We start from the raw sequence: 262504 nt of genomic DNA on the forward strand, positions 1-262504 counted from the left end.
CCTCGGGCTCTAACAGCGACCACCTTCCCGTCTTCTTTGAAGTGGTCATACCGGCAAGACTCGCTGCTACCTCGCGCTCCCTCTGTAATTACTCCCTGCAAGACAAGAACCTGGCCCGCCTCCTGGAGGGCAGCTCTGAGCTCCCGCCCGTCAACCGTGCTATAAGTGCTGCCTCCTCGCTGACCCGCTCGATAGCGTCATCCACATTCTGCATCGACAAGCGATCGCCGTCAGGCTGTGCGCCATGGTGGAATGCTGATTGCTCAAGGGCCTACCGGCGCCGCAAGGCCGCTTGGAAACAGGTGCTCGCAAATACATGCTACGTGAATTGGAAAAATTACCAATTCCATAAAGCCGTGTTCAGGCGTACCATCTCTGCGGCAAAGCGGGCCTTTTTCACTGAACGAAACGCATTCCTCTCCGGCCCGAAGAACAGGAAAGCCCTACACAGGCACGTTTCCAATATCAGCAGGTCTCTCTCCTCAGGATTCCCCCCTGACTCTCTCGTCATGTCCGATGACGCGGCGAGGGCCCAGCTGGAAGATATCGCCAGGGGTCTGGCTCTCCGCTTCCAACGCTCTACTTCCTGCGCGCGGCAGCCTCCCGTGACGTCGTCGTCCGGCTTCGTTGCTGTTTCTGCAGAGGAACTTGACTCAGTGGTGCGCGCTCTCCCGAGCTCGGCTCCCGGCCCGGACGGCGTCTCAGGCAGAATGGTGAGGTCCCTGTGGGCTGCCCATCCAGATGAGCTCCTGAACATTGCGAACGTCTCCATCGAACACTCGTGGATACCGGATGACTGGAAGGTGTCTAAGGTGGTTATAGTCAAGAAGATCGCCTCGAGGGGCTTGGCCATGGATAACATTCGCCCGATTGCCTTGACATCCGTCCTCTGCAAGACCATTGAGCGGATTCTGCACCGCCGGCTCTCTTCCTTCTTGGAAGCCTCTTCAGCGCTCAATGATAGCCAGATCGGCTTTCGCCCCCGTTGCTCAATCTGGATGGCGCACGCCAACCTGGAAAGCCAGATTTGCCTTGCGCGTGAGTGTGGGAAGATGTCTGCCCTGGTTACCTTGGATGTGGCGAAGGCCTACGATAGCGTCGAACACAACGTCCTCCTCCATCGTATGGCAGCTCTCAACATTCCCCCGTACATCGTTTCATGGGTTTGCGGCTTCCTTACTGGACGAGCATTCTTTTGCTCGGATGGACGCTTTGTCTCATCTTCGCATCCGCAGCAGAGGGGCGTCCCCCAGGGGTCCGTCCTTTCGCCACTGCTGTTTAACATTTTGATGAGTTCCCTACCTCTCGACCCGGGCATCCTCACTCTGACCTATGCGGACGATATTGCCTTCTTCTCCAGCTCTCTATCGCTGCATACGCTACGTGAGAAACTGCAAGAATATCTCCTCGCGCTGTCGTCCTGGATGCGTTCCGTCCACCTCACGTTGAACGTCCAGAAATCTGCAGTCCTGGTGTTCCCCCAGACCAACTGGACTGGAGGAGCTGTGACCATCATTCTGGATGTTGCCGGCCAGACCATCCGCCAGACCAACCTGCTGCGCTACCTAGGCGTCTGGTATGATCACATGCTCCACTGGGACCATCATGTGGAAGTCATAAGCCAGAAGGCTTCGAAAGCAATTGACACAATCCTCCGCAGCGCCAGCGCCCGCTGTGGTATGCGCAGGAGCACCCTGCTCTTCCTGTACAAGTGCTACGTACGGCCAATTCTTGAGTTTGGGTGTGTCGTCTTCTCGCACCTCCCCGACTACCGTCTGAGCAGGCTATTCGCCGTAGAAAGGAGAGCCCTCCGCCTGTGCATGGGCCTCCCCAAGTACACGGCCAACCAGGCGCTGTATGCCGAAGCCCGCATTCCCCCTCTGAAGACTCGGTTCCGCCTACTCACTGTGAACACCTTCCTCTCGCTCTGCCAGAGCCCATTAGCCTCCAGACAGAACCAGTCTCTCAGGGATCGGGCCCAGTGGATCGCCCGGAGGTGGCGAAAATCCAACACCCCGCAGCTCGTCTTTGTCGAATCCCTTCTAGCCTCGCTGAATACTTCTCTGACTGCCCCTCCTCCGCCCATCTGTCCGGTCTCATCCATGGCCCTGCGAGTTGTCGACGCGTTCCAGCCCGGCGTTGCCTACGCTCCGTCTCCCCGGCTTGAAGCCCTCCTCTCGGCGCACATCAACCAGTTCCCATCTCACGTTGTTGTCGCGACAGATGCCTCGGTCTTGGCTCAGCTAGCGGGTGCCGGCGTCGTCTTCCCTCAGCTCGACTGTCATTGCCCCATCCGCCTCCCTGACTACACTCCCGTGTTCGAGAGCGAACTCCTCGCCATGATACTGGCTCTCAGAATGGCGCCCCTTACATTTCCCAGGATCCTGCTTTTGTCCGACTCCCTGTCGGTCATCACTGCCCTAGCCAGCCCCCCCCAGCGAGTGGCTCGAGCTCCTGCAGGCCCTGAGTCCTAGCCACATCACGGAGGTGGTCCTGACATGGGTTCCTGGTCACTGTGGCCTATCTCCCAACGAGTTGGCGGACAACCTTGCAAAAATTTCCCTCTCCGGCCCTATCATTGACGTCCTTCCGCCCCTGCCCTCTATCACGCGGGCCAGGTATAGAAGGCTGCTGGAGCTGACCGCTCTCCGCTCACTGCCAGCCCGGTACGCCCATATTTCCCACGCTTGGCAGCCTGACCGCTGCGTCTCCCGTCATGTAGAAGTCTTGCTGACTCGACTGCGCTGTCTAGCCCTTCCACTGAACTTTTACCTACACCGCGCGGGTGTCAGCCGCTCTCCTGCGTGCGTCCACTGCGGTCAAGAGGAAACTGTGGAGAACTTTCTCCTGCACTGCCCCCTCTACGACCGCTCCCGCCTTAGCTACCTTGCCCAGCCGCTGGCTAGACAAGGGGTTCCCCTCTCCCTGGACGCCATCCTGTCATTTGGAGCCTCCCACACCGAAAAATGGCGGTTTGAAATAGCGTCGAGAGCCGCCGCCTTTCTGACCATCTGCGGCCGCTTCTGAAACATCTTGTACCTCCCGCTTCCTCCCTCCCCTCTGCTATGGCTTCCTTCTACTAACATGTCGTCCCATGAGCCACTAGAGATTACTCCGCACCAAACCCTGGCCAATCGCCCTGTGTGGCTGGTGGCCACTGTTCCTAGTGGTGGAAGAAGAAGAAGAAGCATCCTACAGTTGCTACAAAGTTTCAAAGCGTAGCATTGGACATGATGGTAAGCGTCTACGCTGAGCACACTGCCGTCTACACCGACTGGTCTTCCACACCTTTAAATTCATCGGCCGCCTTCGTTATTCCAACGGTCCAGGTGGCTCACGGGTATCGCCTGGCACATTGTACTTGCTGTACGTCCACAGAGCTTTATGCCATCTTGTCGTTCCTGCGGTATGCTCTGCACGAAGCTCCGCGGATGTGGGTTGTATACACGGACTCCAGGGCAGCCCTGCAGTGCATAGAGTGCATGGGTGCACGAGGTACTGCTTGCGACATACTTGTTTGATATCTCCAGCCCCCGTAAAAGTGGTTTACCGAACCAAGTTGCTGTGCTACCGTCGCCTTCGCCTCACTTCCGTTCCCCTGGTGGCGGCGGTGCTGCGCAGCGCTTCGCTTTTCGCAGTTCGCTTTCCTCGGAATGTTGAGTGCAATGACCCGTCTCCACAACAAACCGCTCAGCCTTGCAGCAATCTTGGGTCCTTGGTCTAACCCTGTGCAGAACCGTCAATGCCTTCACTCATTTTATGTGTTCCTGACGTCTTCTAACCTGCTTGAACTCCTGTGACCTCAGATCTGTTGCCATGAACGCGGAGATGCGTTCTTCACAGCATTTCATCTCCGGTAGCCGACCGGATGAACTACTATCCCATCAGTTACGACGCACCCACGTGTATGATGTCTCATTTGCGTCTGTCATGTGTGTGTGTGTGTGTGTGCGAGTGTGTATGCCTCATCTTTTTCATCGTCATCCTACTCATGTACTAACCCACAGGCACTGAGGTATGGTACCGCAATTGTTGCGGTGAATCACCTCATCCCATAATCATTCATGTAGTAGTTGTTGTTCAAAGCGTAGAAGACAGGTTCAGCTTTCATGCTTGATATGGACACTTTCTGGGGAACCCATTGTTTTCGCGAAATACAAGCCAAAAAAAGCACGCCAATGCATTCTGCCATGAAGAAAACAAGGCGACAAAAAGTGCCCCAGGAAAAAAAAACTGTGACGCTTTTGCGCTTCCATTCCACTTGTACACTATCGAGGGACATCTCATAGAAACACCTAAGTGTGGTCACTTCTTTCTAAAGCTCGGGGTCACTCGATATCCTAACAAAACTCGGTGGAATGCATTGCTTCAATGGACGTCAGTGAGTACGCAGGTCAAGCCAACTTAAAGGGACTCTGAAATTTCCCGAACCCCCATACTTTTTTTCGCTGGAAACTGTTCTTCCCGCCGAGGAACTAATATGCCACAAAATTTTCCGGACGAAATCGCTCCATTCTGTGAGGAGCGCGCGCTTGAAAGTTCTCTTCCGCGTTCCTCCTCTCCCGCGCACATTCTCCCGTCGATGCTGTAACTGTACGGACCGCACTTCTGTTCCCCGTTACGTCACCGGTGTTGCGCAATGGCAAGTAATGCTGCGAGCCCGCTGTAGCTGGCGCCGTCCAGTCGCACATAGAAGGTCACAAGGTTTCTAGTCGCGTCTGAGGGTTGAAGTTGAAGCATTACGTTTTCTTTGTTGGAGGCGTTCGGATAGCGTGCTATAATGAACAGCTTTTTGCGTGTGAATCGTTCGCCACAGTTGAGCTGGCAAGTATGACATGTGAGCTGTACTTTTTCATCGAATATATTCCTCCTCTGCTCTGCGGCCGTTCATAACAAGAAACTCAAGTACTTCCGTGGCTTTGAGAGTTTTGCTGACGAGTTACGTGGTCCTCTAGCGATTCACCGCAACGTGTATTGGTTGTATCGCCGTCACCAATGGAAAGTGTCTGGTGGTTGCTTGGCGTTGCAGTTATGTTTACGTGTTGGCAATCTGACAACACAGCAAGTGCTTTGTGAAGTGAGACTGTGATATTTGGAAGATGCCCCCTTTGTTGCTCGATTTGTTGGAACAAATTATCGTAAAAGACTGGGTGGTCTAATGTTTTGTTTTGCTTTGTTTCAACTCGTGTTCTTCGTCATCATTACTATTATTATTCAAAGCTGCTTCGCGCCTTCAGGCGATTTTGATTTACTCTGCATTTATTGTTCTACAGATGGCTGTATTTCCTTCCGTCGAAGGACTTCTTGTTTGCATGAGATTATGTTTCATGCAAGAATTTATTTATGAGCATGTCACGTATTCTGTATTCAATGTTGAGCACGTCGTAAATCTGAACATTTAGCATTGCCAACCACCATGTCTACAACACGCATCTGTCGCGTATTGTGTAAGAGTATTCTGCACATCATCACTGCACATCTGATAAGTGTTTGTCGTTTAACAAATTTATTGTTCAACCAGGTTTCCAATACTGTGTAATACATCCCTAAGACTGAGGGACACAATCTCACGACACCAATTCGCCTGCTTCATGCCCTCTTATATTATCGTGTTGCGTAAGCTTGAAGTAACCAGTTGAGGTAACTGGAAAGAAGCAAAAAAAACCACTACTAACGTAGCATGCCCAATATTTTGCAATTAGAAAAACGACAAGTAATTGGTACTATCTCAAGTAAACTGCTTGTTGGTCTTCTGGCGGATATATGCTTTCTTTGTGAAAGAACTGTTCCATTTGCCACTGGGACAGAGTCCTCGCTATGCAGGCTCCTCCGAGGGTGTGGGCACACTTATATGTGCGTCAAGGACGAGGGCATCAGGCTCAAACAGCTGAAATGTCGACATTTAGCTCAAATAGTACAATAACTAAGACCTAACATCTACATATACACATTATATGCTATTCATGCATAATTTTTATTTTTAATAGAACACAGGATATGTTCTATTTTTCATTGTCACACCTCATCTAACAACTGTACTGGCACCAGTGTTACCAGCAAATAAGGGCTGAAGTAGCTGCACGGCTTTGCAGGATGCCCAGAGCAAGTTGAACTGGTTGAACACAGCAGTACACCCGTATGATAATGGTTGGTAGAGTTATTTTTTGGTAAAGTGAAACAAAGCGCAGAGTTGTAGCAGGAACAAAATCTCATGAGGACATGGTGCATCAAAGGTAGGTTCCTTTAATTTAGAGGTGTCCTGCAGAGCACTTGCTGGAGTTGTCCTGGCATGTTACCCTGGTGAGACTTCAGCTGCCATACACATGGGCTGCCCTGATTTGAGACAAGAAAATAACACAGTATACAACTCCAGTTCCGGTGAATGCAAATGATGTAATCTAACTGAGCAATGATTATAAGATAAGAAGTGTAAACAATAAAATGTCCCCCTCAATATCATATTTCTGCACATGATAAAGCAAACTGTAAATCAAATAACAAAAAAGGTAATAAAAAAAACTTGTGAACAATATACAGAGCCCGAATGGTAGGCAAGACACTGCATTAAAGAGGAATCTGGAAAGAGCGTGCACAGCATTTGTCTGCTCTGAATAGTGGGTTACAATGATCATGCTGTCTCACCTAAGGGGTTTCAGGCTCCGCTAAGGAAGTCACCTGTGAACATGAAAGCAGCTGAGTGAAGAGAAAAGAACGGATACGTATGTTCAACATATTACATAAATATTCTGTTGAACTATGGTTTCTAAGATCATGCTAAACGACGCGTACTTTTATCAACAGTGCACCACCTGAGTTTAGGGACTAGATTCGGTAACTTCTATTTTCTTTTTTTACTCTCTTTGTGCCGTAAGCGGCGGCGAGGTTCAGAGTCACGCAGATGAGAATCAACCCATTCACGCAATCCTGAAATCTGTGATAGCATTTGAACCACACGGACTGAGAGACCTTTGTTAGCCCCAATAACGAAAAATACTCACACCTTTGCGCCATTTAGGTGGATGTTCTTTCTCCGGTGTGGACAAGTTGCTACACCTTGATTCAGACGACACTGAGCTCGTTATCCAGTACGTTGAAGAGAAACAGCGTACGCTTCGTAAATTCGATCATGCAAATGTCCGCTAAAAACACGAGCAGTCGATGGCACCACATCGTCTTTCCACTCCGGCGGTCCGATTGCTTCGTGGCATCAAAAGCTGTCCGTCTCGTCACTGGGAAGCATGAGACATTGGATACCAGGCGAATATTGACGTAAATTAGGAAAACCACAGGATGCGACTGCGATAGACTGCGACCATCGCGCGGAAGCTGCCGTCTCGTGGAGATTTCCACTCCCGATGAACCAGTGTTGCCACAGGTGAAAAAAATTTATCTGTAGATCCGAGTCCGAAAAATCTGTAGATCGAGCTAAAAATCTGTAGCTACTCAAAACTCAGTTTCTTGAACGCTTTGCCTTCAAATCGGGAATGTCTGCATGCGTCTCTAAATTAGTGGAAGAGCAAGGGCTTATTTCGTTCCACTGTTGAAGACCACAGCTGGAATTTATTGCTGTGGCGCACTGGCATTACGCGTTGTAACTTTCGGTTTCGGTTCGCGATGTCCCGTACTTAAGTCCGCTACAATCACAAAAAAAGTATTACTGCACGTAGATTTTAATACTTTGAGATGTGTATTCACATCGGCTGTGGCGCTCGAATGCAAGAATAACCTATCGCGTGTAGTAGAAAGATTTTTCTCGCTCGTTCCACCAGTGGTGAGGGAGGGTCGGAATGGACCACAAAAACATAAAGCTCGATATAGTATTTCCACAAACATAATGAAAGTGTACACGCGCGACGCGAATTATAAACTTAGTGGTTTCACTGCAAAGCCAGTCAAGCAGTGGTTTATCAGGAATCCCAAGCATGGTGGGGTGCTGCAAAAAATTGGGGGGAGGGGAGTTATTATTATAGTTACGTCATTACAGCTTAACATATCATTACTGACATGTGTTTAAAGCTGAAATTGCAAGTGCACCCCCTGTAGGGGTACACAGGTGAAAAGTTAGGGGGGTGTCACTGAACATATGAGAGGGTGTTAGGGGGCTGTAGGGGGGGGGGGGGCTCTGGATAAATCACTGCAGTCAAGCCAAGTCTGTGAGGCAAAGTGGTAACGCGCACGCAAACACCCAAGAAAACTGATTTAGCGTTGAGGCTCGCCAATGGTTCAATCGCTGTAGACATCCTTCTCCTCCGGCGAACCCCACCAGTTTCGTGAACCACCGATCAAATCCTTGTCAACGGTGAAGGCGAAGCAGCTTGACCCAACAGCATGCGTTTTGTGTGCAGCAGGCCAGTCATGGTGGTCATTGAGAGGCTGTTTCTTTGCTTCATTTTCGTCAAATTAACTGAGGAATATGTTCTAAAAAATAGTGGGTAAAGCACTCAATCCCGTGTTCTGCTGATGTTTTTTATCGTTGTCGTTTTGTGCACTGATGCGAAACACTGGGTCGAGTGACTCATTCGTTGAAGGGAAAAATCATGAGATTTTCAGAAATCTCTGTAGATCTGTAGATTTTTGAAAAAGTAGGTAGATCTCATGATAAATCTGTAGGTGTGGCAACACTGCGATGAACGCATGCGCGGGATCCTACGGCGCATGCTCCTGGCGGGATCATAGAGATCAGTGGCCCTTACCGAGCGCCAATGTTGCGCTGTCTCTTACGCGAGAGCGAGGCTTCAAGGTCGTAGCTCTACCGGAAGAAGAAGACGACAGCGGCTCACATATCCCGAGCCGAGCGCTACCAATCCGCCATCTCTTAGGCAAGAGCAGAGGCCTCAGCGCTCCGCCTCCCGAGTCCTCCTATTGGCGCGCCATTTGGAGGCGGTGCTCTAACAATTTACAACGGCTGGAAAGAAGAGGGAATTCCAAACCAAGGACGAGGCACCTGCCTTACGTATCGGTTTTACAAGAGCGCATTTCGATTCGTTTGGGACAGTCCCTTCGTCCAGCGACATCTGGAAAATAATTTGGAGGAATTATGCAACCCACTCGGCGTACCTTCTAAGAAAGTCATTCGGAATATTGCCTTGCCCAGATGACCTCCATAACGTGTCCTGAAGTAGCCAGTCCCGAGTCTTTCTGGACTAGCATATCCATTTTTTTCCTTTACCAACCAAACCGCAAAGACTTCTTGATATGTAGCTTCCTCAGTGGCATAATATAATTCGGGGCTTCAAGTCTTGAGACAACGTTGATATTCGCCTGCTCAAAAACTTAGCCCTTCTTAGGTATTATATTATACCCCACTTACAGGTATAAAAAATAGTGCTCAACAAAGGGCTATATACCATACCTTTAGGGGTACAGCTCTATACCCTATGAGGGTCTGCATGAGTACCATCATGGTATCAAATCACAGCTAGGCATAGGCATTTTTATAGGAGCGAACTAGAAAAGTCACCTTTGGAGGGAAGAAAAGTTTTTGACATACACACACACGCGTACTACACACACACGCAAACGCATATGGTTGTGAAGTAGAAAGCAAAGTTCGTCCACATTTCTCCCCATGTAAAAAAAAAAAAAGTAAACGTGAGTTAAAAACCAACGAAAATTTTCAAGGAGCAAGGTCGCTCTGCGCAGCCATCAAGTGTGTATCATGATGTATCGCGCGTGAGAGAGACATTTACAGAGAAATACTGATATATCGGTGGCGACTCGACAAGCTCGGGAGCAGCTTTCGTCTGGTACACAACCCTAAGGGTGAGGACATCTAGATTCAACTTCCCAGCAATACCGATATTATACAGCCATAAACTAACCATGTGGATTCAGAGAGTACTGTACTGATGTCTGTGTTTCTTAGTTGAATATTCGTTTAACTCAGCTGATACCGTCTCAAGAAAAAATAATAATGATGTGATACAGGACCGTTGCGGAAGTAAAGGTATAAAAACTATAAAGGTACAAAGAACGGAAGGTATAGCAGCCTCATTTATACCGTGAAAGGCATACCCTGGCGATCTGTTCCTGTGGTACCGGATATAAACGCGTGGTGATGAGGTCTAAATATGGTACGTTAGCCCTTCTTTATACCTCTTTCATACCCTTGAGAAGGGTTGGAGGTATAAATAGGAAATTTGTACTTCTTCTATACCCTTCAAATGTATATATCTGAAGCAGAACATTATTATACCTGATTTATCCCTTTTTTTTCTAACAGTGATAGATCTGTGATTAAAGGAGTTCACCACATTTTCTATATTATCTGTGCTCTGCTGTGCGTCATTTGTTCCTGTTTTGTTCGATACTTAGAGTAATCATACGTCAAATTTTCTGGGGGTACGCAACAAAGACGTGGCTATATAATATTTCTTTTTAGCCTAACTTAATTACCTCCTTTAGAACCTTGGTCAAACCAGGCTTAGTTTACATCGCCGTCTAATTTTGGTTATGCGACGATTAAGATGCTAAAGGTCGTGTTATTCATTGTCTTCGAGTGTAAATATTGCAAAATTCTTGGCCACGAACTTTGTTATGCACATGTCTACAGTGGCCTTGAAAACATTTCAGGCCACAGTAACATTTTTCGTGATGCTACAGATCTAGTTAAAATTGTACAAGGACCTGCCCTATAGGAAAACAGTAGAATGTCTGAATTTTAGGTCTATCAGGCTTAAATTTTATATGGTGCATCTCAAAAGAACCATCTTGTAATTTGAAAGTCCACCAAGTACTTGGTATGTCCCATTTTCAGTCAAAGGTGTTACACGCCAGGAATAGATCAAGTGTGGATTGCCAGATTTGGTGTGCCTTCCACAGTAACCACTGACCGTGGTCCCCAACTAAGTATTGAAGCAGAACGTTCTTGAATTGTGGTGTAGTTCCTGACGACCTGGGAGAGATCATAGCAAAAGGCAATATCCAGTAGTGCATTCCCATTCATGAAGCCTCCAACTCTGGTTAAGATTTCCTCATTTACACTCACAAGGATACGTTTTTGATGAGGTGTTACTGTTGGAAATCATGTAACTACATAGTGTGTTCAAGAAAGAAGGCTTGCAACTGTTGCCGTAGTCTGCAACAGTTGCATGAGATCGCAAGATTCCGCCACGCTTAGGCGGGCAACGTCACGACTATCGCAAGGTGGGACTATATTTTCAACAACCATGACATTATATCCTTAACCGTATTCAATGTCAATAGGTTCGATTTGCAATTATGTTATACCCTTTTAATATAGCCTGATGATGGTGATGGTGAAGTAAGAGAAAAAGATGGGGATGTGAGCCGCGACAGCGTCGGACTGGCTACCCCAGGACGCCTATACAACCGGTGAGGAGGCAAACAGATGCACGTATGGTGAACGGGTAACGCGCAAAATGTAGGACAAAGGTTTCAGAACGAGTGAGGATAGCATGACAGAAGTAATATAACGAGAGGGGGGGCGCACCAAGCACACACTTATGAGCAGGTCATATAGGGCGCACTTATATTAGGCTTTTCAACTTGAAACTGTAATTCTATAATATCGGGACTGTAGTTGTTGCATTAGGTGACATTGTAATATCGGCAGTGTAGTTGTAGCGAATTTCCCAATTTGCCATCATCAATGTATTTGTTGTTGTATAGTGCCACGTCAACAGCGTTCTTAGGTGGCTAAAACGGTGGATAACATGAATTTAACATGAAGGGAATTGCTTCAGGACGACAGCCGCGGCTCTCGTCCTGAGCCAATTCTCTTCATATTTCCCTACCGGTTCACTGGATTTCTACCCGTCTATGAATTTAACATGATGTTCTAAAAACGTTTGTATCGCATCAATTCCATTCAAGCATTTTAGATTAATAATACGAGTGCGACACTTTTTTCCAATGTTCCGTGACAAAATGTTTCCAGCTTCCTATATACAGCAACTCAACTCGATTATCTATAGGTTGAAAACAAAGAGTGAAGAGAAAGAAACAATCAAGGAGGCGAGCTCTCGGAAGCAGTAATTTATTTATTAATTTATTTTGTTTTTCGCCCCGTCTGTCATCACCCAACGAAGATTACACACGCGGCCACGTGCTTCGCAACATTCCGATATCTTTCGCTTGCAGGGATCGCCGGGATCACCGAAGTGTGTCGCCACGGTTGTATCGATTGGGGCGCCATCACTTCGCAAGACTTCTTCATCACGAAAACAAAACCCGACTTAAAGCTCAGCTCCGCCGATTTTCGACTGCGACAGAATGGAGCCATGCTTGGGCTGTGCGTTCGTTTCCGCACAGGGAGCATACATGTGAAAAATTTTCACCCATTTGTTTGTAGTTTTTAAGAAAACAATTTTTTAAATTTCCCTGGCACGGCGGTCCTGTGGTCGGAAAACCCTGACCAATCCCGGCTTCGTCCTGGCTTAGCCCGCGCCCGTGGCTTGGCTAACGCCAAATCGTCGATGCGATGGCGGAGATCTATGGGCGAAGGTGAATGTTTTGAGTGTGTTCCGTGATAATTGCTGTCGTTAATAGCCTCAAAGATAGTTTTGCCGGTCTTCTTTAACAAGCCTTACAGGATGGCCTCGTTGTGCAACGACGGCCGTCGTGAGCGGACATTCTGTGCCCGCACTGTGCTTCATGCTACCAACAAGACCTAACACCTAACGTGTGACGTACTCGTACGCATTCTCAATAGCTTTGGCAGCGCACTATGCGCGGACTTGCTGCGCGTGCAGAAAGCACCACCAAAGCTATTGAGAAGAGAACGTGCTCGAAGACGAAGTATTCCTTATAAGGGCGTTTATGTTTATTCGCTCGGAGCAGAGCCCGAGCTGAGCGGAAGTGCGTCACCGAACCGGAAATCGATCAGTCGGGTGTAAAGCGAGGAGAAAATTAAATTCCATACGCGACCGAGCGACAACGGCTTTGCGCTTGCGCAGTATATATGGCTGTGTCGTCTGCTTCCGTTGGTGTTCGTCGTAGGGCACCGTTTATGCCTTAGTGGCTTGAAGGTTTCGCTTCTGTCAGTTTTTCTGATTTTGTGTTCCTTCTTTTTTCTTTTTGTACATCATTTCATGTTTCATTCCATGTTGCACGTAGTGTGTGGAAAACGACGACGACCGATTTGCTTGCCGTTCACGCGGGGCCACTCGCGCGTTCGTCCATCACGACGCTGGCTGCAAACTCTGCATCAAAGCCTGTGTTACATAAAGTTTATCGACATCTGTCCGAGAGTTTTGCATTTTCAAGCCCTAATTCCACAACTGGTTCTTGTGGTACGGCGGTCTAGATTGTCTGGATGAAAGCCATCTCAAAATTTCAAAATAGCCGCCATCTTCTAGCTCAGGAATTGTGGGAAGGATCTGCGAGCTCGCCCTCCAAGCTCCGAGCGAAGCGAGCTGCCTCGGAGGTGACTCTGAGCGAATATCCAAACACAAAGCGGGCGGATCTGAGCCAATTCTCATACGCTCTCGAGCCAGATCTGTGACGACATATCCGCTCCGAGCGCCTCCGGGCGATTAAACATAAACGCCCTATAAGAAACATGATAAAACGGTGCGGTGGTCCCCGATAGCTCGTGACAGCTATTTCAGCGCGATACAGCGGCCATGACGGAGTGTAAACACAAACTGGTTGCCAGGCAGAGCTGGCTAGGTGTGGCTATCCAATCCGCGCAGTTCCAAGTATGACGTCACAAGTGGAACCGCCGCCCGGTAGTTTTTCTCAAATTTCTCACGAAGGAGTATGGAAATTTGGAAAGCAATGTGCGTTTATGAATGAACTTGGGACCACGGTTCTGAATATCACAACGTCTTCATACTTTCGGAACAGCAGCGGAGCTGCACTTTAATAGTTCCTTCTTCTACAAAAACTGGACAAAGTGCGAGCCTACGTTTCTTGGAGTAAACTCGTTCTCTTCGATTTAGAATGTGTGTGTCACATGGTAACATTCCTCAACCGCCAGCAAGCGATCCGAAACTTTGGGCGTGAGCGAGCTCGGGCTTTGAACCGTTGACCGTTGGACTGGCAGCAGCGGAAGGGGGAAGCTGGGGCGTTAGTGTGCACTTTGTATCAACCTGTATTTTGTGAAAGTAAGCGACCGTAGAATTATTATGCATTATGATAAATGTGCCTGGGTGGGTGCGTGAACTGTTGTGCGATTTTGTATTCCACAGGTGTGATAGATACAGTTCCGGATACACGGATATACGCCAGGCAAAAGCGCACTGGTAAGGATGAGAATACTGGTATGTCTGCGAAGGTAGTTACGACGTGAGTAGTACAGGGGGACCGCTGTAAGAACATCCTTTTTCTAATCCAATTCTAGGAATTTCTGGTCCACCACCAGCCAGTTCTAATCCAACACAAGCCAGTTCTAATCTTTCTGGTTGGTGGCTCCACTTTGATTGACAGGACCCCTTTTTCGGCTCCGCCCGTTCACGCTGATTGGTTCAAGATGATCCCACTTTGATTGACAGGCCCCCTTTTTGGCTCCGCCCACTTCACGCAGATTGGTCTCATCCAAACCTACTGATTGCCGACCATCCACTTCGCGCTGATTGGTCCCTTCCAAACCTACTGATTACCGATTGATCCATCTACTTCGCGCTGATTGGCTCCTTCTAAGCCAGCTGATTGGCCACCCCAGCGACCCCGCTACGGCTCTATCTTAGACAGACAACGTTTATTGAGTACATGTTTTAGAAAAATCATGGCTGTCTTGGAGAGGTTAATTCCTTTGATGCCGGGCATGGTTCCTCGGAAGTGACAGACCATGTAGACGTCTCCGGGACAGTGACTCAGAAAAAATTCATCCTCCGTGAGTTGACACATTCAACGTACACTGGACGCTCACGTCCAGCGATTGAAGGCACGTGCGCAGCGATCCAGTAGCGTTCTTGTCCAGCTTAATGCCGAACCGCATAGGTACCAAATGCCAATCTGTGATAGCCAAGATATCACCAGGGCATTCATGCGCGTAGGTGTGCTTATCCTTCTCCAGGCTTCATGCTCGCAGTAATAGTTGTAGGTGTCCAGCGCCAGCGTGCATGAGACGAGCGAGAAGAGAATGAGGTACCATATCCTTCCACTGGTCCAAATGACGCTACTTCTTCTCATCATCTGCATTATCTGAGGGGAGAAAGAATGCCCGGCTAAATCCCGCTATCTCCGTCATCCACTCAAGCTTACCATATTCGCAGCTTCCATACGGGTAGGAGTTGACATCATTGTAGAGGGATCGTTTGTCGTCGTACGCCATCAGACTTCTTTTGACATTTCTGATGGTGTACATGCACTGTTCCTTTCCCACTATTGATACCTGTTCGTGCGACACGCTAGTGTGCTTGAATAGGGTATCGTGGCACGTATCATTCAGGAGTGGTTTGTGCACAATGTTCTTTTTGACCCCTTTAGCTCTTGCAATTTGTTTGCCCCCACTAATTTTATGAAGTACATTTTGGCTTTCAAGCATATTACAGTCAACCGTCGATTCATGAACACCCTCGGTTTCTTGAAAAATTGTTCATAAATCGAGGGATTCATAAATCGAAAATTCCGTTAGGTGAGCACCATCGAACAGTATTTGAGGGTTGGGATTGCATTTATAATTCAACATATAGTTTGCACAATAGCTGACATGGACGGCGACCACGTCACTAGTATGCTCTGAAATCTATCTGACCTGCGGCCACCTCATTCATAAATTGTGGTCAGGAACACTTGGTCCCCCTAATGCGTCCCTGGAAAACCCGTTTGTTGTCCGGATTTCCACGGTATAAAAACCGAGGGTGCAATGCCTGGAAAAAGTTTCGTCCGTTCCGGCGTCATTCGTAAGACCATGGAATAATCCCTTTGAAGGTTTCTGTTGACCTCAGAACGATTCGTTCATAAATTGAGAGCAAAAACGCTGGGCAACTCCTAGTTCGTTCCCAGAAATTCCATTCATTATTCGGATATTGAGGTTCATAAAACGAGGGAAAAACTCATGTAAAAAGTTTGGATCCTCGTGCTCCTGTTCATAAAATGAGGGAATTCATAAATCCAAGGTTCATAAATCGAGAATTGACTGTACTTCCTTTATGGGTATGCTACCAGTTTCACTTTTGAACGCACCAAGCCTACCGCAATTCCTCTCACTGTAGAGTGGATGATTCCGATCGAAGAAAGACGAGCCTAAATGGTCGTGGGCAATTGCACGTAACTGATCTTCGTAGTCCTTGCAGAATAGGCCGAGGATCAGACAATCCGTGTCAAAGTAGCAGGTAATCACCGGACAAGAGAGCTTGCTCAGCAGGGTTTCATAGTAGAACAAGTACATGTTTAATTTACTCAGTTCTAAAATCGTAAAGCCAATCTGCAGGGGGAAATCGCATCGCACTTTTCCATTGCGCATTTCGTACGTGACGCAATCAGGGGACAAAATTTCCATCCTCAACATTCTGCCCGACTCCCGAGGCGACTTGCTGTCTCCTCATCGAAGGCTACTCTAATATCTCTTATGCTAAATTTATTTAAAAGCGTTCTTTCAAAGACTGCATTATTTGAGATTTCATAGAAATTTTTTTCGAACGTCGTGCCCGAGGCAACGCGTCTGGCAACAATTTTAGAATTCGGTGAATTTTTGTCACCCTTATGCCCAATCTATAGTAGAGTGCAAACAGTGCACAATGAACGACATACTCAACCTTGTCCTTGCAGGTGAGCAACAGCTTTTTGCTGTTGGCTGGCTGATACATCAATTCTTTGAGAAGCCCTCGCTGAAATTGCGAGAGCCATTCCTCCGGGACTACCGCCTTCTCGGGAGCCAGGGTGAGGGACCGCATTAGAGCGTGGATAGATTTTAGATACTCCAAGTCACACACATACACGTACCCCACCTCCGAATTCGTGGGGTGATGCATAAAATCCACGGAGCTAAAATCCTCGACCCACTCAAAATCGCCAACGGGGAGGTGCTTTATCATACTGAATCCCTAAAGATTGTTGCAATCTATGCATGATATGGGGGTACACCTCTTTATCGGGATCATAGCCACTACACAGAGTGTTGTTAGGCCGCAAATGATGCCTGCTCGCCTGACAGAGCCCGCCCCTAACACTCAATTCGATGGTTCTGTACATGTCCTCGTCGATGATTAACTCCAATTTTGCCTGCGTGTAATTTAGAGCGCATTGCGAGGAATAGGACGCCAGAGAAGCACAATGAAGCAATTCCAATCCGCGCGTCGTAGCACAGTCATCCGAAGTGCTGCATTACGTCAGCATGTAATAGGGAATCCGTTTTCAGATACAGTGCATTATAATCTCTCAGATTCGAGCATCCAAAACGTTCAAATACTTGCAGCGCGTACTGGTAGTCTTCCTCGCCTATATCCTCCCCCGTGAGATCATTTCGGAAGGCAGATTTTGCCGGCAGAGCCAATTGGTCGTACACCACGAAAGAATTAACGTGGCTGTACGGGAACAAACCTTTACGAAGCAGAATTGCATAGTCGTCTCCAAATACCTGCTTCAGGCACTGGAACACCTCTGTGCCCCCCATGGATTTGAGTTTCCACGAGCTCTCCCAGCGACGAATTCAGGTACGGCATGGTATCTCTGAATAGGAAGGTGCCAATTTCGAACGATCCAATTTTTTCCATGGAACTGGCCACGATGAAGGGAGCTCGCTTCCACCCGAGCAGGTGAAATTCCCGCAGCAGTCCTGCCAAATCGTAGGCCAGATTGTGCACCATCATCGGTAATTTTTCTCTCGTCGTGCACGCCATGTTACAGGGGTTGCACAGCGTCGCGATGTACACTTTGACGGTACCTCGAAATGCGCTATCAGTTTGAAAGAATGGAAGGAAGGAAATGTCCACGTAGGGATGTGATCGCTCGACGTGAGCACACAATGTACCAGGTGCAATGTCTCGAGAAGACGGTGAATTCTCTTCCAATGGCGTATCATCCTCGATATCATGAGGATCAAAAAGCAGAACACGCATCTAGGCACTGAAAAAAGAAGAAACACTAAGAAAAAGTGCGCCATGGAGCGTGGATGAAAAATACTTACTTTTGAGCGAGCTCTGCGCACTCTCGAAGCGACGCGAAGACTGCTGCCTCTTTACACATCCTCCCCACTTTTATAGCGGCGAGCTCGCTGCATGTCCCAAATTGTATGGGTGTGGGGAGTCATCATAGCCTAAAAATAACTTGCTCTACAGGTTCAAGGTCGCAGCTTGCCCTTGGCTCTATGTAATGCTTCCTCCACCTACGTCAGTGCCACACCTGAGCTCAAAGTTTGCTCTCACCACATGTCATTCCGATTTGCAAGTTGCCTCCATGAGCAGGCACACAACCACCCCTGTGGAATTTCAATAATATTACTTAGATGGAACAAATTGCAGTGAAATGCAGATTCATCTTAGACAGGGATTTACCCGCCGCTAGTATCTTGTTGTTGTCATCTTGGGTTAGCCGTTCAGTTTCGTAGCGATGTGCGGTGACTCAGCGATTATTCCTGAGCACTCCGTCTTAAGCCTTTTCCCTCATCGCTTAAGGGAGCTTGTGTACCCTTGTCCTGTGCTTTTTTTACGCAGGGATGATGCAGCTGTGTGCGTGTGTGCATTATGTAATAATTTTCTGATAGCAGGAATGGGTGTGTTTTGTCAGTTGATGGTCATTTGTTAGCATGTGTTTAATTTTTGAAGTCATAGCTATTTTGTTATTCGAGCAGAAATGCGGGTATCTGAGGCTTTAACGCTGAGGGTAGAAATCCCTGTCTGAGATGAATCTGCATTTCACTGCAATTTGTTCCATTTAAGTAATATTATTGAAATTCCACAGGGGTGGTTGTGTGCCTGCTCATGCAAGCAACTTGCAAATCGGAATAACATGTGGTGAGAGCGAACTTTGAGCTCAGGTGCGGCACATGGCGTAGGCGGAGGAAGCAGTACATAGAGCCAAGAGCAAGCTGCGACCTTGAATATGCAGAGCAAGTTATTTTTAGGTTATGACGACTCCCCACACCCGTGCATGTTGGGGCGTGCAGCGAGGAAGCCGCTATTCTCGATTCCAGCGAAGCCGTAGCCACCTGACGGTGATTTCGAAAAGCTGCGAGTGGAGGTCCGAGCGCGCGTCCGGACAGGGAAGCGGTTCGGCAGTACACGTTTCTCTTGCTTATGGACAGAAAGTCAGAAAGAAAGAATGTATCGAAATAGGAAAGATGAATGTTGCATGACTAGTTTCTTCTCAGACAGTTGGAAATACCGCACGCTTTCGTTTAATAGTCTTCTAATCAAAAAGAACGGAACGGAAGTCCCATGTGTCGACCCATCGCACGAGTTTCCTGATTAGCTCTGTCACCACAAATTTATCTTTATATGAATCTTAGTAATACAGAACGAGCAACCGGAATTTCTTTGTCACGTTGACATGTATGCATTTTCAGACCTCAGGCAAAGTAAAGAATATCACCGTACTAATGCGGCGTAGCCGAGCATTCACTATGGACGGTCTCTGGGAGAGACAGCTTCTCTTTGGTGTCCCACACGTATCGACGAATGACTTGCAAAGATAGAACTACCACACCAAGGACTATCCTTGACTTTGCTGACCAAGAGCGAAGAGGCTCCGCCTCCAAAATGCGCGCCAATAGGAGGACTCGGAAGGGGAGCGCTGCGGCCTCTTCTCTTACCTAACAGATGGCGCACCGGTAGCGCTCGGCTCCCGATATGTGACCCGTAGCCTCTGCTCTCGCAACATTGGCACTCGGTAAGGGCACGTGTGGCCGCGGTAACCTAAATTCCGATGACGCTCTTATGCGTGAACATTGAAATGTTGCTGCTTTTGTTTTACTCCTCGCACTGAAATAAATAATTTAAAATAATTGTACTGTGTGTGTGTCTTTTTCTTTCTTTTTGTAAGTAGTTAAGGAAGAAAATAATTGTACTGTGTCTGTGTGTGTGTTTCGTTTTTGTAAGTAGTTACAGAAGTACGTAAAAAGGAAAGAAATGTTGCTGCTTGTTCTACTCCCCGCACAGAAAAAATCATTTGAAATAACTGTACTGTGTGTTTCTTTTCTTTTTCCTTTTTGTAACTACTTACGGAATAACATAATTGTACTCCATGTGTATGTGTGTGTGTTTCGTTTTTGTAAGTAGTTACGGAAGTATGTAAAAGGGAAAGAAATGTTGCTGCTTGCTCTCCTCCTCGCACAGAAATAAATCCATTGAAATAACTGTACTGTGTTTCTTTTTTTCCTTTTTGTTAGTAGTTACGGGAGAAAATAATTGTACTGTGTGTCTGTCTTTGTTTTTTCTTTTTGAAAGTAGTTACGGAAGGTGTCCGCCCGTTTGGTCGAACGCCACTTGGTCGAAAGCCGTTTGATCGAAAGCCGGTTGATCAACGCCGTTTGTTCGAAGTGTAGTTCAAATCTCGCAGCGTGTCCTTAGCACCTCTTTTTCTGTAACTTTTGACTCGAGCATACGGAGCAGGCAATCAGTGTCCTCTGTTTTCTTTTTTTTTGTTTCTCTTGCTTTTTTTTCAGCTAAAGAGGGTAGATCACTGGTTATTTGCAGACCTTTGTCATTCACGAACAGCACAGCCTTCTGGCTTTTTACTCTCTCCCATCCGAAAGGAAAATAAAATTGAATTGAATTGAATAGAACAATGCGGAAGTATCCTGCGAACCAGTAGGACACATATTGAAGGAAATGGCCTCAAGTTGGGAGCAGCCAATAGTCTCTGCTTCTCCTGGGCACCCTTTCATTGATGTCGACAAGTTTACAGGGAACGATCCGAAATGGGATAGTGATATGTGAGCGAAAGGCAGTCGAAGTCTATGAATGCTAAGAAGGATTTTTTGCCATAGTATAAAAGAAAAATATTATATTAACAGCCATATAAAACCTTAGTTCAATCTTGTTTATAGAGTATGCATCTGCAGTCTGAGATACCTACACATCCACGCCACGAAAAAGAGAAAAAAAATGCAGACAAAGTACAAAGATTTGCTCCCCGGCTTATATTGTCTAGGTTTCAAAGGGATTCTTCGGTGACATGTATGTTGGATGAACCAAATTTAGATTCACTTGCACATAGGCAGAAAGTAAATAAACTAAACCACAACAAATAAGTAATAGTGATGTAGTAAATAAACTAAAACTGTTCTTTCTCCAAACCATGGTCAGTTAACTACAAACATTAATAATACATTGTTAAAATTTGTCCACGTTCGACGCGAATAAATCATTCAAAAATATATCATTTATTTATTTGATTTATATATTTGTCAAAAATGTTGAATATTTGACAATTGACATCAATTATTATTTGACAAAGTGCTGAGGGACTAGGGGTGAAAGGCATGTATGCCATGTTTAGTCACTATCTGTCAGAGAGGAAAAACCTATCAAGTTGTCGAACGGGATACGGGGAACAACCCCGGCCATCGGATCGCCTTCTGGATGCGGAAAAGTGGATTAGGATGAGGAATGTGTTTATGGGCAAGTGGATTACACAGAGTGAAATATTCCTTAGGATAACAGCATTTAGAACCGAAGCTTTCTTTTGTTGTTTTCTTCTTCTTTTTTTGTTTCATCAACGCTCCAAGCGAACCAATAAAAAATCGATCAAACGACCGCTGCCGTTTCGATCAAACGGTGTTCGATCAAATGGCTTTAGACCAAATGTCCCGCGTTCGATCAAACGGCTTTCGACCAAACGGCGTTCGATCAAATGTCCCGGAACCCAACAAAACACACACACACACGGTACAGTTATTTCAAATGATTTATTTCAGTGCGAGGAGTAGAACAAACAGCTACATTTCTTTCCTTTTTACGTACTTCCGTACTTACAAAAACGAAACACACACCCACACAGTACAATTATTTTCTTCCATAACTACTTTCAAAAAGAAAAAGGAAAGACACACACACAGTATAATTATCTTCTGCCGTACCTATTTACAAAAAGGAAAAAGAAACACACAGTACAGTTATTTCAAATGATTTATTTCTGTGCGAGGAGTAGAACAAGTAGCAACGTTTCTTTCCTTTTTACGTACTTCCGTAACTGTACTTACAAAAACGAAACACACACACACACAGTACAATTATTTTCTTCGGTAACTACTTTCAAAAAGAAAAAAAAAGACACACACACACAGTATAATTATCTTCTGCCGTAACTACTTATAAAAAACGAAACACACAGTACAGTTATTTCAAATTATTTATTTCTGTGCGAGGAGTAGAACAAGCAGCAACATTTCTTTCCTTTTTACATACTTCCGTAACTACTTACAAAAACGAAACATACAGAGACACAGTACAATTATTTTAAATTATTTATTTCAGTGCGAGTTGTAGAACAAAAGCAGCAACATTTCTTTCCTTTTTCATGAGCTGAGGCAATGTTCACGCATAAGAGCGTCATCGGAATTTAGGTTAGCGCGACCACACGTGCCCTTACCGAGCGCCAATGTTACCAGAGCAGAGGCTGCGGGTCAGCTTCAAGGTCGTAGCTCTACCGGAAGAAGCAGACGACAGCGGGTCACATATCCCGAGCCGAGCGCTACGGGTGCGCCATCTGTTAGGCAAGAGCAGAGGCCGCAGCGCTCCGCCTTCCGAGTCCTCCTATTGGCGCGCATTTTGGAGGACAAACCTGTCCTTTTGGAGGCGGAGCCTCCCTCGCTCTTGGTCAGCAAAGTCAAGGATAGTCCGCGTGGTCGCCATAACTTTAAGCCTTGAGACCTTCGACCTTGAGACTGACCGGTAACCTAAATTCCGATGACGCGGTGAAAGCGAACCATACTGCATACTTTTGACGATTATGCTTTATGGATGTGTCATCACCAAATGTTTGGCCAGTTCAAGGTTTTGCTCCACTCTTATGCGTGGACATTGCCTCAGCTCATGAAAAAAGGAAATAAACGTTGCTAACGATAGGATAGAGAGGCAGCAAGCGAGCTGCGAGAAATGTACTGATACTTGTTCTACTCCTCGCACTGAAATAAATCTTTTAAAATAATTGTACTGCGTGTGTGTCTTTTATTTTCCTTTTTGTAAGTAGTTTCGGAAGAAAATAATTGTACTGTGTGTGTGTGTTTCGTTTTTGTAAGTAGTTATGGAAGTATGTAAAAAGGAAAAAATGTTCCTGTTTGTTCTACTCCTTGCACAGAAATAAATCATTTGAAATAATTGTACTGTGTGTTTCTTTTTTTTGTTTTTGTGAGTAGTTACAGAAGTGTGTGCCTTTTTTTCGCTATTTATTTGCATTAAGTGCTGAAACTGCGTGTGCACGAGCTTTGAAAGTAAAGTTAGACGTTTAACTCCGCTCTTATGTCTGAACACTGTCTCAGCGCACTGCTAAAAATGCGCGCAAACATTTCATGTGGCAAAACGCTCCGCAACCCGGGAAATTTTTTTCCTACGCCCACGCTAACGTGAGACGTGTTGTTCACTGCATTTTTCCAACCTATCTGCTAGAAATAGGCAGAAGGTATCAGGGCTTGGAGAATTGCTTCTTAATCTTGTCACGTTGCCTGTGTGATCTGTTTTATGAGCTATCCACAACGCCGCTCCTGTATTTTTGGGAGCATGGAACACCGCCGAACCATTACTTCAGCCTATGCAACCAAAGGTCATAGGCTGAACCCAGTGCCTGTGCATTATTTCCGGAACCCGGAGCAGAGTAGCCTGCGGCACTGACTATTGTCTGAGTTATAGGACTCAATCCTGTTTTCTTCCTACAGCACTTAAAGTAATCAGTTCAAGCAAAAATACTTCATCAAGTACCATTTGTACCAGTGCCTGCAATGGTGCATTGCTGGCACCTTGAGGCTTTGTATGTATTTGTCCTTTCTATGTGTTCCCCAGCCTCAAAACATCAATTTCTCATGCCGATAGGTGACTACGAAGGGCTCGGCTCGCTGCCGCTTCTCGCGCCCTCGTAGCCACGTGATCTCATGTGCTAAGATCTCGTGGGAGCACCCGTGGTGGGCAAAAATGAAGCAGTACACCGTAGATCCGCGAGAAAAGAAAGATGTGCGCGTGCTGGTCCGTCACGCTCCACAGACCACAGATATGATCACCACGGCGGATTTAAATTGGACAGTTTTAATTGCAGGCTTTTAACAGGAGAATCTTTCGTCTTGAAACGATGTAGCGTGTCAATAGATGCGAATGATAAAGGTGAATTTTGGAACACATCTTTGGAACATCCAGGAAGTGTGCTGAAGTTTCAGTTCCAGAATTCTGAATTATTCAAGCACGCTTCCAGTTTATTGTACACCTCAACCTAAAATTCAGCAACGTGCAGTATACACCATCATAATATAGTGTATATATTTTTTGGTTGCAAATGTGATTTTATGCTCTGAAAATCACATAATTTCTTTCCGTTCTCGCTAGGGTTTGCGTTTATCCGCCATTTCCGAAAACATAGATAGATACATTCAGAGTATTTGAAGTTGTCATGTTGCTCATATACAAAACTATCCATAGCCTTTTGCAAAACAAAGAAAAAGTCTGCTTATTTAGCTTTAACACGCAAGTGTTTTGAGATGATCCTGAACATCTTGTATGTGTGAGGTTGTACGCAGTGTATAGGCCTCCTTGATACATGCTTTTCAGATAGAAAGTCACGTCCGGAACACTCCCTCTTAGTAGTAGAGGGCCTTGTCCCATTAAACTGCTGTCCAGTTAGCTATATGGGTGTCTGGTTCGAACCCCACAGCGTCTCGCGTATTTTCCCTGCGCGGGGCCAGTGCGGAGGGTTGTCCGCGCGCTTATCGGCGAGGGGAGGGCTGCGTGCGCGTTTGCCCTCTCACATTTTTCAGCCTGGGCCAACTTCTTTCGTCATTTTTCAATCTGCGTCGACTTTTTTCGCGTATTTTTCCTCGCGTGTGGCAGGCGGCGCTCGGGTGGAGGCTCTTACCAGTAGGCGGAGCGTGGCCGGAGGGCTGCGTGCGCGCTTGCCAGCTCACATTTTCAGCCTGGGCCGACTTCTTTCATCATTTTTCATTCAGTGTCGACTTCAATCGCAATTTTTTTTACCGCTACAGCAGGTGTGCAGTAGGTGATTTACATGCAAAGGATAGCCATACACAAAAGTACAAGTGAAAATATATTTATTAAAGTCATTAGTGTCAGGAATTATGACTCTGCGTGAAGGAGAAAAACTCAGCCAAAAAATCTGATGCAATAGCATTGAAGGGGTATTTTATTAGTGATAATCACGCAAGTTTTCAATTAAGCAGAAGGAGTAGCACATTTTTAATAAAAGAAGATCAATACGATTACTATCAAATTAAAAGTTTTATTATAAAAAGTCTAACATGACCACCATAGTGGAGCTTTAATTACAAGTGCCGATAGATGTATATGAACAGCAGAGAACCTGGAAGACCATGGGACACGAACACAAGAGGAAATAAAATCTATAACACTACATTGGTTAATCAAAACAACAGAGGAAGAGACTATCATTTTAACTATCATAAAATCATCCTCGTGACTTCCCCATACAAACCTTACTTTGTTTTATGAATCCAACACAGAAAATACATTAAAAAATGAACTTCACCACATAGCGCGCTCCTAGTCAACAACCAGCTCTAATAATATCTGCCCTGATTTGTTGAAGACTGGAAGCGTACACTTATGATTGTACACACTGGACTGACTTCTTTGGCTATTTTTCAGCCTGGGCCGGATTCGTTCGCATTTTTTTCATGCGGCGCGCAAGTAGGGGCATGCACACTGACAACATCGGACCACATCTTTGGCGATTTTTCACCCTGGGACGACTTCGTTCGCAATTTTTGTCAGGTGGTGTGTGTATCAAAATTAAAAGTTTTATTATAAAAAGTCTAACATGAGCAACCTAGCGGAGTTTTAATTACAAAGTTCTAATATGTAACTTCAAGAACAATAGATAATATTCCATTATGACACATTTAATCAAAGAAGATATTTTTAATCACTATGATTACAATCAAAATTAAAAGTTGTATTATAAAAAGTCTAACATTATTATATGTGAGCACCATAGCAGAGTTTTATTTACAAATTTCTAATAGGTATAGTTAATTGTGAACAGCTGAGAACCTGGAAGACCATGAGACACGAACACGAGAGGAAATAAAATCTATAACAATACATTGGTTAATCAAAAACAACAGAGGAGGAGACTATCATTTTTAACTATCATAAAATCATCATCGTGACTTCCCCATACAATTTTCATTCTAAGAGACACTACAAACCTTACTTTGTTTTATGAATTCAACACAGAAAATATATTAAAAAATGAACATCAACACATAGCACACTCCTAGCCAACAATCAGCTCTAATAATATCTGCCCTGATTTCTTGAAGACGGGAGGCGTACACCTGACAGTTATGAACATTTTCGAGCGCAATAGGGAAGATTATTCCAACATTACACAATTAATCAATTTCTTATTAAGTAAACAGCATAGACATACGGAAATAATGAGAAAAACGATCAACAGCTAATAGAGAACCAAAACACATCACATAAACAACAGACACATGCAGGAAAATAAATGAAAAAGAATCTATCAAAACGATCAACATGCACGGATGAATGGCAGAGAAACACTTTGAACAGCACATGATGAATAATTTAATACAGCACAGAGCTAACGCTGAATAGCAGAGAAACAATCTAAACGGCGCATCTGCCAACGTGTAAACAACAGACAGGAAAATATTACCGAAACAGATAATAGAGAGCCAAAATCCAACACGTAAACAAGAGGTACACAAAGGATAAATAGTTGAAGAACAATCTAACAAAACAAGAAACATGCACGGATGAATAGTAGAGAAACACTCTAAACGGTGCATCTGCCAACATGTAAACAACACACCGGAAAATAATAGCAAACATTACAATTTGAAATAATATATCTTTTGAACTATCATAAAATCAACCTTGCGAGCTAACAATATCCTACTCAGGCACTATAAACATTACCTTGACAGAGTTATCCAAACACGCACCACAGCTATACTTTCCACAGTACAACCAGACTCGAGACACGGTGGGGTCACTCTCTCCCTCTTTGCAGACCGGTGGGGTCACTCTCTCCATCTATACAGCCCCAAAAGCGGGGAACCTGTTGTCAATCTGCGGGGTTGGGAAATCCTCTCTCTTTTTCAAATTCTTTCCTCCAAAAAGGAAATATTCTTAGGACCGGTGTACAGAGGCGAAATTTTTTATTGATCGCAAATAGACATTGGAATTATTCGACTCTCAAGAACACAATAAGAACCCTATCAAAAAAAAAAAAAATCTAAGAATAGACTTTCTAAGCAAACGAGAAAATATTATCGGTGCAAACAATACTCAACGAGAAACGTTGCATTTAATGTATTTCAGATCAGACACAACTATTAGGCAATCATTATTCTCAACTCACAAAATATCAATCGAGTGAAAGTCAAGTTTATTCAGTGATAGAAACAATATGAATTCGAAAACGAGAAACAAATTTAATTACATCGTTTTATGTTAACTTTGCAATACACGCAGAAGTCGCAAACAACTCATCTGAAATGCAAATTATTGTGTTTGCTATAGCGGAAATCAACGCACACAACTTAAAAATACATTCCCAACTAGTAGAATATTTTTATTAATATCAATCGAGTGATCATCTGAAACAAAGTCAAAAGCAGTAATTAATTTAGGCAAACATTTTTCATAATCACACAGTGCAAATATACATCACAGAAACATGTCTTTTTTCATTCAGGACCCACTAGTGGAAACGAAGTGAGAGAGTTCCCGTACACATTCGTTAAGGTTACGCCCGCAGGGAGTAGGGGAATCCAAACAATGGTCTCGGTATACAAAGCCATAAAATCGCTCCTACAAGTCAAGTTAGGGAAGGAGGGTCTCTTGCGCTGTCTTGTACATAGAATCACTGAAAGCAAACGTTTTTCCTTTACACATCACATCTTTTTTGTAAATTGACTTTCATAATTCTAACGTCAGGTGGAAGATTACGAACCTGATAATAAAATTAGCACCAATATGATTTAATTAAATGTCGAGGCACACTACAAAACAGAACAGACAACTGATATACATTGAAGAGATGGACAGATTTTGTACTCGTTACCATTCGTCATGGGAGGACCTGATAAAAAGTTGCTTCGAAAAGGAGGAGCCGCGAAACGATTCATTTATCGCTGCATTTCAATACGTCCTAGACATGGTCGTATTCGGAGATATGGTGCAAATTATGGAGTTCAAGATGCGAGATATTGTATGTCGAATCTACAATAGTTATAAAAATATTTGCACGTCAACATCGGAAGGACCGTTTGGATTGATGGTGGAGTTTTTGAGGTTTGCTAACGAAGAATTGAAATACACTAGACCAAACGTAATTGTAATCATTGCAATGGGCATTGCATTAATCAAGAAAGCAATCAAATCAAATTATCATATACAAGCAGTCTATATCGCACGATTCATTACGGATTTGTTGAAATTACACCTAACGGTTGAAATGGAAAGTACATAAAAAATCTTATCACGTGGTATATTCCACCCTAGAACCTCTACACATTTATTTTATTCTACCAGTCAAGGATGTCGAATGAACAGAAGTTCAATATTGTCGTGCAAGGTCTGATGTATCATCACTTATTGAAACTCAACAAACATATCAATTGCGGTGGGCCACCGGACGATTTTCATCTAATACTCTCTTGTACGCCATTCAAGAATCTTCATACAAAGAAAGGAAGCATCAATAAGAGACTATGCAAGTTCGTCGCAACAAAGTGCAAGTTGTTGAAGCAATACAAACACGGCGACAGCATATCACCCGCATTAATCAACGCTGGATTCAAGCGCCCAATAATCAGAATAAATTACTTGATGTCTTCGGAATTCATCAATCAAGACAACAAACGAAAACTTCGGAGTTTGGAATAGAATTGTAATTTATCGAAATAAACAAGTGTATAATTGAAATAATAATTGTATTCTTTGTCATCATTGTAATGTATTCTACACAGCGCAACGAAAACAGCTTATGACCAGGTTGAAGATTGCTAAGGAGACACTATGTACAAGGATCTTCGCATGGAATCAGCGCTGGCAATCAAAGAGATTTTTACACGACCACACTCTATACAACACCGACACCCGAAGGAAAGAATTGTAGAAGAATCGATAATAGAAATTTAGAGGCATGTTACATCAATCTTTGTTTACAAAGAGGATCACTAATATTTTGCGAAAGCTTATTTTACGAGTTAAATTGCACAGTGTATATATTTTCTCAAACTATTGGACAGTTGACAATACTATATTGAAAGGAATCTGTTATCAAATGACGCGAAGGTGGAGTCTACAATTCTAATCATCATAACATGCGGCACACAATTCCAATAAGATTTTGGGAGAATCGAATCACACAACTGTCATCAGAAATGTTTAATTGCTATACAATGAAGATGAGCACTATGCATAAGATATGTAATTATAATAAGTAAATATTCCTTGTGCAAACTTAACCAAAGCAGCACCTATAAACAGAGCTCCAATTCACAGAATGTATCCGAGGTTTTTCATTAGCCGTACTGAAAAACTATGAGTCTGTTCATTATGTCACGGCATATGACGCACTACAAATGGGAAGGGCATACTTTAATTTTAGAAGATTTTAGCTCATAATGAAACAAAACGCAAACACCAAAGGTTCTTGTTAAAATTTCAAAGTCAAAACTGTATACTCTTTCTTACAATTTTTTAATATATAGATTAAAAAGCTGTCTATATAGTCACACATTGTATACAATATATTTGTTTGTACATTAATGGATAAAATTTATCAGATCACATTCCGGAGCAGTGGTGACTATCGGTAAGTGTTTAATTAAAACTTGAACTGCTGCCGCAATTTACGAACTGAGTTGTAGAAAGTGTAATTTCACGGCTTTAGCTGGCTCACTTTGATACGCGAAGGTTTTAAGAACCCTTTCACGATGACAAAGAATTTAATCGAGTGTGTTGATATTTTCTATACACTCTATAACGTAATGTGAATTCTCCATGATGCGGATAGTAAAAGTTACGAATATTTTTCGAACGAAATTTACTTAAGATGTGGCTCCAAGATATCTCACAGCCGTCTTCATCGACAAAAGATTTGAGGTGTGGAAATGCATGCCTCACTAATTTGAGCATATGGCAGGCATCAAGAAATACATTTACAGGCTCTGCAGTGTCTGGATGTGAGAAACTGGTCCTTAAATTGTCAGGCTGGAGTGAGCATCCAAGGCTTTGTAGCATTGATATATTTGCCGCTGCGCCGTAACAGGTAAGGGATGCGACTGTGACCCCTGCGTTGTGCGCAAGAGATAACCCTTGAAGAACAAGATTGCTTCTCTGTTCTCCAGATATCCCATCCACAAGGAAGTACCCAATGGGCGGCTTCCATTGTTCATGTAGTGATGCCATATGTGCGGCGCCCGTCCCATTCTATGTGCCTTCTGATGGCCATTTCATCAACCATAAGGCTACATATTGTTGGTGCTCCTGTTTGTTTGTTAATTGTTGCTCTCATCGTTAGTGCTGAAAGTGCTTCATTCGAAAATCCCGGCTCACCATCAACTGACGTGTACCACCTCTTAATGGTACGTGGATGGGGCAGACACGTATCAAAGGCCTGGCGTACATAGTCATACGCGCGTGGCGAGTAAAGATGCAGGGTTAGTGCAAATGCCCGCAGTTCAGGGCTATAAGTGTGAGGCAGGCTAGTCCCCTTTTGTTTAGCCGTCTGTCTCATCAGCAGGTCCTTATTAGCCCCAGCCAGGTTCTCAAGACAGCCCACCTGTTCTTGGAGCAAAATATTCTTGGACGTAAGATCTGCTATGACATGCTGTAGTTTTGCAACCTTCCGCTTCATCCGCCGTTGTGTTTGTTGCAAGATTTTGATCTTTTTACTAACGGTATGGAGGTTGGCAATGCGTACAACTTCTTTTTTGATAAAGGCCTTTACTGGTGTGTCCTCAGCCGGTTTCTCCTATGATGGCATGTAGTCAGATGCAAGTGCATAACTAGGAAAGTGACAATCACAAGAAGTGTCATGCCATCCATCCCATGCGGGGATCAGGTATATATTTCGATGCTACTTGCAACAAAACTCACTATCTGTTAAAACCGATAAAAGCAGTGTGAAAGACTAAAAGAGAGTACGACACAAGGATAAAAACGAACACACACAAGCACTTCTGTTGAAATAGCATGCTTGTCGGCCACAACTGTGGACTTAATTAACATTAAGATTGGTCAACAAAATGATGTCAGTCGTGAAAGGGTTTCACTGCCATGATTATTAGTAGTAATTCACCTCAGTTATGCACCACACACTACTGATGGTGACTTGTCAGCTGTCAGCACGATTACAGTCATTAAGCTAATTTTTTCATAGCCTTGAAACAGCTACACCTGTTTTATGTGGCTGCTTAGAAAGATGCTCTTTGAAACTTGTATGCCATTGTGTGTTGTAGCCGGCTATTTTGTGCCATATCGAGACCCTGAAGTTTTTGGGTTCTATTTTTTTCCCAAGTTCGGGGAGGTAAAAATTGGGCAGAAATAACTACGTCAGAAGTTTGTGCACATTCGGGAGGAAAAATTAGTATCAGACCGAATTCAAGGAGGAACCGGGCTTTTCATGGAACTACCTTTTGTTATATTGTTTATCTGCAGCTTTAGAAGTGTGCATTTTGTAGAGGATTGGTATATTGCTACCCTGAAGTGACAAGCTTAGGAACAGTGTCATGGGTAATAATCGGGTTAACCCTAATCAGACTAACCTAGATTTGTGGTGCAAATTTGGGGGGAAAAGGTTTAAACCCTATACTTCAGGGTCTAACCATATCACATGCACCACCTAACACTGACAGAACTTTGCTGTGACACACTTACTGTGTAGGAAGAGCTGATTTTGCATTGCAGCTTTGCTGATGAGTGATGACTAAGAAATCAGACATGCAAATCACAAGATCTTCACAATGTGATCAAACTTGGTCAAGTCCATCTTTATTGCCTTGAACTGAGTACAATTCATCTGTGACAGGTACTTAGGTTAGTTATAATCAACAGCATGCATAACTCTGCAATAAACTGGAGAATCCCTTAGACACAGCACAAAATGTAGCACTAACGCAAAGCACTGCAGAAGTAACAGCAGGAAGTGATCTTGCCACAGAACCCCACCCCCAGTATGGGTCGTAATTAATTTATTTGAAGTGCGTTTTAAATAGTGTGAGAGCAAGGCCGGCGTCTACGGGGGTACAGGGGGGCAATTGCCCCCCCCCCCCAGAACTGGACTGAAAGGGGGGCACAGATTGCCATTTGCTTGATCGATGTGTGGACGAGGGGCACAAATTTCGCTACTTACCTCCCCCCTCCCCCAGTACCGCAAGTAGACGCCGACCCTGCGGGAGAGATGAATGATTTTGGGACTTACACAACTGCACCCCACTGTTGTGCATAACGAAACCTCGAGGGTGGGCTGTACAAAGGATAGACAACACACACCTCGTGTGCTGTTTTCTGCATCTTATTCCCCCAGCCTCTGTGTGTCATTATGGACCAGCTTACTGGTTTCCTATCTGATACCTAAATGGCTCCCATCTGGCACTGTGTCCATTGCACAAAGTCTGTTAGTTGTAAACATGCTATCCTTAGCACCTCAGAGTACTATCCTTACCACAGGGTCATGTCTGCTGGTGCTTGGAGTCGAATGGGTGAAGCGGCACGTGGATGTCCCCTAAATATGCATCGAACCAAAAAAGGCGCAAAATGAGTAGCTACGAAAGAATGTGCAAGATGATATCTATATCCATCTGAGACCCTGGGGCTGGGGACAAGGGAGTGAAGTACAATACAACTCCATTGAGGGTTTTCGACGAGTTTCCATCATCGTCACTTGATAACTATGCGCAAACATACATTTTGACTGTCCTTTGCTGGCCCCCAGTCTCAAAGCCCTTATATGAATGGTACTGATATAAGATTTTGGAAGCATGCAATTAGCAAAAGTTTTTGAAATGCATACCATAGGGGACTCTGTAGACAACATTTGCCTTTCTCTCTCGGGACTAGCTTCACCTTCATTGAAGAAGCTCTCAAAAGGCAGGACACAATAGTACATGCTCAAACCAATTCAGGTGGCTACATTACGGGCCAACCAGCAGTAATGTGAATACGAACTACATGAAGACAGTGATGCTGACAGACTGGTGCTGTTGTGTCAGGCCATTCACTGGACACTGAAGTGCTACCGAGGCCAAGTCCGGTGCTCACCTAGAAAAGAGGTGCGTGATACTCTGGGTCTTGTACATTGTGGTAAGCACAGTTAAAAATCCCGAAGTCATATATGCCTTGCATTATAAATGCATTATGTCCTGATAGTTGTCCAATATGCTTGATAACTATAAGCAAATGGTATTTGCAAAGTTGTACAGCATTGTTCAACAAACTTAAGAATACTTACTCCACTGAGCTGTGGATCAACGGGACAACATGATGTGCCCTGCTGCAAAATGGGCATGTGTGAATGAATTGTCTCATTTTATAATTATGAATTTCGAAGGAAATAAAAATTGGAGTACACTAATACCAAAATAACTAGAAAGTGATACTAACTGCAGTGGGGTCCACAAGTGCCCCCATAGTTCCACACGCCTGTAATATGACACGGTCATGTTCATATGATACCACAATGAATGTTTTTTAGCATATGCTCTCATCAGCTGAGAGATCTTGTCCTCCCGTCCCTAGGATGCTCGATAGGCCCACCATCTGCAGATTTCACAACGTCGTGAGTCAAGCTAAAATTGAACACATCCTGCAGCTGTTTACCTGCTGAATGTCAACAGGGGAATGCGTGACACCTACAGCAGGAGAAATGTGTTCACTTGAAGCTCTGCTGGACGGGTCTACCTCCTGATGATTTGACAAACGTACGTGATTAGCTGCACAAAAACTGAACACACACTAGAGCTCCCAGGTGATAATGCAAAAGCTGGATATTTACCTGCTGGATGTGAAGCAAGGGATGTGCGACACCTACAACAGGGGCAATAGGCGCACCCAGAGTTCCATATACCTGTATAATGACAGGGTCAAGCTCATCACACCAGAAATGCTATAAACACCAGGCTTACATCAGTTGAGAGTTGTTGCTCTCCCAGCCCTGGAATGCCCGGCAGCCCCACCACCTGCCAAATTTAACAACACTGTAACAACCGACATCAAATAGAATACGTGCACTATGGCTGTTTACCTGTGGAATTGAGAGCTGTTGCCTCCCAGTCCAGGGACGCTTGGCAGCACCACCACCTGCCAATTTCACAACGATGTCACAGCCGACGTCAAGCAGAACACGCATCATAGCTGCCTACCTGCGGATTTACCTGCTGAGCTCGGACCGAGGGATGTGTGACCGGAACAGCACCATCTCTCAAGCGGACTCTTGACAGCGATGTCCTGTCGAAGTCCACGTTTCGAAAATGTGCCGAACAGACAGCGCTGTTCTTTGTTGGCGTCCAGTCCTGTCTCCCGATCGCGTTGACCCATTGCAATCGCAGACGGGGTTCTCGGGGAAAGCTAAATGGTACCGTCGAACGAACACGATACAGAAACGGAAACTGTAAGCGGCGATGGAACACGCACGTAGTGAGAGTACTTACTGGTGGTAAGTTACGCCAGACTCCTTACTGGCGCGTGTTGAACGATTATTACAGCCAATATAGCAGCACACAACCATCGTCACAGGTAAAGGATTGCCACTCAGACTTGAAAACAGAAACTGCGGAAACGCATCCGTCCGTAGGAGAAGCGAAGCAGATGACAAAGCGCGATAAAAAAATCAAGGCATGCGATTGGACGATCGCAAACTAAGGAAGCCGCCATTAGGCGTCCCCGCGTTGCCAGGCCAGAACTGGCGGAGCCCGCTAGTTTTGGCGGAGGAAATCTGAACAATGGTTTTGGTTCATGTTTGTCGTTTTGTCACTGTGTGTACCCAACAAAGACGTGTGAAACGTGATAAAAAGCGATTAAATCTAGAGTGGGGTCATATCTTGTGTGTTTTATTGTTCTTTTAGACTGGCCTCCACCTCTGAGCTTTCTACTCGAGTCTACTTAGATTTAGGTTTCTATTCCGTGGTTGTCAAACCTGGCAAGCCATAAAACGCGTGAACGTGTCTTTAATTAGTGAGTTTATTGGCGATTTCCGAGATATCGTGGTTACCGATGCCTTTAAATGGAGCCGAAATCCGAGAGCTTCGACGCTCTGTTTCGGAAGTCAGCAACGTAAACATGAAACTCCCCATTGGCCTCTGGCGATGGAACTCCCCATTCATAATCTTAAAATAAAGTTGTTATTGTTGTTGCCCAATAAATGCATAAAAGAGAACTGCAAGCAGTGCAGAGAGAGGGTGGATCAGGAGCATCTTTCCTAAAGTAAGTAGCCTGCTTTTCGTACTTTCATGTGTGTGAAATTCTTCCACTATGTTTTCGAGTGAATTAAGTTTGTCTTTCAGTGGCCGTGCAGCTTTGTACATCAGAGTGCCAATATATACAAACATAGCTTTACTTTTGTAACATTTACCCAAACTTATAAATTTCAACATCAGAAATATTTTACTAACACAGCATTGACTAGAGGTCAAATGCGGCAAGGTAGCATGCCGCTCAGCATCCACCTTATCAATGTTACTTATGTTTGTTTGATCCCACCTTTCATGGTTTTGTTCAACCATCCTAGAAAAGGTACCGAAAGAAGCAGTGCAAGTTACTAAGAAAATAATTGCATTTCAGATACATGTACACACATATAGGGGCACCTTGTATTTTCCTCAAGATAATACAAGCACTCAGATATTTTCACTCTGGGAATATGGCAAGCAGATGCTGCACCATCCCCTTAACAGCTCCACTCAGGAACGCTCTGGGGATGCATGCACCTGCAGATGGAGATCCTATAGCTTTTTCCGACACATTTGAAGGTGTATTATGCATGTGCTACATAAAGATAAAGAGGGCACTATTTCTGTTGTTTCTGTAACATTGTTAATGAAAATTTGTCGCCCTCACAGGCTCCCACAACAACATACGAAACGATATTCGAAATGGGTTCAGCGACTTGAGGATGTGAATGCGAAATCCTACACTGACCGCAAACACGACCTCATGTGCTCCACTCATTTTCAGCAATGCTTCTTTTATGGTGGACACAGCCGAGCTGTACTGAAGCCTGGTGCATGCCCTAGCGTTCCGGTACCAGGTCAACAAAGTATACATGAACAGGTGATGGAGCTCACACTGTTTCGTTCCTTTTAGTGTCAGTGTGCCTCTGTACTTCTCTGTGAAGTTTCTCAATTTTATCCTGCTTGTGCTTGTGTGCAGGTCATGCAAGAGTACACCAACAGCAAAGTGTGTCTCAGACGCAAACCTCTTCAAGCATTTGCCATGAAGCCATGACACAGGAACGGCTTCACTTGGGCCATTCAGTTGAAAGTCTGCTTGCAGCGTATTTTTTGCTTGAGCACGGGTTTTCAAATTCTTTAAAAAGTAAAGTACCAATTAAAAGTACATAATTGCTGCATAAATGTAATTTTTAAAAGCCAAAAAAGGTGGCCAGATAGTTTCTGTGAGGCATATTCATCTAGCACATCTTACATGACTAAAATTCATGTACTAACCACAAAACTATGGCTTAAATCTTTGTGCAATTATACCAAAACCAAGGAAGAATCTCCAGCAAAGTGCGTGGGCACTACGACTGTCTACATCAAGCAGCTATGTGCTACAACATGTTCTACATCGTGGCTGCTCAGTCGATCATCTCTTTTATATGGGGAGTACCGACACTGACAGTGCAGCGTGGCGTGGTGAATGCTCCTGTGTAATACAGTCCCAGCTTGTTACAGAGAAATTCAATGCAATTGTATTTTCACTGAAACAAAATAGAATCATCTCTTGATTGATGAAATTCACAAATTCCTTTATTTTATTAACAGTGCCCTCTCAAAGAAAACCCATTTCCTTATTTATTGCAAAATTATAAGCCTCGCTTTATGAATCTCAATTATAATATTTTGCAGGAATATTGACCATTCATAAATTGCATGTTAATTGTATTCGATACAATAAAGTAGACCACTCATGATCACCATCCATTCTTTTAATATAGAGGTGTACCTGTGTCGAACAGCCTGTGTACCTACAACATTATATTTACGGTCTGACTTTTTCAATTTAAACTCATCTCCTACTGATTATTACCCCGAATCAGTTGAGCCCCAATTTTGGTTGAACATGATCTCCGTCTGAACTCCAATCATGTATCATATCTACTAATTAGTGGCAATATGAATGCGTATGTATGATGTAAAATTATTTTAGTGCAAAAATAAACTATGCAAGGCCCGTTTGATATCACAACATTCAGCATTTGTGACCATTAATTGTGACAACTGTATATTTGACTTCCTTTACCTGAGGTCCAGTTGCACAGAGAAAAGAGAAAAATTACGAAGCTTATAACACCCAAATGCATCAGCAGCACCTGATGCCATCCTGATTTACAGATGGGAAACTGAAAGACTGTACCTCCACATTTTCTTCCCTTTTCTAGGGAGCATTCTTAAAAAAAAAAAAGACAGACGCAAGTATAGTTTGCTCAGACGTAGCGCTGTAGAACAGCATCCCATCCACAACTACGTTTTTACATGCTCCTTGGCAGCAGCAGCTACATGTCTGTTGACTACCCCGTGAAACAGCTTAATCTTACTGTACTGTTCTCTAATGAAATCGTGACTCGCATGAATAAACAGATTTTCTTTGTTGCAACAAAGTTGTGTGTTGCTCTCTCATTCACCTACACGTTTCCCTCTACTTCGTGCATTCGTATAGCTATTCTGCCTGAATCACGGCAGATTGTGATATCGCACATCGATCTACAGAGCTGTGTGCCAAGTACCGTCAACATGCGCAGTTCATTCGACGCAAACAACTTGATGCATCTGCATCGACGGAAACTTGCACATTGTTTTTCTTCACGCTCTACGACATCTGTTAATAGTTAAATTGCATGATGCAACTAGCACGATGATCCATATGCTGCGTACTTCACTTCGCTAAACTTGAAACGAATTCACAAAAACGAACGCAGGTCATCGTTCATGGTAGAAGTGTCAAATGGGACGCAAATGTAAAGGCCACAGCACCGACAACACTACTCCAACAAACGCGACGACGTAAACAAGGCTCCCGGAAGCAACAAATCACCAATTTCACAAAACTGTGCAGCATATTGTAGATCAAGAAGTTCGAAAAATACGTTTCCTCAATTCACAAACCGACAATTTCGCATTACCTTCGCCTTCGCAGTGCTTCTTGTTGACATTAGGAGCATTTAGGCTTGGCTTGGACAAGTTGTCAGTTGGATGGCTTGGATGGAGTCTGTAACTAGTATAGAGTAGGTCGTGGTCTGTAATCCACTTGGATCCAAACAATCATCCAACTTTAGGCACAGTGTGCCCAGACATTTTATACTTTGCGCCACTTATGGGGAGAGATATTTCTGTGCTAATAACTGTGGGACGCCAGATGCTGCCGCCGCCGTTTGACGCGCTGAATAGGGAGAAATGCATGGGAAGATGGCGACTTACTCCCACCTGTTCACCCCACGGAGGAGAAGGAAGGAGACCGAACTCCGCTGGAAAACGACGTCGCAATTCCTCGAATCAATTGTTGGCCGCGGCGCGGCACTCGCGTTCCCTCCGGTACTAGCTCCGCGAAATCGCCTGCACGGCAATGCGCCGTTTGTGCTCGAATACTCTATTAAAAAGCGTTCAAAACGAATGTTTGTTTGATAAGCATAAACAACGGTGTCTCCAGTAACGAGTTAATATTTTCTGGTCAGCTACAATAATTTTTTCTTCCCCCCCCTTTTTTTTTTTTTTTTTTCAGTTTCTGCTACCTTGTTTTTGTCTCACAGATGGAAGCTACCTGTCGGATAAAAATGAAATCGGAAATAGGAAGACACAAAAACTAGACTTTAATACGTAAGACAAACGCCTGACATTGCCAAAGGTGTAGTGTCGAATGCCTCCGACGGAATCACCTGTCGCTTCTCCCCGGCCGGGTATCCTGCCCTTCTCTCTCTGGTGCGCGCGTACTTCGACCGCTGCGCTAACACGCTAACATACCCCAAATGAAGCAAACGTTGTTCCGAAAAGCTACATTTGAATGGTATGGAGGAAAGAGTATGTTAGAAGCTCTGTAATCGAAAGTCGCCGGATGCGATCTTTCCGGAATCGCGCGTTATGTGCGTCGTCGCATAAGCTGGGACTTAGAAAGTTTTATCTCTGTACGTGTCGAGCAGTTAAGAGACCTTTGTGTGTGTGAGTGGGGGCAAGGAGGGGCGGGACGCTCTGATGATGGGACACGGTGGGGTTCGGAAGGTTCTGGCACTTAGTTTCTTATTTCTTGTCATGCATGCCAATCGCTCGGTTTTGGGAACTGCAAAATAAAGTCGGGATCTAGTCTCTAATTTATGCTGACAAACACTGAAACCTTGAACAACACTTACTTCTATAATACACTATCATTCAGTTGCAAGTTACTTCTGTACAAGCATGCTGCTCAAAGCGTTGCACCAGGGATTTTACCACCACCACCACCACACACACACACAAAAAGAGGAACAGTACTGCACCACCACCAATATATACCTGCCAGAAAAGCTAAAAAGCCCTAATTCCAGTAGATATGGGATTCACCCTCCCTCCCCCCCCCCCCCGGTACATCAGTGAAAATCGTCTTCGAGATCCCTTCCTTAAACAGGAAGTGCATGCACTGAATCCTGCACCGCGCGTGTGCAAAACCTGCGACAGAAGTGCGTTCTGGTGCGTGCTGTTCCGGGAAGATCTTTTCCTGATCTTTCCTGATCGTTCTGGTACCTTGGTATTAAATTCGTGTATGGTGGCGTGCGAAATGTAACTCTCTATCCCAGTGGATGCATCACAATTACGACAAAAGGCTCCTGTTTCCCAAAGCGTTGTGCATAGCGGCTGGTAGAGACGCGGGCGACAGAGCTCTCGTGCAACAGCTGGAATGCAAATGCGGATTAACCAGCCCAATGACATCATTACCCTACACTGCGAGGTGTTCCCGGGAACTAATCAATGCAAACCATATTCATCAATGTATCTATGTACGTCTCGTGGTCGTGCGTTGGCGGTGATGTAAATACCCGTACCATCCTGAACGATGTCGGACAATAACCGTTGTGCTTCTTCAGGTGTCGTGTTTTATCTCAAATAAACAAAGAAAAAATAGAACAGCTGGTTGACTGCGAGAGCACCACGTTTACGGAGACATTCAAGCCGTCAAGCCAACGCGGAGCCCCCTTCACGGCGGCTTCCCCGCATTCCAAAATAAAAGCTTCTGGCCTTGCACCAACAAAAACTGCAGGCGAAAAATTCACAGAGAGATCGTTCATTGATACACGACAACCGTGTTTACTTATCAAAATATTTTTTGTACTTGCACTGGACACACAAGTACATCTGAAAGAGTGCATTACAGCAACCTTATTTCAGAGGAGCAAGTACCTGACCGAGCCCGAGCGCCGCGCCGCGGCCACAATTAGACTCGAGGAATCGGGACCACGCTTTCTCAACGGCGGCTTGGCAGAGTTCGTTCTCCTTACTTCTCCTCCGTGGTTCAAACACAGGGGTGGCATCCAATGTATTGCTCCGTAGACGAAAGCGTGCTGGGCGAACGCAATGCATCCTGGACAGGCCCTGGTCGCACGTCACAGCAAAGTCAAGGCGCACGTGACCCTAAAGATGGCGGCGCCCGTGATCGCCGGCCAAGCCGTTTGTAAACAATGCGGTTGTTGTCTCTGCGCAACGTTTTGGATGTCTTTCGATCACGGTAATTATTTTTATCCGATAAACTCGCAGTAAAACGCGCAGTTTTGCGCATAATGCATCGTATTGTTGACGACTTCCAAAGATGTGATGACGACCGCGAGTTAAGACCCACTGAGCTCACTTAAGACTCACGATGTATTTAAACTAAGGAGAAATGGGCTACCACGTTGCGGAAGAAGCACCGCATAGTTTACGCTGCCAAAATACGTCCATCTCTTGGCGTCTTTGAGGTCATGTGACATGTAAACAAAGTCACATGACGTTTTCTATGACGTGCGACCAGGACAAGATGGCAGTTTTGCCAAAAGCACCCGCTTGAGGGTAGTTACAACAATGGCGGGTTTGTGTCACCTCTGTGTGTTCAAAGCAGATTCTGAGTTGATGCCGATGGCGGTTAGTCGCATTTTACGATGAGAGCATTATGACAATAGTTTCGGTTTGACAGACCGGGAAAGCTCACGTCTTGCAGCGTGAAACTAATCAACATTCTTCTTTTTTTTTTTTTTGCGATCTATTCATGTACGTGGAGTTCTGTGCATAACCTTGCACATTTTTGGGTATTTATTTGTTTTTATTATTGCTTTATTTATTTATTTTAGTATTATTTTATTTATTTTATTTGGGCATAAATAAATTATTTGCACACATTTGTGAAATTAATTTCGGCTTCTTGTTTGCTTTATATAAGCCAAGATTATTTCCACAGCGTTCACAGCCAAGAATCTCGCACAACCCAGCGTACGCGCTGGAACATCCCATTTCCAGCTTCGTTCCAGCAGGGAACCGTCCTGGTTTCCGAATGGAAGTTGGATGGTTTCAGAATGGAAATTCAAACAGCACTGGACCCAGCATGGAAACAGCCTTGGCCAGGCTAGCTCCAGCCTGGAATGGCTTTCCCAGGCTGGTTCCACAGTGGATCCAGGCTGTTTTTTTTTTTTTTTACTAGGGGCGCTACCATTGGATTTTGTCTCGGTTACCCGGAATTCGTTATCCGTATCCGGACAGCAAGTACGGGTACCAACGTACCAGGACCTAGGTCATTCTGATTTACTTGTCCGGAAAAGTGTGAACGTACTCTGTCCCTGGCATGTGCTGTGTTCCCATTGTTCCGGGAAAATGCCAGGAAATTGTACCGGGACATTCTATGCTGTCTGAAACCTTTTCCTTCAGAGGTCATTCCCTTTTGGTGTGTGCAGGCACACGGTAGAGATGTTAGACGATAAGGGAAGATGCACTGTATCCACCAGGCGCAAGAAATCCACATCTGAACGTCAACGTCCAGGCCGTCTGAAAGCATCGCCTGTCTTTTGGCCTACTGAGCCAAAGACATTTTCAAAAAGACAAATTTGTGACAAAAGACACAAAAACATGTGCGCAGAACCAACTTTCTGGTACATTTGAACAGCAGGGTGACGCAACTGATGTCCTGGCTGTAGCTAAAATTCTGTCACACGCGTGTCTACATGAATTTTTGAAGTAACGATCTTTTCCTTGTTTCCATTTCTGGAACTATAAAGAAGTCTCCCAAATTTTTCGGGTTTTTCGGGAAGTTTGCTTGGTTCGGTTATCCAGAAATTCGTTATCCGGACGAAAACGGACGAGTCCCGAGGTGTCCGGATAATCGAGACATGACTGTATTTATCTTCGATGAACTTTTAGTATGGGGTACGAACTAGCACGCTGACCAATTTTATGTCGTAATTGAATTCTCGGAATTTGCCAAGTCAATGCGAATTTCTCTCTCTCTCTCTCTCTTTTCTTTTATTTATTTATTTTAATTTTTTTCTGGAAACGGGTCAGCGCATCTCGAACTTGCCGATCTCGACCTGCAAGGCAGCGTCAACAGACTCAGTTGAAGAATCGTGCTCCATGTTGCTGCTGGATGCCTATGGTTTTTTCCAGTAATGGTTGGATCAAAACTGTCCTCCTCGCATGACACGTCAACATGTCGTCCTGGTGCTTCAGTATTCGTCTTCCGCTGAGCTCTCGCACGTCGAAGTGAAGTAAACTGCGCTATCGTTCTTCGCTTACGGGCACCAACGACATAACTTCGGACCATCCTTCGAATTGGAGAACTTTCCGCAACGAGAGGTAGCAGAAGTGTGGAGTCTGCAGCCTAAATTTCGGTCAAATTCCCCCACATTGTGAATGTAAAAGCACCCTCGGCACTCTTGACCACCGACCTAGATCCGCCACGGGATCGTTCACCGTTCCAGGGGAGAACGTGGCTGACCATATGCACAAACCAGTAGAAAGGTGATAACAAGACAGGTCAAAGTCGGTCGAGATCGAGAACCGGCCAGCGCATCCATTGCAGTGGGGAGGTTCATCGCCGGAGGCGATACTCTACCCCATTGCTGGTGGGGATGTGGGGTATAAAATACATTGCCCCTTCACAATAACGATCGGAGTCCGATGGTGTCCAGAATATATTCCCTAGTGGTTACTCAGGAAAAATTTGCGAAAACCGTAGTTTCGAGATGCACAAACCGCAGTTTGGGCATCTCGAAACTACGCTGGACATGTCCAGCGTTCTGAGTTCTTCAGTTACCTTTTCATGTTGCTGTGGCAGGGAAGCTCGAACGCCACACTTATATCACTGTGCAGAAAGAAAGAGGGGGAGGGGGGCTTTTCTTCTGTAGTTGATGGACAGACCAGGCAGGAAGGACAAGACCGCTTTAATACTGTGGCTCTTTGCCACCAACTACCAGGAAAGAATGAAAGGGGCTCGCAGGCACCAGGAGCGCGAGAGGGGCGTGACACAGGTGTTGGCTTTGTCTGCGTCACGGAGCGGCGCGTCGTCTGCTACATGTCCCCCCCGCTAGAGACAGTGCCAAACTGTCCGACCATGTAACGGTCTTGGCTGCAGGCTGGTGGGACGGAGGAGTAATGTCGGGCCGACGACGTTGAAGGGGGAACGGGACGTCGGGGAGAGCCGTCCCCGGAGTCGTCCCCGAGTCGTCGAGTCGAGTGGCCTGGCCGAGTGGAGTCGTCCCCGTTCTCCCACACCTACGCCACAACAGCCGTCTCTGCCGTTATCATCGTCGTTTTGGCTCCAACGCCCAGTACTGCATTCTTCCTTGCTCCTGGGCGGAAAACTCCGGCGGAGACCGCTAGTGGCTGCGTCAGTCTCCGGCAATCCAGGCAGCCGACTTTACTTAGTGGTGGGCCAGGCATCCCACACCAAATTCCTGGTCGATACGGGCGCCGAAGTTAGCGTGCTCCCTGCCTCTGCCCTCGACAAAAAGCGCCCCCCGCTTTTTCATCTCACTGCCGTTAACAATACCGGAATTCCCGTGTACGCGCAGCGCTCCCTCACCCTAAACCTAGGACTGCGACGAAACTTCCCATGGTTATTTTTGGTGGCCGCCGTCGACAGAGCCATCTTGGGAGCAGATTTTCTCCATCATTTCCGCCTCACCGTTGACGTCGCTCGCAAGAGACTCGTGGACACGTCCACCTCACTCTCCGTTCCAGCAGCCTCGGCTAGCGACCTTCCCCCTCTGGCAGGCCCAACCATCTCTGCATTTATGTCGCCTTATGCGGCCATCCTGTGCGACTTTCCTAGCCTCACTCGTGCACCGGACTGGACGAAGCCTGTGACGCATGATGTCGTGCACTATATCAACACCACTGGTGCACCAGTCTTCGCTCGCCCGCGTCGCTTGGCGCCCGAAAAGCTCAAGATAGCTCGCGCTGAGTTCGACCACATGCTCTCCATTGGTGTCGCCCGTCCCTCTTCTAGCAACTGGTCATCCGCACTTCACATGGTACCTAAGAAGACGGGGGACTGGCGCCCATGTGGTGACTTTCGCGCATTGAACCTGGTCACAACACCCGACCGGTATCCCCTCCCCAGGCTTCAAGATTTCACCAGCAACCTGCACGGCGCCAAAATCTTCAGCAAAATAGATCTAATGAAAGCTTACCACCAGATTCCCGTCGCTCCAGAGGACATCATCAAGACAGCTATTACGACACCGTTTGGACTGTTTGAGTTTCCACGCATGCCCTTCGGCTTACGAAATGCGGCTCAAACGTTCCAACGTTTCATCGATTGCGTCGTCCGAGGGCTTCCTTTTGTTTTTGCTTATATAGACGATATTTTGGTGGCAAGCTCCTCACCTCAAGAACACGAACGCCACCTTCGCCTGCTCTTCCAGCGCCTGGCTGACCACGGCATCGTCGTGAACGTGGCAAAGTGTGAATTCGGTGTCGCCTCCACTGAGTTCTTAGGCCACCGAGTCACTTCTGAAGGCATTGCCCCCCTGGAAGGCAAGGTCGAGGCCATAACCAACTTCCCCCCGTCCTGAGTCCCTCCGACAGCTGCACCGCTTTCTCGGCCTTATAAATTTTTACCGGCGTTTTATCCCGCACTGCGCAGAGACCCTATGTCCTCTTGAAGAACTGCTCGCCGGCGGGAAATCTAGCACGTCTCCTTTACCGTGGACCCCGACAACCGAGGCCGCCTTCAGCAAGATCAAAGGCGATCTCGCCCAGTCGACGCTACTGTATCACCCGCAACATGACGCCCCAACAGTACTCATGGTCGACGCGTCTAATGTCGCCGTCGGGGCAGTCGTCCAACAGCAGATCGACGGCGATTGGCGGCCCACGGCTTTCTTCTCCAAATCCCTCCAACCTCCAGAGAGAAACTACAGCACTTTTGGCCGTGAACGGCTGTCTGCCTACCTTGCCGTACGGCATTTCCGGCATTTCTTGGAAGGCCGTCGGTTTTCCATCCTTTCCGACCACAAGCCCCTGACGCACGCCTTCCGTTCCGCCAGCAGTCGGTACTCCCCCCGAGAAATCCGCCATCTCTCCTACATCGCGGAGTTTACCACTGACATCCAGCACGTCCGTGGGGCGGACAACTCTCCGGCCGACGCATTGAGCAGGCTTGCGCACCTGAACGCCATCGACCCGCAATTCTCCTCTGAGCTTATCGCTCAGGCCCAGACCTCCGATGACGAGCTCACCCGCTTGCGCGCTTCCAACACCACCTCCCTGAAGCTTACCGACGTCGCCATTCCCGACTCTCCGCTTACGCTCTGTTGCGATACGTCCGGGGCCCAGCCCAGGCCTTTCGTTCCCTCCGGACTTCGCCGAGCGGTCTTCAATTCCCTGCACGACCTTGCGCATCCCGGCGTTCGCGCGTCCCAGCACATGATCAGCGCACGTTATGTTTGGCCCTCGATACGTGCCGACGTTCGGGCTTGGGTCCGCGCCTGCCTGCCCTGTCAACGATCAGAGGTGTACCGCCACACGATCGCCCCCCATGGCCAGTTTGCCGTTCCCGACACTCGCTTCGACGTGGTGCATCTGGACATAGTGGGCCCCTTGCCTCCGTCATCCGGTTTTCGGTACATGCTGACAGCGATCGACCGGTTCACCCGTTGGCCCGAGGCGGTGCCAATGCCCGACATGACCGCCGAAACTGTCGCCGCTACCTTCCTCTCGGCATGGATCTCCCGATTCGGCGTTCCGTGTCAGGCCACTACTGACCGCGGCAGACAGTTTGAAAGTGCCCTCTTCTCCGCCTTCACCAACTTGCTCGGAACTGCCCGAGTGCGGACGACATCATACCATCCTGCATCCAACGGCATTGTCGAGCGCATGCACCGTCATTTAAAAGCTGCACTCATCGCTCAGGAAGACCGAACGCACTGGTCGGCCCACCTGCCCATCGTCCTTCTTGGACTCCGTGCCGCGCTCAAGCCTGACCTTGGCGCCAGCGCGGCGGAGCTCGTCTACGGCAGAGCCCTGCGCCTGCCCAGAGAATTTTTCGCCTCCTCTTCAAACCAGTGTAACGCATCAGACTTTGTGCGGCACCTTCACGAGTTTTTCAGCTCCATCCCAGGCGAATTTTTTTTTAACTGGTACCAGTTGAACTGTGTTATCGAACTGGGACCAGTTCAACCGGTCCCAGATCAACTGGTAACAGTTGGGACAACTGGTCCCTGTTCGATAACACAGTTCACCCAGTCCCAGTTGCAACCGGTCCCAGTTGAGACTGGGACCGGTTAGAAACCAGTTTGGCCAACTGGTACCAGTTGAGACTGGGACCAGCCAGAAACCAGTTGGGCCAACTGGTACCAGTTGATCAAACTGGTCCCTGTTCGATAACACAGTTCGCCCAGTCCCAGTTGCAACCGGTCCCAGTTGAGACTGGGACCGGTTAGAAACCAGTTTGGCCAACTGGTACCAGTTGAGACTGGGACCAGCCAGAAACCAGTTGGGCCAACTGGTACCAGTTGATCAAACTGGTCCCTGTTCGATAACACAGTTCGCCCAGTCCCAGTTGCAACTGGACCAGTTCAACTGGGACTGGGTGAGCTGTGTTATCGAACAGGGACCAGTTCGATCAACTGGTACCAGTTGACTAACGAACTTTACCAAAAATTGAAATATGATTATTTCTACTAATAAAGTTACTTTCTCATCGTTTTTATAACTTCGTCTTGCAATCTTCATATTAACCTGTCCTGGCACTGAAACCGAAACTTCCTCACAAATATGTAAACGGGTCCAGTTCGAACTGGCACCACCTCACTTCCAGATGCTGCCAGTCCAGCTTGAACTGGTACCAGTCCACTTTCCAGTTGCCACGATCCCAGCTTGAACTGGTTGCACACATTGCCCACTTGCCACCAGCCCAGCTTGAACTGGTACCAGTTCACTTTCCAGTTACCGCCAGCCCAGCTTGAACTGGTACCTGTTCACTTCCCAGTTGCAACCAGTCCAGCTTGAACTGGTACCACAAAGTGCCCAGTTGCCACCAGCCCAGCTTGAACTGGTACCAGGTTACTTTCCAGTTGCCACCAGTTTGGTACCAGTTGGTTCCAGTTGACCACCAGTTGGTGCGAACTGGGAACGAGCTGGTACCAGTTGGCTTCCCAGCTCAAATTTTCGCCTGGGATTCGTCCCGTCCGGCCTCGCCCATTCTCGTCATACAGCCCTACGTTCCCCAAGACCTCCAGAGCGCCACCCACGTTTTCGTTCGCACTGGCACTATACAGAAATCCCTGACACCGCCTTATTCCGGTCCTGTACTTGGTCGCGCCGGCAAGAACTTCCGTGTCAATCTCAACGGGACTCACGACACTGTGAGTGTCGACCGTCTGAAGCCGGCATACGTTGAAGCTTGCCCGCCAGTCGTCGGGGCTCTCCCCAACGTCCCGTTCCCCCTTCAACGTCGTCGGCCCGACATTACTCCTCCGTCCCACCAGCCTGCAGCCAAGACCGTTACATGGTCAGACAGTTTGGCACTGTCTCCAGTGGAGGGGGCCATGTAGCAGACGACGCGCCGCTCCGTGACGCAGACGAAGCCAACACCTGTGTCACGCCCCTCTCGCGCTCCTGGTGCCTGCGGGCCCCTTCCATCCTTTCCTGGTAGTTGGTGGGAAACGGCCACAGTATTAAAGCGGTCTTGTCCTTCCTATCCATCAACTACACTTCTATCGTCTTGCATTACTTCAACAATTTGCGCGTCTGGAAACGATAGTTTTGCAATTCTTTTGAGCCTTTGCAATTGTAATAGCAGGTCGGAGCTTGCGATGGAACGAGGCTAGGTCCCTTCGGCGGGCTTTCACTTTCTGGCAAAAAAAGGAGGAGAAGACAAGAACAACATCAACATCTTTATTTCAAGATGATGAATGGGGAATTTCATCGGCTGGGGCCACACTTTTCCCCGTATAGTGGTGGTGAGGTGAGGGATGAAATAATTAGTATCTTCAATGAGGAAAAAACGAAAAGTAAACGTTATATTCGCTTAGCAAATTTCGGAGATCAATTCAGAAAATTTTATTCCAGCGATCAAAGACTAATCAAAGTGGTGTTATGCAATGCAAACGATTGGCGAATGTACAAAGCTGCTGTGGAGTTTAGCATGTTGGCACATAGGTACACGTATCTATTCCCATCCAAAGTAGATGCAAGCTTATGTTTTGTGTGCCCTGAATTGTGTACGTCCTCAGGAGTAAAATGCCGCAAAATTTTCTCACATAGAGGTTATAGCTCCCGAAAAAATGCAAATTTAAATCTACTGGCAACACTGTCGCGAAGCAGACCGACGAAACGCCAACTCCGCCAAGTACGGCGGCGAAAATGTCTCATGCGCACGACTCTGGGCAAAACAGAGCGACGCACGATAGCAGCGCCACGGTGTCGAAACAAGGCCCAGGTATAGACGTTTAGCTACTAAGTGCAAGATTCGGCTTTTGTTTTTCTTTCACACAAATTACATTTTCTCAAAGGGTAGTATTTGCAAATCCCAACAGGAAAGCCATCTGTTTATCGGTCTCCTATTGCACTATTGCAGTGCATTGCCTCAAAGTGTTCAGTTCTCTCCGTTTGCAAGTGGAGGCAGTATGGCTCAGCGCTCAGTCTTCAAGAATCACACACGGATGTCCGCATCCCGTGATTCCAGTTCCTTGTAAGCCTGGATCATCCAGCCAGCGTACATGAGTTTGTGGAGACACGGTTGCAGGTGGTGGGGATCGCTCGATGCCGCTAGTGATCCCCGAGAAGGTTTCCCTGCCAGGAGCAGGGCGATTCGCAACGCCTTGCACGACGACCAAAACGGCTGTGGTACCAGCAGAGACTACGAGGTGGAGGTGACGGTGACGAAGAGAACTGAGACCTTGCTGGTGTCGACCGGGTACCGCGCGTGGGGCGCAGATGACCCGCAGGGCGCGGAGAAGAGGAGCAGCGGGGAGCGATAGCACCGAAACGGAGATCCTCTATAGCATCCGCGAGGCGGCGCACCTGCTGACGCAGAGTTCGCTTCTCTGCGTCAGCAGGTGCGCCGCCTCGCGGATGCTATAGAGGATCTCCGTTTCGGTGCTATCGCTCCCCGCTGCTCCTCTTCTCCGCGCCCTGCGGGTCATCTGCGCCCCACGCGCGGTACCCGGTCGACACCAGCAAGGTCGTTGACTGAGCCTGCCGTCTGACAGGTGCCACCTGGGTCATTGCCGGGGGCCTTCTGCAGCGCGGTGATGCAGGCAGCGGAATCTCTTTCACTGGCTAATTCCGTGAGCTTGTGCGCACGCTCCGCTAACGCTTGGAGGTTAGCTTCGCCCGAGGCTGCCAAAACCATCTGGACCGAAGGAGGAAGCTTGGAAAGGAAAACCTCGCGGAGCATTCTGTCATCCAACAACGGCGTAGAACCCCCGAGGATGTGCTGCAGACGTCGGAGGAGCTGAGAGGGCTTCCGGTCACCTAAAGGCTCGTTCGACACGAGCTCGTGCAGGCGCTGTCGACCTGAAGGCGATGCCCGGGCAATTACGGCAGTCTTGAGTGCCGCGTAAGGGTCATTCGGGGGAGGAGAGGTTAGAATGTCGGCGACCCTGACAAGCACGTCCTCGGGCAGAACGGACATTACATAGTGAAACTTCAATGTCGCCGAAGTTATGTGGCCCAGCGTGAACTGGCATTCCGCTTGACTGAACCATAGGTCAGGCCGGGATCGAATGAATGGCGGTAGCTTGTTGGCGAAATGCGTTGGCGAGATCAAGGGTGCAGGCGGCGTACCGTCCATGATGAAGGACGTTCGGGTCACAAGTGTGGAGAGAGCGAGGCAACGTCTGGTAACGACGGAATCACACCCAAAACTGATTCCGATTTATTGATGGGCACGAGGCTCGCGCTCATCTTCGTTGTTGTCGCCACAAGTTTGAGCATGCTGGCACGCAAATCGGCCTTTGCAAAAGTTACAGCTTCACTATCGTATGCCGATCGTACCTGCTCCTCGTATCACACACCAATCAAGTAAGGAGGTGGCAGCTCTCAGAGTCAGAAGGGCACCAGAGGAAGACAAACAGAACGGGTTCCCCCAGTTGTGATATCTTTTGTTAGCTTCTTCCCGGAGGGCTACCAAAAAGTCTGGTGCAGGGTCCAAAGTCGCGCTACCGCGAGTTCTGCGAATTATTGCCTAATCCTGACCACTCACAAATTCGCGAATTAGTGAGTTCGCGCATTTAACAACTTATACAGTACAACAACAACTTTATTTTGAGAAGGAGAGTGGGGAGGTTCATCGCCAGAGGAGATACTCTACCCCATTGCTGGTGGGGATGTGGTTTATAAAATACATTGCCCCCTCACAATAACGATCGGAGTCCGATGGTGTCCAGAAATGTCAAAAGGGCTTTGAGCGCTGATCGTTGCTGGGCTGGATTGGGCCAGGGACCAAGCAATTTTGAGAGGGAGAAGGGGCGAGAGTGCAGCCGACGAAGACACTCGGACAGTGAGGTCCGAGTGCTTATACAGTACTTATCCGAGTCCGAGTATTTATACAGTATATTGCTTGTGTCTCTGTTGTTTTGCTTTCTTTCTGTTGCGTTGTATATATTTGTTGTATGACATGTTTGAATGTTCGATTATTTCTTCTAACTGTTACAGACAGGTGACGTTGCAGAGAAGTGTAAACTTTTACCCTTCCTTGTGTTAATGATCAGCGATCAAGCGTCCCTTATCATGAAATTACGACTGAACCCACTTTCTCTAACGTTAACTAGCGGGAGTTAAAGAGGGCCTATATGGCCAGGTCTACAGGCGTAGAGTGGTTAACTTTGAACCGAGATCAAGGGCTGCTAAAACATGAAGTAAACATAAATAAATGGAAGAGAAATTCGTGTAGCCTAGCTAGCGAACTGTCGGCTGTCTCAGGTTGGGAGTGGTAGGTGTGGAAGTACACCTCTGTGTGCCCAGGCTCAGGCTTTTACAATATGCAGTTCATTCACCAGCTATATATAGCAGTGACGGGCAGTACTTGAAGTACCAAGTACCCAAGTAGTACTCTAAGTACATTTCTGTGTACTTGTACTTTACTTGAAGTACATTTTAAATCGTGTACTTTGTATCGTACTTAAAGTACTTTTTTTAGTACTTTCCCATCAAGTACTCAACTACCGAAACTTGGACTCCAGACAAAAATCACAAAGGAGTATCAAAAATGCACCCTACTAAAAGCGTTAAACGCTACCTGTGTGTTTTCGTCTTCTTGCCGTCATTTTAGCGGTTTTAGTGGGGTGCAGTACAAAGAGTCCCAGTCTGACATTTTACCAAAAAAGATTTTTGAGCATATTTGTTGAAGCAAATTTATTGTTGAGAGGCTTGAAATGTTGAAAAAGTATCAACGCTTCTATGATTGTGTAAAATGAATGGAATGCAAAGACACGCACACATTATGACACTGCAACCGGCAGCAGGTCACTTGGCACTTGGCCGGCGGCACTTGGTCAATTGTCATTTCAGTTCTCCCAATGCAGGGTTCTATGTTTCTTTTATATTGTTTCCTTCATTGGCAATTAATAATCATTTTATATCACAATGTGTGACTGCATTGATGAACACTCTGAAAGACACACATGCTTTTATTTTTATATTTTACGTTTTTCTTAACTGGTCACATAGATTACATTGCTGCAGATCACGGTCGTATAAAATTATGGCTTGTGGTTCATTCTTTTTTACTTTCTTCACATTCTTTCTTTAAAAAGAATATGAAGAATATGAATATTATATGAGAATAGGAATATTATTTTTTATAAATATGTTGTATTTCAAAAAGGAGCATGGAATGCCCAGAAATATATAATCTCTGTTGCCTTGTACTTTTTTTTCTTTAAATTTCCTAGCCTGTTTAGCAGAAGATTAGTACCGGAACACCACACTAGGGCGGGTGATCTTGGATCAGTCAGGGTATAATACATAATCACAGCACAGCTGACTGATTACCTCTCTACATGTAACTGCAAGTTATGTCATCTGATTAAGTTCATATTCGCGGGTTAGCACTTAACCAAGGACTTTACGGCTTTAGAGCATTTGTCAAGAATGCTCACTAAAGTTTTGCCAAAAAAGCAAGACACAGATACGAAACAGTGAAATGCAAAGTCATACAAATTAAATTCGCAATGTACTTGACGAATACTTGAAGTACTTTGCCTAGTACTTTGTACTTTACTTAAAGTACATTTGGAATTGGGTACTTTGTACTGTACTTGAAGTACTAATGACGCCAGGTACTTGGTACTTTACTTCAAGTATAATTTTGAGGTACTTTGCCTATCATTGTCAGCTAGCCTGCATGTACGCCACTCTGTCTGTACCCTGACAACCTTCTGAAGTTAGTGCTTTCCACGTTCACGACGCCAGTTCCCATGCGAATGCAGATATCGACTCCCAGTCATGTTTCCAAAATATCCACGACGATGTTTTCAAGGTGGGTGACAGGACTTTCAGTGAGAGTACAATACCAAGAGGGTCAAAAACGGCAGAAACAATTGCATTGAAAATATAAAACATGGACTGATTTCATTCAAAACACTAAAGACGTATTGAACATGCGGAGATTTTGTCAAGGATCGAACTGAACTAGCCGACACAAATGAACGATACAACGCACAACACAATGACGAACACGACGACACGCATTATACAAAATGCGTGGGAACGTAGAGCAAAATGTAGGGGTGAAGGGTGGATGGTGGATGTGCCAGCGAAATGCGCCAATAAGTATGTCATTCCTTTTAAAAGCAGTTTTGTGTTCTTTCGGTGAATTTGCTGGTGATAACAACGGTCACTGATTTCCAAATTTCTTCTGGCCCCTTTTGCCCTCAGTTTCCGCTCGCTTCGTTGTTATATCTGTTGTTGTCTATGTTATTAAACATTGCTGGTTTCAACTCCCCCATGTTTGTGTACGTCTCCTTCTCTGGGCCCAAGTTCAGGCTTCTTCAACTATAGAACATACAGCGTACCCCACCACATCACATTTAGTCCTGCAGGATTAAAAAAACGAATTTCTATTCCGACTGCCGTTTTCCAGATAACATGAAATAAATGAAACGAACAGCATACAACGAAGCAAGGGCGACCACGCCCTGCCGCGCGAGAGCTCGTGACGATATCGCGCCATTCAAGAGAGAGAGAGAGAGATACCTGTTTATTTACAAACATTGGAACTGAGTGACACCCTTGAGGGGTCTGCTGCTCCATTTCTTGAAAGCGTTTCAATAACGCATGAATAAAATATACACACAGAACAGAAAACACATGCGACGACACACGCATACACACAATAAATATATACATGACATGGGATGTGAGGTACATCCCGGTGCTGTTGTGATGTAATTTACATAAGGGTTAGTATCGGGTGATAATACGGGAGTCTTTTAAATAGTTGCAGAATGCTGTTAATGCGGTCGTCTGATGCGATTCATTTTGCCAGGCTCCAATGATCTTCACGAAAGAGAGAGGTCGATCATCCAGCTTAGCGAGCGTGCTCTCAAGCCTTGATCGTTCTGTAGAGTACTTTTGGCACTGCATTATTATGTGTAGTGTGTCTTCAGTGGTGCCACACGTAGGGCAGTCAGTGGAGGCCGATGGTCTGTAGCGATTCACAACACTGTTGGTTAGTAGCACACCCAGGCGAGTTCGGTGGAAGGCTGTCTGTAAGCTTCGTGGTACGTTCCGTGGAGGCGTAAAGGCTAGGTCTGGGTCTATGAAGGTTAAGTAGTCTGATGAACGAAGATAGGATTTCCACAGTTTGACTGATTTTTCCTTAGTAGTTTGAGTGAGGAGACATTTCGCATCCTCTGGTGTGAACGGTATGGACGACACAGTTGCTTGGCTGTGAGCCATTCTTGCTGTGGCGTCCGCAGTTTCGTTTCCTGGTATGCCACAATGGGAGGGAACCCACTGGAGCGTAACTGTTTTTCCACTATTAACTATATCTTGATGGGCAACATAAATTCTGTAGACTAGGGAGTTGTTCATGTCCGGGAATTGTAGCGATTGGATTGCAGGTTTCGAGTCTGTGCAGGTTATCCAGATGGGGTTGTCTGTTGTGCTGATATGTTTGAATGCCTTGTATATAGCGTAGAGCTCTGCGTTTGTTGAGGAGGTCTTGTGTGACAGCCTATAGCCTTCTGTGAGAGACGCACAGTGTATGGCACTAGAGGATCCTGTGTCGGTACATGACCCGTCCGTAAACATTCTCAGCCTCTGAGTAAAAATCGTGAAGATAGGCGATCGTTGACATATTCAGAACAACTGCCGGTGTGTCCATTTTCTTTTTGATCCCAGGGATATCTAGAGCTGTTGGGACAGGTTGAAGTGTCCAAGGAGGAAAGGGTCGGTGGAAGTCCTTCATTCGATGTCTGGGAAGATTCTGAGCAAGGTCGTGAAAGCATGTGTGTAATGTTGAACGGTTTCGCTGTTGAAGCTTGGATACTAGAGGATGAGAACTATGTCTGGTGATCAGTCGAATGATGATTGCGCCATTCAAGAAGGCAGTTTGCTTTGCCATGGGAGCAGCATATCGAGGAGGAGGAACCGAGAGGTCTGCCTACCTGATTAGGCGGCATGTTTCTCGGGAAGGGAAAGGTGGTGGAGAGGAGGAGAGGGTGAAGTGGAAGACCGAGCGGAAGGATAGCTGCGTCCATGGGCCGACTTCAGGGGAACTGTGCCGGCATACGCCTATTACACATCTGAGGGAAACCCAGGAAGAACCCCAGACGGCACAGCCGGCCCGCGGATTCGAACCGCGGACCTCCCAGCCTCCAAGCGCACGCGTTACCGCTGCGCCACCGGAGCTGGTGCTTTGCCATCACCTAGCAGGCCCGTGCATTTCATGGCCACATGACCATGCACGTGACTATAGACAGAAGAGCATCTATGTGCCCCACACTAATACAGAAACTCTGCCGCTAGGCGCGCTGCAATAGCAAGGGGATGAAACTCGCGAGTTCATTTGCGGACTGAAGTGAGGCGCTGCGAGCTTTTCGCGTCATTAAACGTCACTAAACGTCAGAATTTTAAGTCGGAGCGCGAGTTCTCAACTCTCACCAGCCCATTGGCTCCTGTGGCCGCTCCCCCGGTGTGCGAACGCTCATTGGTCGGTTTGAAATTATGAATTCTCCGTTTCGCGCGCAAGCCGGTGCCGGAGCAACTCGCCGTAAAGTTTCGAAATATGATGGGTGCAGCAGGGACGCATGCCGGTACTGCTTTGGATGGTTTTTAGTGTACTTCCCTTAACATGTTGTCGATACCGACTCTGAAAAACTCGGAGCTTCTTGGATACTTCTGCAAGTCAATTCAGTGATAGATAAGTGGAAGGCAGGTCTGCTTCGCTTGCTAGGTGCGACAACGATTCAAGAAGGACCAATACTATGTTTTTCCGCTACCCACTCGATGACAGGTATGTCAGTTCCTATTCGATTCTGCTGCTTAGCATAGCATAGCACCACACCTGCGGCATATACGTAGCATTTCGGCCAGTACACTCTAAGAAAAAAAGGTGTAATTTTCTACCTTTTGGGGTAGAAGTGTGTTGTCACAGATTCTCAACCCTTTTGGGGTAGAAAGTGAGGGGTAGAAACACTTCTACCCCTTCATTTCTACCACACTGGTGGAACAGTTCTACCCCTGAGTGTGAAGAGAATTCTACCCTGTTAGTGGCAAAATTCCGCCCCTACATGGTTGACTGTTATTCCTCTGGGGGTTCTATCTTTTCTCTCCATATGGAAGACACCTCTACCCCAAGGAATAGAAATATCTGCCCATCTTGACGCTAAATATTCAACCATTCCCGGAAGACAGTTCTACCGTGAGTAGAACTGTTCTCCCTTATTGGAAGATAATTTTTTACCCGAAATGGTAAGAATCTCTGCTATTATTCGTGCTGTGCCTACCGGTGGCATATCTCTACCCGTAATGACGGGGCATTTAGACCTTGTAGGGAAATATTTACTCCGCCTTTCATGAAGGACGTCTGCCCTTCTGAGAAGAACTTGACGTATAGTATTTATGTGGATAAGATAGAACATGTACGTAGACAACTGTTACTGGTCACAGTATTTTATTAGCACGTCACAATTGGAATCGTACACTTGCGCTTACCAATGTGAAAGGTACATCCATTTTGAAGAAGCCTGAGCACGGAGACACGAAAGAAAACACGACACAACACAGACGACTACATTGTTGCATCCATCAGACTGCACAGGACTTGCATGGACTGTCTTGCACATAAATTCCACATGCATGCACCATAACAAGGGCATCGGGATAACTTCTGAGGGCTCGACGTTTCACACTACTGTGTCGCTCTAAATACACACGAATCTTCGCCCGGTCTATAATATCTGGCCGGAGGAACACGTGGCAGGACGGATGATTTCAACTGAAATGTAAATGGTATTAATAGAGCATTTAAGATAAGCGATAAATAATAACGACGGTACATGTTTCACTTCTCAGAAAAATTCAGAAATATGTTTACATGTGTGATTCCCTCAGAAATAGGCATGCAAAAAGAAGGCTAACCCGGCAGTGAACAAAAGCCAAGAAAAAAATAAATAAATAACACAGTGCACATCTAAAAAAACATGACTCGAGCGATGAATGCCTTCTCCCATCAAACAGTGGCTCACCGTATGTTATGGCTCCGTTTCTTCATTTTCGCAGTGGATCCCGTAATCACAACCGGCGGGCGCTGATAAGGTGCCGTGCTAAAGTTGTCATGGTGACCTGCGTGAATTACACAAACGCATTTGCTCATATTGCAGTTTCATAGGATGTTGAAAAAGTGTCAGACGACATGCCGGTCAACCCGAACACGCAATGCGCAAAACACATCTGATCACTGCATATAAGACGCTCGGGAAGAAAAATCTTGAATATCAAAATTACTCACCTGATTCTGTCCTAACTCCACCTTGCTTATGTTCATACCATTGCAGCTGAACCGATAACACCTTCCACCATGCAGATGCGAATACCCGACTCAGCATAGTCATTAGGCCGCACGCATGGCCTTCGGTGCAGCAATGTCCACGTGCAAACCGACAGTCTGTCACTTTCAGCGTTCGTCGCTATACTGACCCCTTTTACACAATCAGCGATTCCGCGCAAGCGCAGACACTCTGTGTTTGGTCGCTCTGGCTAATCTCTTGAACAGTGACCTCGAAGTTGGACCAAACGCCTTTGTGCGCAGGATTAGTAACCCTCAACTATTCTCGTCGCTTGAGTGACTCCATTTACACTTCCATTAGTGACCCTGCTACGAAACACACAAAAAGAAAAAAAAAGAGTCACTTGGACCCTAATAGTGACAAGATTGCCACAGTGGTTCTACCGTTAGGGGGAGAGAGTTGAGCAAAAGGGCAGAAACAGCCCAACTTCAACCTGCAGCCGGTAGAGGGAAAATAGGTCGGGAAGAACTGTTGCGCTTCTACCCGTTTTCAACCTTTTTTTCTTAGAGTGTAGAATTTGGTTTTCACGTTTCTGATCCCTATTCTGATCATTCTTCCACAGGTATAAGCACTCTCTCATATCTGCTCCAGAAAAGCATCTACATGGACACAGTAGAATCGATAAGCTACTCTGAGTGGTTGGAGCATCGTCTTTCGGCATAGCATCTGCACAGGTTCCATTGTGACGGGTCAACCAGACGCCTACACAAGCAGCAAAGGGATATGGACATGGTTCTCTGTCATGCTGGATCTGTGAACGTGTGCCTGTGCAGCCAATATACTGTTGTTCTACTGTGAAATCTTCCACGTGAGACATCAGCTATAAGTGAACGGAAAGTTGCTTCGGCATATCACTCGAACTTCAGAAACAATGTTCATGTCATGTTCGTGTTTGGCGCAGCTATAGCATAGTGCATATTTGTGCTTTGGAAATACTTATCCCGAAAAATAAAGCACTTTGTGTAACAGAAACAGCCAACGCTTCCGCGTTTTGTTATTTATTTCACTCGACGCGAACGCAAATCCACAACCAGGGGCCGGATTCACAAAGAGCTCGTGCGACGGAATCTGTCGTAACTCCGTCGTACGGGAAAGTTACGACGAAGTGTAGATTCACGAAGGGCGCGCGTCGCAAAATCTTCGCAGCTTACGGCGGAATCCTGCGAGAGCTCCCGAGCAGTCTTACGAAGAAAGATGGCGGCGTTATTTGGCAGCGGTGAATTTGGAGACGGGAAACAAAGACTCCGTAATACGCGCCAACGCATTGCACTTTGCCACAGAACCTTCGAGACCATTCCGAAGTGACAATAGAGAGTTTTAGTACATCGTACGCAAAGGCGATAGCGTACGTTACAGGTAGCGTTGGTGGCTCTGCGCACTGCGCGAAGCTCTCTTTCTGTTATGGGCGTGCGCAGAACCATCAACGCTATCCCTTACGTACGCAAAGGCGATATCGTACGAACTACTCAAACTCGCTATTGAGGCACTTTTTTTGCTTGGTAACCTTCAACAAATGCTTCAACTTTGTGCTCCGTAAAATCGGTCGCAGATATTTTTAAAGCATCCCCTACACCCTGCTAAGACACCCCCAACACTCCTCCAAATTGTCTCCAAGAAAGGCAAAAGAAGCCATAAAAACTGCAAAACTGAGTGCCACACACCGTTTACAAGGCACCCTCACCCACCCCCTCTCCGAGACGAAGATACTGGGAACATATTTGCTGTGTCATCGAACGCGTTTCGCCTGTGATTGCATGGCATCCATTATGGCTACCGAAAGACCGAGAGCACGCGCAGTAACAAAACATTTGGGGACGAACAACTTCGTCTTCTTCAAATGGGACGAGTCTGATTGGTGCGATCACAAATTTTCGTCATCGTTACCATAGCGAAAACATAGTCTCGCACCCTTTGGCTGTTTGTCTCTGATGTTGAATTCCAATGGCAGAGTCGGAGCAAGTGGCAGGCTCCGCAGTGGAGCGGCTTGATCTGCCCTAGAGCAGTGTTTCCCAAACTTTTGGCGGTGACGGACCCCTGGAAGCGATAAGAACCAATTCACCCCCCCCCCACACACACACACACATACACACCGTCACAGCCAGTGCATAACCAGCAACCTCGTCAGCTGCTGCGTGCTTTCGATACAGCTTCAGAAACGATTCCGGACTGGTTTCTTCTTGTTTGTATGTGTATGACGCGGGCAAACGTGCATTACAGGACTTTTCTATCAGAAATTACAAGCCAGGCGTTGAAGCAAGCTTGTAGCAATTTTGGAAGTTCTGGGTGTTTGGAAACCGGGCAGCATGTACGAGCGCGTGTTTGTGGGGACGAAAATCCTCACTGAAATGTGAGAGACGGTCGCTGACCCCCATGGACACTCTCGCGGACCCCCAGGGGTCCGCGGACCACACTTTGGGAAACACTGCCCTAGAGCAAGTGATCCGAATCTGCGACTGGAACACTTCAGCACAACTTGGAGTTAGCGCTGGGTAACCTCCCTTGGTGGATGGCGGCCTGAGACGGAGGAAGAAGAAGAAGAAGATGCTCATGTTCCATTATAACGCCATGTTTTGCGACGTCAAGGTCCTCCTAATCTCCTAACGTTGCCCTGGTAATGTCTGATTCTCGCTTCCTTCATGAAACAAAATCGCCAACGTACGACGCGAAATACTAGTCACGGCGAAGACGCGTTGCAAAGCAGCCACGTTGGCGAAATAGAGACAGGAAATAGGAAGCACGAGCGACAAGTGACACGTCACGTAGAGTTCCGCTTGAATCTGCCTATTTTGGCGGAGCAGTCTGGGTTGCTCCCTGGAGCGACCTTGGCTCGAATGCCGCTCCGAAGCTGCCATTGGAATACTCCAGAACTGTTCCCAATCTGCCAATCGAACAGACTTGCTCTCGGCGGAGCAACAAAACTTGCTCCGGAGGCGCTCTGAATCTGCCATTGGAATTCAACATGAGGTGCACGTGACAGGAAGCGAGCAACTTCCTCTTCCTCGTCAAAGGGGGTACCCTCTCCACTACGATAGCTTTGTGAATCGCGCTTACGACGCCGTCGTACGCGCGTCGCAGGCTACGACGTCTTAGCGCATCTTAGCGTAACTTACGATCGCGTTTGTGAATCCCACCCCTGAACTGCCCAGAACCGCCAAAGCGGGGGAGAGGGAGAGAACAGATGGGAAAGGGAAAGCCTCGCCAGCGTCACAGGCCACCCAGAGAGACAAAAAAAAAGCAAAGCAAAAAGCTACTCAACCGACGTCCAACGATTGGCCCAACACTTGAGGTCACGTGAGTTTTTCCCAACAATGGAATTATTTATACTACACGTTCATTCCCCTGGCAATAGCGAGCGCATCCACGTAAACAAACGCACGTGGTTGGGTGCCACGGCCGTGACCACGCGATCCCCATACATTGAATAGGCCGTTAAACTATGGTAGCTAGAAAGGGTGGTACTTCGACCGCGCCGCTTCTCCCGTACATCGGAGCACGCCGCCGCTGGAAGACGGCGCCAGCGGGCGCTGGGAGTCTGAGGTATGCTATGTTCGCCGCGTTCGCGCGTACGTTTTGCTTGCGTCCCCGGCCCGCTCGTCTATTTCTTTGCCTTTTTAGCGTTTTGTGTCTCTCAGCAAGTGACCACTTGGTTCTCTCAGCGCACAGGGATGACACCTGAATGCCTGGACAACGTAAGCAGCATGTCAAACACTGTTTTGTGCCCGGCTGCAACACTGGATACCGTTACGCAACTGGAAAGTTCGCGCTCTTCGCCGTTCCGCAGGACCCAGAAAGGTTTCAACAATGGAATCAGCGTACACCAAGTGCAGCCATGCCTCTCCAAACGCATTCGGCCGTTTGCGAAATACACTACGACGACTGCGCTTTTACGCCAACGCACCCGTCGTGAACGTCAAGATCGAGCCGATGAAGCGTGACCAGCCTACCCTGAAAGATGGTGCGGTACGTACAATACTCCCGGACCCAAAAATTCCCGGACAAATTTTAAGAAGCTGCCCGCTCAGCGCAACAGGAGGAACCGCAACGTGGAGTCGCCAGTGCCTTGCAAAAGAAGGAATACATCTGACCCTGACATGGGTGATGAAGCTGTAGACGCCGGGAATACGTCGGCACAGAAGGACCCTTCCCTTCTTCCCTGCTTCCTTTGAAGCAGCTTTCACTAGATTTTTCAGCATGTACAAATTACATCCTGACAGGCTCCATGGGTTGACCACCAGTGCTCGAGCCTCAACACACAAACTTGGTTGTGATCTCCACAGAAATCAACTAACAGGTGCTGAGTGCAAATTGTATTTGATCACAAAGCTCTTTTTTTACGTAAAAGGCGTAAACCTCGACAGATACCAGAGAAGAGTACGCAGGAATATGCCCAAACAGTCTCGACTAAACTAATATAGCACCCAGGAAGACCAGGCCAAGCGCTTTGTTTATTTATTTATTATTTATTTAAACAAGCTATATGTATTATTTATTTAATATTTATTTTATTTTCGTTGCGGTAGCTGCTATGCTAGTCGCCAATACTTCAGGGCAGGGCTGTATGATCGTCCTAGCCATAAATAGTCAAATGTATCCTGTTTGTGCAGTAAAGTGCCGTTATTGCTGAGGAAAGGGCGGATAACTAAAAGGTATAATATGTAATTGGAGCAGCCGCGGCAGCTTTTCGCGCTCGCTAGAATCTGTCGGCTGTTATCGTACGAATTGCGTTTTGTTGTTATTGTTTTTTCATGTGAAAGCCCCGCAATCGTTCAGGAATACACGTAGCCCCTGTTCGTAGTATCTCGGCTAAAAATAAACTCGCAAGAAAATGCTTCCGAACGCGATTATTGGCGAAACTCATCGAAATGCGAACCGCCGACTGGGAAAACAACGCATACCTCCGGCTCGGAGCGCCCTCTGCGCCTTTCTTCCAGCGGGAGCGTGCGCTTCTCTCGCCGGTCGGGGTACCACCCTTTCTAGCTACCATAGTTAAACTCCATTATGCAGAAGCCTGAGTCTGGGCACACAGAGGGACGACACGAACACACGACTCAAAGGCAAAGTTGGGCTCTGAGTTGAGCCATTTCATGACCAATCTTACATAACGTCAGAAGGGCATGTATAGACAAAGAACAGGAAGGGAAGCAGAAACTGACAAGATGGCGTATATGCAGGCAAGCTGGTGGAAGAACTCCATTATGTAAAAGCCTGAGTCTGGGCACACAGAGGGACGACACGGACGCCCAGACTCCCGGACTCGCCCAGACTCAGGCTTTTACATAATGGAGTTCTTCCACCAGCTTGTCTGCATATACCTCATACAGCCGTCCGCCTGTATGTGCACGTGGCGAATTCAGCAATCAGTAACTTCTGCTTGTACCCGAGTGCTTGCGCTTATCATTGCTTGTTTGAATACGACCTTCTCCACTTCTGCTACAATGGCGCGCATGGACCGCATGGACGTGGCAACGCCCCCAGTGACAATGAATCAATTGACTCGTCTATGATGGACGAAAATAGTTTTGAGATACCCTGGTATCACCTGAAACGTCGGCGCCGTAGTGCCTCCGGCTCCAGCATCGAGACCGTCATGCCCGCTTCTTATCGTCAAGGTAATGTGCCTCGCACTGTTCTCTTCCGGCCCTCAACCAAAGGGGACAGTGTTACTTCGCTTCGACTGGTGAAACTCGAAGATTTTTTCAGCTCTGAAGCTCCCAACGAACTAAGGGAAATCCGAATCAACCGCGCCCTCAACATAGTGGCAGTGGATGTCAAAACCATCGCCGGCGTCACCCTGCTCCTCGCCCTCAACCGTCTCTGTGCAATGCCGGTTCGTGCTGCAATGGCGGTTCGTGCTGCAATGCCGACGCCCAAATGTGCGAGTACCGGTGTTATCCGCGTAGTCGACCTCTCACTAACTGACAGCGACTTGTGCCAACGCCTCCGTTCTCCAGTGGATTTCTCCAGCGTAAAGCGACTTGGAAAAGACTCCGGGTCGGTGAAAATTGTCTTCGTATCTTCGTCCCGTCCATCAGTAGTTCACATCGGCACTGTAAAGTGCCCGATCTCCGCCTACAAGCCCAAGCCAACACAGTGTTTTAAATGTGGGCGCTTCGGCCACGTGAACGTGTCATGCCCAAGGCCGGAACAGTGCCTTATCTGTGCCGGTGACCACGCTACCAGCGCGTGCCCGGAAGGGAGTGTCCCGAAGTGCTCCAATTGCGGCCTAGCACACTCTGCTATCGACAAAACCTGTCCGGTGAAAAAACGGGAAACTGCTACCCATCGCTACGGCTTGAAAGAAAGCATACCAATGAGGAAAGCTCGGAAAATGCTCAAGAATAAGGGCCGCATCCCCCATCGTCCCTCGGACTCTTCCTCACTCCCTAACCGTGTGCCACCGACAAACATCGACGCTAACGCACCTGCAGCTCCTCGCCCATCCGCCGAAATTGCTCACGACCACGAAATGGCGTCGCGCCAAGTTGGTACAGCAACTCAGGACGTCACGTCGAGTTCACAGAGAACATACAGCGCCACTCTCCAGGGCAACAAGACACACAACGCCGCATCTCAAGAGCTTCGGTATGTCGATGGAAAACGCCTCGCGCACCGTTCCCCAAGCCACCATGCCCATCCCACAGCTCCCCGCCAAACTGACCACAGTAATTCTTCAACTGTGGACTGGGGCAACGCCTTGCCCACCTTCGCTTCCTTCATCAAGATCGCCTTCCTTGTACTCAAGACACTGGCCCAATGTTCTGCTCTTACATCGGGACTCAGGTACTTTATCTCCTTGGTGATACCCCTGGAACACTCTATCGCCAGCCTCTTCGGAGTATAACGGCCTCCGGGTCTCCCGGCAAGACCATTTCGTCCCCACGGTATTATGAACATGGCTCCACAACCTTGCAACTCGACGAGCGAGAGTCGCCCTCGCACAAACACAGCCCGATCCAGCTCAGTGTCTACTTCTTCCAACCACGGGGCTATCCGTTCCCGCACAGTGCCTATCATCATGCAGTGGAACTGTAACGGCTTGAGAAGCAGACTACAGGAACTGCATCTCTTTCTCATGAAATTCGCTATTTCCGTCCTAGCATTCTCCGAATGCGGTCTTCCCAGTGACAGCGGAATAGCTGGCTACAGAAAATATGTGTCGCCCTCTATCATTACGTTCCCTACCGGCTCCGCAGCCTTATTCATCAAGAAGGACTTGCCGCAAGCCCCCGTACCTCTTCAATTCGCTTGCAGTAGTCAGGCTGAATTCGTCGGCACTACAGGTTTCTTACACACAGTCAAGCTAACCGTGGTGTCTGTTTACATCCGACCGGGGGCGCATATACAGCAAGTCCAGCTAACGGACACTCTTACACGGATACTCCAGCAGTGCCCTGGCAATATCATTTTATGCGGAGACTTTAATGCGCACCACCAGCTCTGGGGCAACAACTCGTCAGACCGGCTCGGCCAAGAAGTACTCCAGGCTGCTGAGGACTTAGACCTCACCATCGCAAACAACGGCGCCCCCACCTTCTATCGACCCCCCTCCACTTATAGTGCTATCGACCTGACCCTACATTCGCTGAACGTTCAAGCTGAGTGGAGAGTTAATCCCGACACAATGGGAAGCGACCATTTTCCAATATTTGTGACACTGCCCCAGGTGACCAAGTCGAAAATCAGACCAGCCCTTCTGACACGTCATGTCATCCACTGGGACTCCTTTCGTAAATCCTTGGAAAAAGGCGAGACCAACGATATTACAGCCAATATACAGTCAAGTCTTAGTATCGCCACGTCCACCACCCGCACGCGGGTCACCGACCCGGCACCCGATCTCAAATTTCTCAAACTGACCTCGGCCAGGCGGAGAGCACAACGGCTGCTGCGACGCGACCCTACTTCCCTCAACCTCGCATATACCGCAGGATCTCATCCGTTCTTCGTCGGTACTCCAAGGCTCTGCGGCGACATCAGTGGAGAGCTTTCTGTTCCTCCTTTACCCCCCACTCACCTGGCAGCACAGTATGGCGCGTCATCAACTCCCTCACGGGAACGCAAAGCCAAAAAATATCTTTTCAGGATTTCGCTTTCAGTCGCGGCATTACTGTGGCAGAAGCCGCCGATGTCTTCATGGACGTTTTCAGCCCACCTCCGTCTCGCCTAGACCCTCCTTCCACAAATACTGTTTCTCCCCACCCCTTGGACACACCCTTCACCATCCAAGAGCTCCTTACCGCCCTGAGGAAATGCACCCGGCGTAGTAGTCCCGGATCGGACGGTGTAACTTATCAGGCCCTAAAACACCTTCCCGCAACTGCTCAAGACCGTCTCCTCTGTCTCTCCAACGACATATGGCTACCCTGTGATCTCACAGCTGACTCACCGTCGCATGGTTTTAACCCTCCCTTTCCTCCTCTCCCTTTCCTTCTAACTCTTTAACTCCCCTTTCCCCATTCCCCCGTGAGAGTGAACCCTGCCGTCAGTAGTGTACAGGCTAACCTCACTCTCCTTTCCTATCTAATCGACATTCCACCACCACCACAATGGCGCGCATGGGCTCGTTACGTCACCTGCACGTCATACTACAGTCCTCTTACACCGTCGTCTCTGCAACGATCACTTCAGTGGTGGGCACGGCACTCTGTCAAGAATGCGTATGCTTAACCCGTTCTGCCTTTATGTTCAGGTGAGAGCCAAGTGTTTTTCGCATGCGTTCCGAAGTGATGACCGCTGTATTGTTGTTACGCCTCTCTGCTTGTCTTGTTCTTTGATTGTTGTAACAGTATCAAAATGTTATTGCTTTTGATTGCTGGTGATGTGGAGCTTAACCCCGGTCTCTCAACTGATACAATGTTGAAGCAAATTTTGGAAAACCAAAATCGTGATGCTAAGATAATCGCAGAAATAAGAGCGGACCAAAAGAAATTTGAGAAAAGCCTGGAAGACCTCGGCTCGAGGATGAAAACTCTTGAAGAGAAAATGGATAAGGTGGACACCCTCGACAACTTCGTTACAGAAGACCGATCAAATATCGCCATGCTACAGCAAACAGTCCAACAAATGGCTAATACGATTGATGACCTTGAAAATCGGTCACGAAGGAATAATTTGATCATTCACGGCATAGAAGAGTCTGAAAGTGAAACCAGCGAATCTCTCAACAACATAGATATGAACGATATCTTTTCTGACAAACTGGGCGAGCTCAGCTACGCCGATTTTCGAGTGTTACAGAATGGAATGGTACTCACACGATGTGTTCATAAGGGAACACTGATTATGTATGCAAAATAGTTATCCCAAACTTCTCGCGGTTTTCCGAAAAAGTGAATTTTTAGTTTCACTGACATCCCGTCTTGTGGCCCGCAAACCCTGTGTCGACGACACATTCGTGGTCTGCCCGCGCTCCGGCTTGGCATGACTTTTGGCTTGGTTTGTTTCTTCCGCTACAGTGGTCCGCCAAGCCGGCCAGTTTCTTCTGCCGAGCCGTCTGCTGCGCAGATTCACATTGGGGAAGTGATAAACAGTTCGCTATTAGAGAGCCAGTATATTTCTGAACTTCTCTAAACCCACGAGGAACGTGAGTTTTGCTTCCTTCGACTGCAAAGCATTTGCTAGGCCAGTACAGTCTTCCTGGTGTGATTCGTGTTCTGTGCTGCGTGCCGAGAATGCGTGAGCGTTTTGCTCCCGTCTGCAAGAACACTTCAGCATGCAGTTCCAATGTTTCAAACCACAATTTTCCGAAAGGCGAAAGAGAAATCTATTGATTGCAACAATCGGTTACAACTCCGACTGGGTGCCACCTTCGAAATCAGCGATTTGATCTGTTCATCTGGCTCATACGAATGTTACGGAAGCAATATGCGCAACTTGTTTCACAAGAAGCCGAAGATGTCTCGTCCGGGATGCTGTGCCAACCTTATCTGCAGCAGGAGATTGCAGGGGCAGGACTAGGCAGCAGATAAAGGTAAGACGCGTAATGTTAGACAAGTCAGTCATGCGGTGCAAATTGCATCACGTAGAAGAGAAAAATACGCTATCTGTCAGTTATTGCTTCATCCTTTAGAGATTACGCCCCAGCGGGTGTATTCTCAGTACAGATTTGGAATTGCCTTATTTCTTAAATGATTTCGCAGGCATTCTGGCACCACCGAAAAGCTTGCACTCCACGTCTCAACTATCACCGTCTGGGTTTCAAGCTGAAGGCTGTCACCAGTGCCAACCAGTCGCCCCTTCAAAGTTCATCTGTTTTTGTTGACGGAACAGTAACACCTGGTACTGAGACATTTCATTTTCTGATTAATCAAGTGCATTCCATCACTTGTGCTCGACTTCTCGTGTTCGTATACTCTTGCTGTTGCTCGCTAGCTTAGAGCAACCATGCCTGAGGTGCCAGCGCTTTCAGAGTACATTTAATCAGTATCATTGTATCATATGCACGGCAGCACATCTTATGTATTTTGTGTAAGGTATAAATTCAATGTTGGCTCAGCTGTTGTATTTTGGTCACAAATAAGGTGTTCTTCCAGAGCGCTCAAGGGCAGTTCAAGCAGTTTCATCTGTGCAACACCACATACTTTTTCTCAGTTTTGACTAAGGTAAATCGAAATCTTCCAGTTGATGTCTTTCGGTCATAAATTATGTTTTTCGAGTCATTCAAACAGCATCATGTGTGCAACAGTACATACTTTTTCTCAGGTGAAGTAAGGTAAATCTGTCCGCCGTGGTGTTCTGGCAGTGCAGCAGAAGCTTTTGTTGCATTCAAGTGGTATCATGTATACAAACCCTTGTTTTATGCCTTTCTGTAGCTGCTGTACAAATATTGTGAGTACAGAGACATTCCTGCAGAACATATCGGAGCATCTTGTGTGCTATTGTTTGTATCATCTGCAGCAGTATATTGATAATGTGAATTATTCAATGACTTCAGCTAACATTTACATTCTTACTTCCAGGTAAACCTGTCACGCAGATGCCCTACCCCTTGGTATGCATAGTTCAAGATTGTACCGAAACAATCCACCTGGAGCATTATTCTTCAGTTGGCAGTGGAATTACTATCACAACACACCACATACTGCATGTCTATGGTGCGTGTACAATGCATCAAACCTATTCTCAGGTACAGGCCAGCTGGTACGTAATTACAACATGAAACAACTGACACAGAGATCGTAAAGTCGTGCCTTTTCCTCCGCGCCTCGGGTTTCATGTTATTATCCTCACATGCAGCTCAATTCGCCTGTGCTGTGCAGCATGAGCAAAAGCATATATTGTTTGTGGTCACATGACACGGAACATAAATACAGTGAAACCTTCCTATGTTGGACACCCGCGGTACAGCCGAAGCTTCTCCTACTTATAGAGGTGTCCGAGTTACAGAATATGACGGCAACAAAAAATGGAAGAGATCACAGCTGTGAGAAATGTCCCCCTTCTTCAATTTAAGGTTCTTAGTGGTGCCTGGTGGTGGTGCCTGGTAGTGGTACCTCTACCCACTCTTCACTGATAATTATTACTGATTTTAGTATATTCAATTCCGTTCAGATTCTACTCAACGGCATTACCTCTGGAGCTTTTCGAGCAGCAAGGACTTGTCTCTGAAGCGTCAGCCCACTTCTCATAGCTTTGGTGCAGTGCTCGTTCAAAGGCTCTAGACAAACTGAAGACAAGTGCTCACATAAAGAATTGCAATGTAGACTGACAGCACTTGTTTTTGTACTCTAAAAACTAAAGCAACGAAATGCTGAGACCAGTATAGGGAAAAACAGGGGCAAAAGTCAAGGCCACTGGCTCATTTTGGGTCTTTTTGGTGCAAAGATGGGCCGATATTGAGGTAATTTGGCCTATCCTACTTCCAAGATAGGGAGGTGTCCGACATAGAGAATTTCGTCCCCATGTAGTTTCAATGGGAGCCTGCCCGTGCAATGAAATCATGGGGAGTTGTCCAAGGTAGGGAGGTGTCCGGCTTTGGAGGTTTTACTGTACTATAGAACATTCTACATCATGTAATCTAACAGTTGTTCACGTTTGGATATTTTAACGATGGAATTTACCCTGCATGCACCATACCATGTCCAAACACGAACAACTGCTAGAGAGCAGCATGTACTGTTTCCGTATAGCACTTATGGCTTGCGTCCTGTGATCGGAAACAGTGGTGTCTTTTTTTCTGCTACAACCAGTAAACTACAGTAAAGATTTAGAAATACTGTGTCATACCATAAAGCACTATGGGAAATGGCAGTTTGAAAAACTGGAGAAGACTGTCATTAGAATGAGGGACATGTTCTACTGTGAAATTTTTTACAGTGTGTGCTGTACCACGTAATGCACTGCAGGCCTACCACAGTATGGTAACGCTGTGAATACTGATTTGCTCAAAAAAGGAATGTGTGTTTCTTGTACTAACTTCCCCTTATGCAAGGTTGTAGAAAAATGTTTTCAGCTAATGGGGAGGGAGAGGACATCATTCTGGAGTCTCGTTGACATACAATGTGTCATGTGTGAAGGTCATTTTGAAGAGTGTAGGTGGTACAAGACTGTGTTCCCACATTCTTGGCAGTGTTGACTAATAACCATAATAAAGTAGAGGGTACATTTGTTGCTTCATATATTTGTGTCATGGCAAAGTATGTAGAGATACATCTGTCTCAACATGCAGGTGACAGAACTGCTTTTTATGCCTAAACTATGACAAATAGTTGTCTGTTCAGCACCACTAATCATGTGCCGGCCTCCACGACATGTCTGTGACATTCCAAAGTGATTAACATGTCCCATAGATGTGTGCAATGCTGAAGATGACTGTGTACCTTCTATGGATTCTTGATTCAAGAAAAGTACTGTGTGATTTGCTAACAGCGCCTGGCTGTACCTTCACAATTCTACATAAAAATATGTAAAGTTTGCCGAAGGAGACATCATGAAGGTCCATAGCGAAAAATCCTGAGACGAGGGATGGAAGGGACATACACAATGTCTCAACATAGCGTGTTTATGTCCCTTCTTGTATCTCCTCTTCAGGTCTCGCCATCATGGACACTATCACTTTCATGGACTGGATGGCATCCAACATGCTGTCAATAAAAAGAATAATGGAAGGACCTCAATATGATCCTTAGGCTGTGCGTGGTCACTGCTTTCTGACAAATGGTGACTTAGAATTTCAGGACAGTGCCTGCAGTGGTAGTATTCTTGTGTTCTCACCCTTGACACCCATTGTGTGTCATCGGTCACCTGTAATCTGCTAATATGCACATAGCTAAAACAAAGTATATTTGTATTTCTTTGAATACAGTTGGTACAGCACATTGTTTTTTACATGTTCTTTGGAAAATGTAAATAAAATATTCTCTACTCTGCAAGTCTCCTGTCAGCTCTACAGAGCAGCTTCGAATTTCACTAGAAGCCACGTGTGAAACCTAGACCAAACTAGTGGTGAAGGTCCATATAGGTCATAGATAGATACTATTATTATTATTAGATCATAGGTCACGCTTAGGTCCTGGTTGGTAGCAACGCATTTCAATCTTATTAAAAATTGGTGCAGGATGTGACCAACATAACTAAATACACCAACTGACTCTCATAAAGTTTGTGGTGTTATACTTTTGAAACAACATTAATACTGTCTCGGGTTGCATCCTTGTCAACATTAATACGCCGCAGTGGTCTTTTCTCCTTTGTTCCTTTTGACCTAGAAATATTAGGTCTTCGGCATCACCAGCCTTAGTTGCTGAGCATGCAGTTATTTACGTTGAGCACTGCAGTTTCATATTTGTTTCTCTGGACAAGCAAGCCCGCTTCCCCATTTTGATAAGAGTCTTTCAGCCTTGACAGGGCATTTGTGGACAAGGAAAACATTTGGACTATTGTGTATTTTGCTATGAGGTGCACCATACAAGGCAGAGGACACCATCAACCATTTCCACCAAGGTTATTAAATTTGTGATAAAGTACATATACCTTTTGTCACTGACTAATTTGGTGGCAAAGTTACTTGAGTGGCAGTTGTGCAATTTTAAGCACATGTTTAAAAAAATAGGATATGAGAAGTGCTGACTGGTTGAACATGTGGAGTACCCAATATAATAATTGGGGGTTTACGTCGCGAGACAACTGAGTGTGGAATACACAGCACAGTGTAATGTACCTTATTCTGGCAATGTTAGCATGGTTCAAGAAGTGGGAAATGTTGCACTACACTTAATAACATCTGTTGGGCCCAGCAAACAGGATACACATACCCTGATCTGAAGACACTATGCCTAACTCAAAAGCAATATGAGATCGACCCGTACGTGTTTATTTGCGAAACTATTATGAATGACATATGGCCTGTGTGGTACAGAACAATGCGCACACTCAAGTAAACATGCAAAAAATACGTATAAGGTCTCTCGACCTACATGCCGCGATGCGCTCTACGAGATAAACAACACACTACAAAACTACATCCAACACTTTTTGTGCGGGGCAACTCTAATGAGCACTTTCATATAACCGACGAATGGTTCAACGAATGCAGTTCGAGTGGTCACGATACATTCCTACGTCGTTCATTGCGGTCGCGCTATGATGCTGCACAATATATGTATCTCGTGTAACAAGCCTGGCAGTCGCATGATGTGCATGGGCAGAAATACGGCCTTCTTTCTTTGAAGACCAGTCCTCTGCAGGTATATGCTCAAACAATTACCAAGTCTCACGTTGTTGCTCAATCGCTCCCATTCCTGCACTTGTAGTAAAAGCAGCAAACGGGTTGACGTGAATGGCAGCTGAACGGTTGAACTGCGAAGTTCTCGAGCACAAAATCACAATTTCACGCCGAAAATGATGTTGAGGTGAGTTCGCCGATTGTTGTTTCCATCGTTCGATAGTTCTCGGGATTACCTCGGACGAAACGCTCATCGTAGCCGGCGGCCATAACTGGATTTCCTCGCAAACGGGAGAAGACGCCAGGGAAGTCAGAGAAAGCCTCAGCTTTCATCCAATCAGACGCACGATTCTCTATCTGCGTAGATGGAGCAGGTTTACCCCAACTACGTCACAAAAATGGCTGCGCCCATGGCTTGTTTTGGTTTCTTTGATGAATTAATTTTCGTAATAGGAAGACAAAATTGAGAAACGAAGGTGCGTTTCAGGGGCAGTTGGATGTGCTCGTTCTGAATATCACAACCGTTTCAACACATCGGGAAATCGGCGTAGCTGACCTTTAAGAGCATCGAACGGATACACCGGTTAGGCCGTAAAATGCCAAACAAAACACGTCCTGTAATCATGAGAATCCTTGATTTTTCTGACAAGGTCAAAGTACTCAAATCCTGTCATCATCTGAGGAACACGGGTATTTCAATCACCGACGATTTTTCACTTCGCGTTCGCACTATTCGCGGAAACTTGTGGAATAGCTCAAGAGATGAAAGGAGAAAGGTGCAAAAGCAAAACTTATTTTTGATAAGCTGCTGCTTAATGGTGTCAGGTACGTCTGGAATGAGAGATCCCGCGTCAGAGAGCCATTAGAACCAATACTGAAAGAAAGTGGCAGCGGTCCTATAACCAGGTCCCAGTCCTCGCGTGAAGGAACCCTTCCACAACACATCCCGTCTGCCTGACGATTTCAGCAAGTCGGTGAACAGTTCACTTTGGTAAATTTAAATGCCCGTAGCATTGTGAATAAACAGGAGCTTTTGGAAAGTGTAATTCTGGAGCACGAACCCGATGTTATCGCAGTAACTGAGACTTGGCTTAGGCCTGATATTGAAGATTATGAAGTCACTCCTTTACACTACAATATTTTTCGTAAGGACCGCTTATCACGAGGTGGTGGGGTAGCACTGTTTATACGAGATGGTATTAAGTGTGAAAGAAAAACTGATATTGCTGATGTCGAATCAATATGGTGTCAAATACACACTGCGGTATTTTCTTTTGTAGTTGGTGTTGTGTATATACCCCCTGGTTCCCCCGTTGAGTATTTGTATAAACTAAATGATTACATGTGCAACCACGTCTCCAAGTGCTGTCGATCACTGCTTACCGGTGATTTTAATATGCCTCATATAAACTGGGAGCGTCCTCAGTTGGGATCACTCGTTTCACCCGTGGCCGCTTATCTGCTTGATCTTGTTTACTCGCATAACCTTACCCAATTAGTCACGGAGCCTACGCGATCACATGACACCTCACGGTCTGTTCTTGACTTGCTGTTTGTCAATGACAAGTTCCAGACTGATAGATATGGCTGTGAGGTAACAACCGGTATCTCCGATCATGACATGGTTGTCTTCACAACAACAATAGCACCATTAATAACCATAATAATAGCACCATCAATAATCCAGATGAGCGTGAAGTGTTTGACTTTACTAGAGCGGTAGATGTTGCCATTATTGATTCTTTGTCTTTCAATTACGATAACTTTACGGAATTTTCGTATGCTCCTGGCGTGTCTGTTAATGATGTTTGGGTAAGATTTTATGAGATAGTTGCGTCCTTATTAAATACATATGTACCTAAAAAACTGATCAAACGACGTAAACGGAACCCATGGGTTACACGTACGTGAGGTCATACATATTAAAAGGCGCATCGCGCGGTCTAGGAAATCTCTTAAACGGAATTTACCGCAAATAATTGTTAACCATGTATCTCACCTTACACTACGCTTGTAAATTTCATGAGGACTAGCCCTCAGTCTTTTTGGCGCTACATCCTATCAAATAAAGGAGCCATTAAGTCCGTTATTGTCAATGGTGAGATTTTTGGTCCTGGTTCTGTCACGGCAGACGCCTTTAATAATTATTTGTATTCGGTTTTCACAAAGGATGACGGTACATTTCCTTCTATCGTAGATCGTAGGGTTGGGAATAAACTTTGCTCCCCTATCGTGACGGAAGTTGGTGTTTTTAACTTACTGCTCAAATTAGATACCAAGAAATCTGAACGTCCAGATAAGATACCCAATCAATTCCTTAAGCGATACGCAGAATGGATTTCCAAATATCTGTGTGTAATTTTTAGAAAATCCCTTAAAAGGACGGTGCGTTACCTTGTGACTGGAAAGTTGCTAAAGTTATTCCTGTTTTTAAGTCAGGTAATCCGCAAAGCATTTCCAATTATAGACCTATATCGCTTACAAGTATATACATGCTGTAAAACATTAGAGCATATATTGAGAACGCATATAATCACGTTTCTAGAAGGTAACAATGTCATTTCTCCTGGCCAACATGGTTTTCGAAAAGGCTTATCGACGGTAACGCAACTTACGGAATTAACATTTGACTTATCATCAGTCATTGATCGTAACGGACAGGTGGACTTAATCTTCTTAGATTTATCTAAGGCTTTCGACAGGGTTTCCCACGAAAAGCTACTGTATAAGATAAAGCACCTCTTTAACGACCAAATTTTGAACTGGCTTTGGGCCTACCTTATGGGCCGCTCCCAATACGTGCAGTTATCAGAGGGGGGATCTTGTGCACTGCCAGTTGCGTCCGGAGTACCTCAGGGTTTCGTTTTGGGTCCGTTATTGTTTCTTCTTTATATTGATGACCTGACAAGTATATGTGACAAAGGGATTCATATTAGACTTTATGCTGATGATGCAGTAATTTATACCGAGATTATGGACGTTTCAGATAAAATCAAACTTAACAGTTGTATCGCGGATGTTGCTAAGTGGTGTGACGAATGGCAAATGTCTTTTAATATTGCCAAAAGTGTTGTGATGAGTATCTGTCGTAGAAAGCGGAAGTCCATCTACGATTACTCTATTAATGGTGTTTTATTGAATCGCGTCAGTAATTTCAAGAACCTCGGTGTCCATATTGAGTCAAACATGTCATATAATTTACATGTGGACATGATAGCTGAAAAAGCATTCAAAAAGCTTTGTTTTCTTGAACGGTCGCTAAGACACGCTACATCGGGCACGAAACTTATTGCATACAAAATGTTAGTTATACCCATTGTGGAGTACGCAAGCCCTGTCTGGCATTTTACACTAAGTCAGCAATGCAGAAAATTGAAAAAATACAGAATAGAGCTTTGCGCTTCATCTACAATGAGTATCGTTCGACAGTGTCTGTTTCCGGATTACGTATTAGGGCTGGTATTCCAACTATGTCTAAACGGTTTGGCATGAACCGACTGAAATTTCTCTATAAAATTCCCAGTGGTATGGTACGTATCGACAGGCCAAAGTATCTGCAACCGCTGGTCTGTCGCCCACTTCGGCGAGCTCATGATAAACTTTTCACTGAGTTCAGTTTTCACTCTGATTGCTTCCGTTGTTCATTTTTCCCTCGTACCATTCGCGAGGGGAACCGGTTACCTTTATTTGTGATAAACTGTGCTAGCGTTGACACCTTCATGTCAGCATTAGATAGATTTTTTGAGTAGAATTATATTGCATTGTATCTTCTCTCTCTTTTTTTTCGTTGTATCATTGTTCTGCTGCCACTCCTATTGTAGCCCTTGGGCTGATAGTATGTTCTAAATAAAAAAATATATATATATACGCCATCTTGTCAGTTATTGCTTTTCCCCAAGCAGGCTTCGTCCCTCTGGCGTCTACAGCTGCGTCTTCTGCTTCCCTTTCTGTTCTTCGTCTACATGCCCGTCTGACGTTATGTAAGATTGGTCATGAAATGGCTCAGCTCAGAGCCCAACTTTGCCTTTGAGTCGTTTGTTCGTGTCGTCCCTCTGTGTGCCCAGACTCAGGCTTTTACACAATGGAGTTCTTCCACCAGCTTGCCGCATATACGCCATCTTGTCAGGCCGTTAAACACACACCATATTTCACATGGAGGAAGGAAACACAAGGAGCAGCATCTCCGACAGTTTTCTATCGCGACGAGCGTAGCCGGCTTCGCATTGCATTCTGGGATGCTAATGCCTACCACGTGACTGCACACGTAACCCACCAGACAGCACGGCGCCACCGGAGCAGACGACGCGAGCTGTAGTTGGGTCACAGTTCAGATGGCAGTATTATGTTGAAAGCGTGCTTGCACCTTATTTCTGTATGTTTGAATGTTTACTCTTCTATTTGAGGACCAATCACAGTGTGCAGACCGCAAAAGGTGTACCCGGGACCGGGAACATCACGTGTGGCATCTCATTTGCGAGCGCGATAATACCACCCTGGGGGCACTGGGAGTATGTTAAGTGAACAAAATCATTGCGTTCAACGAACAGAATAATTTTGTTCAATTAAGATTTCATCATGGCCCCAAGGGTTGCTGGGGAACGAGACCACATTTTTTCCAGTGTTATTATTAAGGATGGATCACAGGAGCTGTACGTTTCTTGATTAAGTGGTAAAAAATGCCGCACTCTCAGAACACCGTTAATCAGATTTGTACAGCAACAAAGGATATGAAATGAATCTACGGCACAGTGTCAGGTCCAAACGAACAATTCAAGATGACCCGAACACACACAGGTGACTTGAACAATTGACCGTGTATTTACAAATAAAACGTGTTCCCGTGACAGAGCTGCTTTCCGTTCAACGAGAGCCGCAGCCGGGACAAGAAGACTTGCCATATGTTGTTTCTACGATGGTGCTCACATTTTCACAATAAATTACTTTCGCAAAGCAAAATCACACGGAGAGCAGCGCGAGAAATAAAGCCCTGCAAAACCGAAACTTTAGACGGGCTCACGGCCGTAATGGCGATTTTGAGTGTGCCCTACGCCGCCGGTGCCGCCGGTTAATTTGTGCTCGTCGCCGCCGCCGCCGGTTCTGCCGGTCGGCGAGCCGCTGTCCGGGAACAAAGTTCTAACTTTACCGTTCGCACTTTAGAAAACATCTGGGAGAAGGCATAAATCTGGCATCATCACGTCATTCTTTGGTTCGTTACCGGGACCACTGCCTTTTAAAAATTAGTGAAAGCGTTAGGTAGGTAAATATTGCATAGAAGTGGAAGAAGGTCATATACTGAATCTAAAAATGTAAGAATGAACTTCTGTGGACTAGTATGTTTTTATATGCGTTTCAACAACCCCATCTGATGCACTTCTAGCTCAAGAGAAACACGGGAATGCTAAGCCTAACGGATTCGAAACTTGCCATCTTGCAAAAGGTAGAGTCGTTGAATTGGGCTAAACCACCTCACTTTAGTGAGGTTGGTCTAGGTTGGGTTCTACAGATTGAGGGGTCTGGGGGGCGCCCCCCTCCCCCCAGGGCACGCACGAGGCGGTGCGGCCGTCGAGACTGTGCCTCGGGTTAGATCCTGGCAGAAGGTCCTCAGTAAAGATGGCGTATCGCCTTCAAGAAACAGGCGATAAAATTCAATTTTTATACGTTTCACGCAACATACCGATGTTTAATTTCGTTCCTAATTTTCTTCTGCTTCAGGTAAAAACATATCGTTTACCTAGTTATTTTCTTTGGTTACAAAAACGCACTGTTCCCGGTAACGAACTTCTTCTTTCTTCTTTTCTTCTTTCTGCGCAAATAATATCGGACGATTCATGGTGTGTAGCAAACACACCGTGATGACCATGACAAGAACTTCGATCGACTCTCATCGTGGTGGTGGTGGTGATGGTGAAATGGCTTGCCGTTGTCGGCCTCACTATGTGGGCAACGTCACGACTGACGCCCTGGGGAAATGTGCGTCCTGGGCCGACTTCTAGGGGAACTGTGCCGACATATGTCTGAAAGCGTCTGAGGAAAACCCAGGAAAAACCCCAGACAGCACAGCCGGCACCGGGATTCGAACCCGGGTCCTCCCAGTCTCGACGTGTCTGCGGTATAGAGTCTGCGGCAACTGTGTGGTCGACCAGTCAAAAGTCGCAAATATTCCGCACAAAAACGGAAGATCAGCGACCACGAAGTGCCGTCGCAAATAATTAGGAAAATGGGCGGAGGCAAGATATGTTAATGTGACATTTCCTGTGCATAGTCCCATCTTGTCAGGAAACATTTTCTGGAAGTTTTGAGAAATGAATAAAGTAGCGGTACCCTCAAAGAATTATATTCATAAAATAATACAGCTTGGCAACATTTTCATGAGTATCACGAATACAGAGGCGGCGTTTTCGTAAACTGAAGTACATTTTGATTGAACTATAAAATATACTTATGGTGTGAAACGTATTAACCTTGTAAGTTCTGTACTCATAGCAGCGCCACCATAGATTATGAAATGAGGTGGTAAACTTATTCTATAAATGTAGAAGCCTACAGACCATATGTCCCATATGCTGGACGCAGTGCCAGGTGAAAAATGTTTACAATTGCAAGTTGTTTATGAAACAATTTCTATTTGAAACCACTTTTAACCTCTTGCCCAGTAAACCACAGATGTCCTATGGATGCCCATGGAATATCCCAAAATGGCGATTCAGATATCCCTGGGATATACGTGAAAACCCCGTGGATGTCCATGGGCCATCCAAGAGACCAAATTTTACACACAATTTGATGTCTCCTGAATGTCCACAGGGGATCCAGTAGTCAGTGAATGGATGTACAGGGGACATTAGAGAAGACACACATCCAAACCACTCATATAAGATTATTAATGCAGTGTTCCCACACAACCACCGACGTCCCAGGGATATCCCATTCTCATCGAGACGTCCGGACCCGTTCTAGATGTCCATGGGACGTTCCTGTGACATCCTTCTGGATATCCTGCAATGTTCTAAAGACGTCCTCTACACCGAATGCCATTATGACATCCTCAGGATAATGCAGTTGTGAAACGCGTGCGGACGCTTGCACATGTGAATTCCAGCAGTACTTTGTATATAAAACGGATTTTTGTCAAACGGAGAGTCGCAGCAGAATTAATGAATTATACACATGATTTTGTTAAAAATTAATATGCCCAAGTTATTGTAAAAAACTTAATTGTTAATCAATTACTGCAAATACGACAGTGCGAAATTCCGAACAGACGCTACAGATTGAATATACATAAAGAAGGCTTAATTATTTGAGCGAAATTTATGCGTGAAACGGAGTTACGAAAACCGAAACCAGCCTTATATGGTGTTTGCCATTAAACGCGGTTTCACGGATTGTCCGAATCAGGTCCTGATGGGATGCTGTATGGATCAAGTACTGCAAGGGAGAGAGAGAAACGCGGGACGATGTAGGCACTGCACAAATTCGACTTTCTATGGACCAACTCGCTTTTTCAAAATGAGTAAGGAACAGAGACACTACGCAATTACTCATTTCACTGTTGTTTGTGTACGCAATCGAATTAAACTGAGACATCTCACCATTCATTTCGACTCACAGCCGAGCAGGGCTCTCGAATGTGTAGAAGCTCGCGAGAACACCAATATACAGTGTCTGTTTTCTGTTTGGAAATGAATGCCACTTCATTTCCAAAACTTTTCTGCTGAGTGGCCCAATCTTACGTTGCTGTTTTTTTTCTATCTTTTTAGAAACGCCCAGCTTATTTTCCCTCATGGGAAACAGCAGAGCAACAGAAAACGAAGCCACCGGTGAAAGGGGGAGAAGTTAAAAAAGGGGCGGAAAGACGCTTTAAATTCTGCTAGAAAGCGTATACTAACTACTAAAAAATAAGAGTAACAGTCGCTTGAGATGCACGCTGCATCCCAGAGCTCCTGCTCACGTCCGTATCTCCTGGTTGTGTCTGCAAAGTGAACATTTCGTAGGAAGTTCGAAGCCCGGCCAATTGGATCTCCGTTAGTACCCGCTGGAGGAATTTCATGATTCTGCAGATCCGTATCTCCGTGAAAGTACATCGGATGGACATCCGTGGGACAGAACTTTTTGCTTGGGTGTAGGGGAAAGTGGTCCAGAGGGAGTCTTACTTATGCCGCATCGAATATCCTCAGGATTTCGCTAGGACATCCAGAGATACGTATTTTGCAGTCCCTGGAACGTCCTTTGGGAGTACTTGGATGTCCCCTGGATGTCCTTATATCCCATTCAGGGCATCCTCGGGATATCCCTGAGATGTTGATGGTTGTGTGGGTTCTTAACTGACCCCAACACAATGACCTCCTGCGTACGTCCGAGGAAAGTCATCAGCGGGCAAGGATAACATCCCCAGGACTTCACTACCAGATCCTCAATAGACCTCTACATGTTTGTAAACAAATGACGTCATAATGTTCGACAGCGCCACGAGTTTGGTAGAGTTGAACTACGTTCAATGCTAGTGGCGAACAAGGTCGCGCCCGAGAGCCACGGTCTTGAGGGGATTGCGATGGTTTCTGAAAAGGACGCGACCTTCGGTCCTACTTTTCTTTCAATAGGAGGCAGCGAACAATAAACCTCTACCCGGACGTTGGTAGACACACCGAAACCAAAACAGATCGGAAGGGGAGAGCTCGGTTCCACGAATGGGCAATTGTTTGCTGCCTCCTATTGAAAGAAAACTAGGACCGAAGGTCGTGTCCTTTTCAGAGACCATCGTAATCCCCTCAAGACCGTGGCTTTCGGGCACGACCTTGTTCGCCACTAGCTTTGAACGTAGTTCAACTCTACCAAACTCGTGGCGCTGTCGAACATTATGACGTCATTTGTTTACAAACAGGTAGAGGTCTATTGCCCATTCGTGGAACCCAGCTCTCCCCTTCCGATCTGTTTTGGTTTCGGTGTGTCTACCAACGTCATGATGACGTTTCTCGGGTAGAGGTTTATTTGTTAGAAATGTGACAAAATGAGACTCCCCCTCATATTCTCAGGACCTCCATGGAAGCTACCAATTGACGCGGCTAGTACAATTCTGGGAGCAAGCCGATACCTTAGTGAATTATTTATTTTGGGAAGTGAGAGCGCATTTGCAGCACCCAGTCAGCGTGTGTGTGTTTCTTATATGTTTTCAACCTCGGTCACCAGCTACCATTCGTGGTTTCTCATCTGTATTTGTTCAGCGTATTTCTCGTCACAAACAATGAGTGTCACAGTTTAAAAAGCAAAAACGAGAGATGTATAAACGGCATGTAGGCCACTAAGACCAGCGAAACCAATTAGAAAGGCATATGATGCAGCAGCATTTCCTTTCGAAGGCAGAACAGATACAACTTATAGCTTGTCTTCCGAACTTCAGCAGATTCAGGAGTCCTCTTCGCATCTCAGTCAAAACAAAGGGTGATGTATCTAAGTTTAACTTGATTTCGCACATAACCAACAATGATGTGAGAAATTCCTTGGAGTATTAAATCGCTATCAAGGCAGTGTCCGTGTTTCTCACTGCTTTGGTTTGGTGCATGCATCGTAAGTGAAGCTTGTGCAGTGAAACGCTATTATTTTTTGTCTCTTCGGAAATAAAATGCTCCATGCAACCTCCTGCCAGGGACCCTTTGCGGACACTCATGCAGTAAGACCGCAGTTAAAGGTCTAGCAAACTGCATACCCAAGCATACCCTAGCTATACTCTAGCATACCCAAGAGGCGACGCAGAGGAGGAGGAAGTCAAAACGACGGATTACTGATGACATTGCCACCTGTGGCTATCTCAACAGACTCTAGCAGTAACCTCCGTCTTTTATCCCTTTCAACCGCAAGTAAACTGGTCTCATGAAACATGGGGCACATCCACTGCATTCTTTGGGATGAACGGCCAACTCCGAGAACATATGTCGGTCAGAGTGGACGTTGCTTGAACGACCGTCTCCGAGAATACTCTTGTAATGTCAAAAAGAAGAATATATGTTCTCGGAGTTGGCCGTTCATCTCAAAGAATGCACTGGATGTGCCCCGTTGTTTCATGAGACCAGTGTACTTGCGGTTGAAAGGGATAAAAGACGGGGGTTACTGCGAGAGTCTATTGAGATAGCCACACGTGGCAATGTGATCAGTAATCCGTCGTTTTGTCTTCTTCCTCCTCTGCGTCGCCTCTTGGGTATGTAGTTGCGTCTCGTAATAAACCTTTTGCTGAGCCTGAGAATTTGTCGTCCGTCCCTCTTGTTCCGTGTCTCTCGGTACCATGGGCACAAGGGCATCTGTTGTTTACTGGAGTAAGCCCAAAACGCAATGAAATTGTGCGATATCCCATAGATATCCTATGGATGTCGAAATATTCAGGACGTTCGCGACCTTGTAGGGATGTCCCAGGGATATTAATGGTTTGCTGGGTGGTATCTGTGGATGGTTTGAAGTGGAAATTGTTTCATATCAAACCATTTGGGATTGCAGACTTTCGCTTTCCTCGGCAACCACGCTAACCACACTAATACCCGCAAAGATCTTGCAATACCCCAAAATTAGTCCGAAACAGACCCGAATTCCTCCAAAATAGTCTAGAAGTTAAAAAAAAAAATAACAAAAGCAGAGTGCCATGGCCTGTAGCGACACACGCGTAACAAGTACATGTATTTAAGCTTTCAGAAGTAAGTTATGCAGAACAACACATAAAACCCTCAGCAGTGCGTGTAGTACATGACTTTCCACTTACTTGATAGGTGTGTTTTCGTCAGCATATCTAACCACTGCAGCATCTGTAAATGATGACTTCTTTCGCTGTTAGGCTCTCGCCGTTCGTGTTGCTGTACAGTATTTTGAAAACACTGCTTTCGAAAGAAATCCTGAAAACAATAGAGTGCGAGTTGACATGCGCATGCGATATTCCAGAGTACAGTGTGCGGTAGATGCTGTCCAACAGAACTGCTACAAAGAGCACGGTACTTCACGAGTGCCTAGAAGAAATATAAATTTTGTTCGGAATATATTCTACCTGTTGCGTTATTCTATTGTTTTTCAGTTTTGGTCGTAATCTGACGCCTCCAACCCAATTCATAACTGCATCGTGTCGTCTGCTACGTAGTGGCGGCTGACCATGATGATGATGAGGACATTGCCCTACATATGCTACAATGAATGTGAAATAATTTAGTCAATTACAGTTCATAGGAGATAGTATTTTATCTGCAAATGAAATCAAATCAAGTTGCAACTGCTTCGTGTGCGGCAAACAGTCATCGTGCACATTTTTTCTACGCGGACATATACTGTTGCGAACGGGAGATCTAGAGTCATCCGCATACGCACTTTTTTTATTTGACATCATTTGGCAGGCTGTCAGGTTGTCATATTCGTGTAACCGTGCTTGAGGAAAATGCTTTTGTTTGACTGTTTCGTGTGTATGACGCCTTAAGTTGCCGTCTTCATAGGAATATTCGCTACGCAGTGCATCATGACCAACTCTCTATCGAAATTGATAGAAAAGTTCGCGGAAACGCATGGCTTTCCACGAGAGCGACTTTCAAGAGGCATTGCTGCAGGAATACTTGCCGCTTATTTACTTCGTGTCGGGTATCCGCTTTTCACTCATGCGGCTAATTTACTTAAAAAGCGAGCCCAGGATGCACAGGATCGGATTTCGACCACAAGTCCAGATAAGAAGAAAAAGCTCAAAAACGTCGACAGCTTGTCTGACTTGCAAGCAGTGGCTGTCACCCCGGACGGACCTTTGGCAAGCCTTCGAAATTTCCCAGCTTTCAACCGCACATTTTTAGTGCAGTTGTTGAAACTGTTGGGCATTATGATCCCTGGCGTACGTACAATCGAAGTTGGTCTTCTCATCCTCCATACAGTGTCTCTTATTTCACGGACGTTCCTCTCTATCTACGTGGCCCGTCTTGAAGGGCAGGTAGTAAAGTTCATCGTACGCAAAGACATGTCTCGCTTCGCGCTTCAGTTATCCAAGTGGCTCCTGGTAGCCATTCCAGCTACGTTTATAAACAGCCTCATCCGCTTCCTCGAAAGCCAGCTGGCACTGGCATTTCGAACACGATTGGTGCGGTACGCCTACGGTCTATACTTCAAAAACCAGACTTATTACCGGGTGAGCAACCTAGACAGCAGACTAGAGAACGCCGATCACTGTTTGACTGAAGACATTACGACGTTTAGTCAGTCTGTAGCACACCTGTACTCACATATCACGAAGCCCTTGTTAGATATAACTGTTATTACGTTCACGTTATTCCGCATGGCGCACGAAATGGGAGCGTACGGTGTTCCTGGACCAGCGGTCGCCTTCTGTGCTGTTTGTGTGACAGCGTTGATCTTGAGAAAAATGACACCAAAGTTTGGCAAAATGGTGGCCGAAGAAGCCCGACGGAAAGGCTACCTCAGGTTCATCCACTCCAGGCTTATCGCCAATGCGGAAGAAATTGCATTCTACGGTGGTCACAAGGTAAGCTACAAGGTTTCAGGTAATCATATCACTTCAATAAACTCCTGTAAGCAACAGTTTACCTACAAGCTCCAAACACTCGGTCTAATCCTTACTGAGTCATAGAGCACTCTTCAGTGTGCAATGGATGGTGCCAGTAGACAGTGGGAAAACATAGGCAGGTTACCTGCCTTTTTTATCTCCCCCTAGATATCATGCTGCATAACGATTTCTTCAACAATATCATCTTATTTCGAGTCCAATGCCTCGTTCCATAAATATGATCCCAGACATCTTTGCGCCAGAAAATCGCAAATCAAACTCAAACTCGTTCCATAAATAGAACACTGCAGTTTTGAGGCTGGTGAGGCAATAAAAACATGTATGCGAATTAAAATGTGGCACATGAGTTTTCTGGTGACTAGCACTCAGCACTCCATGGTTTCTCTCATCTCAAATCTCCAGGTGTTGCAAGACTATTTCTTTCGAGTATTAAACACGTGCAGCACATGGTCCACCTTCAAATACAATATTGGCACAACAGTTTCAAGTACAACAGAGGTAATATGGGATGGCGAAGTACTGACAGGCAATTTTAGCTAACCATGCCCCCAACAGTGCATAGCATGATGAGGAAGACATCAAATTGATGACAGCAACAAATAATCCTATTCATTTAATGAAAGTTGTCATTCTTCTGCATCCAGCACTTTTCTTCTGCTTCGATTTGTTTGACTTGTGCCCGATCTGCAGAGACAACAGGAAAAGAGGCTAAACTTGGCAAACTCCTGATCATGTAATCTTCACTTTATTTGTGCTAACATTGCCTTTCTCACGTGGCATTCAACCCTGCCTCCTCCAACAAAATCTTACTTGTGAGCTTGTGTCAACTGTAGTCGATGATTGCTACTTATCTTAACAGCTCTTCGAGATGATGGTCCGAACCCAAACCAAAGCTAAACAGGCACTGTCACATGCTCTGTTACGATGCTCGGAGCTGCAGTTCAAAACATTTCAGTTAAACATTTATAATAAATTTATAGCTAGCACACTTGGTGTTGTGATGCCAGTGTAATACCTTCAGGTTTGTGTTCAGCAGGTGTTATATATACACGGTGTCCCAGCTAAATGCAAACATATTTTTTAAAAAATATATACAGTGAACCCTCGCTAATATGACCCCCATTAATCTGACATACTCGCTTTATGACCGTTTTTCTCGGGAACCGTTCCGCTGACATGTGAATCCCCCCTCGTTAATATGACAATCCGTTTATCGGACAATGACCAAGATTTTCGTCACAAGTAGGGTCAAACACGGGCATTATCTTCCTGCTATTATGACCGCGTCACATGACCCTCAGAGTAGCCCCAGGTAGAGGCCATCTCATACCTCGCTCAGAGGGTGGCACATGTTAAAGTAGGGCGTCAAGGTTTGGAATGTCCCCTGAAATCGTTGACCTCGGGATTATGCTCATATCGCTTTTCGAACAACCGAAGTGCTTAAAAAGGCTGGGACCAGGTCTCACTGTGCTGCTGCTTTCACGTAAGGATGGCCGAAACAAAGCGGAAGAGGAATTTGGAGGAATGAAGAGCGGCGTTACTCGAAGGAGGCAAGCGAAGCCCTACAAGTTGCGCTGTTATTTTTTGAGCAGATAAAGGTCGATAACGTGTTCACAATTGATGGTGCTATTGTCCATTTAGAAAAATTAATTACTGAAAATTGTTTGACGTAGTCATTGTTATCAGATTTTTCAGAAAATAAATCATAATTACGTTTGCTTTTGTTGTGCATAGCGGTGTGTCCGGTCGGCGGAGGGTGCGTTTCTCCTTAATATGACAATTAGCTTTATGACCAAAATCTGCGGGAATGGCAGTGGTCATATTAACGAGGGTTCACTGTATATCACTTTTTCCGAGATGAAATCAATTGCAGTATAGCATATGCTGAAGGGCACTTCTTAGGAGGACATTAGCAAACTTTTAAGGCAATGTCTTAATTAACTTTCAATAATTAACTTTTTAATTATAAAAGCTTCGAAGCTGTCCCAATGAAAACATCTGATCTTTTTGGTCACCTGATACCGGAGCCGTTTTCAGAACAAAAATCTGTTCGATAGATCGTCCGCAAAAAATTCGTGAATGAACACAATTTTTTTCTTTATTTTGTTCGTTGTGCATCTTCAGAGACGCGTCTTTCCTTCACCCCCAGTGTGAGAGGGTGAAGGAGCACAGTGCCACCTCATGCGTGGAAGATGAGCTTTAACTTGCGGAAACAAAACAAAAACAAATGTATCGGGTGACTCTATTGGAACTGGGTTGCATTTTCTGTTTTCTTAAAAATCGTTTTCCAGGGCACAAGAGGAGATAGTGTGCTCTTTACCCTTTCACATTGTGTGAAGGAAAGTCTCATCTCCAAAGATGAGAGCAACTGAGTCAGGACTCAGTCCCGAAGAAGGCGGAGCTTCCGCCGAAACGTAGACTTCCCCAGACCCTTAGTTTAAATGCCAGCTTAATAAATAACTTCCCCTACTCCCTACTTCAGTCTCTGGTGTCTTTTCTCCCCTATCTATATATATATATATATGTACAGGGTGTTTCTCCTTATATACTTATATATATATATATCTTTTGTCCTGGCAAAGACAGTGCCACTGTCGAAACGTCGACCCCGTTTCTCATTCAACTTTTAATTTCTGCCCTAAATGAACTAGTGTTTCTAACTTCCCTAAAATCTGTTGTCCGCGTCTTTTTCCTTCCACAACTATATATATATATATAGTTGAAATAAATGGGAGACAGAAGACTAAAGTAGGGCAAGTAACAAAAAAGGGGTTTATTAAAACTTAAAAATTACAAAAGTTAGGGAGGATGTCTACGTTACGGCGAAAGCTCCGCCTTCTTCGGCACGAAAGAGCTAAATGTGGCCATGAGGCTGATAAGGGGCTTGAGAATAATGTGGTTGGTAGGGGGAAATTCCCGCCACCTGGCGGTTGTCAACTGGGGAAATTCCAGAGCGCTTTTGTGTCAGGTCCAGGAGTGGGGTCATTGTCCTTGTTGGTCAGTGGGGATTTTGATCCGGCTGAAACGAGAAAAGGCAACAGGGTCTTATCTAGGTTGTTAAACTTCTTATTGTTGACAGCATGCCAGGGCCCTCGTTAATGGCAGATCGGTATTTGTAAATTAGGCAGTATTCCCGTTGTTCCCGGGAGCGGTCGGAGATAAAGTTTGACTGGAGAATAAAAACTGAGGCTTTGTTGATTGAATGTTCTGGTTGTTTGAAATGGCGTGAGACTGGAAGATTAGGTTTCTTGGTAACATCCGATTGGTGATTGTTGAATCTAATTCGGAAAGAAGTTTTTGTCTGACCCACGTATTGGGCCCGGCATGTGTTGCATTGGATTACATAGATAACGTTGCATGAGTTACAGTCTACGTCTGCGTTGATCTTGACGGTAAAGTTGGAATTCGTACTTCTGTTCGTACACTTGACGGACTTTGCACTGGGCTCTCAGAGGTGCCTTACGACACCCTGACGGAAGGCATCACGTGCCACGTGACCTTCTGACGCCATCCGCTCAAACGTTGCCTGCCTGCGTACTGCTGATGAGGCCCAAGAAGGCCGAAACAGCTGTCCAGTACTGGCATGGCAACGTTTGACTTACAAACATATGCTATACGTGCAGCCAAAGAACCCCTGCTGATTTTTTCCCCCTCTTATACACTTGACTGACTTTGCACTGGGCTTTCAGAGGTGTCTTACAACACCCTGACAGAAGGCATCACGTGCCATGTGACCTTCTGACGCCATCCGCTCAAACGTTGCTTGCCTGCGTACTGCTGATGAGGCCCAAGAAGGCCGAAACAGCTGTCCAGTACTGGCATGGCAACGTTTGACTTACAAACATATGCTATACGTGCAGCGAAATGGCTCCTGCTGATTTTTTTCCCCCTCTTATACACTTGACTGACTTTGCACTGGGCTTTCAGAGGTGTCTTACGACACCCTGACGGAAGGCATCACGTGCCACGTGACCTTCTGACGGCATCCGCTCAAACGTTGCCAGCCTGCGTACTGCTGATGAGGCCCAAGAAGGCCGAAACAGCTGTCCAGTACTGGCATGGCAACGTTTGACTTACAAACATCTATATCTATATATATATATATATATATATGTATATATAATTCACTGGCTTGCACTGTGGCATTGAGGAGTGCTCAGTCACCCTCCCAGGTGTATATCGCTCGCTGAGTGACCCCTGGTTTGCCAATCCCGAACGATGCGCAGCTACCCAGGGCCGACGAGCCGCAAACACGGCGAAACACGTGTCCTCTGGTGCTGCCGCATCGTTCCATGAGTATCTATCTATATATATATATATATTGGTCGAGGGAAGTACAAAAGTCAAACGGCCACGAAGTTTTACAGTTGTGGAAAGAAAAAGACGCGAACAACAGATTTTAGGGAAGTTAGAAACACTAGTTCATTTAATGGGCAGAAATTAAAAGTTGAATGAGAAACGGGCTCGACGTTTCTACAGTGACACTGTCTTCGTCAGGACAAAAGATGCACAGGGGGTTACAGATTGCTTAAATAGGTTTGGTGTGTGACGTCATCACCGGTACAAGGCGCGCCACAGGCGGTTGTCAGTGAGTCAGGTACGGGGATATTCCAGAAGGTCAAGTCCGGGTGGTGAGGTCGTTCTTCTTTGGTCCCTCTCCATATTTGGGGAAAAACATTCCTGGGCAGGGTGAGTGCTGCTTCGGACTTTGCTGAAAGAAAAAAAAAACAAAAGAAAGCAAAAAGAAAAGAAAGGAACGGAAAGAAAGAAACTCAAGTAGGCGGCCAGATTTCTTACCGTTGGCACCTGAAATCTGGCCGCCTAGTTGAGCTTCTTTCTTTCCGTTCCTTTCTTTTCTTTTTCCTTTTTTTTTCAGCAAAGTCCGAAGCAGCACTCACCCTGCCCAGGAATGTTTTTCCCCAAATACGGAGAGGGACCAAAGGAGAATGACCTCACCACCAGGACTTGACCTTCTGGAATATCCCCGTACCTGACTCACCGACAACCGCCTGTGGCGTGCCTTGTACCGATGATGACGTCACACACCAAACCTATTTAAGCAATCTGTAACCCCCTGCGCATCTTTTGTCCTGACGAAGACAGTGCCACTGTAGAAACGTCGACCCCGTTTCTCATTCAACGTTTAATTTCTGCCCATTAAATGAACTAGTGTTTCTAACTTCCCTAAAATCTGTTGTCCGCGTCCTTTTCCTTCCACAACTATATATATATGTACAGGGTGTCCGGAGAAAATCCCGCGGCTGAATAATTCGTCAACAGGTGACGTTATCGAAGAAATTTCTTTTTGGTAAAGATCCTTGGGACATCGTCCATGAACTGAGTAGTGAGCGGCTCATTTGCATACGCTCGCTAATTAGATGAGCATCTTGACTTTTAAGTTTTAAGATTTTCGCGGACACCCTGTATATAGGTTAAAGGGGTTGATATATCACACGGCTGCGAAGTTGAATAAAAGTAAAATAATAACACGTGGACGACAGATTACAGGAAAGTTTATTCCTAGTTTATTTAATAGGTAATCTAACATAAAGATTAAAATATGCTATGCAATGTTTAAAAGAACGGTCGACGTTTCAACAGTAGCACTGTCTTCGTCAGGACAAAAGAGGTACAGGGGTTGCACATTGCTTGAATAGGTTCGGTAAGTGACGTCACAATCGGTGCAAGTATGCCACCTGGCAGTTGTCGGTGAATCACATTCTGGAACATTCCGCAAGGTCAAGTCCGGGTAGTGATGTCATTTTTCTTGGGGACAAGCTCAGGATGAGCTGTACTTAGGTCGTAGCTGCAAAGAAAAAAAGAAGGCAAAAAGATGAAAGGAAAAAAGTAAACTATATCCCATCTAGGTGATCAGGTTCCTTGCTGTTGAAAGTACACCGGAACCTTCGTTAATGATTGATTGCAATTTGTAAATGAGGTAAGACTTGCGCTGTTCCCTGGTTATGTCTAAGCTAATGTTTGGTTGAAGAATAAAAAGTGCGACGTCATTTATTGAATGGCCAGGCTGTTTGAACTGACGAGAAACAGGAAGGTTTGGCTTTTTGTTAACATCCGACCGGTGGTGGTTGAATCTGATCTGAAAATATGTTTTGGTTTGACCTACGTATTGTGCTTGACACGCATTGCACTGAATGGCATAAATGATGTTGGATGAATTTTGACAAAGAAACTAGAATTTGTGCTAATAAGCAAGTGGGCACTTTGCATTAGTTTGCATATTTTTCGTCTGCGGCCATTGCACGGATGGCAGCCTGCTGTCGGACTTGCTGGTCGGTTGACCTTGGAGCTGACTAGATTATAATGGAGGTTTTGTGTGCACCTGTAGGTCACACGTGGGGGTTCTCATGCGCTCTGACTAAAGAAGAATACTGTGGTGGGGATTTAGTATACTGTTGGTGTTTGAAGCATTATTATTGAATGTTAAAATGAGGTTAACGGAACCACTACCTGATTTGCACATTGACCGCACTGTCTGATTTGCACAAATGAGCGAAAAGATAGACTCCACCCTGTACGAATATTTACACCCTAGAGATTCCGTGCCAGGCAGATTTTACGTGCTCCCCAAGATCCATAAACCTGGGAATCCAGGGCGTCCTATAGTTTCGTGCAACGGTACAGCTACCGAAAACATTTCCAGCTTTGTAGATTACCTTTTCAAAGATATACCCCAAAACTTCCATCCTACATTAAAGACACAAATCACTTCCTGGAAATATTAAGTCGGTGTCAACCTCCTCCTTCAAGTTTGCTGGTCGCGCTAGACGTTGCTTCCCTCTATACCAACATCCCCCACGAAGGTGGCATTGCTGCAGGTTAAAGGGCGTTTTTAAAATACAGTCGACCCCCGTTTATCCGGACGGTGCCGTTCCCGGCGAAATCGTCCGGATACCGGGGCATCCAGATAAATGAAACGACCGAACAGAAGCGTCATACAGAGCAAGGTTTAATTTAAACACAGAAAGCTCGTGAATGACAGTTGTTTCATGGTAGTGTAGGCACTGAATTCCTGCAAACTTTTGCTAATTGCATAGACGTGAGCCACGTTGTTGCGCTGCTAGAAAAATGTCAGTGCAGTCCTTAATGCCGATCTCGCATGCTCAACTGTCACAACGGGGGCTTCTTCCTCAACAGGGCCTTCTTTCTCACTGGCGTCATCGGCGTCATGGCGTCATCGGGTCTCTTGGGTTATGGTCAACGTACCGTTATGGTCAACGTGACCGAACGCACACAAATAGAAAAGGGGGTCATCGTGCACGGTTGTGTCCCCTTCGGGAGAATGTAGGTCACTGACGTGTGACGGGAATAACCCAAACGCAGCGAAAATGGTGACGAAGTGGGGTCAGCGTCTCCTCTTATTCATGGTAGTCTGGATAACTGAAGCTGGATTACAAGAATTTTAGACTTTCGTTCCCTGGAATTCTTGTCCGAGTCCGGAAGCTGTAGTCCGGATAAACGAGAACAAAATACATGGAGGAAAATCTGTTCCCGTGCCTTTTGTACGGATACCGCGGGATCCGGATAACTGAAGTCCGGATAAACGGGAGGCGACTGTATTCTGACAACTCATATGGTCATTCTGTTCTGTTCACATTCCTTAACCTTATTCTGAAAAATAACAACTTCGAATTTGACGGTAAATATTATTGCAAGTCAGTAGAACGAACGGCTTTGGGCACTAAGATGGCCTCAAATTATGCAAACATTTTTATGGGAGATCCAGAGGAGGCATGTTCCAACATGGGCCGTTCCATGGGCTGTTCCAGCGCGAGAAAAAGCTGACGTTGTACAAATGTTTTCTTGACGATATCTTCATGGTTTGGCCATATTCGGGGGATGACCTAAATATATTCATTAGCGATTTTAACCAAGCACATCAAGGTACAGTCGACCCATGTTTATCCGGACGGCCTCGTCTCCTGTGAAAATGTCCGGATAGCTGGGAACTGGATAAGTGAAACACGAAAATCCAGAGTGATCCTAAAAGGACATCTTTATTGACCATTACACAGAAAACTACCCATTGTCATCTGTTTCATTCTAATACACGCATCCAGTTCTTGCAAACCTTTGCTAATGGCATTAACTTGCGAAATATTGTTTTGTTGCTCGGAAAATACTACCGCTGTTCTCAGTGCCGACCGCGCATTTTCTACCGTCACAGCTCATGCATCCCCGCTTTCATCATCAGATTCTTTTTGAACACTATCGGAAGCGACGACACTGACGATGTGATTGCAGCGCAGAGGTCCTCGTTGCGGACCTTCTCAGTCTGAAATGACCAGACTGCTCAGTGGATTACTTTTGTGTAACCTGCAAAGTCGGAAAGGAAAAAAATCCTTCCCAGCAACACCCTCTTTGTGTCAGTAAAAAGGAGGCCACGACCAGAGTCCTCGACCTTGCTTGACTTTGGTGTGGGCCAAGTGTCCTTCCTGGACAATGACCGGATAACTGAAGCCGATTGCTGGGTATTAGTCACTTCTGTTCCCTGGAATTCTCGTCCGAGTCCGGAAGCTGAAGTCCGGATAAACGAGAGCAAAATATATGGGGAGAAATCCGTCACCATACTTTTTGTCTGGATAGCGCACGATCCGGATAAACGAAGTCCGGATAAACGCTGGTCGACTGTATAAAACTCAACCATTCTTACTTGGCTCTAACTGTTAACTTCCTGGATGTCCAAGTAAAATTAACTGGCAGGGTCCTAACTGCGGACCTGTTCCGTAAACCTGCAGACTCCCAGCTGTCCCTAGCTTTCAATAGTTGCCACCCGCGGCACACTAAACTGGCTATCCCCTACAGCCAGGCACTCCGTTATTTACGCGTCTGTTCCAGCGACAGTGATCTGGACAGAAATTTGAACCAACTTAAGCAAACATTCATTAGTTGGCAATTCCCACCCTGTTTTGTTCAGGACGCAATAAGGAAGGCTCGCAGGGCAGATCGGAAAGTTCTGTTTCAAAACCGCAACCGCAAATCAGACAGTGGTTCCATTAACCTCATTTTAACGTTCAATAATAATATTTCAAACATCAACAGTATACTTAATCGCCACCACAGTATTCTTCTTCAGTCAGAGCGCATGGGACAAATCTTCCTGGAACCTCCACATGTGACTTACAGGTGCACACAAAACCTCCATGATAATCTAGTAAGCTCCAAGGTCAACCGACCAGCAAGTCCGACAGCAGGCTGCCATCTGTGCAATGGCCGCAGACGCCAAATATGCAAACTAATGCAAAGTGCCCACTTGCTTAATAGCACAAATTCTAGTTTCTTCGTCAAAATTCGTCCAAAGTCATTTATGCCATTCAGTGTAATGCGTGTCAAGCACAACACGTAGGTCAAACCAAAACATATTTTCGGATCAGATTCAACCACCACCGGTCGGATGTTAACAAAAAGCCAAACCTTCCTGTTTCTCGTCAGTTCAAACAGCCTGGCCATTCAATAAATGACTTCGCACTTTTTATTCTTCAATCAAACATTAGCTTAGACATAACCAGGGAACAGCGCAAGTCTTACCTCATTTACAAATTGCAATCAATCATTAACGAAGGTTCCGGTGTACTTTCAACAGCAAGGAACCTGATCACCTAGATGGGATATAGTTTACTTTTTTCCTTTCATCTTTTTGCCTTCTTTTTTTCTTTGCAGCTACGACCTAAGTACAGCTCATCCTGAGCTTGTCCCCAAGAAAAATGACATCACTACCCGGACTTGACCTTGCGGAATGTTCCAGAATGTGTCTCACCGACAACTGCCAGGTGGCGTACTTGCACCAATTGTGACGTCACTTACCGAACCTATTTAAGCAATGTGCAACCCCTGTACCTCTTTTGTCCTGATGAAGACAGTGCTACTGTCGAAACGTCAACCGTTCCTTTAAACATTGCATAGCATATTTTAATACTTGTGTTAGATTACCCATTGAATAAACTAGTTTTTGTTAACTTTCCTGTAATCTGTTGTCCACGTCTTATTATTTTACTTTTATATATATAAGTGGAATTGGAGGTATGCAGTTGACCACGAAAAATGAAGATATTCAATAAGAATCAGAAATGGAGCCAGTGCTTCTACAGGAAAAAATAAAAAAGGGGGACCTTATTAAAAATTAAGAGGGGGTATTCGACGTTTCGACAGCAGCACTGTCTTCAACAAGAATGGGGTATTATGGTGACGCACGACAATTCCAAAGAACGAGAGGGGAGTATGTACAAGAGGAGAGGGCAGCACGCGTGCTTTGTCAAAGAAAGGTAACCAGGTTCAGGAAAAAGGGTAAAATGAGTCACAGGCAGTCATGTTCTTCGCCAGAAGGCAATCATTTCTTGGGGTGACCAACCGGGGAGTCTGCAAGACATACAAAAGAGTGTATGTATTTTGAGAGAATTAGGAATTTAGGTTGCGAACAGTTGAGAGTATGCCGGGGTCCTCGTTAATCTGGCTTTTATACCCCTGTCACACGGTCAACGGAAAATGACAATTGACTAGAAGGCCTTCGAGATTTTATATTGCCTTTGAACTCAAATGGATTGCCTCGGTGCCACACGGGAAGTTTTTGATGGCCGTTGAAAGCTTCCGCATTTGGCCTTCAAAATGCTGCAGCACGTCATTCGCGATGTAGCTCCTTCAGCTTCTTTTCGTCTGGCCACATTGTTTGTTGTTTATTGTTATTTTATGTTTTGTTATTGTTATATCATTGTGCTGTGGTTTGACTCGGCGTATCCTCTCGCAGGTGCCGGTGAAAAAAAGCAGGGAAATGCATAACATGCAGACTAAATACAAACGTACCTTGAAAAAAAAACAAAAATAAGAAGAAGAAGAGGAAGCTTCCAATAAATACAAAAGCAGAAACCGCGTCAGGAAGTGTCGTCTGATGCGAAGAAATCTCGTTTACAGTGCATTTAGGGCGAAGACAATGTACTCGAGAGTGTAGGGATCCTCGTCCCGACGGCCTTCGAGACCTTGAGGGAGTTCTGTGGCTCTCCCTTGACCCACTTGACAGTCCAGCCGAAGGCCATCCCGAAACGCCGTGTGGCAGCGCACAATTGGCAGCTGAGTCAATTGATAACAGCCCCAAAGGCCTTCGAGATGCCCGTGTGGCAGGGGTATGAAATTTGTAAATAAGGAATGATTCTCGTTGTTCTCTAAAGTGTTGGGATGGAAAACCCGATTGCAGAACGAAAATGGCTATGTCGTTGATTGAGTGGCCGGGTTTGCTAAAATGTCGAGACACTGGCAGATTAGGTTTCTGTGAGACGTCTGACCTGTGGTTATTGAATCGGATTCTGAAGGATGTAGCTGTTTGACCGATATAGTATTGGACCTCGCACTCATTACATTGAGGGAGATAAAGAACATTGGAGGAGTTACTGTTAAATAGACCATTAATTTTTGTGCGATAGTTAGAATTTGTGCTTTATACTATCGTAGCAGTTTGCATTACAAATCTGGCATCTGCGTCCGTTGCAGGGCTGACAACCATTATGTTCTGACGGCTTGTTTAACTTGGCATTCACTAGTCTATCTTGGATGTTCCTTGCTCAGCGATAAGTCACGCGGGGTGGTTCTGGAAACACCTGTTTCATACGATCAGACTGGGTGAGGATTACATAGTGCTGTTTAAGTATGCGGTTTGCGTCCAGTGCATAACCGTTGAAGCTAATAGTGAGGTTTACAGAAGAATTCTTATTGGCTCGGGGCTGTCTTTGGAATAGGTTCTCTCGATTGGTTGATCTAGCTCTGGCATCTTTTACGACTTGATTAGGAACAAAAATGGCCCTGAACTATGCAAATATCTTCATGGCATCCTTGGAAGAACCATTCCTCAGAAATTGTGCGCTGAAGCCACTCCTATATAAGCGATTCCTAGATGATATATTCATCATTTGGCCCCACTCCAAATGCGACCTTCTGTTGTTTATTAACGATTTTAACGAAGTACATCCTAATATTAAATGTACATTCAGTTACTCCTCTACAGTTATTAATTTTCTGGGTGTGGAAGTTGTGGAAGTACCAGTAATGGTACCATATCCACCACTCTGTATCGAAAGCCTACAGACTCCGAACAGTATCTATCATTCCAGAGTTGCCACCCAAGACACACGAAGCTAGCTATCCCATATAGTCAAGCGCTGCATTACCGGATAATATGTTCGAACGATGATGAACTAGACAACCATCTTCAAAGCCTTGAAGAAACATTTGCAGGTAGAAAATATCCTAATCAAATCGTAAAAGATGCCATAGCCAGAGCTAGATCAACCGATCAAGAGAACTTATTCCAAAGACAGCCCCGAGCCGATAAGAATTCTTCAGTAAACCTCACTATTAGCTTCAGCGGTTATGCCTCGGACGCAAACCGCATATTTAAACGGCACTATGCAGTCCTCACCCAGTCTGACCGTATCAGACAGGTGTTTCCGGAACCACCCCACGTGACTTATCGCCGAGCAAGGAACATCCAAGATAGACTAGTGAACGCCAAGTTTAACAAGCTGTCGGAACGTAACGGTTGTCAGCCGTGCAACGGACGCAGGTGCCAGATTTGTAAATTAATGCAAACTGCTATGATAGTAGGAAGCACAAATTCTAACTATCGCACAAAAATTAATGGTCTATTTAACCGTAACTCCTCTAACATTCTTTATCTCCTTCGATGTAATGAGTGCGAGGTCCAATACTATATCGGTCAAACAGCTACATCCTTCAGAATCCGATTCAATGACCACAGGTCGGACGTCTCAAAGAAACCTAATCTGTCAGTGTCTCGACATTTTAGTAAACCCAGCCACTCAATCAACAACATAGCCATTTTCGTTGTGCAGTCGGGTTTTCCATCCCAAAGCCTTAGAGAACAAATAGAATCATTCCTTATTTACAAATTTAAAGGCAGATTAACGAGGACGTCGGCGTCCTCGCAGCCTAAATTCCTAATTCTCTCAGAATACACACACTCTTTTGTATGTCTTTTAGACTCCCCAGTTGGTCACCCCAAGAAATCATTGCCTTCTGGCAAAGAACATGACTGCCTGTGACTCATTTTATTCTCTTTCCTGAACCTGTTTACCTTTGTTTGACAAAGCACGTGTGCAGCCCTCTCCCCTTGTACATACTCCCCTCTTATTCTTTGGAATTGTCGTGCGTCACCATAATACCCCATTCCTGTTGAAGACAGTGTCGCTGTCGAAATGTCGAATACCCCCTCTTAGTTTTTAATAAAGTCCCCCTTTTATATTTTTTCCTGTAGAAGCACTGTCTCCACTTCTGATTCTTATTGAATATACAGTCAAACTCCTTTACAACGAAACTCAGGGGACAAAAAAAAATTTGCAGTAAAGGTATTTTCGTTAAAAAGGATGTCCATTATTTGACCTATAGGGCTCCAGCGGGACCGCAAAAAAATTTGCTGTAGTGGTTTTTTCTTTAAAAAGGTGTTCGTTATAAAGGAGTTTGATTGTATATATATATATATGATTCCTAATATCATTCCTAAATTTTTGTTGTGTTCCTGTGGCACACCTTCTATTCTGCACAATAGTTTACAAATATAAGTTGCATTTATTTGATAATGTCTTTATTGTAAAAATGCAGGTTTATCATAATTTATGATCCGATTGAAATATTTGCAAGAGTACAAGTACTAAATCTCGCTTCCTGTATCTGTGTATTATCTCATCCAGTATTCCGAGTCTGTTTATCCTGTTTGATAATCCTATTTAGCAAAATGTGTTCAATAATCAGTGATGTCTTCTAATGCTGCTATACAGGATTTGCCTTTCTGAAACTGTGTATCCGCTCCTGCTTGTTTAGTTGTGTAAAAAGCTTGAACAGCCCAATTTATTTTAGGAGTTCTCTTTTGCTCTTACTTCAGAAGTTGCGTTAGGGTAGCGTCAGTTAGCCATTTGAAATGCAGATTACATTTCCAGCACAGCTATGCAAATCTAGGCAGACGACATACCTTTAATGGGTTCACTGCTTCTTGAGAGACACCTGTCACGCTCTGTGATTTTGGTGTGTTCCAAACGACTTTTTTCGAAATGTTTTATGACCCATTCAGGTGTTACGTTGCAGATCATATAGTCGACACTCATTTAATGCACTGGCCATTTCCAGTGCAAATCTCAGAGTAGCGAGGGTTTCGGATGAAAAAACAAACAAACTTGAGAGCAGATGAACCAACAGTTGTCAACAAGACCTGTGATATTTTTGGAGGACATAGGAAGCTGTCCATTGTCATTTGCACAAAATTCTGCTCCTGTATACTCTTACTGATGATGTTAACCTGAGTAGCATTATTCGTTAATATAGAAGGGTAGAAAATCCAGCAAACTAGTCAGGAAATCTTAAGGGAAGTGCCTCAGAATGAGAGTTGGTGATACTTTGAACAGAGTCTGTTCTTCTGGGCAAGAAGAAGAACAGTCTCCATTCGAAATATCGGCAGCCCTCTTCCTGGGGCACTTCCCTTACGAGGTGATACAATCTGTGGAGCCCCAGGTATTTCCTATTGGAGAAACTTTTGATTAGTGCCTGATAACTACTGAGCCGATTTTGACGAAACTGGTCTTGTTCGATTGGTATTGAAATGGAAGAGAAACTACAAGTTTTTAGAGCAGTTCCTTCCATAGGCATTTTAAGATATTGGGAAAATAATCAAAATCAGACATCAAATTTTGTGAAGCGCACAGTTCAGATCTTACGATGAACAGATGAAATGTTTGTGCCATTTTCCCTTAAGAAACCTTTCTAGTATATTTTTGCACTTGTATCATAGCTATCCACAGCTCTGTTCACTCACACTAACCCAAAACCTGAAGGTATGTAAAACACTGTCTCATGAGAACATTTTCAATCACACATTGGTGGCACATCGCAGGCAAGAGAAGTAGGTATCACTCCGCAACATTCATTTCATTTATTCAGTTCAACCTACACACACCAGTACACAGAGGGATTGTGCCAAAAAGTGGCATACACGCCACTTGACGAGGGCATAATCCCAGTAACACACAAAAATACATCACGAATTGTGGCATTGTATTGACACACATAACAGAAGAAATTACTATTTACTATTTAATAAATACCAAGCATAAATGACTACTATGCCAGTAATTTCTGCAGAGCATTTACTGAAAGATTGTTTATATTTACACCACTGGTATGATAACTATTTAAGATTCAGGGAAGAGTATGGGACAACATCTGATCACCGTATTTTGTTCTTGGTTATCCTCCATTGTGCAGTGTGTTGAGTGCGTTCTGACACGTGTTGATCCAAAGAAAATAATGGTAGCACTTTTGTTTTTGTTCTTTACAGCTAGCAAATATGTTCTGGGTAAAAAATATGTACAGTCGTGCCTCGTTAGTATGTGCCCCATTAATGTGGACAACTCAAATTATGGACAATTTTTGTGAGGACCAAACTTTTCCAATGCATTTTCGTCTTGTTAATATGGAAACTCGCTTTTCGGGCAGTGGACAGTCCAGCAAGATACAAACCATATCTAACCCATGTATTTTTGTCTTGTTATTATGTACAGTACCGGTATGGAGGGCAAGCCTCTTCTCACATTCTAGAGGATAACTTTTGAAAGTAGGATGTTCCGTTGTGTAGGGAGCTATAGGGTGCCCTCTCCTTCACCACCTTCCACATCAACTATAAGAGGAAAGGGGGATATTTGTGGACATGAATAGCCTGAAAAATCCTGTATGACGTCATAACTGTTCTGAACACCACCCACGGGCGATTGCTTGTGCAAGGAGTTGTGCCTTTAGTTAAAGATAGTGCAGAAGCTCGGCAGCTTATGAGAACAGAGGCTGTACAGTTGCCAAGGCAAGTTGTCAGGCTCTGGCATCGACGACTTCAACAGTGTCAAGCCAACAGTCACGTCTGCTATGCCTCCCGAATTTTTTGAAGACAATGAGTAACAGGCTCTACGAGTGGCCGACGTTTTGCTAATGTGCAGCGAAGTATACCTTCAAGCAGCCACTAATTTGCAAAGTTTTTCAGTAAAGCATTAGCATTATTTTTGTTATTTCCTTGGTATTTGATAATGTGGACAATTCACTTTATGGACGCTTTTGGTCAGGGACGAAATTGTCCATACTAACGAGGCACGACTGTATAGTAGTTTTTTACTTTCAGGATATTAAGAGCGCTGAACAAGGCCTGAGTATGACTATCGTAAGAGACATTTGATAAACAAGAACAGCTCTTTCTTGTGTCACTAACAACCTATTTATGCTACCTTGGCACGTGGTACACCTGACTAGGAAGCAATAACAGAGAGCAGAAAAGATACGGGAGTTATAGATCGTGGTTTTGATCCTTTTCAGCAGAATAGCTGCCTTCGGTAGTTCAGTCGGTAGCATGTCCACCTGCTGATCCCAAGATTGTGGGTTCAAACTCTGTCGAGGACGGTGGGAACTTGGTGGAAGGGTACAAGTTGCTCAGACACGCTGTCTTCTGCGAGGGATGTTAAAAGTGGTGTGTCATGTGTCAAGATTTCGGCGCATGTTAAAGAACCTTCAGGTGTGCAAAATTAATCCACAGACCAGACCACTGGCGTCGCTCATGATCGCAGTTGTTTCGCGACGTGAAGCCCCGAATTATTATTATCGGGCAGAATATGACAAAGCCTGTTCATGAGCCCGATAGCATTGGAAATTTTACATTTAACATGAGATATATGGTAGTCCCAGGATAAGCTTTCAGAAAAGTATCCACCCAGGTGCTTAACCGACTTGACAAGTTCTATGCGGTTTTGTCCGAGGAATATTTCAATAGAACACTCAGCGGTTTTGTTCTTGAGTCTGTAAAGTACACCCTTCGTTTTATTGGTATTAATAACTAAATGGTTTTTATCAGCCCAGCAGTTTACAGCAGCTAGAGCTATGTTTGCTTTCTCTACAATGCATTCATGTGCCTGAAACGAATAAAGTAGTATCATCTGCGTAAATATGAAACTTTGCCATAGTAGAAGTGTTTACTATATCATTAATGTAAATGTTAAGCTGTAATGGGCTGAGAATACTGCCCTGTGGAACTCCGGTCAGTACTTTAAGCCAAGTCGAACAGTGAGTATTTTTGGAAACTTACTGCTGTCGTGAAGCTAAATACGACTCTAAGAACGAAAGTAGTGTGCCTGGAATGCCATACTTTTCTAATTTGCCTAACAATACCCAGTGGTCAAGAATATCAAAAGCCCTTGTGAAATTAATGTAAATTCCAAATGAACCAACATAGTACTGCGATTCCGGCAGTCTATCCAAAACTGACCTTCCCTCCCTGGCATTGACGGTGGAAGATTATGGTCACCCGGCGAAGGTAGCCCGACTGAACAACTGAGAATCGCTCGAGGGGAAACAATGGGAGTGTTGGAGGGAGGGACTACAGGAGAGCTTTGTCAAAGACGTACTGTTTTGTTGTGTCTAAATGGGGATGTCCGCTCATTCTTTCGTTATCCTCTCGTCCTGAGGCAATTCACTTCATATGTAAGAAAACTTGTATTTTATACCTGTTCAACAAGCTGTACTTTACAGCTTTTTGTCCGTGCCCCAACACCTCATCGGTGAAATAAAATGCACTGAAAACTACTAATCCATCTTAGCATGCGTTGGTTAATATAATGTGACCAGACGTCCCCATTCAGGCGTGACGACTTCCACGTTTTGAGTCATATTCCCAATGCCCCATCAGCCAGAGTTCTGTTCCACATTTTGCTGCAACAAACCCTGAATGGAAACACAATGCAGCTAAATAGAAGACCTTTCATCTTATTTGTGGCCCTCGACCCACCTCACACCTTTGGATGATCTATCCCCTGGAACTCTCTAACGTGTTGGCTAACAAGCCAATCCCAGAGTCAGTACTTTGTCAAAAGCAAAGCACACTTTTTGCTAATCAGGCTGCTTCAGTGGGAGCGTGTCTTGGTATGATGATCAATCATCGCAGTGCTCATGTTATCATGAAATAAAAGTTAAGTTCAATAAGTTCAAGGCGAGTGTTTCTCTTTGTGTCTATGAGATGCACGAAAAACATTTTGGTGAAAGCATTTAATGTACTCACTAAGCAATACATAAATGCAGGGTGTCCCATGAGAGGATGTCACTCAGTTCCTAGAAATAGGTTTCACTTCAGAAGATTATGAATCTACTTGGAAGACATTCATGCAGACTTTTGCCACAGATTGGTGACGTTTGAATTCCTGTCACGTTTTAATTAAGCTAATTGGTATAATTAAACTACACAAATTGCCAAGCAAAGGCAGCATTTTTCTTCCTACAGCTAGTGCTAGGATCTGGGATATCCGTGGATCCGGCTGTTTTTCACATCCCAAGGTCCTGTGATCCTGGGACTTGAAGAGAATACTGCAAACATACTGTTGGTGCAGTCGCGATGCAGAACTGCCGAACAGTAACGAGTTGTTTTTCTAACGCTCGTTTCGAATGGCAACTCTTTGTCCTTGGCTGCCTGTCAGACAATCCTAACGCATAGTTTGCGTGTAGTTCCTTGCTTGCGCAGTGAGTGGGCTTCAACTTTTCATACTTCTGACACGCAAAGGAAATCTGTGCATTGCTTTCCTCTTTTGAGGAGTATTCGCACCGTTGGATTGCTAGGTGGTAATAAATTCATTTGTGGCGTTACATCGTGAGACAACTGTGATCGTGAGTGATGCCAGAGAGGATTAATTTTGCCACCTGGGGGTTAGTGAACGTGTGCCGAAATTTCAACACACATTATTTAACGTCCCTCGCAGAAGACGGCGTGGCAGAGCAACTTGTAACCTACCACCAAGTTGCTGGCATCCTTGGCCGAGTTCGAACCCGCAACCTTCGTAGGTGAGCATGCTATCAACTGAGCCACCGGGGCCTGTAAACTGCTAGATGAGTGCACATGAACAACAGCACGATGAAGAAGAAGAAAAGCGTATTGGGGACGGAAGGTGTCTACGATGAGCAGACAAACAAAGTGTGTGGCGACTTCCCACAGAGGTCAAGTGATTCAACCAGGGCATGGTTTTACGTCTTGTGGGCCAGAGATGCACTGGGCGTTAAGTTGAGGAGGCATGGCAAATTACCGAACACTGCCGGGGACTCCATGAAAGGCCTCCACAAACATATCTTTGGAAAAACGTGAACCACTCGCTTGGCAAATAAATCATCTGGAGTTTCTAAGGCCAGTTTTTCTTCAACCGGGCACATCCTCTTCTTGTTGATTCCAAGTTTTGATACTTCAGTCATTCAGTTTTAGAAATCTGAGCTTGGTTTCGTCTTAGGTCTGAAATAAATCTGCGTGAAGGGACAGAGACAGGAGCGGCGCACAAAACACGTGCAGGAATAATCAGAGTTACTACTCAAAGGCTTAGTATGGATGCTGTTTCATTTTATCTCAGTCCTGGGATTCACTCCCTTGGGAAAAATTCACAAGTCCTGGGACTGCAAAAGCGGTCCGAAAGTCCCAACACTATCTACAACTACAACAATCACATTGATAACTTAAGAAACCTGGAATTAGTTTGTGACTAGAGACGTCGCATATAAGAGGTTGTGTTTGCATAACCGCACCAGCAGTTATGATAGGCTCTCAGAGGACATCAATGACAGTAGGTAATCTCCTTTGGGAACAATGGCTCATGTATCAATAAAAGTGAGAGCTACATTATTGTCATTCATACAGTGACATGTCTTGTAATAATTCATTGCTTTACGTTGCAAGGGAACTATGTCATGAGTAATGCCACAGTGGTCTACCTGTGCATGAATTTTGCTCACTTGAACGTGCACCAAAATCTTTTCACACCATATTCAATGTCCCTTGCGGAAGCCGGCGTGTCTAAGCAACATTATACCCAGCCACCGAATTGCTGGCATCCTAGGCAGGGGTCGAACCCACAACCTTGGGATTTGTAGGGGTGCACACTACCAACTGGTTCACTGGGGCTGGTAATGGTTCATCTGATTGAGGAATTGATAGTCGTTAGACATAGTAGAAGGAGACAAGGTACACATTGCACAATGTGAGAGCGAGATAACATAATTTTATTATGCTGTTGATTTGGGATTGAGCGCACAACATTAGTGACTAGTTCAGCAATGTATTTAGAGGCAAGCAGAAGCAACTTGAGCCTTGCCATATATGAAGGGGTGCCTTCTGGTTGCTAAACTGCAGGAATAAAGCCTTGATTTGTTAAATACAGTGCCCTTCAAAATGACCAAATTGGTGAGCAGTGTCTATTCGGGGTTGACAGGAACCTTCTGGAGGTGTTACACAGGTCAAGGATTTGAAGTTCCAATTCAGTCTGCCTTCCTCCGTAGCAAGTAGCAAGTTTATTTCACTGGTGATTCAGAACCCGGCTATCTGCCATCTTCACACTAGCAAGCCAAACAATGAAAAAAGCCTCCAGTCCATGGCGAGCTGTCGCTTAAATCCTTTTCTGCCCTGCCTGCGTACACCTGGTGTCACCACCAGGAAACACAGACAGAATGCTCCTGGGAACAATAATCACTGAAGAATGGTAGATAACAACACTGAAGTTCCAGAGTTTTCTATATTCTCTCCACACGGAAGCCCAATGCCACACCAGAAAGGCCTCACAAATCATCATTGTAGCCGTGCATGTCGATTATCACATCCTCTGCTGGGAAAATGGAGTTGCCTGGGTTCGGCTCTTGCAGCAGCTCTGGCCTCAGTTAGAGTAAAGGAGCAACCATTGCCAAAACATTGTTCTCTGAAGCGAGGAGAACCTACTCTAGAGCAGTGAAGCGCCCCTCAATGGCACTAGACATGTGGGACACAGGAGACGCTGCTCCTTGTTGGTCAGTTGAATGGCAGGGTCTTAGGGTGGCGGTCGGACAATTATTATTATTATTTTTTAATTCTGTATTAGCACCGCGAAGCAACTGTGGCTATGAGTGGCGTACAGACGTGAACAGATGGAGAGAGGACAGCAGGAAGAGGTGGGGGACAGGGGGGTTAGTATCCATCCTGGGCCGACTTCAGGGGGAACTGTACTGACATTCGTCTGGAAAGTTTTTGGAAAACCCAGGAAAAACCTCAGACAGCACAGCCGGTGACCGGATTCGAACCCGTGTCACCTCCCAGTCTTGCCGTGGAAAGCGATCATCCTAACCGCTATGCCACCAGAGTTGGTCGGTTGGACAATGTCAGCCCTCGTAATGGAGGAGGGATCCTTCCCGAAGTAGATGCTCGACGTGGTCGAGGTTGCGTAGCCCACTTACTGTGAGACACCCAGGAGATGGGATGTCTATCGTGGACAACTGTCTATGTTGTAGCTGCAGACAGTCGACGAGGAGGAGGAGCCGGTCTGGTTGGAGATCTGGAATGGGAAAATTCCCATGACCTTCAGAGCTTGTTATTAAAGCTGAAACACTTTAGCTGCACCTGGATGAGGCATTGCACCTAGAAGGAGAAAACTGAGAACACAGTGAGGTAACTCCAAGACGTGAGCGCCTGAAAAGGAGCTCAGCTGAAAATTATAATGAAGGCCTCTTAAACAGAAACCCCACTAATGCCAACTAAACTGCGAGCACTAGGTCCTAGCCACCGAAATAGTGGCTGCTATGTGTGTTGCCTGTGAGGACGCAAACTGTAGCAACTGGAGGTGGGTCCAGAGGGGGCCTCTTGGTCCAGGTCCTGGAGGGAAGAAAGCTGAAGATGATTGGTCTCCTCTCCGTCAGGGTTTTGAAAATGGCAAGCCTTCAAGTCTGAGATGGTACTGGCTCAGTTTGTTCTCCTGTGTTACAGCGATGAAGCCTGTAAGTGAGGCCTGAAGAGAACACACCTTGAAGGGGTCGTCCCAATGATTGGTAACCACAAACAAGTACAGGTTACCTCTACGACTCAAGGACAAGGTCCCATCACATCACAAGCAACTATTTGCCAGGTCCTGTTACTGTGAACGGGCTGCGTCGAAGCAGTAAGCTACCGCAAGGTTTTGCTCTCTGGCATATCGGACAAGTACGAACATACTTTGTTACATCCTGCCTCATTCCCGACAATGTCACAACACGACATAACTTTTCATAAGTTTTCCTGCCACTGCTGTCACCTGCCAAGGCCAAGTCCTGAAATCAAAGTATGAAAGACTTGTTCAACTTCCATAGCACTATGACTCTGAATGCAAATGAACCCTCGTCCTCATCCACTGGGTATATGTACCAGCTATTGCATGTACCTGAACGGGATGCCATCATTGCACAATAGATAGGAGTTGTGCCTTCCTTGAGCTGTTTCGGTGTCTACTGAGCCCTGGTCAGCTAGCCATTGAGACATCTGCTGACAAAGGTCGTCCACTCTCTGAGTGTCTGAGCTGCTTTCTGCTCTAGACTGTGCCATAGGATGAAAATCAATCTTGTACTTTACCTTGCCTCGTTTCACAAGTGTTCACTACAAAGATGAGGGTGATTGATGACTATTTTGTGATATGAGAAAATGTAATCAACAAATTTTGTCTGGAATCAGTGGCACTTGGCAAAAGAAAAACCGGGTTGCTATTGACAGTGGCATCATGGTGGCGAAATTACTTGGCTGTAAAAATCAACTAGAAATAATTGGCTCTAGATGTATCAGAAATATCTTGCATGGTCAATCTGAGCATCATATGAAAGTGTCAGACAGAATTTCTTTTTAGCTTTGCCTGAGGTCAGGTCTTTCGCATTAAGAGGGCATACCAGCTCTCCGTCCCAATGTATTTCCTATGGAACAGTTTTTATGCTTTCTCTCGGTAACCGCCGCGCAGATTTTGACGCGGGTGCTTTCATCATAAAGAGGAAGACGAGATGAAGAGAAATGCGATACAGGATTTCTCATATATGTCGTATGTATTTTACGGCGACGTCACGAATGCGAAAAAAATACACAATTTTTCTCCTCCCTCTTTGAAAAGGTTTTATTAAACTTCTATAGCAATTTCGAAAAAAACTTTTCCATTACTCTCTCTGGAATTATTTCAGGAATCGATAGACATCAAATTTATATGTCTACCACTTATAGTTTTTATAAAAAAGCATGAAACGTGAGTACGCAAAATCGCCCACTCAAAGCCCCGTGAACGGCGTCATTCTGTGTTGCCATCTGGTGACGCGACAGCAAAACCGCGCGGATCGTATCCTTCCGCCGAGCAAGCGTGCGCGTGCGCACCTGACCGTCCTGTTGGCTCCTCTGTCCTCTTTACTTTCCCGGACCGCTGACTTAGGGCATGACCTTGGAGACCAGAACAAAAGCTTACTTAGCTGCTCGTAAAGGGATTATTGCCTGAGCCTGAGGCATTGTCGCCAACAACCAGAGACCAACAACCGTCTTCTTTTTTCGGTGCGCGTATAGAGAATTGAGATGAGTTTATTAGCTTCACATGAAACATCAATTTGCCCGATTTTGACGTTTCGGGTTTGTGCTTACTCAGTCAACTGTCTCATAAGGCTAACGAGAATCTGTCGTATTTACGATTAGTGGAAGGCCGACTTTACAAACATTCCAGTGACGTTCAACAGGACTGCCCTGTAATGTTCGTAATGTTGAAACAGCGATCAAGCGGATTACACACAGATAAATGTTCCTCAGGATAACTGCATTTAGAACTGCAGCTCTCTTTGTTCTTCTCTTTCTTTTATTGATCGATTTATTTTTGTTTATCTTATTATTTTCTTTTTTTTTTTCATCAACGCTCCACGTGAACCAATAAGAAAAATCGATCAAGCGACTGCTGCACAATTATTTCCGCCTACGCAATGGGCAACCGTCTTTTCCGGAACCCAAATTCACGTTCGCGAAAAAAGGAAAACCAATGACAATTCTCGATTGCTTCGAACGGTGATATGCCATGTTTAAAAGTCAGACACGAACAGGTGTTTTTGAGACTTCGTGTTTGTGTCTGTCCCTTCGTGTTCCCTAGTCTCGGGGTTTTACATCATGCATCAAATTTCGCTATCTGTCCAAGTCATTTTAGCGAACGAGATCCACATTTTTGGCTCTTAGGCTTAGCGGGGCGCACGCGACGGAATAGCACGTTAGGTAGTTTTAATTATTAGGTTAGTAAAAGTTCGGTGTTTGCATTTTCATGTTCATGTTGTTTATTTTTCAACGGCGACTTCGATCACGTTATTTTGAGATATACGGCCAATTTTTCGATACCGGTTCCCTGGATTTTCCATCTTTCGACACTTCTTGCTGGTTGCGCGTTGGATGACCCAAAACCTGTACCCGTCGTTCTTTGCACCGCAAACAAAGGGAAGCCTTCTGAGGAAGATAAGGAACTCCGGGTCACTGGGGATTCTCAACTGAACTAGTGACGAAACTAGTAACGAAAGGTCTGGTGTAATGTGAAGTACCCTGTGAAAACCAAGGAGTGTCTAACAATATAGTACTGAAGTTTCCGGGTAATAATCAGTTCATTATGAGACGTAATTTGTGCTCCGAGACCTCCTCGCGTACATAAAGACGGAGTTCAAAGAGTTTTAGGAGCTTCCCTTCTCCTTTTCTTATTTCTTTTTTTTTCTAAATAGCTGTTGCTAAATGCAATGCATTTATTTAGGCTGACTGAGTGTAAGTATTGAGCCTATCAAAAGGCCGAAAATCATAACGTCGAACTATCAGAAGGCCGGAAGCCAAAAGACCAAAAAATCATAACGTCGAACTGTCAGAAGGCCGAAAATAAGAAGGCTGAAAATGGAATGAAGCACATCACAGCCGACCGAGTGTTATCGTTCGCTTTGCGGATTTGTTGAAATTGGGAGACATAGGGTTCTTTTTTCTTTTTTTCACGTGTTAATGAATAATTAGATCTACATTCCATTCAACGAACAACATAAAATGGATATATAGTTCGCTGCATTAGTTCGCTAGCGATATCGTTCGCTGGATGCTAGTATTTCTCTACTGTCGATCAGACACAGGTTATACAGTTGTCCTTACATCTTTTTCTGTGCCTATGTTTGTGGGTTATAAAAGCTCTACGCCCACTTATTCAGTTGTTTCACTGCCCTTACAACTCCGCTTCTGCTGAAAGTACGGTACATCAGCATAGAAAGTATTAGAGAACAACTACAACATCATTGTCTGACCTCCACCAACAACAAAAAAGAACTATATATGAAAATACTAGTATTCCGGTCCGGTTGAGTTGGGAACTAAGTCCGACGATACCCACGTTCAGCGAGCGTGAAGTCAGAGCCTCAGGATAGTGGGCATATGCGTTTCATTTCATTGGTACGAATACAGAAGGTCATTGCGCTCAGTATTCTGTAGCACTCCCCTTTATAAAAGAACACGGCTACCATTTTTCCAACATATCTGCCAGAAATACGTAGAAGGTAGCAGAACCTTGGAAAATCACCAGTGATGAATCACATCGTGGCATAGTCAAGATTTATTTGTTGACGGAGAATCGCTTTCTAATCTTACCGCGTTGTCTGTACTCAGCAAACTTTGCGAGAGAGGAACAGTAATTTAAACAAGTACCACCCAATTTAAACAAGTAATGTGATAGCGCTTGATCGGCTATGATCCGTTTCCTCAGCTGTTCACAACGGCGCTCCTGTAATTTCCGGGATACGGAGAAATCATCCCAGAAGAAATCGTCCCCGGTGGGAACTTTCATTCAATATTTACTTCTACGGCTATATGTAGACCATATTGCCCAGTTGCATCGAATAGTATTTTGTCGACGGATATATGTAAACAATATTATCAATTTTTGAGCCAATATTCCTTGGTTGACGGCTATATGTAGACCATATTGCGCACTTTCATCCAATATTATTTGTTCTACGGCTATACGAGTATGTAGGTAATATTGCCCAGTTGCATCGAGTATTACGTATTTGGTCGACGGCAATATGTAGACCATATTACCAGTTTTCAGCAAATATTCGTTGGTCGGTGGCTATATGTAGACCATATTCCCCGTTTTCATCCAATATTGTTCGGTCGCTGGCAATATGTAGACCATATTTCCAACTTTCATGGAATATTGTTTGACCGACGGCTATATGTAAACAATATTGCCAGTTTGCGGCCAATATTCCTTGGCTGACGGCTATATGTAGATTATATTGCTCATTTTCATCCAATATTGTTCGTTCACCGTCCGTTGACAGTCCACCGTCCACAGTCCATCGAATCGTCCTCATCACATTATAACCGAAATTATATTCCGAAATCCTAAGCTGTTATTTGAAGAAAAGTAATTGATAACAGTACAAACATGAGTAAGAAACATCATAAACAGCACAACAGCATTTGATCGAACGCCATTTGGTCGAACGCCGCTTGGTCGAAAGCCGTTTGATCGCAAGCCGGTTGATCGACGCCGTTTGTTCGAAAGATGTTTCTTCGAAGGGAGTTCGAAGCTCGCAGCGTGTCCTTAGCACCTCTTTTTCTGTAACTTTTGACTCGAACATATGGAGCAGGCAATCAGTGTCCTCTCCTTTTTTGTTTGTTTGTTTCTTGCTTCTTTTTTTTTCAGCTAAAGACCCCACTGGTTATTTGCAGACCTTTGTCATTCACGAACAGCACAGCCTTCTGGCTTTTTACTCTCTCCCATCTGAAAATAAAATAAAATTGAATAGAACAATGTGGAAGTATCCCGCGAAATTGTAACGGGACCCATTACTTCAATCCCCCGGCGATGAACTCCCTACCCATCATCCTGAAATAAAGTTGTTGTTGTATCCCGCGAACCAGTGGGACACATACCGAAGAAAATGTCTTCACGATCGTACGATCGTATGGTTTCTTTTTTTTTCCTTCTTTTTTTTGGGGGGGGTAGCAGAATTCGCTTGCGCGAATTCAACCTCCCCTTGTTATTTATTTATGTAACCAACCAACAACAACAAAATGTCTTCAAGTTGGGAGCAGCCAATAGTCTGTGCTTCTTCTGGGCATGGCACGAAAAACTGTCCGAAAACTGTCCGAACCGAAATCGGGACCGAACTTTTTCTGTGCATCACCGCGTGCTACCGAAATGCACCCCAAATTTCGGCCGAAGACTTCTGGCCTTGGGGAACATCGCCTTTCAACAATCCAGCTCAATGAGATAATCCCTGTATTCATAGAAGTAGAAATCGCACACACGGCAACAGTCGACCCGACTGCTACGTCATCGTTGCTATGGTTCTCCTTCCGGCTGAATAGCCATTGGATGCTTCTCCTTTTTCGGTTGGCGTCACTTCCCATTTCGGAGGAGAAATCTGGCTTGGTCAGATCGGGCCGGGAAGGGGGAGAGGGCCGGGAGAGGGAACATGGGGGAAAGGATTACTGTAGTTTTCTGGTAAAGAAGTCTATTCTGCGATGAAAATTTTGAAAAGTATTTTGCACCAACGCCCTGTAAATGAAGTCAAATATTTGATAATGCTTACTTACCAGAAATATACATACCAAAATGTCATTTTTGCATGAATAATAGAGTTATTATCAAGGCAAATTGCGTGTAAGCGTGTGCAGAAAAAAAAAAGAAAAAGGGAATACTGTTTTGGAGCACTAGATTTTCCTGACTGGCATTGTAAGCGCTGTGTGTTTATAGCCTAATTTACAGCCGCCGGTACATCCAGTTGAGAGCCTCCGTGATACCGACATCTCGGGCGAGCTTTGATAGCATATGAGGTTACCTTTCCTTGGCCATTTCCTGATTTCTTAATTGGCAATCGCCTTGTGCTCAGACTCACTGCTGGCAACATTCGTTTATAATACCATCTGTGTGTGTGCCCATATTGCCATCCATACTATCCGATCACACCTATACGTCGGCATACACTAAGTATGCACTAGTAAAACAATACGAAGAGCAACTAAAAATTACATAATATCAGTCAGTACAGACAACAAACACAACAACAAACAACAAGAAAATAAAAATAAAGTACTCATATAGCAATAGGAGACAAGCAAAAAGACGTGAATGTCTCGAATCGAACTGCAGACCTTTCGTGTCAAAGTCCGACACTTTACCTCTCGACAAACAGCGCAGAGGGTGCGGGCCGCCTTAAACTTGCGAGGTCAACCATGCACAATGGGGATTATTTCGTGAGTCGGAGGCGAACGGCGTGATAAGGATCGGCGAGCTTGGCGCCATCTAGAATCGGGAAAATCGTGAATCGGAGTTGCTCCCCGACTGGTATGGCCTCTTAAGAGTAGACTTCCGTAAGAACGTACTTGTGATTGTAGTATTACAGTCAAATACACTTCCTTGCACTATCCAGCAGCTAATGGTCTAGCTCTAGCGGTACGCGCCATCCAGAATATAAAGCAGTATCTTATATTGCACCCCACTTTATCCAGTAGCAGGAAGTGCTGACTATCATAATCAACCTGAAAGCTGCACACAGATTCTCATCCTGCTTTGCCACCAGCAAACAAAAAGCTCTTCTGCTTGCTGACAATCAATGCAATGAAAATGTGACTTTCTGTACATCGCAGTTCGAACTTCTGTGCTAACAGGCAATGAAATAACAATCTGCTGTGAGCATATGCATGGGAAACCCACAAGGAAATCTGTAAACACAATGCCCTAGGATGTTCTTAGTGATAGCTTCTGCACATAACCAGGGAAAAATTTGACATGTCACCCACATTTTTGCAAGACCTTGCATGATATGATTTCCAGTTCTTATATTCTTTCAAAATAGTCATGATGCAATCTGATTACAAATTGGAGAAGCAAAAATGTTACTCTAGGATTTCTAAATTAAGAAGGTGTTGAACAAGATGCTTACGTCCAGTAGCGGACGTTCAGTATGTGGACGAATAAATCATAAATCCTCTCCTGACCTGGTGTCGGAAAAGTGGTGCCCCCATTGCTTGGCAGGCATGCCTGTCGCAGTAGCCCTCTCCCATTTTATGGTTGGGTCACCATGGGTGATGTGGGGCCCCCACGCTGAGCTGCGTGGCCTTCCTATCTCTGGGGAAAAAGGGATCCTGGCAGTTGAGTGGAACTGGAGGTTGTTTTGGACCCTTATGGGCCCCTCTGGAAAAGCAATACACTTCGGCCCAGGCTTCTCTTCAATACTTTGGCTTCGGCACAGGCTTTCCATAGACAGGTGTGCCTTGAATGGCCCGTTCAGGGCTTTTAGCTTAGTCGCCATGCCCATTCCTTTCTTCTTTCGTCTTCCTCTCTTCCTTTTTCGCCTTCTTTGGCGGTGAGGATCAATCTTGTGCAGTCCTTTCCCTCTAACAGAATCCTGCACTGAGTGCAGAGGTACATGTTAGTATGCGGGGCATGTTCTCTAGGTTGGGCTTCATGGTGGGTGACTCGCCTTTTGCACCACACCACAAACGCTCCCTTTATGGATACTCCCCCAACTTCACAGATGTGACTTGATCTTGACTTGACTTGCAGCTGCCTTGCAAGAGTGTCAATGCACCACAGAAACCTCCTTGGCTTGAAGCGTTCTTACGCAGCGAGCTCGACTTGACACATGCAGTGAAAATTTCAAGTCAGTGCTCGGGCTATCTTGAACCCGACTTGGATAGCGTTCCAGTATACAATGTCTTCGGGAAGCCAGGTGACACCCAGAATCTTGTCCTGTCTTTACATGAGCTGATGCGTCATCCGTTTGTTTACAGGGCTTCTGCACAAGTGTTGGTGCCAGACGACAGGTGTAACACATATTATGAGTACTGATGCTAAGGAATGTTGTGTTTTCATACTATAAAGCAAATTTTAAGTGCAACATTGTACTGAAATCTCGCTCCCAGTCGTAGTTGAAGTTAGCAGGCTTCAACTTCGCGAAGTAAGCCAGCGGGAGGGTTCATGAAGCAGGCAAACTGTCTTGAGCGAAGGCAGGTCTTTGCGCAGACTTGCACAAGTCAACATGGGACTTCAAGTCAAGTCATCTTCACATCTGTGAATTCGGCGGTCCGTCTTCAAAAAACAAGGTTGGCGCCTGAAAAGAAGCCGCACGGAGCAACCAACATTGAATTTTGTAGATTTGACCCCAGACCTCTGGTTCCCTAAGTTCCTAGTGATCCAATCAGATGAAGAGTCTAAGCCATTGGCAAAAATCTTTCCATTTGCTCTGGCAAAAGAACTAGAATGCCTCATAAGACATACTACGTTAAAAAGGAAACTAACGGGCACAAAATGGGAGAAGTCTAGCACTCGGAAGTGAATAAAATAAGTCTTTAACGAGATTGAAACATTTATTTTACTGCATTTTCAGTAAAATAAATGTTTCAATCTCGTTAAATACGCTAAAAAGCTCAAAACCGGGGGCATCCAGGTTGAAGTTTAAACAAGTCAACGAAGTACAATGCTTCAAACTATGGAGACAATGGAAACAAGATTGGAGACATACCTGTAACCATCACAGCACACCGAACTTAATATAATCAAGAGCGTGATTTCTAAAGAGGGGCTCCTCGGGTGCTCTGAGTGGGAGATGGAGGATGCAAAAATACTCCAAAAGCCGGGAGACGACATAACCGGACAAAAAGTAGAGAAACTCCGACTTAACATAATGTTATTTGTTATAAAACCTTGTTATTTTGTTATGTTAAGTCGGAGTTTCTCTACTTTTTGTCCAGATGGAGGATGGCTTGAGGGAGCAAGGCGTGGTTCTTGCAGAGCGAATCATCATGTGAAGGGACGGCAAAGAAATGCCCACTAAACATGTAATTTTGTAATTTAGGCTGCATACACTACCCTCCAACATCAAGGCAAGTTACCCAAACTGCAATGTAAGGCCATACATTCCAAACCTAAGGTGCCAGCACTCTGGGCACAGTTCTGTCGTTTGTCACGGACGTTTAACCTGCCCAAAGTGTGCAGGTAATGACCACACACCAGAGAGTTGCAGCAATGAGTACCGTTGCGTAAACCGCCAGGGTAGCCATCTGGTATACTGCAGGTTGTCAAATCAGAACAGAACCTGACATACAGAGCTGCTAGGTCACAGTTTGAATTTAAAAGGGAAGGCACTTTTCCCCGATGTGGTGTGCATGGGAGTAGCACCACTGAAGAAGTCTGTGGAGACTCAGACCTGTTTTCAGGGTCCTGAGTCTTCACTCCCCACTCTCCACCAAATAGCGAGGGGCACGGAAGTGTCTCTTAAAACTGCAGCTGGTCGAACAACTGTCCAAAAAGAAACTGCCACATCCACCTCAAAGGTCGGTGGCACTCCTTCCATTTAGGATGGGAGCACGAAGGACCCCTCCCAAAGCATTACCCAAAACATGGACGTCGATGGTGACGATTCCATGTTGCAGAAGTCGCCATCGAGTCTTTGTGGTCTTCAGAGTTTGAGGTAACTCGTTACTGTAACTAAGTTCCCTTTTTTTGGTAACTTGTAAGTTAACTCGGTACTTTTGCACTGTGGTAACTTTCAGAGGAACTCGTTCCTTTTTCAGGTAACTTTGCCAAAGTAACTTAAGTTAAGTTCCAAGTTACTTTTAACTTGCTTTTCACTCATGTCCACATATTTTCTTGCTTTCTCTCCGGTTCCTTCATGGCATTTTTCTGCCATAAAACATGATATTCAATCAATGAGAGTATTTTATTCAGGAAGTAAGAACCGCTGCCATTGAAATGAAGCTGAACCATTGTGCGCCCACAGGGAGTAAGATGCAAAGCGTTCGAATAGACCTCTACCAGAGAAACGTCATCATGACATTGGTAGACAGACTGAAACCGAAACAAGTCAGAAGGAGAGGGCTGGGTTCCACAAACGGACACTTGTTCGCTGCCTCCCATTGAAAGAAAAGCAGGCCCGAGGATCGCGTCCATTTAAGGGACCATATCGTAATCCCCTCTAGACAGTGGCTTTCGGGCGCCACCTTGTTCACCTCTGGCTTCGAGCGTACTTCAGTTCTAACACATTTGTGGCGCTGTCGAACGCAATGACGTCATTTGGTTTCGAACAAGGAGAGGTCTATTGTTGGACATATACAAAAAATGATCTAAGCATGTTGCACACCTCTGCAGGCAACTCAAGGTCTAACTCAACTGCTCACGCGCGCTGCACCTGCATAATGCAATTTTGTGTCCGAAGTTGCTTGGAAGTAACTGATTCTTTTTTTAAGTAGCTCAGTAACTGCGAGTTACATTTCAGGCTGAAGAACTTCGTTATTGACTTACATTTTTCACACGGTAACTTAACTTGTAACGCGTTCTTTTTGGCGGGTAACTTCTCAATCTATGGTGGTCTTCCCCCACAAAGGGGGGAGAAAAGAGAAAAATATAGAGGAAGATGGAGAGGAACGAATCCAGATGAGCAACCAAAGCAACCCCCATGAAGGGTACAGCCATAAACATCTTTCTTCTACTTGGTGTCGAAACACTCTGCAAACCTGGGACACTAACGCACGAGGACAGAAGGAATCACACAGAACAGGCATCACTCACAACTGAAGTATATTGTAGAAAAAGTACAAGCAGACGTAAGCACTAAGACCGGTAAGAGGCGACAAATGCCAATGTTCGAGAAAGCCACCCCACACATGTAGAACAACGCATAACACCCCGTAGATAACAAGATTATGGTTAAATGTTTAAGAAGGCAACCTCCTTATTGGACAGTGTCATAGATGGTTTACTGACACTCTTATTTTCCCCAGTTAAAAGTATATGATGGGCTTCAATGACCTCCTGAGTGATCTGATACCCACCATTCCCTGAACAGTGGTGCCCCGAAAATCAGGAAGACAACCACAATTTCACAGTGGAATGCCAAATAACCTGATAGCACGCTTCTCAAGCTGTAGCAGTTAGAGCTCTGCACGGGCCCGGGCCGACAAATATGTTTCCGAGAGTCAGGCCTGGCCGGGCCACGCAGCTAATTCCACGCAATGGAGATGCATTAGTTCATATCATCATGCGCTTGCGTCATTCCTGTGCATATTTTGCAAAGACAAGCAAGGCATACTGCATTAGGCATATGACTCGACCCTCTAGAACATTCTGAAAGCTACTTTACATTGCTCGGCACTCCTCACGTATTTCACAATCCCTCAGCAAAGCTTGGTGAGAGGGGTATGGACTGGGGGAAGGAGTTTGTCGACAGCATCCTCTACCTCCGCAAAATCTTGACAGTGTAACGATAACGCCCATGCCCGTGTACGTTCTGGATTTAATTTGGTCTGGTGCGGTTATGGTGTTAAACCGCCATCACTTGTATGTTTGTCTTCTCTCCTTACAAATTTACTGATAAATTTGTTTGATAATCGCCAGAAACGCGTACGTCGCGGCTGGAAATACTATGCCGGGATCTACTCGCCGGGTCACCGGGCCGGGTTGGGCCGGGCTCTATTTGCTTACATTCTGGGCCGGGCTGGGCTGTAGTCACTGGGTCACAGGGCCGGGCCGGGTCGAGTCGCATAAAAATATGAAGGTCCGGGCCCGGGTCGGGTCGGGCGCGGAAAAGTCGGCTTGTGCAGGGCTCTAGTAGGAGTGTTCTCAAAGTCTAGTATTCAGGCACCTGCCCGTCTGGCCAATATATACTCTACTACATGAGAGTGGAATGCAGTACACAACCCCGCAAGAGCAAGGCACGAATTTCTGAGAATGTGCAGTCTCACATGAATCCTTCCGTTCTGCCCTCTTGTCCATGGCACGTAGGCGATCTACTTTATTAGGAGCAGAGAGGATCGTTGCCACCTGGAACGTATTAGCTGCCTTCTTGATATTGTGGGAAAGTCGATGCATGTATGGCAAAATAGCTGGTCTACCCGGATGAATGCATTGCACTTCTTCTCAGGTCGGCTCTGAGCAAAACATTAAATCAAGCATGGCAGCTCTATTGGGACACACAGAGCCATAATAAGCTACATCTAGCTAAGAGTAACATAGAAAATCCCAAACACAGTTTTACAAACTGTTTACACGAAGCCCTGTTATCCCGATTAAGGCTGGGACACACCCACCTGATACACAGATTTTTGCTTTGAGGGGAGAAGACACCCCAGTGCACCCACTCTTGGGTGCAACTCTCTGTGCTGCACATCCTCATTGCATGTCCTTCACATGAACGCCATTGTCGTCGTCACTTTCATCAGCCACCCTGTCCCCCCACTCCTTCCTGCTGTGCTCTCTTCATCTGTCCACATCTGTACACTGCTCATAGCCACAGTTGCTTCGCGACGCTAACACGGAATAAAAAAAAAAAGAAACTTTCACGAGTTTTACCAATATCCATAGGGAGTGACTTTTTCGGGTTACACCCGATTTCACCTGGTTATTCCCTCCCGAACTGACCTCCGACCAATTCGGGTTAAACCCGATTTCTCCCCAAATTCCAGTCGCTATTTAAACCTCAAGTGACATTTCCACTGAAGACGAACAAAGGTCGCCACATGTAACACATGTAAGAACACTTACGTTCCCAGCAATACACCCATGTGTGTCAACACTGTCCATGCCTTCGGGGATTACCGCTGGAAGGTCACGATCCCACAAAAAAACAAAAAAAGAGAGATTAGGAAAGGATTTCATAGAAAAGAGGAGAAACAAAAACACCAGATAACACCCGAAGGCACAATTAATGCCCGATTTCTCCCCGAATTACAGATTGAAAACTAGCGCCCGATTTTTACCCCCCGAATCTGAGGAAGGCATTTAACCCGAAAAAGTCACTCCCTATCTATACAGTACTACTACTTGTGTGATGAACCCCTTTTACCTTTTAGTAAGATGATGAGCTTTTTTTAATTTTATTGGTTATATAACTGCCTTATAATTTTAGAAGTTCTTATGCATCTGTTTTTATTGTATCACCCAGTCTGTCTTTAACCTTGGTAATGTTTCAGTTTTAATGTACTTTTTTTAACCACTAGTTACTCACTATAGCACTGTCTTGGCTCATTATGGCCCTAGTTGCTAATGTGCCATAGAAACTGCAGTCAGCATCATCATCTTCCCCTGAGCGCATTTGTTAAATGGTAATTTGTTTAATTGTGCAGGTTGAACTGAGCCTTCTGCAGCGCAGTTACAGAGCGCTAGCAAGGCAAATGAACCACATCTTCAATCAGCGCCTTTGGTACATTATGCTGGAGCAATTTCTTATGAAGTACATGTGGAGTGCCACAGGCATGGTGATGATTTCACTGCCCATTATGACTGGCATCACTCCACGCTTTGATGAAGAGGATGGTGAGTGTTTTTCCATTGGCACCGAAAGGCAAAATCTGTCTCTGCACTTAGTCGTGAATAGAATTTGTTGTAGTGTGTTTGTTTTTACGATTGCCATATTTTGATCTGATTAGTTACTATTAGGCTTCCCCAGTTTGAGAGCTGTGCAATAAACATTCACAAGTTCTGTCAATTTGAATTGATCAGGGAAAACCCACGTATTCACGTCTGCTGACTGTTCTATGTGTATAGCTCAGAAAACGTATCCCGACCTCCACATACCACCCAGCGCCAATGGAACATTTCCACAACATGCCGCAGACTCTAGTTGTAGTGCAGTTGCCATCCTTGCTTTTCGGACTGCCACAAAATAGCTTATCCATTGTCTCATGCTGACCTCGTCTTTGGGACACTGTTGCACCTACATGGCCAATTTTTGTTAATACCCTCTTCACTTTTGTTATATACCGATAACGATGAGACCAAGGCCAAATCCAACTTTTAGTTTACTGACTGCTCAAACAACAACCCAAATGGAACAACGATGCGCAAGCGCACTCACTTCGTCTTCCACTTCGTCCACGCTGGCGGTATATCACATTTACAGTTACAGTACATAACACCTCCCCCCGCTACGGATGAAGCCACGGTGAAAAGTTAAGGGTACCCGAAAAGCATAGGCGCTCACCATGGACGAGTGCTTCTTCGTAGTGCAGCATCCAGTGCTGTCGTAAGGTTCAAGCCGGGCTGCTGAACCTGGACCTCAGTATGTCCTGCGTCGACGTCGATTGGTTGGAGAGTATCCTGGATCCCTTCCGCGGGATATGGTGCATACACAGTCCTGTCCAAATTTCCATCAACTGCCTCGGTTCTTGCTGGAGAGGACCGCATATGGTCGCCATATCTTCTGGTATGCTGACCATTTTCCGTGTCAACTTCTTAGGACCATTTCCCACTTTGACAGATGACCTTTGCCCGAATCCATTTGGGGTGTCTGCTGAAGTTCCATACGTATACTTTGTTATGTTCGGCAAACGTTTGGTGCCAGTTATCCTTGTATAGCTCCTCCCTTGCCGATGAGTCCTCGTGCATCAGATTGAAAGGTGTTCTGAGATTGCTCCCAAACATCAGCTGGGCTGGTGTCTGGCCCGTGGTTGCATGCACTATTGAATGCTGGCGAAACAGAAAACGTGAGTCCCGGCAAAGAATCGAACCCTCTTCTAGCTTCTTGAGCGTCTGTTTTGCATTGGCGAACAATGTACGAAAGATATCTGCCATTGACGATGAAGCAAGCGAGGGTACTGGACTCACTTCGACCCACTTTGTGGCGGCGTCGACAACGACCCGGTAGAAGCAGCCAGCCGATGGGACCAGCAAAGTCAGCATGGGACCGACCAGGGTTCTTTGGACCTGGTCCATTAAGGAGGTGGTGCTGAAGGAGGGAGCCGCATGTTTCTTTGGCAAGGGCGACAACTGCGTGCGCAACCTTCGATGGCGTTGTCTGAATTCGGCCACTAGAAATGAGACCTGGCGCCACCTCTTCATGGCAACCATGCCTAGATGGTTTGTTTGGAGCATGGCCAGGACCAGCAGCATGGCCTAGCGGGTTAAGGCATCCTGCTCGTTGGTGGTAGCCAAGGTTGTGCTGAAGACTGGGAGGTGGTGGGTTCGAATCCTGTCACCGGCTGTGCTGTCTGAGGTTTTCTCTGAGTTTCCCGAAGACTTTCTAGACGCATGTCGCCACAGTTCCCCCTGAAGTCGGCCAGGACGCATACTAACCTCCCTGTCCCCCACTCCTTCCTGCTGTCCTCTCTCCATCTGTCCACATCTGTACGCCGCTCATAGCCACAGTTCCTTTGCGGCGCTAACACAAAATAAAATATAAAAGGCATGGCCACGGCAGCCGGTCTTGCTTTGGGTGGTAGCACAGCCCTGTTACCCAAAAGTGTACACCCTTGCTGTAACGCCCTGGAGCGTGCTGTCTTCTTTGGTGAGGGTGGCAATCTTTTCCGCAGTCAGAGGTGGACATTTGATGGCTTCTAGAAGTAGGATATCCGCTGGTGCGGCAGGCTCGTCGACAGTACTTGGAAGGGGCAGCCGACTTAGTGCGTCCGCGTTGGTGTGCCATTGTCCTGGACGGTACACCAAACAGTAGCTGTAAGCACTAAGAATCAAACACCATCCCAACATTCGTGGTGAAGTCGTTGGAATCATCTTGGTGTTGCCCATGATTCCCAGGAGCAGTTTATAGTCGGTCACAATAGTCACTTCTCTGCCGGCGATGTACCAGTGAAAATGTAAAACCCCGAAAACTATGGCCCTAAGTCCCTCTTTGTCTAGTTGGGAATAGTTCCGTTTGGCTGGGCCTAGCGTTTTTGACACGAATGCCACCGGCACTTTTTGGCGATGACCCGTTCGCTGGGAAAGTACATACAGAAAGTTATACCGACAGTATAAGGCGAAGCGTCGCAGGAGAGGATGGGATATTTTGACTCGTCGTAGTGTGCGAGTAGAGTATTTGATAGCAACAAGGCCTTCAAATCTTGGTGTAAAAGAAGTTAAGGGTTCTGGCACGCATCTCATGGGCTCGCGGTGTAGGCATTCTGCCGCCATTGGTTTTTCCTTGTCATTAAACGCTAGGCACTCCACCCTTACGGACGTCTCCTCCTTCTTATTTAATATTGGTGCCGAAACCCGGGATCTTCTCGGTCAACATACTGCTCAGAAAAGAGGAGCTACAGGGTGCTACAGCCTCGGTTGACAGCTATAGAAGACTTCGAGCGGCTCAAGAAGCAGTGGAAGTCCGCAAGGTCAGCGGTTAGTCGCACCATCTCTGACATCGACTTTTTTGGCTGCGATGCCGCTCAACGTTGATGAGCTCAATTTTAAATATAGCTTTCTGGAAGGCAAAGCGAATACTCTGTTGGAACTCAACCGCGAGATCCAGGCTGTCATCCCTGAGGATTTACTGGAACTCGAAAATGGCGACTGCGACAGGTATCTTGAGCCCATAACAGAAACTACCATGCTTGTCAGAAGCGCTCTGGCCTCAATCGTGTTGCCATCGCCTGCTTTATCGTCGAGCACAGCCAGTACTACTCCACAGCCGCAGTCATCGGGCGACACCGCCAACTCCTTGCACACCCCCAATGTATCGGGCGACGGAGCAAGTTTGACGAAGCTAAGGAGCGATAGTTTCAATATGATGATGTCTCCATGTGGCAAGATTTAGGGACCAGTTTTGTGCGAGCATACACGACAACCCCCGACTTTCCGCTGTCACGAAGCTCAAGTACCTGGTGTCTCTTCTCACAGGACCAGCGGCTCCTGTTACCCAACTGGCTGGCGATGGCTCGAGCCATCGCAGGGTTGGCGATCTCCGACGCAAATTATTCAACAGAAGTCGACATGCTGAAGAAGCGATTTGGAAGGGATGACCTTCTGATCAGTCAGCATCTAGCCTCGCCTTTTGACATCAAAGGTCCCAAGTCTATGGATGACGTGGCGGGGCTGCGAACTCTGCACGATGCGGTATCCATTTGCATTTGGCATCTCCAGAGTTTGGGAGTGCAGACTGCGCAGTACGCTGTCGCTATTCACCGGGCACTGTTGCGCAAGATTCCCAGACAGCTGGAGCTCGAGTACTACAAATCAAAAGGGCAGGATGCTACTGTTGCTACTGCTGACGTGCTTTCGACGCTCCTGGACTTCATCGAAACTGAAGTAGGCTGCCGTGAACAAGCACGTCGAGATACGGACTCCCTGAAGGATGACGCTCTGGGAAGCTCTAGGAACAGCAGAGACAGCAGAGACGCTAGGCAATCCACCCTTACGGACGTCTCCTCCTTCTTATTTAATACTTGGAATGCTTTCCTCTCTTCGTCACCCCAGGTCCACCTCGCATTCTTTTCGAGCAGACGGTGAAGTCTTTCAGACGCGGTAGCTTGGTCCTGGAGGAACATGCTATAGAAGCTGATGAGCCCTAGGAATTCCTGGAGCTCCTTCTTTGTTGTATGTTCTGGGTCATCAACGATAGCTTGTGCTTTTTCGTCTGTAGGACGAATTCCCCAGGTGTCTATCTTGTACCCCAGAAATTCCATTTCGTTGAGGTAAAAGTGACACTTTTCCCACTTCACTTGGAGCTCAGTGTCCTTAAGCCGTTGAAGAACATTTCTTAGTCTTCCATTGTGTTGCTCCTCCGTTGCGGCTTTGATGAGAATGTCGTCTAGGTAGATGCAGGCTCCTAAGCAGCCACCAAGGTGTCCATGAAGCGCTGGAAAATTAGGAGCACCACGGATTCTCCAAATGGTAGTTGTTTCACCTTATTGAGGCTGTTGATGGTCGTGAGTGTTAAGACCTCCGCTGTGTCATTGTCTAGCTGCAGCTGTTGACAGGCCTGTGAAAGATCGATCCTGGAGAACATTCTTTTCGAGCAGACGGTGAAGTCTTTCAGACGCGGTAGCTTGGTCCTGGAGGAACATGCTATAGAAGCTGATGAGCCCTAGGAATTCCTGGAGCTCCTTCTTTGTTGTATGTTCTGGGTCATCAACGATAGCTTGTGCTTTTTCGTCTGTAGGACGAATTCTCCAGGTGTCTATCTTGTACTCCAGAAATTCCATTTCGTTGAGGTAAAAGTGACACTTTTCCCACTTCACTTGGAGCTCAGTGTCCTTAAGCCGTTGAAGAACATTTCTTAGTCTTCCATTGTGTTGCTCCTCCGTTGCGGCTTTGATGAGAATGTCGTCTAGGTAGATGCAGGCTCCTAAGCAGCCACCAAGGTGTCCATGAAGCGCTGGAAAATGAGGAGCACCACGGATACTCCAAATGGTAGTTGTTTCACCTTATAGAGGCTGTTGATGGTCGTGAGTGTTAAGACCTCCGCTGTGTCATTGTCTAGCTGCAGCTGTTGACAGGCCTGTGAAAGATCGATCCTGGAGAACAATCTTCCCCCACGTAGAGTGGCGAGCAGTTCCTGAACCGTGGGCAGAGGGTATGCACACGTGCGAAGTGCTGGATTGACCGTGCATCTATAGTCTCCACACAGTCTAAATGATGAATCCCTCTTCCTGACAATGACTAGGGGCGTGGCACAACTAGAAGACTGGACCCTTTCCAAGATACCTTGCTGTTGTAGCCTGTCGAGCTCTGTCTCGACCTCTTAATTTAAGTGCGTAAGGGACAGGCCTGCATTTCTAAAATTTCAGCTGAGCATCGGTCCATACATCGATGTGAATTGGGTCTCGACAGACAAAGCTCCATCAAGAACACTTTGAAATTTATCGCGAATGGTGGATGTTTCCTGGAAATGAACTTGATGTAATCCGGCCACACTAATGTCGAGACTTTGGAACCAGTCGTGCCCTAAGAGGCTGGCTCCGCTGTCCTTGATGACACGCAAGCTGTGGTTGGCTGCCATGTTTCCAGGCTTGACAGTGACTTGAAGAGTTCCCAAACATTGGAGCTGGCTGCCTGACCACATTTGAAGCGCAGTGTCATCTGCAATGAGCAGCGGTGGATTAGATGGCCACATGGAGTGGAACGTCTCCTCACTTATCAGCGAAAGTGAAGCGCCTGAATCAACATCCATTATCAGTGGGCGATCTTCAATCAGCACGTTTGACACATTGGACACACATTGGACGTCTAACGTGGCACCGAGCCACGTTGGACAGAAAATATCGTGTACAGATCTGAGAACTTATGACCTGGACTTTGCTGCCCAACTTCAAGTCTACTACACAGAATTGAGAGGACTGGCCACATGCTATTCATCATCGTGACTCATCTTCGTGCAATCCCACCTTTCTACGGCCACCCATGTCTTTCTATGCCACTTTGCCACCCACTGAATCTTGCATCCTTCCTACAGCGAACCCTTTCCAGTACATTCTTGTCATGGCTAGACATTCGTGATTGAGCTTTCCAACTGTTCGGAAATTAGGAAAACTGTTGATCGTGTTAAGCCTGCATCTTTTTTTTTTCTTCTTCTTCTTTTTTTTTTTTTTTTGCTTGTCGCTGAACCTCTCTCAGGCACCACTCACCAGACATCTTCCCTTGCTGTTGTCTGTGCTTGTGTGATTCACAGTATGTTGGGCATGGGACCTGCCAATATCCTGCCCCTTGGAATCTAAGCTTCCTTCGCCTACTTGGTGTGACTGGTAACCCTTGTCCCCATGTTCCATTTTGGCTACATCACTTCCTGTCCTGCCTTGGTTTGGGGAGGGGCACTTGTTATGGCCATGGTGGTAGAGGAAAAACTAAGATTGGCTGCCACCGCACATATTTCAGATTGTGCTGGACTTGTGTGCACTTATCATCATGAAATTGGAAAGGCAAAATTTTGCACAATGATGTGCCATCTTTTTTTGCATGACACTGGGTGAGAATGCCACGGCAACCCATAATAAGCTTCAGCAGGCTTGTGGAAAAAGGTTATGTCAAGAGCACAGAGAAATTATAGAAAGTCTTCAAAAACATGTATTTTGTGTTTGTCCGAACATTGATCACAACGAAGGACAAACATGAAGAGCCTTTTTCTGAAGTTTTTCTAGATTTTGAAATTTTTAAAAATCTAGAATGTTTAGTTTTTCTAGAACACATGCCATTCTCAACGAGCGTCACACAAGAAAAGATGGCATTCCACTCTACAAAATTTTGCTTTTTCATTTTCGTGACGACGCACACACACTTCACTTAACAAGCATCTCCTCCACACTGAGAGACTGTGGGACCGTGTCAGTTGAAGTTATGGATGGGGAAGGACTAAAGTAAAATATGGTCTCTGGCTAGGTTGCCAGAACAGGTGTGAAAAATTCGGCTTCATTACTTTATTATTTGGCCTTGTATGCTGAGCATAGTTGACTTGTGACATAAAGCCACAAATTATCATAGGAAATGCGAGGTAGTATTCAAAAGTTCCCGGACTGAGTCTATCACCTAAAAGTATTATCAATTAAATTGCTGAAACACATTCTCCTTCGAAATAAGACCCTTGTGCAACAACACACCTTTGCCATCGCTTGTAAAGGTCATAGAAACATTTCTGGAATCCATTTTTAGCCATGTCCATTAATTCACCCTGCGATGCACTTTTAACTTCATCTGCAGATTGAAATCGACGACCCTGCAAGCGACTTGCCAGTTCAGGAAATAGGCTCAAGTCACGGGGGCGAGATCAGGGTAGTAAGGAGGATGTGGCAAAACAGTTGTTTTCGTTTTCGCAAGAAAGTCAGCGACGAGGAGGGATCAGCGTGCAGGAGCGTTGTCACGCAAAAGCACCCATGACTGCTCAGCCCACAATTTTGGTCTCATCTTCCGGATCAACTCACATAAACGATGCAGGATGTCTACATAGAGTTCTTTGTTCACAGTGCGACCTTCAGGGATAAATTCCAGACGCACAATGCCCTGGATATCAAAGAACACCTCTAGAATGACCTTCCCTTTAGAGCGATCTTGGCGGAATTTCTGCTTGCGTGGAGGTTCTGGTGATTTCCACGTTGCCGATGCTCTCTCTGATTGTGCGTCGTATAAAAAACACCATTTCTCATCTCCAGTAACAATTCTGCCAAGTAGGGAAGGATCTTTGTCAACAGCCGAGATTCTCTCCCGCTATTTCCATTCGAATTGCCTTTTGATCTTCGATTAACATGGGGGGAACGATGTGTTGACACACCCTGTGCATGTTAAGATCCTTAGTCAGTATCCGTTGACATGTGGCCTCGGATATCCCAACTGATTCTGCTATTTGCGCTATTGTTTGCTGCCTGTTCTTACGTACCGCCGCAGGAACCTTTTCGATGTTTTCAGTGGTGCGGGAAGTTTGCGGATGTCAAACGCGTTTGTCGTCTTCTGCACTTTCCCTGCCTTCTGTGAAACGTCAATGCCACTCAAAAGCTTGTGTTCGCGATAATGTATCATTGCCATACACATGCTTCAACATTTCGTAAGTCTCCGTAGCACTCTTTCCCAAGCGAACACAAAATTTGATATTAATTCTCTGCTCAACAAATGCCATTTCTTTCAATCGCCAGTTACTAAATGCACCCGCCTACAAAATACGATGCCGTGACGAGCCACTGACCACGGGATTTGGGTCAAACCACTTTTAGAAGAGGGGGAGAACGTAGTAACACAGAAACGTTATCGTAGTCGCTCTACTGCAGAAAATTTTTAAGTTATAGTCTCAGTCCGGGAACTTTTGAATCCTACCTCGTATGTGGGATTATGGTATGCATAGGAGTAATTTAATTTTGTTGGTCTATGGTGTGTGCAATTGCATTGAAATGGCTTCTGCCTGTTGCAGTGTCATGTGTATTGCTTCACACTGGAACACTACCACCATGTCTTGTGGGTGTTCTAGCGTATCATGCTTAGAGAGCATGCACATTTGGTATGTTCGAGTGGTCTACGACCGTACATCTCACTCTGATCTTCATTAGATGGCAGTGGCTTTGAGGACCATTTGTTTCAATCACTGGGAAAAGTTTCTTTGATGAAGGAACCCTTTTAGTGCTCTTTTTCATCTTGAAGTTATTATTACCTCTAATTATCTCACAGTGCTGGTTTGCTTTTGTAGAGGACTTGTCTGAAGGTGATGACGGCGTGAGCACTAGAACACAATTTATTACAACAGCAAAAAATATTCTGATTGCTGGAGGAGATGCTACAGAACGTCTGATGTCATCTTATAAAGAGGTTGGTACTTCATTCTGTTCTTCCTGTCTGTAAAAGACTCTTGTGAACTTTTTCTTTTTGAAGATGCACACTCACAGAGCACTTTGAGGAAGCTGTAGTACTGACAATCTGTTTGTTCTAGCGGATGCTTGTACAATTATTTTATCTAACCTGCAACAGTTTTGCAACTGCAACTTCATCTGCTGTCCTTACTGCGAATGAGTTAGTCTACTTTGCTACTGCCTATAGTGTGCACCACTTCATCTACTGAAACATACTGACCAGACCTTGTTACACATACAGTATTGACATGCTGTCAATAACTTAGTAATCTACTTCTTTTTGCTAGATGCTGCTGCTTCAGTTAAAGTTTTTTTTACTGGATCAGTGATTCTTTGTACTCGACTTGCAAACTTGTCTCAGTAACCCTATGAAGGGTACCGACACACCAGTGCGTTGGGAGCGCCCGTGCCATTGTGGGTACGGGCGCACCAATGCACCTGAAGATCTCTGTTTGAATTTTCGCAGCTTCTTTTTATGGTGCTGCGGCGGTGTTTTGGGAGTGATGTTTGACTGCTTGAGGCTTCTCAGGAGAACTGTGGTGCCATCCGTGGGCAATTTTTACAAGTATACTGGTATCGCTGGAGGGTAAGCATCGCCTGTACTTCTGACGGCAGCGCATCCAGTCAAGCCGAATGTGCAGAAGGCGATTTGCATGTGCCATCAGGCAACGCAGCATGCTCAGCTACAGAAAAACACCGAATTCCTATGCCTTGAGTGGGACAAAGGCCTCTATGTATATGCTGTGCATTCAAGTGGTACATAACACACTCTAACGAACCCTAGCAGACAAGTGGAAAGACATAAAACATGTTCTGTTACAGTCAAACCTCGAAGTACCACGGGAACTATAGATTGGTTCGTTATACCCGAACTTCGCTGTAAAAGAATGATGCAAAGAAACCCCATTGAAAATGGAAATGAAGTGCCCGCAGTGGGGACGCCATATTTATTGAGGCACTTACATAATAATCCTTTCAAACAGCGAAAAAGTCGGTTATTTTCTGCTGCTTCGTGGCACTCGAATGTGCGAGAATAAACTCCCCAATCCTGTCGGCACAGCGGTAAGCTTCGCAAACGGCTTCCGACGACGCTGTCGGGTGCGCCAATACGAAGTCCTTCAGCGCGTGCACCATATTTAGCGCTTCTTCGCTTCTCACGTGAGGTGGTTGCAGGCTTTCGTGGGCACCGTCGTCGTCATCTCCGCCGTCGTCGTCGCTGCCAGTATCAACACCGCTGGTGCCAACGCCGGCAACGATATCGTCGTCGGTCAGTTCCGGCGCCACCATGACTGCGTCGTCAGCCGACACGAAATCGTCGAACGTAACGTCCTCGACGTGAAGGCGTCTCCAAGCGTCCATCTCGGGCTGCTCCAGGTTTGCTTCTTCCTGTGTCGTTGGAAGGTCACGGGCGAAACCAGCCTTTACAAAGCAGTTCTTGACTGTGGCCGCGGTGACATCGTTCCAGGCTCCGTATAGCATCTCTATCGCTGTTCTCACTGTTATAGCTGTAGGAACCCTCTTCTGGTCCATGTCGAACACGAGCCTGGAGACGAGACGTTTCCTGTACAAGCTCTTTAAGGACCAAATTATACCCTGGTCGAGAGGCTGCAGCAGCGACGTCGCGTTTGGTGGAAGGAAGAGCAGCCGAACAGCCCGTAACTGCGTTGCAATTTTGTGGGCTGCGCAGTTGTCCAAGAGCAATAGCACTTGCCTGCGTTGCCTCTGCATGTCGCGGTCAAACGCGATCACCCACTGCTCAAAGAGCTGTGACGTGACCCACGCTTTCTTGTTGGCGTAGTACTCGACTGGTAGCCGCTGGATCCCCTTGAAACAGCGTGGGTTCTTTGACTTGCCTATGACGACCAACTTCCGTTTGTCAGAGCCATCCATGTTGGCCGCACACAACACTGTCAAACGGTCCTTGCTTCTTTTTCCGCCGTGACAAGTCTCACCTTTCACAGCTAGCGATCGCTCCGGAAGCAGCTTAAAAAACAGTCCAGTCTCATCAGCGTTGTAAATGTCCTTCTCGTCGTATTCTTGCAGTAAGGGTGCAACCTTTTCCATCCACTTTTCACAACTGTCCCGGTCAACCGCAGATGACTCACCAGACGCCACATGACATGTAATTTCATGGCGCGCCTTGAACCTGTGCAACCACCCACTGCTTGCACTGAAGTCCTCTTCCTTGTGGCCAAGCAGAAAAGCCAAGTCCATCGCCTTTTTTTGCAGGAGGGCACCTGAGACAGGCAGATTCCTTGCTCGCAAATCCTTGAACCAAGCAAGCAGCGCCTCTTCAACGTCCGGAAACGAGCACTTCCGTAACTTCTTGCGACTGCCACACATTGCTTGCTTGTAGAAGCTGTTTTCGATGTTCTCCCGCACCTTTAGAATTGTCGAGAGGCTGTTCGCAGGGATGCCGTATTTCTCCGCGACGTCCTTCTTCCGCATGCCGCCGTCCACGGCTCGAAGCATCTCCATCTTCATGTCCAAGGACAAAGCCTTCCGCTTTCTTGACATGCTGAGTGATCGGTAGCAAGCAGATCAGACAAGAACGTACAAACTCCAAGCGACGAAGGGTAAATGAGACCACGCGAAACGTGCAGATCGAGAAGGGAAGGTCACCGTGGCCAAGGGCGATCACGTGATGGCACGTAGCCACGTGGCGATTGGAGGATGCAGGCGGGGGTGATGGCAAGGGTCACAGGGCGCAGCAAATAAGATCTCCCGGCCTTCCCTAGTTCGTTGGCCTCACGCTCTCCCCTTTTACGACCCAGAACCGACTGGAAGTGAAAACGTAATCCACGGAGTGGCCCAAATGACCGTTGTTTGCCGCTTATCGCGTCGTAAATCCTACGGAATGCGCGTGTTCTTACGCCGTGGCCCCTTCGTTTTAACCGAAAATTCTAAGAACGGAGAGTAGCGAGGTTCGTTACAAAAAATGAATCTCCATAGAGTTAAAGCGTGACCAGCCAAAATGAAATAAAACTTCGCAATATCCGAAAATTCGTAACATCCGAGTTCGCTACAACGAGGTTTGACTGTATACATAACCTAAGTGCAAATGTAAGCACTATGACTATCAAAGGCGTATCGAACATTCATTGAAATATTTGATAAATAACTTCCACAACTCATCAGGAGTGTACGTTATTTATGAAGCCTTACTAGGGATGGAACGATATCGATATTCTTATAGATATTATCGATATTTTACTGCGTTACACTGTGAGTCCGGCTTTGGCTGAGCTTTCGGCAACAGGGTCTGGCTCGGGTCGGGTAAGCCTCCGTGTTGTCGGGTATGGGCCGGTAAATTCAGGCCCGTGCAGTGCTCTATTTTCTATTGCTGGTGTGGCTCCGTATTCGCAAACATCCACACCTCAAGGAACAAAGAAGAAGGAGGCTGGCAAGTTGGCGCAGATCCGAACAGGGTGACATCCAGTGCACTCACCTAAATTCTTGAACTAATTATTCCCATCCTTCTGACATGATAATTGAGGATCCTCATTGGTCCTTGTAATGCAGGTTTCTCATCGCCATCTTCATCACGTGCCTCAGCAGTAATACGCATGGAAGATAATAAAACAAAAGCAAGGCAAGCGCTGCCATTTCTTCTAGGGATCCACCTGTTCTTTCCTTCAGGAAAAGTGCCAGCAAGGCTGGCATTCCTTCACAAACTGTGCCATGATGAGCATCTCTCGCAAGCTTGGGTAGTCTTTCTTTGTGTTTGACAATTCCACCCACCGATTGAACAAACTTTCAATCCTTGCGGAATACTGGGTCCCCGTTTTGCCCTCTTCGAGTTTTCTGTCTCGGAACTTTTCACTACACCTGTCGGCCGTCAGTCAGAACCGCTGCAGCAGGGCGTTTTTTACTTTTGTGTAGTCGACTGAATCATCTGGCATCAGTCTCGAGAATACCGCTAATGCCATGAGGCTCATGCTCAGGGCTGCGGCCCACTGCTCACATGGCCATCGTTGACCCGAGGCAAGACACTCGAACTGGAGAAGGTACGTGTCCTTCCTTTCTTCGAATGCAGCCATCCATCGGTGCGGACTGCTGATGCCTGGGAATACATTACTTAGGCCATCATCTCGGCTCTGGGGTTCCTGACTTTCTGGGAGCTTCAGTGTGAGTTCCAGCACCTTTCGCATTTCCTCCCATTTTGCTTTTTCTAACTCAGCCACTTTTGTGGCTGCTTCTGCCATTTCTCATTCTCGGTCTGCCATTTCCTTTACCTCGCCCCTGTCGAATGCATGTTGTTTCCATACACGTGAGTCTGCCTTTCTCTGTTCGGCCTCCACCCATTCGCGAAGCTCCTCTCCTGCGAGCCCCAGCACTTTGCCTGTCACAATTATATCAGACACCTCCATACTCTTCATTCATGTCACTTTCATGTTACTCCCTTCCTCCCCTGTAGGCGGGCCTCATCCTTTCTCTCGCCTCTCTCCCGCACATGGGAAGAGGCATGTGCGACGGCACAAAGAGGTGGGTTTAGGGTGTTTGATGCCTACGGGCTTCGTTTAATAGAACGTATCTAACGCAAACACTTCGTTAAATCAAGTGCAGAAACGCGCTGGCGTCTATGGAGAAATGTACATGCAACAGAAATAACACGTTAAATAGAGAATTTTGTTAAATCGATGTTCGTTACGGGGGGTTCAACTGTAATACTATGTGCTTGATGAGTTCCCTTTCTTATCGTGTGGCCCTTTTTCTGTTTGTTTGTTCAGAAGCACACTGCACCTCTGTATTAAACTGCCATACCTGCCCGACAAAAAGTCATTTATTTCAATGGTACAAAGGATGCAAATTAAGACTTAATACTCAAAATATCAACACTACCATGCACATTCTTGGAAGGCTGTCTGTGCCTGTCCTACATTTGCATCAGTGCTACACACAACTGTGGTGTTCCAACAAAAGGAACTTTTGTTTCATAGCCGCCGTGCTCACCCACCTTCACCACATTTCTGAAACTGGGACGATTAGCATAAAGTGCTACCTTCCCTGTGGTAACTGTATTATTAATTTGATATAACTTTTCTACCACATAGAATACCAGTTTATTTTTTTAATATGGGGTTAGACAATGGTGTAAGATATATGTATATGTAGTTAGGTGAAGAAGCTCCCCCACTGCTGCCCATGACGTGATGACCAGATAACGTTCAAGGTCGTTCACAGTTCTCCCCCTACGCAATAGGTGGTGCTGACAATCATTCTCTTTTCTTTTCCAAACTTTACACTCGCATAACCGCTGAGTAGCTTGCATGCATAGCTTGTTTAGTGTTTCTGGAGAGTTTATATGTTGTACAAGCTTAATGTCATAACATCTTTTACTAATTTAACAGTATTAATTTGGAAGCAGCGTGATACAATAATAGCCACAACCACAATGACTTCATTTTCATTTTCGCTTCTTTTGCACCCTGAATTTTATTGCACCTTGCAACAGCAGGGCATTGTTGAGGGCCTTGGCCCTTTTTTTTTTTTTTCATATTTTTGTGAAATCAAGTGTAGCTTTCACTGTGGTATCGGACTCTTGGACCCGTGCTGTGTTCTTATATAAGCTCGTGTCATGAACCTCTGCTTTTTTCTCGAGAAATCGAAGTGTGACAACGCTCTGAAGACGATGCAAAAGCAGTGAGTGGCTGCATGCACAGTAATGGGTAGGAAGTGTTTTGTTCGGAATTGCCGTTCCTGCTGTGATTCCATGAACGAAAAAGTATATCTGTTCAAAGCGCCGTCGGACGCTGAAAAGCTGGCAATATGGAACCGTGCAATCCCTCGTCAGGATCGAGACATTCGTCCTATTGACAGTCTCTGCGAAAAGCACTTCATGGACGGCATGATTTCCAGGGTATACCACTCGGAAATTAATGGACACGTTCTCCTGCATGAGAAAAAGATGTGCCCGGGGTTGTTGCCGCACGCTGTGCCAACTGTCTTCCCTGGATGTTCGAAGTGTCTGCCTTCAATTAAGCCTGCTAGGAAGCCTCCAAAGCGGAGATCTGTTGCTGACGTCCCTTCGTCATCGAAGTCTAAGGAAAGATGTGTCGAGTCTATCGAAAGTGATGTCGTGACAAGAGAAAACTCAAGTCTGAAGGCGCATGCATGGACACACTGGATGGACATGGTGGACAAGTAACTGATGGTGGTGATGCTGCTGCGATTAGTTGAGATGTACTTAACGAGGACGATGAAACTGCAGAGGTGTCCGCAGAGGAAATTCTCACCAGTCCTGTGTTGGCTTACGATGTGCTGCTGACGAAGCTTGATGAACTATGCCTTCCGAACAAAACCTGGAATTACCACGTGTATTCGCACTTTGATGTGGAGAGAGTCATGTCCTGCCAGATGGTGGCGACAAAGGATGTAGAATTTTCACCTACCTGTGTAAAGATGTTGCCCATATCCCCGGGTTCAGACGGGGCTGGTCCTTCAGAGTTTTGTCTACGACATACACGTCGAAACAACGTTGACTTTTGGAAGGATAAGTGCCAATTCAATACCCACCCTAACTAGTAAACAACTTTCACAACCTACATGTGTGGCCAGGGGGCCCTGATGTGGGTATGTCGATAAAACGTGGGTATGTCGATAAAACCAGCACATGGAGACATGAGAAGTGCACATTATATGTGAATAGCGAATCACCTTGTAAACACTGTCTTGGCTTGTACAACATATTATGTATCCATACCATGCGGCGGCAGAAGAGACGTGCTAGTGAGAACTAAAGATTGGGAATGTGGTGACATAGTCATAGGCAACAGCACCTCACCTGCAGTAGCTGATTGTATTCTGTATTACGTCACAGGCTTCCTAACCCGAAAAATGAAGAGGCTGACAAGTTGTCCATAGTGTATTAGAGTTTTAACTGTTCAGGCGTCACAGGTGCCAGAAGCGGCAGTCACAAATGTCAAGAGCAGAGATGGACTGCAACATCCCAACATGAAACCCTGCGCAATCTTGAGGGATGCAGAAGACTATTTTTCTTCCCATGCCAATGAACGGACAATTTTTTGGGACACCATCGAGCACATCTTTTTCGTGTGCACACTAACGTTTCCCCGTGATGTTCACAAAACCGAGTTGCTATCAGATCCTGCAATATTACGTCTTGATGTCTAAAATCATGTCTGATGTCTGCTAAATGATGATGTCCTTCTCTTAAAGCTAGAATATTATGGTATCAGAGGCGTTACACTGAAACTTATACGTACCTACTTGGAATATCATAAGCAGTTCGTTGACATCCAGGGTCACCGTCCTAGTACACATCACATAACAACAGGTGTCCCGCAAGGCAGCATTTTAAGGCCCTTGCTTTTCATCATTTATATCAGCGACCTGTTCTCTTTATCTGATGATATTAAGATAATAGCATATGCCGATGACACAAGTTTATTTTTGCAGGGGAAATATGTCATTAACCTAATTAGGAAAATGAACAGGTTTCTGTTGATTCCGTGTACGTGGTCGACAAAAAATTACTTAGTAATTAATCCCATAAAAACAAAAGCTGTCGTTTTCCATCCGTTACGCAAGCCTGTCATCTTATATGAATCCGTCATTCTTGACAACAGTGTCGTACCCGTTATCAAAGAAGTAAAGTCACGTAATGGTGTCTGGTTTAATCATACAATGTCATGGGACAAGCATATTACACACGTCATGAAAAAAATATCACGTGTCATTGGTATAATAGCTCGATATAGAAACATTCTTTCCTGCAGGGCAAAGCCTATTTAATTTAGCTAATGAAGCTAATTTAACCAACCGTACTTTGCACCATGGCGAACGTTATTTCACCCCGCAAGCACGTACCAATTTTGGTTTACAGTCTGTCGCTTACAAGCTGCCACAACATATGACTTCTTGTGTGCAGAACAATATTAACATCGATTCTCTCCCACTACGTTCATTATGAGCATTATATATTGAATACATTTTCGACTGTCAGGCTCACATGTTTGGGAGATTGTATGCTTTTGACAAGAGTTGTCCTACGGTTTTGCCTAACTACTGCTTGAGTGAAATTTCCTCTCTTTTTATTTTCTTGTATGTTTACTACAATCGAGTGTTTTTGTTAGGTTGTTAGCAGGTGGATGTTTGATAGTATGAATTTTGCATGAACGATGTGTGCCGCGCTGCCAAATGTACACAGGGGGTCGGGCCGCGTCAAGCTGCACACCAGCACCTTTTTGCCTGACCCACCAACTTGTTTGGGGAATAAAGAATTGAATTGAATTGATGTTGATGTGTCAGTACTGCAAGCAAATGAATGCAATGGACGAAACAGAGACCAGTGAAACGAAAAAAAGTTCGCGTTTTTGCAGAACGTAGACATATTCGCTTGAGTTTTCTGTAATGCAGCAGAGAGAATAAACAAACTTCTACATTGAACGTTTCGTTTGGACTGCCGTAGATTCGAAAATAGTTTCAAAATTGATACTTGTGCACCTAGCAAGGTTGCTCTAGAAAAAACACACACACAAAAAATGACACAAAGGCTGTTGGCTCATGCTCATACATACAGGTTCGCTTGGAATAAACGCCGTCTGCAGCATTGGACCTCTGTCATGATTACTTTAGCTGCCGTGGGTACACACACTGAATGTAATTATAGATGTAGTCAATTTAATCATAACTTCAAGCCAGTGTCAGACAGTTTTTGCTTACTACCCTATTAAAATGCCGGCTTTCGTGCGTGCATTTACTTCAACTCGCTCTTCTCATCCCACATCTCTCAGCCCACCGTCCTTCATGCCATCTAGTGAGAGCCGCGGAAAGGCGGAAGCGGAGACGAACATTAGGAGGCTAGACGGGAGCTTCCTCACCTAACTATATATATATGTCTTACACCATGGGTTAGATAAATAGACTTCAATGTGGCAAGCCTGGAAGAAACAGCGCTGATTTCTTTGATGTCACACTTCTATCTAATATGCCACCACTGCTTTCCACTAGGATTGTTTTCACCTGATGGAGTACTGCCTCATGCACAAAAGCTTCTAATTAGATGCTTTATTGGTTCAGGTGCTTCTTTGTTCTTCACTCATTGGTGTGGACTATCATGTAATGTAATGCAGACAAGTGTATGTGACGTAAGAACAATGCTACAATGGTTACAACTAATAGTAACTCTCTTTTTTTTTTTCTGCAGATAACTGAACTGGCAGGATACACAGGACGTGTGTCGAAAATGTTGTCTGTGTTTGAGGATGTGAGTGAGTCACGCTACAGACGTGCTTTGGCCACCACAGAAGTGTCCGTCAAGAGGGCATTTGCTATGAAAGATATTTCGTTTAAGGATGGTATGCCACTCATCCGAGGTAAGCTTGAAAACTCCTACCTCTCATGTTTTTTCTCTCAGTATATCTGTGTTGTATCATCTGGGGAAGACTAAGCAGGAATACACGTAAAAGAGGAAGAACTTGAATAATGGCAGTTGAAGAAAAGACACCAGCAGTGGGATTCAAACCCACACCCTCCAATTTCTGGTCAGAGATGCCACCAATTACACAATGCTAGCTACCCTCTCTTCAATGTACCAAGCCATGCTAGGAAGCATGGGGACACACTCACACTCACGCTCAACCAGAGGCTGATCCAGGATTTTTCTGAATGGGGGGGGGGGGGGGGGGGGGGGTCCTGCCTTGGAACAGCATGCTATTACACTACTACTGTCAATGGAAACTTGATGTAATGACAGAAATTGAGGAGGGATCAGGACATCCTGACCCCCCCTATAGATTTTTCCCTGCCCTCAACACATTCTCTCTTATATTGTTGCTTGTCACTCCCACATTTACACACACAAATACACTTGTGGGCAGCATCATTCCCACACAGTTGTGCATTGTGAAGCTTGTGTTGCGTTCGTCGTTCTGTGTTGATTGCCTCATCTACTACCATGTTACATGAGAAACTTGTTGGTTGAGATGGGGAGAGTCCCACCTCCAGTTTAATGCATTTGACAGCCTATCAAGTGAACCTCAGATGCCCAAACCATTAAAGAGAGCCTGGTTCATAACCTGTGGAGTACCTAGGTAATTCCTCATACTATTGACAAGCCACTGTGGCATGAAAGCATTATCCATGTCCAGCTTGTTTATAAGTAGGGTTTCTCGTTTTCGGCAAATATTTTTTCTGAAATTTTGCAGAAAAATTGTTTATTTTCCAAACACCAAGAACCGGCGCTTTTTGGCAAAACATTTTCTGATGATGTTATTCACGGCAAAAAAGATGACGACAGGAAGCATATGGAATAAAGTCTATTACTCATGAGATTTGTTGCAGCTGACCCTCTACAACTTGAAATTGTTGTAGCAAATTGTCATGTACATATTAAGAGGTACACGTGACATCGCAGACCGCTCTTTCCTGTGAAAAATACTTTAGTTCGAGAATGCCCGCTCCACATTAGCGCTAGATAGGCTCTAGCAAGTGTAGTGCAGCACAAGTCAGCACACAGGCCAATCCTTTTCACGGGATGCCCAGAAGCTCAACAACGACAGACCACGTTCACAAGTGATTTGCAACAGAAAATACTGAGACAGCTCATCACAAAGTTGACAAAAGCTGCCTCGGGAAATGTCCATAGTCACCATGCAGGATCGAGAACCTCTAAGGCAACCTCTAAGGTAACCTCTAAGGAAGGTCTTTCGTAGGATTCTCTGCCTCCACTGGCCCAGTTGTTACATTCTCGGGTTCTTGCTGGACCGTTTGAACATAACTGTGACTAAAACTGGGCAATTCCAGACACTTTTCAGGAAGACGCACATGGTGGTTCCGCAGCAGATATCTGCAATTTTTTTCTCGACGAACACCCGGAAAAAAAGTTATCGGCGAAGGGTTTTCAGCGGTTTTCGGTAAATACTGAAAACAAGAAGCTATTTATCAGGAGTACTGTTTAAAAAGAATACAACGTTGTTGTCGCACGAGAAGACTGCAAACAGCCACATTACGTGGTAAGAGAGACTTGTTTGTTCCATCTTCTAAAAAAATTTTGGTACCAATAAACATAAGTAAATTTAAGCACACCTCCATTACATCCTTGGTAATAACAGACAGCAGCATTCCTAGTTGTGTCAAAATAGCTTCTTCCTTTTTATGCACTCTGTTTTCACGAGGGATGCAGGCAGGCATTACATATACTCACGCCCAGTTGCAAACATCAGCTCAGATTCTGAGCCAGATGTGTCGCAAAGCAATGAGTCTGTGAGTCACAGGGACACCTACATGTGCAAGATGTCAAAAATGTGTCCTAGTATATTAAAGGAGCATGGAAGTGACCCCAAAATTATGTTTAGTTTTTCGCTGCGACGTCTTCTGCAACTAATAAAATGAGCTCGTGCGAAAGAACGATGAGCGCAAGTAACCTACAGAGCACACGCAAGGCTCCGTACACCTTTAAAGAACCCTCTCCACATCTGAAGAGCGCCGAAGCGAAGCCGAAGACGATGTGACGTATCACGGGCTGTGGCACGTGACGTCCAACGGCACAGCTGAAACATGATTAAGCGGCGCGTGAGCCAAGATTTAAAAAAAAAAACAAAGAAAAAAGGCACCAAGTAGCTTCTACGTCATGCGGAACTCCTGTCTCTCGCCCGCAACTGCCGTTCTCCAATTTTATTGCGACAATACGCCGCAGATCGGAAATATTTTGCATGGTGACTCCTTGCGGACAGCTTAAAGGTCAGCTACGCCGATTTCCTGATGTGTTAAAACGGTTGTGATATTCAGGACGAGCACATCCAACTGCCCCTGAAACACACCTTCGTTTCTCAATTTTGTCTTCCTATTACGAAAATTAATTAATCAAAGAAACCGAAACAAGCCATGGGCGCAGCCATTTTTATGACGTAGATGGGAAAAACCTGCTCCATCTACGTAGATAGATAATCGTGCTTCTGATTGGATGAAGGCTGAGGCTTTCTCTGACTTCCCTGGTGTCTTCTCCCGTTTGCGAGGAAATCCAGTTATGGCCGCCGGCTACGATGAGCGTTTCGTCCGAGGTAATCCCGAGAACTATTGAACGATGGAAACAACAACTGCGAACTCACCTCAACAATATTTTCGGCGTGATATTGTGATGATGTGCTCGAGAACTTCGCAGTTCGACCATTCAGCTGCCATTCACGTTGACCCGTTTGCTGCTTTTACTACAAGTGCAGGAACGGGAGCGATTGAGCAACAGCGTGAGACTTGGTGGTCGTTTGAGCATATACCTGCAGGGGACTGGTCTTCCAAGAAAGAAGACCGTATTTCTGCCCATGCACATTGTGCGATTGCCAGGCTTGTTACACGAGATACATATATTATGCAGCATCATAGCGTGACCGCAATGAACGACGTAGGAATGTATCGTGACCACTCGAACTGCATTCGTTGAACCATTCGTTGAACCATTCGTCGGTTATATGAAAGTGCTCATTAGAGTTGCCCCGAACAAAAAGTATTGGATGTAGTTTTGTAGTGTGTTGCTTATCTCGTAGAGGGCATCGCGGCATGTAGATGAGCCCTTATACGTATTTTTTGCATGTTTACTTGAGTGTGCGCATTGTTCTATACCACACCGGCTATATTTCATTCAATGGTAGTTTCGCATATAAACACGTACGGGTCGATCTCATACTGCTTTTGAGTTAGGCATAGTGTCTTCAGGGTATATGTATCCTGTTTGCTGGGCCCCACAGATGTTATTAAGGGTAGTGCAACATTTCCCACTTCTTGAACCATGCTAACATTGCCAGAATAAGGAACATTACACTGTGCTGTGTATTCCACACTCAGTTGCCTCGCGACGTAAACCCGCAATTATTATATTTTGTACTCCACATGTTCAACCAGGCAGCACTTCCCATACCCTAATTTTTTTGAACATGTGCTTAAAATTGCACAACTGCCACTCAAGTAACTTTGCCACCAAATTAGTCAGTGACAAAAGGTATATGTACTTTATCACAAATTTAATAACCTTAGTGGAAATGGTTGATGCTGTCCTCTGCCCTGTACGGTGCACTTCGTAGCAAAATACACAGAGTCCAAATGTTTTCCTTGTCCACAAATGCCCTGTCAAAGCTGAAAGACCCTTATGAAAATGGGGAAGCCCGGGCTTGCTTGTCCAGAGAAACAAATATGAAACTGCAGCGCTCAACATAAATAACTGCATGCTCAGCAACTAAGGCTGGTGATGCCGAAGACCTAATATTTCTAGGTTAAAAGGAACAAAGGAGAAAAGACCACTGCAGCGTATTAATGCTGTTTCAAAAGTATAACACCACAAAATTTGTGAGAGTCAGTTGGTGTATTTAGTTATGTTGGTCACTTCCTGCACCAATGTTTAATAAGGTTCAATTGCGTTGCTACCAACCAGGATCTAAGGAGCCATGATCTAATAATAATAATAATATTAGTATCTATCTATGACTTATATGGACCTTCAACACTAGTTTGGTCTAGGTTTCACATGTGGCGTCTAGTGAAATTCGAAGCTGCTCTATAGAGCTGACAGGAGACTTGCAGAGTAGAGAATTTTTATACAGTCGACCCGCGTTTATCCGAACGGCCTCGTTTCCTGTGAAAATATCCGGATAGCGGGTGAACCGGTTAAGTTAAACACGAAAATCCAGAGTGATCCTAAAAGGACATCTTTATTGAGCATTACACAGAAAACTATCCATTGTCATCTGTTTCATTCTAATACACGCATCCAGTTCTTGCAAACCTTTGCTAACAGCATTAACTTGCGAAATATTGTTTTTGTTGCTCGGAAAATACTAGCGCTGTCTCACTGCCGCACGCGGATATTCTACCGTCATAGCTGGTGCATCCCCGCATTCATCATCAGATTCTTTTTGAACACTATCGGAAGCGACGACACTGACGATGTCGTCATCTGCGATTACAGCGCAGGAGTCCTCGTTGCGGACCTTCTCAGTCTGAAATGACCAGTCAGCTGAGTGGATTAACGTGCAAAGCCGGAAAGGGAGAAAATTCTTCCTATAGCAACACCGTCTTTGTGTCACTAAAAAGGAGGCCACAACCAGGGTCCTCGACCTCGCTTGACTAGGTGTGAGCCAAGTGTCATTCCTGGACAATAACCGGATAACTGAAGCCGATTATTGGGTATTAGTCACTTCTGTTCCCTGGAATTCTCGTCCGAGTCCGGAAGCTGAAGTCCGGATAAACGAGGGCGAAATACACGGGGAGAAATCCGTCCCCATGCTATTTTGTCCGGATAGTGCAGGATCCGGATAAACGAAGTCTGGATAAACGCGGGTCGACTGTATATATATTTTTCAAAGAACATGTAAAAAACAATAGATGGGTAGAAATCCAGCAAACCGGTAGAGATGTAGGAAGGGAGTTGCCTCAGGACAGAAGCCGCCGATATTTCGAACAGAGACTGTTCTTCTTCTGGGCACCGTCCTCGTCATTGGCATGGTATTTAAAGGGTTAGGTTTGACGTGTTAAAAGGTTCATGCGAATTGTGGGTCAACAGCCCAGAGGGAAGAAAGGTTCCGTACGGGCTTCTACGTCCGGAGTGAATGGCCGCTTTGTTAGAGTGTGGAGGGGATTATGTGAACGTAGTGATCTAGGCTACAGACCGGTTTCAGAAAAATGGAAGGTTTCGTTTCGTCCACGTGTTCGTGAACCAAAGCATCCGAGGAGAAGAAGGTTCAGCGACTCATGAGGGGCGTAAAAGAAGAAATTTTTCGCGCCCTGTCCCGGGATCCACCCGCCACGACCGATGCTTTTCTGGACGAAGCCGTCCGCATTGAGAGGACCCTGCTCTCTCGCGCTACCGTCAAAGAACGACACCAGGGCTACGAGGCTTTCTCCACAACCGCTGGCCTCGACGTCGGATCGCTCAGACAGCTGATTCGAGAGGTAGTACGCGAAGAAGTACGAGCGCTCCTCTGTACTGAGAAGGCTCAAGACCCTTTGTCTGCGATCGGTGCGATCATCAAGGGCGAGGTTCAGCAGGCAATCCAGACATCATCAACCGCCAACCCCGACGCCGAAGTACCGAGACCGACCTACGCTGCCGCTGTGAGACAGGTTCCATCTACTCGTCCGTCGTACTACGGAAACCGTTGGACGCCTCCTCGGCCTGTCCAACCTACTCCGAGTGTCCCGCCACACCCTCAGCCGTTTCGCAAAACGGACGTTTGGCGGACTCCCGACTTCAGACCGCTCTGCTACCACTGCGGAGAGGCCAACCACATCTATCGCCGATGTCCCTACCGACGACTTGGCCTTCCCGGTTTTTCACCCGACGCCCTTCGCCCCCAGCGCGGTAGTCGCCCCGCCGCAATTGAAGACTACTACGGCAGCAGAATGCTTCTGCTGGCTCGCGACGCGACCTGTCCCCGAGGGTCCCCCACCGCAGCAGGTCGCCAGAAAGAGCACGTTCACCGTCACCGGCAAGACGACCTGTGTGGCGCAGCCCTAACCGGGAAAACTGAAGACTGCAGCTCTGGGAGGTGAAGCTGCAGCTGAAGGCGATGACAAGTTACAATTCCTCCAACTCGACGAACAGCAACGCAGCACCAACACGACGCTCGAAAAATTACCAATAACCTCAAAATACTCATCGACGGCCATGAGATGATTGCGTTAATCGATACCGGAGCCGACGACTCTGTTATAAGTGGTAGGTTGGCTAAGAAGCTTCGCAAGGTGCAAACGAAGCGGGATGACCCAAACATCGGCACTGCTGGTGGACACGTCGTAACACCGACTGGCCGATGCACGGCAGTCATACAAGTGCGTGACATCCAGTACGTCGTCAGCTTTGCCGTCTTGCCTAACTGCCCACGGGATGTAATACTCGGAATGGACTTTCTAGTCGAAAACGAAGCAATCATCGACTTCACAAATGGAGTTATCTCTTTTAAAACGCCGGAAACAGCAGAAGACAAGTGGTGGGCACGAATAACCCCGGAGAAACGCGCAAACAACGACGATACCGCCGTGACGACTCAGCACGTCAACCTGCCTGCCTTGTCGTCAGTCCTTGTGACCGCTACGTGCGAGAGAGCACCGACTGGCTGTTTGTTGGCTGAAGGCAACACGCAACTTCTCCTCGAACGAGGAATTGGGATAGCAAGAGGAATTGTGCCCTTAAGAAACGGAACATTCGAACTCCTGGTCACAAATTTTCCCCCGGAGCCACAACACCTGGCGAACGGCACGAAGATAGCCGTCATCGTAGACCAATACTCCACCACGGATGTTTGCCTGATGGACACTGCTCGCATCGCGGTCACCACGGAACACGAGGCCGAACATTTCGACGTAAACCCTCAACTCAATACAACTCAAAAGCAAACCCTTCTCCAGATGCTCAACGATTTCAGTGACTGCTTCGCTGCATCGGCGAAAGTAAGACAAACGCCCATTGCCCATTGCGAAGCACCGCATCATCGTCGACGAAAAGGCCCGTCCAATTCACCGCATGCCGTACCGGGTCTCCTGCAAAGAGCGAGAAACGATCTGAACGCAAGTAGAAGAGATGCTAAGAGATGACATTATCCAGCCGTCGACCAGTCCGTGGGCATCGCCGGTGGTACTAGTGAAGAAGGAGGACGGAACATTCAGGTTCTGCGTCGACTACCGGAAACTCAATGAGATAACGAAGAAGGACGTCTACCCGTTACCGCGCATCGACGACACGCTCGATCGCCTTCAAAACGCAAAATTTTTCTCTTCCATGGACCTCAAGACGGGGTACTGGCAAATTGAAGTCGACGAACGGGACCGTGAGAAGCCTGCCTTCGTCACTCCGGATGGACTTTACGAGTTCAAGGTTATGCCTTTCGGCCTTTGCACAGCACCAGCGACGTTCCAGCGTGTTATGGATACAGTTCTCACCGGGTTGAAGTGGCAAACCTGCCTGGTGTACCTCGACGATGTTGTCGTCTTCGCAAGAACATTCGAAGAACATATTGAATGGCTAAAACAAGTCCTCGAGGCTGATGTTGAAGCCTCAGAAGTGTCGATTCGGCTATGAGGAACTCAGATTTCTCGGCCCTCTCATGAGCAGCGACGGCGTACGCCCCGACCCCGAGAAGACGGCGGCCATCGCAAATTACCGTGTTCCTTCTAACGTGAAAGACGTTCGAAGCTTTCTTGGCCTTTGCACCTACTACCGACGGTTCATTCCGAACTTTTCAAAAATTGCGTCGCCCCTGAATGCCCTCACGAAGGACGGATCCACGTTTATCTGGAGTGAAGCCCAGCAACAGGCGTTTGATGAATTGAAGACGCGTCTACAGACTGCACCCCTTGCTTGCCCACTTCGATCCAAACGCCGAAACAGAAATACACACCGACGCAAGCAACGATGGTCTAGGAGCCGTGCTCGTTCAACTTCACGACAGCGTCGAACGTGTCATCGCTTACGCAAGCAGAACGCTAACCAAGGCAGAAAAGAACTATTCCACGACCGAAAAAGAGTGCCTTGCACTCATATGGGCCATCACAAAGTTGCGCCCCTACCTGTACGGACGGCCGTTCAAGGTTGTAACAGACCACCATTCTCTGTGTTGGCTGGCTGGTTTAAGGGACCCCTCAGGACGCCTAGCGAGACGGAGCCTCCGATTACAGGAGTATGACGTAACCGTCACTTACAAGTCAGGAAGAAAACACAACGACGCCGACTGCCTGTCCCGAGCACCACTCCAGCAACAGGACAACAGCCTCGAGGACGACGACGCCTTCCTCGGTCTAATGAGCGTGACTACCATGTCTGCCAAGCAGTATAACGACCCCGAATTGAAGACACTCGTCGACTATCTGCAGGGCCGCGCCGACAATGTTCCTCCCATCTTCAGAAGATCATTCCCAAGTTTTTCCCTACGTAATGGTGTTCTCTACAAAGAAAACCACGCACCACAAGGCGCTACGTGGCTTCTCGTTGTGCCTGGAGACATGCGCACCGAGATTCTTGAATCCTGCCACGACGAACCGTCATCAGGCCATTTGGGATACAGCCGGACACTGGCCCGTATAAGGGAAAAGTACTACTGGCCAAAACTGGCCAAGACCGTACACCACTACGTAAGGACATGCTGGAAATGCCAATGGCGAAAAAAGCCGCCGGTACGACCTTCTGGGTACCTTCAGCCAATCGCACCGCCGTCGGCGCCGTTCGAGCAGATTGGGATGGATCTACTCGGGCCCTTCCCACATTCGTCTTCCGGAAATCGTTGGATAATCGTCGCCACCAACTACCTGACATGCTATGCTGAGACTAAGGCACTTCCACAGGGCACAGCAACAGAAGTGGCGAAGTTCTTCATCGAGAACATCGTACTACGGCATGGAGCTCCAACCGCCTTAATCACCGATAGGGGAACGGCATTTACAAGCAAGCTAACACAAGAAATCCTTCGACTCAGCCGCACCGCTCACCGGAGGACAACGGCGTACCATCCGCAGAGGAACGGGCTCACCGAATGCCTAAACAAAACCCTTGCCGACATGATTTCGATGTACGTCGACGTCGAGCACAAGACATGGGACGAAATACTGCCTTAGGTCACGTTCGCCTATAACACGGCTATCCAGGAAACAACGGGATTCACACCGTTCCACTTTGCACACGGCCATGACGCATCGACTATGCTGGACGCAATGCTGCCCCACGAACCCAGTGATGTGGAAAACGACGCTCTGGACTTCACACAGCGAGCAGAAGAAGCCCGCCAGCTGGCCAGACTACGGATTGGTCAACAACAACGCGTCGATGAAAGAAGATACAGTTTGCGCCGACGAGACGTACGCTTCAGTCCAGGCGACTTGGTATGGGTTTGGACGCCGATTCGACGACGAGGCCTGAGCGAGAAGCTACTGAAGCGATACTTCGGTCCCTACAAAGTACTTCGACGCATTGGAGACCTGGATTACGAAGTGGTACCTGAGGGCAGCGTTCCCTCTCGACGACCCCCGAGGACTGAAATAGTTCACGTCGTTCGTTTCAAGTCGTACTACAGCAGGTAGCGCTGAAGACTGGCTGGAAGGAAACAACATGAAAAAAAAGAAGGAGAAGAAACGGCATCAAGACGATGCCCTGTCTACGGAGGGGGCAATGCCACGAATCATCATCGCGAAACTTCCAGGGCAGGCACGAAACGGTACATCTCATTCCGGCGCATGCTGAAGAAGAAGCAAGAAGCTTCCAGACACATCGCCTGCTCTCTGGCAAACGCACGTGCTGTTTCTAGACTTTTCGGCGCGACGCTTAAATGCTTGTGCGCTCCAAGCTGGAGCATTCATTCTTTGGACTCAGTTGTGTTCAGAGAGCTATCACTCTTGTGTTTTGCTACCAAGTAGTCTAATAAACCGTTCGCTGTTTATTCGACGACTCGCCGACCCATTTCGCGTCGTGACAATAGTAATGCCACTGCCAATTGAAAAATAATGCTCCAGGTGGATTGTTTCAGTACAATCTTGAACTAAGCATACCAATGGGTAGGGCATCTGTGCGACAGGTTTACCTGAAAGTAAGAATGTAAATGTTAACTGAAGTCATTGAATAATTAACATTATCAATATACTGCTGCAGACCATACCAACAATAGCACACAAGATGCTCAGATATGTTCTGCAGGAATGTCTCTGTACTCACAATACATGTATTAGTACAGCAGCTACAGAAAGGCATAAAACAAGTTTTTGTATACGTGATACCACTTGAATGCAACACAAGCTTCTACTGCAATGCCAGAACACAACAGCGGACAGATTTACCATACTTCACGTGAGGAAAAGAATGTACTGTTGCACCATGATGCTGTTTGAATCTAAGCCTGAAGCTTCTCGAAAAACATAATTTATGCCCGAAATACATCAACTGGAAGATTTCGATTTACCTTACTCAAAACTGAGAAAAGGTATGTGCTGTTGCACACATGAAACTGCTTGAACTGCCCTTGAGGGCTCTGGAAGAACACCTTATTTGTGACCAAAATACAACAGCTGAGCCAACATTTTAATTTGTACCTTACTCAAAATACACAAGATGTGCTGCCGTGCATATGATACGATGACACTGCTTAAATGTACTCTGAAAGTGCTGGAGTAAGAGCACAAACACCTCAGGCATGGTTGCTCTAAGCTAGTGAGCAACAGCAAGGGTATACGAACACAAGAAGTCGAGCACAAGTGATGCAATGCACTTGATTCTTCAGAAAATGAAATGTCTCAGTACGAGGTGTCACTGTTCCGTCAACAAAAACAGATGAACTTTGAAGGGGCGTCTGGTTGGCGCTGGTGACAGCCTTCAGCTTGAAACCCAAATGGTGATAGCTGAGACATGTAGTGCAAGCTTTTCGGTGGTGCCAGAATGCCTGCGAAATCATTTAACAAATAAGGCAATACCAAATCTGTACTGAGAATACGCCAGCTGGGGCCTAATCTCTAAAGGATGAAACAGTAACTGACAGATAGCGTATTTTTCTTTTGTATGTGATGGCATTTGCACCGCATGACTGACTTGTCTAACATGACGCGTCTTACCTTTATCTGATGCCTAGTCCTGCCTCTGCAATATCCTGCTGCAGATAAGGTTGGCACAGCATCCCGGACGAGACATCTTCGGCTTCATCTAAAACAAGTTTCGCTGTTCTTCCGTAACATTCGTATGAGCGAAATGGACAGATCAAATCGCTGCTTTCGAAGGTGGCACCAGTCGGAGTTGTAACCGATTGTTGCAGTTTTTCTTTCGCCTTTCGGAAAATTGTGGTTTGAAACATTGAAACTGCATGCTGAAGTGTTCTTGCAGACGGCAGCAAAACACTCACACATTCTCGGCACGCAGCACAGAACACGAAACACACCAGGAAGACTGTAGTGGCCTAGCAAATGCTTTGCAGTCGAAGGAAGCAGAACTCACGTTCCTCGTGGGTTCAGTGAAGTCCAGAAATATACTGGCTCCCTAATGGACCTTTTTCACAATGGCCTATGCGCATGCGTATGACCTTGAGGCGCCGGTGAGGATTATCTCCGTCTTCACTAGATGGCACACTATGGGGACGACAGAAGTGGGGACCAGTGGGGAGAGCGCACGAATGGCGCGACCTTGTCGGCCCCACTCCGGACCGGTTTTGGTCCTTTGTGCTACCCACGTTGATTTGTTTTGACGCGCGCCGAGCATGGTTCGTTGGAGATCCGTTAGGATACGACGCGTATGTGAAAAAGGTCCATAGCGAACTGTTTATCACTTCCCCAATGTCAATCTGACGGCTCAGCAGAAGAAACCGGCCGGCTTGACGGAAGAAACCAAGCCAAATGTCATGCCAAGCCGGAGCACGGGCAGACCACGAATATGTCGTCTTCACAGGGTTTGCGGGCCACAAGACGGAATGTCAGTGAAACTAAAAATTCACTTTTTCAAAAAACCGCGAGGAGTTTGGGATAACTATTTTGCACACATAATCAATGTTCGATTATGAACACATCGTGTGAGTACCATTTCATTCTCTAACACTCGAAAATCGGCGTAGCTGAGCTTTAACAAATGAAGCAGGATTTCAAGTCCTGTTAAATGTCACTTCCATGCTCCTTTAATTTAATCAATACATTTAGATATGGTACGCTGGTTAAATGTGTCTGAAATTGATGTTGCAGGGAATAGTCGATCCTCAACATAATGAAATACAGAGGTAACAACATTTCTTTTGTTGTACCGAATATTTTGGTCTACCAAAACAGATACATTTTAATGGATTTATGCCATGAATTGTGAAAAGACTGGCAACACAAACGCTGTTTATATGTAGGGTCGCAGTTTCTCAGGTTTTATTGTTGTAATTTTTCGTTTGGGGCTGGGGAGGAAAATCTGATGTTTTTTTGTGAAAGGAAACATGGTGAAATTGGGTGAAATATGTTTATTTGGGTACTTTTTGGGTGAAAAAAAAAAACATTTTCTTTACCAATTGACAAAACGAAATATATGTGAGAGTGAATGGGTAACACCCAAACTGTCGCATGCAAGGCTCTTTATTCATTACAAATTTTTGTGATTCTGCTGTCGTGTGGGTGGCTATAAATGCAAGGCTCAATGCAGTACGCAAAAAAGTTGTGAAAGACAAAACAGAAGGCGAAAAATATTTGCAACTGTTAAACACAGAACTGTGAACCTAGTAAGCACAATCCTTTTGTAGTAACGATGCTCCACTGCAAGTCCAGTATTGCATATGCTCTTTTTGCACGTTAACTTTTCATGGCACTCACAGTCACATTTACTTTTTGTGACTTGTAGTGATAACATGAAACTATTGAACATGAGAGAACTGATGTGCTGAGGCTGGAACAACATAGAAGGGACAGTCACATACATGGCCTCAAGTTGCCTAAGAAATTAACGATGAAAGATGAAACTATTGTTAAGGTATGTATTTAGCAGCTGTTACCAGAAATAGCAGCTGGGCTTTCAGATGTTCGTCATCCATCAGAGTTCCTCGTGGCGTCTGCATGTGCCACATCCTGCTGAAGCTTCGTTCCACATCACAGCTTCCATTTGGGATGCAAAATAACTACAGAGCTGCAGATGCAAGGGTTGGGTACCTAGATGATGCAGACTTCCAATAGTTGAGCACTAGGTCATTATTTGTAGAAGGGTCTTCCAGCATGCATTGTCCAAACTCAGACTTGAGCTGGTTGGCACAACCTGTGACCAGGCAAAACAGTTCTTTGTAGTAATCAAAGTCCCTAGGCATAGATGCTGTGAAGGTCTTGTCAAGCACAGCAGCCTTTCTCCACATTTCCAACTGGGATGGCATTTCTGGCGTTCCCGATAGGTTCTTGCTTGTGGTTTCTTTCCACTTGTTCAGGACGTGATTGCAAAATGTATGGCAAGTTGCCTTGATAGTGGTTCTCACATCCTTCGGCAACATTCCCAGCACGAGGCGGGCCTCGTCACTGGTGCCAATGCTGGCTTTAACGCTGCCAGTGAGGACTTCCAGAAGTCTTACATTTGCAAGGCGGCTGTACTGTGGGAGCAGCACCTCCCCACTACCTAGCTGTGTGTTGCTGCCAGTGTGTGCTTCCACAAGCTCTGTGAGGCAGTCCTACATCTCAAGTGTCACCTTCAGTGATCTGTAAAAGCTGTACCACCGCTGCAGTACGATTGCTGGTGGTTTTTTCATATCAGGGGGTGGGATGCCATTGGAGGTACACAACTCCTGGTAGAGTCGGTTGCCGTGCTTGAATAGGGCGCTGAACTTCAAGACAACCTGCTGAAGGTCCCGAGATTCAGTGGGTGGTTTAGAGGCTGTTTGGCTCGGCACAGTGAACTAGTAATGCCCAGGCTTGGGGACACAGTAGATTATTACCTCTTGGCCCACGACAGGAACAGTGGTTCTGCTCAGTAGCTCTATTTCCTTTCAAGTGCACGAAGCTCCTGGTCTCGAACTTGCACTGTCAAGCCTGTACTAAGCTTAGGGTTCATGAATGATCGTCTCTATACTGCCGACACTAATATTACGTTGGTGTACAACGTCCCGGACTGTTACCAGGGTGTCCACTAACCTGGAAAACCAGGAATTGTCAAGGAATTTTGATGTGACTGGAAAAGTCAGGGAATTTTCAGGGGATTTGCCAAAAGCATATAGAAAAAAATGCGTGGGGGATCATTTTGAAAAAAATAGTAGGGGACACTCTACAGATGAATCATGGGGCATATTTAATACAATATGCCTGTAAAAGATGATAAGGCCCGAGAAGCACCAGCAGGCATTGTGATTTTCCCCTATGTGTCATTGGCCTCAGCTACCACTCTGTCCCAAGAAGCCACGTAGACTGGATGTAGACTATGGTAAGATTTATGACAGCCTTTTCCTTGGATGGAAACGGGGGCATGGCAGGGCCCATGAGTTTGGTGACACTAAATTGGCAGCTTTGTAGATTGATGGTGATGCAATGTTCTTGTAGCCACATAAAAAGATATGCAAATGAAGTGCATGCTATTGTAGGGACTAGCCAGAGATGAATCAGTCATCAGCATGTTTAAATACGGTGTGGTATGTGCTGTGAGTTTAGTGCACATCAAAGAACCCTCAGCTGGGCAAAAGTAATCCACAGAACAATCACGGTGAAGTTGATCATGATCATAGTTGTCTCATGACATCAAGCCCCAAATTCTCGAGTATCATAAGCCAGTATGCAACATAGAACCAAAGGTATGATGAAAATCTGTGGGAACCGTGCTGGTCATATTGACGGGACTCAACTATACGTAGAACATGACATTTCCTGTATGTTTGTTGTCTGTAAAAGCACTAAACTTTTTTCAAGATTAAGAACTGATTCTCAATGGTATTACTGAACTCCAATGTTAATCACAACAACAATGGTTGTTTGGTGAACACCGAACAAGATATTCAGATATCAGATCGTCAAACCAATATTTACTGATATGTCGTGCCCCTGACATCTAAAGCTGATTAACTTTCAGGGATCCTTTGTTGTTGTTGTTTTTTTCCTGCAGGTACTGTGGTAGATAGGAATGGTGTCATCGTACTGGAAAATGTGCCCATCATCACCCCCAATTGTGACGTGGTGGTACCCAGCCTAACTTTTACCGTAAGCATGTTGCCTTTTGCTACACTGTTTTATTTGTTAATGGTCTGGCTATGGTCAGTCATTGCATTGGGATCTTATCCTGCGTATAGCGGCGCCCCTGGTTGATATGTTGAGTACCTTTGCACTGTTCCTTTTTTTTTTCTTAAAAAAAGTACTTCTATGTCTAGCCGTCGGTTGCACCAACCTTAGCTTAGGACGCCGCTCCTGCAAGTCCGGCTTAGTGCTTGAGTTCCCTCAGAACACGTTTAGTGGAGGGAAGCCCTCAACTGTGTGTTGCACCAAACCTCACGGTCACATATGTCCCTCACTTTGCAAAGCAAAGTTCATGCTAGGGAATTCTAGGGATCTTTGTTTGTCTGCAGTGTGGGTCGCACGCTATTGGATTTCTAAGGTCGCATGACCACTTCACGCTTCGCTTAGCAGACGACGTCTATGTATTGTTGTGTAGTGACAACATATCAAATGGCTGCCAGATTGATATGCAGTGCAGAAAAAAAAGCAGCGATGCCAAATGCAGCTCAATAAATAATAAATGCATGTACGGACGGAAATAAGATGTATTTATTGCACGGCAACAGCACAACACAGCTGAACTTACTGGACTGCCCTGATTGTGGGCAGCTGAACTATTTCACAGGCAAGGATAACGGCACCACATAAAACACAACTTTCAAAAGAGTACATAATACAGAGTCACTGCTCACGGGTGATAATAAAAAATTATGAAGTAAGGCTGCATCCACACTGGCTATCTTTGGGACTAGGGTGAACACGAACAAAGCGAACGAAGAATGACGCAGAAATCAGATAGTTGGATGCTCCTCCGTTGTGCCTTCACATCATTTTTATCGTACCCCACTCTGCGGCATTATGTTGCTGTGCTTAAGAGAGCACGTATTCTGTATTACCACAACTTGGGCACACACACACACACTGCCTGTTGCACCAATCTCGGCTTAAGACGCCACTCAAGCAAGGCCGGCTTAGTGCTTGAGTGTTCCCTCAAAACATGTTCAGCGGAGGGAAGCCCTCAACTTTGCGTTGCACCAAGCCTCACACTCACTTTCGCCCCTGACTTTGCGAAACGAAGTTCAGGCTAGGGAATTCTAGGGATCTTTGTTCATCTGCAGTGAGGGTCGCGTGATATTGGCTTTTTAAGATCACATAACCACTTGACGCCTCGCTTAGCAGACTATGTCTTAGGTTTTGTCATGTAGTGACAACATATCAAATGGCAGCCATATGAATATGCGGTGCAGAAAAAAAAAGCAGCGATGCCAACTACAACTCGGTAAATAATGAATGCATTTAAGCACTGCAGGGGTGAGCAGTAATACTATTTTTTTCATATTATAATAGTAATACATAAGACTCCACAAAAATGCGTATTATAATACTAATACGTACTATATTATAATTAGTTCCTGACTTTTTAGGCTTAAACCCGTATCCGCCCGATATTTACCCCCCCGAACGAAATATGTAAAATTCGGGTTTAACCCGAATCTACCCGCAAACATCCGGGTCGCATGGCACACTCATAAGCGTGCATTAAAATAAAGTTTGATAACATTGCTAAACATTAGTTCCATGTTAAGACAAATTTTTATTAAACAAAATAAAAATCATCCGAATACACCCGAATTCCTGACGACAGAATATGCTGTAACGGGATCTAATCCGAATACACACGAATTTTCAAATCAAAAATATCACCCGATATTTACCCCCCGAATTTGGCCAAAAATAAACCCCAAAAAAGTCAGGCCCTAATTATATGCTACACAGGCATAATTTTTATGCATATGCAAGCACAGGGTGTACTGTATTCTATTTTACACTGCCACACAGCTCATCTGACAACTGTATTGGCATCAGTGTTATCAGCAAATAAGGGCTGAAGTCTCAGGCTTTACAGGATGCTCAGAGCAAGTTGAACTGATTGAACACAGCAGCACACCACTGATATAGTAATGGTTGGTAAGGCCTATTTTGGTACTGTAAAACAAAGCACATAGTTGTAGCAGGAACAAAATCTCCTGATGACATGGTGCATCAAACATAGGGTTCTGTATTTTAGAGGTGAACTGCCGAGCACTTGATGGAGTTGTTCTGGCATGTTACCCCGGTGAAAGATTTCAGCTGCCATACACTTGTGCCAGCCTGGTTTGAGAGGAGAAGAAGAATAACACATTATACAACTCCAGTTCCGATGAATGCAAACCTATGTAATTCACGTGAGTAATGATTATAAGATGAGGAACAAAAGTCTACACCTCTTAAAATCAACCTAGCTTATTCAGATGTCAACAAGAAGATGTCCTCCTCAATATCGTATTTGTGCGCATGATAAAGGAAACTGATATCAAATTTATAAAAAAAAGAAAGAAAAACTGGTGAACAATATACAGGGCCCGAATGGCAAGCAAGACAATGCTGCAAAGAGGAATCTAGAAGGAGGCTGCACTGCATTTGTCTGCTCTGGATAGTGTTGCAGTGATCATGCTGTCTCACCTCAGGGGTTTCAGGCTCTGCTAAAGAAGTTACCTGTAAACATGAAAGCAGATGAGTGAAGAGAAAAGAACAGATACATATGTTCAATATAATACATAAATATTCTGTTAAAGGGACTATGAAATTTCCCGAACCCCCATACTTTTTTTCGATGGAAACTGTTCTTCCCGCAGAGAAACTAATATGCCACAAATTTTTCCGGACGAAATCGCTCCACTCTGTGAGGAGCGCGCGCTGGAAATGTCTCTTCCGCGTTCCTCCTCTCCCGCGCATATTCCCCTGCCGATGGTGTAACTGTATGGACTGCACTTCGGTTCCCCGTTACGTCACCGGTGTTGCACAATGGCAAGTAATGCCGCGAGCTCGCGCTGTGGCTGCCGCCACTGCCGAAATCTGCCGATCACGCGAAAGCTGCTGTCATGGAGATTTCCACTCCCGATGAACGCATACGCGGAATCCTACGGCACATGCTCCTGGCGGGATTCCTCGGCTCGGCAACACGTCACGATGACGTGTTGCTGAGCTGGCCGTGTCTCCGCTCGGCAGCTCGCCACGGCGCGGCGCTAGCTGTCCTCCCTTCGCCGCTCCGTTTAAATTCGCTCCCGAGAAATCCGCTCGCGCGACGAAAGTAAAATTTCGGTTCTAGACTCAGAAAAATGTCTTCTTTCGAACGCAACGAAGAAAAAAATCGTTTCATAGTCCCTTTAAGGTATGATTTCTAAGATCGTGCTAAGGGAGGTCTATTTTTATCAACAGTACACCACCTGAGTTTAGTGACTAGATCCAGTAACTTCTATTTTGTCTTTTGTCTTTACTCTCTCTCTCTCTCTCCTTCTTGTGTGCCGTAAGGTTCCAAGTCACGCAGATGAGAATTAACCCATTTGCGCAATCCTAAAATCCGTGGTAGCATTTGTACCACACGGACTGAGAGATCTTTGTTAGCCCCAATAACGAAAAGTACTTACACTTTTGTGCCGTTTAGGTGGATGTTTTTTCCCCGGTGTGGGCAGGTATTGCGATGGCACTACACCTTGATTCAAATGACACTGAGCTCGGTATCCAGTACGTTGCAGAGATTCAGCGTCCCCTTCGTAATCGCAGTCATGGAAATGTTTGCTACCAACATGAGCAGTCAATGGCACCGCACTGTCTTTCCATTCTGGCGGTCAGATTGCTTCGTGGCATCAAAAGCTGTTCGTCTCGTCACTAGGTAGCATATGACATTGGATGCCCGGTGAATATTGACATGAACTAGGGCAACCAACCATCCAACATCGTCTCGGCATGTCAGCGTAAACCACAGGATGGGAGATAGACTGCGATCACCGCGCGGAAGCTGGCATCATGGAGATTTCCACTTCCGATGAATGCATATGCGGGATCCCCACTCTGTTAAAATTCACTCCCAAAAATACTCCTCGCACGACGAAGGTAAAATTTTGGTTCTAGACCCAGTAAAATGTTTTCTTTCTGATGAAAACGAGAAAGAAATCATTTCATAGTCTCTTTAATAACATTTACTTAAAAATTCAATCCTTGAGTCAACTGTGGATCTAGGGAGGCGGTTTTGCGATCGCCGCCCTCCACAGAAGCAGTTTATACATTTGAGTTCCTTCTCTCCCCTCCCCCACTACGTCACCTTGACAAAGAGATTGTCCCCCCCCCCCATAATGAGTGTCTGGATCCGCCCCTTTCTCGAGTGCTGTCCTGTATGGTAGAAGCAAAGAGTGTCTTGTGGCATATTGAATATGCTACAATACATCTGGCCTGTGCCTTTTAAGACTAGCAAGGGTTGAGAGCAACTGTCCTTCCTGAGCTGACCCCTCCTCCCAGCGTTGAAGGGGGTTGAAAATTTCTTGTGTGCCAGAAGTAGAAGTCCTGGTTGAAGTAGGTGGCCCTGGTGCATACATCAATCTTAGACACAGTGCTAGAAACACTTGAGATTGTTCCTTTCTTTCACGGCTAATTTTATGACCACAGAAGTTATACTCACTAACCCCCAGAGGAGTAGGTGTTCAAAGATCGGAGGACCAAAAACGTGTAGCGTGCTGACTCGCCAGACCGGATTCTCACCCTGCTCATAGCGCATACGGGGTGAACGATCACGTCGATATCAGAGAACTATTACTGTAGTATTATAATACTTGTAAAGTGTGTTTTTGTGTATTATAATACATAATACAGTACAAAATGTATTACAGTAATACTATTATATAATACAAAATATTGTATTACATGCCCAGCCCTGATGCACAGTAATAAGAAGTATTTACTGCACTGCAACAACACAAAACAGCAGAATTTACCGGAATGATCTGCATGTGTGCAGCTAAACTATTTCACATGCAAGGGGAACGGCACCACATAAAACACAACTTTCGAAAGAGAACTTAATGCAGAGTCACGAGTGATGACAAAAAATTACGAAGTAAGGCTGCTTCCACAGTGGCTGTTCGTCTTCACTGAGCACGAATGAAGTGAACGAGGAATGACGCAAAAACCAGATAGTTGGATGCTCCTCACTTGTGCATTGACATCACCACTCTGTGGCATTGTTTTGCTGTGCTTAAGGAAGCATGCATTCTGTATTACCAAAACTTGGGCGCAGAGACACAGGCACCTCACAGCAGTCAACATGGCCACTTACACACACAACACACACATGCAACTGTATCCGCAGAGGAACTGCTTACACTATTCTTCTTCGTAGTAATGCCTGAAAACTATTCGTTGTCAGCGCCGCATGATTTATTTCAACAAATAACTGACGGAAAGGCTGACGGCATGACCCCCGGCTCTCCCCTCTGTCCCCCACTCCTTCCTGCTGTCCTCTCTCTATCTGTCCACATCTGTACGCCGCTCATAGCCACAGTTGCTTCGCGATGCTAACACAGAACTAAAAAAAAAAAAATGACCCTGGCTCTGTGTTCTGATCTGCCGCCAGCTAAGCGAGGCCCGCTGAGTGGAGGTTTGACACGGGTTTAAGGGCGGCGCTAGTGTTGAGCGTGTTTGGTACAACGCTCTGAAACTGGAACCGAGCTCAGCTAGCTCTGTGAACTCGGTTCTGCATTGAGCGTCGTTGGTGCAACCGGGGGTAACTCATCCAGCTTAAGACAGCATTTGTGTGGCAACTTCAAGTGGAGTAGTTGCAAATACAATGGGCGTGTAGTAGCATCCTGTCTCGGCACTCATGTATATGGGGGAACCTTGTTAACTTGAACTCAGACATCTTAAAATGTCAGTCAAGTTAAGGTTTCTTATGTCACAGAATGTACTGCAATTAGGGGTGTGCGAATCTGAATATTTGAAGTTGAATCGAATATCGCACCTAATGGAGGAAAAAAAATGTTGAATACTGAATCGAATATTGAATAGTCACATATGTAAAGTTTACAATACATGCTTTTTGCACTAAAACTTCCCAATTTTTCGCCAACGGCTTTAGTGTAATTTTTCTGGCATTAACTGTCACAAGAGACGTGTAATTGTTCTGAGGGAAGCCCCTGCTCTTTAATGTTGCATGATAGTGTCTCCTGCTTTTCAAGTGAGTACATATACTGGGGTAATTATCTTGATATCAGAATTTGTGTGGCATGTTATGCAGATGAGGCTGCGATTGTTTCTGAATATCCATAGGTCACTTGTGAAACAACAAGGTGTCCTGTCCCACCTTTGTCGTGAACATCTTTTAGCTTCTTTGCTGGAGTGTGTATGTATATCTCGCCTGGGGAAGTGACGTTGTTGAAAGTTTGAACGTAAGGGAAATCTTTAAGACACCCTTTTTTGTTCCTGGGCTGTAGACATTATCCAGGTCTTAACTGTTTAAAGCCAACTCCCCAGACATCAAATCAAAATCCCTGGCTGGCACCGCTAAACTGCACATGCGAGGGACGCCGCTCTTTCCTCAGGCAAAGTATGCACAATAAACTTTGACTGATGTTATCTTAAGCAAAACTACAATCTGTGTCGGTTGGTTCTGCTCCTGCAGCACTGGGGGCTCACTTTTTGCATTCAGTTAGCGGAGCCCTATTTGACTCAACTTTACCATATGACCCTGAGTGGGCGGTCGCTGCCGAAGCCCGCACTAGCCTTCCTGATCTTGAAACTAGTGAAATGGGGATCTCTTCTTCTTTTTTTTTTCACTTCTGCTCTTTGTATTTTTTATGTTATGCGATGGTATTGGCACAATGTGTACAGCAGTTCCTTGGCTACTAGAATTGTGTACTTTACTCCGCAAAATACATCCACGACGAAGGTGCCTCAAAGCACGAGTGTGCACAGTTGCAATCAAACAAATATCTTGATCTTTTTTTTTTTTTTTCTTGCTTCCTCTGGTTCTTGCTAATTTGCTGCTTGTTTGAATTTTGGTGCTGCGGAAGCAGATTATTTCAGGTCTTCGGAGGAGACTGGGGTGTAGCGACGTAAATAAATAAAAGGAAGAAGCAATTGACCAGTGCAAATGTGCACAAATGGGCACTGACTTGGCGATCATTAGATTATCCCAAGCTGGTGATGATCTGATCTGAGCTCTTCGGCAAATTCCCAAGAGCCTACCGCGAAGAAATAGCACTACATTTCAAGAAGGTTGGGGTAGATGAAACCCCCAAGTATATGAGCAACAAAGTATATGTGTAACATATATCCGTCTCCAAAATAACCACCCCACAGCTGTGTCACACCAACGCAAGAGGAGGCGTTGTTCACAAGAAGGGCCCATCGGTTCCAAGAAACTGGGAAAAGGACTCCTTCGAGGAACAATTTGCGATCGATGTTGTGGTTGTCTCAGGCGGTCCGCATCCAGCCGTGCGCAATTCACTGTTGATAGTCATGCAAGTAAACCTGTAGTCTTGTCAATGCCCATCAATCACCCATTCCACGTACATCAAACTACCTCTGTGCCAACTTTACATTGTGTAAATTTTTGTTTCTCTCTGGTGTAGGAAATATCTCCAATAAACAGGCAAACAAGTCTATCAAAATTTCATAAACGTGTAAAACATCAGGAGCAGTTTTGATGCTGAGAATATTAGATGCTGCTCAGTCAGCACCATGCCATTGATGATGATATGCCATGCAATATTGATATGATGTTATGTTGTTAATGGGCGCCTTTGTTATGCTGCAACAATGTTATGGAAGGAACATTGCAAGAATGTTACATTTCAATGTGGATGTGACGTTGCTAATGACTGCCTTTGTTATGTTGCAACAATGCTGCAGAAACAACATTGCATAAATGTAATATTGCAATGTTGATGTAACATTGCTAATGACTGGTTATTTTACATTGTAGCAATGTTACAAAAGCAACACTGGAGGAGCACTGCACTGTTGTCTTCATGATATATGTGTTATGTAACAGAGTATGCTCGCATACTTAGTATCCGCCCAAAGCTGACTTCAGGGGGAACGAGACCGACATTCGTCTGGAAAGTGTACCGGAAAACCGTGGGCAAACCTCAGTCAGCACAGCCAGGATTCGAACCCGTATTAACTCACAGTGTTGGCTCTGAAGACCATAATTCTAACCGCCATGCCACACGAGGGCTCAAGGGCAGTGTTTGCACTGACGCTATGGAGGAATGTCATATCGAGGGTTCAAGTATGCATTCGCATGTGTGTAAGAATTAATTGTAATGAATTTCAAATTCTGAGCTAGACAAATTTTCTTTCAGCGCATCTTGTCACCGTCCCGATTCTTCCATACATAGTCCTCCCCTGTTGTGCATCCGTAGTGTTGTCCCAGAATATAAAGCCTGTCACAGTCTGCATTAATTCTGGTCACACTAAACATTCTCGCTCTCTGACCTTTTTTTTTGTTTTTCATATTGTCTGCATTTACTATTTACTTTCTTATTTGCCACCCTAGCATTGCTATAATATTGCTTCAATAGCATTACATCAGTAATCTATAACATCGTGTTGCTGATACACTGAAGTGCCTCGGCGATGTTGCATGCAAAATGTGCAACATTGTTGCCACATGTTTGTTTCAATGTTGCTGCAATGTTTCAAATGTTGCCTAGAGGTAATATCTCTATTACACATTTTAACTCTGATGTTTCCTCAATGTACCATGTGCAACATTGCTCTCGCAACAGAATCACAATGTTAGCTCAACTCACCCTTTGAAATACAGCAGACACGTTGATACAGTACACTACTGCAACGTTGAAATTAAGTTGCCGATGCAGCGTTTTGTGAGCAATGCTGTTGCAACATCGCATTCACATTGCTTGCCAAACCCCATCAGCAATGTAACTCCAACATTTTCTTAGTGTAGCACAGACAACATTGCTGCGACAACACAATTGCACTGTTAGCTCTACGCATCTTTCTAAACAGAGCAAAAACATTGAAATAAAGATATTGCACCAATGTTGAATTTACGTTGCTGATTAAGTGTTTCGGAAGCAATGCAATTTCAACATCGCATTGGCATTGCTTGCAAAACATTGCGTCACCAATGTAAACACGACACTACCTCAGTGTACAACAACAACTACCAACATTGCTTCAGTAACATCATCGGAATGTTAGCTCTACGCTATCTTTACAACGTAGCATGAGCATTGAAACAAAGATATTGCTGCAACACTTTCCAGCATTCCAGCAACAGCATTCCAGTAACATTGGTGCAACATCTTGTGCTATCTGGGTGCCTTCATATTGACCACCTTCCTCGAGCATGTACTTTGCAGAGCGAAGTGATTTGTGATACTAGGAGTCCTGAAATGTTACTGTTGTATACCAGTAGGTAAACGTCCCATGGGTTGCATGGGTCTTGAGTGGATTTTTAAAGAAGTTTGAGGAGCCCCGCCTTGGGCACTACAGTCAAACCTCGTTATAGTGAAGTCTCATGGGAACCGCAAATTTGTTTGTTGTATCCAAAATCGTTACTAAAAGAATGCCTCCAGAAAATGCCGGAGATTGCCGCTAAGCTACGAACAGGGCTGGGCACGATACTTCAAAAAAGTATATTCGATACCGATACTCGATACCCTAAAAAATTGTATTTCCGATACCGATACAGGATACAGAACCGAAATTGATTTTTGATACAGATACTCGATACCGTATCATCGATACTTCGATAGACACAGTCATCATCACTGATTGCGTCAGCTCCAACCATGGTCCATTGATTTCAGAATCGTTGAAAGGGTGTTGGCAGGATTCCTGTACTTCTCGGTGATGTTCTTTTTCGTGCTGCTGTCAGCATCCTGCAGGATATGCATTTTCATCTCCAAAGACAACGCTTTCCGTTTGCGAGACATGGCGTACCAGTAGTCGGAGGTGTACCCACGTTGTCCACACTGCCAGAAGTCAGAGGGAATGAGTCACGTTACGCGTGGTCACATGGGTGGAGGAGGACTGGGCGCGGAGGTGGAGATGTGGCGAGGAGGAAAAGAGAGAATGCAGAGCGGAGCGCCATGCTAGGACAGGCTCCCACAGCTCCCCATAGAGCCCATAGTTTGAGATAATTCACACAACGCTGGGCACACGACCAATGAAATTGCGACGTGGTGGATATTATGCACAACCAGTCGGCCAATCAGGAGTCTCAATATCTGGCTGGCCTTTCCTGGCTACCATCGACTTCTACTGGATTTCAGGCCTGCCACCGTATTCGGTATTCAAAATAACTAAAGGGATTTTTGGGTAAAATAAAGATTTATTTGATACAAAGCACTGATTCAAATATCTGATACATGGGTGCACTGTGTGTACAAACCCCACTGCATTGCTGACACACTGGGACAAAGTTCGAACATGAAGCAGAACGAACACACAGTTCAACTCCTAATACCGAGCCAGTCTCATGAGTGTGTACCATTTCATGATGATCATCTTCCTTCGCTGCTTGTGGTGCATCCATTACAGCGAAACGAAAAGTGCTTGTGTGGCATGTAATCCTGTCTTGGTTGACAGTCCTCGAAATCCAACGGCGCCCGAACTTGTTCTTCACGCTCCAACTCATGAAGCATTCCGGTACCGCAGTTGATAGATTGTTCGTGTGATAATAGTTGTACCCAGAAACAGCACAACACGCGTAGACTCACAACAGCAGACGAATAAACCCACGAACATATTTCTGCAAACTGTTCTGTCAATTGACACCACCGAACACAGGAGGACGACATGCCAGCCGTGCTATTTCGAAACTATGCTGAAACGGCCGAGACGCTGCACGCACATGCACACGTAGAAAATGTGATTTCAAAACATTCTCGACCATTTGGCGCGCGCGCAGTCTCCGCCAATGGGCTTGTAACATGGTGTATGGGTGCAGTGGTACATACTCTACAGCCACGTCCGCGGGTACCTGAGGAGGACTGGCTAGGATGCGAACGCTCATTGAGGTCATTCGCCTCATCGGTGACATGTACATGGCATCACTAATCTCTGACTTCACACTCGCTGTACGTGGGTGTCATTGGATATAGCTCCCACCTTTGCCTGGATACTTTCCTATATAGTTTTTTGCTGTTGTTGGTCAGACAAAAATTTTGCAGTTGTTCTCTCATACTTTCTATGTCGATGAACCGTATCTTCAGCAGAAGCAGAGTTGTAAGGGCAATGAAACCATTGAATAAGTGTGTGTACAGCTTTTATAATTCATAAACATCGACACAGAAAAGATGCAGGGGACAACTATAAAACCTGTGTCTGACCAACAGTAGAGAAATACTAGCATCCAGCAAATGGTATCGCTAGTGAACTAATGCAGTGAATTATATAGAATTTATGTTGCTCATTGAATGGAATGTATATTTAATTATTCATTAACACATGAAAAACATTTAAGAAAAAGAAAGAAACCTATGTCTCTCAATTCATATACATACACACTCATACACACATTCATACGACGGGATATGAATGTGTGTATGAGTGAGAAAAATGTAAGAGTGAAAGGATGATGAGTGAGAGAGAGAGTGGTTGATTTGTCCCTTCAGATGACGCTCCCTTCTAAGTCGCTGGGGAGGTGTATTAGCTTAGCTCAATTGGTAAAGCCCTGGACTGGAAATTCAGAAGATGTGGGTTTGAGTCCTACAGCTGGCTAACCTTTTCAGTGACTTTCATCTTTCATCGTTAATTTCTTAGGCAGTTTGAGGCCTTCTATGTAGTTGTCCTTTCTATGTTGTCCCAGCCTCAGAACATAAGTTCTCTTATGCTGTGTAAATTAGGCTATGAACATTGCCTGCACACCGCGTTTAAAGTGCTGCTCTGGAAAATGTAGTGATCGAAACAGTACACCATGAGAGAACTGATGTTCTGAGGCTGGAACAACAAAGTAAGGACAAATACATACAAAGCCTCAAATTGCCTAAGAAATTAACGATGATGACATGCCCTTGGAAGTCGCTGGGGAAGTGTCTTAGCTTAGCTCAGTTGGTAAAGCCCTGGACCAGTAATCCATAAGGTGTGGGTTCGAATCTTACAGCTGGCTAACCTTTTCAGTGACTTCCATCTTTCACTCGAAACAGTAGTTTTTTCCTACGCAATTTACCTTGATAATACCTTTATTATTCGCTAATATTTGCTATTATTCATGCAAAAATTACATTTTGGGATATATATTTCTGCTATGACTTCAGTGGAGAATACCCAGTGACAGGTACACTCTGTTTAGGCTGGGTGTCCTGGTTTAGTTTACCAAACTGTACAAAGGGAGGCGGATAAGGGATCAAGGCTCTGGTCGACACACACGGAACCAGCCAAGGAAGATATGGAAAGGTCAAACGGCAGGGCCTCACAGCAGGAGTCGCGATAGTTCCAACAGAGACTGTTTCTTTTTTTTTTCTCTGAACACAAAGAAGAACGATTCGACAAATAATAAAAGGAGATAGAGCAAAAAAATAATAACGGTCACTTGACAACAGCTTCTTGTTTCAGTGTAGGAAAAAGTGCAGTTCGACCTCATTATATTTCATGTGGAACAAGAAAATATGATTTTTTTTCTAAAAGAACTCCTGAAGCGTAATTTTATTCCGCCAGATTTCATTGTGTTGGACGCTGAGGTCTCAGTTAATTCAATCCAAACTTCAAAACATGTAATTCGGTTGTAAAAAAACCTGAAGAATGGGACCTTGTGAGGCAAGTTTATGTGTATTTTAGGCAAATTACTATTCTTGTAGGGCAACATAGACACAGATGGAGTTACAAAATGGTGGGTTCCCAATACAGAGAAATTATTTCATATAATCAAAGCTCTGATGAGAGGCCGGATTTTCGGGGGCTGTCACCTTGCTGGGTTTCACAGAAAGTACTCCCAGAAAAAATGTCCCTAGTTGCGTTGGCGGAAAAATTATGTCCAATGCGCTCAAAATTACAAGAGCCCCTTTGTCAACATGTAAGGAAACGGATCATAGCCGATCAAGTGCTATCATTCGCCCACATATACGCCCCCAATACGAGCTGTTACAAAGTCATCAAAATTATAAAAAATTAGCTTTTTCGTTATTTCAGAGCAAAATTCATTCATGTATCGTTCGATGCAACTTTTATTCAAATCCACCCACCCGTTTAAATCCTACGCCCCCTTTACTCTCACCTGGCTGGGATTTAATTTTCCGGAGGTGGCACCGGAAGTCGCCGTTTCCTTATCATTTTTTAGAATTTCGGCTGCGTTTTTTCTCTTCCACGTTATTATGATAAAACGAAGTTTCATCTGGCAACACGCTTTCCTACCTACGGGGCCACAAATAGAAAACATGGCGGTTTGTTTACTCTTTGTGCTTCAAACCTCATGTTAAACTTCGAAGTCCCATATCGAAACCGAAGGATCCCGTTCCCCCGGAAGACCAGTCTGGAGTAGTCTACAAACTACAATGCCAAGACTGGGACACGTGCTACATTGGCGAGACAGGCAGGAAACGGAACACTCGTTTCAAAGAACATAAGCGGGACATCAAGAGCGCGACGCATGCCACACGGTTTAAGACGGAGCTTACTGAGCATTGTTGGGACGCGGAACATTATTTTGACTTTGACAACGCGGTGACCTTGGCTCGAGAACAAAGATGGGGACCCAGAAAGCTTTTAGAGTCTTGGCACATACGTGGTGACCCCTCGGTTTGTAACAAAGACCGTGGCCCCCTTCCCGAACAATACTTCCATCTCTTTAAATAGCGACTGGTTGTGTAATCTCTCATTCAGTTTGGGAGATTCAGTCTCATTCAGATTAAATACTCATAAAGATTGGGAGAGTTGCCGAAATAAACACACAATTTGTTTACGCACTGAGGCAAATAGGAAAAGGACGCAGTGCAGCTGTTTGGCTGTGTGCGACGATGAACATGCCCCCACCCCTGAATAAAGCTGGCTACCGACTTCATAAGCGTAAATTGCAAAATGCGCTTTCAGAGGGAGCACATGCCCCTATGAGGAGAGCTGTTGAAGAAGTGAAGCTGTCAAAACAGCGAGATAATGACGGCTTTGTTGAATGTGGAGTTTCAGTTGATGGAACTTGGCAAAAACGAGGATATTCACTAAATGGGTGTGTTACAGTACTGTCGATTGAAACGGGAAAGGTACTTGACTTGGAAGTTATGTCGTCTTTCTGTATTACATGCTGCAAGCTTGAAAGGCTTCCAGAGGACACCAAAGAGCGCCTTGAACTAGAACCTCATCAGTGTTCATCGAACTATAAAGGTTCTGCTCCCGGTAACAAAGTTGGAGTGCATTGGGCATGTGCAGAAGAGAGTTGGCTGCAGACTCTGCAAATTGAAGAAAGCTGTGAAAGGACTGGGGGGGTGAAGGCAAACTGACTGACACGTTCATTGATCGTCTCCAAAACTATTATGGAATAGCGATAAGGAGTAATGTTGGAGATTTGTGCAGGGTTACACCAAGCTAGACAATGAGCGAGTCACAGAGGCGAGAAGGCTGTCGACACCTGCTGCAATGCGTCAAAGGAAAATTCACCGGGCCCAGAGAAAGAAGAAAAATTGCACAAATGAAACTGTGGGGGGGGGGGGAGAAGGGTTGACCTACAAGAGTGGTGAATTCTTACTGTCTATTATCAGTATTCTACAAGCACATTAGGAATAAATGTTTCAAATGCATTTTTCTCATTTCTAAGATTTGGCATCACCATGCACGCAACAAACATTATTACTCAAAAAGTATTAAATACATGCTGCCTATATTTTGCAGGTGTGTTACCATATGAGTGTAACACGCAGTGAACTAATGATATTGTGCTGTCGGTAATATTTGTGAAGCACACTCATATCAATTTCACAACACACCAGTCAAAATTGCAATTTTTCTATCAATTCCAATTGAAAATTCATTTAAAAAGAACTGCTTTAGTTTTAGCAATTTCCCTAGTTCACTGCACAGTAGGTGGGTGAAGAAACAATGAAATAAAGGTTGTGTATGGTTCCGACAGTTTGTTTCTGAGAAATCATGTTTGACGTGGCACCCTGGTAAAACAAAAAAATATGGTCAAAAATTCATTTTCTCAATGAATTTTTTTTTAAAAGAAAAAGTTTCTGACATCACGTAGATAGTCTACAATCATAGGAGTAGTGAAATTTCCTATCACAGAGTGTGAAGAAAATAGTTAGTGTTTTTCCAGCTCGTATACCCAATAGACGATTTCAGAAATTGCATGGGGGGCCCGCCAGAGAGCGCCGTGTTGCGAATGCCCCACTGCAGCTTGGGATTTAGTTTTCATGAGTCAGGCAGAAGAAGAAGAGCGCAAACGGTTTCGGTTTTCCCTCCTTCCTTCGAGCAACAGGCAGGCAAGCACGAATGCAAACCATTACCCACGACGCATTGGGGAGCACATTGCGGAGCACAAGAGCAATATCTGAAATCGCCTATTGAGAGACAGGATTTTTTAAATTAACATTCTTGTTAATGAACAGTAAAACCACTGAACGAGGAATATAAATGTGGTTACACCCGCTGCACCAGTTGCATTGTGCGGATTGCGTCTGTCCTTTCGGTTCCTCTTTCTCTTTTTTAGTTTGCTGACTACAAACAACGCGCAAGATTAGGAAGCGATTCTCCAAAAACAACTAAATCTTGACTATGACACGAGTCGTTTGATTGAACGGGGTACATTTGATCGAAATGACGGCAGTCGTTTGATCGATTTTACTTATTGGTTCACCCGCAACATTGAAGACGAAAAAAAGAGAAAGAAAGAAAGAGAACAACGAAAATTCCTCATGCTAACCCACTTTTTTCCATCCAAAACGGTGTCCACGGGCCGGGTTGTTCACCCTAGCCCGTTCAGTAACTTCATAGGTTTTTCCACTCTGACACATAGTTACTAAACATGCCTTAATGTGCTTCATCAGTTATCTGCAACTACAACCCTGTATTTTTGGCAGCTCAGGTGCTTGCTAGACCTTTTTTGCTGCCTACACAACCAGGGACCATTTCCAAGAAGCATTGCTTCAGCATTACTAACATTGCAGGACCGTCCTGTTGAACGTTACTGGAATGGGTGTAAAGCCCGGTTTGCACTATCAGGAAATACAGGAGATTCTCGTTAGTCTTATGAGATAGTTCAAACAGTTGGAAGAGTCCATGCAAACTCGAACCGACATAATCGAGCAAATTCTCATAGCTCATAAAAGCTCATAAATTCGTCTTGCTTCTCTTTACGCGCACCATGCACAGAGAGAGAAAAAAAAGAAGAGGGTTGTTGGTCTCCGTGTGCTTTCTCCGTACATAACATGGGCCACGACTATGCAGGGTCACGGGAGAATCCCTTTATGAGTAGCTAAGCAACCTTTTGTACTGGTCTCCAAGGCCATGCCATAAGTCAGTGGGGGCATAAAAGTAAAGGGGAGAGAGAGGATGCAGGAAACAGCTACCTCCGGTCCAGTGTGTGCCTGCGCAACGCGCATTCTGCAGAAGGTTACCGCCAAGTGCAGCTTTCTCTATGCAACGCCAGATGGCGACATGGTCCCCACAGCATTTAGAGTACTTCATTTTTTACGTTTTTGCATGAAAGATGAAAGTCATAGTTATGTCATAGTAGTTATGTCGTAGTGGTGTCTATGGTTTCCTAAAACATTTTTAGGCCGGTTCTGACCCACGGTTCGTCCCAGCTTGCAGTAGAACTGGAAGAGTACGTCTTGAAAGTCAGGAGTTCTTTTTTTCATACTTACAAGATCATCATTAAAAAATTAAGCTAACTTCAGAGTCCTGGACTTCAGAACCGACAGATCTCTGCTTCTTCTTTCCAATGAGACCGTCTGCGTTAATATCTGTCAATTACTTTTCGAGAAAAAGCAGAAGTCGGGCTCCATAGAAATTATAAGGGAGCAGAGGGCTGGGGAGGGCTCTTAACATAATTCCTGCCAATGTTCACACACTTCACTAAACAGTGTGCTTGAGTTCCTACGGGAAAAAAAATTAAAGGTTGGTTCTCACAAGGACATGTTATGGTATCGATGATCTTGTTATCACTGGGAAGTGAACACCGGGTAGCGAAGTTCAATTCAGAAAATTAAAATTACTCCAAAGTTATGGCAACAGTTCACCAACACTTAATAGCATTGACTTCATAATTTTTAGGCAAGTTTACTTTTTCATAGAGTTTTGAGACTACTCTGCATATTGGCTAGTTTGACAACATTGTGATCGTGCGAGATGTTGTTTCCACATGAAATGTTGGTTTCAGATGACTCAAGATATGCATCTTCTCATCACTGGGCCTAATGGATGTGGTAAGAGCTCTCTGTTCCGTATCCTGAGTGGGCTGTGGCCGCTATATAGTGGAAAGTTGCAGCGGCCTCCTAGCAAGCAGATGTTCTACATACCGCAAAGGTATGGTGCTTGATATTTTATTTATTTATTTAATAATGCTTTGTCCTTGGTAGAACCGTTGCAGGAGTGGGTACATTCGAACTCGAGGGGGCTGGGATATTTGTTTGAATAAAGTGGACTTCGAACTAACGGGAGATGCTCTCCTGGAAGGTTGCTTAGGCGCAGGGAGCGTGTGCAGACGCGTTACGACACACTTCGAGCCATGTTATACGTTCGCGGTACCAGTTTCACTTTAAGATGCATTTAAATGATAATGGCGCAATTCAAATAGTTAGTGCTGCCAAACTCTGCCACTACTGTCGTTTTGTTCCCGATGCCTAACCAATGTTACGGCGGAGAAAACCACCAGAGTGTCGTGGCCATTATGACTTGGAAGCAAATACGGGACCTATATATTCGCAAAAATTCACTTACAGAAATTCTCAAGCGAGTTAGGGTTGAAGGCAGTCAGTAATTCACTCTTGCAACTGTTTCCTGGAGCCGGACCGTTAGCATCGTGTTCGATTTGAACACAAGTTCAAGCACGGAATCTGCATTTTCTCGGAAGAGAAATGGCACACTGTCATATCCAGCGTCGATGCTACATCAGATGCACTTGGCAAAGACACTGGTTCACGGCTTGGGTTGTCCGAATCTTTGTCACTACAGTCTGCACGGTCCTCTGGTCTAGTTCAGCTGGCACATGCGGCATCAGTGATGTCCACGTCAGTCAAGAGCTCAGTCTCCACGCCATTGTCTACGCTGACATTGTGCCGCCAGTCAGGGAGATAAACAATGACAGTGAACGGGTTGTAGAATAATATTGACAGTCACAAAGTCATAAAAGCTAGTGACAGCATGTGAACGCACCTCGTTCATTTCCACCCTGCACGCCTTCAAGAGGAAGAGAGAGAAAGAGAATAGGGGCGGAGGGAGAATGCAAGTGTTCGCCTATGCTCCATGCTGTCGAAAAGAGGTCAAAACGTCCTCAAACAGCACAAAATGTGCAAAAAGGATGGGAACTCTACGGAAGGTCAATAACAAGGGATGTATGGGGTGCTGTGACCTGTCCTGGTCTGATGCACGAGTGCCATTGGTTCGAATTATCCAGTGTATACACTCGTCCATTCGAATTACCGGGAGTTTCTCCCCATCGAAATACGTGTGACTTGGACAGGACCCGGACGAGAGTTCGAATTTTCTGGAGGTTTGAATTAACGAGATTCTGCTGTATCATGCAGAACAAACACTCTATTCTGACAGCATGTCAATGAAAGATGATAACGTAAGTGCTGATACCGTAACAAAAGCCAAAACGTAAATATTTTTACTGTTCAGATCATTGCAAGCGACACTACCGTGAGCCCCACAATATGTCTCGCAGTACTGACCTACTTCACAGACCGCATCAGGGACTTTCTCTGTGTTTCTTAGCAGACACATTACTTACTTCCTCTGCATCATGACGCATTGTCACAAAGGGTACCTCAGTGGCCGTCTGTCTAAGACAGCTGTCATGCAAATACAGTTAAACCTCGATATAACGAACCTCGATTTAGCGAATTCCTCGACATAACAAAGTTTTTTCCTGACCCTTTCTTCTTCTCCATTGAAAACCATGTATTTTTTACCTCGGTATAGCGAATTCCCACTAGATATGAGACCTCGACATAGCGAAGCCCATACGCCAGCTTCGGCGAGAAGTTATTTCAACGACCGACGCCAAAAGCACGGAAAATGCCGAAAATTCCACGCTACGAGGGGGAACGCGCTTCCTCGACCCTCTCTCAGAATCTCTCTCTCGCCCCTCTCTCTCTTTTTTTCCTGTGTCTTCCTCCTTCCTCAGCTCCATCATTCTCTCATCGTACTTCGACGTGACTACCCCGCGCGGTGGCTACGGGACTTGACGAGGACATCGCGTGTTCTCCAAAATGCTGTTGGATATCAGGTTGAACAGGAATACGAAAGTGGACGTGTACCAAGCTGTTGAAATGCTAGCTGCTTCGTAGGTAGCTACCAGCGCCAGCATAATCAGCAACTGCTTTCGAAAAGCAAGCTTCGTTCTCGACCATGCATTGCATCGCTTGACGACAGCCAGAACGCTGAAAGCATTTCAATGGAACTTGTTGCAACGTGGCAGTCCCTAAGTGAATTTTCCAACGTGGTCCCGGACGGGACGACGCTGGATGACTACGTGAACAGTGATGCCGTGTCGTAGCCATGGAAGAGCTGGACAACAAGGAAATCGTGCGTTCCGTTAAAGATGGCGGCGGCAGTGACACGGAGGACGGTGGCGCAGCGCAACAAGATGAAACGTGCGATGTGCCATCGGGCACACAAGTGTTAGACGCCATAGATGTTTTGCGGCGCTACGCACTGGCGCAGCAGAATATGGAGCGGGCCGTGGAGGCCATTTGGTCTTATGAGCGGTTAGTGGTACCAGCTATGCAACAGCAGAACCAGACGAAGATAACAAATTATTTTACAAAATAAAATTTTCAAAGTGAGGTAAATCGATCATGTCACGTGTATTTTTCGACAATGTAGGGTTGACGGCGCAGAGTGGTTCACATTTTAATGATATCGTCAGCATGGTAATTTCATTAGCTTTACTTTCTGGTATACTCGATTTAACGAATTTTTTGAAATAACGAAGTAAATTGCGCGCGTATGCTTCTTCGTTATATCAAGGTTTAACTGTAACTGGTATGGTACCAAAACCCACTCCAGAGGACTGGCACACTTGTGAGGACTGCCATGCCCTAACCTTGCTACAGTGTCTGACCGGTGACCGCTTTCACATGACTTTGCAGTGGACTTGCACAGCGCTACGATCTTCTCCTCAGAGCCTGTCAGACACCCATTCATCTGCCCAACATCTAGAAACTGTTGTCATCACAACACCTTTCAGCCTCTCAGCAAAACATTCGAACAATTTATTGATCAAGTTCAGTGAGGCAGTATTTTGCATTGCTGCTTGCATAATACTATTGGACGATACTTTTGTACATTTAATTTTTGGCCAGTGCATCCTCAGCATAGCACAGTACCCATTTCAGAGAGCTCTTGCCTTGCTCGCAAGAGTATGCCGTGAAGTGCAAGCTTTGCATTCCATCTCTCACCTTCTTTAGCCATTATAGTGGCTTGCTCGACTTCTACTGCCGTTTTCACTGCAGCTTCAGCAGCAGCTCTCAGGGTAGTCAGCCGGTGATCTTGAAGCCATTGTGAAATCCTAGATGGCCAGATTGTCAGCCACACCGTGGTGTACATAGTCCAGGTCATTAAATTGTAGAGATGGCACGCCTCCATATGAGCCAGATATGGACACAACACACTGACACCTGACTGACACACTAACATGCGAGCAGTGCAGCCGGCATTTTTGAGCCAATGCGTAGTACTAAAATGTTTAAGTGCTGGCCAGTGGGTTGCTTTTCTCAGTTTATAAACCTGTCTCAAAAGACCATGGACCCAGATGACTCTCATGATTTTAACCAGTAGCCAAACGTCGTTACAGCGAAATTGCTCATTACGAATTGTTGGTTATTGCGGAGTTCTATTTCAGTTTGGTTGCTCACGCTTTATTCCTATGACAATTTTGTTTTTATACAGTGGACTCTCATTAATTCGAACTTGAAGGGGCCGGAATATTTGTTTGAATAAAATGGGAGTTCGAACTAACGGGAGACGCTCTCCTGGAAGGGGGCTTGGGCGCAGGGAGTGCGTGCAGACGTCTTGTGACACACTTCGAGTAGTGTTGTACGTTCGTGGTACCGGCATCACTGTAAGACGCATTTATATTGGCATAACTCAAAATGTTACTATTGCCGAACTCCACCATTACTGTCCTTACGTTCCCAGTGCCTAACTGATGTTACGGCGGAGAAAACTGCCAGAGCATCGCGGCCGGCCGTTAAGACTTTGAAGGAAATACAGGACTTATATGTTCACAGAAATTCACCTACAGAAATTATGAAGCAAGTTAGGGTTGAAAGCAGTCAGTAATTCGCTCTTGCAACCGTTTCCTGGATCGGGACTGTTACCATCGCTTTCGATTTGGACACAAGTTCAAGCGCGGCATACGCATTTTACACAGAAGAAAAATAGCGCTCTGTCATATCCAGCGCCGATGCTATGTCAGATGCACTTGGTAAAGGCACTGGTTTGTGGCTTGGGTTGCCCGAATCTTCGTCGCTACACTCCGCATGGCCCTCTGGTTCAGTTCGACTGGCGCACGTGGCATCAATGATGTCCGCGTCAGTCAAGAGCCCAGTCTCCACGCCGTCGTCTCTGCTGACATAGTGCCAGATAGGGAAATCAACGATGCCAGTGAACTTGTTATAGAATGATATTGACAGTAATGAAGTCATAAAAGTGAGCGAGAGCATGCGAATACACCTCCTCCACCCCTCCTTCATGACCTCAAGAGGAAGAGAGAGACGGAAGGAGAGCACAAGCGTTCACGTAAGCTCCTTGCTGTCGTAAAGAGGTGAAAGCGTCCTTGAACAGCACAAAATGCGGAAAGAGGATGGGAACCATACGCAAGGTCAATAACGAGGGAGATATGAGGCCCTGTGACCCATTCTGCTCCGACGTGGGAGCACCGTCGGTTCGAATAGACGACTTCAGAAAATCCCAGAGAGCTTAGCGCCGCTTTGAACTATGGGAACTTGCTCATAACAAACGAGGAGAAGGTCTCCAAGCTGTTTCAGTTCCTTCTCTCTCTCGGCCGATTGTCCACGACGAGTCATTACAGTAATCTCCCAGGATGCAACGCCTACGCAAGGAGCACTGGGATTTTCTGAAATCATCTATTACGCGGTCTCCACGCTCGTCCATTCGAATTACCAGGAGTTTCTTCCCGTTGAAATACATGTGGCGTGGACGGGACCCGGAGGAAAGTTCGAATTACCTGGAGGTTGGAATTAAGCGATTTCGAGTTAATGAGCTTCTACTATAGCGAACCAAGTTTCCTCCCTGTCTGCGGAATTATCGGTTAACGCTGTCCTTCCGATGTTCGTGACACGTAGCAGACAATGTCCGTTCCCTGCAAGCTGTTGAGGGTATTAGCTTTCGGAGCGAGAAGGCAGCAGGGGTGACCCCAATAAACTAGGGAAGCCTCTGTTGGTTGCCCGTTTGTACCCTTTCTCTCACTCTCTCACTTGCATTGGGGACGTTCACTTTACTTGTGTGTGTTTCCCATAATGTCCTGCCTGTGTGTCCACATGTTTTTGGTTCACCGTCGGATGTATGCAGCAACGTCTCGAGACCAGAAGGCTTTATGCTTGGACATGAAAATGGATATTCTACGGGACACCGACAGTGGCATGACAAAAAAGAACGGCACTGCAAAGTAGGGGATTGTAGGACTAACGGGAGTAACTCCAACCAGACGTTTGGATGACGACCTACTAGAGTATAACGACCATATCATAGGCACCTCCTCCCAGCACAGCATTTAGAAGCTAGCGGTGGTGCTACTCATCGGCCTGGTTATGGCTTATTCAATACCTGCAATGCTTTGTACTTCAGCTTACCTTAGTATTTTTGCGCAAGTCGTGGATGTCGCACGGGAGATGCTTCTATCTGAAGTTGCTTATCATCATCATTCTATGCGTTTTCATAGGAGTGGTTGCTGTCATCTGCTACAGTAGTCGTACGTCCGCTTCTGGGCGTTCAAAATTAAAATTTCCATTGTCCAATCATGATGTAGATGTCGAGGGCCATGAGTGGCGCCCCTAGCAGATCGTGCGGACAGGCTCCTCATAGGGGTTGCCGATTATGACATGGTCGTTGTAACCTAGTAGGTCGTGGTTTGAATACGCTTGAACGCGAAGGACGTGAGGATGTTACATTCCATGATTTTGTATCGGCCGACGAGGCCATTGTTGTGTCACCCGAACTGACTAATGTGTAAATCATAGCCGGGCTAGACACGCCGAACATCGTCAGCAAGAGATTTTGATGACGCCGAGGGAGACACAAAAAATGTGAAGAAGCCCTTTGCAACAAAACTCGGAAACGCTTAACATGGTTCATGCGCTTAAGGATCAAGGCGTGATTGTACAGTCGCCATGCAGCGGCAAAAAATTGCCAATTTAAAAAAATACCCATTTGGAAATGCCTTACTGTGTCTAGCTTTTGTCATATCAATTGCTGATATGGCTGGTATCATATTCCAGAATTCATAAGCAGGTCTTACAGTTTTTTGTATCATACTGTTCCAATGAACATCATATATAACAAGCATTTTAGTAGTTCCCGCGACACTTCACTATGACGAGGTTTGACTCTATTGTATTTGCAATTTATGTGAGATTTTATAGTAATTTTCTTTTTGATATCTGTGCTCTATTTTACATTGTTGTTTTAGGCCATATATGCCACTGGGTACACTCCGTGACCAGGTAATCTATCCTGACACCGTTGAGGACATGCACAGGAAGGGATATGGAGACCACGACCTTGAAGGCATACTCAACATCGTCCATCTACAGCACATTATTACCAGGGAAGGAGGTAAAGGAAGATTCATATCTCGACATTTTCAAGAAGAAAATGTACACAGGGTATTGCACTCGACCTAATGATGCATAATAATTAGGAAACTGATAATGGTTTGCTCACTTCTGAAGACCAATTAGTGAAATACTGAAGAAACATTTTTATTGCATGGCACTGGGTAGAATAACTTAGCCAGGAAAATGGTCTCACGAAGGGTTCTATGGGAACTTTACATAGAGCAGAGGATTTCACCCTCGTTTTCCCTCTCCCAAATGTGTTACCAAAAGTACGATTTCCAAAACAAATGTACATTTGGTAGTGCACCCCCCTGCCCTGGCTATGTCACTGCTCAAAAGGGTGAAAGATAGGGTTATGTAGTACCATATTTACTTGCACATTAGATGCACTTTCGTATTGAACGCACCCCATCTTGAGTGCCAAAATACTGGTACTTTTTTTGTTCCCCACATATTAAATGCAGCCCGACTTCAGTAGCACGGCCAAATCGTCTAGCGCAGCGCCAGCCAGCGTATCGCTCTCTCACGGCTGCTCGTATCGCACCGTCAAAGAGATAGGGCGCCTGGCGCCACAGTGATGAACAACGAATATGACAGACATCAAAAAGTATTTTGTCTATGCTTGATGGAACAGAAGACCATTTATGTGGGAGAATCACGACGTTCGATTCCCGGGAAATCGCCGCGGATCACTCAGAATAAAACGGGAGTTAAGTGTACCATAAGTGTCTGGTTCCAATTTTTCCCCGCGTATTGGACACACCCCCTTAACAGTGCAATGTTTTTGGGTAAGAAATGTGCATCTTATATGCGAGTGAATACGGTATGAACTGGGTAGCATAATTGAAAAGACATGGAGGGAAGGACAGAACGAGGACAAACGCTAACTTGCAACAAGCTTTATTTTGAACATTGATATGTATGTAGTATATAAGTTTTGTGTTTCACAGTCCATCCATAACATACTCTGAAAGAGTCATGATGGTCAAGAAAAGCCAGTTCTTTCTCAATGCCCTAATCTGCTTATTTCCTCAGCCTCTGTTGTCTCTCTTGTTAGCCTGTTTTTAATTTTACCTATATAGTCGCAGTCACAAAAGATCATTTCAAAAATACACATCTTACAATGTTGGGTAAGCCACTCCCCAGGCAGCACACCAATATGGCCAATAGTTTCCCAATATAAAAACTGCAAAACAGGCCCAATATGCCCTCTCACATTGGGGGTGTGTGTTGTGTTGTCCTTTCTTCTGTGTTCGAGCCTGAGAACATCAATTTTCATCCAGCACATATTACATTTCTATTTCTATTGACAACCAAATTTTCTGCTGTCAGTTGTATGGTCAGTGAGTTTATCATGTGTACTCCCAGCATATTACATATTATTCTCATTGCTCTCCTCTCTTTCTGTGGCGTTTACTTTCAATGATGGCCTTCATGATTCATATCAGGTGTCCGTGGAAGTGAAGTCGTCAGTAGGGAAGTTGACAACACCCTAACGAAAAATGAAAAATGATTAAATGTATGAATGAGTTCTACATCTGAGAAAACATCAAAAACCCGTACAATGAAAAGCCACTTTGATGAAGGACTATGCGAAAACTTGTAATGCGATATACCCGAAGCATCCAACACAGTGCAGAAACTTGTACCATGAAAGGCTATAAGCATGGAAGACTCTGCCAAACCTTATACAGTCGACCCGCGTTTATCCGGACTTCATTTATCCGGACACACATAATCACACCATAAACACACACATAAACACATAATCAATCAATCAATCATTTATCCGGATCCTGCGCTATCCGGACAAAAAAGCATGGGAACGGATTTCTCCCCATGTATTTCGCCCTCGTTTATCCGGACTTCAGCTTCTGGACTCGGACGAGAATTTCAGGGAACAGAAGTGACTAATACCCAACAATCGGCTTCAGTTATCCGGTCATTGTCCAGGAACGAAACTTGGCCTACACCTATAGTCAAGCGAGGTCGAGAACCCTGGTCGTGGCCTCCTTTTTACTGACACAAAGACGGTGTTGCTAGGAAGAATTTTCTCCCTTTCCGACTTTGTACGTTACACAAAAGTAATCCACTGAGCAGTCTGGTCAATTCAGACTGAGAAAGTCCGCAACGACGACCCCTGCGCTGCTTTCACAGATGACGACATCATCAGTGTCATCGCTTCCGATAGTGTTCAAGAAGAATCTGATGATGAAAGCGTGGATGCACCAGGTGTGACAGTAGAAATCGCGCGGGAGGCACTGATAACATCGCTATTATTTTTCGAGCAACAGAACAATATTTCGCAAATCAATGCCATTAGCAAAGGTTTGCAAGAACTGGATGCATGTATTAGAATGAAACAGATGAAAATGTATAGTTATCTGTGTAATGGTCAATAAGGATGTCCTTTTAGGATCACTCTGGATTTTCGTGTTTCACTTATCCGGTTCCCCCGCTATCCGGACGTTTTCACAGGAAACGAAGCCGTCCGGATAAATGCGGGTCGACTGTATACTATATAACATACCATCCAACTCTCCCGATTCATCCGGGAGACTCACGGATTCAGACCGGTTGGTACGTCTCTAAATCAGTTTGTACGAGGGGTGTTCAAGTCAAACCTGGACTTTCTGTCTCCTGAGTGTACAAATGGCTCGCGCTACTTCTTTTTGGTCATTTTTACACGCGACAGGCCTCCGCGTTCACCACGTGGTGGTCCAAAGTTTGTGCAAAACAGAAGACACGTGCTGGACAAGATGGCCGACAACGAGGTGAGCGCGCACATCAAACAGCGAATTGTCATGAAGTTTCTCGTGAGTGAAGGCGTAAAGTCATCTGAATTTCACAGAAGACTTCAGGCTCAGTATGGCCACGATACACCTAGCCGCAGCAAAGCGTTTGAGTGGTGCAAACGGTGGCAAGACGGCCGTACATCAATGCAGGACGATCCCGGCCGGGACGGCTCAGAGCCCAGTGTCAGAGTTCCTGAGAACATCCAACTTGTGGAGCGCCCGATCCTCAAGAACCGACGGATAACATGTCTCGAACTGGCTCGAAAGACGGACCTTTCTGTGGGAACGTTGAACACTATCAGTCCTCCTCCTACAGGACAATGCATGCCCGCATACCCACATCTCACGACAGGCACCTTACAGGAACTTGGCTGGGAGTTGCTGCCACATCGCCCTTACAGTCCAGCCTTGCCCCCAGCCATTTCCATCTCTTCGGTCCACTAACGACGAGGTCCACGACGAGGTCAAGAATACGGTCCGATCATGGCTGCTATGCGCCGGTAAGGATTTCTACGCTGCTGGCATCCAAGCCCTTGTGAAACGCTGGGACAAGTGCATTAGTGCAGCTGGAGATTACGTTCAACAATAAAACTAATTTCTCGCCTCTAAGTTCATTTTACTTTTGCGAAAAATGAAAAGTCCCGGTTTGACTTGAATGCCCCTCGTATATCTCCCGGAAAATGCAGTTTCCCCCTGTGGTGGTGGTGGTGATGGCGAGAGGGCTTGCCGTTGTCGGCCTCACAGAGGTGGGCAACGTCACGACTGACGCCCTGGGGAATGTGCAACTCACGCCTCAATATCTCAAGCGCCTGCTTTTTCCCTGGCCACACAGACGTAAACGTCAATCCAATACCAGCCCGATTGCCATCGGCATCGCTGCCTCTTTCCAAGGCCTCTGTCTTACGGACTTCAAGGGTTGTGGCTCTAGTTCGAGCACTGCTAGTTTCCAGGCATTTCCTTCATGTTTTAGGGCGACAAAGGTGCCTTTGCACTGTTTCCGTGAAACAAGTATCTGCACGTGTTTCTGAAGCAATACACAGATGAATTGGGACGAATGAGGAAGGGCACCATGTGTTTTGCACAGTTTACGGCTATTACATTAACATTCTGCATGGAGGGTGGACCGACATTGTTACTCATGTTACGTCGAGCAAGCACAAGAACCACCTTAAATGCCAAGACAAACAGTGACTTGGTCAGTCTTTCCGAAAGCAAGACAAAGACTACGATGTTATCCGCACAGGCTTTCGTCCTTCGTGTCCACAGAGGAGGATTGTGCTTTGAACTAAGTCGACTGCAATTGTCTGTGAAATGGGAAGCCGCGCACAAGAGCTCATGATACACGTGCTGAAATGGCCACAGCGATGTACAACTGTGACTGATGGGTCTGACGTGTTATGCAAACTACTTTTAATGACTCATTAGCTAACTTGTTCCACTACGCATTATGTTTAAGCTCTCCTAGGAAGTCCAGATGGGCTTTTGAATTTCAGACACATTACTGAGATAGTGCTGAACGAGTAGTGTTGAATGTGAAGGCAGTTCAGCATCGCGAAGAGAACAGAGACATAGTTTTGTGTCTTCACGTTCTTTTGAGACAGTGTCAGCCTTGTCACAACTTGACACCCAGATAGTTTCTGTCAGTATTTATGTTGTAGGGTAGAGTGTCAGCATTTATGTTGTAATGTACTGCCACCTGTGGTGTGGTGTTATTTTGGGTTTTCGTTTTTGTCCTTACTTTTGTCTTGAGCTTCCTTCTTCCAGAACCGCACGCATTAAACTGTTGCAGCCCACGATACCACGTTGATGTTGTTTGGAATCAGGTCGCACTGCGTACACTTGTCTAACAGGTTATGGGCCCAGCACGCTTCCACTGCGAGCTCACGGCCATCGAGTGAAGCTCTCGAGCGAAGCTCACAGCCATCCAGCCATGCGATTCAGAAGTTGAAACGGCAAGTAAAGAGTACGTGAAAGTCGTTGGAAAAGGAACAGCTCAGATACAGCTATCAGAGCGATGCGGTGGTGCATTCGTTACGCTCCACGACATTCTCTATGTTCCCGGGTTGTACTGCAATTTTCTTCCGGTGGAAGAATTGAGGAGCGGGGGATGCAGGTGAGCTTCAGCGAAGGAAGAGCGACAGTTGCCGAGAGCACTTTCGAAGTAATACTCACCGCAACTCGTGAAGGAAGGCTATACCGTGTTGAAGAAGTTCAGATTGCATCCAAACTGGTGAAGGAAAAAGACCCGACGTTGTGGCATCGACGACTTGGTCATCTTCATCATGATGCTGTCCGTCTCCTGTGTGGTACAAGCGAAGACCACCGTGAAATAGACAGGTGCAAGACTTGTTTTCTGGGAAGATTGAGACGACGAGCCTTCCCTGAAAGGTGAAGCAACTCTAGCTTCGTCTCTGGAACTGGTGCACTCCGACGTTGTTGGCAGAATCATGCCTACGTCTAAAGGAGGCTCCAACTATTTCGTGACCTTCATCGACGGTTATTCCAGGTACACTGTGACGTATCCGATGAAGACCAAATCAGAAGTGCTCCAAAAATTCGATGAGTACAGGCGCATGGTGGAAAACCAACACAGCAGGACCGTGAAAGCATTGCGCTGTGATAATGGAAGTGAATACACCTGCAAGGGGTTCACTGAGTACCTTTTCAAGCGAGGCATAAGATGTCAGCTAACCGTCCCTGGTACACCTGAACAAAATGGAGTTGCTGAGCGAATGAACCAGACCTTGCTTGATATGACAAGGTGTCTTCTCATAGAATCTGGTGTCACGAAGGAGTTGTGGGCGGACGCAGTCACGACGGCGTGTCATATTAGAAACAAATGTCCTTCAAAGGCATTGGAAGGTGAATCACCAAAAGCTCTGTGGACGGGGGGAGAAGTAGCCCTAGACTACTTAAAAGTGTTTGGGTGCAGAGCCTGGAGTGTCCGAAGTTGATGAAAGAGAGGAAGAAAATTTGATCCAAGAGCAGAAGAGTGCATTTTTCTCGGCTTCCCGGAAGGCATCAAAGGGTACAAGCTGTGGAACTGCCAACAGGATCGTTTCTTTGTTAGTCGGGACGTCACCTTTGTCGAAGACGTCTTTCCGTACAAGTCTTTTCAAACTGCCAGCACCAGTGTCGACGATATGAGCAATAATGGCGAAGTCACTGTTACGCTTGACGCTGACGACAACGTAAGTGACCTGCAAAATATCCACGAAAGACATCACAGTGACGAAGACAGTTCGCCACATACAACTGAAAGGGAAAGCACGGAGCAGGCCACCAGTCTGGAAATCAATGCAGTTCCAACGCTGCGACGTTCAGAGCGGTTGGTAAACAAGAGACAACTCAGACTTGAGGCAGAGGTTATTCAAGAACAAAAGAGAGAGGCCGAGGCTCTGGAGAAAAAAAGAGAGGCCGAGGCTGCAGAACAGAAAGCAGCTGAACGTAGGCAGATGGAATTTCAGCTTGAACTCAAACAGTTAGAGCTTGAAATGAAGCACTTAGAAACGTCACATAGTTCAGCTAGTGCTGTCGATTATGGCAAAGTCAAGATATCGAAGCTTTTGCAACCTTACAAAGTGGGGGATGATATTGGCCTATTCCTGGTAAATTTTGAAAGCACATGCGAAAAGGTCGATATTCCTGAAAGCTTGTGGACTCATCGTATCTTGTCAGTTCTGCCTTGCGAGGCACCCGGTGTGATTGCCCGCCTCAGTAGGGGGGACGTGAACGACTACGCAAAAGTAAAGGCAGCCCTTTTGCGAAAGTACAGGTTATCCACCGAAGCTTTCCGGCAAAAGTTTAGGAGTTTAGAAATAAAATCTGGCGAAAGTTATTCAGAGTACGCGTACAACGTTAAATCCACAAGGGTAGAGTGGCTGAAGAGTGCGGATGCTTTTAAGGATAAGGACAAAGTTCTGGAGTGTTCCTGTCTAGAGCGGTTCTATCGAGGAATCCCCGACAAAGTGAGGTTTTGGGTTCAGGATAGAACGGATGACATAGACAGTTGAAAGAGCTGCAGAGCTCGCTCAGGACTTCGTCATGCGCAGAGAAGCGCGTCGCCAAGATCGTCAAGTTAGGACGTACGGCAAGAATGAGAAGAAACCAGCTCAGTTTTCTAAAGAAAAAGATAGGAAAGAGACAGGGAAAGTTGTAGGAACCGATAGCCGCAGGGAAGACTCTAAAAGCAGAGCTTTCGAAGCAAAACGGAAATTGGTTTGTTACAACTGCAATCAAGTAGGGCATATCGCAGCGAGATGTCCTAAACCGAAAGTGATTTTCTCGTATATTAGCGAATATGCTGACTACATAGCGCTGTTGAGTCCTTACATGCGGGAGTTAGAAGTCAATGGCAAGACTTGTAGGGTCTTGCGTGATTCTGCTTCAACCATGGATATTGTACACCCGTCATACGTACAGAGTGGAGATTTTACCGGTGAAAGTGTCTGGATTAAGCAAGTGGTAGAAGAACAGAGTGTGTGCTTGCCCTTGGCAAAAGTTCACATTAAGGGACCGTTCGGGGAGCTACACACCGAAGCAGCTGTTTCGCAAAATCTTTCAACATCGTATCGTTATCTTTTCTCTAATCGATCAGATGAGCTCCTCAAGGCGAAGGGGTTGTGCTATGGTGAAGGTATAGCTCACGCTCTGACTAGAGAACTAGCTTCCAAGTTAAAGATGAATGACGAAAACGCAGCGCCGCAGCAGCCGGTAGAAACACAGCAACCTGCTGTGGAAACCACGGATGTGAAAGAACGATGTGAAATATGCGGTAAAGACGAAGGTCCCGCCGAAGACAAGACAAGTAGTATTCTGTCTCCCATAACCAGTAGTTTCACAAATCTCCTGAAGGTCGACAGGCAAACATTAATTGACCACCAGATGGTTGATCCTACCTTGAAAGAGCCCTATTTCTGGGCAAAAGAGGGAACAGAGAAAAGGAACGTGAGGTTCTTTTTGAACGAAGGAGTTCTGTACCGTTGCTTTTACGGGAAGAGAGGGGAGCGTCTTTAATCAGCTGGTAGTACCACAAGAATATCGCGAAAACCTCCTTCAGCTTTGCTATACAAATGCGTGGTCGGGGCACCTAGGGTTCAAAAAGACTAAGAAGAGACTTACAAGAATTCTATTGGCCTTGTTGCTTCAAGGCAGTCGAAAAGTATGTCAGATCATGTGATACGTGCCAAAGGGCTGGTAAGCCTAATGAAAAGGGTAAAGCTCTGCTTATGCTAGTACCGATAATAACTGAACCCTTTCGTCGTCTTGTGATTGATGTGGTAGGACCACTGCCGGTTACTGAGTCGGGGAATAAGTACATTTTGACAATGATTTGCCCCGCAACAAAGTTTCCTGAGGCAGTTCCCATGAAACAAGTAACTTCACCAGAAGTTGTGGATGCTTTATTATCAGTGTTTGCAAGAGCTGGATTTCCCGCAGAAATCAGATCAAGGAAATGTCTTCACTAGCAAACTGACGAGCACTTTCTTTGAAAGATGTGGTATAAAGGTAGTCCACAGCTCTGTTTATCACTCACAATCATACAGTGTAGAAAGATGGCATTCAGGCCTAAAACTTACCCTGAGGGCGCAATGTTTTCAGAATGAAAAGAGTTGGGATAAGTGCCTCTCTGCAGCACTATTTGTCTGTAGAACTGCGTGTCATGAAACCACAGGCTTCATTCCTGCGGAACTAGTATATAGTCGCACCCTGCGATCTCCCATTAGAATGTTACGGGAACTGTGGGAAGAGCAGGGAGAAGTTTCGACAGTAGTGCAGTATGTACTTGATTTGTTAGAACGCATGCACCTCATGCAAGGTGTTAAGAAAACATGAAAGAAGCTCAAACTCGAACAAAACGCTACTATGACAGACATACCCAGCAACGTAAGTTCAGTGTGGGGGATAAGGTACTGATCTTTAGACCTGCTAGGCAAAACAAGCTTCAGGTTCATTGGGAAGGCCCTGTCGAAATTTTGCACAAACTTTCGGATACGAACTATGCTGTTCAACTAGGCGGAAAACGAAAAAAGTTCAGATCTATCGCGTAAACTTGATGAAACCGTACGTGGAACGCCAGTGCGTAGTTAATCTCACTGTAAATGTGAGACATGCTGAGACACCAGAAACAGCAGATACATTCTCAGTCAGTGAAGTTATCGCAAAGGCTTGTAAGACAACTAACTTGTCAGATAGTCAATTTGAAGACTTCAAAGAAGTAATTCAAGAGTTTGGTGACCTATTTACTAAAAGACCTGAGAAAACAAGTCTCATTCAACACGACATCGAGCTTTCGGCAGAGGCTGTCGTCCAAGCAAAGCCCTACTGGCTTTCTCCCAAACAGAAGGACATCATCAGACAAGAGGTTAAGAAAATGCTTGATCTCAATATTATCGAACCGGAAGATAGCGACTTCACGTCTCCAATCTTCTTAGTAGAGGCACCTGGGAAAGTTCCTAGGCCCTGTATAGACTATTGCAAACTGAACGCTATTACTAGAGACCAGCCTTATCCTATCCCAAACATTGAAGAAAGAGTGGAACAGATTAGCAATGCACGTTACATATCCAGCTTGGATCTTATTCGTGGGTATTGGCAGGTCCCACTAAGCGAGAGAGCGAGCAGATATGCTGCCTTCATCTGTCACTTAGGTACATTTCATCCCCTAATGTTGCCTTTCAGCTTAAAGAACGCTCCGTTCTGCTTTTCAAGACTAATGGACAAAGTTTTAAGAGGAACCAAAAATTTTGCTTTGCCTTATTTGGACGACATAGCTATTTTTGATAATTCTTGGGAGGATCATTTAACACATCTAAGGGCTGTGTTTAATCGTCTGCATTCAGCAGGACGTACAGTTAAAGCTGAGAAATGTCAGCTAGGGGGTGCTGAGATACAGTACCGGGGTCACATTATAGGGCAATGTAAAAGACGGCCCATGGACGTTAAAGTAGCCGCAGTGAAGGAGTTCAAAAGACCACAAACAAAGTCAGAATTGCGGACATTCTTGGGGCTTGCTGGTTACTACCAGCATTACATCGAGAATTACTCTGGTATCGCCAGTCCTCTTACTGATGCTTTGCGAAAAGGGGAGCCAAATGACATCAGATGGAACGAAGAAAGAGAAAAGGCTTTTTCAGGAACTGAAAATGGCACTAGTTAGTAGGCCAATACTAAGAGCTCCAGACTATGACAAACCTTTTTTTGTCCAGTGTAACGCTAGTGACCATGGATTAGGGGCAATTTTGTGCCAAAAGGAAGAAAGCCAATGATCATCCAATTCTCTACGCTAGCCGTAAGCTAACGATTCGCGAGCAAGCATACAGTGCTTCTGAAAAGGAGTGTGCTTGCCTAGTGTGGGCTGCTCGAAAGTTCAGCTGCTATCTCTACGGAACTCGTTTTACTTTTGAAACTGATGATTGTCCACTGCAGTGGCTAGAAAGCATGTCTCCCAAGAACGGGCGGCTTCTTAGAGGGAGCTTAATTCTCCAAGAATTCAATTTTGACGTGAAATACAAGAAAGGAAAGCATCATGGTAATGCTGATTGCTTGAGCCGCTACTCCTGTAGCTAGGGGCTAGAGCAGAGGTTTCTTTATGGGTCTCTGTTACAATTCGGGATTAGTTGGGAACCCGGAGTTTGGGTTGACTTTTGGGGGGACAACGGTCCTGTTCTTCCATAGTGTATGATTTTAGTAGGCTTTCTTTGGTGCTATTGGAACATTCCTTGGTGTGTATCAGGGAAATTTTGCTGTTTGTTCGGTCGGTGTTTGGAGGGCTGGATTTTGCTTGCTCGTTGCACCCTGAACTTTGTACTGAAGTATTCGCAGAACTAAACGACCACTCAAGCATTTCGTGGAGCAAGTCGTGCATCATCGTGCTTCGTGCATCATTATCAGGATCGACTGTGTCGATCTCTTCGAACGGCGGAGGAGCTGTAACGACCCTGCCCTCAGCTTCATCAACATGTGCATCACAGCAAGTCTCATGGGTATTGTCAGTGTGCCATGAGCAAGGTGGAAGACTTGGGGGCGATAAAAGGAACCGGCGTCTGGCAAGCCGAGTCTTTCGGCTCCGGCTTTCGATGTTGCTCCCTCAGGGCTTTGATTAAACGTCTCACTTTTGTAGAGGTCGTCGTCATGCTTGCGCTGGAGGGTCGCTACATCCTACATGGCTAAGCAGGAAGACAGCCGAGATCCAAAGATGCTAGACGAGGCACTGTCGGCGCCAAATAGAGAACAATGGAAGGCAGTCATACAGATCGAATGGGACAACCCAAAAACTTTCAAGACATGGGAGCTGGTTGCGCGACCAAAAGATAGACGAGTGATCAAATGCAAATGGGTATTTCATAAGAAATATAATGGAAATGGTCAACTGGAACGATATAAAGCGCGTCTGGTCGCATGTGGCTATTCCCAAGTGGAAGGAATAGATTTCAAAGAGACGTTCTCCCCTGTAGTGAAGCTAAAGTCTATCCGGACACTACTAGCCATAGCAGTGGAAAGAGACTGGAAGATTCACCAGGTGGGCATAACGGCGGAATACCTCAACGGAACTCTAAAAGAGACAGTCTACATGCAGCAGCAACAGCCTTTCACAGAGGGAAGCCAGGATGAAGTATGCCTTCTGAGGAAGAACTTATATGTATTGCGACAATTTGGAAGGGAATGAAATTTCATCCTGGATTCATTCCTGAAATCAGAGAGCATGAAAAGATGCAAAGCACATCCCTGCGTCTACGTCAGTCAATACAAATGTCTCATCGTAAGAGTGTACATTGTTGTCCTGCGTATCATCTCAAGAACTGATGACGAAATTTTGAAGTTCAAGAGACGATTAAGCCAAAAATTTGACACGAAAGATTTGGGCGAGGCCAATCATATTCTATCCATACGCTAGAAGCGAGACAATAATGGAAATTTGTCGCTCGATCAGATGGTCTACGTCGAAGAGATTCTGGAGACGTTTGGAATGGCAGATGCAAAGAAGGCGTCGTCTCCACTTGATCCTGGAAGTAGGTATCAAAAGGCGGACAGGAAGAATGGATCAAGAGAAGAGCTGGCACACAAGTACCGGCAGGCATTTGAAGCATTGTTGTACCTTGGAGGAACGAGACCGGCAGGAGACGGAACAGATAGAAAATCTTTCAGCGAGTACGTCATCACTCTTGCAGGCGCAGCTATCTCCTGGAGCTGTAAATAGCAGTGGACAACTGAGCTGCCGACAGTAGAAGCCGAATACCTCGCAATGTGTCATGCTGCAAAAGAGTAATTGTGGCTTCACCATTTCTCCGATGAAATTGGGGCGAAAGAGTTTGCGAAGGAGCTGCAGGTCATGCTGGTTGACAACCAGGGAGCAATATCTCTCGCCGCCAACCAAGTCACATCATAAAGAACCAAGCACATCGATCTAAGATATTTCTTCCTGAGGGAAAAGGGTGATGAGGGAAAATTGCACGTGCGATACATCGAGTCGTCAAAGAACCCCACAGACCTTCTTACGAAGGCTCTCACTGGCGGAAAGACTGCTGAACATAGTGCACGTTTTTGCATCAAGACACATATGAACATGGTGCCAGTGCATTAAGGGGGAGTGTCAGTATTTATGTGTATTTATATTGTCACGAAGCGAAATGGGTCGTCGAGTCGTCGAATAAACAGCTAACGGTTTATTAGACTACTTGGTAGCAAAACACAAGAGTGATAGCTCTCTGAACACAACTGAGTCCAAAGAATGAATGCTCCAGCTTGGAGCGCACAAGCATTTAAGCGTCGCGCCGAAAAGTCTAGAAACAGCACGTGCGTTTGCCAGAGAGCAGGCGATGTGTCTGGAAGCTTCTTGCTTCTTCTTCAGCATGCGCTGGGATGAGATGTACCGTTTCGTGCCTGCCCTGGAAATTTCGCGATGATGATTCGTGGCAATATTATAGTATTTAGTGTCAGTATTTTATGTTGTAATGTACTGCCACCTGTGGTGTGGTGTTATTTTGGGTTTTTGTCCTTACTTTTGTCGCAAGCTTCCTTCTTCCAGAACCGCACGCATTAAACTGTTACAGCCCACGTCGTTGTTTGGAATCAGGTCACACTGCATACACTTGTATAACAGTTTCTTGGAGAGGCCAAAGTATGTTGCTGCAAAACTTGTGTCTGATGTGCCTGCTGAGGTCAAGTTTGCTCCTGTTACATATGCAAATAAAAGCCTCCCCACATTGCTTTCTCCTACCCCCCGCCTCGCTTTTGAAATCTCCCTAATTTGGATTTTCCCAAGTTGGCAGGTATGATATAATATATCCGGAGCGTCAAACGCAACGCAGAAGCGGTACTGAAAAGTGGTGCAGGTACGCCATTGGGTTCAAACCGAAAAACACAGATAAAGGTGGTAGAACAGAGGGTAGTCCCAGAAATTTGCCGAATACCTTCGTAACTCCTCTGATTAGAACCTAGATGTGAATTAGAAAGTTGTAGGGGCAGGAATGCGCAATAGGGACCTAAAATTTCAACAAAATCGGATGGGGGAAGCGAGTTACGTCTCCAGACAATAATGAGCCGCTACCAGACGCACCGGCACCGACACCATGTACGAGAATATCTACTGGTAATCCAGAAGATGTACGTTCGAGTCGTAGTCCTTTCAATGACTTCCTTCTTCATAATTGATTTCTTAGGCACTTGAGGCTTTGTATGTATTTGTCCCTTCTTTGTGTTCCAGCCTTGGAACATCAATTGCCAACATGATCCGCTTTTATTCTGAGACATGCCGCTAAGACCAGTTCAGTGTTCTACGTTACTTGCATTTGTAGTGATGGAAGTGCTGTGCCATTTGTGCCAAACTGCGCCAATCACTGGGTGCTATGCCGTCCTGCGCCGTGGAGGGTGTTTTTGCTAAACTTGTGCTGAAGCGCGGAGTAGGTGACTGTTTCGCAGTTTACGAAGATCAAGGATGTCACGATAAAACGAAACCCGAAGTGAATACGGCACACCGACAGCTGACAGTTCACAAAATTTAAACATCAGAGGGAACTGTCACAGTAACTTACTAGCCGACTAATCAGTCTTAGCCGATGCCGGATATGCCTTACCTAGCCCTAGCCAAGCAGTCTCGGGACACTCGGGACACTTGCCCATGTGACTTGGGAGACTCTTTTCGGCTTTAGTTTGAGTCACACGGGCTCCGCCTCTCGGCGAACGTCATGTCACGTGAAAAGGTCGCTTCTGCCCGCGCGCTGGCCGCTGGGGTATGGTGAGCTAGAAGGACTGGTGTGTTGAACGGTGGTTGCAAACGGGTCGTGCCGACGGGCCTGGCGACAGGTGGCTACGAAGGGCTCGGCTCGCTCTCGCTGGGCGCGCCCTAGTGGTCACGTGGCTCTATGTGCAAAGCGCAACGCGGAGAGCCCCAGAGTACCTGCGATAGGCGAAATTGAAACAGTACGCCGCAAATTCGAGGGAAAGAAAGATGCGCGCGTGCTGGTGCGTCGCTGATAAACTCGATAAACTTGATAAACTGCTGACAACGGGGCGTGCTTGAAGTCTGTGCAGGGTTCTGCCTAGGAATTGGCAGTAATGCTTTCGTTTTTAATGTATGCTACAGGTAGCGCTGGTAGCGCCTTAGTGTTCAGGAAGAAAATGACACTCCATGATTCTCTCGTTTTGGCACATTGCAAGAAGGTGGCGAACTTTTCGCTAAAGTATTTTGAGTTACGTGGTTACGATTGGATTTCGTTATACACCCCGTTCCACGCTGCTTGTAGTGAGTGAATGTAGCTTGTGTGCGAAACGTTAAGGTATCCTTGGAATTCTTTGCTGTAAATAAGTTTCGCACATGGAGAGACACACTGAGATTTAATATAATATATGCTCTGGAAATCAACTGATGTCGTTCCCGCTGAGATCAGCTATTTTCAATTTTCGAAAACGCAGCGATACATGTTAATACATTCAGAGTGTTTGAAATTGTCGAGGAAGTAATACCTAAACCAACTCGTGTCACCGAATTACAGAAAGTGAACAATCATCAGAAATTTACGTTTCTATGAACTGAAGGTGTTTGTTCAAAATCTATAAACAGAAGGTGTCTGAGTTGAGAAAAAAAATACAGAAAATACTCATTTAATAATACCTTTGTGAGTAAGGAATGTGGCACAGAGAAGAGAGGTGGTAGGAACTGTAGAAATGTAAAAGGAACGCTGCTTGATCGTTGCATTGCCGTGGTTGTCCGGCTTCAAAGACAGATATGTGGATACAGTTTTATCGCGAAACCTTCGGGGGAAGGCGTAACACTGAATCGACACGAGCTAGTAAGAACAGCCGGTGATCTTGCCTTATTTAGTGACTCTAACCTTGTCAGATGCCATCAACATTCCCGAAATGATGCAGTACATCGCGTCAAAAAAGTAAAAGGAGCATCAATGAGACTCCTTGAAAAGGGATTGCCAGGATGAGTACGACAATTAGTAAATTCTACACAGGGCCGGTGTTCGGGGTGTGCGTGGCCTGGGGCAAAGGCACATCGCGGGGCCTGTTTCACACGATTAAGTGCATACTTGATATTTAAAAAAAATAAGTAATTTCTGGTTGAAGGCTTCGTGCGCGGGGTCTATGCTAGCGCGGGGCTTAAGGCGGTCGCCTTACTCTCTACCTCCCCCCCCCCTCATCGCCGGCCCTGATTCTACACGAGACTATTGATTCTACACGAATTCCAAGTGGCGCGCATATACCAAAGATAACTGACGTGATTTTTAGTTACTTGTGGAGATAATTGCAAGCTAGTTGCAACACCGCATGCACACCGTGCACACACACACATGGGATGATGATGGGACCCGCGATTAACCGCTGCCGGTACATTGCTTTTCCAGAAGTCCGATCGCTCAACTGTACCGTACACAAACTGGACGAACGCGCTTGTTACAAAAAACTACAGCTGCGTACAGTATATGGTTGTGCATCGAAAATGACATCCTACAGTACTTATCATTACATCAGTATCAGTACATTACTTATCACAGTTGCGCGATGGCATTCACACCAGCAACCTGATGGGTGCCAACTGCCAAGGGCACTTGAACAAACCCAGACGCCCATCGGCCAAACTTTTTCTCAAGTGAGAGTATCCAAATGGCACTGAAAGCGTCACGCAACATTACATAAGGACTAGCATGAACCATGAGTTAGCTCGAACTGCAGACTGTGATGACTAGATTAAGTATTACTCATGTAAGACCACTTCTGTCATGGGAAGAGCCAGGATATTTTGAGCGACGATTGTGCAGTGTACTTGTTTGACACTTTACCGCCAAAAATCTACAGCGAACAACGGAAAGGTCATAAGAAAGAAAGTACTCCAAGTATAACAAGAAATATCAGTAACATAAGTACAGTGGGTCCCTAAATTTTGAGACGGATTCACGTGAGTTGCAGTATTCGAGACCTCGTTAGGACACTTCACATCTCTACCTCCAATTCAGCACTTCGTCAGCTTGTTCTTGCATACCTTAATTCGGCACACTCAAATATTCCACATTTGTCTCTAGAAAAGCGCTTCATCTGTCCGCGTTATCACGTATTGTGGCCTGTGACGAATGTCGCTGCTTTCTTTTCATTTTTCTTTCTTATTGATAAAGAAAAGCTTTCTGCGCCCGCGAATGAACCACCCACGATTGAAATGCTCCGTTGTTTTATGATGTATGACTATTTCTTTTCTTTTTTTGTTTCGTTAGAATCTTCAGAACGAATAATACTTTCTCACTGCCTTCACGTTCGCACATTACAGCTGCAGAATAACTGCAGAAGAAAGACACTGTGACGCAGGGCAGAAGATAAATATATTATTTTTTGTCATTCGCGTCTCCAGCTTTAGCTACGTTCTTCCATTCTTGTTATTGGGCACTCGTGCCCAACAGGTGACACATGAAACAGCACACATTCAACAGCACACATACAGTTTACACCAAATGATTGGTCTCCGAAACTCACTTCCTTTATTTCGTGTATGGACTCTCATTCGAGAAAGAATAGCTAGCGACAGGAAGTGATTTTATTCGGTTGTTATGTGGATGTGAACAGCAGGTGCATTATCGCCGAAGTTCTTGACATTCCATCCTGTGTGCTTGTCTGTGACGTTTATTTTGTACCAGTACACCCCCTTAACGACCCAGAACAGGGAGAATAGCATGGCAAATAGACGTCAGGAGGCTTATTACACAAACATAACAAGTAGCGATGCTGCATCTATTATAGTCACACTCAGTAATTTATTTACATGGAATGCATTGTGGAGTGTAGGACATATGGTTACCGTATTTGATGAAGCACTCGTCGGCGAAGCATAGTACCTGTTGCAAAGCGCTGCACGCCTCTGCGTTTCCGATCCGGACCATACCCGAAGCCACTAAGATTTACCCAACCGCCGAGAACTGAGCTGGACCACTACACCTTGATTGCTCTCCTCGTTTCGAGCGATCGAGGCACCGTTGTTGGGCAAAGGACTCATACCACTTCTTTGGTCGTCCGCGGCCGGACACGATGTGAAAGGGGACTGCTCACAAAAACAAACAAACAAAAGGCTGGGCAACGACTCAGGGCCCGGGACTGTTCGGAGTTGACACGAATCCGAACCGCGCTTGACGTGAACACGGCTGGGAGGCCATAACCCTGCACGTTGTGTTGTTCGAGCCACACCAGCTCATTTTAAGTGCTGGTGAGAAAATTAAACCACAAAATTAAACCACAAAATGTTTCCAAAAACTGTGATAAAAAGATGTGTGAAAGTTTAATATCCACAACGCGCCTATGCCGACTTGCGTTACTTATACCGTGGTGTCCCGGTCACGGTGATACCGTAGTGGACCCCTTCCAGGAGACGTAATCCTGTCATGCTTGTGGCTGAATGCTGTTCCTCATATGAATACAGATCTTGAACGCAAGGAAAATAAGCAGCCAGGTTATAATTAAGCGATATAGTCACGGGGCTGTGTGCTTTACATTTCCAAATGCGTCTTCCAAGTACCCATACCATACAATCACGATCGCCCCCGCCCTTTACAACCGCCAAATATTTTGTGACACTCGCACCCTTTGTTTCCTGCCCACCTGTAGAAGGGGTATTATTACAAGTGTAGCTTAGACGTGTGGCAGTAGCGCTGCCTGCACCACTATACTTTAAGACACCCAACGAAACGCATCGAAACAACAACTTTATTTTTAAGATGAGGAATGGAGAGTGTTACAAGGCATTGAAAGCTGCCATATGATGCGTTTGTATATTCATAATGTTATGTTGCAAGCATCATGCACAAAGCGTCAGACAGTGTAAGCAAACGAAAAGGAAGTTGAACAGCGCGAGAGCTGGCGGCTCGTGACGCCGCGATAGGCCATCCACCGACGCTGTTTGGTTTCTTAGTCGGCACAGTGCAAGGTTCCACGTTTCACGGGAAGGCACGTGACTCGAAGCAGATGAACATCTTGGAGCACCACAAAAATCGTTCTGCAAGGCGCGCAGCGAGCGTCAGCGCATCCATGTAAACAATCTTACGTCACCGGGTGCCATTTTCGCGACCAAGCGCTCCCATGCATTGGATAGGCCGGTAAGCACACCAGTCCTTCTAGCTCACCATAGCTGGGGATTCTTCTAGCTGCGGAGAGATGTGGAATGTGGACATGTGCTCGTAGTTTTATAAGGTAAATGTGTTTTACGGGCAGTACTGCATAGCCTTGCTGGATGGACATGAGATGAGATTGTGTAAAACCGACAGAGGTTCGCTACACTGAGTGCATTCAGGTGGTTCTTCCTCTCGAGCGAAACCGCTTCCCCGGGCAAAATAAGAAAGCCGACCGGTGACAGCGCTGGGTACCTGTCACTCAAAATAATTCATACGGCAAGGAACGCTTTTGTTCGTGTATTAAACCAAGCATATCATTCCAGATTGCAAGAAGAAGAGTAACTCGTTCACTAGTCTTTGCAGGCAAGATGGGGGGGGGGATATAATTATTAGACAAAATAAAAAAGGGGGAGGAAACGCAAGATGGGGATCAGTGTTTGCCGAACGGCAACACAAGTGCTAGCTGCTGAACTTCGGAAAATTTTGCGATCAACAACTACAAATCGCAAGAGGACTGTTCTGAACTCCCTGAACTTTCGTCGTCTGTCACATTACCTTAACACTCGGACAACTGCAGTATAATACAATTTAGACTAAGTGCGACAGGTGTGAGCAAGCAGTTGTGTCTGTGATGTGTGATTCAAATGCGTGCTCAAATCGCTGGAAACATAAAATAAAATAAAAGAGGAAAATAATAGACTGAGAGCAATATATTTGTGATTATTGTATTCCATTTAATGAAAGAGTTTCTCTGTATCTGTTCTTGTTAACATCTATACAAGGTATATCTAAACTGGTAGCGTAAACAAGCGAAAATACCAAATCAGACCCATCGGCAAAGCCACCAGCATGAGGCGCGAGCGATCCTGGGTGTTGACAGTAGAGGTACGGTCTTAAAAACAAACTTTACAACATGGGCGTGGCTTGTGTGTGTACTAATAGATTATTCATAATTTCAGTGTAGAAAAAACTTTCTGTTGCCCTGCCCGTGGACATATACGAAATCATCTACCACCCGAGTACATTTCCGTGTCCTGCTCCTTTTGCGCATGTGTCGCAGTGGGCGTGGTTATCCGTGCATTGTGTCCGTGCATTGTAATACTGAGTTGGTGCACTTTTTGGGTTAAACAGGGAACGACGTTCACATCTCGGCGCTGTAGACCAAGAACCACTTGTGTGAACAGATAAATACAATGCATCCCCTGTTGCTGGCCCCGCGAAAAAAAAAATCCGTCGTGGGACGAGCGGCCATGATAGCGTAAGTGTTAGCAGGAATCAGCTGTGCACCAACGATGCCATGTTTCGTTGCAATTTACCTATAATAGCCACTCACTGAATAAATGCAAACGTCTAATCATTACGTGTACGTGTAGCTCTAGGAGAGAAATGGAACATAAGTAAATCTTCCTAATTTCTGTGTGGTCATCACGATGCCCTTCAGTCTGGAATTCTATAAATCTGTGATAACTCGATGTATTTCGAATTGATATGTTTAATTAAACCTGATGTGATTTATTTTTCTGTATTCTCGTCTGGTGTTGTTGCTTGGGTGAGGGAAAGGGTATACAACGCAAACAAAGTGCGCGAATGTAAACGTGCCATGGCTAATTATGCACTATTTATTATTCATAGTGCTGACGTCATCCCTGACGTCATTTATTTACAATGGTAGTAGTCCGCTCAACGGATGGATGGCGCTGACCGTCTCTATCATGGCGTCATTCTGAAGACACAGGGGCCTATGGGAGTTGCGCTACCTGTTTAGATATACCTTGATCTATATCTCGAAATTTGGAAGCACGTACAACAACAATAATAAATGATAGAGAAGTTATGATGATGTGCGATATTTACCCCTGGTAGCCTCAGGACCCTACCCTACTTCACAGAGGCTAATATGAGAGTAAACACGTTACACGTACAAAAGTTACACATAGTCGTGATAATCTATACTATTTTGTGAAGTAAGATAAATGTGAAAATCGACGTGCATCGAATACATAATGCTGAATTCGAGAAGCCGTAATGGGGTAACACGCCTCGGACCAGCAGTACACAGGCAACAGCATTTATAATATTTCATGACGTGTTGGAAGTGCTGACTGTTTCAACTGAACATTTAACGGAATGTTTATCGTGTTCTCAGTCTGACGGGCTGCATACATATAACCGCTCTTAATACCTGTTTTGAAGTTCCCTCAAAATCGCTTCCCCTCCCCCTTCCTTCCCAAATCGCTTCCCAAATCCCAAAATCGCTTCCCCTCAAAATCGCATAAATTGCCCTACTTGCAAACAGTTCTGCCGCCGTGCACATACCAGTCTTACCTCCCCGCCTTTGCTGTTCCCGCCATTCCCGCCTCATCCCTTGCTCTCTCTGTCCCCCCTCACGTGACATATGACGCACGCCATGAGGCGGAGCCTGTGTGACTCAAACTACAGCTGAAAAGAGTCTCCCATGTGACTTTGACTAACGTTACTGTGACGTGCCAGTGATTGTGCAGTTCATTTGTGTTATCTTTTTTGTTTTCCGGAAGCTCGGGGAGATGTGCGTTGCACCTATCAAGTATACTACAGCTCGCTTGCATTTTACATTCATCATATGTTCTTACTTGCATCCTATCTTCATCGCTGTCCAAGCTCAGGGGCATGAGGGCAGGTGTTTAAAGATATGGTCTAGGCCTATTGTTGAGAGTCACTATAACTTATTACCTTTAGGGAGTGACAGGCTCTTCTACAACGAAACATGCAGTTCACGCCTGCTTTGCACGGACTCCTATGAAGCAGCTACGCTAGGTTGGCCTTGTGGCTCCCCGATTTCGCGCCTCTGAATTGAGTGAAAATTGACCGTGCACACATGATGAAACTGAAACTAAACGTGGAAAGCGCTCCTTCCACATCATAACTGATTAATATAGGGCCCATATTTTTAGGCATTTGCTTATAAATGTCTAAATGAGGCATTTTCAGAGTTTCCTGCCCTTTTATCGACTCTGTTGGAGTAGCCTTTCTTAACGTTCTTAGATGATGAAAACTGATGAAGTGTATGTATGAGTTCTACATCTGAAAAAAACATCAAATACCCGTACAATGAAAAACCACTTTGATGCCATAGCAGCCTTTTTTAGAAATGCAACTGCGGGGGCCCCCGTGCGGAGGGCCCCCGCAGTTGAATTTCTAAAAAAGGCTCCGTCGCCCAAGTCACGCGCATCGCGCAATGCGTCGTGGGAAATGCTTTACATTCGTGCTCGTCTGCCTGTTGCTCGAAGGTGCGGGAGGTGAAGGAGAGAGAAAACCGAAACCGTTTGCGCTCTTCTTCTTCTCTCTGACTCATGAAAACTAAATCCCAAGGTGCAGCGGGGCTTTCGCAACACTGCGCTCCCTGGTGGGCCATCCATGCAATTTCTGAAATCGTCTGTTTGATCTTTGTTTCTGGGTGTTTTCTCCTTTTGTTACTTTTTACTTTCGTTTCCTTCAGTACCTTGATTTGTTAGAACGCGTTCGTGCACATTTCATAAAAAATCGGCCTTTCTTGCCCTTGCAAGATCTTCAAGGGCAGATAACTCAAAATATTTCTCAATGTAGCATGGTTCTTGGCCCAATGAACATTCGTGTTTCAGAAGTCAAAGCTTGTAAGGTTCCGTAGCCTTTAAATGAGCAAGCGTTCCCGGAAGGAGCATCCTGAGACACCCATAAAGCAAAAGGGCGTATCATATTAACTGCCTATTTTGGTGTTTTTGACACGAAACAACGCCTGCATATTTCTGTCGGTTTTTGTGCCTAAATTTGAATCTATTTCTGCTCTTCGCCTGCCTCTGCCTCTATTTCTGCCTCTATTTCTGCTCTTCATATTTCGGTTTTGGTTTACTGTCATCGTCATTTACGAATCAACTACTTGCACAAAATGAATGCAAATGTTGTATTCGGTATCGAGGGGGAGGTTCATGTTCAGTATGATGCTCACCTAATTTTTTTTCGAATCCTTGCGAAGTCTCCATTTAAGACAACGTTAGCCCAAGTTTATTGTGCATATTTCGCCTGAGGAAAGGGTGGCATCCCTCCCATGGGGGATTTCTTTAAAAGAATTAAGACTCTTAAATAACACCTGCAGCCCAAAAAGAAAAAGGGTGTCTTAAAGATGTCCCTCTCGTCCAAAATTTAAGCAGCGTGACTTCCCCAGTCAAGATGTTGAGGCAAGACGCCAATTTTTTTGTTTCACAAGTGACCTGTGGATGTTCAGAAACAATTGCAGCCTCATCTGTGTAACATGCCACTGCCTGAAAAGCAGGAAACACAATCATGTAACATTAAAGAGCACAAGCTTCCCACAGAAGAATTACATGTGTCCTTTGTGACAGAAAAATTACACTAGAGCCATGGGCTAGGAATATCAAACTATTGGTGCAAAAAGCATGTATTGTAAACTTTGCATGACTACTCGATTCCATACTCGACATTGTTTCCTCCATTACGTTCGATATTTGATTCGACTTGAAATATTCGGATTCGCACACCCCTATAGATTACTGTTGAAACATGCCGCAAGCAACACCACAGCGCCACACCAGAGCGAAACAGCACATTGTTGCAAGGCATGTCGAAACGAAGCATGACAGTTTGTCAAACAGGCTTGGAATTGGAAGTCCGTCAGAACCAGACCCTCGCATTTGGGGGCACAGGTGCCATAGTGTCAACGGTGGTGAACCAAGCAAGTTGGTATGAATCCATCATGATAAACTAGCACAGTGTTTGTCCTCTCTCCTGTCTGTCCTCGTTTGCAGTGCTAGTTTATCGTGATGTATAGTGTCATGTTTTTAGCTTTGGTAAATTTACACATACCTGTCTGATTCTGGTTTAATGTGGGGAAATTATTATTTCTGATTTTCCAGATTGCCAAAAATGCCAGTATTCCCAGTAATATCACCAATACTGTAGAAGTTGTCTTTTTACACATGGAAAATATTTTCATGTTTTCAAAGCTGGTTTGAGGAGTGATTCGCGGGAAATTAAATTCGCGACACAGTACTGCGGGAGTGCTTTGCCCTTGCCTATCGTGCCGCGGTCAATTCTCAGGCATATTTCGGCACATGCGAAGACAGCCGTTGTTCACGGGGATGGCGCCGTTCTAGGTCAATCCCTTTCTTCTCCTCACAGACATGAGAGCAAAAACCCTGTACAGTGGCCCTTAGGGACCCTCCAGGAGGCTATAGTATTGGCCATGTACAGGTCAGCCAATTCATTTTAGCAGTTCTCATTCACTATCACTCAGGGCAGTGAACAGTTCGGTTAAGATTTCGTAATATCATACAAGCTGGTTTTGAGAAGGTGGGGAAAGGCATGTTGCAGCTTCGTGGTATAGTTGTATATATGTAGAGTGGAATGCGTTTGTACGAGTCACAAAAGTGTAATCAATTTTTATTTCTTGACCTCTTGCCTGATGGGATAAAACAGTCTTCCGCGGCTTGCTTAAACTACCTACGCTCTATGGAGTAGAACGGGTCAAGGTAGTTGTCATGTATTTAGACTGTGTATTTAGTTGCTACTTGCTAGTGCCCTCTGTGTTTCTCAGTTGATAGAGGGCTGGGCAGACCTTTTCCATTTTTGGGACCCAGGTTGTTTTTGTTGGCATGTTCACTTTTGCAAGACACACGACAGTGTGCACATGATTTGTAGTACTCCAAGCCAAACGACGCAATGTGTGCAATAGACGTTGCTGCTTTCTGCTCAGACGGTCGCTCTAGACCATGACATGGTGTCAGAAGTGAGATTGACAAGATGCCAGCTTTCTTAAAGCAGGTACGCCTCTTTGAAACCACGTCGAACCCTGTTGAAGCATGGTCAGAGTGGCGCCGCGAACATGAGACATATGAACGTGCGCTAAAATACCACAAGGAAGATGATGAAACACGACTATCTCTTCTGCTTCATGTGGGAGGAAAATAACTTAACAGTGTTTATCGTACGTTGGAGTTCCCGAAAGAAGAGACAAAATAGACTGGTGGTAAAGAACAGGAAGGAAAGGCGGGGACGATGAAGAGCGTCTGGGCCACACTCGACAAGTACTTCAAGCCGTACAGGAATCTCACGCATGCGTCGTTCGTGTTTAATAACTTGTGTCAGAAGCCGGGACAGCCGTTTGATCAATTCGTCCAAGAGGTCAGGCTGCAAGCAGAGCTTTGCGAGTTTGGGCCAGCGTACGAGTGCAATGTCAAGGACCACCTTATTCTTGGCATGAGGGATAACGCCCTTCGAGAGCGTTTGCTACGTGATGTCGCAATGACGTTACAAAACGACGTTCTTCAATGCAAGTCTGCGGAACTTTCGAAGAGTCCCTCTCAGGCCGTTACCCAGGAAGGTCACGTTGATGAACTCTATACGTCAGGGCAAAAAGAGTCTACAAACGCTGGCGTGGAAGAGACCCGGGCAGAGTACTAACATCGAGAACCCAGCAAGGCAACACAGAACCGTGTGGAAGGCGTAGCAGGAGTCATTCTCCTCGCAACCGTCCAGCGCATGGGCAGTGTTGTGGAAAGCGTGGAAAATCGAACCACTTCGCGCAGGTCTGCAGAGGAGGACAGCATAACCCTCCTCAAGTGCAGGCCTGTGGTTCAAACTGTCCAAACCGTGGTCATAGCAGGCATGACTCTCGACTGCACGCTCTCACAGGTGACCACATGCAAGGGACGTTGGGCGACTTCGTGTCCCTGGACGTCTTAACTGTTGACAGCCTTGGAGGGTCTGCATTCTGGACAGCTTCAAACTCGATACAGGATCCGAGGTGAATGTAATATCGAAAGAGGTTGTCCGAACTTGGGAGCCCTAGACCTCTTGTCAGAAGGTCTCAACGCCGAGTCACAACGTATTCTGCGCAGCAGCTTCCTGTGGTCGGAGAGACAGTCTTGAATTGGGCACCGCTAATGGACTTACGTGCCCCGTGACGTTTATGGTTGTGAGACTTGTCTTCGTCGCCCATACTGGGTCTTCAAGCATGTCAGAAGTTTAACCTTGTCAAGAGGGTTTGCGAGGTTAGAGGTGAAGTGGCCAGATGTGAGGGTAGCAAAGAGACACCAGATCAAGTTGTCGCAGTGTATTTTGTTTTTCAGGGTGTTGGACGACTGCCAGGGACCCATAAGATCATACTAAAGGAAGACGCAAAGCCGTCTATTTCACCACCTAGGAAAGTGCCTTTGGCCCTTGAGGAGAAGCTTAAGTTGGAGCTCGAGAGAATGGAGCGAGACGGTGTCATTGCAAGGGTGTCAGAACCTACTGATTGGTGCAGTCCGCTTATAATTGTGCCAAAACCTAATGGAGACATTCGTGTGTGTCTGGATCCCAGGAAGTTAAATGAGGCAATCAAGAGGCCTCATTATCAGATCCCAACACTGGAAAGACAGTTTGCAAGACTCCACGGAGCCACAGTGTTCACGGTTATGGATGCATCCCATGCCTTTCACCACCTGCAGCTGGATGAAGGAAATTCTCAGTTGTGTACGTTTGCCACGCCCTACGGTTGGTACCGTTTCTTGGTGAACTGTGCTCCTGAAGTATTTCAACAGTCTGTGGACCAACTGTTTGCTGAGCTTCCAGATGTTCACCCCTATTTTGATGACATTTTGCTGGCGTCCTGAGATATGGAGGAGCACTGCAAACAGCTTCGAAGGGTTCTTGAAGTTGCAAGGAAATCAAATTTGAAGCTTACAAAAAGTTAAATACCTTGGGCACGTGCTGACACCGCAAGGTGTGGAGCTTGATCCGCAGAAATTGCAGGCCATTACGAAGTATCCTGTGCTGACAAGTAAGCAGCAGCTGCAACGGTTCATCGGAATGGTGACGTACCTCACTAAGTTTGTTCCTAATCTGTCAGAAAGTGCTCGTGTGCTGAGGCAGCTGCTACAGAAGGACGTTGTGTGGGTCTGGGATGAAAACTGTCAACAGTGTTTTGAGCATCTTAAGCAACTTCTAGTGACAGCTTCTGTATTGTCATACTTTGATGCGAATTGTCCAGTGACGCTGTCAGTGGATGCTAGCTCTTACGGGTTGGGCGCTGTACTTCTTCAAAATGACCACCCTGTGGTTTATGCGTCCATGTGGCTGACAGGGACACAACAACGATATTCACAGATAGAAAAAGAACTTGTGGCAATTGTGTTTTCGGCAGAACATTTTCATTACTTCACCTGTGGCAGGGGTGTCGTAGTACCTGGTCGGACTCTATCAAAAGCCTTTCGACTCCATATCGCCTAGGTTGCAACGACTGCTACTGCGGCTACAACATTATCAGGTGCACCTTGTTTATGTTCCTGGGAAGGATCTTGCTGTTGCTGATGCGTTGTCGAAGGCACCACTGCAGGAAGAGACTTGGGAGGCAAGTTATGAGATGCCAGCCTCATTGTGTCTTCTGGTGCAAGCATCATCACTTACTTTGGACACCATCAGAGATGCAACAGTGCAAGATGAGGCGTTGCAGCAGGTGGTTGGATATTGCCGTCAGGGCTGCCCACCGAGCCGCAAGCAGGTCCCGATTGGAGCAAAACCGTACTGGGATTGTAGAGATGAGTTGCACGTGGAGGAAGGCCTGCTTTGCTGAGGAAGACGTCTGGTGATAGCCGAGAGTTGCAGGGAACATACCCTAAACAGACTTCATGAAGGTCATCGGGACATGGTAGCATGCAAGACATGGGCACGAGTAGCCTTATACTGGCCAGGAATGTCAAGAGACATTGAGAACAAGGTACAAAGGTGTACGACATGTCAAGTAAACTACAGGAGCAACTCTCATGAGACACTGCTTAGTGTACCTTTACCGTCGCTGCCATGGCAGAAGCTTGCACTTGACTTTTTCTGTCACCAATGTCTCACTTATCTACTCGTCATCGACTATTATTCCAAGTATGCTGAGTTGCAGGAGATGCCAAGTGTGACCGCCAAGTGTGTCATAAACTTTATAACGTCCGTGTATGCGCGCCATGGGATTCCGTCTGAGGTGATTTCTGACAATGGATCTCCTTTCAGTGCTGCATTGTTTGGTTCCTTCAATAAGGAGTGGGGCATCTGTCACATAACCTCTAGCCCACACTTTCCAAGATCCAATGGACTGGTGGAGAGAAGTGTGCAGACCTTAAAGTCCACCTTGATGAAAACGTTGGATGATGAACAAGATGTCCATGTTGCTCTACTTAATTATCGTGCGACACCGACTGAACATTTGCCATTTCCCACCGAGATGTTAATGGGACAAAGAGTTAGAACTTTGCTGCCAGCACTTTCGACCCTGTAAAAGCCAAATTACCACTGTGAAAGCTATCAGAAAGGCCTAGAATTGAGACAGAAGCAACAGCACGGTTATGATACGTAGCAGTAGCGCACAGTTGTCTCTGCTGAATGCGGGACAACCTGTGTGTGTGAGGCAAGGTACCAGGTGGCTGGCTGCAGTGGTTCTACAGGTTGGACCCCAACCAAGAAGTTACTTGGTGAAGTTGTTAAGGGGTGGTGTTCGTAGAAGAAATAGATGTCATCTGAGGCCGCGTAGGGTCGACTGTGGTGCTGAGCAGGAGAGGAGTGCAGAGCAGTATTGTTCTCCACTTGCACAAGAGGCTGGAGTCCCACAGCAGGACAGCCCTTTGCCACTGTCCTTGGAGCAGGCCCGGTCGCCGTCGTCATCTACACAGCATGCTGGGTCTACAGAGCAGGCGGTGTTGCCGCCGTCATCGACACAGAATGCTGAGGTTACAGAAAGAGCTGGGCTACCGGCATCTCCACAAGGTGTGTCGACTCGAGGAGAAACTGTTATGAACACAGTATGGCGTCAAGCGCTGGACGATTTTCGCCCTCATATGGCCATAGTATTCGTGGGAACTGAAATTCCCGATTTTTGAGGGATGAGTGAAAAATGTGAAAAATAATACCGCACACACGAAAAAAGAACACTTCCACAGCCAATATAGGCTGAATCTTAGTAAGTCCAGTACCAGTCCAATATTGGACCGGTATTCCCAATGTGTAGCCAATATTGGGCCAAGGTTCTGTGCTGCTTGGGTCCTGTCTCTGATTCTTGATATTGCTGGAGTGTTCACTGAGCCAATCATTAATACATTGGGCCTTGTGTTCTAGGGTAAAACCTGCCGAAACCTGTATTTACTCCTCAATTTGCAACATCGTCCCTCTGTGTAAAACCCGAAAACCCCTGATGACTAACTTGGTAAAGTGTCAATTCAGCTACTAATATGTGCACTGAGAGAACGCTAAGCACTGCACACTCAGCATGGCTGTTTCGTATCTTGTGCTAATCTACCATGTGAGAAGCGCTGTTTTTTATTTTCCACTGGAAAATCTGCTTTTCCACCTGATATCACCCGATTTTACCCTGTTTTATGGCTCCTGAAATAAAAACAGATTTTTACACGCACACACAGTTTTCACAAAACATCGGAACTCTTGTGCTTTTTGATGCGTGATTGAGTTTTGTATCTCAGCCATCTGGTGTGGGCTGGATTTCTTGAGGACATTCAAAATGACAACCTCTCTTTTGAAAAGTTGAAAAGTTTTGAATACACAGGATTGTATGGAAGAGGTTTGTTTCACTGGGGGAGGGGATGTCGAGCATGTCATGTGTGTGTGTGTGTGTGTGTGTATGAAAGGTACAGCTGATGTCTAGGAATTTTATAGGAGTTTGATAGTTTGACAAGAGGAGCTTAATCCTCTTCCCCATAACAATATACATTACTCTCTGCACGTTATTCCTGCTGTGTGTAAATGCACCTGCTATGCCATTATGAAGAGCCATATTACATGGAGTCCCGTTGGAAAAGCCATCTGAATATGGCTATGGGATTCTGTAGTAGGGACTCAGAAATCCTACAGCTTTCTAGGGCAAGTGCTATCATCCCTTAGTGCACATTTGTAAACTAACAATGTAACTGGTATGGGGATTGAGATGTGTTCATCTTATTTCTCACACTTCGGTTACAACCTAATAGAAGCAGCGGACTCTCCGGATGTCATTTGCGGGAAATTAGAAAGGAACAGAGAGAGTCACAGAAGAAATTAGCATTAACTATTACATCAAACCATCCAGTGTCATAAAGTCGGCTTGCTCTTTCGCTCTTGCTTTTCTATTTCTTTTTCAAAGTTGATACTGTAAGCAAAGGAGTGCTACAGGGTGTAAATAGGAGATCATTGCAGTGCTCCTCAACATTGTCATAGTCAATGGTTCCCACTGGTCCATAACCACTGAATACCTTCGAATTCGAAAATGCTGTTTTCAAGGTCTGGAATTTTCCACAGTCCTTGACAAAGCCTTGATTTGGAATCTTCCCTATTCTCACAGAGCTGCAGTGCAAATTCCACTTATCCAATGTCAGAACTATAGTCTTGAAACCACAGGAGTAAGCACTCGCTGCAATAGCAATCAGTACTGGAAGCCAGAAGTGCAAGGAATGAACAGCACCCTTCGTCATAAGACTTCTTTTCTTTCCCATGATTTTTATCATTCGGGAGTTCTCAGTCATTTTTGTGAACGGATTGCTATTGCGCGGTCCCCATGTGGTCTGTTGTGTGATACATGGAGCTTATAAATATTTTTGTGAAACATAGAAGTACCAGCCATAAGCTGTGTTCTACATCACCAGTCAGACCCTTGAAGTATTGTTCCAAAATTGATCAAGAACCATGTAATCGTTTGTGCAGGAGTACATATTTTTTCAAATAATTTTCCATATTTCCAGTACCCATTTAGAAAGGCAACTTATTTATTTCTCTTGGTGTATCAGTGTTTTTTCAGTAATGAGTTGTACATATACCATCTTGCTCCACAATAACTACACCGCTCCTGTCTTTTGTATATATTTCTATTCGAGTATTTTATGGTAATTAGGGAAATTTATCTCCGTATGGCCATCTACAATATGGTCTAAGACTGATGCGACCCCATAACTCGATTTGAGCTTGACTGCCCTGATCTACAGAGTTCATTGGAACTCACAGGTACTTAACTGTCATGGATGCATAAGTAGGGCAAAGCATTCTCATTCCATGCCGAACGCTGATTATGTCAAAAGTTCAAGATGGTGGGTTGACTTGCTTCGATACACAGGGGGCCATGTCATGGTCAGTGACCTGTGCGCCTTTGTTGTCTATTTGTGCAGCAGCCACTCTGTAGAAAAGTTTTCAGCCCCCCCCCCCCCTATTGCTGGAATGTTCTCATAGACAAACAGCTTGTATCATAAGTATCTGAACTGCAGTGGATTCAGGCTCCTCATGGTTTTGCAACATTTTGAACTATCACTGTTTCCTATTAAGCCCTACACCTTGTGAGTTGTCTGAAACATACCTCTTTTAAGTTTCTTTCCTGCATGCGGATCTAAGTCTTGCACACTTTCTTTAGCCCTGTAATAAAGCTGTTTTTCGACAGCTTCCTAGTGCAAACAACACATTGAACGCCTTATTCGAAGTCACCTGGTGACCCTGTGCTACCTTCAGTATGCCTGCTTCCCTCTTGCCAAAAACAACAGTGCAAAGGATATCATACTTGAATGCTCTGTACAGCTGACTTGCAAAAGAAACCAGGCTATATACTCCAGCAGCATCATTATACTTTTCCTGCACCTTTTCGAGAAGAGAGGGGTAGCACTCATGGTATTCCAAGTGAAGTTCTGCAGCTTCTACGAATGAATTTTGTCTAACTTTTACAAGGGCTGGCGGATATTTAGGACCTACTACACCACATGCTTCTAGATGGGCTTAAAACATACACATTTCTCAATAAACAAAGAGGCTTCTGCATTTCCTCAACGAACATGTCAACAAGGGGAAATGGTAGCTTCGATCAGATTGACGTTTTGACGCAGTTCATGTGAACCTTTGATCTTGAAGACCGCGAACGTAGAAACAAGGTAATCATTTATGGGATCCCCAAGGAGCATGAGGAATCTAGACGGGATCTTTGAACAGAAGGTCATTCGTGATATATTTAAGGACATTTTGGGTGTGACTGTTTCATCGCTTGAGCGTATTCACCGGCTTGGCAAAGGACGGACAGGTAGAAATCGCCCAATAATCTTAAAATTGTGCAATTACAGCGAAAAGCACGAAATAATGCAGGATTGTGTGAAGCTGAAAGCCACTAAAATTTCAGTTGCTGAGGGCTACTCCTTACAAACCCTTCACAAAAGAAAATGTTTGTGGGACTCGGCAAAAGAAAACTGGAATAAGAAAGATAGAGTAAAACTTGTTCACGACAAGCTGATTATAAATAACGATACGTTTATCTGGGATGATAAAAGTAAACGTCGAGTTAAAATCAGTAGGTTCACTGAAGGTAAACAACGTAGTGACTGACTGGCGAAACACCCAGTGTCGTAATGTTGAACGCTCGGAGCGTCTTGAATAAACAATTGGAATTGGAGCGTATTTTATATCTTAGTTGCTCCTAACCGTTTTTCATGTTACGTGTGTAAGTGTTATTACTGAGACTTGGTTGCATGCCGATGTTCAGAGTCACGAAGTTTTTCTCCAAACTATCATGTTCTAAGGAAAGACAGAGAGGGTAAAGGTAATGGTGTTGCCATTCTGATCAAAACCGGTATTGAATTTTCTGTTATGCCAGTATTCCAAGTGCCTGAATGTGTTTTTTGACGTATAAATATAGTATCTGATAAAAAAATTGTCATCGGAGGATCATACCGTGCTCCAAATGCCCATTCTTGTCACCTTGATGAGCTTGATGATTACCTTTCTCGTTGTGTAAAGGAAGGAACACACGTGCTACTGGCTGGCGATTTTAATGCTCCTACCGTTGATTGGCAAAAAGTCATTGTAACGGATAATTCAGTACATGCCTATCATATGTTGGGTATTTCCCTAAAATATAATTTGCAACAAATTGTCAACCAGTACACCCGTCTACTTGCAGATACAGGGAATGTCCTTGACCTAATTTTTCTCATATTTCTGTTCTGGATGGAATATCTGACCACAAACTGGTGTTGGCAAGCCTGAATTTACCATGTAATATAGGTGCTGGAAAAGTCTCCCCTGTAGTGTTTCATGATTTCTCAAAAGCCGATGATGTTGTTATTTTGGATTTTCTTAGTGACTCCTTTTTGTCTTTTAGTCAGGACTGAGATGTCGAAACATTGTGGTCACGATTAAAAGAAATTGTGCACACATGTATAAATTTGCATGTTCCTAAGAGAATTAAGCATACTAAAAAGAGCAAACCTTGGATTACGAGAGAAATTATTCAGATTCAATGCCGACTGAAGCGTAGAAGGGCAAGAAAAAACTCCCATTGTGCAGAAACCACAGACTTAAAAATACTTTTAAGGGAGAAAATTAAAAGTAGTAAGAAATATTTCTTCAATACTACCCTGGAAAATTTCTTGAAAAATTCGCACGGAAAATTCTGGAGGTACTTGTCATTGCCAAAAAGTAAAACGCAATAATTAAAGATTGGAGGCTAAACACGATCTGAACCAATGCTTTTGGCATCTGAGTTTAACAAGTACTTTCAATCAGTATTCTCCAAGAAAAATGAACGTGCTGGTACTTCGGATCTGTGTGTGGGCGAAACGGGTACTGACTGTTACATATCAGATGAAGGAATTTTAGAGCTGTTGTTACGTGTTGACACAAAGAAATCCCCGGGGCCAGATAATATTCCAAACCAGTTTCTTTATCGCTACTCCCTGTGGGTGTCTAAATATCTTAGAATCTTATTTCGTAAGTCTTTAACTAGTACCTCAGTTATTCCAACAGACTTCTTAAAAGCCAATGTAATTCCTGTACACAAAACGGGAGACAAGCATGATGTATCGAATTATAGACCTATTTCTTTGACATGTCAGTGTTGTAAGATATTTGAACATATGGTTTGTAAGTATTTAACTAGGTTTTTTGAGGATAATACCTTGTTTTGTACAAGCCAATATGGATTTAAACGAGGCTTATCAACTACTCTCCAGTTAGCTGAGACAATACATGATTTATCAAGCGCAATGGACAGTAGAGGACAGGTTGATGTGATCTCACTAGACATATCGAAAGCGTTCGACAGGGTGATACATAACAAGTTATTAATGAAACTAAGCAGGTATAATATTAACTGGAACATATTTAAATGGATTGGTGCTTATTTGCGTGACAGAACACAGTTTGTTAGTATAAATGGTGCAGTATCTTCATCCCTTCCTGTTATTTCAGGAGTCCCTCAGGGCTCTGTTCTAGGACCCATTCTCTTTTTAATATATATTAATGATATGACATCTCATATTTTGCCCAGAGTTGTAGCGCAATTGTTTGCAGATGATTGTTTATTACATGCAACAGTTGATGCTACAACTAATGATAACTGCCTCCAGCAGAGTCTTAATAATATTGTTTCTTGGTGCTCACATAATGACATGGAACTCAACCCTCAAAAACTGTTTTTGCCTCTTTCACAAAAAAAAAAAAAAGCATTTATGTACAGGAGTTTACGTACAAAGTTCACGGAGTCGAACTTCAAAAAGTACAGAGTTTAAAATATTAAGGAGTAGTCTTATGTTCAGATCTATCGTGGAAACCTCACACTGATGTTATCTGCGGTAAGGCAAGTAAGAAACTTGGGTATCTACCTGGACATCTCAAGCAAGCAACGCCTCGTGTTAAGCTAACGGCTTACCAAATTTATGGCTTACCTTTATTTGTCCTGCCCATGAATACGCATCGTCTGTCTGGGCTCCCCACACAAAAGTGTTATCTGACAAAATAGAAAAAATCCAAAGGCTGGCGGTTCGTTTTATATATTCTAAGTACCAAAGGAAAGAATCAGTAACAGCATTGTTAAATAGGGCTGAGCTACAATTGTTTGCAGAAAGATGGAAAGTAGCTAGGTTAAATCTTTTATATCATATTTATTTTGGCTTTACCAAGTTGCCTAAAGGTAGGTACTTCCAAACAGTGGCGAGGAGTCTACGTATAGGGCATAATTTTTGCATCAGACCTTACGCAGCGTGCACAAATGCTTTTAAGAACTCATGTTTTGTAAAGACCATAGAGGAATGGAACAACCTGTCCCCTAATGTCTTTCCCAATCCACCAAATATAGAAAGTTTCTGTAACGACATTTCTCGTTCATAATAGTGTGCCCCGTCCAGGTATTCATTTATATTTGCCATACCTTTGCAGTTGCTTGGGTGCAGCACGTGCTATGCCCACGCGCTGCCTGTGCCTACTGTTTGCCTATTCTTTGTGTTTTATTCATAGTGAAGTTCATGTATATTGTATGCATTTCCCAGTCCTGTAACGACTTTGCATAGGGCTGACAGTATAGATAAGTAAAAATAAATAAAAATAAACCCGGTTTCCGCAGTAGATTGATGCACTCCTGTAAGGACTCCTTCATGTATGGCGTACAGTCATTGAACATAAACTATGTTATATCCTCAAACTCAATAATTATGCTATATCATCAGTTGTTCAATTCATGACCACTGAAACAAATGCCCCTTTTCATATGTCCTTCAGAATGGACAGGTGCCTCTCAGGGAGTCCTGGAATTCCTTCCCACAGGGCATCGACATATGGCCCCACCCACTTTTGGCAATGTAACCCACAGTTGGCAATTTATCTCTTCAAAAGACTTGGAACTTCCAGATGATCTACCTTTTCTACTACATATCAACAAACTGTGGCACCAGGTCCTTTCTAGCCTCCCCTCCTCTCAGACAATTGGCCTGGACACTTTTTTGCACTCCATCCAGGCTTCATAACTCATTTTTCGCCCTTTCAATGTTTTTGTGGTGGAGCTTACTTTTGACGCGATCATCTATAGTAGACCTCATTGGTGGTTGATTGCTTTCACACAATAATAACAGAGAAGTAATTCCCACCTTCATAGATGCTGTAGCTGTCACATTGCATCTCTGCCTCCCATGTAGGAACGTTTAGCTGGTCTAGCCATCACACATTTCTGTGTGAGAAATGCACAAGACGCGATATCAACGATGAGGGCAAAACGAAAGTAGTAAACATGGAACGCAACAGCTTTTGCCAACATGAGAGGTGTGGTGATGTTCAAGGTGCATGTTTGTCTCTCTTAGTTATGTGCAAACCGGGCCACTAAAAAAGGAAGAGCTGCTATGAGCTGTAGGTCTATCCATCTCCTGCACTGTGAACTTCAGTAAAGAAGCGTAATTCCATGAAATTCTCTACTAAACGTCACGTTCCCTGATACATCTTGAATTCAATGTACTTTTGTGGAAATGTGCCGGCCTTGATAGTAGATTATGATATGGAAATGGTAATATGTAGCACATTCTCATTGATTCCTGCCATTGTAAAAAAAAGATGGCAATATACAGGGTGTTTCACTAACCATATGAAAAAATTTTAATGAAAAAGTATGCAGCGTATGCATATGGGGTCAGTGGTATTTAGTCCTGCTTGGTTATTGCCACGCGTTGTGGTAGTTAGCACATGTGTTATGCATTAATTAAGCTATTTTTTTGGTTTTCTTAATGAAATCGGGAGCCTATGGCCACAATACACAATCCCACCAAAAGTCAGGAAGTTTTTGTTGTGTTTCTGCAGACATTTGTCAGCTGAAAATACGTCATTCCAAGAGGCGTGCTCGCTGATATTTGCCACTGTGAAGCAGTTCGCTTTGCACAAGAGCCCTCCCTCTAGTGCACAAACAAAATAAGCCACACTGCAATCATGTATTTGTCCCTACCCATGTGTCTGTCATCAGCCAGCAGCCACTGGTATGACAAGTTGCACGATAAGGCTTGCGATCATAATACAGCGCCCTCTGGGTGTTTACCGACGGGGAAAACCTATATTGTCAGGGAATTTTGATGCGACTGGAAAAGTCGGGGAATTGTCAGGGAAACTGACAAAAAGTTGCAAAAGTCAGGGAAAACGTCTTTACATGGAGGGCACAGACCCGCTTGTGCGGACTCGCATGGTTCATCGACCATGCCGCTGCTATGTAGGAGGGAGCTGTTGCAAAGCGTGTAACAAAGGCCAGACGAAGACAAGGCGCCTCTCGGTCTTTTCTGCAGGAAAGGGGGATCGACTCATGGGTGGCACGTGGTTTTGCACGTGCCACTCCAGGGGCCATGAATGTGTTGTTGTAAGCTGTGAATCAGGTTCCAGATCTGTGTGCTTGTCGGCATTTCTGTTTTGAGTTTAAGCGTTGTGGGAGTGACAATAGCTAAAAAAAAAAAGGAAGTGTTCTTTCAATGCGGACTGGACAAATCAGAGTTTGCTAGCTGGATTCAACCCGTGTCAAACTACCCACACAGTGTCGTCTGTACGAAGTGCAGGAAGAAATTCTCCTTGAGCAACATTGGGAAAACAGCAATGTCTGGTCATTCTGTGAATAAAGGCATCAGTCTGTGGTGAAAGCAGTTGGGGCAGTGTCCCAGGCGAGCCTCGTACTGTTCTTCAAGGCAGCAACTAACGCAACCTCAACAAGTGCAAGTCGATCAGCCTGTGTTCGACGTCTGAAGCTGGAGCATCAGCCGCACCGGTCGTAGGAAACACCATAGGTGGCTTCTTGCTGAAGAAAGAAGTCACAAAAACTGAGATTCTTTGATGCATGAATGCCATAACGACACACACCTCTTTTCACTCTGCCGCAGCCTCAGCTCTGCTATTTTCGTTGATGTTTCCATCGTGTGAAACTGCTGCAAAGATGAAATTGGGAAAGGACAAAGTCAGCTTCACAATGTGCTGTGGAGTCATCCCATACTTCCAAAAGCGGTTGCTATCAAGCCTGCTTTGTGCACAACTCTTGGTAGTTTCATTTGATGAGTCATTGAACAAAGTAGCAGAGAAAGAACAGATGGAAGTGCTTGTCAATCTTGCTTGTCAGGACGTGCACTACGTGCGTAAGGTACTGGGACATGGATGACTCCACAATGAGGACACAATACCTTACATCATGTTTCTTTGGCCGTACATGGCCAAACGTGGAGATGACAGTAGTTTTTGCTTTCAAGAAGGCCACTGCAAGTGTGAAAGAGAAAAGGATACTCCAAATATCAATGGATGGACCAAATGTCAACATCAAATTTCAACATGAAATTTCTAAGGTCCATCAGCACAGAGATCAGAGAGTCTGGGAAAGGCCACCACGTCCTGGACACATCCTCAGCGGGTTCTTGAAAACAGGCCATGCTGCAACACATTGGAGCATGATAGTTTTCTTCTGCGGTGGCTGGAGAATAGGAAGGTCATTTTGAGGGCACTTGCGGTGCTTTCAAATTTACTTTGCTTGGTTGACTGCTCAGAAAACATGTCTGTGGCGGCAGCCTGTACCAGCTATGGCATCGTTCAGAAGGCGGTGGAAGACCAGACGCTCCCGGTTAAACTCTTATTGATGTTGTCAATCGCCGAAGAGTTTAAGCCATTTCTTGCAGAATTCCAGACTGACAGACCCATGCTTCCATTTCTTGCAAGTGCACTGGAAAGTATTTTGAGGTCTTTTCTTGCCAGAATTCTCCAGAGGGATGTTCTGAACACCGCACACACCCTTCCAACGTTGTTCAAAGTGGACCTTGACAATCCCGACAGGATTATTTCTGTGGCAGCTTTTGACATCAGGCTTCTTGCAACGCTTTGCAAGATTTCCAAGCAGACACAGCTTACTATGTTGAACTTCAAGAAGGATTGCATTGCCTTTGTCAAGGCATGCTCAAAAAAACTTGTTGAAAGGTCATCTTTGAAGCACAAGCTCACAAGGGGTGCGAGCTGTTTGGACCCAGCTTGTGCGTTGTCCCAGGAAGCCAGCCAGAAATAACTCGCTCTTGCTCTTGAAGTGCTCACAGAGAATCAGTGGTTGACTGGCCTCGAAGCTGAGCAGGCCCAGCGTTCTTCAGGCCCAGATCATTCTCTCCATGTCCCATGGTAATGCAGCTGTGGAAAGAGTGCACTTTAGAGAACCTAACGGAAGAGTCATGAATTGCCCAGCGTGTAGTGCACAATGCGGTCTTGGCAGTAGGTGGTTCCTTTGAACAGGTTGATATCATGGACAGGATGATAGTAGTAATTGGTCGTGTCGTACTCTAGGGGTGTCCAGTTAGAGACGTGGGTGTCTGGTTCGAACCCCACAGCGTCTGGGACACTGTCGCATATTTTCCCTGCGCGGCGCCAGTGCGGAGGGTTGTCCGCGCGCTTATCGGCGAGGGGAGGGCTGCGTGCGCGTTTACCCTCTCACATTTTTCAGCTTGGGCCAACTTCTTTCGTAATTTTTCAATCTGCGCCGACTTTTTTCACGACTTTTTCCCGTGGGCGACAGGCGGCGCTCGGGTGGAGTCTCTTACCGGTAGGCGGAGCGTGGCCGGAGGGTTGCGTGAGCGCTTACTTGCTCACATTTTTCAGCCTGGGCCGACTTCTTTCATCATTTTTCAATCTGTGTCGAATTCAATCGCAATTTTTCCCCCGCTACAGCAGGTGTGCAGTAGGCAGTTTACATGCAAAGGATAGCCATACACAAAAGTACAAGTGAAAATATATTTATTAAAGTCACTAGTGTCAGGAATTATGATATGACTCTGTGTGAAGGAGAAAAACCCAGCCAAAAAACCTGAAGCAGAAGAAACACAATACATGTAACAAAGATTATACTTATTACAGGTATGATGCAATAGCATTGAAGGGGTATTTTATTAGTGATAATCACGCCAGTTTTCAATTAAACAGAAGGAGTAGCACATTTTAATCAAAGAAAATATTTTTAATCAATACGATTACAATCAAATTAAAAGTTTTATTATAAAAAGTCTAACATGACCAACCATAGCGGAGTTTTAATTACAATGTTCTGATATGTAACTTCATGCGCAACAGCTAGTATTCCATTATGATACATTTAATCAAAGAATATATTTTTAATCAATATGATTACAACCAAAATTAAAAGTTTTATTATAAAAAGTCTAACATGACCACCATAGTGGAGCTTTAGTTACAAGTGCCGATATATGTATGTGAACAGCAGAGAACCTGGAAGAACATGAGACACGAACACGAGAGGAAATAAAATCTATAAGAATACATTGGTTAATCAAAACAACAGAGGAGGAGACTATCATTTTAACTATCGTAAAATCATCCTCGTGACTTCCCCATACAATTTTCATTCTAAGAGACACTACAAACCTTACTTTGTTTTATGAATCCGACACAGAAAATACATTAAAAAATGAACTTCAACGCATAGCACGCTCCTAGCCAACAATCAGCTCTAATAATATCTGCCCTGATTTGTTGAAGACGGGAGCCGTACACCTGACAGTTATGAACATTTTCGAGCGCAATAGGGAAGATTGTTCCAGCATGACACAAATAATCAGTTTCTTATGAATTGAATAGCGCAGACATAAGGAAATAATTCGAATCAGCACATAACATTAATAGAGAACCAATCCTCCAAATGTAGAGAAGTAATAGTTACACCATATCAAAACGATCGCCACATTTAATCAAAGAAGATGTTCTTAATCAATATGATTACAAACAAAATTACAAGTTGTATTATAAAAAGTCTAATATTCCTATACGTGAGAACCATCAGTGCAATAGCGGGAAGTTCTGACAGATGTATGTGAACAGCAGAGAACCTGGAAGACCATGGGACACGAACACAAGAGGAAATAAAATCTATAACACTACATTGGTTAATCAAAACAACAGAGGAGGAGACTATCATTTTAACTATCATAAAATCATCATCCTGACTTCCACAATACAATTTTCATTCTAAGAGACACTACAAACCTTACTTTGTTTTATGAATCCGACACAGAAAATATGTTAAAAATGAACTTCACCACATAGCACGCTCCTAGCCAACAATCAGCTCTAATAATATCTGCCCTGATTTGTTGAAGACGGGAGGCGTACACCTGACAGTTATGAACATTTTCGAGCGCAATAGAGAAGATTATTCTAACATTACACAATTAATCATTTTCTTATTAAGTAAACAGCATAGGCATACGGAAATAATGAGAAACACGATCAACAGCTAATAGAGAACCAAAACATATCACATAAACAACAGACAGATGCAGGAAAATAAATGAAAAAGAATCTATCAAAACGACAAACATGCACGGATGAATGGCAGAGAAACACTTTGAACAGCACATGGTGAATAATTTAATACAGCACAGAGCTAACGCTGAATAGCAGAGAAACAATCTAAACGGCGCATCTGCCAACGTGTAAACAACAGACAGGAAAATATTACTGAAACAGATAATAGAGAGCCAAAATCCAACACGTAAACAAGAGGTACACAAAGGATAAATAGTTGAAGAACAATCTAACAAAACAAGAAACATGCATGGATGAATAGCAGAGAAACACTCTAAACGGTGCATCTACCAACGGTAAACAACGGACACATGCAGGAAAATAATTGAAAAAGAATCAATCGAAACGATAAACATGCACGAATGAATAGCAGAGAAAGGCTTTGAACGATGCATCTGCCAACATGTAAACAACACACAGGAAAATAATAGCGAAACAAACTATCAAACATTACAATTTGAAATAATATATCTTTTGAACTATCATAAAATCAACCTTGCGAGCTAACAACATCCTACTCAGACACTATAAACATTACCTTGACAGAGCTATCCAAACACGCACCACAGCTATACTTTCCACAGTACAACCAGAATCGAGACACGGTGGGGTCACTCTCTCCCTCTATGCAGACCGGTGGGGTCACTCTCTCCATCTATTCAGCCCAAAAGCGGGGAACCTGTTGTCAATATGCAGGGTGGGAAAATCCTCTCTCTTTTTAAAATTCTTTCCTCCAAAAGGAAATATTCTTAGGACCGGTGTGCAGAGGCGAAATTTTTTATTGATCGCAAATAGACATTGGAATTATTCGATTCTAAAGAACACAATAAGAATTCTATCACAAAAAAAAATATATAAGACTAGACTTTCTAAGCAAATGAGAAATATTATCGACGCAAACAATGCCAAATGAGAAACGATGAATTTTATTGTATTTCAGATCAGACAGAACTATTAGGCATACATTATTCTCAACTCACAAATATCATTCGATTGAAAGTCAAATTTATTCAATGATAGAAACAATACTCGTTCGAAAACGAGAATCAAATTTAATTACATCGTTTTATGTTAACTTTACAATGCACGCAGAAGTCGCAAACAACTCATCTGAAATGCAAATTATTGTGTTTGCTATAGCGGGAATCAACGCACACAACTTAAAAATACATTCCCAACTAGTAGAATATTTTTATTAATATCAATCGAGTGATCATCTGAAACAAAGTCAAAAGCAGTAATTAATTTAGGCAAACATTTTTCATAATCACACAGCGCAAATATACATCACAGAAACATGTCTTTTTTCATTCAGGACCCACTAGTGGAAACGAAGTGAGAGAGGGAAGCTGAGTTCCCGTACACATTCGTTAAGGTTACGCCCGCAGGGAGTAGGGGAATCCAAACAATGGTCTTGGTACCATAAACTGACTCCCGCAAGTCAAGTTAGGGAAGGAGGGACTCTAGCGCTGTCTTGTACATAGAATCATTGAAAGCTCACATTTTTTCATTACACATCACATCTTTTTTTGTAAACTGACTTTCATAATTCTATCGTCAGGTGGAACATTCTACACCTGATAACATAATAAATAAAATTAGCATCGATTAAATGTCGAGGCACACTACAAAACAGAACAGACAATTGCTATACATTGAAGAGATGGACGGATTTTGTACTCGTTACCATACGTCATGGGAGGACCTGATAAAAAGTTGCTTCGAAAAGGAGGAGACGCGAAACGATTCATTTATCGCTGCATTTCAATACGTCCTAGACATGGTCGTATTCGGAGATATGGTGCAAATTATGGAATTCAAGATGCGAGAACTTGTATGCCGAATCTACAATAGTTATAAAAATATTTGCACGTCATAGTCGGAAGGACCACTTGGGCATATCACCTGCGTTAATCAACGCTGGATTCAAGCGCCCAATAATCAGAATAAATTACTTGATGTCTTCGGAATCATCAATCAAGACAACAAACGAAAACTTCGGAGTTTGGAATAGAATTGTAATTTATCGAAATAAACAAGTGTATAATTGAAATAATAATTGTATTCTTTGTCATCATTGTAATGTATTCTACACAGCGCAACGAAAACAGCTTATGACCAGGTTGAAGATTGCTAAGGAGACACTATGTACAAGGATCTTCGCATGGAATCAGCGCTGGCAATCAAAGAGATTTTTACACGACCACACTCTATACAACACCGACACCCGAAGGAAAGAATTGTAGAAGAATCGATAATAGAAATTTAGAGGCATGTTACATCAATCTTTGTTTACAAAGAGGATCACTAATATTTTGCGAAAGCTTATTTTACAAGTTAAATTGCACAGTGTATATATTTTCTCAAACTATTGGACAGTTGACAATACTATATTGAAAGGAATCTGTTATCAAATGACGCGAAGGTGGAGTCTACAATTCTAATCATCATAACATGCGGCACACAATTCCAATAAGATTTTGGGAGAATCGAATCACACAACTGTCATCAGAAATGTTTAATTGCTATACAATGAAGATGAGCACTATGCATAAGATATGTAATTATAATAAGTAAATATTCCTTTTGCAAACTTAACCAAAGCAGCACCCATAAACAGAGCTCCAATTCACAGAATGTATCCGAGGCTTTTTCATTAGCCATACTGAAAAACTATGAGTCTGTTCATTATGTCACGGCATATGAGGCACTACAAATGGGAAGGGCATACTTTAATTTTAGAAGATTTTAGCTCATAATGAAACAAAACGCAAACACCAAAGGTTCTTGTTAAAATTTCAAAGTCAAAACTGTATACTCTTTCTTACAATTTTTTAATATATAGATTAAAAAGCTGTCTATATAGTCACACATTGTATACAATATATTTGTTTGTACATTAATGGATAAAATTTATCAGATCACATTCCGGAGCAGTGGTGACTATCGGTATTTTTCGAACGAAATTTACTTAAAACTCGAAGAAATGGTCATCCGCGTCGTCGAATGCGTTTCGGCAACACGCCGGGCCGCCTTTCCCGAATGCCGTACCGGAAACCGAACGCGATTCTGCGCCCGACGCGTTAACGCGGTACCGCACGCTAGCGTGTTGCTTTCTTCCGGAAACGGGTTCGACGACGCGGATGACCATTTCTTCGAGTTTTAAGTAAATTTCGTTCGAAAAATATTCGTAACTTTTACTATCCGCATCATGGAGAATTCACATTACGTTATAGAGTGTATAGAAAATATCAGTACACTCGATTAAATTCTTTGTCATCATGAAAGAGTTCTTAAAACCTTCGCGTATCAAAGTGAGCCAGCTAAAGCCGTGAAATTACACTTTCTACAACTCAGTTCGTAAATTGCGGCAGCAGTTCAAGTTTTAATTAAACACTTACCGATAGTCACCACTGCTCCGGAATGTGATCTGATAAATTTTATCCATTAATGTACAAACAAATATATTGTATACAATGTGTGACTATATAGACAGCTTTTTAATCTATATATTAAAAAACTGTAAGAAAGAGTATACAGTTTTGACTTTGAAATTTTAACAAGAACCTTTGGTGTTTGCGTTTTGTTTCATTATGAGCTAAAATCTTCTAAAATTAAAGTATGCCCTTCCCATTTGTAGTGCCTCATATGCCGTGACATAATGAACAGACTCATAGTTTTTCAGTATGGCTAATGAAAAAGCCTCGGATACATTCTGTGAATTGGAGCTCTGTTTATGGGTGCTGCTTTGGTTAAGTTTGCAAAAGGAATATTTACTTATTATAATTACATATCTTATGCATAGTGCTCATCTTCATTGTATAGCAATTAAACATTTCTGATGACAGTTGTGTGATTCGATTCTCCCAAAATCTTATTGGAATTGTGTGCCGCATGTTATGATGATTAGAATTGTAGACTCCACCTTCGCGTCATTTGATAACAGATTCCTTTCAATATAGTATTGTCAACTGTCCAATAGTTTGAGAAAATATATACACTGTGCAATTTAACTTGTAAAATAAGCTTTCGCAAAATATTAGTGATCCTCTTTGTAAACAAAGATTGATGTAACATGCCTCTAAATTTCTATTATCGATTCTTCTACAATTCTTTCCTTCGGGTGTCGGTGTTGTATAGAGTGTGGTCGTGTAAAAATCTCTTTGATTGCCAGCGCTGATTCCATGCGAAGATCCTTGTACATAGTGTCTCCTTAGCAATCTTCAACCTGGTCATAAGCTGTTTTCGTTGCGCTGTGTAGAATACATTACAATGATGACAAAGAATACAATTATTATTTCAATTATACAGTTGTTTATTTCGATAAATTACAATTCTATTCCAAACTCCGAAGTTTTCGTTTGTTGTCTTGATTGATGAATTCCGAAGACATCAAGTAATTTATTCTGATTATTGGGCTATCTGATTATTAACTTAATCAATATGATTACAAACAAAATTACAAGTTGTATTATAAAAAGTCTAATATTCCTATACGTGAGAACCATCAGTGCAATAGCGGGAAGTTCTGACAGATGTATGTGAACAGCAGAGAACCTGGAAGACCATGGGACACGAACACAAGAGGAAATAAAATCTATAACAGCGTTGATTAACGCAGGTGATATGTTGTCGCCGTGTTTGTATTGCTTCAACAACTTGCACTTTGTTGCGACGAACTTGCACAGTCTCTTATTGATGCTTCCTTTCTTTGTATGAAGATTCTTGAATGGCGTACAAGAGAGTATTAGATGAAAATCGTCCGGTGGCCCACCGCAATTGATATGTTTGTTGAGTTTCAATAAGTGATGATACATCAGACCTTGCACGACAATATTGAACTTTTGTTCATTCGACATCCTTGACTGGTAGAATAAAATAAATGTGTAGAGGTTCTAGGGTGGAATATACCACGTGATAAGATTTTTTTATGTACTTTCCATTTCAACCGTTAGGTGTAATTTCAACAAATCCGTAATGAATCGTGCGATATAGACGGCTTGTATATGATAATTTGATCTGATTGCTTTCTTGATTAATGCAATGCCCATTGCAATGATTACAATTACGTTTGGTCTAGTGTATTTCAATTCTTCGTTAGCGAACCTCAAAAACTCCACCATCAGCCCAAGTGGTCCTTCCGACGATGACGTGCAAATATTTTTATAACTATTGTAGATTCGGCATACAAGTTCTCGCATCTTGAATTCCATAATTTGCATCATATCTCCGAATATGACCATGACTATGTCCGAATACGACCATGTCGTTTCGCGTCTCCTCCTTTTCGAAGCAACTTTTTATCAGGTCCTCCCATGACGTATGGTAACGAGTACAAAATCCGTCCATCTCTTCAATGTATAGCAATTGTCTGTTCTGTTTTGTAGTGTGCCTCGACATTTAATCGATGCTAATTTTATTTATTATGTTATCAGGTGTAGAATGTTCCACCTGACGATAGAATTATGAAAGTCAGTTTACAAAAAAAGATGTGATGTGTAATGAAAAAATGTGAGCTTTCAATGATTCTACGTACAAGACAGCGCTAGAGTCCCTCCTTCCCTAACTTGACTTGCGGGAGTCGGTTTATGGTACCAAGACCATTGTTTGGATTCCCCTACTCCCTGCGGGCGTAACCTTAACGAATGTGTACGGGAACTCAGCTTCCCTCTCTCACTTCGTTTCCACTAGTGGGTCCTGAATAAAAAAGACATGTTTCTGTGATGTATATTTGCGCTGTGTGATTATGAAAAATGTTTGCCTAAATTAATTACTGCTTTTGACTTTGTTTCAGATGATCACTCGATTGATATTAATAAAAATATTCTACTAGTTGGGAATGTATTTTTAAGTTGTGTGCGTTGATTCCCGCTATAGCAAACACAATAATTTGCATTTCAGATGAGTTGTTTGCGACTTCTGCGTGTATTGTAAAGTTAACATAAAACGATGTAATTAAATTTGATTCTCGTTTTCGAACGAGTATTGTTTCTATCATTGAATAAATTTGACTTTCAATCGAATGATATTTGTGAGTTGAGAATAATGTATGCCTAATAGTTTTGTCTGATCTGAAATACAATAAAATTCATCGTTTCTCATTTGGTATTGTTTGCGTCGATAATATTTCTGATTTGCTTAGAAGGTCTATTCTTAGATTTTTTTTTATAGAATTCTTATTGTGTTCTTTAGAATCGAATAATTCCAATGTCTATTTGTGATCAATAAAAAATTTTGCCTCTGTACACCGGTCCTAAGAATATTTCCTTTTGGAGGAAAGAATTTTAAAAAGAGAGAGGATTTTCCCACCCTGCATATTGACAACAGGTTCCCCGCTTTTGGGCTGAATAGATGGAGAGAGTGACCCCACCGGTCTGCATAGAGGGAGAGAGTGACCCCACCGTGTCTCGATTCTGGTTGTACTGTGGAAAGTATAGCTGTGGTGCGTGTTTGGATAGCTCTGTCAAGGTAATGTTTATAGTGTCTGAGTAGGATGTTGTTAGCTCGCAAGGTTGATTTTATGATAGTTCAAAAGATATATTATTTCAAATTGTAATGTTTGATAGTTTGTTTCGCTATTATTTTCCTGTGTGTTGTTTACATGTTGGCAGATGCATCGTTCAAAGCCTTTCTCTGCTATTCATTCGTGCATGTTTATCGTTTCGATTGATTCTTTTTCAATTATTTTCCTGCATGTGTCCGTTGTTTACCGTTGGTAGATGCACCGTTTAGAGTGTTTCTCTGCTATTCATCCATGCATGTTTCTTGTTTTGTTAGATTGTTCTTCAACTATTTATCCTTTGTGTACCTCTTGTTTACGTGTTGGATTTTGGCTCTCTATTATCTGTTTCAGTAATATTTTCCTGTCTGTTGTTTACACGTTGGCAGATGCGCCGTTTAGATTGTTTCTCTGCTATTCAGCGTTAGCTCTGTGCTGTATTAAATTATTCACCATGTGCTGTTCAAAGTGTTTCTCTGCCATTCATCCGTGCATGTTTGTCGTTTTGATAGATTCTTTTTCATTTATTTTCCTGCATCTGTCTGTTGTTTATGTGATACGTTTTGGTTCTCTATTAGCTGTTGATCGTGTTTCTCATTATTTCCGTATGCCTATGCTGTTTACTTAATAAGAAAATGATTAATTGTGTAATGTTAGAATAATCTTCTCTATTGCGCTCGAAAATGTTCGTAACTGTCAGGTGTACGCCTCCCGTCTTCAACAAATCAGGGCAGATATTATTAGAGCTGATTGTTGGCTAGGAGCGTGCTATGTGGTGAAGTTCATTTTTAACATATTTTCTGTGTCGGATTCATAAAACAAAGTAAGGTTTGTAGTGTCTCTTAGAATGAAAATTGTATTGTGGAAGTCAGGATGATGATTTTATGATAGTTAAAATGATAGTCTCCTCCTCTGTTGTTTTGATTAACCAATGTAGTGTTATAGATTTTATTTCCTCTTGTGTTCGTGTCTCATGGTCTTCCAAGTTCTCTGCTGTTCACATACATATATCGGCACTTGTAATTAAAGCTCCACTATGGTGGTCATGTTAGACTTTTTATAATAAAACTTTTTTTATTTTGGTTGTAATCATATTGATTAAAAATATATTCTTTGATTAAATGTATCATAATGGAATACTAGCTGTTGCGCATGAAGTTACATATCAGAACATTGTAATTAAAACTCCGCTATGGTTGGTCATGTTAGACTTTTTATAATAAAACTTTTAATTTGATTGTAATCGTATTGATTAAAAATATTTTCTTTGATTAAAATGTGCTACTCCTTCTGTTTAATTGAAAACTTGCGTGATTATCACTAATAAAATACCCCTTCAATGCTATTGCATCATACCTGTAATAAGTATAATCTTTGTTACATGTATTGTGTTTCTTCTGCTTCAGGTTTTTCGGCCATGTTTTTCTCCTTCACACAGAGTCATATCATAATTCCTGACACTAGTGACTTTAATAAATATATTTTCACTTGTACTTTTGTGTATGGCTATCCTTTGCATGTAAACTGCCTACTGCACACCTGCTGTAGCGGGGGAAAAATTGCGATTGAATTCGACACAGATTGAAAAATGATGAAAGAAGTTGGCCCAGGCTGAAAAATGTGAGCAAGTAAGCGCTCACGCAACCCTCCGGCCACGCTCCGCCTACCGGTAAGAGACTCCACCCGAGCGCCGCCTGTCGCGCACGGGAAAAAGTCGCGAAAAAAGTCGGCGCAGATTGAAAAATTACGAAAGAATTTGGCCCAGGCTGAAAAATGTGAGAGGGTAAACGCGCACGCAGCCCTCCCCTCGCCGATAAGCGCGCGGACAACCCTCCGCACTGGCGCCGCGCAGGGAAAATACCCGACGGTGTCCCTGACGCTGTGGGGTTCGAACCAGACACCCATGTCTCTAACTGGACACCCCTAGAGTACGACACGACCAATTACTACTGATGATTGAAATGGTTCGTGGGGTCAATATGAGGTGGAAGGAAGACCTCCCAAGAAAGTAGCAAGAAAATCAAGATGTGCTTCAAGTCTCAGTGGCAGAAAAGGAAGCTTTCCATAGAATTAAGTGAGCTTGTGCAAACGAAACGAAAGTGATATGTGAATCATAGTGCGAGGCCTTGTTGATTCAACATACCTGCCAAGTCTCCTGGAATATCCGGGAGGCTCCTGAATTTCGTTCAATCTTCCTGTTGTACTGACGAGCCCTCCAGTCTCCCGGAAAATTGGGGCCTTGGGTTTTTTCCCCCACAATTTTCTTTTAAAAGTTGCCCAAACATATTTCTGCAGAATCGGAAAGCCTGGCACGCGTGTCTCATGGAAAACTGGGGAATCCCCACAAAGGGGATAGGAAGTCAGCACCGATACCACATGACCATCCATGGCTGGAGCTGGAGATCGTGGCAGATAATGTATTTCAGTGTGTCCGTAATTCTCGAGAAGACTAACCATCATCAGTCCAGTCTTGCAGGATTGTTTCGCTCAATTCCTCTGATGGCACTTTCCAAACGAGGAAATACCAGGAAGTGCACGACTGATTTTCCATACTGTGTTTCATCCAGAAAAGGTGATAAATTTGGATTCTGTACATCGTGTGTGTGCGATGTCAGTGTATCGCATGGAAGCAGGAATGACATCAAGGTGCGCATTGCTACTACGAAGCACGAGGACTATCCCTCTGGGCTACAGAAAAACAGGGAAACGTGGATAGTTTCATCTGAGACTACTGCGAGGACAGTGCCAACGGATGCCTTTTCACAGGTTTTCTGGTTGAACACAACCTGCCACTGAGCAGAAGCGACCCTAGGGACCGCTGTTCCGGAAGATGTTCCTGTGACGAAGCGCAGGGCTATGACTGTGCTATGAACAAGTGTACTGAAAGTTTTCTGTGGCGTAATTAGAAAATTTCATGTGGTCTGAAACAGTTCTGCAAAAACTGCAATATTTTGAGTGCACAGAATTAATGTGAACGTAGAAAGATGTTAAATTCAATGTGTCCCCAACCTGTTTTGGGTTCTGCTTTCTTTCAATGAAAGCTGCAGAACCTTTTTTTTCATTGTGAAGAACTTGTACATCACGTTTTACGAACACAGTAATCAAGGAAGGAACTGACTTGAACCAGTTTTGTCAACCACTCATTGTTATGCCAGCGGCATGGCTGAGGGGGCTAAAGCATCCTGCTCGTTGGTGGTAGCCAAGGTCGTGCTGAAGACTTGGAACTGGTGGATTCAAATCCTACCACTGGCTGTGCTGTCTCAAGTTTTCCGTTTTCAGAAGGCTTTCCAGACAAATGTCAGCACAGTACCCCCTGAAATCTGCCCAGGACGCATACTAACCGCCCTACTACTATCCCCCCTGTTTCACTAACTTTGGGAACATTATTCTTTTGCTCAAAAAATACCAGTGCAGCTCTCAGAGCATTTCGGGCCTCTTGGAGTGTCACCACATGTGGTTCTTCAGTGTCATCATCTGATTTACGGCTGTCGTCATACCAACCAACAATATCAATAACGTCTTCATCAGAAATGATGGAACACGTTTCATCATACCAGTCCACATTGAAGTACTCGAAATCTGCTGGAGGGCTTATTTACTGTCTTTCTTATTTTCGGACTGCAGGTCCTTCCTTCCTCTCCAGCTTCAAATGACTGGTCTGGTCATCACCCTGCATGGGTACAACAGGAAAGAGGGAAATCGTTGAAGCACAATACGGAGTAGTTCACTGTAACCTCAAGGTTGTCTCCCCTGCTAGTGAGAATGTAGGCCACACACTGTCTTGGATTAGTGAGGCAGGTTGTTTGGTACTTTACTATAGTGGTTCATGAAAATTCTTGTCCGGATCCACAAGCTGAAGCGCGGATAAATGAAGCGAAAATGCATGGACTGAAATCTGTCCCCATGATTTTTTTCTGGATAGCGTGGGTTCTGGATATCTGAAGCCCAGATAAACGTGGGTACACAGTATTATTTCGTAGACACCCTTACCTTGCCACTCTCCCCGCTTTGCCTCGTTTCAGCAGCGTCAACAGTTCCACAAGTTCGAATTTCAGCACGCCAAGCACGCTTTGGCGAGCAACGGATTTTCGGCTGCCAAATTTTTGTAGAAACCTGGGGAAAAACTTCGTGAATTTTCTTGGGATTGTGTATTATGGCCATAGACCACCGACTTCATGAAAAAAAATGCTACCTTCACTTGGCTAAGTTTCGAGTTCAATTAGCAAAATTAGCATAAATAATGTGTGACATGTGTGCTAACTACCACAACGTGTGACAAAAACTTAGCACGACTAAATACTGTTGACCCCATATGCATGCACTGCATACCGTTATAATTAAAGAAATTTTACATGGCTGCTGTAACACCCTGTACACTGCAATAGACTGAGGACCAGGGGCATGGCCGAGTGGGTAAAGGTGGCCAAGGTTGTGCTGACTGGGATGTTGTGGGTTCAAATCTTACCACGACCGGTACTGTCTAAGTTTTTCTCTGGGTTTTCCGGCAGACTTTCGAGATGAATGTTGGCATAGTTCCCCCTGAACTCTGCCCAGGATTCACATTCAACCCCCTGTCCCCTGCTCCTTCCTGCTGTCCTGTCTCCATCTGTCCACATCTGTATAGCCACAGTTGCGGCACGGCGCTCACACAGAACTAAAAAAAAGGCTGGGCAAATTAAAGAAAACACGAGAGCACACTTACTTTTTTCAAAATTTTGTGATGATCTGCTCACCGGTCTCAGTATGTTGATGCAAAAGGCTTCCATAAGATAGAGTGCTGTGATATGTGTATGCACAGTCAGTGACTCTATTCTAATGTTGCCCAGGATGGAATGCTGTTGGCGACTGGAAGGACATACTCTCAGGTGGAGAGAAGCAGAGAATGGGCATGGCCAGGCTCTTCTATCACAGGCATGTTTCTCCTTTAATCTAAGACAAAACGGGATCAGCCAGTACACAAACTTGACTTTATATTGACTCCTTTTGTTGAAGCATAACCCTGTTCCAAATTCCAGCATTCTTTGTGAACTTGCATTCAGTTTGTTTGTAAAGTGTATTCACCTCAAAGACGCAAATACAAATGTAACAGTTGAACCAGAACACGAACTTCCAGCATTTGCAGCATACTTTCAGTATCAACAAGGTTCTGATGGCAGTGAAGTGCTTTTTGACCCAGGAGCCCTAACCAGAGCTGAATTTAAACTGAAAACTACTATGAAACTTTAAACGAAACCTGCACCAAACCAAAATTATATATTTCCTTGTGCTGGACGAAACTGGAACTAAGCTGAGTACCCTAATCTTTCCTTTGGAGTCCATTGTCTTTTATTGAGTGTAGTTGGAAAAATGGAATTTGAAAGGATTCCATTTGCAAAGATGCCCAATACGGTGCAAATCCTCTTGATTTGAACTGATGCTTACGACCCGTCAAACTCATTTGTGTTTGAGTGTGGGAAAATGCCCAGTAATTCAAGTGGACCAACATGAACAGCAGTCTATTCTAACTTCCCAACAGCGCTAAACCATGCTCTTGTGCTGCTGCCGTGTCAATCGTACTTGTACCTTGCACCTTGTATTGGTTTACTTTGAACATGGGAAACTGATGTTCTGAGGCTGAAACACATAGAAAGGACAAATACATTGACTGTTTACTTTGACTATCAAAATATGCATTGTTTCTATGGAAAAAGGATTCGCGTATTATGTTGGCACTCTCAGTTCTGAGTAATCTTATAACAATGTCGGATGCACCACCGCTCACACAGCGACTCCCATGCGTTGCCCTCTACCGCGAATGGGATGGACACCAATACACACAGGTTTGTATGCTTTGTTTTCTCTCGAGTTGATCATTTCATGCTCTGGCGATGGGTTTCTCAAACGAAGCAACACAAAGCGCAATGGCCATGGACGTCGAGCTGGCAATCATCAACGAACATCATCGTGGAACAAAGGTGACACCCATTGAACAGAAGTACGGCTCTTCTTACTCAATGGTATCATAGATTCTGAAGGCTAAAAACAAATGGCGAAGCTACCAATGACGGTGCAAGAGAGTTTGGAAGCGTGCTTGTCTCAGTGGCGTGTCAGCGATCGAATGTTCTTTAACATTGACAAAGCAAGGACGAAGACAGGGAAGACACCACTGATGACTGTGCAGTTCTCTACGTGGCATGGTACACTGGACGACCATCACAAATTGATTCCTGAAAGCAGGTTTCCTTCCAGCGCCTAAGGACAATGATGTGCACGATCTCGACATAGTGCTAGAACAAGACGACAATGAATTTATTGACTATGAAACTCGTTGCAGCAGAAATAGGCCGTGGGCCGAATCTCAAGAGACACCGTTGGAAGACTTCGTGATAATAAACAGTGATGTGTTGTGGTGACCAATGATGTCATTGTTTGCAAGGTGCAAATGGGCGAAATTGGTTATAAAGGTGGGAACACATTCCATGCAATCGATGTTTTTTTTTTCGAAAGATTCCATTACATGACGCAGTCTCTGCACACTACATTACACAGCTGGATGCACTTGTGTGTTACTGTGTAGCTCAGCAACTACCTGAAGCAGTCAAAACTCTGTTCTAAATAAATTATTGGATTTTCCATCCCCCCTTCGTAGCGTCTCTCTTTTGTGTCGCCCGAGAGATAATGCACACCGTGCAACTTTCGTAGCTAGGCGCTCACTCATGTCAGCCCTCCTACAACGATGCCCCTCGTATAACAATCAAATTCACGCTTGTCACTGACATCGTTATACCTGTGTTGATACCTTTGTTAAAGTATTACAGGAGCAAGGAACGAATCACTGTAATGCTGTGCGCAAATGCAACTGAAACGGATCAATGACGCTTACTCGTGGTTGGCAAAGGAAGTAAGCTGCGCCGTTTTAGGAGGTCAAGGCCCTTCCTGTCAATCACACAGCCAACATAAAGCTGTGGATGACAGCCGATATAATTTGGATAGCAAAATTGAAAGCTCTAAAAAGAGACGAAGACACGGACACAGATAACGCTATCTGTGTGTCCGAGTCTTCGTCTTTTTTTAGTGCTTTTAATTGCACCTTCCTACTATTTCACACTCTTCCTACGAAGAAAATGTGGACACTGTGCTGGAGCATGTCAGTGAGCTGTAAACGATGTCGATGGAGCCACAGCTGTAGAAATGCTGAAGTTGAAGAAGACAAGGTCTATAACAGGTTTTCTGCCCTGAGATGTTTTAATGTTTGCCTGTAAATAAATATTTTGGAACCTGAGTGAGCCGCTTACATTTCCGGCATTGTGTGAACACAAACACAAACATGTGGCAAGGCCTAGCACGTCATGATACATGTCTGACGCAGCTAGTATGCGCTGCCTGCATATCAGGACCCCATTGTGAGCAGCTCCCCTGAGTTTGAACTCCCCTCTATTCGAACACATCTTCAGTCGCCTTTGGATCCAAATTAACGGGACTGCACTGTAGGTGAAATCTATCCTAAAATCTTCCATCTGAAAACAAAAAGAAAAAAAGCCTGGTTTAAGGCTGCTAATAAGACTTTCCATAACGCCTTTTGTAACACCTTTTTGCTCGAACACCTTTAGTGTAACAGTGTCTGTGGGACACTAGAAATCAGTACACTTGGATTTTACATATGAATACATTCATTTATGTGTTTCCATTGGGTCCTGACATCACCAATGCACCTTTTTCACATTTGTGTCAACTCCTAGCGGCTCACCCTCGGCGTGCACCAAAACAAACCCACGTGGGCAGTATAGAACATCAAAATCAGTCTTTGAGTGGTGTCGACAAGTTAGCGCTGTGTCCCCACTGGCCCCTCTCACGTCTGTCCCATCCAGCGCCATCTATCGCATACGGAGATAACGTCCAGCGCAGAGCATGTTCATAAGCAGTTATGAATGGTCCATTTCGTGTAGTATGACTAAGGCCCCTGGTTTTCCACGAAATTTCGCGGAATCCTTCGTTTGGCACGGAATTTCGAGGCATTTTGCACGGAATTTTGTGGAAATCCGATTGAGTCGAAGGACGCGATTGGCGTGATGTGGACACTGAACAGTTACTAGGATGTGCAACATCGCAGGACAAGTATCGCACGCTCACGTGAAATAGCGTCAGATAAGAGCGCGTGCTGCGCACGCTCCCAACTGCTCCAAGTTACACGAGCCCTTTGACATATTTACTCACGTATTTTGCGCCATCGCATATTTTTTAGTTTAGCACTAAAAATGTCAAGAAAACAAAAAAATCACGTAATTTGCGCACCCGCGTTTTTATGCGTGGATATCTGGCACGCGCGTCTCAGCGACCGTGGCGATTGCTTTTCGCAGTGTCGTCAATGCTACCGAAGTTATATTGAGGTGCTTTAGTTTGATTCACGCGCACTGACACGATGGACGATACTGTCACACGGACTACGAAATGCGGAAATAAACGCTGGACAAACCTTGCAGCACAACATGACAAAATTTGTGAACATATTGCATGTGTGGTGAAGAAAGGCAGAAGACAGCAAAGTAGAGGGCCACAGTTTATTGGGGCAGCTCGATCAGTAGCTGCCAGGGAATTGAACTGACTGGCGCCGAACCCATGGGAAGCGCACATCAAGTAGCAGTGGCAAACTTTGTTTCGGACTGACAGTCAGACAGTCTTTCGGTCGGCTGCCATACATGCTTTCAGTTGTCAAGTGCGGACTAGCGGCCTCTTCCAGCAGCGTCTCGATGTATTTCACCGGTATCGGCGTTAGTGGCATCCGTTTTGCCTCCCGAGCATCGGCGGTTGCACGGTTTGGGTGCTTCTTTCGCGCTTGCGCAATTCAGTGATAACATCAACATCGACTCTACCGAGAGCCTATATGACCGGCATACTAAAATTTTCAAATTTTGCGTCATTAAAATTTTGTAACAAATGTTTCCACGTAATTTGCACACCCCAAAATTTTTCGTCTTTTTTAGGAAGAAAAAGTGCGCACATTTTGCGAGTAAATACGGTAATTGGGTTTTGGAACGGAATTAGGGTGGTTGCTCCGAGTTTAACATCCATTCCAATCAAGTACTTGTCAATTCCTATAAACTTTGCAGATGCTGAAAAATCGTTCAGTAGGTATAAAGTGATTGTAGCCGACAACGGTATTCGCTGTCAGAGGAGAACACAAGATATCATGTAATGCTGAAGATTATAAAATATTTTTTTTTACCCACATTATCTAAGAAAATAGTGTTTCCCGTTTCAAGTAGATGTCGACTCCGTAACATGAAAAATCGCGGAATTTTGAATTTGCCACAGTAGAAAACCATAGGCCTTAAAGGGACTATGAAACGATTTTTTTCTTCGTTTCGTTCGAAAGAAGACATTTTTCTGAGTCTACAACCGAAATTTTACTTTCGTCGCGCGAGCAGATTTCTCGGGAGCGAATTTAAACGGAGCGGCGAAGGGAGGACAGCTAGCGCCGCGCCGTGGCGAGCTGCCGAGCGGAGACACAACGGGCAACTTGACGCGACCACGGCCGGCTCAGCAACACGTCATCGTGACGTGTTGCCGAGCCGAGGAATCCCGCCAGGAGCATGCGCCGTAGGATTCCGCGTATGCGTTCATCGGGAGTGGAAATCTCCATGACAGCAGCTTTCGCGTGATCGGCAGATTTCGGCAGTGGCGGCAGCCACAGCGCGAGCTCGCGGCATTACTTGCCATTGTGCAACACCGGTGACGTAACGGGGAACCGAAGTACAGTTACACCATCGGCAGGGGAATATGCGCGGGAGAGGAGGAACGCGGAAGAGACATTTCCAGCGCGCGCTCCTCGCAGAGTGGAGCGATTTCGTCCGGAAAAATTTGTGGCATATTAGTTTCTCTGCGGGAAGAACAGTTTCCATCGAAAAAAAGTATGGGGGTTCGGGAAATTTCATAGTCCCTTTAAGTATGACGAGACTGCATTGTGCTTCACGTAGGGCTGTGCGAATATTAGAGTTCTCGAGTTCAAATCGAATATCAGTCACTCAGAGCACTATTCGATTCGCGATGTGAATGTTTATTATTCGATTGTATGAATATTCGACTATCTCCCAAATATTGCTTCCACTGCATGAATATCCGGTGTGCCATACATATATTGGCAGTTACTCAGTGAGGGGGAGCATTGCGTTGTGCACATATGTGAAACTCTGGAGGAGAATCAATCCTGGTAAATTTTATATGATTGAGCATCATAGGGCAAAGCTATAATGTGAAACGTTTGAGTCCTGTATTCAGAACAATCAAAATGGCGGTGTTGTGAAGAGCAGTTCACTTCAGTCCAGTCCCGATGCACAACCACACATCTTTGATCACAGTGATTTGTACAGGCAAGAAACCGGCGATAGAAGGAGTAAGCTCACAGCAAACTTTGCACTGTGCATTAGCAAACAGACGAGCCCTGTCAGAAAAACAACGTGAATGCAATAACTAGAAAAATTGTGAAAATGGTCACAATATACCCTCACTGTTTGATACCGTGACCAAAAGCTTCAAAGTTTGTTTTCCTTCGTACATCGAATGCAAAGAAATGCAGATAGGTATGACTGCAGCCAGGGCCAGCGAGAAGGGGGGGGGGGGGGGGGGGCAGCCGCGGATGTAGTTATGGGCCTCTTCAGGGGCCCGCATGACCCAAGGCCGTCGTTCTCATATAAATATTAAATACTTCGACTGCGTTATTGAGGTGTGAGGAGGGGGGCCCCGGCATAACCCATCCCCGGTGCTCATAATTTCTCTTGCAGGCCCTGGCTATGCATGTGACCCATATTACAAGGACTTTTTTAGCATAGAGACTTTTTAAGCATTGCAGCGTATATGCGCCTTTTCCACCAAAGAAAGACACAACTCAAGGAAGTGGCCCTCATAAGCAGGAACTAGAAAGTTATTCACAATGCTTGTGGTCTCCTGCCAGGAAGACCCCCTTCGTTCTGGAAGACAGTTGTCAAAGTAACATTCCCTCGTTTTGCTAAAGTGGCTATGAAATATCTAGGGATACCAGCCACAGAATTTCCAAGCTTGCGTCTTTTTCAGTTGCCAGCCCAGTTTCCAGCGGGTTTCAGTTGTTACTTCCAGAAGGGGAAAGCCTCACATCAGAACACGTGAAACATTCAGTCTTCCTTCACGACAACCTCTGAACTGTCTCAGCTTCAAGAGCTTACCCAGGTGAAAAAAATAAAGTGGAATCCCCAGTGGGATATAGTGGAACCACTTGAACAACAAAGTGCGTCAAAATGAAACCACTTGGTCAGCAAAGTGGTTCGAAATAGAACCATTATCTCACCGAAGCGGAAGTCAGAGTGGGTTGGTCAGAGCCATTGTGGGCTAAACTGGAACCACTTGGTGAGCAAAGTTGTTCGAAATAGAACCATTTTCTCGCCAAAGTGTGTTCACTCCGAAGTCAGAGTGGGTTAGACAGGGCCCACTTGGGGTATCAGATGAGGAACACTAAACAGGAAAAGGAAGGCAATCCAATCCAATCCATGTCTTCGTATCAGTTGAACGATTTCAACGTTGCGTCGGTTGCATCGAGCAGTGCAATGAAGCTACTGAACCTGCCCAGTATCGTATTGCAAGTTCCGCGTGCTTCAGGCGCATAGGAGGTGAGACTCATACCTCGCCTTGCCACGAAACCGTGATATCACCCAATTGTATGTTGCAACAGAACAGGCGTTCCACGGTGCTCGCTCGGATGGCTCAGATGGAGAACAAAGGAGGATCCGATTTTGTGTCGTAAGCTGCTTCTGCTAATTTCAGTCTTGATTTTGCTGACTTTGCTGTGGAAGGGTAAGCCAGCTTACTAACCAGCTTACAGTTAGAAAATGACTAATATACGTGATTGAACTTTTCGTTGAACATTTCAGACTTGGCTTTCTTCACGCTGCAATTCAATATTGGATCTCGAAATGTCCCGAGATTCGTTGTACGTGGTCACGTCAAGAAACATGGCCTGCAGCTAGTCATATTATCTGTCCATTGTGCGATACCTTGTGACATTGAAACATGCGTATGTGTGGAACACTTCCCGACAGTTTGCGTGAGATGTTTTCCATATTTGTGTCAATCTTGATGCCACTTTCAAGGCATGTATTTTCGTAATAAAATAGTGTGTTGCTCTGTACCTCATGTGTGTGTGTTTTATGTGCATCGCGAATGTGTGTGTCTCTTTCAATTTGGACTACGCTGGTGCACGATTCCCTTGTCCACGTCAGGTTGGAAGCTTGAAATGGCACGGGCGAATGAGAACTGGCAGTGCTTGACGTTTGTCTAATCTCGTTCGTACGTGGCGAAGGTGTGTCGTATCGTATCGCATGTGTACCTCATGCATGAAATGGTACGTGCGCAGGACCCCATATTTTATCATGTTCGCCGTACCTCTTGAATCATTAGACCTTTTTTTAAAATGTACCTCATGTTCATGCGGTACGTAAGCGCTACTTGGCATAGAGTGTAACCTGGAAACTGAAGTGGACTCGCTAGCAAGTGGTTCTGCAGGTGGAACCATGCACTTCCAGGTCTCAAAGTGGAAAAGCATATGTAAGTGGTTTCCGAAGTGGAACAGCTCGCAGGTGGTTTTTAAAGTGGACAATTTCCAAGTGGTTTCTCAAAGGGGTATTTGTTTCATAAACAACTTGCAAATGCTTCCACTTGCAGATATTTTCTACCTCGGTAGATCGTTTAGATGCTTTGGGTCTTCCTTCTGCATTTTATTTTGCACTTAGCTCTGTAAGCACAAACTTTCAAAAATAAATATTGCAGTTGTTGTTGGAATATTTGATTCGGTATTCTGCATTTCTCTTTCTTTTTTTTCTCATTTGATTCAGTATTAGATTCGACTCCAAATATTCGGATCCGCACACATCTAGCTTCACACCTTGTGTAACTGTGGTGTATGGTCTACAGAGTGGGATGGAACAGAGGGAGTGGAATTGCGATGCAAAAGTTTTCCCAACTGCATAACAACGTGTGGTCACTGATTGGTTATTGTGATTTGTAGTGCACCTGAGCCACTTTCTTCTTGCCTTCACAAAGTGTTGTTGCTAATTGTGGTCATGCAGGCCCCAGTTTGCTCTCCTTGATGAGTGTACAAGTGCTGTGTCCATAGACGTGGAGAGCCAGATGTATCAGGCTGCCAAGGATTACAACATCTCATTGCTCACAATCACACACAGACCATCATTATGGTAAGAAGAGGTGTAGTAGTGCTGCAGTTAAATTGTGATAGCTTACAGTTTCAGTTGATTGCCGATTGTGAATTACGGTTATGTTCCAGTTCCGGTTCTTGAAAAAAATTGGGTTCCAAACGATTTTCGGTTCCGTTGTGGTTTCAGTCCCTGGGAAAGAGTCCGGTATGATTCTGATTGTAGCTTCATAAGTTTTGAATTATGACAGCAAGTGTGAAGTTCACATAGCATGTAACATAATTTGAAGTAAACTTGTTTTTGCATTTTAGTGCCCCTTTAAAAATGATTCAAACAGAGCTGATATATGAGATAATATGCAACTGTCATATAATATGACGATCAGAAAGGAACATGCCGAAATATGCAATGATTCGACACGTGAGACATTGTAGATTTATGCCGTTGTGATTGATAATGTGTGGTGGAATGTTAGGAGGAGTGTGTATTTTGCATGAAGTCCCAGGCCCTACTCATTACAATTTACCTGGTCCTTTTCTCAAGTAACTCCCCCAACTCTATAAATTTTACTCTGTATCTACAGGGTGTTTGCTCTAACGTGTCCAGAAATTATATAATAAAGCGAGCGGTAAAAGCAAAGTAAGTTCTTTTAGTAATTTTCTGCTACTTGAGTAAGAAACAGGTACTGCTCCACTTGTAGCTCCTGTTTCTTGGTCAAGTAGTAGTAGAGTAGTGCTCATTTCTCTTTTATCGCTCACTTCAAATAAAATTTCTGGACACGTTAGAGCAAACACCATGTATACAGCTGTATACTGGTGGTGCACATCCTCTTTTACCAACAGGTAACACACCAGCAGTGCAACAAAGAATACATAGAGAATATATGTGTAGAAATTAAAAGCAGAAAAAAGCAAAAAGCCTGGGTGCTCATTGACACTAACCCGGGAGGTGTATTGGCTTTTTTTGCAAGCAGTACTGCCTTCAACAGGACTGGGTGGCACAAACACATGGATTCTAAATATGAGAAAAGAAGTGTGCAGCAGAGAGGAGGAAAAGTGTGTGCACTTTTGATATATCGGGGGATGGTATGGCAGGGGGGCTCATGTCCTTGCAGGGGGATGACAGTACTTTTCTAGGAATTACCCCTCAAGTCAATAACAAGGACAGCCTGAAAACGTTTTTTTTTTTTCCTTGCTGACCCGATGTTGTGCTACTTTCCTGCACTGAAGAGCACAAAAATGGGCAAAATTATTGTGTGCAGCTGGTATTTGATGCTTGATGAATAAACATGTACTTTACATTCATTCAGCCGTAGAGCTTACTGGACTTACTTATAGCCATAGGTTCATAGAACTTACTTATTTAGCTTTACTCCTGTATGCAAATATATTTTGTAATTATATAATTACCTTAAGTAATTATATTATTAGTAAATATATGTAATATATTAAGTAATAATTATTACCTTAAGTAATAATGATATAATTACTTTAAGTAAGTATATAATTTTGTAAAAAATTATATACAGCAGGAGTGATGTAGCAAGAGGTATATTTTTCAGGAGAAAAACATAATGAACGAGATGCTGTTCATAAGGGCTCGAATGCTCACTCCCCGACGCCAATGATGATGACCGCGATGACGAGGGTACTGATTCTGTCTCGCAATAATGTACTATTATAGGTTAAGAGACGATATGTAGGATAGTCACAAATTGATATAAGTAGTACAAAATACACATGCAAGCACCGGCGCAGAAAATTGCAGAATTCCTGATTCTGTGCCGTAGAATTCGAGACTATCTGTAGCAGAAAAACCCACCCCTGATCATTTCCCTCATAATAAATTACTAAATTCCTAACTAATGTACTTTAATTTACTCAACTAATTTCCTGCAAACTTCTGCCTCAGCTCACTTATTCGTTGTTTTGTATTACATGTAGTTTGGAACCATCTAAACTTCTTTCTTCATATTCTGTATCTATACCTGTAACTCCACATGTGTTACTACATCCATATTGTAAAACTGTTTTGCACAGGAAGTTCCATAGCCACCTGCTACAATTTGATGGTGAAGGTGGCTGGCGCCTTGAGCCACTGGACACCTCCACCCGGCTCTCTCTCAGGGAGGAGAAGGAGAATCTTGAAGCTCAACTAACAGGAGTCCCTAGAATGGAGGAGCGCCTGCGGGAGCTCTGCTCTGTTCTGGGAGAAGACTGTGTACTCCTCTCGGGATGCCTGATCAACCGTGCCTCAGCCAAAAGAGAAGAATTGGCTGCTGCTGAGGGACTTTCTGACTGAGATGATGAAATAGTCATGTCAAAGGATTGAGATATGTTTTTAGGTTTGGTACTGCTCTGTCTGTTCCTTATGTCCTTGGAGTCCTTAGAAAAGTAATGAACTGTAAGTAATTGGTGCAGCATACAAGGCAATGGGATTCAGCTTACACACACAGGCAGCTTGTACTCAATCTTATTCTGAAGTATTGTATCCAACTGCATCCGTTTTTATTGCCTCAATTGTGACCGTTCCAAGAGAAACAGAAAATTACCCATGTTATATCCTACTTCAAAACATATTTGCAATTGTGACCATGCCTCACTATTTCTTTCCACATCTGTGATAAATTATATGCAAGTTTAGGTGAGCTACAGTGACTTGTGTTATGTGGCACACATTATGCTTTGTGGACACAACAGTAATTCAGGTACAGTCGATGTCAGTTTTTTTGTTTATTTTAAGAGAGAAACCATCGAATTATCTAGCAGTCCAAATATTTTGTCAGTGGGAAAAAGTCGATTGCCCCCGAGTCTTTGTTACAAGCAGGCCTAGAAAACTGTCATGAAAATTTTCTGGTATAGTATAAACCAGAATTTTAGCTACGAACCAGCTCGAACGAGACTCTCCACTTACTCTCGACACAGCGTGCCACCTGCAGGCAAGGGCAGCGTAGGGACTGCGGGAGAAGCTTGCGGAATGCAAGTTTCCTGTAGGTGTGGTATTGGTGTAGTATTTTCGCATAGTTATCGCTCTTAGTAGCTGTGTTTACATGAATGTGACAAAAGTGTGTTGTATAGACTTTTCGCCACAAATCCTCTTCCACAGTGCCACGTCCACTAATCCACTGGTCGGGATAAGTGCGGGGAGCTGCGATCACTCGATATGATGCACTTCTGCCGCATTCATGGAACTGCCGCTAGTGAACAACAGATATTTATCTGAACTGGACTACACTGTGGTTGACTCTACGAACAACTAATACTCATGTTGATGCACAGTGTTTTACGTATTCTAGCAAATGAAACTATGGTGCGGTAGTTGCACACTTTGTTATTAAGCACATTGTTATATTAAGTCCGAAGATCCTTTCACAGCAGCCAATGCTTTGACCAATTAAGCTTACCCTAAGCATCTATCATTTAAATTTCAAGCAAATTTTAACTCTGGATCAACAGCTAACTTCCCGGTGTTCTTCGCAAACTGCAAAATTCCTGTTCCGCATAGCATGAACAAATTTGCGTAAGCAACACCAAAAATAAAATTCTGTTTACACTACAGAGCAAGGTTTGCAAGCATTCCAAAATCCTTATCACAAATTGGCGACAACAAGCCTTTTTCCTTTGTTCCACTCAGTTCTTCGTTCCATGTAATTTTGTCGTCTGATGCCAGATTTGGTGAATTGTTGCTGTACCGAAGAGTATTATAAGAAATCAAGGTATGGGCCTTATGGGCTAACAACCCGTTCTATTGGTTCTTGGTCAAAATCGCGAGTAAAAAACCGCGACAGCTAAAACTATGAGTCTGAAACCTCGAGATCCAAAAATTGCGATACGCAATGTGAGCAACAAACAAATATCGCGACACCAAAAGCCGCCAGTAGAGGAGAACAGCGACAGGCAAAAAATGCGACAGCTAAAAGCCGCGACTGCAGCCTATATACACGTATATGCTATGCTATGCTATGCATTCCATGCATATTGGCGTTCTGTTTCTTTTTTATTCCTCACCCTTCAATCTCTCTCTCTATCTCTCTTCCTTCCTTTTTGTTTGAAGTTTTCGCTCTGGAATACCGGCAACAGGACCCTATATTCCTCTACAGGCGTATTCGCCTTGAGATCGAACAGTGTCGCCATAGTGCGGCTGCTCCTTGAACTGCCCTTAGTGGGGATGTGCTGCTTCAGCCGGTGCTTGCGCTGTGGTCATAGTACTCGAAAACCCGCATGTCTGTCCGTTCGAGTTTTTCAGATCTCTTCCAAATGAGTGAAAATGACTTCGTGGAGACTTTTTTCAGCTTTTCTAGTTCCCTGCACAAGCGTGCTTAGTAAGGAAGAAAAGAAGAAAGAAGAAAACTACAGAACGGGCACGTTCCAGTATAGGGATTCCACTGGGCCTTTGTTATATTTGTCACTGTGGTTCTGCGCGTCGAACAAAATATACCGAAGGCTAAGGTCAATGTTGAAACTGGGTTTTAATCACAAGTATAACAATGTTACAGTTATTTATGGAATGGTTTCTGTGCTAGCAGTTCGATTTTACTTCATAATGCCCAGTTATATTCGACATGCGCTAAAACACAAGTTGTATCAAATGTATGAATATATCGAACGCGTGAAATATATGAATATATGCATGACATGCGTGTTTTTAAATGTGTGAATTTCTAGCTTTCATCTCGTTTTATCTTCGTATTGACGTTTATCTTTCCCATACATAATCATTGGAACACACGCGCATCAAGGTAAAAATGATATCACCATCCCCGAACGTTCATTGTAAAATAGGTGTGTTTTGTGGGGTATGAGGCACGTGTGCAATGGCGTGTTTCAGAATATACCTGCCGCTGGAACCAAAAATTTAGGTTTTATGTAGTTCATACCTGACAAGTAGTACCCTACACAAAGTCCACCCACACAGGTGTGGTCATCTCGTAACATATTTTTATTTATTTATTTATTGTTAATACGTTATTACATTACGGGCATTACATAACGGAGGTGGGCACACGGTGAGGATACAGGAAAAATTAAGAGGAAACAGAGTGAGAGATGGAGAAAACAAGACGTACAATATGCTATAAGGTATATGTACATATAAACAGAATACCCAACAGATATACAATACATACGATGCAATATATAACACACAATAAAATATACAATATACACAAAGATACACAATACAAGTTAGCGCAACGAAATACGTAGTAGGACAGCTACAGATTGCTTAAAATGAATTGGGTCAGTCGGGGTAACACAGTCACTGGGGAGGTCGTTCCAAAGTCGAGATATGCGAGGGATGAAGGATTCGTAATAGTAATTAGTCCTGGAGGAATGAACTGCGACTTTGAATGGATGATCGAGACGTTCAGAGACGTACGACGGAGAGTTTAACATTAAAGAGTGCAAAGATGTGTTATGAAATATTTTATGGAAAAGGGAGAGTCCGGATAAAGAACGACGTAGGCTTAACGGTGGTAGGGAAAGGGATTGCTTCATTGCCGTGACGCTGGAGTTAGTGCTGTAGTCGTTGAGAATAAAGCGTACGGCGCGATTCTGGACGCTCTCGATGGAATTTATCAGAATTGCGTGGTAAGGATCCCAGATTGAGGCAGCATATTCCACTTTAGGTCTTACCAGGGTAGTGTAGGCTAGTTTCTTAACTGATGGTGGTGCTAGCTTTAGACTGCGTTGTAAAAATCCTAACGAGCGATTAGCGTTAGATATGATGTAAGCGATATGGTTTGACCAAGAGAGGTTAGTTGTTAACATAACACCGAGATACAGAGTTGTTAAGGATATTAGCGCAATCGTTAGGCGAAGCAGCTGATCCTGATGCGTCCCGTAAGGATACGGGGGCTTCGCTGCGGGGGAGGATCGTACTCCAGAACTTTTTTGGCTGCGAACTGATCATGTGGGGTAGGGTTGTGGAATAAAAGGATCGTTTAGCGTTTTGTAAAGACAGTTTGAATGCCTTATTGGCGAGATGATAATGATTCCATGCTACTGGAGTGTTACGTGTCCGGGCTAACCGAAATAGGCGCTTCTTCCTGGCTCTTAGACGTTTCAGAGTGTCGTTGAACCAAGGTGTAAGGGGAGAAGACTTGACCAGGAGCGTAGGAACAAAAACAGCCTTAACTTCTTTTAATTTATCTCTGAAAATACGCCAGTTTTCATCTACTGACTTATATGGAAAATTAGCTACAAAATGCTCAAGAAATATGTTAAGTTCTGAAATAATGGCAGCGTAATTGCCTCGATTATAATTTTTTATAGCCTTAGTACGTTTTCCTAGCCGAGGAACAGTTCTTTCGACGGAAAAGGAGATGAACTTATGGTCACTAAGGCCATCAAAAAAAGATAGTGAAGAGACGACATCGGGCGCGTTGGTGACAACAAGTTCAAGAATATTGGACGAAGAATCAGTGATTCTTGTAGGGGACGAGACTAACTGTTTAAGGTTAAACATCAGACACATGTTGACAAAGGCACGCTCCTCAGCGGAAAGATGCAATTGATAGCTATTTTCAGTCCAATTTATTTTAGGGTAATTGAAGTCGCCCATAAGTAATAAATAGTAGGACGGATATGTGGCAGTTAGATTAGATATGACACACTGAAGATTAGAAGCAAATGAAACCGAATCAGGCGGGCGGTAGCACACGCCTATTAAGAGTCTCAGTGACGTTGAACACAGGGTAGCCCAACACATTTCAAGGTTACTATCTAAGTTGACTGCAGAATAAGAGATGTTTTCCTTGAACGCTAGGGGCACACCTCCACCACGACGAGATGAACGGTCGTAGTGAACATAAGTGAAACTGGCCGGCAAGAACATATTATCAGAAACATCAGTGTTTAGCCAAGTCTCGGTGAGAGCAAATATATTTGCGTCACGGTCGTCAATTATTGAGTACAATTCATCACATTTGTTAACAACACTACGGATGTTACCATATAAGAATTTGATTTTCCTACTTATCGGTCACGTTTCTGATCTGTTTCCAACATTTGGAGCAGGAACAATTCGGGATATCGACTTCGATCTTGTGACACGTGCGGTTGAATCGGAGCCTAAGCTAGTTGGCAGGACAGACATGTGGTTTCTGTTGACAGAACGTCTCGTGTTCGAACCGTCGTCCCAGACATAAAGCTGATTATCGATTAATAGTTTGTCGAAGACTAGTCGAACCCTATGACCGTGTTCTCTGTCTGTCCTGGCGCTGCCCCATAGTTTCTTTCGGGTAAGTTGAACATGCCGGGAGAAATCTTCGCTGATAGTATACTGTGAATCTTTTAGGCGAGAACAGTTCATCAAAATGTCTGATTTTTCGCAAAAGTTGTATAACCTCAGAATCGAACTTTAGCACCGTTTAACTAACTGAAGAAGAAGACGAATCAAACCTTGAACCTCTTCCAGACTAGCACGACGTGAATCACCACTGCTGTTATACGATTCAAAAATTAGAGTGAAGGGCTTCAATACTTATTGGACTATTCTGCTAATATGTTGTGTTCTTGCACACTTTTCCATTTAGATTGCCAGGACCAGTGTAGACAGGGATTTTGAGGTGTTTTTATTTTTTAAAATCCTTTCTCTCGATCTAAGATAAAAAAGTAGAGGGAAGCACAGCTATACGAACGACGAATAAATAACTGAGTGAGAGTAGGCAAACACAAAAACAAAATCTCGCTTGCGACAAAGGAATGGCATGGCAGTGTTTCCCTTCAAACGCACAAAGAATAGCGTTTTTAGAGCGATTGGCGACATGGAGAATTCGAATATTCAAACATGGGCTGGAAGTGGAAAAATCAGTTGGAAACGTCTTAGATCGTGAAAACAGTGCTAAATAGCGTTTTTAGAGCGATTGGCGACGTCGAAGATACGAATATTCAAACATGCGCCGGAAATGGAAAAGTCCGGCTGAAAACGTCTTAGATCGTGAAAACAGTGCTAAATATCGTTTTTAGAGCGATTGGCGACGTGGAGAATCGAATATCCAAACATATGCTGGAAATGGAAAAATCAGTTGAAAACGTCTTAGATCGTGAAAACAGAGCTAAATATTCAAAATGCGCCGGAAACGGAACAATCAAGCTGAAAACGTCCTAGATCGTGAAAACAGTGTTAAATAGCGTTTTTACAGCGATTGGCGACGTGGAGAATTCAATTATTCAAACATGGGCTGGAAATGGAAAAATAATTGAAAACGTCTTGGATCGTGAAAACAGTGCTAAAGAGCGTTTTTAGAGCGATTGGCGACGTGGAGAATACGAATATTCAAAATGCGCCGGAAATGGAAAAATCAAGCTGAAAACATCTCAGATCGTGAAAACAGCGCAAAAAGCGTTTTTAGAGCGTTTGGCGACGTCGAAAATACGAATATTCAAACAAGCACCGGAAATGGAAAAATCAGGCTGAAAACGTCTTGGATCATGAAAACAGTGCTAAATAGCGTTTTTTGAGTGATGGCGACGTGAGGAATTCGAATATTCAAACATATGCTGGAAATGGAAAAATCAGTTGAAAACGTCTTAGATCGTGAAAACAGTACTAAATATTCAAACATGCGCCGGAAATGGAAAAATCAAGCTGAAAACGTCTTAGATCGCGAAAACAGTGCTAAATATCGCTTTTAGACCGATTGGCGACGTGGAGAATTCGAATATTCAAACATGGGCTAGAAATGGAAAAATCAGTTGAAAACGTCTTGGATCGTGAAAACAGTGCTAAAAAGCGTTTTTAGAGCGATTGGCGACGTCCAAAATACGTATATTCAAACAACCGCCGGAAACCGAAAAATTACTCTGATAACGTCTTAGATCGCGAAAACAGTGCTAAAAAGCGTTTTTAGAGCGATTGGCGACGTGGATAATTCAATTATTCAAACATGGGCTGGAAATGGAAAAATCAGTTGAAAACGTCTTAGATCGTGAAAACAGTGCTACATAGCGTTTTCAGAGCGATTGGTGACGTCGAAAATACATATATTCAAACAAGTGCCGGAAATGGAAAAATTAAGTTGAAAACGTCTTAGATCGTGAAAACAGTGTTAAATAGCGTTTTTACAGTGATTGGCGACGTGGATAATTCAATTATTCAAACATGGGCTGGAAATGGAAAAATCAGTTGAAAACGTCTTAGATCGTGAAAACAGTGCTACATTGCGTTTTTATAACGATTGGTGACGTCGAAAATACATATATTCAAACAAGTGCCGGAAATGGAAAAATCAGGCTAAAAACGTCTTGGATCATGAAAACAGTGCTAAAGAGCGTTTATAGAGCGATTGGCAACGTGGAGAATTCGAATATTGAAACATGGGCTGGAAATGGAAAAAGTAGTTGAAAACGTCTTAGGTCGTGAAAACAGTGCTACATAGCGTTTTTAGAGCGATTGGTGACGTCGAAAATACATATATTCAAACAAGCGCCGGAAATGGAAATATCAGGCTGAAAACGTCTTGGATCGTGAAAACAGTGCTAAATAGCATTTTTTGAGTGATGGCGACGTGAGGAATTCGAATATCCAAACATATGCTGGAAATGGAAAAATCAGTTGAAAACGTCTTAGATCGTGAAAACAGAGCTAAATATTCAAAATGTGCCGGAAACGGAACAATCAAGCTGAAAACGTCCTAGATCGTGAAAACAGTGCTAAATAGGGTTTTTAGAGCGTTTGGCGACGTGGAGAATACCAATATTCAAACATGGGCTGGAAATGGAAAAATCAGCTGAAAACCTCTTAGATGGTGAAATCAATGCTAAATCGCGTTTTTAGAGCGATTGCCGACATGGAGAATACGAATATTAAAAATGTGCCGGAAATGGAAAAATCAAGCTGAAAACACCTCAGATCGTGAAAACAGAGCTCAATATTCAAAATGCGCAGGAAATGGAACAATCAAGCTGAAAACTTCCTAGATCGTGAAAGCAGTGCTAAATAGGATTTTTAGAGCGTTTGGCGACGTGGAGAATACCAATATTCAAACATGGGCTGGAAATGAAAAAATCAGCTGAAAACGTCTTGGATCGTGAAAACAGTGCTAAATAGCGTTTTTAGAGCGATTGGTGATGTGGAGAATTCCAATATTCAAACGTGGGCCTGAAATGGAAAAATCAGTTGAAAACGTCTTGGATCGTGAAAACAGTGCTAAAAAGCGTTTTTAGAGCGATTTGGGACGTCCAAAATACGTATATTCAAACACGCGCCGGAAATGGAAAAATTAAGTTGAAAACGTCTTAGATCGTGAAAACAGTGTTAAATAGCGTTTTTACAGCGACTGGCGACGTGGAGAATTCAATTATTCAAACATGGCTGGAAATGGAAAAATCAGTTGAAAACGTCTTGGATCGTGAAAACAGTGCTAAAAAGCGTTTTTAGAGCGATTGGCGACGTCGAAAATACGAATATTCAAACACGGGCTGGAAATGGAAAAATCAGTTTAAAACGTCTTAGATCGCGAAAACAGTGTCAAATAGCGTTTTTACAGCGACTGGCGACGTGGAGAATTCAATTATTCAAACATGGGCTGGAAATGGAAAAATCAGTTGAAAACGTCTTGGATCGTGAAAACAGTGCTAAAAAGCGTTTTTAGAGCGATTGGCGACGTCCAAAATACGTATATTCAAACAAGCGCCGGAAACCGAAAAATTACTCTGATAACGTCTTAGATCGCGAAAACAGTGCTAAAAAGCGCTTTTAGAGCGATTGGCGACGTCGAAAATACGAATATTCAAACGCGCCGGAAATGGAAAAATTAAGTTGAAAACGTCTTAGATCGTGAAAACAGTGTTAAATAGCGTTTTTACAGCGATTGGCGACGTGGAGAATTCAGCATGGTGGAAAAAGCGCACAGAAGACACGGACAAAAAGGGAGACGACACCACTTGCGCTACTCACAACTCTATATTTAATCAAAAGACACAAAAACACAAAAAAACACGCACATCGCAACGCCCCTTACGGCAGCAACAGCTTCAGTCAGGGTCATCCCAAACAGCGATAAGAGGCCTCCACCCGCTGCTATCAAGGAAGAAAATCTCCCTCTCCGATAATGTTACCGATGCCTGACTCACACACTTAACGCCCATCTTACTGATAGCATAGGCCTCTACTAATTCTCTAGTCAAGGCATTAGAGGACACCGCAACAACTACAGTGTCTTGAAAAATCGGGTTGCACACACATCTACTGCAATGCAACGCAAGATGACCAGAGGGTGTGCCTCCCAAGGATGAAGCATGCTCTCTGAGCCTTATATTGACGCACCGACCCGTCTGGCCTATATAACATCGACCACATGAGAGGGGGATACTGTAGATCACACCCAGCCGACAGGACACAAAAGGCTTAACATGCTTGACATCACATATAGGCTTCCGTGCCGGAGACTTGACAATCGCCGATAACTTGCTCAGCTTAAAGGGGGCTGAAAACAGCACATTAACACCAAAACGCTCCCCAACCTTCTTTAGGTTATGAGACAGAGAGTGAACATACGGGACGACAAGGAACTTCTTGCGCCTAGACTCTCCCTCCTGGTCAGTAACAGTTTGACACTTAAACCCCCTCAGTAACTTGTCACAGACACTCTGGAGCAAAGACACTGGGTATCCGTTCTGAAGAATGCGGTCACACTGCTGAGTGTACGCCTCAGCAACCTTGTGCAAACATGACTTATTAAGAGCTGCAACAATACAAGACCTAACAATTCCTCTTTTTACGATCTTAGAGTGCCCTGATTCAAAAGGCAGCAACGCCTTTTTCGACCTTGGGGAAAAACCCCAGCACAGGTGATCCTTACTAGACCACAACCTAAGATCTAAAAACCTGAGGACCCCTTCTACAGCAACTTCGCTCGTGAACTTCAGGCCAACACCGAAGCGATGAAACACATCTGTCACCTGCCGAGCCCTATCCTCACAGACGTGCACCTCCCCCAAAGCATCAAGCGGCAAAAGCACTAAATAGTCATCCACATACCTGAAAGCCCGTTTTACCCCCACCACTGTGGGCAACACACCCGACACTTGAGAGTCAACCTCAGTTAGAAAAACGTCACTCAGTACAGGCGCAACTGAAGAGCCGATGCAAATTCCCTTCTTTTGCACATAGAAGCCTGCCCCATCCGTAACAATCGTAGACGAAAGATAGCACTTCAACAGCTCCAAGAAACCGTCAACGGTAGTGCCACAGCTGTTTTGGAACTTCACACTCCCATGTGCCTCAATGCGACCCCTGGTGATCCTGAAGAGCGGTTCATGAGGTATTGAATAATAAAGATCTTCGATGTCAATAGACATTAGGCTCACTCCTCCTTTTTCAAAGGCCCGTATACCTTCAATGACCTCACTTGAGCCACGAACCAAGAACGGGTCCGGGAGGTCGACCTCTGAGAGATGACGCTGTAAGTACCGAGATACCACCTCCTGCCAGGTGCTCCTCTCCGACACGATAGACCTCAAAGGACACCCTGGTTTATGCGTCTTGGCCGAGAAGAAAATCTCCAGAGACAACTTGGGCCGTTTTTTGATACCATTAACAAGCGCCTTAAGCTCCATTCCATCACAAAGGCCGAGCATCCTGGTGCGCATCTTTTTGACCGTCGAGGCCTGTACATCTTTAAAATTCTTCTCAAGCGCCAGAACCTTCCGGTCTTGAAAAGAGGACTCAGACATAACCACGAATCCTCCTTCTTTGTCGGATGTGAGTAAGGCCAAGTTCGAAGTTCTAACAAAGTGAGTCACTCCCTGAATGTCGACACTTTTTCTGTTACTGGTTGATGACCTTTCCAACGCGTGTACTCCCTCCTGTACACACCGATCGGAAATGTTCAGAGGTCGACCTCCCGGACCCGTTCTTGGTTCGTGGCTCAAGTGAGGTCATTGAAGGTATACGGGCCTTTGAAAAAGGAGGAGTGAGCCTAATGTCTATTGACATCGAAGATCTTTATTATTCAATACCTCATGAACCGCTCTTCAGGATCACCAGGGGTCGCATTGAGGCACATGGGAGTGTGAAGTTCCAAAACAGCTGTGGCACTACCGTTGACGGTTTCTTGGAGCTGTTGAAGTGCTATCTTTCGTCTACGATTGTTACGGATGGGGCAGGCTTCTATGTGCAAAAGAAGGGAATTTGCATCGGCTCTTCAGTTGCGCCTGTACTGAGTGACGTTTTTCTAACTGAGGTTGACTCTCAAGTGTCGGGTGTGTTGCCCACAGTGGTGGGGGTAAAACGGGCTTTCAGGTATGTGGATGACTATTTAGTGCTTTTGCCGCTTGATGCTTTGGGGGAGGTGCACGTCTGTGAGGATAGGGCTCGGCAGGTGACAGATGTGTTTCATCGCTTCGGTGTTGGCCTGAAGTTCACGAGCGAAGTTGCTGTAGAAGGGGTCCTCAGGTTTTTAGATCTTAGGTTGTGGTCTAGTAAGGATCACCTGTGCTGGGGTTTTTCCCCAAGGTCGAAAAAGGCGTTGCTGCCTTTTGAATCAGGGCACTCTAAGATCGTAAAAAGAGGAATTGTTAGGTCTTGTATTGTTGCAGCTCTTAATAAGTCATGTTTGCACAAGGTTGCTGAGGCGTACACTCAGCAGTGTGACCGCATTCTTCAGAACGGATACCCAGTGTCTTTGCTCCAGAGTGTCTGTGACAAGTTACTGAGGGGGTTTAAGTGTCAAACTGTTACTGACCAGGAGGGAGAGTCTAGGCGCAAGAAGTTCCTTGTCGTCCCGTATGTTCACTCTCTGTCTCATAACCTAAAGAAGGTTGGGGAGCGTTTTGGTGTTAATGTGCTGTTTTCAGCCCCCTTTAAGCTGAGCAAGTTATCGGCGATTGTCAAGTCTCCGGCACGGAAGCCTATATGTGATGTCAAGCATGTTAAGCCTTTTGTGTCCTGTCGGCTGGGTGTGATCTACAGTATCCCCCTCTCATGTGGTCGATGTTATATAGGCCAGACGGGTCGGTGCGTCAATATAAGGCTCAGAGAGCATGCTTCATCCTTGGGAGGCACACCCTCTGGTCATCTTGCGTTGCATTGCAGTAGATGTGTGTGCAACCCGATTTTTCAAGACACTGTAGTTGTTGCGGTGTCCTCTAATGCCTTGACTAGAGAATTAGTAGAGGCCTATGCTATCAGTAAGATGGGCGTTAAGTGTGTGAGTCAGGCATCGGTAACATTATCGGAGAGGGAGATTTTCTTCCTTGATAGCAGCGGGTGGAGGCCTCTTATCGCTGTTTGGGATGACCCTGACTGAAGCTGTTGCTGCCGTAAGGGGCGTTGCGATGTGCGTGTTTTTTGTGTTTTTGTGTCTTTTGATTAAATATAGAGTTGTGAGTAGCGCAAGTGGTGTCGTCTCCCTTTTTGTCCGTGTCTTCTGTGCGCTTTTTCCACCATGCTGTATCCTTACCAACTAGCCCAACGTTGTTTGTTGGTGGAGAATTCAATTATTCAAACATGGGCTGGAAATGGAAAAATAATTTGTAAACGTCTTGGATCGTGAAAACAGTGCTAAAGAGCGTTTTTAGAGCGATTGGCGACGTGAAGAATTCGAATATTGAACCATGGGCTGGAAATGGAAAAATCAGTTGAAAACATCTTAGATCGTGAAAACAGTGCTACATAGCGTTTTTAGAGCGATTGGTGACGTCGAAAATACATTTATTCAAACAAGCGCCGGAAATGGAAAAATCAGGCTGAAAACGTCTTGGATCGTGAAAACAGTGCTAAATAGCGTTTGTTGAGTGATGGCGACGTGAGGAATTGAATATCCAAACATATGCTGGAAATGGAAAAATCAGTTGAAAACGTCTTAGATCGTGAAAACAGAGCTAAATATTCAAAATGCGCCGGAAACGGAACAATCAAGCTGAAAACGTCCTAGATCGTGAAAACAGTGTTAAATAGCGTTTTTACAGCGATTGGCGACGTGGAGAATTCAATTATTCAAACATGGGCTGGAAATGGAAAAATAATTGAAAACGTCTTGGATCGTGAAAACAGTGCTAAAGAGCGTTTTTAGAGCGATTGGCGACGTGGAGAATACGAATATTCAAAATGCGCCGGAAATGGAAAAATCAAGCTGAAAACATCTCAGATCGTGAAAACAGCGCTAAAAAGCGTTTTTAGAGCATTTGGCGACGTCGAAAATACGAATATTCAAACAAGCACCGGAAATGGAAAAATCAGGCTGAAAACGTCTTGGATCATGAAAACAGTGCTAAATAGCGTTTTTTGAGTGATGGCGACGTGAGGAATTCGAATATCCGAACATATGCTGGAAATGGAAAAATCAGTTGAAAACGTCTTAGATCGTGAAAACAGAGCTAAATATTCAAAATGCGCCGGAAATGGAACAATCAAGTTGAAAACGTCTTGGATCGTGAAAACAGTGCTAAAAAGCGTTTTTAGAGCGATTTGCGACGTCCAAAATACGTATATTCAAACGCGCCGGAAACCGAAAAATGACTCTGATAACGTCTTAGATCGCGAAAACAGTGCTAAAAAGCGTTTTTAGAGCGATTGGCGACGTCGAAAATACGAATATTCAAACACGGGCTAGAAATGGAAAAATCAGTTGAAAACGTCTTGGATCGTGAAAACAGTGCTAAATAGCGTTTTTTGGGTGATGGCGACGTGAGGAATTCGAATATTCAAACATATGCTGGAAATGGAAAAATCAGTTGAAAACGTCTTAGATCGTGAAAACAGAGCTAAATATTCAAAATGCGCCGGAAATGGAAAAATCAAGCTGAAAACGTCTTAGATCGTGAAAACAGTGCTAAATAGCGTTTTTAGAACGATTGGTGACGTGGAGAATTCGAATATTCAAACATGGGCTGTAAATGGAAAAAATCAGTTGAAAACTTCTTGGATCATGAAATCAGTGCTAAATAGCGTTTTTTGAGTGATGGCGACGTGAGGAATTCGAATATCCAAACATGCTGGAAATGGAAAAATCAGTTGAAAACGTCTTACATCGTGAAAACAGAGCTAAATATTTAAAATGCGCCGGAAATGGAACAATCAAGTTGAAAACGTCTTGGATCGTGAAAACAGTGCTAAAAAGCGTTTTTAGAGCGATTTGCGACGTCCAAAATACGTATATTCAAACGCGCCGGAAACCGAAAAATTACTCTGATAACGTCTTAGATCGCGAAAACAGTGCTAAAAAGCGTTTTTAGAGCGATTGGCGACGTCGAAAATACGAATATTCAAACACGGGCTAGAAATGGAAAAATCAGTTGAAAACGTCTTGGATCGTGAAAACAGTGCTAAATAGCGTTTTTTGGGTGATGGCGACGTGAGGAATTCGAATATTCAAACATATGCTGGAAATGGAAAAATCAGTTGAAAACGTCTTAGACCGTGAAAACAGAGCTAAATATTCAAAATGCGCCGGAAATGGAAAAATCAAGCTGAAAACGTCTTAGATCGTGAAAACAGTGCTAAATAGCGTTTTTAGAACGATTGGTGACGTGGAGAATTCGAATATTGAAACATGGGCTGGAAATGGAAAAAATCAGTTGAAAACGTCTTGGATCGTGAAAACAGTGCTAAATAGCGTTTTTTGGGTGATGGCGACGTCCAAAATACGTATATTCAAACACGCGCCGGAAACCGAAAAATTACTCTGATAACGTCTTAGATCGCGAAAACAGTGCTAAAAAGCGTTTTTAGAGCGTTTGGCGACGTCGAAAATACGAATATTCAAACACGCGCCGGAAATGGAAAAATTAAGTTGAAAACGTCTTAGATCGTGAAAACAGTGTTAAATAGCGTTTTTACAGCGACTGGCGACGTGGAGAATTCAATTATTCAAACATGGGCTGGAAATGGAAAAATCAGTTGAAAACGTCTTGGATCGTGAAAACAGTGCTAAAAAGCGTTTTTAGAGCGATTGGCGACGTCCAAAAGACGTATATTCAAACAGGCGCTGGAAATCGAAAAATTACTCTGATAACGTCTTAGATCGCGAAAACAGTGCTAGAAAGCGTCTTTAGAGCGATTGGCGACGTCGAAAATACGAATATTCAAACACGGGCTGGAAATGGAAAAATCAGTTGAAAACGTCTTAGATCGTGAAAACAGTGTTAAATAGCGTTTTTACAGCGATTGGCGACGTGGAGAATTCAATTATTCAAACATGGGCTGGAAATGGAAAAATCAGTTGAAAACGTCTTGGATCGTGAAAACAGTGCTAAAGAGCGTTTTTAGAGCGATTCGCGACGTGAAGAATTCGAATATTGAACCATGGGCTGGAAATGGAAAAATTAGTTGAAAACATCTTAGATCGTGAAAACAGTGCTACATAGCGTTTTTAGAGCGATTGGTGACGTCGAAAATACATATGTTCAAACAAGCGCCGGAAATGGAAAAATCAGGCTGAAAACGTCTTGGATCGTGAAAACAGTGCTAAATAGCGTTTTTTGAGTGACGGCGACGTGAGGAATTGAATATCCAAACATATGCTGGAAATGGAAAAATCAGTTGAAAACGTCTTAGATCGTGAAAACAGAGCTAAATATTCAAAATGCGCCGGAAACGGAACAATCAAGCTGAAAACGTCCTAGATCGTGAAAACAGTGCTAAAGAGCGTTTTTAGAGCGATTGGCGACGTCCAAAATACGTATATTCAAACAGGCGCTGGAAATCGAAAAATTACTCTGATAACGTCTTAGATCGCGAAAACAGTGCTAGAAAGCGTCTTTAGAGCGATTGGCGACGTCGAAAATACGAATATTCAAACACGCGCCGGAAATGGAAAAATTAAGTTGAAAACGTCTTAGATCGTGAAAACAGTGTTAAGTAGCGTTTTCACAGCGACTGGCGACGTGGAGAATTCAATTATTCAAACATGGGCTGGAAATGGAAAAATTGGTTGAAAACGTCTTGGATCGTGAAAACAGTGCTAAAAAGCGTTTTTAGAGCGATTGGCGACGTCCAAAATACGTATATTCAAACAAGCGCTGGAAATCGAAAAATTACTCTGATAACGTCTTCGATCGCGAAAACAGTGCTAAAAAGCGTTTTTAGAGCGATTGGCGACGTCGAAAATACGAATATTCAAACACGGGCTAGAAATGGAAAAATCAGTTGAAAACGTCTTGGATCGTGAAAACAGTGCTAAATAGCGTTTTTTGGGTGATGGCGACGTGAGGAATTCGAATATTCAAACACATGCTGGAAATGGAAAAATCAGTTGAAAACGTCTTAGATCGTGAAAACAGTGCTAAATAGGGTTTTTAGAGCGTTTGGCGACGTGGAGAATACCAATATTCAAACATGGGCTGGAAATGGAAAAATCAGCTGAAAACGTCTTGGATCCTGAAAACAGTGCTAAAAAGCGTTTTTAGACCGATTTGCGACGTCCAAAATACGTGTATTCAAGCACGCGCCGGAAACCGAAAAATTACTCTGATAACGTCTTAGATCGCGAAAACAGTGCTAAAAAGCGTTTTTAGAGCGTTTGGCGACGTCGAAAATACGAGTATTCAAACACGCGCCGGAAATGAAAAAATTAAGTTGAAAACGTCTTAGATCGTGAAAACAGTGTTAAATAGCGTTTTTACAGCGACTGGCGACGTGGAGAATTCAATTATTCAAACATGGGCTGGAAATGGAAAAATCAGTTGAAAATGTCTTGGATCGTGAAAACAGTGCTAAAAAGCGTTTTTAGAGCGATTGGCGACGTCCAAAATACGTATATTCAAACAGGCGCTGGAAATCGAAAAATTACTCTGATAACGTCTTAGATCGCGAAAACAGTGCTAAAAAGCGTTTTTAGAGCGATTGGCGACGTCGAAAATACGAATATTCAAACACGGGCTGGAAATGGAAAAATCAGTTGAAAACGTCTTGGATCGTGAAAACAGTGCTAAATAGCGTTTTTTGGGTGATGGCGACGTGAGGAATTCGAATATTGAAACATGGGCTGGAAATGGAAAAATTAGTTGAAAACGTCTTAGATCGTGAAAACAGTGCTACATAGCGTTTTTAGAGCGATTGGTGACGTCGAAAATACATATATTCAAAGAAGCGCCGGAAATGGAAAAATCAGGCTGAAAACGTCTTGGATCATGAAAACAGTGCTAAATGGCGTTTTTTGAGTGATGACGCGTGAGGAATTCGAATATCCAAACATATGCTGGAAATGGAAAAATCAGTTGAAAACGTCTGAGATCGTGAAAACAGCTAAATATTCAAAATGCGCCGGAAATGGAACAATCAAGCTGAAAACGTCCTAGATCGTGAAAACAGTGCTAAAAAGCGTTTTTAGAGCGATTGGCGACGTCGAAAATACGAATATTCAAACACGCGCCGGAAATGGAAAAATTAAGTTGAAAACGTCTTAGATCGTGAAAACAGTGCTAAATCGCGTTTTTAGAGCGATTGGCGACATGGAGAATACGAATATTAAAAATGTGCCGGAAATGAAAAAATCTAGTTGAAAACGTCTTAGATCGCGAAAACAGTGCTGAAAAGCGTTTTTAGAGCGTTTGGCGACGTCGAAAATACGAATATTCAAACACGCGGCGGAAATGGAAAAATTAAGTTGAAAACGTCTTAGATCATGAAAACAGTGTTAAATAGCGTTTTCACGGCGACTGGCGACGTGGAGAATTCAATTATTCAAACATGGGCTGGAAATGGAAAAATCGGTTGAAAACGTCTTGGATCGTGAAAACAGTGCTAAAAAGCGTTTTTAGAGCGATTGGCGACGTCCAAAATACGTATATTCAAACAAGCACCGGAAATGGAAAAATCACGCTGAAAACGTCTTGGATCATGAAAACAGTGCTAAATAGCGTTTTTTGAGTGATGGCGACGTGAGGAATTCGAATATCCAAACATATGCTGGAAATGAAAAAAATCAGTTGAAAACGTCTTAGATCGTGAAAACAGAGCTAAATATTCAAAATGCGCCGGAAATGGAACAATCAAGCTGAAAACGTCCTAGATCGTGAAAACAGTGCTAAATAGGGTTTTTAGAGCGTTTGGCGACGTGGAGAATACCAATATTCAAACATGGTCTGGAAATGGAAAAATCAGCTGAAAACGTCTTAGATGGTGAAAACAGTGCTGAATCGCGTTTTTAGAGCGATTGGCGACATGGAGAATACGAATATTAAAAATGCGCCGGAAATGAAAAAATCTAGCTGAAAACGTCTTTGGTCGTGAAAACAGTGCTAAATAGCGTTTTTAGAGCGTTTGGCGACGTCGAAAATACGAATATTCAAACACGCGCCGGAAATGGAAAAATTAAGTTGAAAACGTCTTAGATCATGAAAACAGTGTTAAATAGCGTTTTCACAGCGACTGGCGACGTGGAGAATTCAATTATTCAAGCACGCGCCGGAAATGGAAAAATTAAGTTGAAAACGTCTTAGATCGTGAAAACAGTGTTAAATAGCGTTTTTAGAGCGATTGGTGACGTCGAAATACATATATTCAAACAAGCACCGGAAATGGAAAAACCAGGCTGAAAACGTCTTGGATCATGAAAACAGTGCTAAATAGCGTTTTTTCAATGATGGCGACGTGAGGAATTCGATTATCCAAACATATGCTGGAAATGGAAAAATCAGTTGAAAACGTCTTAGATTGTGAAAACAGAGCTAAATATTCAAAATGCGCCGGAAATGGAACAATCAAGCTCAAAACGTCCTAGATCGTGAAAACAGTGCTAAATAGGGTGTTTAGAGCGTTTGGCGACGTGGAGAATACCAATATTCAAACATGGGCTGGAAATGGAAAAATCAGCTGAAAACGTCTTAGATGGTGAAAACAGTGCTGAATCGCGTTTTTAGAGCGATTGGCGACATGGAGAATACGAATATTAAAAATGCGCCGGAAATGAAAAAATTCTAGCTGAAAACGTCTTTGATCGTGAAAACAGTGCTAAATAGCGTTTTAGAGCGATTGGCGAGGTGGAGAATACGAATATTCAAAATGCGCCGGAAATGGAAAAATCAAGCTGAAAACATCTCTGATCGTGAAAACAGCGCTAAATAGCGTTTTTAGAACGATTGGTGACGTGGAGAATTCGAATATTCAAACATGGGCTGGAAATGGAAAAATCAGTTGAAAACGTCTTGGATCGTGAAAACAGTGCTAAAAAGCGTTTTTAGAGCGATTTGCGACGTCCAAAATACGTATATTCAAACGCGCCGGAAACCGAAAAATTACTCTGATAACGTCTTAGATCGCGAAAACAGTGCTAAAAAGCGTTTTTAGAGCGTTTGGCGACGTCGAAAATACGAATATTCAAACACGCGCCGCAAATGGAAAAATTAAGTTGAAAACGTCTTAGATCGTGAAAACAGTGTTAAGTAGCGTTTTCACAGCGACTGGCGACGTGGAGAATTCAATTATTCAAACATGGGCTGGAAATGGAAAAATTGGTTGAAAACGTCTTGGATCGTGAAAACAGTGCTAAAAAGCGTTTTTAGAGCGATTGGCGACGTCCAAAATACGTATATTCAAACAAGCGCTGGAAATCGAAAAATTACTCTGATAACGTCTTAGATCGCGAAAACAGTGCTAAAAAGCGTTTTTAGAGCGATTGGCGACGTCGAAAATACGGATATTCAAACACGGGCTAGAAATGGAAAAATCTGTTGAAAACGTCTTGGATCGTGAAAACAGTGCTATATAGCGTTTTTTGGGTGATGGCGACGTGAGGAATTCGAATATTCAAACATATGCTGGAAATGGAAAAATCAGTTGAAAACGCCTTAGATCGTGAAAACAGTGCTAAATAGCGTGTTTAGAACGATTGGTGACGTGGAGAATTCGAATATTCAAACATGGGCTGGAAATGGAAAAAACCAGTTGAAAACTTCTTGGATCGTGAAAACAGTGCTAAAAAGCGTTTTTAGAGCGATTGGCGACGTGAAGAATTCGAATATTGAAACATGGGCTGGAAATGGAAAAATTAGTTGAAAACGTCTTAGATCGTGAAAACAGTGCTACATAGCGTTTTTAGAGCGATTGGTGACGTCGAAAATACATATATTCAAACAAGCGCCGGAAATGGAAAAATCAGGCTGAAAACGTCTTGGATCGTGAAAACAGTGCTAAATAGCGTTTTTTGAGTGATGGCGACGTGAGGAATTCGAATATCCAAACATATGCTGGAAATGGAAAAATCAGTTGAAAACGTCTTAGATCGTGACAACAGAGCTAAATATTCAAAATGCGCCGGAAATGGAACAATCAAGCTGAAAACGTACTAGATCGTGAAAACAGTGCTAAATAGGGTTTTTAGAGCGTTTGGCGACGTGGGGAATACCAATATTCAAACATGGGCTGGAAATGGAAAAATCAGCTGAAAACGTCTTAGATAGTGAAAACGGTGCTAAATCGCGTTTTAGAGCGATTGGCGACATGGAGAATACGAATATTAAAAATGCGCCGGAAATGAAAAAATCTAGCTGAAAACGTCTTTGATCGTGAAAACAGTGCTAAATAGGTTTTTAGAGCGATTGGCGACGTGGAGAATACGAATATTCAAAATGCGCCGGAAATGGAAAAATCAAGCTGAAAACATCTCAGATCGTGAAAACAGCGCTAAAAAGCGTTTTTGGAGCGTTTGGCGACGTCGAAAATACGAATATTCAAACAAGCGCCGGAAATGGAAAAATCAGGCTGAAAACGTCTTGGATCGTGAAAACAGTGCTAAATAGCGTTTTTTGAGTGATGGCGACGTGAGGAATTGAATATCCAAACATATGCTGGAAATGGAAAAATCAGTTGAAAACGTTTTAGATCGTGAAAACAGAGCTAAATATTCAAAATGCGCCGGAAATGGAACAATCAAGCTGAAAACGTCCTAGATCGTGAAAACAGTGCTAAATAGCGTTTTTAGAGCGATTGGCGACGTGAAGAATACGAATATTCAAAATGCGCCGGAAATGGAAAAATCAAGCTGAAAACATCTCAGATCGTGAAAACAGCGCTAAAAAGCGTTTTTGGAGCGTTTGGCGACGTCGAAAATACGAATATTCAAACAAGCGCCGGAAATGGAAAAATCAGGCTGAAAACGTCTTGGATCGTGAAAACAGTGCTAAATAGCGTTTTTTGAGTGATGGCGACGTGAGGAATTGAATATCCAAACATATGCTGGAAATGGAAAAATCAGTTGAAAACATTTTAGATCGTGAAAACAGAGCTAAATATTCAAAATGCGCCGGAAATGGAACAATCAAGCTGAAAACGTCCTAGATCGTGAAAACAGTGCTAAATAGCGTTTTTAGAGCGATTGGCGACGTGAAGAATACGAATATTCAAAATGCGCCGGAAATGGAAAAATCAAGCTGAAAACATCTCAGATCGTGAAAACAGCGCTAAAAAGCGTTTTTTAGAGCGTTTGGCGACGTCGAAAATACGAATATTCAAACACGCGCCGGAAATGGAAAAATTAAGTTGAAAACGTCTTAGATCGTGAAAACAGTGTTAAATAGCGTTTTTACAGCGACTGGCGACGTGGAGAATTCAATTATTCAAACATGGGCTGGAAATGGAAAAATCAGTTGAAAACGTCTTGGATCGTGAAAACAGTGCTAAAAAGCGTTTTTAGAGCGATTGGCGACGTTCCAAATACGTATATTCAAACAAGCGCCGGAAACCGAAAAATTACTCTGATAACGTCTTAGATCGCGAAAACAGTGCCAAAAAGCGTTTTTAGAGCGATTGGCGACGTCGAAAATACGAATATTCAAACACGCGCCGGAAATGGAAAAATTAAGTTGAAAACGTCTTAGATCGTGAAAACAGTGTTAAATAGCGTTTTTACAGCGATTGGCGACGTGGAGAATTCAATTATTCAAACATGGGCTGGAAATGGAAAAATCAGTTGAAAACGTCTTGGATCGTGAAAACAGTGCTAAAAAGCATTTTTTGAGTGATGGCGACGTGAGGAATTCGAATATCCAAACATATGCTGGAAATGGAAAAATCAGTTGAAAACGTCTTAGATCGTGAAAACAGAGCTAAATATTCATAATGTGCCGGAAACGGAACAATCAAGCTGAAAACGTCCTAGATCGTGAAAACAGTGCTAAGTAGGGTTTTTAGAGCGTTTGGCGACGTGGAGAATACCAATATTCAAACATGGGCTGGAAATGGAAAAATCAGCTGAAAACGTCTTAGATGGTGAAAACAATGCTAAATCGCGTTTTTAGAGCGATTGCCGACATGGAGAATACGAATATTAAAAATGCGCCGGAAATGGAACAATCAAGCTGAAAACGTCCTAGATCGTGAAAACAGTGCTAAATAGGGTTTTTAGAGCGTTTGGCGACGTGGAGAATACCAATATTCAAACACGGGCTGGAAATGGAAAAGTCAGCTGAAAACGTCTTAGATGGTGAAAACGGTGCTAAATCGCGTTTTTAGAGCGATTGGCGACATGGAGAATACGAATATTAAAAATGCGCCGGAAATGAAAAAAATCTAGCTGAAAACGTCTTTCATCGTGAAAACAGTGCTAAATAGCGTTTTTTAGAGCGATTGGCGACGTGAAGAATACGAATATTCAAAATGCGCCGGAAATGGAAAAATCAAGCTGAAAACATCTCAGATCGTGAAAACAGCGCTAAAAAGCGTTTTAGAGCGTTTGGCGACGTCGAAAATACGAATATTCAAACACGCGCCGGAAATGGAAAAATTAAGTTGAAAACGTCTTAGATCGTGAAAACAGTGTTAAATAGCGTTTTTACAGCGACTGGCGACGTGGAGAATTCAATTATTCAAACATGGGCTGGAAATGGAAAAATCAGTTGAAAACGTCTTGGATCGTGAAAACAGTGCTAAAGAGCGTTTATAGAGCGATTGGCAACGTGGAGAATTCGAATATTGAAACATGGGCTGGAAATGGAAAAAAGTAGTTGAAAACGTCTTAGGTCGTGAAAACAGTGCTACATAGCGTTTTTAGAGCGATTGGTGACGTCGAAAATACATATATTCAAACAAGCGCCGGAAATGGAAATATCAGGCTGAAAACGTCTTGGATCGTGAAAACAGTGCTAAATAGCATTTTTTGAGTGATGGCGACGTGAGGAATTCGAATATCCAAACATATGCTGGAAATGGAAAAATCAGTTGAAAACGTCTTAGATCGTGAAAACAGAGCTAAATATTCAAAATGTGCCGGAAACGGAACAATCAAGCTGAAAACGTCCTAGATCGTGAAAACAGTGCTAAATAG

The 262504-nt window shown here is 44.7% G+C and overlaps 1 protein-coding gene and 1 long non-coding RNA gene across 3 annotated transcripts; both read left to right on the forward strand.

Moving 5' to 3' along the window:
* Positions 1-67078: 67078 nt before the first annotated feature.
* Positions 67079-71097, forward strand: LOC135396566 (uncharacterized). 2 transcript variants are annotated; one of them, XR_010423444.1, is made up of 3 exons: positions 67153-67702; positions 67872-68010; positions 68265-71097. It is a non-coding gene; the product is annotated as an uncharacterized LOC135396566 (long non-coding RNA). The 2 variants fall into 2 exon arrangements; XR_010423443.1 differs by having other exon boundaries at positions 67079-67702; positions 67872-71097.
* A 12622-nt stretch (positions 71098-83719) lies between these two features.
* LOC135396567 (ATP-binding cassette sub-family D member 1-like) lies at positions 83720-241933 on the forward strand. Its single transcript, XM_064627600.1, has 10 exons — positions 83720-84881; positions 119860-120049; positions 128607-128725; positions 137936-138104; positions 153272-153366; positions 170534-170679; positions 177032-177177; positions 228973-229057; positions 237217-237342; positions 239340-241933. The coding sequence occupies exons 1-10, from the start codon at positions 83877-83879 to the stop codon at positions 239599-239601; spliced, it is 2343 nt and encodes a 780-aa protein (XP_064483670.1). The 5' UTR covers positions 83720-83876; the 3' UTR covers positions 239602-241933.
* The last annotated feature ends 20571 nt before the right edge of the window (positions 241934-262504 follow it).

The sequence above is a fragment of the Ornithodoros turicata genome, chromosome 6, assembly GCF_037126465.1.
Source record: "Ornithodoros turicata isolate Travis chromosome 6, ASM3712646v1, whole genome shotgun sequence".
NCBI lineage: Eukaryota > Metazoa > Arthropoda > Arachnida > Ixodida > Argasidae > Ornithodoros > Ornithodoros turicata.

What these genes read in the sequence shown, in the direction of transcription:
- LOC135396567 (XM_064627600.1), top strand. Translation starts at nt 83,877, where the DNA reads ATGACCAACTCTCTATCGAAATTGATAGAAAAGTTCGCGGAAACGCAT. An exon ending in ATGTTCTACATACCGCAAAG is followed by an intron (nt 170,680 to 177,031) that starts GTATGGTGCTTG and finishes TTGTTGTTTTAG; the next exon opens with GCCATATATGCCACTGGGTA. An exon ending in CATTATTACCAGGGAAGGAG is followed by an intron (nt 177,178 to 228,972) that starts GTAAAGGAAGAT and finishes AATGTTGCCCAG; the next exon opens with GATGGAATGCTGTTGGCGAC.